Raw genomic sequence first — 288,358 nt, 5'->3', positions numbered from 1 at the left:
TGTGGGCAATTGTCCTCGTGGATGGGAGTGAACAGAGGCCACTGTGCTCCCGGCCTCCAGCTTATTCCTTCCTTTTTCATGTCTGTTCCTATCTTCTTTGGCAATCTTGATCCTTTGAGCAGCTGTGTCCTGTGGAAAGGGGTGTCACAATGAGGGGTGAGGGGACAGGAAGAAAGATGAGTTTCATAAGCTTAGGTCCTGAGGGGACTCATCAACTGTGATAAGACAGAGCTAGGCTTCCTGCCAGGGAGATTGGATAAAGAGTTACCAGATAAGAAGGAGAGCAAGAGTTGCAGGGGAAGCAAGGAGTGAGATGATGTGGGTCTTGGGAAAGGGGAGCCCGGTCCTCACCACAGAAATCTCAGGTCAGATAATGACATCCATGGTGCATCTTGCCTTTCTTCCCAACCTCTTTTTCTAAATACTACTCTGACTCCCAATTTTCCTTCTCTTACCAATTTTGTGTTCCAAATGACCACCCTGGAGTCTTTTGTTTTCCTTCCTCTAAAATCTGTCTGGCTGGAAACATCCGTTTTTCGATTTAAACAGTGTCATGGATGAACAGAATGGTTATTATATTCATGCTCACATTTTCCTTACGAAATTTAATTTTCAAAAATTTGGCTCTAAACTCTACTAAGGAGTCTAATGCCAAGAGTTTTCTGACATAAGTATTCCTTTAAACTTTATGACTGATTGCTATTCTTACCTCCCACATATATTTTCTTTCAGTGAAAGAGTAAATGGAAAATACAGATTGGGAAAATGAGAAAAAAATCCCTCCTAACATATTTTAGTACTGGATAGTGAAGCGTTTTTTGGCTTGCCTACCTGAGACAGTTGGAAGAGTGATTTATTCGTATCTATTATAATAAATGTCCTCTGTGTTCCGTTTTTGCTGGGAGAGACTCAACAGCTTGTTTACAGCATTTTTGTCTTTGGATTTTGGCACCATAAATAGACATAACTAGAGACATGGGTAGAGTTTGGTCTTCACTGAAAGCCTGATCAGAGAGCCTGACACATACTGATTACTGTGCCTGAATCCTTTGTATTTCAGGAGACACAGTGGGCCAGCAAGCACAGGGCAGTTAGCCTTAAACGTGAGGATTTTGTGATGGACAAATTAATGCTGAATTTGGACACATGGTTATGCATTGACCTGAATGTTAACATTTCCTCAGCTGTGTTGTTAATTTTTTTTTAATTGAAGTATGGTTCATTTACAATGCTGTGTTAATTTCTTCTGTACAGGAATGTGATTTAGTTCTCCATGTGTATATATATACACACACACACACACATTCTTTTTTATATTCTGATTTTTTAGCACTATATTTCTCATTTCATTGAGAGGACAGTGTCATGACACAAAGCTTTATATGTGTCTCTTTCTGAAACACAACATTATCGAATTACACACACAAATCCAGTTGCCCTTGCAGCTTTCAGACAGATAGATTCCCCCGAATGTGGGCTAACTTGAGAGCATCCCTGCATTTGTGAAATCCGCCATGCATTTCATATTTGATATTTCACACATCATCAAAAGGTTGTCAGCAAGTCAGGAGACATAGAAATTTAGAGACAGAATGTAGCATTTCTGAGTCCCTGTCAAAGTTGTCAAGTCTTTGTTTCCCTGACTTTGTAGAAAGAAAAGCTAAGCAGTGTGAGCGGGGAGAAATCTCTGTGTTTAAAGGTACAGCAGTGCTTTCTAGTATTAAACTTAATAGCCAGGCTGTGTTTATGTTGTTCAAAGTGTGAGCATTTGTACATCACAATATTTTTCAGTCTCTGAACCCAAAGGCAGCATGCTCTCATCGTTTGCCTTCCTCACAAAATGTATTGAACAATGGCTGGGAAGTTTATAACCCAGTGAGTATACTTAAGAGTTTATATTTTTGACTTGCACCACGCTCCTCAAGCCTTGTCCATAAATATGAATTCTTCTGGGATGTGATGGGGGAAAAGTTAATGCCAAGACTGATAGAAACCTCCTGTAGATGGATTGTATGGATGTAGACTTTTTCCCTTGCCATCTTTTCTAGAATGGGAAGAGGCCAAGGCATAACAGTTTCCGTTGTGTTTTTATGTTTTAAACTGTTGATGTTCCAAAATGGAAATAGCACCTGTTCATTTAGGCATTCTCTCAGCCTACCTGTCGGTCATTGAAAACTTATTTCTGGTTGGTGATGCATTTACTTGTATTATTTCTCATTCACAGGGTTGAAGCTATAGAGTTATTTGCATTCCCTCTTGCTTACTGGGGCTTCTTGGTGGCTCAGATGGTAAAGAATATGCCTGCAATGCAGGAGATCAGGGTTCAATCCCTGGGTTGGAAAGATATCCTGGAGAAGGGAATGGCAACCCACTCCAGTATTCTTGCCTGGAAAATTCCATGGACAAGGAACCTGGCAGGCTACAGTCCATGGGGTCACAAAGAGTCAGACACGACTGAGAGACTTCACTTGCTTACTGGGTCAACCAAGCATTCACCATGGCCCAAACCACAAGAAAGCAATTGCACACAAAGACTTGGGTTTCACTGATGAAGATCCTGTGGTCATACCTCAGTAATGCTGAGTTGGCTCCTGTTGGAGACCATGGTTTCTGATTTCCCATTGCCCACCATGGCACTGGTCCTCAATGTATAATCTTGACCTTCAAATATATAGGGTGTAAGTTGGAGTGCCATGTGGCAGCAGAACCATGAAGGTCTTCTGCTCTTTCCAGGAGTCTCCTTGGAACCCCTTTCAGATCTTTGTAATAGGGAAGGACTCATACTCAAAGGATTCCCACTTCCTGTTTCCTATTTGAGACAGGATTGTGTACTGAAAACAACCTGGTCTTTGGAGACAGGGCAGTCAGTGGTTGAGTCAAGGCTCTGCTCTTGGATCTTGAATGAGTCAAGTTAACTTTTCTGAATACCAATTTTCCCCTCTGAAAAAAATAAATCAGAATAACACGTATCTGACACAAGTCTGCTGCAATGAATAAAAGTACTAACACAAGTAAAGTGCTCATCATCATAGGAGCCGTTCAACCAGTGTTGATTCTGAGCTTTGCCCCTCTTCACATGAGCCTTGTCTCTCTGACTCTATTGTATTAATTCAACAGGCATCGGTTGTGCATCTGTTATGGAATTCACTCTGTGGAAGGTCATGGGGGAGAAAACAATGGTGAGGAAAACAGCCCTGTCTGCAGAAAATAGCATTCTAGTATGTTGTTTCTCACCCTTGGCTGTACTTTGGAATTATCAGAGGAGCTGTAAAGGATGCCAATGTTCAGGTCATTCCCCAGGTCAGTTGCATCAGAATCTCTAGGAATCAGGGCCCCAGGAGAAGTATTTCTTTAAGGCCCACTAATTCCAACGTGCATCCAAGTTGAGAATCAATGTTCTAGAGCTAAGTCCAACGTGAATCCCAGAGTTAGACAATCCAATTCTGTTTGATACAGAGGATTCAGGGCCAATGGGATGGAGGGGATTCAATCATGAAGTGTCTCATATACCATCTTATGAAACATGGCTTTTGTCTTAAAAATGCTGGAAAACCAATGAAAGAATATCTGATTAAGCTCTAGAGTCATTCCCCTGGCATATGTGTGAAGGATGTTTAGCAGATGCTGTTCCTCCCATATACTTTGGAATTTGCCATTGTAGACATCCCCCCAACTGCCTGGTGGTCTTCCCTGCATGGTGGAACCCTATTCTTTGTCTGCTCCTGTGTACAGCACACTAGAAGTATGGGGTAATTAGACAAATTATAGCTCCACTGTGGTAGCAGCCTCTGCCGACTTACAGAGGATGTTGTTTAAACACTCTAGTTCCCACAGCCCTTGAGTGGGGTAACTCTGACGTATGTGGTCTATTCTGTCTCCTAAAGTAGCAGAACTAAGCTATGGTTGCCCCCAGGACCACCTAGCTTGGTAATGTACCTTTATTTGGCTTCTTTCTCTTCCCCATGTCACTTTGATACTTCTCTGCTGCAGGGTTTCTCGCTGTGGCCATGTTGGCGTTTAGAGCTGACTAATACTTGGCTATTTTTGTTGTGTGTTGTGTCAGGGGTCGGGGGGCAGGGAGTATCCTGTACCTTGATGAATACTTAGCAACATCCCTGATTTCTATCCACTAGAGTTCATTGACCCACCTCTCCCCAAAACTGTAACAACCATAAATATCTCCATCTTTGGACAAATATCCCTGGGGAACTAAATTGTCACTCCCTGTGGGTTAAAACTACTGCCCTACTGATGTTTCCTGCGTTCACATCCCAAACAAGCTACTTGCCCTTCAATCCTTATCTCTGGATGTGCTTCTGAGGAACCTAAACAAGACAGAGAAGTTGAAGAGAGGCATACCAGGGGTGTGGAGACCATTTGTGAGATGGTCAGTGGGTCTGAGACAGAGAAGGTCATGAACCTCAGATGAGGCTGTGGTAGTAGAGAGGGAGAGATGGGTATGAGATGCCAAGAGAGATACCAGTTGATGGAACTTCAGCCTCAGAGCCTCAAAGAGTGAGGAGTGAGTAAGAAGAAATTTAGCATGACTCTGGAGATGTTGTTCAGTGAGAGGAAATCCAGGAGTAAGAGCTGGATTTTATTTTTTTTTTTATTTTTTTTTAAATAGAGAACAGATACTTTAATGATTAGAGATTTGTATTCTGTGTCAGTGATCTCTAAGCCTTGTTAATTCTTTTTTTTTTCCATTTATTTTTATTCATTGGAGGCTAATTACTTTACAATCTTGTAGTGGTTTTTGCCATACATTGACATGAATCAGCCATGGATTTTAAAAATACATGTGTATTTATTTATTTGGCTGGGCCGGGTCTTAGTTGTGGCATGTGAACTCTTTATTGTGGCATATGGGATCTAGCTCCCTCACTGGGGATCAAACCAGGATTACCCCAGGATTACTGAGAAATATATGAATGAGAAATTTGGGGGAGAACATGTAGCATTTTCAAATCTAAGTGGCAAGCAGGACCTTTGCTACGGGTCATGCAAATCAGAAAGATCTGACCTGATCAGGATAGGAAATGACCATTACTTTCATAATGGTACAGACTTAAAAATGTGTTTCTGTTTCTTCAAATTCAAAGTGGAGCACCTAATTGCTGATCTGAGAAAGACTGATGGTTTCGCTCGAGTTTTAGAATACTTTCAGAGAGTATGTTGTTTTATTTAGCTTATCTTTTTAGTAGATAATATTGAGGATTGTAGTCATTTATTTATGAAAATTTCTGTGTAAATGTGAGGAGGAGGATGCTAATCATCAAAGTAACATCTCCCCTGTTTCTCTGACATGATGGTTTCCAGGCATCTACACCATCCCATTAAGCTGGTGAATTTCCACTGTCTTTTGATGTTCAGAAATAGAATTATGAGAGAATAACTTCAATGGCATTTGACACTTTACTTTGAAGCACATGACACGTGGCCTGTTGACCTATTTCTCTGTGCTTCTTTATAGTATCTTTTTTGCAAGGAGTAGGAAATACTTTGCAACTATTTATTTTTATTACATTTTGGGGATGTTCAAATGGACAAGAATATTTAAGCTATTTCACAGTTTCTTTTTATCGCGCCGAAGTTAGAAAAAAATTGGCCAAGTGGCACTCATCTTTAAGAACCGTTGGGAATCATGGTTTCTATGCTCAATTCTCTAAGCTTTGTGTCCACATTTTTGAAATGGCACTCATTTGAGCAAATGGTATGTTTAGTGCCATTGTCTAATACGTTAGTTTGTGGACTGAGACCGAAAGGCCAGGGATCAGCAAATTTTTCCGACAAAAATGCCAGCTAGTGACTATCTTAGACTGTACAGGCCATACAGTTTCCGCTGCAACTACTCAACAACCCTGTTGTAGCATGAAGTCAGCTGGAAGCAGTGTGCAAATGAGTGAGCATGCTGCTAGTGTTCCAATAGGTCTTTATTCCCCAAACTAGAAGGTGGACCAGATTTGGCCTGCAGAGCTATCGTTTGCTAACCTCTGGCATTAAGTCACATAAGAAAGGTTTGCTAACCCCTGGCATTAAGTCACATAAGAAAGGCTATAATCTGGACTTCACAGTATCAGGGTGCTAATTTCACTCTTCCTTTGTGTGTGCCCTTCAAAGCTGTCAGATGGCAAAGCTCTCAGTAAGAGTGGTTAGTTTGTGTCAATAAACACAGCTGGGCAAATGCTATTAGTTTTATTCCAAATGACTTCACCTACCTTGCCAGTTCTTGTTTGCTGGGATTCAGCCTCATTCAGAACCTGGGAGAAACTTGATCTCAGTGAAGTCTGGGTATGGCTGACTGGCCAGTAGCAATATGCTTAACCTGTTTATAACTAGGAAGCCCAGTGGTCTGCAAGATCCTTCCACTTCTAGCTTTTCAGGGTATGTCTAAGGCCATCTGCTCTTCCAGCAGGCACACATGTGGTCTCTGAGGTGACCACACTCAAAACGTCACTGTCTTGCCAGTCACTGATTTAACAATGCTAATAAAAAATAATGGTTGCTTTCGCTTGAGCAATCTGTCATTTTTCTCATGTAAACCTCTTATTTCTTGACAGTTAAGGCCACTGAGAGTTACTTTTCCCTGCATCACTCGACCAGTGAGGGGTGGAATTTTTGCTCAGACCCATATATTCTGAATGCAGAGCCTATATTCTTTTCACTTTGAAAGCCCCGTCTCTGTCAATAGGAAGTTACTAATGACAGAGTTTACAAGGTGACTGGCACTGAGTTTTCCACAGATGTGAACCCACTCATCCCTGCAACAGGCCTGTGTCTTCTCATCATCCCCGTGTTCTAGATTGGAGAAGGGAATGGCAACCCACTCCAGTATTCTTGCCTGGAAAATCCCATGGACTGAGGATCCTGGTAGGCTACAGTCCATGGGGTCGCAAAGATTCACGACTGAGCGACTTCACCTCATGTTCTAGATTAGCAGCCTGAGGCACAATGATGACCCAGAGAACCCATGTCAAGGAAGTTTCTGGAGTCGAAAGGCATCACTTAATCCAGATGGAAACAGTGAAAAAGTGTTAGTCACTCAGTCGTGTCCAGCTCTTTGTGATCCCATAGACTGTAGCCTGCCAGGCTTCTGTCCATGGAATTCTCCAAAGCAAGCATACTGGAGTTGGTTGCCATTCCCTTTTCCAGAGGATCTTCCTGACCCAGGGAGAGAACCCACGTCTCCTGCATTGGCAGGTGGATTCTTCACCATCTGAGCCATCCCAAATGGAAACAGACTGGGCAGGAAATGCTTCCTTCATTTTCCTATGTCAGAAGAGGAAGGAAAGCCTTGGTGGTTTAGAGAAACAATTGAATCCCATCCTGGCTGTACATTCTAACTGCATCTCTCCTCTCTCTACTCACCTTTCACGTCCATTCATTTCATGCTGATATGGTCCAGCCTCCCTGGAGTCTCTTCCACACTGCCAGATGAACCTCACATCAAAGTCACACATTTTGGAGAAGTCGCATGGACAACAGCAGAGAATATATCTGTCTCTCTGTCAAACTGTGAGACAAACCATTACTTCTGCCTTGCCCTTCGCATCGCTCTCTTGAAAGGCACACGGCAGTGACACTGGAGCTGCTCAGGCAGCATTCCAGAGCCCAGATGTTCAGGACGTGCTGTGAAGGCGGCGTAAAAGGAGAGAGAACTCTCCAGGGCACCCACCGGCTCAGGTCACCACCGCCGTGAACCAGGAACTGCCTTCACACTGTGCGGCCATGGCGGGTCCAGACATTTTCTTATTTTTGCTTTGTTACTAATGGCATCAAATTCAATCCCCTCAAGTTCTAATCACTGCTGGGCAAGAAAGTAGATGTCCTCTGTGTCCTCTTTCTCTTGGGGAATTGTGAGAGGACAGGAGTTAGCCATCATTTCTGTCCTCGCACATTTTCTGCCATTCTGCCCTCTTCCTTCACAGATTCTGAGGATCTTTCTGTGCTCGTGGGTAAGAGCTGCCGAGCTTGGAAGTGCCAGAGCAACCGCGGCCCTTGTAGTCAACGAACTGGCAGCTAGACCAAGTGGCAGTTACAGGTTAGACATCGCGCCCACAGCCTTGCTACCAACTTATAATGCCAGGGTCAGATAAAGGCCACTACACAGAAAGGTCTTTTAAATGCTTACTCTTCGAAACTCCTCACTAAGAGAAGAGCTCCTAGAATAGTCCAGAGAGTTCCCAGGGAAAGCCCTTACCCAGCTTCCCCTAATGATTACATTTTGCAGGACCACAGTACAATGATAAAAACCAGCAAATTAATCTCGACAGAGCACACTGTTCACCAAGCTACAGATCTTTTGTGACTTTCTCCAGTTTCCCCACTAATGTCCTTTTTCTGATCCTGAATCTCTCATCAAATTTAGTCTCCTTAGTCTCTGATGATATGTGATACAGAATGGTTAGTATTGCACCAGAGGTTACATAGTTATTAAATGACATTGTTGAGGTTTTGAATCCAGATGCTCCCCTATAAAAACCATTTTCTTAATCACTGTACCATTGCCCTAAGTTTCCTTTTGGCCATTGACTGGACTGTACCAAGTGAAAAATAAATGTCTCATTTCTATGCCCTGGATAGTTTAAATGCTTTTTGTTTCAGTAGCTGGCATGATATTAACTAACATATATAGTGTTGAGTTATACTATAGAGTATAGAGTTATACCAATAAAGTCCACTGGGCTTTTCTGGTGGCTCAGACGGTAAAGAATCTGCCTGTAATGTGGGATGCCCAGGTTCAATCCCTGCATTGGGTTCAATCCCTGGGTGGGGAAGATCCCCTGGCGAAGGAAATCACAACCCAGTCCAGTATTCTTGCCTGGAGAATTCCATGGACAGAGGAGCCTGGTGGGCTACAGTCCATGGGGTCACAAAGAGTTGGACACAACTGACCAACTATACTTTAACTTTCGTAGAGTTATACTAGTAGAGTCCATACAGTACAGAGTCCATATAATACAAGGTTATATTAGTATAGACTGACACTAGTGTAGTCTAGTTTGGCCATGATACTAGCGGCTTCCCTGGTGGCACGGTGGATGAGAATCTGCTTGCGAATGCAGGAGACATGGGTTAGATCTCTGGCTCGGGAAGATACCCTGTAGAAGGAAATGGTAACCCACTCCAGTATTCTTGCCTGAAGAATTCTGTGGACAGAGGAGCCTGGTGGGCTACAGAACATGGGGTCACAAAAGAGTTGGACACGACTTAGCAACTAAACAACAAAATAGTATAGAGTTATACTGGTAGGTGAATGGTTTAGCATAGTATAGGGTTAGCCCAGTACTCTTCTATATTGACACAAGAAAGCAATATAAGTGTACTTGTCCTTTAATTTAGGCCATTTTCCCCCCATACCTTCATTTATCTTTGATTATTTTAAGGCCTAATCAACAAATGTTAAAATATATCTAAAATAAATTCACTTTTCAAATTAAATAGGTGTCACAAAATAGTTTTTGAAATGATGGAGAAGGTGGAGGAGAGACTGGGTATTAGGAAACCCAACTTTCTTACAGTATTAGGAACTATCATCATTTCCTAGAGGTTTGGAATCTCTATTTCAGCATACGGTTGATGCCAAGGATTTTTAGGCTTTTTTCTACATCTGTTTTTTTTGTCTCATATCAACACATTTCATAATTAAATTGAAAGTTGGAATCATTAATCAGCAAAATGAACTTAGAGCTAGGAAGTTTGTGTGGGAGCTAATTAGAGCATAGCCTGTGGGATAAAAATTAAATAAAAATTCAACCCTTGGATGTAGCATCAAACATTTTCCCAGCAGAAACACCTCATAGAGGTGACTTCATTATTTCTAGCATTGTGCCTGGTCAAGGTTTTGGAAAACAGTCCAATATGCTATAAAAGAGCATTAAAAAAAATTTTTTTTGCCTGTATAAGTAAGCATATTGTTGTGTGTGCTCAGTTGTGCCTGACTCTTTCCTACACTATGCACTATAGAACCCCAGGATCCTCTGTCCATGGGATTTTCTAAGCAAGAAAACTAGAATGGGTTGCCATTTCCTACTCTAGGGAATTTTCCTGACCCAGGGATCGAACCCACATCCCTTGTGTCCCCTGCATTGGCAGGAGGTTTCTTTACCTACTGTGCCACCTGGGAAGCCCAAGTTGTGTCTGGCTCTTTGCAACCCCATGGACTCTAGCTCACCAGGCTCCTTTGTCCATGGAGTTCTCTAGGCAAGAATACTGGAATGGGCAGCTACTTCCTTCTGCAGGGGATCTCCCCAACAATGGGTCTCTTGCATTGCAGGCAGATTCTTTACTGAGCCACCAGGGTACTAGATATAAGCATAGGGGCCTTCCATTTTCCAAATAATACTTGGTCATCAACCAAGTACTTGATGAAATATTTTTTTCATCAGAGAAGAGTATTTGAAAAGTTCTGAGAGAATATCTGTGCAATTGGATTTTCTTTCTTCTGTTCAACCTCCCATTGATCCCCATGTGGGCTACTGATGTACACTGTCTTCACTGTTGATAGGCTGTGTAGTATGCGATATCCCTCCATACTCAACAAACAGGTAGGTGGGCTGGTGTGTAGACACTGAAGATCCTGGTGTGGGCTGGTGCCAACAGACCTATTTACAGTTGGATAAGAGGCGGGAAATGGCTTCACTTGTCCTGGTATCTCTGAACGTAGCACAGACCTAGCAGCTATGTCTGTAGCGACCATGAAAATACATCTAATATATCTTGAATTGCAGAGGGTCATGGCTCCAGTTTCTGCTCAGAAATCCATCAGTACATTTTATAAGAAGAGCTTCGTTGCCTACTGCTTCTGTTTCATGATTCTCATTTAAAAAAATCCCACTCACCATGTATGCCAAAGTTTCTGTTGACATTTGGTTATTCATTTCCATTTTCCATGATACAAGTCAGTTGTTCTTGTGAATTTATTAGACATTCACATTTAAATATATTTCAGTGGGTTTAAAACCCAGTAAGCCCTCTGTGTCTTAAAGGGAGTTTTCAGTGTAGAATATTCAGTTTCAAGGCTCTTCTGTATATATTTATGATAATATTTTTATAAATGATATAATTCCGTCATTTTTGGTGAGAAGTTACATAATGCTGGGAAATTTTCCAAACATTTATTTTGAAGATGCTCTCTCTGTAAAATGCCTCTTTGAAAAATCACTTTTGTACACTTTGCTAAAATGTTAGTATGTATGTATCTTGAAAAGTCACAATAGTGCATTAGTTTTGTTTGTCTGCTAAGTAGCCAACTACAGACAACAACTTGTCATCACGCACAACTTCTGTCCTTTGCCAGCCAACTAGGAAAATAAGCTTTTTAAAAAAAATTATTTAGTTGATTGTGTCAGGCTTTAGTTGCAGCACGCGAGATCTTCATTGCAGCGTGGGGACTCTCTAGTTGTGACACGTGGGCTCACTGGTTATGGCATGTGGGCTCCACAGCATGTGGAATCTTAGTTCTCCAGCCAGGGCTGGAACCTGTCTTCTCTGTACTGCAGAGCACATTCTTAACCACAGAGTGGATTCCTGGACCTATGTAACTTATCTTTTCGTCAATAGCTATTTTAAGTACTTTGGCACAAGGTAGCCAGAAAATTCTGTAGCAAGCACAATAGAATGGTATAGCATCTTGTTACAAAACCTTATAAAGAATCTCCTGTTTAAAGGTCTTTGTAAAAGCAAACTTGATGACATCCTGTGGCATGGGAATTGAAATGTCACAAAGTGCCAGTGATGGATAAAAGTGTCAGTCCCTCCACATTTTGACATTCCCGTCTTCCTCTGGGACATGTTATGGACTAAATGTGACCATCTGACATACAATTGAATGAACATGCCAGTGTCACTATTTGTATAAAATGTTAGTGGTACTTGACTTCTTACACAGATGAAAATAACTTAAATTGATACCATATTTCCCCCTTTATTCCTGTGATGGCAATTATAGTCAGAGCAGTAAGCCACTGGCTTGCTGGGTAAGGAAGGCTTCAGTCTTGATAAGCTAGGAGTTTGGGTTTTATCACTGATGCAGAGACTGGAGGAAAGGTCTTCCATGTATGCAAGGCAGATAGTAGAAACCAAGATCCCCGTAAAGAGTCAAGATTCTTGTAGTGATGCATATGTAGGGCAAGAGTTGAAAAGTTTCATTGATTAGCATAGTAAGGCAGCAACAACAACAACAACAACACTCTTCTAACCGTGAGTGGACTTTGGGTAGAAATAAACATGGACTTCTTTTAGACTGTATAATTATGGGTATGTGTCTCAAAAGATTTAGGGTTAGACTTTGAGCTATTCTTCTGGATCAGGAATTCTCGAGCTGGAAATTAACATAGAACTTGAGTCTAAGCCAGTTATACACTTAAGATATCAGGAAGCAAATAACAACTTTTTGGCTGGGGATGTCTTCCCCAACTCCTCCCCAAGCAATAGGGGTTTCTCACAGAGAAGGCAGCCCTAAACGTGCGCTTACAACTGTGCTGAATGTCCTCCAGTCGGCCCTCAGGATCTTCGCTCCATCCTTTTTCACTCTGGTTTGCTGCCGAGCAGACTGACCTCTATATCCTGAATCTCCTGGGCTTCCTGGCTTTTATTTTTCCTTTTTTATTGAAGTATAGTTGATTTAAAATATACTATTAGTTTCAGGTGTGCAGCATAGTGATTCAATATTTTTTATAGATTATACTCCATCTCAAGCTATTATAAAATAATGGCTGTATTTCCCTGTGCTGTACAATATATCCTTGTACTTTATTTATTTAATACATAGTAGTTTGTACCTCTGTTTCCCCTAACCCTATATTTACCTTCCCTGCTGGTAACCACTAATCCTTTCTTTTTTTTTTCCATTCATTTTTATTAGTTGGAGGCTAATTACTTTACAATATTGTAGTGTTTTTTTGCCATACATTGACATGAATCAGCCATGGATTTACATGTGTTCCCCATCCTGATCCCCTCTCCTACCTCCCTCCCCATCCCATCCCTCTGGGTCATCCCAGTGCACCAGTCCTGAGCACCTGTCTCATGCATCCAACCTGGACTGGTGATCTGTTTCACACTTGATAATATACATGTTTCGATGCTGTTCTCTTAGGTCATCCCACCCTCGCCTTCTTTCTTTTTATCCATGAGTCCGTTTCTGTTTTGTTACATTCATTTGTGTGTTTAATTCTTTAGATTCCACGTATAAATGATAACATTTATAAACGAGAAATGATAACACGTATAAATGATAAATGATTTCAGTATTTGTCTTTTTCTCTGTGACTTATTTCACTTAGCATAATATCCTCTAGGTCCTCCAGGTAACTGCAGAAGGCAAAATTTCATTCTTTTTAATGACTGAGTAATATTTTGCTTTACACACACACACACACACACACACACACACACACCCCACATTTTTTTTATCCATTCCTCTGTTGATGGACCCTTAGTTTGTTTTATTGTCTTGCCTATTGTAAACAGTACTGCTGTGAACATTGGAGTGCATGTATCTTTTAGAATTAGTGTTTTTATTTTCTTCAGATACCCTGAAGTAGAGTTGCTGGACAATATGGTTCGGTTCAGTTCAGTTCACTCACTCAGTCATGTCCAACTCTTTGCAATCCCATGGACTGCAGCACACCAGGCTTCCCTGTCCATCACCAACTCCTGGAGTTTACTCAAACTCTTGTCCATTGAGTCAGTGATGCCATCCAACCTTCTCATCCTCTGTCGTCCCCTTCTCCTCCCACCTTCAATCTTTCCCAGCATCAAGGTTTTTTCCAATGAGTCAGTTCTTCCCACCAGGTGGCCAAAGTACTGGAGTTTCAGCATCCGCCCTTCCAATGAATTCTCAGGACTGATTTCCTCTAGGATGGACTGGTTGGATCTCCTTGCAGTCCAAGGGATTCTCAAGAGTCTTCTCCAACACTACAGTTCAAAAACATCAGTTCTTCAGCACTCAGCTTTCTTTATAGTCCAATCTCACATCCATACATGACTACTGGAAAAACCATAGCCTTGACTATATGGACCTTTGTTGGCAAAGTAATGTCTCTGCTTTTTAATACGCTGTCTAGGTTGGTCATAACTTTCCTTCCAAGGAGCAAGCGTCTTTTAATTTCATGGCTGCAGTCACCATCTGCAGTGATTCTGGAGCCCAAGAAAATAAAATCTGTCACTGTTTCCATTGTTTCCCCATCTATTTACCATGAAGTGGACCATATGGTAGTTCTGTTTTTAGTGTTTTGAGGAACCTCTATACTGTTTTTCCCAGTTTACATTCCCATCAACAGTGTTTGAGGGTTCCCTTTTCTCTGTAGCCTTGCAACATTGGTTATCTGTAGACATTTTGATGATAGCCATTGTGACAGATATGAGGTGATAGCTCATTGTGGTTTTGCTTTGCATGTCCCTGATAATTAGTGATCTTGAATGACTTTTCACATGCCCATTGGCCATCTGTATGGCTTTGGAAAAATGTGCGTTCAGGTCATCTGCCCATTTAAAAAATCTGGTTCCTGGCTTTTCATTGTATTCAGCTGGTAGGAGGTAATGGCAGGATATTGAAAAACTATAGATTAGCAAGATTATGATATGAGTTGCAACAGCTGCATCGATACTATTAGGAGTTCCAGCAGCTGCATCGATACTGGGCTGCTGGTTGGCTGTGCCAGCCAGCCTCTACCAGGGAGCACATATTCCTGTCAGGCAACCCTGCCCTCCAGCTGCCAGTCTGATATGCACTTCTTCCTCGTGCCACTCAGGCTTGGGATAACAAAAGCTTCATGTTTCACTACCTTTGGGCTTCTCTTAGCCCTGCCCACACCTTGGAAATAGTCCTTTCATCAAACCCCCCCAATTACTCTATTTGATATGCCATCTGATTCCTGCCAGGAATTTGACTGCTATATTATTGACAATTTTAAAACTTAATGATAATAATTAAGGACAATATCCACTATGAGCCCACAGATCCAATAAATAGAATACTTAGAACTCAAAGAACTTGAAATAATAAAACAATTTATAGGTACACATTGTTAGATTTAAAATGGATAATCAGTGAAGACCTACTATAAGGCAGAGGGAACTCTGCTCAGTATTATATAACAACCTACACTGGAAAAGAATTTTAGAGAGAATAGATCCATGTATATGTATAACTGCCTGCAATGCGAGATCTGGGTACAATCCCTGGGTCAGGAAGATCCCCTGGAGAAGGAAATAGCAACACACTCCAGTATTCTTGCCTTGAAAATCCCATGGACAGAGAGGCCTGGTGAGCTACAGTCCATGGGGTCGCGAGAGTCACACATGACTGAGTGATTGAACTGAACTGAACTGACTCCTGAGAGTCGATTCGTAGGCAGATTGATAAGACGTCCAGGGTCTCTGAGGAGGAGAGAGGGGTCTGGAGGTCTCAAGGAGGAGAAAAGGACAGAAGTTTTTTTCTTTAAGCCTGGAGCTGCTGGTTGCACAGCAAAACAACTAATTTGGTCAAGGATATGTTTTCTGTTATACTCTGTACCAGTGCAACAATTATCCTGCTTGAGGACATGTTTCTCCTTCTTGAGAACTACTGACTAATTCTGGCATCTTACAGTGTATATTATGGAGGTGGATCTGGTTCAGCTCAGTTTAGTCCCTCAGTGTGTCCGACTCTTTGCAACCATGGATTGCAGCACGCCAGGCCTCCTTGTCCATCACCAACTCCTGGGGTTTACTCAATCTCATGTCCCTTGAGTCGGTGATGTGATGCAACTTTCTCATCCTCTGTCGTCCCCTTCTCCTCCCGCCTTCAATCTCGCCCAGCATCACGGTCTTTTCCAATGAATCAGCTCTTCATATCGGGTGGCCAAAGTACTGGAGTTTCAGCTTCAGCTTCCGTCCTTCCAATGAATACTCACAACTGATTTCTTTTAGGAGGGACTGGTTGAATCTTCTTGCAGTCCAAGGGAATCTCAAGAGCCTTCTCCAATACCATAGTTCAAAAGCATCAATTCTTCACAGTCCAACTCTCACATCCATAGATGACTACTGGAAAAACCATAGCCTTGACTAGCCAGACCTTTGCTGGCAAAGTAATGTCTCTGCTTTTTAATATGCTGTCTAGGTTGGTCAAAAAACTAAGATCATGGCATCCTGGTCCCATCACTTCATGGCAAATAGATGGGGAAACAGTGGAAACAGTGGCTGACTTTATTTTTCTGGGCACCAAAGTCACTGCAGATGGTGATTGCAGCCATGAAATTAAAAGACGCTTACTCCTTGGAAGAAAAGATATGACCAATGGTTCATGGGGTCGCAAAGAGTCGGACACAACTGAGCAACTGAACGAACTGAACTGAACTGAGGTTGGTCATAACTTTTCTTCCAAGGAGCAAGCGTCTTTTAATTTCATGCCTACAGTCACCATCTGCAGTGATTTTGGAGCCCCCAAAAATAAAGTCTGTCACTCTTTCCACTGTTTCCCCATCTACTTGCCATGAAGTGATGGGACCAGATGCCATGATCTTAATTTTCTGAATGTTGAGTTTTAAGCCAACCATTTCACTGTCCTCTTTCATCACTTTCATCCACTTTCACTTTCTGCCATAAGGGTGGTGTCATCTGCATATCTGAGGTTATTGATATTTCTGGCAATCTTGATTCCAGCTTGGGCTTCTTCCAGCCCAGCGTTTCTCATGATGTGCTCTGCATGTAAGTTAAATAAGTAAGGTGACAATATACAGCCATGATGTACTCCTTTTCCTATTTGGAACCAGTCTGTTGTTCCATGTCCAGTTCTAACTGTTGCTTCCTGACCTGCATATGAATTTCTCAAGAGGCAGGTCAGGTGGTCTGATATTCCCATCTCCTTCAGAATTGTCCACAGTTTATTGTGATCCACACAGTCAAAGGCTTTGGCATAGTCAATAAAGCAGAAATAGATGTTTTTCTGGAACTCTCTTGCTTTTTCAGTGATCCAGCAGATGTTGGCAATTTGATCTCTGGTTCCTCTGCCTTTTCTAAACCCAGCTTGAACATCTGGAAGTTCATAGTTCATGTATTGTTGAAGCCTGGCTTAGAGAATTTTGAGCATTACTTTGCTAGTGTGTGAGATGAGTGCAATTGTGCAGTAAATAGCAACTCACTCCAGTACTCTTGCCTAGAAAATGTCATGGATGGAGGAGTCTGGTGGGCTACAGTTCATGGAGTCGCAAAGAGTTGGACACAACTGAGTCACTTCACTTGAGCATTTTTTGGCGTTGGCTTTCTTTGGGATTAGAATGAAAACTGAGTTTTTCCAATCCTGAGGCCACTTCTGAGTTTTCCGAATTTGCTGGTCTATTGAGTACAGTACTTTAACGGAGTCCTCTTTTAGGATTTGAAATAGCTCAACTGGAATTCCATCACCTTCACTAGCTTTTTTCGTAGTGATGCTTTCTAAGGCCCACTTGACTTTGCATTCCAGGATGTCTGCCTTTAGGTGAGTGATCACACCATCATGGTTATCTGGGTCATGAAGATCTTTTTTGTACAGTTCTTCTGTGTATTGTTGCCACCTCTCCTTAATATCTTCTGCTTCTGTTAGGTCCATACCATTTCTGTCCTTTATTGAGCCCATCTTTACATGAAATGTTCCCTTGGTATCTTTATTTTTCTTGAAGATATCTCTAGTCCTTCCCATTCTATTGTTTTCCTCTATTTCTTTGCACTGATCACTAAGGAAGGCTTTCTTATCTCTCCCTGCTATTCTTTGGAACTCTGCATTGAAATGGGTATATCTTTCCTTTTCTCCTTTGCTTTTGGCCTCTCTTCTTTTCACAGCTATTTGTAAGGCCTCCTCAGAGAAACATTTTGCCTTTTTGCATTTCTTTTTCTTGGGGATGGTCTCTTGCTCCCTGCCTTCTGTACAATGTTGTGAATCTCCATCCATAGTTCTTCAGGCACTCTGTCTATCAGATCTAGTCCCTGGAATCTATTTGTTACTTCTGCTGTATAATCATAGGGAATTTGATTTAGGTCATTCATGAAAGGGCTAGTGGTTTTCCCTACTGTCTTCAATTTAAGTCTGATTTTGTCAATAAGAAGTTCATGTTCTGAGCCACAAGCAGCTCCCAGTCTTCTTTTTGCTGACTGTATAGAGCTTCTCCATCTTTGGCTGTAAGGAATACAATCAATCTCATTTCGGTGTTGACCATCTGGTGATGTCCATGTGTAGAGTCTTCTCTTGTGTTGTTGGAAGAGGGTGTTTGCTGTCACCAATGCATTCTCTTGGCAGAGCTCTATTAGCCTTTGCCCTGCTTCATTCTGTACTCCAAGGCCAAATTTGCCTATTACTCCAGATATTTCTTGATTTCCTACTTTTGCATTCCAGTCCCCTATAATGAAAAGGACATCTTTTTTGGTGTTAGTTTTAGAATTTTTGTAGGTCTTCATAGAACCATTCAACTTCAGCTTCTTCAGCATTACTGGTTGGGACATAGACTTGGATCACCATGATATTGAATGGTTTGCCATGGAAACGAACAGAGATCATTCTGTCGTTTTTGAGACTGCATCCAAGTACTGCATTTTGGACTCTTTTGTTGACTCTGATGGGTATTCCATTTCTTCTAAGGGATTCTTGCCATAGTAGTAGATATAATGGTCATCTGAGTTAAATTCACCCATTCCAGTCCATTTTAGTTTGCTGATTAATAAAATGTCTATGTTCACTCTTGCCATCTCCTGTTTGACCACTTCCAATTTGCCTTAATTCATGGACCTGACATTCCAGGTTCCTATGCAGTATTGCTCTTTACAAGATCGAACTTTACTTCCATCACCAGTCACATCCACAGTTGGGTGTTGTTTTTGCTTTGGCTCCATCTCTACATTCTTTCTGGAGTTATTTCTCCACTGATCTCCAGTAGCATATTGGGCACCTACTGACCTGGGGAGTTCCATCTTTCAGTGTCCTGTCTTTTTGCCTTTTCATACTGTTTATGGGGTTCTCATGGCAAGAATACTGAAGTGGTTTACCATTCCCTTCTCCAGTGGACCACGTTTTGTCAGAACTCTCCACCATGACCCATCCATCTTGGGTCGCCCTACACAGCATGGCTCATGGTTTCATTGAGTTATACAAGGCTGTGGTCCATGTGATTTGATTGGCTAGTTTTCTGTGATTGTGGTTTTCTATCTGTCTGCCCTCTGATGGAGAAGGAGAGGAGGCTTATGGAAGCTTCTGTATGGGAGAGACTGACTGAGGGGGAAACTGAGTGTTTTTCTGATGAGTGGGGCCGTGCTCAATAAATCTTTAGTCCAATTTTCTGTTGAAGGGTGGGGCTGTGTTCCCTCTCTGTTATTTGATCTGAGGCCAAACTATGGTGGAGGTAATGAAGAGAATTGCAACCTTCTTCAAAAGTTCCCATGCACTCACTGCTGCACTCAGTGCCCCCAGCCCTGCAGCAGGCCACCCCTGACCCACGCCTCCACTGGGGACTCCTGGACACTCACAGGCAAGTCTGGATCAGCCTCTTGTGGGGTCCCTGCTCCTTTCTCCTGGGTCCTGGTGCACACCAGGTTCTGTTTGTGCCCTCCTAGAGTCTGTTTCCCAGTCCTGTGTAAGTTCTGGCGGCTCTGCGGTGGGGTTAATGGCGACCTCCTCCAGGAGGGTTTATGCCACACCCAGGTCTGCTGCACCCAGAGCCCCGGCCCCTGCATCAGTCCACTGCTGACCCGTACCTCCTCAGGAGACACTCAAACAGAATTCTGTCTTAGTCTCTGTGGGTCTGGTAAGATCTTTCAGTTGTTAGTTCTAATCCTGTCATCTTAAAATGTAAATTATGGGAGTGGGTCTAGTAAGATCTTTAGAACCTTAAGACATTCTTTTGATTTATTGTAATAACCAATTTAAAAAGTATATAATTCCCTTTCCTAAGACTAGTGAAGAGGGCACTCCCTGTCCCCCTTCTGATGTTCATGTCAGAATTGTTCTCTGTCCATTTTCTTACTTTAATAAAACTGCTATACAAAATCTCTTGAGTGATCAAGCCTGGTCCCTGGTCCTGAAGCTAAGTCTTCTTTGGAGATCATGAATCTGACATCGTTCACCATAAGCTATTACTCCAGTATAAAATAAAAAGTAAACAAAATGGAACAATTTATACAGACCATAAAAAATGTTTAGCATAATTAGAAACATAAAAAAGTAATCAAAATCATGAAAAATATAGTGAAATAAGAACAGACATTTTAAAAGTAGCCAAGTAGAATTTGTAGAAATAAAAAAAAGGTTATTGAAATTTTAAAACTGTTGGACAATTTAATCAGTGAATTATACATAGCTAAAGAGAGCCATGAAATCAAAAGAGAATTGCTTCTTGGCAGGAAAGCGATGACAAACCTAGGCAGTGTTATATGAAAAGCAGAGACATTACTCTGCTGATAAAGTTCCATATAGTAAGGCTATGGTCTTCCCATTGGTCATGTACAGTCATGAGAGCTGGACCATATAAAAAGCACAACACCAAAGAACTGATACCTTTGAACTGTGGTGCTGGAGAAGACTCCTGAAAGTCCCTTGGACAGCAAGGAGATTAAACCAGCGACTCTTAAGGGAAATGAACCCTGAATATTCACTGGAAGGACTGATGCAGAAGCTCCATTGTTTTGGCCATCTGATGCGAACAGACGACTCATTAGAAAAGTCCCTGATGCCGGGAAAGATTGAGGGCAGAAGGAGAAGAGGGTGTCAGAAGATGAGACAGCTGGATGGCATCACCAGTGCAGTGAACATGAACTCAGGCAAACTCTGGGAGATGGTGAGGGACAGGGAGTCCTGGTGTGCTGTAGTCCATGGAGTCGGAAAGAGTTGAACATGACTGGGTGACTGAACAACAACAAAAGAGAGGTTTGGTCACCAAGAAGGTAAATCTGAGCATGTTGATCAGAATGAAGTGTGACGAGATAAAGGGATGGAAAATATGAAAGAAGGGTTAAGAGACATTAAGAAATTGGCAGAGGGGCAGTACTTGCAGGATAACAGCTGATAATTTTTCATAATGGATTAAAGGCATAATTCCTAAAATTTTAAAAATATAGCATGTCTTGAGTAGGATTAAGCAAACATGCCTACATCTAGGCATGTATAGGCAATAAAACAAAGAATAAAGCAAGCAAAAAGAAAAACCGTATTAGCCAGAATACTAACAATAAGACAGACAGTAGGTTTTGCTGCAGCAGTAATACAGACCTAGTAACATGGAATAATATCTCAAAATGATGAGGGAAATTACCTGTTACCTATAATTTCACATCTAGCTAAAATAACATTCAAAATTAAGGTCAAAATGAAGACTTAGAAAAAAAGATTCATTTTCTTTTTTCATGTTTTTTTTTTCTTTTTTCATGTTTCTTAGTCAAACATTAAGTTATGAAATTGACCAAAAGAAAAAAAAACATAATGATTGAACAGATAGAATCAATAATCTAAAAACTATTTATAAAGTGAGCACTAGGCTCAGGTGGTTTTACAAACAAGTTTTACTAAAAAGGAAAACAACCCAAACGAGAAATGGTCAAAGGATGAACAGATTATTCAGAGAGGAGAAATTCTCATTGGCTAACAAACCTAGTGGAAAGTTTCTCAGCCTCATTTATTATCAGAGGAAAGAAAATTCAAATAATAATGAAATATCATTCCACCACTTGCAGGTTGGCAAATATTGTTCAGATCTGAAAACACCAAATACTGGCCTGAGTATATACATAGAGAAATAGGAAGTCAAAGGCATTGGTGGTAGACTATGGATTGAATTGCTTACTCTGGGAAGCACTTTTGCAGCGCTTAATAAAGATGGAGATAAACATACACATCAAGTGGGCAATTCCATTTCTAGAAACTTTCACACATGTTCATAGGAAGACAAGTACAAGGTGATTTAGTGGAGCACTGGAGATAATCTAACTCTATCCATCAATAAAATAATGGGGAGCTGCAGTATTCAGAAAATGGGTATCATCCAGGAGTGGAGATGCATGGACTCAGTCTGCATATATTAGCTGAATGAATCCAAAGAACAAAATGTTGAATGAAAATAGCAAGTCACGCACTATACATCATTATATCATTTATGTATGAATTAAAACACAAACGAAAACAGTGTAATTTCCTATGGATATATGCTTATGTTGTTAAAAGTTAAAAACACACAGAAGAATACACATCAACTTCAGGCTGAACGAAGATAGGATGGAGTGGTAACTGCTGTATCTCTAACACTTTATTTTTAAAAAAGATTTAAAAAATGTAAGACATTTCTACTTATCTAGTATTGGTGTAGGAACCAAGGTATATTATATGATTTTCTGTACTGTGACTGTATGTTTGAAAATGCCCTATACTTCTAGACAAAATAAGACCCATATGTTTGTATAAATCACCAGGTTATTATTCCTGGGGATTGCATTCTTATTATTTTTTGTATCTGTAGCAGAGGAATAGCACAGCCAAGTCCATAAACAGTTTTACCATACATAAAATTTATATTATGTATATTGGTATTCAGAACTGTCTCAAACCTGGTCCCTGCCCTCTGGGATATAAGTAGGGATGGAAATTGTTAGCCTGGAATTTAAGGATGACTAGCTGACAATGAATGTTTCATGTGAGACTCTGCCACCTACTTGCTGTATGGCTCCTTAACTGGCTTAAAGGAGGCCATGCAGTTAGCATGGTTCCACGTTCCCCCTTGAGACATGTCTTGTTGTTTATTCTGGCTGCTGAGTTTCCAGCCCTTTCTTTTCCTTTTTAAGTACTGGCTGGTGATGCTTAATTTGACAGAAAGAAATGTAGAAGGAAATCTACCTGCAACCAAAGGAAATACACAAGTTCTTATGAACTCCTTTGCGTGCATAAAAGTTAAAAATGTTGATTGAACTCAGCTCATTGAATTTCTATTTCGAACTTTTTCTATGCTAAAGAGTCTGTTCCATGCACACAGTGGTAGTCTGAAACTGCCTTGAAGACTTTGCTATATCCCAGAAGGGAACATTAGCGTGTGTTTCTGGGAACCTGTTGAAATTAAAAATGAGTATGTATAAGGACTTGGACCACTGGGTGAGAGAGCCTGGAACAGTGTATTTCATTATATAATGTGGGGTATTTACTTCAGGGAAATAAAAGTATTTATCTTTGGGTATGATTGGAGAAAAAAAAATCTACAACCATGTCTCAGTGAAAAATTATAACCCATAAATTTTGCTCAGTTTCTAGAAAGACGTTGTATTAGCACTGACAAATAGGAAAGAAAAATATTGAATAAAGTCATGACTAGATAGGGTCTCTGTCCCAGAGAACTTTTAAATCTAGTTGGGAAAAGAGGACGTAGGTTTGTAAAGCAAAGAATGAGCAGAAAACTCTGATGACGTTCTCATGTTTGCAAGTCTTAAAAATCCAACTGGCCAGCGAATTTGTTCAGAGCAGCAAACATTTACTATGTGCTCATGATGTGCCAACTGTTGACATAAGCACAAGAGATGTAAAATCAAGTCAGAGAAAGTCCTTACCTTGGTCCATAGGTGAAGAGAGCAATTAAATTGATTATTCTAATATATAAATAATGGAGTCTTCTAATAGGAAATGTGCTCTAAGAGCTACTGGGGCACAAGATGGTTGGAATCTTGAGACATAAATAATTAGCCAGGCAAAAAAGATTATTCTAGACGCCTTTAAAAGTATGAGTTAAAGATTCCGAGGAGGGGAATTTCATGTAGTTTGAAAGAGTATCAAGTCTTTTTTTTTTTTTTCCCCTTTCACCTGAGTTTTAAACAGTGGTCCTTAAAGTGGGGAATGTGTGTTTATTAGTTGCACAGTCGTGTCCTACACTGTGCCACCCCATGGATTGTAGCCCTCCAGGCTTCTCTGTTCATGGGGATGCCATGCCCTCCTCCAGGGGACCTTCCTGACCCAGGAATCGAACCCAGGTCTTCCTGAATTGCAGGCAGGTTCATTACCATCTGAGCCACCAGGTAAGCTCCCATGAAGTGGAGAACAGAATGCTCCAAAACCCTTTTGTGTTTCCATGCAGAATTGGCTCTCCTCATCCCTGGTGCCACAGGCTAAGTATAAGGAAGGAGATAACGGGATGAGGGCAGACTGTTGGGTTTCTTTTTTTTTTGGCACTTCATTGCTTGGCTCGTGGTTGGATGAATGGATGGACAGAAAGGCATAGAAAACAGAAGCTTTGTACAAATACAAAAATATCTATATCTCTTTCGAGAAGGCTTGTTGAATCAAATTAGCTACCAGTTAACAAACTAAATTGTTATTTACTTCACTGCAGGAAGATAGGATGGACACTGCTCAATTTTCTAGGCCCTCCCGTCCAATTTCGATGCTTTTTGACATTGAGAATTAGGAGGCTCTAGATCTGCAGGCTCAGATTTTATGTCAGTGTACAGGGGGATGGAAATCCCCTCCCCCATCAACTTAAATGTGTGCTAGCTTCCCCTATAGGAACCTAAACATATTATAAATATTGACTGCACTCAATGCCAAGTATTTCGGACTGATAAGTGTATTACCTTCAGATTGCATCCTGTGTCTTGGTGCCTGAGGCAAGCTGGGAACACCCACCAAGGTGCCGATGTTTTATTCTCATCCAACTTAAATGAGTTATTTTTCAATGATTTCACCATACTCCCGACACTGGGGGAGCAAAATATTTTTTTCCACACACAAAGCTGATTCTGCTCAACATGTTAATTATTATATATGTTGACAATGATATATATAACTATAAGATCTTTTACTTCAACAGTGTAAAAAAAATTCTCTCTTCCAATATTTTGCCATCTTGATCGCTAATGTAATGTGTTCTGTCCTGGATCTTCATTTTTCTTTCTCCTCAAATGACATTCACTGGTGGAAAAAATTATGTTGGTGAAAGCAGTCTTTGAATTTTCATACTCTGAAAAGTTTGATATTTATTGGCTTTCAACCTAACCTGGTTTTGCTTTCCAATTTCTGTTCAAAGAGGCACTTCATAAAATATGATTCGAGGTTCAGATTTCTAGAGGGCAGAAAAGTCTTAAAAGTAATGAGAAGAATGTGATATAAATGAAACTTTTTAAAAAGGATATTTATCTATCTTAATTATGGGTAACTTGTAATCCTTAACTAGAACTTTTTGCTCTCAAAAAGTAAATGTTTCGAAAGAACAGCATGTATATTATCTATGGTGAAACAGATCACCAGCCCAGGTGGGATGCATGAGTCAAGTGCTCGGGCCTGGTGCACTGGGAAGACCCAGAGGAATTGGGTGGAGAGGGAGGTGGGAGGGGGGATCAGGATGGGGAATACGTGTAACTCTATGGCTGACTCATATTAATGTATGACAAAACCCACTGGAAAAAAAACAACAACAACAACAAAACAAACAAACAAAAAAAAAAGTAAAACAGTGTCAGGAAAAGTTCTTTGATATGAAAACTGACATGGATCTACTGTCTACACAATCAATGAGGAAGTCTTTCTCTGTAGGTAAGTATCAGTCTGTGCTCAGTCAGAAGACAGAAATCACACCAGCAATTTTAATAGAATTTTTTATTATTTTTTAATTAACTTTTTAAAGTATACAATTTTAAAGGTCACTTTCCACTTACAATTATTACAAAATGTTGGCAATGTCCCCATGTTGTACAGTACATCCTTGAGTCTATCTTACACCCAATAGTTTGTGCCTCCCACTCCCCAACCCCTATCTTGCCTCTCCTCCCTTCCCTCTCCCCACTGGTAACCACTAGTTTGTTTTCTATTACTGTGCATCTGCTTCTTTTTTTTTTACTATATTCACTGGTTTGTTGTATCTTTTAGATTCCATGTATAAGTGATATTGTAAAGTATTTGGCTTTCTTCATAGAATTGAATATAAAGAATTGCTAACTAGGTATAGTGTTAACTAGGTAACTGAAAAGGGCACAGTAGAAGTTGCAAATACAGGAACCAGCTCTTACCCTTGGGGAAACAAAAGGAAGAGGTTGGAAATGTAATGTTTTAGCAGATTGGAGGAGGAGGAGCCCATGTATTTAAAACTTGGAGCCCTGAGAAAGTCACACTGCTTGGTTGGAGCTGGTATCTGTGGGTGGTGGTGGAGTGCAGTGAGGTTGACTGTGCCTGTGTTGTTTTTTTTTAAATTTTATTATTTTAAGTTATAGTTGTTATACAGCTATTAAGTTATACAGCCAGGGTAAAGAGGTGAGACTGGGGTGACGATGATAGAAACAAGAATCCAACTGGAAGCCCATAGAAAGCAAACAGGAAACAGGAAAAAAAACAAGTCCCTCTTCCTTCCACAACCTTACTGTCTATTTGCATCTCCTAGTGAGAGCCTAACAGACCTTAGCTGGCGACTGAAAAATGTGTTTTGCAGAATCTCAGTCCCAGCGAAGAGCAGACTGTGGCAGGTCAGTTGGAGCTGGGGGACGCTAGTTTAATAACCGGCATGGAGGTTTGCAGAAGTGACCCCACCTATGGCAGAATGTGACTATGAGATTAGAAGTGCTGCCTGCAGACCACTCGGAGGGCCATGCGAATTGACTCCACGTCATCCAGGGGTCCCTGATGATTTATCTGAGCCAAAACCCATACCCCTTGCTAGTGAGTGATATAGAAATCAGTTTCTCATATTTTATGGTAACCTAAAGAGTTTTATATGGGCTTCAGCAAATTAATTCAATTGGTCCAGTGCAAGGATTTTTTTTTTTTTTAATATTATTTTATTAGTTGGAGGCCAATCACTTCACAACATTTCAGTGGGTTTTGTCATACATTGACATGAATCAGCCATAGAGTTACACGCATTCCCCATCCCGATCCCCCCTCCCACCTCCCTCTCCACCCGACTCCTCAGGGTCTTCCCAGCCCACCAGGCCTGAGCACTTGTCTCATGCATCCCACCTGGGCTGGTGGTCTGTTTCACCATAGATAATATACATGCTGTTCTTTCAAAACATCCCACCCTCACGTTCTCCCCCAGAGTTCAAAAGTCTGTTCTGTACTTCTGTGTCTCTTTTTCTGTTTTGCATATAGGGTTATCGCTACCATCTATCTAAATTCCGTATATATGTGTTAGTATACTGTAATGTTCTTTATCTTTCTGGCTTACTTCACTCTGTATAATGGGCTCGAGTTTCGTCCATCTCATTAGAACTGATTCAAATGAATTCTTTTTAATGGCTGAGTAATATTCCATGGTGTATATCCACTAGCATTAGGACTTACATCCGGAGAGCTGACATGTAGCAAATTTGGGTCCCTGTTGTCTCCTTTATATCAAAGACCCAGAAGCATTGTTGAAAACTTTAATAAATTTCTTATAAAGAAAAAGAAACAACTAAGCAAAATAGTTAGGGCAAGATAAGTTTGTCCATTTTCATTTGTTCAATCAGCATTATTCTGGTATTCCTACACAGTGCATTTAGACAAGAAAAATAAATAAGATACATATATGAATATTAGAAACTGTCATGGTTCGGAGTTATTATCATTATCCTCCTAGAAATGCCTATTCAATCAACTCAAACTCTAACAGAATATTCGATTTCAGTCAGTAAGCCAGATGTAAGATTAACATATGCAAATCAGTAGCTTTCCTTCAAGTCAGCCACAACCAAGTAGAAAATATAACAGTGAACACAAAAAGAATTTAAACTTTATTCTTAGTACTATTAAAAACTGAAATACTACTGGCTTTATAAATAAAATTGTATGAGAACACAACCACACATTATTCACATGTGTATCATGTGTGGTTATTTTTGTACTTCAATGATAGAGTTCAGTAGTTGTAGCAGAGACTCCATGGCCCAGAGAATGGGCAATATTTATCATATGGTCCTTTACAGAAAGTGTTGGCTGATCCTCTATCTCTGTGATCACATTAGAGATGAGCCCAGTCCACATTTGCATTTGTGTTTCTAATCACACTAGTGCCTGAAGTGACTGTATTTACTGTCTTTTAAAAATAGAACTGTAGTAAGTTTACAATGGGCTGGTGGTTTAGCAGTAAAGAATTCACCTGCCAGTGCATGAGGCCCAGGTTCAATCCCTGGTGGGGAAGATCCCCTGGAGAAGGGCATGGCAGCCCTCTCCAGTGTTCTTGCCTGGAGAATCCCATGGACGGAGGAGCCTGGTGGGCTACAGTCCATGGGGTCACAGAGAGTCGGACACGACTGAGCCCCTCAACAACAACAGCAGCAGCAGCAAGTTTCCAATATTGTGTTACTTTCAAGTACACATTAAAGTGATTCAGTTATATGTTTGTGTGTACTTTCTCAGATTCTTTTCCATTATAGGTTACTGTAAGATATTGAATATAGTTCCCCGGGCTGTACAGTAGATCCTTGTTGGGTATCTGTTTTATGTATAGTGTCGTATATATGTTAACCCCGACTCCTAATTTATCTCTGCCTCCCATCACTATCCCCTTTGGTAACCACAAATTTGTTTTCTGTGTCTGTGCATCTATTTCTGTTTTATAAATAAGTTTATTTGTACCATGTTTTAATACTCCATGTAAAAATATATGATATTTGTCTTTCTCTGATTTACTCACTTAGTATGATAATCTCCCGGTCCATTCATGTTGTTGCAGATGGCATTATTTCATTCTTTTTATGACTGAGTAATATTCCTCTGTGTGTGTGTGTGTGTGTGTGTGTGTGTGTGTGTGTGTGTGTGTGTGTGTGTAAAACATCTTCTCTATCCATTTATCTGACAGTGGACATTTAGGTTGCTTCCATTTCTTGGCTATTGTAAATAGCGCTGCTGTGAATATAGAGGTGCATGTATCTTTTCAAATTAGAGTTTTTTTCCTGAATATATGCCCAGGAGTAGGATTGCAGGATCATATGCTAGCTCTGTTTTTAGTCTGTTAAGGAACCTCCATACTGTTCTGTGTAGTGGATGCGCCAATTTACATTACCACCAGCAGTGTTTGAGGGTTCTCTTTTCTTCACACCTTCTCCAGCATTTTTATTTGTGGATTTTTTTAATTGGAGGATAATAACTTTACAATGTTGTGTTGAATTCTGCCATACCACAATGAAAATCAGGCCTAATGATGTGTATCCTGTCCCTCTTGAGCCTCCCCCCCATCACCCCTCTAGGTCATCACCGAGGGCCAGGCTGGGCTCCTTGTGTTATGCAGCAGCTTCCCACTAGCTAGCTATTTTACTGACAGTCATTCTGACCCGTGTCCCACTCTCACCAACATACAAACATGCACAGATGTGCATGCACACTCAAACACATCAACTCCACAGACATTCTCTGTGGCGAGGGAAGGGCAGCTAGTAAGCCTTTGTTCATTTCTTCCTGCTGTCTCCAACCTAAGTAGCTTGTATTATAATGTTTCAGTCCCACACTCATCACCCCAGCATCAAACTCAGACTCTTTGAGGGAAAAACAAAACCTAGTAGCTAGCTCGGGAACCTCTGATGTATTCTTTCTTAAATAGAGCACACAATAAAATACTATAAATATCACAATATTATGTGATTTTTTTAATGTGTGTGTAGAATCTGGGAAAAGTCTGTTTTGCAAAAGAAAAAAAATAAGTCACATTAAAACAAACCACACACCAACAGCTAAAGCAATGCTCAAAAATATCTGAAAACTCTAGCTGGGTTATTTTGCCTGTGTAATTTTCTTCTAATGACTACTTAGCAGGTAAAGGAAGAACAGAGAGACTAGTGCTTCTAGAATAGTATTCTTAAGAATTCCCTTAATAGCCTACTATTACAAATAAAGCTGTAGGCAGCTTGAGCCAACATGAAGTTATAATGTTAGTAGATAAAAATAGTTACCATAGTTACCTTTCTCCCACTAGAAAAAATTCAACTGCCTACAGCTATCCCTCTTAGGGATTTTGTAACAAAGCAGGGAGGCCTGGTTTTATCTGGTAGCTTCAGAACACTGTGGCATCTGAGAAAATGAACTTGGAGTTGTTACAGTAAACTGGCAGTGATGTTGCTACCTCTGGAATCCCTACTCCCATTTTATTCGTCCAAGAACAGAAATCTCTGTCTTAAGGTCTGTGAGCATTCAGTGATGAGAGAAGAAACTTGACAATACAGAATTCCGACTTCTGGTATGAGTGAAACTCTTATTTTGTGAAACTTCAGAGCAGTGAAATTTCCCTTTGGTTTAATTGACAACTTTGAGGTAAAAATGACAGGGAAAAAAATCTTGGTTTAAAACTGAATTGTGATAGCTATTCATCTCCATGAAAAAACACAGTAAGTGATGGCAACTGGAGGATCGTAGATGGTTCTCAAGTGAATGAGTTCAGCTCAAGGTTCCTCTAACAGTGAATTACTGACACCAGGCTAGACGCTTATTGTTTCCAAACTGGTGAAGATATTCTACTGTGAGGTTATGCAGGGTCTAATCACTGGTTTCAGAGTAGTTTAATTCACCCACTTGATATTTGGCTGGTGGATTTACATTCTTTCACAAATAATGATGCAATTTTGTTTTTGTCTAATGACCTCATTTGCATTTTCATATTGCTAGAACCTACAGACTTTTTGATGCACATACAGCCTACAGACTGTATTTTTAATGTTTTTCTGATGACTTGAGTAATAAATATTCATTATTGAAAATACATGAAAAATTCAAAAAGACCTGAAGGTGAAAATGAACTGTTATCCATAATAAAACCCCAGAGTTTGACATGTGGATGAATCTACTTCCAGTATTTTATATATAATATCAGCATACAATATCCATAGTGTGCATATATGTAATACATATATGTACAGTGGGCTTCCCTGGTGTCTCAGATGGTAAAGGATTTGCCTGAAATGCAGAAGACCCAGGTTTGATTCCTGGGTTGGGAAGATCCCCTTAAGAAGGGAATGGCAACCCACTCCAGTATTTGTGTCTGGTGAATTCCATGGATGGGGAACCTGGTGGGCTATAGTCCACAGGATCAGAAAGTCAGACATGACTGACTGACATTTTCACTTTTCATTTTCATATATACAATGTATGTATATACACACACACACACGCACACACACACACCATTTCCATATCCACTGTTCTACTTATGGACATTGGATTTTCTCCAGTTTGGGCTGCTGTGAATCAAGAGGCTATGAACATTCTTATGTACATCTTATTTTCTTGAACATATACACTTATTTCTCTTGGAATTGCTGGATCACAGAGTAGGCATGTTTAGAAATATGTCTTCTTAGATGAGGGCAGAAGCTCATATGAGAAGAGAAAAAATTGATCAAGCCCCTGAATATAGGAATGGATGCTGACAACCGCCAATAGAGAGGGAAAACTGGCCCCAGTCACTTCAGTTGTCATGGACATGAGGCAGCCAGGAGGACGTGTCACAGGGGCAAAGTATTCCACAGTGTCAAGGAGCCTGGCCAGTGATACCATAGAAAAAAATTTCCTTGGGCCAATTTCAAGACTCCCAATTTCCTCTAAAATGTATTTTTCTTTGGAAGTCAGAAAGAAGACAAACTAAGTACCCTTTAATACTCCTCCCCCACAGATGTGAAAGAAGAAAGGCTCTTTCTAAGAGTCAGTGTAGTTTTAGCGTGATGCTACACGTGATGCTACACGTGATGCTGATTCATGACAAGATAAGAAACAGGCATGCATGCACGCTCAGTCATGTCTGACTCTTTTGTGAACCCATGGACTGTAGCCCACCAGTCTCCTCTGTCTATGGGGTTCTCCAGCAAGATGCTAGAGTGGGTTGCCATTTCCTTCTCCAGGGGATTTTCCTGACCCAGGGATCGAACTCAGGTCTCCTGCCTTGACAGGTGAATTCTTTACCACTGAGCATCTGGGAAACCCTAAGAAACAGACTCCAGAATGTAAATCATTCCACTGCTTACTTTATTAAAGAAATTTTGGTACAAAAAAAATCAGATGAATTAAACATTGTTCTTATATATTTGACTTACATGCTGGCCCACGTTCCTTAGCTCATCAGAAATCAATACCAATTTGCTAATGGGCAACCAATCTGCAGAATAGACAGGCTTTGGAATAATATAATCTGAGTTCACATGTTTCCTATGCTACTTATTCTGTGACTTTGCATATATTTCTTAATCACCTTAGACCTCGATTTTCTCATCTGTAAAATAGAAATGATAACAGTACCTAACATGGGGGTATGTGAAGGATTTGGATACATACACATAAAGTGTTTGCTGCTGACCCAAAGTAAGTGGCTATGTTTGTGCCTGCAGTCCAGATTCTGTGAAATATGATAGGCCCAGAGTGTACTTTAGCAACTCAATCCTAGCTTTTTACCATGTAGAACAGGTACTGCAAGCAATGGATTAGAAAACCATTGCTGAAATTGCTAAGCTTCATTTTGCCTTCCTGGAGAAGAAGTTCCATGTTCTGTATAGGCATTAAGCCTTGCTTTCTCAAATGAGAAAATATGCCAGTAAATTAACAAGTGCCTTTGTTTTATCTCTATGCATTAAGATTCTTTATTTACATGTTGTTCTGCACCCATTGGACTGTGAATTCCTCAAGGTCAAAGGCTTCGATTAATTTTCTTTGTATTTCTTGTATGCCTGGCACATGGTGGACAGTCAACACATTTTTATTGAACCAGTGGAATGGCAGAGTCCTGACATTAACTGCAAGCAGAAGATAGTACAAGCCTTTGTCTACTGTAATTGGACTGACCTTTCCAAATGAATAAGTAATTTCTCTGTGTTGTTTGGTCTTCCATGAATTACAGTTGGTAGTATTTGACAATTAATTAGGATATGCTAATGTTAAAATATAAGCATCATTAGGTGTGCGTCAGAGAAAAGATGGATGAACAGTTTGGAGTGGTACATGATGTATTCAGTTTCCACACGGTCGCCCAAGATCTAAAATCTACAGCTTCTTTTGCTCTGACCAAGCAGAATTTCGATCATTGATTTTTGGATTATTTGAGGACAGCATAAAATTTGGTACAGAGTTAAGATTCTGGGCTAAAATGTTATTTTGGGGTGAAAGGTGATGTATCTCACCTGATTTATGTACTTCCCCACTTTCTCTTGACCCCTTCTGTGTTGCTGGTCCTCGGCTAAGAACCTAAGGGAGAGGCTGAAGGCCATCATGTCTGCCTCATATCCCAGGTCCCTCTCAGTTTCCCTTGCCAATTAAGTTTTAACGGTGTAAAAAATCATGTGATGTGTTCTTTATCCTAAAAGAGACATTTCTGTGCATTGTTGTAATTTTCTCGTAAGTCATGTCTGACTCTCTGTGACCCCATGGGGTATAGCCTGCCAGGCTCCTCTGTCCATGGGATTTCCCCAGCAAGAATACAGGAGTGGATTTCCATTTCCTTGTTCAGGGGATCTTCCTGACCCAGGGATCAAACGCATGTCTCCTCTGTCTCCTGCATTGCAGGTGGATTCTTTACCCACTGAGCCATCAGGGAAGTCAGGCTCTTCTGTCCTCTGCTATCTCCCAGAGTTTGCTCAAATTCATGTCCATTGAGTCAGTGATGCTATCTAACCATCTCATCTTCTGCCACCCCTTTTTCCCATTGGCATCAGGCTTTCCCAGCATCAGCATCTTTTCTAATGAGTGTGTCTTTTTACCTCTTTTCTGATTTCTGTATACCTTTGGGTCAAATTTTTCAACTTGAATTTTTTTTTTTTTTGCAGCATAGGTGATTTACAAAGTTGTGTTTGTTTTGGGTGTACAGGAAATTAATTCATTTATAGAAATGTGTATCTATATACCTGTTCTTTTTCAGATTCTATTCTATATAGGGGATTATAAGATAGTGAATGTAGTTCCTTGTGCCATACAATAAGTCTTTATTATTTTATCACCTTGAATTTTTTTTGCACTGAGAAGAGATTTAGAAGCTGTTATGTAGGCTGGGTGGCATCACTGACTCGACGGACATGAGTTTGAGTAAACTCCGGGAGTTGGTGATGGATAGGGAGGCCTGGCCTGCTGTGATTCATGGGGTTGCAAAGAGTCGGACATGACAGAGCGACTGAACTGAACTGAACCTAACTGATGTAGATGTAATATAGAAATAGTAGTCACAAAGCTACTCGTTTCAGCTAAGGTTCTCCAGAAAATAGCCTGTGAGCTGCATGTCTTAGACAGTATGACAGTCTGTGTGGGGTGCAATATCAGGGCAGCAAGAATGAAGGGGAAAAGTAAGGGAAGCAGGAAGTGAGAGAAGGCAAGAAGTGAAGCAGCCACCTGCAGTTGTCACAGTGTCAGTTGTGGCCATCTCTGACTTCATGTCCGTGACATCTCCATTGCTTTTCGCAGACCCAGAGCCTCATCACCTCACATCCGTCTGTGGCAGAAGCGTCTTACCTGGTCCTCCTGCCTCTCCTCACGCCAGTCCAGCCCTCACACCCCTGCTGGAGCGCTGCTCATGCAGCTGTTCTGATCACACCCTCTTCATGCTCAGAAACCCTCGGCAGCTCCCCACGGCGCACAAATTAGCACTCCGCCTCCCCTCTCACTCCTGAACACCATCCGCACACTGTTCCAGATCCCTCCAGCTCCGTCTAACTATCCGCATAGGTCTGAGTGCGTCTTGTACTTTTCTGCCATGAACCATCATTTGCCCTCCCAAGTCTCAGCGGGATGTCTTCCTGCCTGAGCTCCCCGCCCTGCCCCCTTTCTCAACTGTGGATATTCAGTTTTTCCTTTAGAGAGAGCCCCAGAGCTGCGGGCCCTGTCCCTGCAGCTCTGCATTTCTCTCTGGCTTAGATTACTTTATCCATTTGTGTGTGTGTGTGTGTGTGTTTGCATAGCAGTTTTGTTTGTATATCGTGGCCTCTTAGGGTTTCTAATTTAACGATTTGCATTTCTAGTGATGTGTCAACATATCCATCTCGCCTGCACTATAAATTCCTTGAAAATGACTTCTGGATTCCTCTATCTCAGGGAATTCTTAGACTAAGAACCTTAGACTGGCTCAGTCCCTGACACGTGTGAAGTAGTTGAATTAAACTCTAACACATACAGTTGAAATGGCTTAACTTCATGTAGCTGTTTCTGCTGTTACATAGTAAGAACCAATACAATAACAAAATCCACGCCACTAAAAGTATGGCAATATGTAGAATGTTTTCTGAGGCTTGGAGTTAGAGCAAGACAAAGTTTACTTCTTTCTAAATGCAGGTACAAAATAGAAGGTATCCAGCTTTCCATGACCAGTTCCTGTTGATGAAAGAGGATTGCTTTCTATTTCAATAAAAAGAAAAACATTATAGAATTAAATAAATTCTTACTTATCTAGAATCACCAAGGAGCCAATACATTGTGTTGTCTGGAGTCATTGATTTACATATTTATTTGAGCTCTATTATGTAGTTTTTATAATCAAGAGGGAGAAAATGGTTTGATTTCAATCTCTCTAGTTAAAATTCCTTAACATGAAACCATAAAAAATCCGTACTGAAGTCAGTCTGAGAGCTCTGCCCACTTTCAGCTTGGAGCTTAGACTATCTTTCAGAAAAGGCAGCTGGAGGTTGTATGGAAATAAAGGAAATGCCATTTGTAAAATCCCTGCATTAGCTGGGCCCTTCTGGGAAGTGAGAATGCTTAGATTTCAGAGGTAAATGTCTATCTTTGCAAGGAAATGCACATTTATGTCATGTCAGAAAGCCCCTTAACAGTAGGTGACTGAGGATGCCTTCAAGTAATCGTCTTTAGAGAATCTCTGCAGAAGAAAGGCGTGATCAACTAGTGTTGAAGGGTCTAAGAAAGAAGACAGAGATAGCAAATGAAGTCAGCCTTATGTGTCAAGCAGTGAGTCAGTTTTATAGGATTTAATTTTATATCCTGAGGAGGTTGTATGCTTAGAGATTCATTACTTTGGGCAAAAATATGGTGCCATATTTTTCCATTTTGATATTCTGGTATTGAATAGAAAACAGTTGTGCTGGGATGTTTTCCTCACTGATTTCAAGAATAATTATCTGGAAAATTTTGGAGCATAAAGGAAAGCATAAATAGAAAATGACTTGTAATCCCATCTCCCGAAATGAATTCTATTCACATTTTGTTGTCCATCTACTCAGTCATGTCTGATTCTTTGTGACCCCTTGGACTGCAGCATACCAGGCTTCCCTGTCCATCACCAACTCCCGGAGCTTACTCAAACTCATGTCCATCAAGTTGGTGATGCCATCCAACCATCTCATCCTCTGTTGTCCCCTTCTCCTCCTGCCTTCAATCTTTCCTTTTGGAGCCTATCATTTCAGCCTTTTCTCCCCCTATGCAGACATACACTTTAAGAAAGTTGTATAATTGTCATGATATTGTGACTGCTCTTTTGTTATTTGGTGGTTGGTTGTTTTCCCATGTAAACTAGCCGTGCTCAGCCCCGCTGTGTCTTAGAATCCCTGGGGGATTTTAGAAGCTTGGCTGGAAGTGGTGATTGATGTGTCATGAACAGTCTTGATTTGGACAAGGCGTTCTCAACCTTGAGTGAACATGAGGCTCTCCTGGAGAGGTTTGACAGATCCCCATGCCCAGGCCACATCTAAACCAATTGTATCAGAATCTCCGGAGTTAGCACTCCAGTATTTTTTTTTAAGTTTTGTAAAGGTGATTCTAGTGGGTAGCTAAGAGTTGAAAACCTTAACTCTGGATGTAGAGTACACAGCAGGTTGTCTTAAAAATCTTTCAGTTGATTTCAGTATATTTACCTAGGGTGGAAAAACCCATACTCAAGACTCCTAATTCCCTCATCTCCATTTGGGTCTATGACTTTACCTGTGAATTTGTTGTTGTTTGCCTTGTCTGAGGAGACAGATTCCCCCAAATATTGCTAACACCCATGTCATAGAGTATACTGATGATGTTTTATTCTAGAACTTCTGTGGTTTCACAGCCTTGCATTGAAGTCTTTGGTCCATTTTGATTTCATTTTTGTCTATGCTGTGAGAAAGTAGTTCAGTCTGGTTCTTTTGCATACAGCTGTCCAGTTTTCCAAACACCATTTACTGAAAAGGCTGTCTTTACCCCATTGTATAATCTTGCCTCCTTAGGCAGGATCATCTCTAAAGCAAAATTTCCTTGCTTCGGTGCCTTGGGTCTACCCCTCCCTTGTCAGCCTTCAAAAATGAGCAGGGAAAATGCAAGTGTCTAGAGTAAGAGTGAACCCTTAACCCATCAGCAGCTGACGTTCCCGGAGCTGAACTGGCATCCCCTGTGATGGAGCCAGGACCGGAAGCAGATGCTGCATCACTGTGAAGTGCTGTTCCGGTCCAGCTGATGGCGGAGGGCTGCTCCAATGTGGAAAGCAAACCACTAGGGGAACAGGGGTGATGGGAGTACTGAAGGAACGTGAGATGGAGATGAGATGGCTTCAGACCCAATGCTCATTCCAGTGGTAACAGCTGCTCTTCCGGGTGGCCTGTTCCCTGGGGCTCCCATTTGTGTTAAGTCACTTCAGTCCTGTCCAACTCTTTGCGACCCCATGGACTCTAGCTGTCCATGGAATTTCCCAGGCAAGAATACTGGAGGGTGTTGCTGAAGGATCCTCTCCACCCGTGGATTGAACCTGCATCTCTATGTCTCCTGCATTAGCAGACGGGTTCTTTACCACTAGCGCCACCTGGGAAGCCCTCTGGGATTCCCACTGCCAGGCAAAGCAGTGTTCTGTGTTCTCTGAGGAGGCTCTTTAGGGAGCATGCCTGCAGAGATTTGTGGCATGTTTTGAGAGAAAGGTCACTGCTAGACAGTGACGTTACAAACCCAGCGTAAGCACTGCTTTTTCCACTGCAGCACGTGGGAAAGGTGCTCAGAAATGTCAGAGCAGTGATGCTTGGGAGCGGTGATTTCTCTTGTTGAAGGAATCTCGGGAATGTGCTATTAAATCTCTAGTTCTACCTTTACATTAAACTGATTATAATTACGGCATTTTCCTTTTTATGTTCAGCTATCAGCACTATATCCATGGCATGGCATTTTGAAGAATAAAAACCAGTATTTTTCTAGTTGGGATTTTTATTATTTAATTGAAGTATAGTTGATTTACAATATTGTGTTCATTTCTGGTGCACAGCAAGGTGATTCGGTTATAGATATATTATGTGTTCTTTTTCATATTCTTTTCCCAAGTTGGGGTTTTTAAATGTCTGGGGTTCTAATATTGGTCTTTCAAGGCAATTAAGTTCTTAATAATAACTTATTAAACTTTGGCTCTATCTTCAGTGAAAATCTGAAAAATAGTTTAGGCACAATACAGGTTATCAAGACGATGATCTTTAGGAAATGTGTTGAGTTCTTACTGTTTAGCGTTATCTTATTTCAGTACTCATTGAAATTCAGTGATTTTTGTCCCCATTTTGAAGGTAAGTAAGGTTTGCACAGAGAGGTGAATTAACCTGCTTTGGGTTAGTAAAAGGAGGAGGCACCATTAGTAACCTAACCTCAACAATGTTTTAGTGCCAACTTCAATTTGTCTCAGAGTAATGAGCCAAAACAGTGACTTCATAACATAAATCAACTACACTTCAATAAAGGCTGGTTATGTCCCAGTGTGCAGTGGAAAATTTAGTGAATCCTCAGAGAAAAAGCCCCAAATTGAGGACTGTGTGTTCAGTGTCTTTGATGGCTGGAGAAATCTGCTAATAGCTGCTTGGAGGCAGAGCAGGACCTTTGTTTCCACTGATTGATTTTCGCCTGGGAGTGTTTGGTACCATTGTAATGACTGCCTCCGTCAGGGGACACGATACTATTGCCTGATAGATCTAAGTGATACCACAGACAGCTGGATTATTGTTTAGTCTCAAGCATAATGCCTGTTATTTCTGACATGTCTAGCAATTATGGAAAGATGATTCTAAGGACCCTGTGCCCTAAATATTAACTCGTGCCACTAGGGGAAGAAATGGTCTGTGAGCTCATAGAGCCCCTCATTGAGAACATATGTCTGTTTCCCCCAGCTCTTTGCTTTCAAACTGGCATTCTCTGTCTGTTCATTACCTCACTAATAAGTAATAGACTTTGACATGCTTAGGTTAACTTGTTCAAAGAAGTTTGCTTCAGCAGTCGTATGGAAAAAGAGGAGGGCCCAACTCAAAAGAATTGGCTCCCTGAGATTTTATCCCTTATTTGTGTTTCCAGTGGCTATTTTATTTCATCTAAAAATGGAAAAATTCCATATAGCTATTACATTTATGTTTTGATATTTTTTGTTTTTTGGGGGGTAAATTGGTCTTGGTTCTGTCATGCACTGAATGACTGATTAGTTCCAGAAATATCTGTGTGCCAGGCACTGGACTAGGAGCAGGAAGAACATACATGAAAAAACTAGACAGAATTTCTGTCCTCACAGGACTTAACGCTCTAGAGCAGGTAAGCCAAGCAACAAACAAGAACACTGATGAGAAAGAAATGGACTCAGTAGAAGAATAAGGCAGAGAATGGTTGGGAGACAGGTTCTGTTGCAGAGAAGGTAGCACAGGGTAGAAGGTAGCCTCTTGGAAGAGATGACATTTGAGCAAAGATTTAAATAAAGTGAAAGAGTCAAGAAAACATATGGGAGGAACATGCCAGATAGAGGAACAAGAGTAGGGGAAATCTCATTTCATTGGAAAGCTATACATTGTTTAGAGCAATGATTTTTTTTTTTAGTTTAAATTTCTTTATTTTTGATAGGAGGGTAATTGCTTTACAATATTGTGTTGGTTTCTGCCCTGCATAAAACATGAATCAGCAACACTGGTGGCGATTGGCCTGAACCCCCTCCCCCACCCGCCAACCCAGATATTTTCAGTTGTCAAAAATTGGGGAGGAAGGTGGTGTTAGCACCTCATCCGTAGCTGACAGAGATGCTGTTCAACATCCCATGGTGTGCAAGAAAGTTCCCTCCCACCCTAACAAGAATTAACTATCTAGCCTATAATGTCAGTAGTGCTGAGGTTGAGAAATCCTGGTTTAAAGCACATGCTTCCAGGTTATTTGACTCCCGTTCTGTAGGGCTCTGTGCCTTTCATTACCTTTGAGTTATTGTACAACTCAGTAAGTTGCAGGTAGCTGATAAGAATGCAGAACAATACTGCTCTGTGGATATCTAATAAATTCTTTCCCTTGGAGGTTCAGTTAACTTCCCTCCCCTCACTGGGAAGAGGCTGCATTGGCTCCCATTCACACATTCATTTCAGTGTCTCTAATCTATAAATGGGTCTGTCCTTTGGATTCACCTTCGAATTGACTAACATCTTACTGATTCCTTCACTGATAATAAGTTGAATGAAATCAGTATCACATGTTTGTTTTATATCTCTGTGAGAGTCATGGTTTTACCTTCTTTTGAAAATTGTCCTTCAACACAAGCAAATTTAACATAAGTAAGTATAAAAACTGTGAAGTGTAACCTCGGCTCTTTTGAGAACCACAGGAAGGAAGAGTGTGGAACAGGGCAAATGAAGGAGGAGCTGGTAGAAGATTGAATGAGAGAGATAGTTGGGGGCCAAGTAACGAGGGCCTTGGTATCACTGGTGAGGACTTCATGTTTTATACTTCGTGTGATAATTCTCAGCCACAGACTGGTTGAAAATCAGGGGAGAGCCTTGAAATAATTTCCATTTTCCAAAGATCCTTGTGGATCTTTAAGGATTAGAATTTATTAAGATAATATTAGAGTATATTGTGACTTCCCAGGTGGCTCAGTGGTAAAGAACCTCCCTGCCAATTCAGGAGACACAGGAGACATAAGTTTGATCCCTGGGTCAGGAAGATCCACTGGAGACGGGAATGGCAACTCATTTCAGTATTCTTGCCTGGGAAATCCCATGGACAGAGGAGCCTGGTGGGTTACAGTCCACAAGGTCGCAATGAGTCGGACATGACAGAAGTGACTTAGCACAGCATAGAGTATACTGATTTAAGAGTTCATCAGAAACCAAGCTTTCAAAATGATGCAAAGAAGAGAGAATGGTGATTTGGACTCAGGAAGTAGTGATCAAAATGGGGAGAACTGTTCAAATAAAGATGGTAGATCATGATATTTGCACCAAGAGGGCTTGGTGAAGCCGTGCTGGCCAATTTGGTAGCCTCCAAATACATGTGGGTATCAAGTACTTGAAATGTGGATAATTCAAAATGAGATGTGCTATAAATGTAAAATACACATAGGATTTCGAGGACATAGTAAGAAAAAGTAAAACATCTCATTAATTGTTGCTTTTATGGATTATATTTTGAAATGATAGCATTTTGTATCTTCTCAGTAAAATTAATTTCACCCATTTTCTCTTATTCCTTTTTGACATGGCTACTAGAAATTTTAAAATTACTTATATGCTCACATTTTCCTATTAGACAATGCATGCTAAAGAATGACAAGTAGGTTTTTAACTGCAAAAGGGTAAAAAGGCTATCTGCAAGGTTTTTTAAACTGAGCAAACACATTAGAGATAAGCAGTTGATCCTAGCTTTGATTTATGTAGCAGTCATTCTTCCACAGTGGGAGAGGAAAGTGAATTGATCCTAGTGTTGATTTATGTATAATGAATCATAAACATTTACCTACATAAATAAATCTATGCCTAATAAAACTAGGGCACCCTTCAAGAATCTTAGAGGAAGAAAAAGTGGGTCAGTACCTCACTCATGTTTGAAGAAGCTGGGGAAAGATCATTGGATTAGTGATTAGGAGACCTGAGTTCTACTCCCTCTTGACTGTAATACTCTAGGAAGTTCTATGGCCATGGGAAAGTTGCTGCCCTTTCTGAATCGATTCATGGTCTCTCTTTTACCTACCCCACGGTGTCATTGGATGCTCTCAAGTTCTGAATAGCTTACTCAGGTTGTATCTTCCATTGTAATGGCTTACATACATAAATAGATATGTGAATTGAAGAAGATTCAGATGGTAGTCCTATCCTAAAAGAGTGAAATAATCTCACTGAGTCCTAGTTTCTTCATCTTTAAAATAGAGGTCATAACTGTATAGGACATGTGTGTGTGTGCATGTGTGTGTGTGTGTGCATGCATGTTCGAACATGCACTCAGTCGTGTCTGACTCTTGTGACCCTATGGACTGTAGCCCATTGTCCATAATTCCACTGTCCATGGAATTCTCCAGGCAAGAATACTGGAGTGGGTTGCCATTTCCTTCTCCAGGGGATCTTCCTGACCCAGGGATCGAACCCAGGTCTCACATCTCCTTCACTGACTGGCAGATTCTTTACCTCTGAGCCACCTGCCCTTGTAAGCTTTAAGTAACTTGTGTTAAGCATTGTTTCGGTTTCCTAGGGCTACAGCAATAAAGTGTTACAAGGGTACTGGAAGGCTTAAAGCAACAAATTTATTGTCACATTTCTGAGGCTGGAAGTCTGAAATCAGGATGTTGGTAGGGCCATGCTCCCTATTCTCAAAACTTCTAGAGAAGCATCCTTCCTTGCCTCTTCCAGCTTCTGGTTGCCCCAGGCATTCCTAAGCTTACATCAATGGAACCCTGATCTCTGCCTCTGCCTCCGCACGGTCATCTTCCATCTGTGTCTGTGTCCAAATTTTCCTCTTCTTGTAAGGACACCAGTCATAATGGATAGGGCCCACTCTGGTTTAGTATGACTTCATCCCAACTTGATGACCTCTGCAAAGACCCTGATTCTTAATCAGTTCACATTCAGAGGTACTGTGCCAGAATTAGAAATTCAATGTATATTTTAGAGAGGACAGAATTCAGCCCAGAACAGTCATTTTGCAGAAAATCCACCACACAATAAATACTCATGATTGCTATTATTAATAGTCTAGAGCAGGATTTGACAAACTATGGAGCATGGGCCAGATCCACCTGTCGCTTCTTCATTTCCATATTGTCTGTGGCTGCTTTTGTGCTGCAAAGGCAGATTGTGACAGAGACTGTGTAGTTTGCAAAGCCTGAAGTATTCCTCTCTGGCCCTTGACAGAGGAAGTTGCCTGATTCTTGGCCTAGAGTCAGTGTCATGCTTGTTAGAAACATAAAACTGTGGGTCCCATCTCAGACCTACTGAATCAGAACCTGCATTTTAGCAGGATCCCCAGGTAATTCGTATGAACTTTTATATTTGAATAGAACGGATTTAGAAATGATCTTTTAATGACTCACAATTGGTTCTTAGCAGTTGTTAAGGTTTCTTTTTTTTCATGTCTTTTGTTTGTTTTAGTTTGTGGAAGTGGGAGTACTTGTACATAGTAAAAACTTCAAATAGGACTAAAGAACTTACAATGAAAATATATTGGATTCTTTTTTATTCTTTGTTTTTTACACCAAAGGGACCATACTATATAGATTATTAGGTACATAGCTTTTACACACAACAGCATACTTTAGAGAGAGTACCATCAGTACATAAATCCATCCCAGTGTTCTGCATGGCTGCCTGCAGTTCGGTTTTGCTTAGATACCACACTTAATTTAACCAGTTTTCTTATTAAGCATTTGCAGGGATAAAGCTTTTTATTTTCTGAAGTTGTTTTTATGATCATGGTTTCTCTTTGAACAATTTCAGGTTCTCCATTGTTTTCTAGGGTTTGATTTGTCTAAAACATGATCCCTGTAGGCCCTCCAAATTGGCAGTTTGGAAGAACTCATTAGGAAATCTTACAACAGAGTCAAATATGGTAGAGCTTAACATTGTTGGAGTTGTTGAGAGTCCAAACCAGCGCCAGGATCCTTGGACTGAAGCATCTCCTTGCCTCTCTATATCCACACTCCATCCTTTTTACCCTCTGCTTTCTGCCATCTTTGTTCCAATTTAGCTAATGAGGAGCTTGACCAGAAGCTGAGGGAAGGAGGAGAATGGAATCAGGGTCTTGCTTTGTTTTGCTTCTGGTTTCCTTCTGAACCTCCACTGAAAGTCATTGTTCTTTGATAGTCGCCTTTTTCTGTATGACTCCCTCAGCTTTTTGTGTTCTAAATTTCACTCATCCCGTAGGCCTTGGAGTGGCAATGGCCACCCCATACCCAGCCCTGTGCGCTGCCAATTCCTTGTGGTCCTGTGACACTCTCTCCACAGTTTCATAAATAAACTCTTTGTAAACAGATTTTCTCAAGTTATCCTAAATGGAGAGCTGGGTTTCCTATTGGTTCATTGATACAGTCTTGCTCCCTCCTCTGCTGCCCAGTGGTGAAAAGTGGTGAATGGACCAGGCTTTACATGTGAATAGTCACCTCATTAATGCAGTTGCAGAGATATTGGAGAATATTTTGCTGTGTGGATCCCAGAGATATGTCATCTTTGTCTCTTGAGCCAGTTAGGATCCTCTGACTACAAGTGGTAGAAAACCCAAGTTAAACTGGCTTAGTACCAAAAAGGGACTAAACTGAAAAGGGCAAAGGTCAGCTTGCCTTCCAAAGTCAGCCAGCGGGTAAGTACAGGAACTGCAGCCTTCCCACCAAGAGTCATGCTTCCTGTATCTCTTCGATCTGTTCTTCTCTGTTATTGGCTCAGGTTCCCATAGGGAACCAAGATGTAGGCTTCAGATCGACATCCTTCTGTTTGAAGATGAGCAAGAAAAAGGGAGTGTCTTGTCCAAAAGAGTTAACCAAAGCCTTAGCCCTCATTCTCACTGACTCAACTTCCTGATGCTAGCAGGTTTGTGGAAGAATAATGAAAGTGAACATTTATTAAGTACTCACTTTGTGTCAGACTAAGGGATGGCAACCTGCTCTAGTAATCTTGCCTGGAAAATTCAGTGGACAAAGAAGCCTGGACTACAGTCCATGGGGTCACAGAGAGTCAGACATGCCTGAGCATGCACACAACAGTTTGTGTCAGACTTGGTTCCAAGGACTCTTCCCATGTGATAGACATTGTTATTTTGTCTGTTTCAGTGGGACATAGACTATGTCCCAGAGCTAATAACTGGTAGAATGGGAAGTCAAATTTGTAGTTTTGTTCCAGCCCCCAGTATAAACCCCCACACTCTTATCTTTTGTTTAGCTTAGACCTGTACCCCATGTCCACCTCTGGGACTGGGGTGGAGTCACCTTCACAGTGGACTTGGAATAGAAAAAGAGTACTCATCACAGAAAATGTCAGAAATTGTTATCACAGAATTGAAAATGGATGGCCACCAACTGTAATCAGTAAATTTCCACTTTAGCAAGTCATGATACTTTGCTAAGGTGATAGTTCTCATTTTTCCCAAATCAACATGCCATAATGCATGTGTTAACATCAATAAGAATGATAGTCACTCACCTTTAGGGGTGCCCCTCCCCAAAAGTATACTCTGCATACTCAAAGATAATTTTCAGAACAAGCTAAAAATCTGACTCTGACATAGATAAGTCTGTGCTTAAGATATTTAACTCATGAGGAAGCTAATTCAAGGGAAAATTTTAAAAAGCACAAATTTAGATGCAAAAAAGGAACATTTAATAGAGTATGCAAATAGACACAAAACGATTTTTCCACAAGGGACAAAGAAGTCAGACCTCTATCGAGAGGACAGAATTCACATGTCTATAAGAATTACTTTGCATTGGTATCACTTAACCACAGAATTGTGAAATAGTTCAAAGACAGTGAAAAGCTTGAATCTGATATCTGGGCAGGGAAAGCTCTAGACAATGCATAGTTCCTCACTGAAGCACAGTATTTTCCTATTTTTTAATAGTATTTTATTATAGTAAGAACACCTAACTAAAATCTATACTTCCAACAAAACTTTAAGAGTACAATACAGTATTGTTAACCATAGGCACAATGCGGTAATGCAGATCTCTAGAACTTAACTCGTTTTGCATCACTGAAGCTTTATGCCCATTGATTAGCAATTCCTCAATTCCCCTCAGCCCCAGGCAACCAGGCAACAGTTTTTTTCTATTCCTCATATAACTGGAATCATACAGTATGTGTCCTTCTGTGACTAGCTTACTTCATTTAGCATAATGACCTCATAGCTCATCCATGTTGTCACATATTACAGAATCTTCTTTTTAAAGATTGAATAATATTCCATTGTATGTATCGGCCACATTTTAATAAAATCTATTCATCTGTCAGTGAACATTTAGGTTTTTTCTGCCTCTTGGCTGTTGTGAATAGTGCTGCAATGAATATGAGAGTATTACTATCTCTCTGAGATCCTGATTTCAATTCTTTTGGATATTTACCTGAAAGTGGAATTTCTAGATCATATAGTAGTTCTATTTTTAATTTTTTGCAGAGCCTCCATACTGTTTTCTGTAATGGTCACATCATTTTGCATTCTCACTAAGACTGTGCAAGGGTTCCAGTTTCTCTACATCCTTGCCAGCACTCGTTGTCTTTTTATAATAGCTGTCCTAACAGATGTGAGGTGATAGTTCATTGTGGTTTATATAGGAAAGTACGAAAGGTAGAGCTTCCATTGTCCTCTCCCCATGGAGTCGTTGACAGTGTTACTGCTATGACATTAATGTGTAACAATACATAGGAAGTGATTGACAACCAGGGAAACTCACTCGAGCTTTCATGTCCAGAATTTTTTGTTTCTATTTTTTAAGTTTATTTGGCTGCACTGGGTCTTAGTTGCAGCATATGGAATCTAGTTCCCTGATCAGGGATAGATCCCACGCACCCTGCATTGGGAGTGTGGAGCCTTAGCCACTGGACCACCAGGGAAGTCCCCAGAGTTTTTACTGGGGCTTGATCACACACTACCCATGGGGCTGTCCTTATTTTTGAGAGCCCTTCCAGAAGCAGAACTGATATCTCTTGGTCCACAGTTCCCATCATCAATCTTATTATTTGACTATCTTGTGGTCAGGGCTTCCCTGATAGATCCATGGTTAAAGAATCCACCTGCAGTGCAGGAGACACAGGAAACACAGATGCAATCCCTGGGTGGGAAAGATCCCTTGGAGAAGGAAATGGCATCCACTGTGGTATTGTTGCCTGGAAAATCCCATTGACAGAGGAGCCTGGCGGGCTACATTCCAAAGGGTCACACAAAGAGCCGGACTAAATGTGATTAAATGCACAAACACATGCGTATGTGCACATGTGTGCGTGCGCACACACACACACATCTTGTGGTCAATGTCCCAAAGCAAGCAAAGATGTTCCAATCAAACATGATATTCCAGGGGATAGAGGTCATGTCCCAGTAGCCAAGGAAAGAGGCAAAACATATTTTTGGGTAAGGTTAACTCTTAACTACACAGGGGGGCCCTAACCAAATTCTTTAAACTGCTTTAATTCTCAGGTCTGCAAATTACAAATATGAATAACAACATGAAGCACTCTCACATACTGAGTGCTTACCAAGTGTGATGCCTAGAGTTAAGACTTTTACATGCATTGTATTATTTAATCTTGGGTTTTATCATTAAATCCTGTGAGGTGAGCCCTATTGGCCCTGATTTGTGCATACAGTACACCCAGAGAGTTTGGGGAATGTGGCAGGGACTCAGAAATTCTGATAGGGTTACATTCCAGCCTTGGTTGGACAGACTCCAAGCCCTTCCTTTTAACCATGGGACTTCACCCCTTCTAATTAGCATACTTTGAATGAAACGATTCAGGCCAAAGTGTTAGCATAAAATAGATTTTTAAACAACTGAATACTTATACTGGTAAATGGCTTCTTATATTCTATCATCACTTAGGTGCAAAGAGGATGGTTGATCACTCACTACTTCAGCCTGGAACAGCACAGAAAGCTGTGTTAGGCATTGAAATACCAGCCTTGTGAAGTTAGTTGAGGGAAGCATGGCGGTGAGGGAATTTTTTCTTTTTTTCTAAGCTGTTGGCAGAGTCTCAGTCATTACGACGACGTTGAAATCTAATCTATCTTGTGTGGTAAATGTCGTGGGCATTTGTCTGTCTCCATCTGGGAAATTTCAATGGTGTAATTTTCACCTGCCAAACCTGTGCAGGCAGATGATGAGAATTAACAATGTGATTTGAAAGAGCTCATAGCTATTGCTCATAAAGGTGAGGAATGAGAACACAGTGTTCTCAGAGTAACTTGTAAATATGCATGTTGCTCAAAGGTGAATTTGCTCCACTCGTTCATGGGCTAGTAGGATGGTTTTGCTCTAGTGTCCCTTTGAATGTCATCTGAATAATACATGATTATGGTGCTTTTGTTGTCTGTGCAGTTGTATACCTGAGAGTTTTAAAGGAATGAGATGTTTTCTGTTTCTAGAAAAGAAATAATGTGAAGAGGTAGGCTAATGAGTTGTATAGCCACAAGAATAGACAAGGAGTGAAGACAGCTCAGACTTTATTTAAGTGCTACTTATTGGAGGTGATAGAAATGCTCTTAGAGCTTTATTTGTTGTTATTTAAATCCAAAGATATGCATGTGGAAGAGAGTCACCGACAATGGGAGCAGAAGTGTATTTTTTTCCCCCCTGCACAGCTTGTGTGTCTTTGGTAAACTTGGGCCCTTGGCAGTGAAAATAGGTAGTCCTAACCACTGGACTGCCAGGGAATTCCTGCAGAACTTGAGATCAGCTCCTAATACCAGGATATTCTGTCTTTTCCAGAAGAAACAAGTCAAAGTAAATTCATGGTGTCCTTGGAAAATTCAAAACCCAAAGTCTCAGTGATAGGTGATTCTTGGAATGGCCAGCATCATCACTAATGAACACAACTCTTTTTAATAGAAATTTTTAAATATAGAGCAGTGTAAGCCCAGGTTTTGCTGTGGTTTGAAACTAGTGGGCATACCTATAGGAGTCAAGTTTATATTTCTGCCCCTACCACCTTTCCCCCACTCTTCCTATAGGTAACCTCCTTTATTAAAGTTTAGTTTACACTCTGTTTTTCTTATTATAAATAAGTGTAGATACTCTTATGCTTCTTTTTAGTTACATAATAGAATAGTGTGTGTATTGTGCATATGCATCTGTGTGCACACATGCCCGTGTGTGTGTATTACATCTTGTTTTTTCACTTGATAATATATCCTGGCAATCATTCCAAAGTAATATTAGAGATATACCACTTAAGTTTTCACAGCTATACTGTTCTGTTATGTGAGTGTACCCTAGTTTACTCAACCAATCTCCTAGTTTATGGGCATTTGGATGTTTCTAAGTCTTTTTTGCTATTACAAATAACACTTTAGCAAATAGCTTTGTGCATAGACTTTTTTTCATATTTTTGCGAGTGCATGATTCCCTTCTCCAGGGGATCTTCCCAACCCAGGGACTGAAGCCACATCTCCTGTGTCTCCTGCATTGCAGGCGGACTCTTTACCCACTGAGCCACCAGGGAAGCCAATTCTGAGGTTGACTATTCTTAATTATATTGTTAATCGCAAGTCATGTTGCCTCCATATTCCCCTATGTGAACTCCTTCATACAGTGAGTATAGAGGTGGAGGCTAGAGGGATGAACCCTTAACAAAGGCTGGGGCTGCCCAGGAGCACAGTGGGGGGATACTGGCTTAGATCGGGGAGGGGGTGGCGGGCAGGATGGTTTTTCTGTACCACACAGCTAGGCACCTTGAGCAGAGCTAATGAACTTCTATGCACTTCTGTCCTCACCTCTGAAGAAGGGGTGGTGAGAACATGACCTATCTGATGGGGCTGTGTGGGAGGAAATGAGACAGGCCCTGAAAATTCTTAGCATTCTGGCAAAGGCCCACATCACTGACAAATGCTGGCAAAGGATAAGCAAGCTTCCCTGCAACAGTGTCCACTTTGCTTCCAGAGCATCACTCTCCTGTGTGTCCTCCCGGCTGCCTGGCCACTCTGTTTCTTTTGCTGATGTTTATGTCAATATCAATGCTTATCTTCGTTTATGTCCCCCTTCCCCCTCAAAATAGAGCTCAGAACAGGAACTTGAGAAAGATGTTGATGGAGATGGTTTCCCAGGCTAGGGTTTCCAGAGTTAGCAAATAAATATAGAATGCCCCATTCATGTTGCATTTCAGTTTAAACAATGCATACTTTTAAAAGTATTTTTAATAAAGGAGAAACAAAATTGAACTGTCCTGTGTTTAATCTGACAACCCTATCCCAGGTGGCACCATGGAGAAAAAGAGCAGTGAGACATAGAGGGAAGAAAACCTGAAGAGCATGAGAAGGAGTCATTAGACCGCTGGGAGGCCAGTGGGGCTCAGACCTTCGGAGGGACGATGCAGAATCAGGCTCACCATTGCCTTTTCCAGGGTCAGTGAGACTGGAGCGCCCCTTTCAAAGGTTGCCCCTGGGAAGCTGACTCTGCAGCACGCCCCTATTTGCGCCAGGCAACCTCTCACAGCTTCAGGCAGTGTCCTGTGCAAAATTCCATTTGACCTCGCATCCTTGCTTTGTAGCCGTTTTTACAAGTGCCATCAATTATTTCATGATTATTTTCAATGTGCATATTTCCTTTCATTAGACTAAGCTCTACAAGAGCAGGATTTTGTCTCTGTCACTGCTGGAGCCCTAGAGTTCAGCCATGTCAACAGGTATGGAGAGAAGGGTCTGTTAGTTGTCGTTGGTGCGCAATAGATCTTAGTGACATAGAAGGAGCTTCCTTGTGGGCACTGAGCACTGACCCCAGTGCCTGCTAGGGTGGACAGTCTCCTGAGTACTCCACTGGGTGGAAGAGGGGCTGGTCCTAAGAACCTTCTTCCTACTTCTTGATCTTAACACCTGTTGTCCCAACTGAGGAACTGCTACAGACAAGGAATCTGTGTAATCCCACTCAGAATGAAATCTGCCACTATAAATGTCCTTTAAGCACCTATTGTGCATACAGCCCATACCATGGCAGGTGCCATGGAGGGACGCACATGTGGGTTCGGTGGGGTGCTCCTCCCTCTCTCCACGAACTCATCTTGGTAGATGAGACATGTGTGAAAAGCTTTAACATGGGGCGGCATTGAAATATAACTGGTGATCTGATGTTGTCGTCCCCATCTCCCTGGTCTGTAGGTTGATCATCTAGGTCCCACTTTGCACAGTAATCCAGGCTTTATGCACTGGTCTGTAGGTTGATCATCTAGGTTCCACTTAGCACAGTAATCCAGGCTCAGAGCGGAAATAAATACTTAGGCACCTCAGTCATGAGGCTGAGCTGGAAGTTCCATCATTGCCTCTGTAAAAGCCTCTGTCATTGAATGAGTGCAGATGACAGTGGCCCTTCCTCTTGGTGGGGGTTCATTCCTCCTGCCCACTGGTGTCTAACTGTTGGCAACTGAGTTCCCGACCTGAGCTCATCCTCCCCTGCATCCCCCCAGCCTCTTATGTTCCCCACATCCCAGAGCAGGGCTGTGCTTCTGCATTGCTCTCCATTTACAATTCCTCTGCCAGCAGTCTGTCTGGTTCTCAGCTTTTCTTTAAAAACCAGAGCCTGGTCTCATCCTCCCGGACAGTACTCATTAAACCAAGTTTCTCGTCATTGGATAAGGCACAGTTGCCCATGCACAGACTCTCAGATGCTTGGCCGTGGGATCTTCCACAGACCAAGGGTCAGGGTCACACAGGAAAGGCTCCACCCTCCAGGACGAGCTCTTCCCTGGGTGTGAGCGTTTGCCTGAACTGGAGAGGAGGCCATCTTGCCCCGAACACCATCCATGCCTGATGGCTGGATCTCTTCCGACATCTCTGTTGAGCACGCATGTGCGTGGTCAGGTTTATTGCGGGCCCCAGCTTCTACCCCTGCCACAAAACAGGCATGGTGTGGTTTGTATCAACCTGCAGGCCTCAGTAGGTGGTTTTGAAAGCTGACACCCTGACAGTGGTGGGCAAAGAAGAGAGAGACTCTGACAGTCATGACCTGGGGGTCATTGGGAAAATGGCAGGGATTCAGGATGAGCAGGAATCCTACTGAACTGCAGGTATTGGGTGACTTCTGTCTCTGGCCCTAGGAGTCAAATAAAAATATATTAGTCATCTTCTCTCTCTCTGTCTGCTCTCTGCTCTCCAATATGTCTGTTGGAAATACATAGATGCTTCCAAGAGCCTCTTGTGGTGAAGCCCTCAGAATACTCCAGAAGGCTGTGGCAGCTTTGAGTGATGAGTGCATGTGTATTCAGATCAGTCCAACTCTTTGAGATCCTATGACCTGTAGCCCTGCGTCCATGGGATCCCTTAGGCAAGAATACCGGAGTGGGTTACCATTTCCTTCTCCAGGGGATCTTCCTGACCCAGGGATTGAACCCGGGTCTCTTGCATTGCAGGTGGATTCTTTACCACTGAGCCACCTGGGAGGCCTGTGGCAGCTTTGAAGTCACTTGGAAAAGAATTGCTCTCTATTCTGAGTTAAAAGTATCATTCCATGATAATCTTTGTATTACTCTGAATTTTGAGAGGGTTGAAAAATTGTGGCATTTCTTTCACAATATAGCTGTTTAGGGTTTTACATTTATGTACAAATATTCAGCTTTGAGACCTGTATTCAACTTCTCAATTAAAATTTTATGGAGAACCAAATTAGGCGTGCAAACATATAGTATATTTGTAATTTTTGTTCATCTTAATTATAGTTTCATTCAGCCCTCAATAGGAACATTTGTTTTCTTACCTATAGTCTACAAAACATAGAAAAAAAATAGTTTTGATTTTGTTGGTTGTATTTATACCTTTCCAGGAAGGAAGTGTAGTGTTACCTTATTTCATTTAAATTGAAAATTTTCTTCTGATAATATTATATAAGAAGACATACACCATGCTGGTTTAATGAAAATTTCCAGAAATATCTCCTCCAAATTATCTCCCTTCCAGAGGAAATAACTACTTAAAAGGAATCAAATATACATTTACTATTTTCTACCAGTTTTTCTTTTATAACCTGAACATATACAATATGCTTAATTGAAAAGAGAGAAATATATTTTCTATTACCATGGCTCCAATAAGTCTACTCTTTAAGGAGTGCCACTTTTAAATGCATTTTTAAGTTTTAAATTTTTCATATATTTGTATGAACTATTCTAATTCTTCCCAACCTAAGCATTATATCTATTAAATACTTTACATTTTTTCTGAATTCAAAATGATAAGGTAGGAATAGAAACAAATTTGGGCTTTTATGAAATCTGCTCTTAACATCCATGGAATGATGATTTGGGATTTAAAACAAAGAATTTTTGTTGCAATTTCTTTGAAATGCAGAGTACTGTTGAAATTTACCCTTACTGGTATGTTGTGTATGCACCCAAAACTACTCTCTAATATCTGGGAAAAATGAAATAAATTTAGGTGAGAGATAATTGTAGACTTATGCCATCTTGAGAGCTGGTTATAACGACATAATGTCAGTGAGATCCTCCCAGCAGGATGGAGTTGTTCTGAGTTCATCTGGCAGCTTCTGTTGGATCTGGGAAATTCAGAATGGGCCAGCATTCCCTCTTTGTCCTGACCCTCAGCATGCACGTCTGTAGTTACGGAAGGGAAAAGACATTGTTGCCTACCAGCCTCTTGCTCTCCTGCTCCACAACCAGCCCCCCCCGTACAGAGCAGAATCTGCAGGACCCTGCAAAATAGGCAAGGTCGGAGTTTCTAACTCCCCTCTCCCTGTTTGGAGCACTCACCCATACTGAGTCACAGTCACATCCCTGGCACTTAGCAGTTGACTGGAGGCATGCCTTTCAGATGAGAAGGAAGATTTCATGAAGCTGGCCTGAGTATGATTTTCAGTTGGGGGAGAGACTGGATGCCGGGGAACACACATTTCATTCCCAAATGCATCCATCAAAGCAAATCTAGCTGTCTGAAGGCTCCTTATATTTAGTAAAAATCAATAGCCTGATGTATCCACACTGTATTTCCTCATGAACAAGCTTTCGCGTTTCCTGGGGGCCTTTCCCCAGGCTCCCTATCAGAACTTGCATTTTCCCTTTGAATGCTCTGCTTCACCGGAAGTCCAGTCATGCAGGAGAGTGTTGCGTCACTCAGTTAACCTCAGCGCCAGTGGCAGAGACCTCTCCCTAATACTGCAACAGGCACCTTTTACACCCTTTCTAGTTAATTCCTCCCCTCTTCAAGGTTAAAGTCAGAGTGCTACTGTGCATTTTTTTTCTTCTCAGTGCTATAGCAGTGCTGTGAAACCATTTTATAGGAGGTGTGTAAAGACAGTATGGAGTTATCACAGAATGAGTGTGGACAGTTTACAAGTATCTGTATTTCTTAGCCTGTGGTTTTCCAAAAACAGCCTGAGAAAATGGCTTGTGTGCAGAGAGTTTATTTGAGACCCAACTCAAGGATGTAGGAGAAAAAGCTTCAAGTTGGGATGAGGAGGATCAGTTGGTAAATTTGGGAAGTAGGAAAGCCAATGCAAAGATGTGTCGTGGAGTCAGCTCCTACTCTAAGCTTGTTGTCGTCTCCAACTCTTTTCGACCCCAAGAACTGTAGCCCGCCAGTCTCCTCTATTCATAGGATTTCCCAGACAAGAATACTAGAGTTACTATACTGGATTACTATTTCCTTCTCCAGGGGATCTTCCCAATCCAGGGATCGAAACCAAGTCTCCTGCGTTGGCAGGGGGATTCTTTACCGCTGAGCCACTGCTTTTCCTACTCTAGGCTACTCATGCTGGATGACCCAGACCCCTCCCAGGAGACAGGAGATGCATCTCAGAGCTGTCTGCCCAGGGCACAAAGGAAGGAACATTCACCCTTCAGGTCCCAGCCCCAATGACTGATGGTATACCGATCTACACATGTCCATCCCCACACATGCTTTCTGCTTGTATTTGCATGAGGGTCACGTGGATTCCTCTGAGTGGCCCATGCTGTGGTGTTGAGGAAGCCTTGGGGCAGGGAGAAGAAGTAAGAGGTGTGACATGTAGACAAGTGCAGTCAGGTTGCATGTATATGAAAATGCTGGCCACCGTGCACATAACGTGATCAAAATGGTGTGCTTCCTTAGGATTCCAGTGTAGCCATTTATTTTGAGAGTGAGATGGAACTCCCAGCAGGGAAGTGGGAAAGTGAGACAGGGGTGGGAAGACTGCCCATGAATGGTGCGTTATCCAGACTGCTGTCTCTGTGGACAATTGGAACTTAATTCCATTGGAGAGCTCTCAGAGACAGTAATAGAAAATGTGCTTCTGGATTTTTTTTATCCAAGGGTGAGAGAACCAGGGTGTTTATATCATTTCACACCAGTGATTGACTGGGGGCCTGGGAGCATTCACTCCCTAGTACTTTGTAAGTATGGCCAAGCAGGCCCCAGCAATGCTCTCAAAGAAATGTATGTACTGTCTGGTTGGAAGGCAAACTGGTGGGCAGTCATGCAATTAAGTGAGCATATAGGGGCTGGACACTGCTGACAAGCTGCTACAGTCCTTGACAAATACATTTTTCTTTATTTGTAATACTCTTATTTCTGCAGGAGAGTCTTTTATTAAAGGGACCACTGGGTTAAAGTATATATTTTTATCAGTTACAATAGATGCTACCTAATTGCTTTCCAAAAGAGGTGTCATAATTCACATTTCTACCAGTAGATTTTGAAATTACTCTTTCTCCTATTAGCAATGAATGTTATGATTCTTTCAAAGTTTTGCCAGTCTGGTAAATGGAACATGATGTCTTACTACTTTAAAAAATATTATCCTGATTAGTATTTTTGTTCATTGGCCAAATGGATTTACCCTTCCAGAAAATATCTCTTCAGATTCTTTATCCCTTTGTTTTGGTAGGTTGATTTTCCCTTTTGGGCAATTTTTAAGAGTGCTTTGTGTATTATTTATACTAGCCTACTGTCTGTTCTCTGTTAGAAATATTTTTTCAAGTCTCTTCTTTGTCTATCAAAACTTGTCAAATATTTTTTATAATATAGAAGTTTCATGGAACATTTTCTGGATGTACTGTATTGTGATAAATCAAAGATGCCAACACTTGCTGTTACATACCACTAAGAAGGAAAAAAACCTGTCAATTAAATCGCTACAGTGCTGTCTCATGAATTTAACCTTGTGTTTGCAGTGGGGACTTTTATCAGTCTTTAATATTGACAGTATAGTTTTGTAGCACATTGAAGAACACTGGTTTTGTTACTACTGCCTACTTGCTTCATTGTCTTATATTTCCTTATTAAACTATATATAGCTGGTAGTTTGGGCTTCCCTGGTAGCTCAATGGTAAAGAATCCTCCTGTAATGAAGGAAATGAGGGTTCAATTCCTGGGTCGGGAAGATCCCCTGGAGGAGGGCATGGCAATGCACTCCAGTATTCTTGCCTGGAGAATTCCACGGACAGAGGAGCCTGGCAGGCTGCAGTCCATGGAGTCGCAAAGAGTCTGACACAACTGTAGTGATTGAGCAACACAGCTGGAAGTTTAGCATCAGCTTCTGGTCAGTGTCAGCAGGAAGTTTCTGATACTTTGATATTCTGCTTCTTCATGATAGTGCTGCATGAATTGGTCACTATGGCCTCTTTTTCTTTTGAAACCTTTTTCATCTTTTTCAAAATTTGGCAGTTTCTTCAGTCTCTGTCTCGAAGTTTGGTGTCAGTAAGCAATAATTTTCCATGTATTTCAAAAGCAAAATATAGTGCATTTTCACTCATTTGTGAGTATCTTCCTTTTTGACCCCACAGAGCACTTGGCTATTGCTCTGTGTGAGGCATGGAACAGGCATTCCTCCAGTGGTGATGGGCATTTGCTTCTCAACTATCCAAGTCATGTCAGTATGTTGTTTTATGCCTTTCTATGTACCCACTAACATTTTATTTCAATCCCAAATCACTGTACACTTAGGAAGCCATTTTAAAAATGGTGACTAAACAAGTGAGATGCCAACCTTTGTTGTTGTTTGGTCACTGTCGTGTCTGACTCTTTTGCAACTCCATGGACTGTAGCCCACCAGGTTCCCCTGTCCATGGGATTTCCCAGGCAAGAATAATGGAGTGGGTTGCCATTTTCTCCCCCAGGGCATCTTCGCAAACCAGGGATTGAACCCTCATCTCCTGCATTGGCAGGCGGGGTTTTTGCCACTGAGCCACCAGGGAAACCCAACAATGAATGTATATGACTGTTGAAATGATAGCAGTATCAGTAGTCATGACCAAATCTGAGCATACTCAGACACGTAAAACTAGGTCACAAACGGACAGTTACATCCAAGTTCAGAGATGTGAAAAGAGAGGGAATATATACATCTTGGGATCAATAAAATAAGGTACATAAATTTTCTTATCTTCCTTTTTAGACTATAGCAAGTATGGTTGAAGTTTCCCTTTAGGGCCAATTTCAGTCAGAACACCTATCTTTATGCTGTGTAATAAAACAGATAACTCCCAGGAATATTGATACAGGTGATGGTGGCCCCATGTCATTCCATGCAGGAAATGCTCTGACCTTTCATTTTCTACCTTCTTGCAAAATATCAGGTGATTGGTCAGTACCACACATAGTGGTATATTCACTTTCATTATACTGTGGGCTGGAAAACCACAATACCAGGAAAAGATGCTTTCCAGGCCAGAAATTGGACGAAGGACAATTACAGAAGGAGGGTGTGGTAAAAACAATATTACAAAAGCAAGAGTCTGGGACTTGAGTCTTGCATTGTTACTGCATCTCTCCCTTCTAGTTTTACCCACTAGCACAGCTCACACCTCTAGATTTCCGTATCAGGGAGATGTTGTCCATCAATTGCTGCCTCTAATATCTTTCCATCCCTGACGATGCTGCTTTCCCAGTTTAGAGCTTATTTTCACCCTCTGTCAGTGGGAGCCTCCCGGGGCCTCTTGGTGCTTGAGCCCAGGCTGCTATAGCTCTCCATCCTGCAGAAAACTGGGGACCACCAAATAAGACCACCAAAAGCCCAGCATGGGTCACTGTCCTAAGAAGGACAGGCTGATTATTGCTGGGGTTCTCTGTTGAAGCAGTTTCTCCCCCTAGCCTTGGGTACCCAGGAAGCTTGAGGCAGCTAGGTCCAAATCAGGGAGAGTTGAACTGGGTCCTCCCACCACACAAGCCATAGCTGCACCCCCCACTTCCCTCCACCCCTCCTTCCCCAGTGCCTCCTGCCCATTTCTCTGGGTTCTGTTTTTTGTTACCCTCAAACTGTTTAAACTTCTCATTGTAAGATGTAAGACATCCAGGAAATTAGGCCAAAATGCAAATACAGAACTTTTTTAAAAAAAAGTTTTGCAGAGTGAGCACCCATACAATTAACACTTGTTTGGATCACTGTACAGCTGTTGAAGGAAAATTAGTTACAGCCACACATAAAAGTGTGAATGAATCTCAAAACATAATGTTCAGTGAAAATGTTGGTGCCAGGAGAACGTATACAGTATGATGATTATATTTTTAAAGTTCACAGACACATGAAATTAAACAATTATAAAGAGAAAAATAATTATAAAGAAAAGCAAGAGAAAGTTAACCACAGAATTCAAGACCATGGTTATCTTGGAGGGGCAGAATGGGATGCAAATGAGAATGGGTTACTGGGGACTATTAAAGAAGCAAGTGTTCACACGTGCTTATAGTTTTGGGATTCTTTATTATACACGTGTACTTTATAAACTATTTTGCACATAATACTGAATAGCAATCTAAAAAAAATGAATACATTAACCAAAGAGAGGCTATATTTAGTATCTTCTGCTCTAACCCAGATCAGAAGAGCCAGTGTATTTTTCTCCTCTGGTCTCACTTTTCCCATCCAATCTACTGTAGGCTAGAAAAATACAACCCCCTTGCATTCAGCATGTATGTGGGTGTTTGTACTTACTGTTTTTTGACATACTAGAAGTTGGCAAATACAAAGTGAAAAAAGATATGAGGCATAAAATAGAGCTCCAAGATGGTTGATAAAAAATGAGAAAAATGCAAGGATGAGCAAGGAAGAAATGACTGGAGACAAACTAAAATGAAGAAAGATGATTAGAGAACATCTCCTTACATTGATGTACAGGGGGGACACCTGGGGACAAACTAAAATGAAGAAAGATGATTAGAGAATTAAATGTGTACACACTGTCATAACCATAGAAATGACAGAGGATGCAGCGAGGTGATGACTCCACAAGGTTTCTCAAAGAGTCAAAGACTGCAGAGAAAAGGGGATTTTTAAGTCCTTCTGCCACCTAATGATACTGTATAGTTATTTGGTATACATTTTGTAGACAAAAATTCCTTACCCTGTGGTCAAATGGATCCTATATTCCAGATATTTGACTGAACTGTACTGTTCATATCAGTGATTCAGCATTGAAAATACTGTTCAATGGAATCAACAACAGGACTGTATTCCCAAGAGGGTAATCTTAATAAGGAGGCAGCCATGGTCCTATTCCTTGGCTGATAGAAACTGACACCATCCATGGCAGTCACACGAATAATCTCTTCATGGAACCTCCTGTGTGTGTATTTAGAATGTTTTCAGTAAATATTAACTGTTATGTTTAGAAGAAGATGTATGACACTAAACTTGTGATAGACATCTTTGGCTGCCTACCAAGGACCATTCTCTCTTATTCACACCTATCAAAACCCTAATTTTACTTGGGAAAAACTGGGTCCAGCACTAGAGGGTGAATCATGATTAATGAAACCGTAACAGCAGTCCTCTTCTCTTTTGGTTAGTGGTCAGTTGATGGGTGAGTGTGTGACCCAGTTCTAGCAGAAGAGATGGAATGGCAGCCTTGTAGGGGAGATTCTGGAGAAGCAAAAACATTAAAGTCTCACCAAGAAAAAACCTTTTAGCCTCTTCCTCCACTTAGTGCTTTGAACTCTGCTTTGGGAAGATGTTCTCTAGAGCTGGGCCAATAAAAACAAGGAAGGTAAAGACTCAGGGTCCTTGGTGACACCATTGCACTTCTGAGCTAATCCTATATCAACTACCAACAGACTTCATGTGGTAACCATAAATGTCTTTATGTTAATAGATTTTCTGTTATTTGCATCACATAAAAAAGACATAATGAGTGAAGTGAATGAATGCTGATCTACACTTGTGTAAACATACCTGAATCACTTATTCTATTTTGTTATCGTTTATTATCATATCCAAAGCAAACACCATTTGGACTAGTGCTGAACAAATAATTATTAAAATTATTGAATAAATAAATAATAAATGGAAATGAAAATAAAAAAAATAAAATTCCAAGATAAACCTTAGTGGACACACTTTGATGGTTGTGTAAAACTGTGTATCTTAATGCCTAAGCTCCACGAGTAGTCAGAGATGTTGCAAATTGCCAAACGCATATTTGATTTGGTTAGATATATGCTAAATTTAGGAAATGGAATGCAAATAAGCAGAGACTAAAAGCTTTTCCTGGCTCTGATATAAGGTACTTTGGCAGGGGAAAAAACTCAATAGTGGAACTAGAATGAAGAATTTGGTGTAAATTGAAGAGACTCGTCTAAAAATTCAGCTTACATCATCTTTTAATATATTTCAGTTACCCAGAAGAATATATATATAGCATTCTGAGGAATATGTTGATCTATAACTCCCATTTGAAAATGAAATTCTCCCACAATGGTGCCACTTTAATACCCCCTAAAGCAGCCCAATGTGCTTCTTCCTTTAGTTCTTCCCAGTTAGCCTCTTAGCAGATTCTCTTAGATTAGAAAGATTACAGGAAGTCATTTAATACAGGTGATGATTTTGATCTTATTTACCGAGATTTCTGCCAGCTGATAAGTATTGAGAGGGTAACAGGCAGGAAGGTTAGGGGTCCCCAAGTGGAGGAAATAGACTGCAAGTGTTAGACTTTTTTTTCCTCTCTGTTAATCAGCAGAAGGAAACAAACTACAAGTGTCAGACCTTTTTTTCCTCTTCTCTGTACAAAATCTCTATACAAAATCTCTAAGCCAGGCTTCAACAGTACATGAATCGTGAACTCCCAGATGTTCAAGCTGGATTTAGAAAAGGCAGAGGAACCAGAGATCAAATTGTTAGCATCCGTTGGATCATCGAAAAAGCAAGAGAATTCCAGAAAAACATATTTGTGCTTTATTGATTACGCCACAGCCTTTGACTGTGTGGATCACAACAAACAGTGGAAAATTCTTAAAGAGATGGGAATACCAGACCACCTGACCTGGCTCCTGAGCAATCTGTATGCAGGTCAAGAAGCAACAGTTAGAACCAGACATGGAACAACAGACTGGTTACAAATCAGGAAAGGAGTACGTCAAGGCTGTATATTGTCACCCTACTTATTTAACTTATGTATGCAGAGTACATCATGCAAAATGCCAGGTTGAATGAAGCACAAGCTGGAATCAAGATTGCTGGGAGAAATATCAATAACCTCAGATATGCAGATGACACCACACTTTTGGCAGAAAGTGAAGAGAAACTAAAGAGCCTCTTGATGAAAGTGAAAGAAGAGAGTGAAAGAGTTGGCTTAAAATTCAACATTCAAAAAACTAAGACCATGGCATCTGGTCCCATCACTCCATGGCAAATAGATGGGGAAGCAATGGAAACAGTGACAGACTTTATTTTCTTGGGCTCCAAAATCACTGCAGATGGTGACTGCAGCCATGAAATTGAAAGATGCTTGCTCCTTTGAAGAAACGCTATGACCAACCTAGACAGCATATTAAAAAGCAGAGACATTACCTTGCTGACAAAGCTCAATCTAGTCAAAGCTGTGGTTTTTCCAGTAGTCATGTATGGATGTGAGAGTTGAACCATAAGGAAAGCTGAGCACTGAAGAATTGATGCTTTTGAACTGTGGTGTTGGAGAAGAGTCTTGAGAATCCCTTGGACTGCAAGGAGATCCAACCAGTCCATCCTAAAAGAAGTCAGTCCTGAATATTCATTGGAAAGACTGATGTTGAAGCTGAAACTCCAATACTTTGGTCACCAGATGTGAAGAACTGACTTATTGGAAAAGACCCTGATGCTGGGAAAGATTGAAGGCAGGAGGACAAGGGGACGACAAAGGATGAGATGGTTGGATGGCATCACCAACTCAATGGACATGAGTTTGAGTAGGCTTCAGGAGTTGGTGATGGACAGGGAGGCCTGGCGTGCTGCAGTCCATGGGGTCGCAAAGAGTGAACACGACTGAGCGACTGAACTGAAGTATACAAAATTAAAAGGTTTCTTTTAAAATTCTGTGTTGCCACTCTCCGACATAAATCACAGCAAGATCCTCTATAACCCACCTCCCAGAATATTGGAAATAAAAGCAAAAATAAACAAATGGGACCTAATGAAGCTTAAAAGCTTGCATAACAAAGGAAACTATAAACAAGGTGAAAAGACAGCCTTCAGAATGGGAGAAAATAATAGCAAATGAAGAAACAGATAAAGGATTAATCTCAAAAATATATAAGCAACTCCTGCAGCTCAATTCCAGAAAAATAAATGACCCAATCAAAAAATGGGCCAAAGAACTAAACAGACATTTCTCCAAAGAAGACATACAGATGGCTAACAAACACATGAAAAGATGTTCAACATCACTCATTATCAGAGAAATGCAAATTAAAACCACAATGAGGTAGCATTACACGCCAGTCAGGACGGCTGTTATCCAAAAGTCTACAAGCAATAAATGCTGGAGAGGGTGTAGAGAAAAGGGAACCCTCTTACACTGTTGGTGGGAATGCAAACTAGTACAGCCACTATGGAGAACAGTGTGGAGATTTCTTTAAAAAATGGAAATAGAACTGCCATATGACCCAGCAATCCCACTCCTGGGCATACACACTGAGGAAACCAGATCTGAAAGAGACACGTGCACCCCAATGTTCATCGCAGCACTGTTTATAATAGCCAGGACATGGAAGCAGCCTAGATGCCCATCAGCAGATGAATGGATAAGGAAGCTGTGGTACATATACACCATGGAATATTACTCAGCCGTTAAAAAGAATTCATTTGAATCAGTTCTAATGAGATGGATGAAACTGGAGCCCATTATACAGAGTGAAGTAAGCCAGAAAGATAAAGAACATTACAGCGTACTAACACATATATATGGAATTTAGAAAGATGGTAACAATAACCCTATATGCAAGACAGCAAAAGAGACACAGAAGTATAGAACAAACTTTTAGACTCTGTGGGAGAAGGCGAGGGTGGGATGATCTGAGAGAACAGCATTGAAACAAGTATATACTATCAAGGGTGAAACAGATCACCAGCCCAGGTTGGATGCATGAGACAAGTGCTCAGGGCTGGTGCACTGGGAAGACCCAGAGGGATGGGATGGGAAGGGAGGTGGGAGGGGGGATTGGGGTGGGGAATACATGTAAATCCATGGCTGATTCATGTCAATGTATGGCAAAAACCACTACAATATTGTAAAGTAATTAGCCTCCAACTAATAAAAACAAATGGAAAAAAAAATAAAATTCTGTGTTGCCACGACAACACCTGGTTCCACCTTAACTTTTCTTGAGCTAACCTTTGTATTTTTCTTATGGAAATGTTTTTCTTAAGCTATGTTAATGAAACTGTATTTGCTTGAAAATCTGCCTTTTTCAAGATTCATGCCAGTTGTTTCATGGCGGGGGAGGGGGGAGCGGAAATGACTCACCTTCTGCCAATACTATCTCAAAATGCATGTTGTGGGTCAGGGGCCTAGTGACACTCTCAGTTTTGAGGCATTTCCTTTCTCTAATTAGCAGCTTGCTAATAGGTATATAACTTCTTGCTTTAAACTAGCAAGGGGGGGCACTCTTTCTGCCCCCTCCTAATGTCTATGTCAGAAACTTGCTCTATCTCTTTTATACTTTAATAAGACTTTATTACACAAAAGCTCTGAGTGATCAAGCCTCATCACTGACCCCAGATGGAATTCCTTTCCTCCGGAGGCCAAGAATCGCAGCGTTGTTCATGGCGCATAGCGGCAACCTTTCAGTATAGGCAGTAATCGTGATTACACATGGTATGAAAATAAATAAAATATGGAATACGCAAGTTGACATATCTGTCCACAATGGTGCAAATAATAGTCACTTTATCTAGATGATTATCCTTTAAAAAAATATGCTTAGTCTCTCCCTGTCATTATTCCCTTCCCATGAGCTCTTAAATCTCTCCATTTAAAACAACGAAATAATCTCTTAACCTTCTATCTCACTCTAGCCGACTCAGTATCTCCCTCCTATTCATCATCCCCAAATATCTTGAGTTATCCATAGTACCCTGAGGCATATGCAGTCAGTGACCCCCTTACCTCCACTCAGTTCATGGTACAGGCCAGTGGCATCCTATTTTAAGCACCCCGTGTACTCCCCTTGAGACTTCTCTCAGCCGTCTCTCGTGCCCTAGGGAATATCCCTCAGCCATCAATGACTGGGAGTTGGAGGACAAATGCAACATCCCAGCATCTGTGGAATGAGCATGACTGAGTTCTTTTCTGCGTTTCTGCCAGAGATCCCCAGTAGGGCTGAACGGCAATCACTCACAGCATTAACGTGCTCAGTACCTTACCCTTTGCGTGCTTCCTTCCCTTTCCTTCTCACTTACCGCCTTCCTTACTGGTGCTTCCTGGGATTTCTCCCAAATAAAACACTTTAAGTCAGATCCTAGTCTCAGGATCTCTTTCTGCGGGAGCTAGACTGAAGCAACTCATTTCTGTTTCATCACCTTTTATCACTCTCCAACCATTCCCATGTGGGTTCTGCCCCATCACGTCGCTGAAGACTTCCATGTCAGTGAATACAAAGGGCATTTTCATCTTAATCTCCTAGTGACATTACACAAATTGACTGCATAAACCTCTTGCAATACTCTTTTGACACCTTGACACTATGTACCATTTTTTCTCCTTTTATTTCTCTGCTGCCTGGTCTTGCTCACAGTCTCCAACTAACAATTAAATATTAAAGTTCTTCATGGCTTGATTCTACACCTACTCCTCTTCTCACTCTATACACTCTCTCTGGATAATTTCATCTATGTGTTCATTTTCAGTTGCCATTGAAAGGAAATAACTGACACTTTTGTGCATCTAGCCCAAACCTTTAGCCTGTACTCCAGACTTGCATATCTAATTGTCTGCTTCATACTTATTTGATCTCTTGAAGGTAACTCAAACTCAACTGTATCCAAAGGAAAATATGACCTTTCCTCCAACACTCTGTACTATCCTATTGATCTCTGTTTCAGGGAATGTTAACACTGTTCATCCAGCTTTCAAAGGCCAAATCCTAGTAATCATTCTCAGTTCATCTCTCTTCTTCATCACCATTCCCCAACACACATCCCATCTATCATCAATTGGATCCTTTTGATTTTACTTCTTAAATAGTTTTTAGCCTCTCCAAAAAATTTTAAAACAGAAGAAAAACCTGTCTGCTTCTTTTGCCTCTCCACCATCCCCTGAACCTCTACAAATACCTCCTCACTTGCTTGCCCACTTCCTCTCTACTGCTGCCTATGATCCATTCTTTACACTCTAATCAAAGTGGTAGGATCATTTCCACCCTTGTCCTCCTCCCTAAGTTTAAAACACATTAACATCAGTACTTATCAGCTAGACACAAAAGCATTAGATCCTTCCTGTCTGGCTTCTACCTGTTTCTCCAGCCTCATCTTGTCCCAGACTTCCCCTTCTTCACACATTGTGGCATAACATGGGTGTCTTTGTATACACTGTGTTCTAAAACACCTCCATCTCTCCTTCATTCGCTCCATAACTAATAATAATTTTTCAGATCTTGATTGAGTTGTTACTTGCTTAGGGATGGTTTTCATTCACCTCTCTTGCCAAGCTAATTCCTCCTAATATAAACTTTGTTTACTCCGCCTGTCCCTCTTGAATTACAATGATTACAGTTGAGATTCACAACAGTTATTCGTTCATTAAGTGAAGAATGGAAGAAAAGCTCCAGTCTCAAAGTGGAAGAATTGTATTGTCTCCTGTTACGGGCTGAATTGTGTTCTCCCCTCAAAATTCGTGTACTGAAGTCCTAACCCCCAGTACCTCAGAATGTGACTGTATTTGGAAATGAAACTTTTGAAGATGTAATTTAGTTAAAATTGGATCATTTGGGTGACCCTATTCCAATATGAATAGCCACCCTATTCCCTGGTGGCTCAGCTGGTAAAGAATCCACCTGCAATGTGGGAGACCAGGGTCTGATCCCTGGGTTGGGAAGATCCCCTGAAGAAGGAAACAGCTACCCACTCCAGATTCTGGCCTGGAGAACTCCATGGACTGTATAGTACATGGGGTCGCAAAGAGTCAGACACGACTGAGCAATTTTCACTTTTCATCACTTTCATTCCAATATGACTGGTGTCCTTGTAAGAAGAGTAGATTAGGACCCAGAAAATGCAAACAGAGGGACAACCATGTGAAGACACAAGAAAGCAGCTGTCTGCAAGCCAAAGAGAGACGCCTCAGAAGAGGTTAAACCTGCTCGCTCCTTGATCTTGCACTTCCAGCCTCCAGAAGTGTCAGAAAATTAATTTCTGTTGTTAAAGCCACCCAGTCTGTGGTATTCTGTTGTGGCAGCCCTAGCAAACTAATACATCTTGGCTGTCTCAGTGGGCTGGTGTATACTATCTTGGAGTACATCCAGCACCATCTTATTCCTCAAAAACTGTGCTCACATACTTTGCCACTTTACCAAATACAGTTTTTGATGCTGCCAGGATGTTCTGTCTGCTCTAAATGAAGCAGCATTCATCATTGTCCCATGTGCTCAGCCTGAAAGCCAATTTTTATAAATTGGGGAATGAAATGACCTTGGTGTTCTGTGTACATACATGCTCAATCGCTCAGTCAGTGCCCTCATTCCATGGGTAGAAATCAATAATATGAAAGACAGCCTTTTTGGAAGGAAAAGGCAGTGCTTTTTAAGGTAGCTGCTCTTGAGATTTTCATGACACCTTTGTTGTTGAGGAATTTACAGTTTCCATCTCTATATCATTGTATTTCTTTCCTGATCCTGCCATGCAGTATGTGGGATCTTAGTTCCCTGACCAGAGATTGGACCCGCACCCCCTATGTTGAAAGCACAGTGTCTTAACCACTGGACTGCCAGGGAAGTCTATCTTTTTTAAGAACAACATTTCCTGTGGACCCTTTTTTTTTTTTTGCAAATTATGTATTTGTTTTACTTTTGGTGGCACTAGGTCTTCGTTGCTGCCTGTGGGCTTTCTCCAGTTGCGGAAAGTGGAGGCTATTCTCTAGTTGTGGTGTGCAGGCTTCTTGTTGCGGAGCATGGGCTCTAGGTGCATGGACTCAGGAGTTGAAGCTCTTGATCTCTAGAGTATGGGCTCAGTAGTTGTGTAGGCTTAGTTGCCCCATGGCATGTGGAATCTTCCTGGGCCGGGTATCAAACCCCTGTCCCTTGCATTGGGAGGTGGATTGTTACCCACTGGACCATCAGGGAAATCCCATTTCCTACAAATCTTGTGGCCAAGAATTCTAATATGTCCACCTCTTCTATTCATTTTTCTTAGAGTAGATCTGACAAATGATAAAGTCTCATGTTTGAAATCATAAGACATTTAACTGGGAAGAAGGCATTTCTTCAGTTGCAGGAAATAAAATGGTTTGTACTTGCTTATTTTTAGAGAATATTACTTCTTGGTTTATTAATTTTTGTAAGATTCTATTAATAATAGGATAATCATTTCCTTGAACATTTTGTATCATTTCTATAAGTGGCACTATACGTGGTTAATAGCCTAACCCCAAAACTAGCCATGTTTTCAAATGTGATTAATATTTCTGTCTTTTTCTTAATGCTCCATTAACTACTGCAAAGTAAGTGGTCCTACTGCCAAAAGGCTTTTCCATTAAATGGAAATACATTTACTCACATTGTGAATTAATTAAAGCCATATGGAACTTAGAGCAGAAGAGTCTAACTTACACATTTTGTTTTAGAAAATATGGAGCCATTTGTAGCCAACAGGACTCCCATATGCTTTCCCATCTTAAAAATACAGTAACAAGTGTTTCAGCTTTTTCTCAGCCATCGCAGTTTTCATGTGTATGATTACAGTGAGGTTCCGTTTCTGTGGTTAGTAGCAAGGGCTTTATACTGAACATCAAAACCTCTGGATGGAGGGAGATTTTTCAGTGGTTTTTCTTCTGATTCCATAAATCTCTGATATTTTAGAAAGTTGACCGTGGGGGCAGAGGGCCTGGCTGCATGGGTTGTCAAGGTGATGGACGGTCATATCTCTAGTCTCAAACAAATCATATGCTTTTTCAGTTCAACAGTGATGCTGAGGTACACAGGTGTGGGATAAGGAGGCCCATACACAAGAAGTTGCTTGTGCCAGGGTTCCTGTGAAGAAGAGGTGATAGAAGCTTGAGCAGTAGAACGCATTGAGGACTTTTGTCCTCTGCATATCCTCCCTTATTCCTCAGTTCAATAACTTATTTGTTGAACACCTACTGTGGGCCCACGGGCCAAGCACTCATGAGTACCTGAGCTGCATCTCCACATTATGATATAGCGGACAAAGAGGTGGCTGTGGTCCTCTCTTACTGCTCGCTCCATGGAAGGCCAGCTGGAAGGGTTGATGTCCATTTATGGGCATCCATGAAGGTACTTCCTGGAAGTTACTTGTCTCCAGAGGCACTGCTCCCAATTTTGCATGAAAAAAATTAAGGTCCCTTTCCTTTCTTTTCTGAAGACTAGGAGATGAGCTTTAAAACTTGTGCATCAGAATCCCCTGAAGGACTTGTTAAAAAACAGATTACTGGGCCACAGCCCTAGAGTTTTAGATTCAGTCGTTTGGGGGCGAGGCCTGAGAATTTGCATTTTTAACATATTCTCAGTTGGTCTGTTGGCCTCAGATCCAGACTTCTAGAACCACTGGGCCAAGACATAGCCCCAAGCAAGCAGAACCCTGTTATTCTCCACATACCATTCCAGGCCCTCTCAGCTCTTCTGTTCCCAAAGGTACCTCCCAAGAAGGCACATGAACCTCCTCCACGTGTCACCACCCAAGATCCCCATTTGAAAAAGAGAAGCATACTCAGAAGGTGGAGGTCTTCTATTATGGCTTCATCACTAATTGCAGGAATTGTATCTCCATCTTAATAACTGACGATTTGTTGAATACTTACTATATGCCAAACACTGTGGTGGACTTTGAATAATAATGAGTTAACATACACTGAGCGCTTGCCTGTGGGTTAAGCTGTAGTCATGGTCATTTCAATGGTCACTTGATTTTCACTAGAGTTCATTTTACAGATGAGGAAACTGAGGGATATAGATGCTGATAACTTGTGCAGAGACATATGACATATAGCTGGTGAATAGTGGAGCCAAAAATATGAAACTAAGAAAATGTGAGATCTTAACCATTAAGATATAGTACCTTTCAACATATGTCTGTGTCTATGTATCTTGTTGTTTAGTTGCTTAAGTCATGTCTGACTCTTTGTGATCCCATGGACCATAGCCTGCCAGGCCCTTCTGTCCATGGGATTCTCCAGGCAAGAATACTGGAGTGGGTAGCTGTTCCCTTCACCAGGGGATCTTCCTGACCCAGGGATCAAACCCGTGTCGCCCGAATTGGCAGGCAGAGTCTTTACCACTGAGCCACCTGGGAAACCCTCTGTATCTATCTAAGTTCCATTTAATCTTCCCAAGAACCTTAAAAAGTAAGCATTATTAGCCTCATCTATAGATGAGGCAGCTGAAGTTTAGAAATATGAACAACTTGCCCACCAGGTCAGGGTTGGATGGGAATGCAGGCTGGCTGATTCCTGAATACATGCTTCTGGTGTATAAAAGATTATATTTGCTTCAGCAGGTAAGACCACCCATTGTCCTCCCAGGGCTCATTGGCAGCCCTTGACCTGGCCAGAACCCCTCTCCAAAATGGCTGAAATGAATGGGGAAGATGAGTTGGGGCCACCGGGATTCATAGCACCTAAATGATAATGTCCCCACACCAAAGGGCTGGAATAGCTCCTCAAATTGACGGAAGATTGGCCAGAATTTCCCCAAGTGTCATTTAGTGTTGGGCCCTTGGTCCTCCAGATTAGGATGACTGCTCTGTAAGGGACCAACTGGACCCACATTTGGATCCATCAATTTTCAAGGACTTTCTCAGAGCCCAGAAAGTAACTTATTGCAAAATCAAGTGTCTCCCAATACTGCCCCCCTTCAGGACTGAAACACACCTTCTCCCAGATGGTGAAAAGTTGGTCAGGGACAGCTCACAGCTGTGTCCTTCTCCAGAAATTGCCCTTGACTGAAGAGAGACACTTCATCCAAGGCTATGTATGCCTCTTTGGGATTTAGGAGGATATCCCCTAACCAATGACTGGTTGCTGCCAGGGCATAAAGGCCCAGACTCCTGGTCGCAATCAGGATATTTCTGCCAGGTCATCCCAGATCTGGAGGTCCTAGGGTGACCAGCCATCCCTGGCTTGCCTGGGCCTGAAGAGTTTCCCAGGACTCAAGACTTGAAGTGCTAAGACTTGAGCAAACTGGGACAAGTTGATCACCCTAAGAGATCCCCCTGAGACTGTCTGAGGTCCATCTTCTCCTCCTGCCCACCACCTGCTTCCTTCCCTTCCCTTCCCTCATAGGTGTTGATTTCTAGGCCATTTCCTAATAAATTTCCCTCTAGTTGATCCCTATCTCAGAGTCTGCTGTTGAGGCTTTTCTTAGAACCTGTCAGGTTTTCCCTAACACTTGTGACACCCCAGACTAGGGGAACTGCTGGACGAGAATGCCACCTCCTGCAATTAACCATTCTTCCCTCACCTGCTGAAAGACTCATTGGATGAGTCCGGAGAGATGGTGCCAAAGTGGGTGGACAAAATGAAGCTAACGGGGATCACAGCCAGATACAGAATTCACTCAGCATCCCCAGTAGTTGAAATCTATTTGTCAGAGATGAAGTCACAGTATCTGAAGCAGAGTGGAGTAAAGCTATTGATAACTTGTGCTATAATGCACACTTCTAATTTTAACTTGTGGGGAAATGTGTTCATATTGAAATAAATTCTTAAAGACTCTCTACCCCAAAGTCTAGTCTGTCTGTCTGTCTCCCCCACCGCCACCTTCCTTTTCCTTTTCCAAAAAATTTTATTTTATTTTGGAGTATAGTTGGTTTACAATATCATGTTACTTTCAGATGTACAACTAAGTGATTCAATTATGCATTTTCATGTATCTGTTCTTTTTCAGATTTTTTTCCTATTTATGTTATTACAGAATATTGGGTAGAGTTCCCTTTGCCATTTAATAGGTCCTTGTTGATTATCTGTTTTATATGTAGTAGTATGTATTTATTAATCCTGACCTCCTAATTTATCCTCCCCCACCAACCATAAATTTGTTTTCTATGTCTGTGAGTCTCTTTCTGTTCTGTATATAAGTTCATTTGTATCATTTTAAGATTCCACATATAAGTGATATCAGATGACATTTGTTTTTCTCTTTGTCAGGGTTTCTGCCTTTGCCAGAATTTTTAACTAATAAAAATGTGTTTACTGAGCCTGACTCCCTAAAGCCGGGTACAACATGATTGAATTATAAATTTTGTATGACATGGGCTGTAATCAAGGTGGAGATCCTTACCAAGAAATAATTAGCTCTGAGGATAGAAAACTCAGCAGATGCATAATAATTAAATTGGCTCTCGGTTTTTATTTTATTGAGAACTCTAAGCTATATTGATTTTTCAGACCAGATGTGGATTCAAACCAGATGCTACCCCTTGCAGATCTTTGCTGAAGTGCTTATTAAAAAAAAAAAAAAAGGAATAATCTTGAAAATTCCTCCCTAGTACATTAACACATTTTGGAAAATCCCAACACTTGCAACTTCAAAGTACCTGACTTGGGGTTCTGAACTCCTCCAAGTGGGAGAAGTCAAGTGGGAGATGCTGGTCCTTCCAGTATCTGGTGGGTCTCCCAACATGGAGGGAAAAATCTAAGAAGAGAACCAGATGGGTGACGGTTTCAGTTTTGCCAGTTGTAAAGTTCTAGGGTCTGTTACACAACTATGAATACGATTAACACCACTTGAACTGTACAGTTAAAAGGCTAATGTTTATATTAGTGCTTCTGCTCTATTTTTAGAAAAAGACAGAGACTCGAGGCCAAACATGAGGTAGCAAATTACCTGCTGACTGCTGCTGCTCACAGGAGGGCTGTAGAGAAAACCTCCTTGCTCTGAATGGCTCCTTTCTCCCAGACCCAGTCTTCTTCCTAATATTCTGACCTTGATTCCCAAGCCCATACTTCAACTGTTCTTATTCCATCTCTCAGGACTACCTTACTCCTCTGCACCCCAGTAAATGTGTTCACTCCGTGGTGAATGGCCTCCCCTTGGGCTGGCATCTACTTTGAGTGGGACCTCCCTCATCCAGGCGACCCTCTTGTGTCTGAACCAGAGGCTACCAGCCACGCATGCTTCGGTGCTTCCAGCCCCATAGTCTTTCAGAAGGGGTTCTCGACCTGAAATGTGCCCTCCTGATCTTCAGGAAGTTAGACATACCCTCTCTTTTGTTCCCACAACCCCATTTGGACCCTCATCACGTTATCTTATAATTGTCTGTTTCACATTGCATCTGCTTACATTTCTGTCTCTTCAGCCAATACCTCAGCGTGAGCAACTTGAGGGCTGCAACTAGTATATAGTTGGGCTAGAAAGTTATTTTATTTTTCTATCTATGATGTGTGATGTGTGTATGTGCTCATTCGTGTCTGACTCTTTGTGACCTCATGAATTATAGCCCAACAGGCTTCTCTGTCCATGGAATTTTCCCAGCAAGAATACTGGAGTGGGTTGCCATTTCCTTCTCCAAGGGATCTTCCTGACCCAGGGATCAAACCTGTGTCTCTTTTGTCTCCTGCATGATTCTTTACCACTGTGCCAACTGGGAATCCCTCTTTATATGATAGCAGAGCTTATTTTGAATTTCACAGTTTTTGATCATCCTGATAAAAATTAGTTGATTCTGAAAAAAATATTGGTTTGTTATTGATTAAGCACATATCAATTTCAGAAGGCATTGTTCTGATTTTATATATGATACAAATATAAAAGTTATTAAATAGTTGTTATAAGGCAATTCTATTGATTGCCCCAAAGGGAAAAGTATGATAGTCTTCCAATACTTATCTACTATGGGAAAATAGATCTTTAAAATAAAAATAAAAGCTCACTGTTAGTGTAAATAAATGGACTGTGGCGTAAAAATGATTTTACTGTCAACATGCCTTATTCAGTCTCCTTTTTATTTATGTCACTTTTACTAAATTTACATCACCAAAAAAGAAACAACCCCAAATCTATTTGTTGTCAACTTCTTTTAGCTTATTGTTGACATGACAATTCCAAAGACATTTAGAGCTTTGACTTTCTAAGAAAAGAATATGAGCTAGGTAGAATGCAAGATTTGTTTTTGTTTCTTTAACTTCTGTATTTATCAAAGTTATATTTCTGTGTGCAAAGTTATAATGAGCATAAAATGCACATATAATATTTTTACAGATTTATATAAAAACCAAATGTCTCCCTTGCCATTTGCTCCCTTTGAGAAAAATCACTTTCTCCTTTTCTTAGCTGATTTATTTTTATTTAACTATTCTATTTCTCTAAATAGCATGTTTCTCTCAGTAATTGCTGCTTCTTGATTTTTTGGCTCAGGCATAATTAACTGACTTCCCACTGTGGAAAATGAGCATTTAACATCCCCCCTTTCCCCAGTGTTCTCCTTTATTATGGCTATATAAATACTATACAGTGGTGAGCTTTGTTGTAAAACATGGTTACTTTTCCTTGTATATACTTTTGATTCTCCTGTGATTGGTAACTGCATAGGAATTTGTATTGGCTTGGTAAGTTTTCTGTGTCCTTAGCATTAAATATTAATTAAACACCATACTTTTTAGCAACTGTCTGAATCTCTTTTCAAGAGGTCCAGTCACACCCATTGCTCTACAATGTTCATTTTTCTTCTAGAAATCTCTTGAAGCTTTCTCATCTGTGCTTCTCCGGTTGTGTTGTCTTCTGCGCCTTCTACACTGCTGCCTCTGCCCTGTACCGATCTCCTAGGGCGTGTATTTAGAGATTTCTTCATCAGGAAAGCATACCCTTAAGTGGCTTCCAAATTATGAAGATGAGATGGTAAGTCTTTGAGACCTTTTCATTTGACTAATAAATTTGGCTGAGTACAGAATTCTCGGTGGGAAATTGTTTTTAAAGCATTGTGCCTTTGTTTTCGAGCTTCCAGGAATGCTGTTAAACAGTCTGAAAGTGTCCCAGTTTCTGAGTAGTGGAATGTGACCTGTTTATTCTCTCTCTTGCTCTCAGTCTGTCTCTGTTTCTCTCAGCATGTATCTAGGATCTTTTTATACTCAGGATGCTGAATTTCTTGATGATGGGTCCTTGTGTGTTTATTTTTATCCATGACCCTATTTGCTCTGTCAATTTTTTCCATTTAGAAGCATATGTCCTTTGATTCTAAACATTTTCTTTAATTATGTCGTTGATGGTTTTTTTTGCCTCTGTTTTTATCTTTTGGAGCACCTCTGATTTGGCTTTTTGATGTGTTGAACTGCTCTTTTCATTTTCTTATTTTCCTGTGTCATTACTTTTTAAAGCTCCTTTCTGGAAGACTTCTTGAAATATGTCTCCCAACCCAACCATCAAGGTTTTCATTTGTGCTGTAATTTAAAAACAATTTTTTTTAAAGAGGCATAGTTACCTTCTTAATGTTGTGTTTTTATGATAGCTTGTTCTTGTTTCATGCTTGCAATATCTTCTCTGGTGGTATTAACAATAGACTTTTAAGGTTTTTGGTTTTCTGATTTGTCCTCTCCGTACAAAGCCACTGTCATATCTAGGCGGCATTTTCTCTGGTAGGTGTATTGGTCTCAATATTGTGTGTTAGAGACCTTCCTCAGATATCTGGTAATTCTTGATATACACTCATACTGAAGATTGTGAGATTAAGTATGTTACTTATTAGAAGCTCTGGCCAATCAGAGCCTCTCATCCCCCTGAATGAGTGATTAATTCAGGGATGAGCATATTGTCCTACGCTGGGTTGATGTGTATTCTCTGAGGATTAGGAAAAATGACTCTGCATTCCCAGTGTTACTAAGCTAGAAGGATGTGAATTTTGATTTGCTGGTGCCATCTTGACCCATGTGTAGAGAGAGATCTCAGGAGATGGGGAGACAGAATGTAGATGACATCACTCGCAGCCCTGGATCTGATTAATTACACATCTTTTGACTCCTCCCTAACTTTAGTTACTGTACCCCCTTGAGTTTTTTTCTTGCTTAAATTATTCTGAGTTGGGTTTCTATGACTTTGAACTGGAATTTTTTTTACAGATATGATGTCTTTCACCATGTTTCTCTGTCCGCCTGAAAATAATACAATTTATGCCACCTACATATGCAAAGGGTCATCAACTATTCATTATTTCACTTCAGCTTTCTCATAATGGCTTATATACCCTCTGAGCACTAGTGTGTCATCCACTGTTCAATATAGCAACAGTGAGAATGACTCTATGGAGACAGACACAAAAATACCATCTGCAAGTAACAATGATGATAGATTCACATTTCCTCTGAGGGCTACCTCCTCTTTCTCAAGGGTCTCATTCACTGCCTGGCTATTAAACAGGGAGAAATTGTGCCCAAGATTATTCACTGATTACTTATTTTTCATTCTTACTGATTTCCTCATGATGGCATGTGTATTAATGCCTCTTTATCTTAGAGTGTTTCCTCATTTGGCTTGTTTGTGAGAATAGGGCAAACGTTCCTTATTTATAATGTCCTTATTTACCGGGTTCAACTGGTTTGATATTACCACTTTAAAACTCATGTTTCTTACACAGTTTTCAGTTACTCTTTTTAGCAGATAGTGGATAACTTCTCTATTTTTTTTTTTGTACACGAACTCTTTATTGATTCAAAGAATATTCACTGAGCATTCATTAACTGAATACCAGAAAATGTTCTAAGGTCTCAGTATAAAATAGTAACAAGTCAACTTCTCAATTTGAGAAGTCTATCTGTTGTTTCTCAAATTCCAGTTTAGATTCCTCTAAGAGAAATGAGAACTGAGAATATCATAATCATACTTTTTTTTTTATTGAGCCATGTCTGAATATGAAATATCTTTAGCTTCCCAGGGCTTCTAAAGATAGCTCTCATAAACTTCATATTCTTACAAAATCAGGTTGCTGTGGAAAGCAGTGGAGAGTGTCTCACACTTCTCTGTCCACAGGGCCTGATGCATTTTCTGTGTCCATAAAAAGAAGCCACATAATAATGACTGATTTCTGAGGAAACCAGATCTGAAAGAGACACATGCACCCCAATGTTCATCGCAGCACTCTTTATAATAGCCAGGACATGGAAGCAACCTAGATGCCCATCAGCAGACGAATGGATAAGGAAGCTGTGGTACATATACACCATGGAATATTACTCAGCCGTTAAAAAGAATTCATTTGAATCAGTTCTAATGAGATGGATGAAACTGGAGCCCATTATACAGAGTGAAGTAAGCCAGAAAGATAAAGAGCATTACAGCATACTAACACATATATATGGAATTTAGAAAGATGGTAATGATAACCCTATATGCAAAACAGAAAAAGAGACACAGAAGTACAGAACAGACTTTTGAACTTTGTGGGAGAAGGTGAGGGTGGGATGTTTCAAAAGAACAGCATGTATATTATCTATGGTGAAACAGATCACTGGCCCAGGTGGGATGCATGAGGAAAATGCTCGGGCCTGGTGGGCTGGGAGGATTCAGAGGAGTCGGGTGGAGAGGGAGGTGGGAGGGGGGATCGGGATGGGGATTACGTGTAACTCTATGGCTGATTCATGTCAATGTATGACAAAACCCACTGAAATGTTGTGAAGTAATTAGCCTCCAACTAATAAAAAAAATGGAAAAAAAAGAAATTGATAGAGAAACTAGACTTTAAGCAATCAAAATCAATTCACCTTCAAAGAAGATAAAGTATCGAATAATTCAATATATATACATGGAGATATGTATATAAAAGTGAAAATAAAAATTTAATCCTTAAAAAATAATGACTGATTTTACTTGGAAACAGTTTTTCCTGTCAAAAATATTCTTAGTGATTTGTTTAATCAGCCTTCCTGATTCTGAACACATTGGGAAGATGGTGTTTATCATCTTTACTAGTTGATTCCATCACATGTTAGCCTCTGGGCATGCTCACATGATCCTGGGACTGGAGGAAAAAGAGACGATCATTCATTGTTTCATGCTCTACAGTAAGTGTCGAAAAAGCAAGAAATAGGCTCTTATCTCAGAGCCAGGAGTTGCTTATAGGGCCAGAATTTTTAAACAAGGAACTGGGTGTCACCAAAAAGAGGCAATGCATTTAGAGATTCTGAAGAAAAGGACCAGGCACCCCTCAAACATCACCACCTGAAGGTTAAGCCCCAAGGGCACTCTTCAGTCCTTACCTGTCTCCCCTCCTGCTCCTCTGTCTTTTTTATATGACTTCATCCCACTTTTTCCTTTTTATGTTTGGTGCATTTTTCCATTTTAAATATTTCTCTTTTCCATCTCTCCAAAAATATGACTCTCTGGCTAAACCCAGTCTGATTATTTTTTCTTTGAGCCTTGTCTGATTTTTAAAATACTTGTTGACTTTTCAGTCATTTCATCTGGAGGCAAGTACAGTATGCATCTTAATTTAAGGACAACTTGGTAGTATCACTACAATGAAACAAATGAAGAATGATACACAAGCACAGACAAAATGTTAATAATGGAGACAAACCCAGTCTAAAAGTTTCCTTTACCTTTTCCCAAGGATTCTGGGAACTACCTCCTTCTACCCACAATGATGCATTTCTTTAAAATTTACACCCTCTTATCCTTCTAGCTAGTGAAAGAGTGTTATAGAGTTGGATCTATAAAGCAATGTGAAATTTCTTATCTTTAGAAAACACAGTGTCATGAAATCTGGCTGTGCAAAAGAAGCAGATTCATCTATACCAATGTCACTGTCATGGTGCCTGGTGGCCCAGAGGCAGAAGGTTTCTGGTTACATGATCATAAGGCTATAATCTAAGTCTCTATTGCCTGTGAAGTGACCATGTGGTGGTTAATAAAAAGAATAGCCTTGGCATCAAGAGGTTGTGCCTCTAGATTTATAAAATTTAGATTAGATCATTGTAAGGTCTTTCCCAGCTGTAACATTTTATGTTTTAGATCAATATAGCTGTGCCCTCTTGGAGAAATTTTCTCTCTTCTTATTCTCAGTTTTGAAGGGGGAAAAAAAATCCTCATTTTGCGAAAAGACTTTTGTGAGGCCCACCCCCCATTTTATAGAACATAAGACCCTTCCCTTCAATCCATCCATTACACCCCTCTTCTTCCAGGAATAGTGGGAACATTAGGTTGACTAAACCCTATAATTCTAAGCTTTCTTGGCTTAATATTGTTCTGTGGAGTTAAGAACTCTGAATACCCCTGTGGACACTCTCCCATCTTTTTTTTCCAAGAGGATTTTATTCTTGACCCACAGGAGTTGGAGTAACTCAACAATAAAATGTTGAGGATTTCATAGTAACTACTTCTCTATGCCATAGACGGTTTTCCTCAGTACAGAGTCTTCATCAGGCAATGTGACAGGGAACATTTTCACTGGCAAACATTTTCAGTTTCACTTAGGGATGGTGTATGGGGAGACACAAGCTGACTTTATGTTTCAATATTATTAGATAAGTTTCTGCCAGACAGTTTTTTTCTTGAGGTAAAAACCATTCCGACATAGGCACTTGGGTTTTATTCATCTCTGAAATTACTCTCATAACCAGTTTGAGAAGAGGGTTTAAATACAACTGGATTATTTTCCCTCTAGTCACTACTTTCAACCACGTCCTGTAATATCTCCCTTCCTTGGCACATAATGAATCACTTATTGGTAGGCTGGGCAATTACCTTCTGGGGCCTATCAGTTACTTCAAGACCAGCCCAGGTTAAAGCTTCAATCTCAGACATCATTTATATAGCTCATCTCCTTCAGCATCATGATTACAACCAGTGGATGGGAGCTTAATCAGCTCTGAAGACATGGTTTTCCCCACTCAACCTTCCAGAACTAACTAGAGAGAGATGGGAGGAGAGACAAGGAAGGAGACAAGTGCTCTTGACTTAAGATGGCTGTTGTCATGCTCTCTGGCTCTCATAACGTCGCTAGATATCTCTGATCGTTGATAACCCTGTGGTAGACATCCAAAGGAGATGGATCCTGGCTCTCTGGTGGACTGGGAGTTCAAGGGTATGAGATCTTGCGGATAAAGTTCAGGGCCTCTCTCACTGCCCAAAACCCTGAAAAGGTTGACACATTCAACTTTAGCCCTGTTCAGCCTCTCACTCCCCCACCCCAGGTGTTCCTGAGGTCACCTCGCTGAGTGCTTGTCTGGCATATCAACAGGATGGGTCCAATCCCCTTACTGCCTTAGTATAGGTCCCCAAAAACATACTCTTAGATGAGAAATGCAGAAAAGGAGTGGGAAATGAGATGGAGCAACGAAGCCAGCTGGAGCTCAGTTTCCAGCCAGTGTAGAATATGGGCCTTAGAGTTTTCCTGCTCGTGAGGAAAGGGAAATGAGTGCTCTGTAGGCATCCTCGTCAGTGATGAGTTGAGAATTATTCTCACAGATGTAAACTTCACAGCATCTTTGGCCCATGTGAGCATGGCAGGTTGGACTCCAGTGGCCAGAGGAAGCTCTTCGGCAAAGAGCCACAGAGGTAGAAGTTGGTGGTGCCCTTCATGGCACCATCTCCAATCTCATCCCCATAGGGTCCACAATGGCGACTGCACTGCGTCAGGCTTGAGCTGTGACACACGCCTCACTCCCTGACTCAGTTGAGAGGGACAGTGGCTTAGTGGACACATTCTCCCCAGGGCAGGAGGTACAGACTCCCAGAGGGGTGGGAGAAAGCTCGCCAGGCCATTTAGGGCCTAACCTTTGAACTCACTCCCTGTCCCTCTGGCCTGTTCTTCAGTGGTCAAGTTCAATACTTATAGGGGAATGGGAAGCATACCACATCTCCCATGGAAATACAGCAGGAGGCAGAGGAGGTGACTACCTGGTCAACAGTAATGGCATTTCCCACCCACTCTTTCCAAGCAAGGAAAAGATTGAAGAGCCTCAAAATGAATAGTAACAAATGTCTAGAGAAAACAAAGACATAGCTATTGTGCTTGCTGGTTTAAGATAATACTGATTACCTTCAAGCATGTATTTGTACCAGAAAAGAGGAGACCAAAATAAGATTTTAGGTAGTTACTAGAATTCTTTTAATGTATTAATTTATTAGTAAATAATAAGCACTTATCACATAATATAGCATTATAATAATTCATGTATGTATTTATTACAGTAAACTATTAAAAAGTAATAACTCGGCAGCTGGTGTGTGCAGCTCTCTGTCAGGGCTTGGCAGAGACAAAAATGAGATCAGGTCAGAGCCAGAGGAGAGATTCAGAGAGCATCATGGAAAAGACAAGTGACTTTTTGGTGGAAAAGAAGAAAAACCATTATGAAGACAAAAAGAGAGGGGTTAGCTACAAAAGAACATTTCCTAAGTAGGCGGGAGTTCATTTTAGCCGAGGGACCTCTAATGCTGAAAAGAGAATGCCAAGTGTGGCTAGTAACTTCAAAAATGCATTTCTAAGCCCTATGGGGCAAGATCCCAAACTAATTATTAGTTAAGATAGTAACAATTATTAACCATCATTAATTTTGTCATGAAAATCAATATCTGATATTTTCACTCTCTTTATTTTCAGTGTCCTCTTCCCCTACACCCTTAATTTAACAAATCAAGGCCTGAAATAACAAGAATAATGTGGTTCAGATGTTAAGAATCCACCTGCAATGCAGGAGACCTGGGTTCGATCCTTGGGCTGGGAAGATTCCCTAGAGAAGGGAAGGCTACCCACTCCAGTATTCTGACCTGGAGAATTCCATAGACTCTATAGTCCATGGGGTCGCAAAGAGTCAGACATGACTGAGCATCTTTCACTTTCAAAGACAGCAAGCTGAATAATAGCTTCCAAAGATGTCCCTATCTGAATCCCTGGAAACACCTTACATTAGAAAGGTATTGGGTAGGTGTGATTAAGTTTAAACTCTTGAGTGTGGAGAGCATCCTGGATTAGACAGATGGACTCAGTGTGATCCACAAGGGTTCCTATAAGGGGGAGACAGGGGGAGATCAAGGTTCTGTGAAGGAGGAGGCAGAGATAGGAGAGATGCAACCAGGAGCCAAGAAAAAGAGGAAAGCTCCCAGAAGGTGTAAGAAAGAGGCAAGGAGCAGATTCCTCCCTGGAGCCTCCAGAAGGTCCCAGCCCTGTCAGCACCTTCATTGTGCTCCTTTTAACTCACTGCAGACTTCTGACCTGCGAAGTATAAGATAATAAATTTGTGTTGTTTTAAGCCACGAAATTTGTGGCCATTTATTACAGCAGCCTTAAGAAACTAATATAATGAGCAGCATTTATTGGGTGTGCCCTGTGTGCCGGGCACTGTGCTGGGTGCTAGGAGGTGTCCTGTCTCCTTACCCCATGTTACAATCAGGGAGCTTGTCCCCAGCTACACAGCTGCTCTGTGCTGGGAGTCAGGACTCAGATCTGGACCTCAGACCCTGTATTGTTCCCATCCTGTTAAGAATCAGAGCTCTACTGTTCTCCATTAAAAGGTGCCAGAGCCTCTTAGAGAAACTGCTGATTCTAGAACTGGAGCAGGGAAGACCAGGTAAGACAAGATGAGCCTGGAGCGTCTTGCAGTGCCACAGAACAAGGAAGTAGTCAAAAACAAAGATGGCGGCACGTGAAGGGACATGGGAGCCAGGCTGAACATGTTCTCGATGGCCAAAGCTGGAAAAATTTGAGCCACTAAATAAAGTAGTATTGGGTTATAACCCTAGGTGGAAATTAAACAGCCAAGCACCCAAATAGAAAGAAATGATCAAATAAATATATAGAGGAGAAGGGACATACCTTCCTTATAGAAGGGTTTCAAATAATATTTTTAAATACCCACCTCCTCCTGGAGGTGTAGTTTAATCCCCGACCCCTACCCCAGTGTGGACTAGGTGTAGTGACTCATTCTAATGGATGGAGGATGGAAAGGGCAAAGTGATAACTTTACAGTGGAGAAACCTGGTGAACAGCACCTTATCCAAGTGGGCAAAGTTAACATCACCCATGATAAGTCATGTGGAATTATGTATGCCCTGGTGTGATGTGATGAGAAGGGTACTTCACCTGTGTGGTCCTTTCCTCCAGAATCTGTATCTCTAGTTCAAATTATGAGAAAACAGACAAACTGAAATTGAGGATTAAGAGCAAGGAAAGTGTGAGAAACAGACCAAAGAGCCTAGGGAGACATGACAGCTAATTCAATGTGGTATATTGGACAGGATCCTGGAATGAAAAAAGAGACATTAGCCAAACACTGGGGAAATCAAAATTTTAAAAAAAAGAAAGCAAAATGAGAAGGTATGTGGGGTGGTGATCTGAAGAAAGATGAACCATGGTTATAAAACACTGTGTTACTGTTTATTCTTCATTACAAAGCAGCAACAATTTGATGGAGTATATTGGCCTTTCCTATGTGTCACAGCACCGGAAGAAGTGAAGTAAGGCAGGTTATATTGGCCCCAATTTACCATATAATTCAATGCTCGCAATTTACTGGGCACAGTCCTAAACAGATTCGATTAGAACATCATGTTACTTGTTTAATCCTTACAACAACCCTGTAGGGTAGTTTCAGTTTTCATCCCTGTTTTCCAGAGGAGGACTCTATGGCAAAGAGAGGTTAATTGACTTGCCCAAGGTAACACAGTGAGTGGAGAGGCCTGACTATGAGCAGAAGTGGTTGGCTCCAAGACTTGCCCATAACCACTAAGCTATAGTATTTTAAGTCTTTGGGGTTCATAGAGACTAAATGATTGGCTCAAAGTCACAAAACCAGTTCTTTCAGGACTGAGACTAGAATTGAAGTCTCTTCATTTCTAGTTCAATGCTTTACCCCTATTTCCAGGCACCACAATCCACAGTCATTTTCCAAAGCTCAGCAAAACTTAGAATATCAGGAGCTAATCTGAACTCTCAATGGTCAAAACAGGAACCATTTGAAAAACAAAATAAAGTAGTATTGGATTCTAACCCCAAGTGTGAAATAAATAGGCATGCATCCACACTGTTATCAGTAAATGATTGAATAAATCAAGTGGAAAAGAAGATAATTCTTTGACTTTCACTCAGCCTCAATAGCTCAAAAACAGGTAAGACGTCTATTAATAAATTGCACCTATTTGTGGTCCCAGGTTGAAAGTTGAATAGAGAGAAAAATTTTGTCTCTGGTTTAGTTGCCCAACAGGATTCCCATGATTGTCTCAGAGCTTATGGCAGTTCAAAATTTCTTAGGCTTTACAGATATTGTCCTGATAGTTCTTGACCTTTGTCCATCCTTGAGGTTACCTTTACTTACACTGACTTTGTACTTAGTATCATTTGGCACCCTTGGGAGTGTTACCTTAATATATGTTCTCTGTAGTTGGACAATAATGTTGATCATCACCAGCTGTTGTCCTCTTCAAAATATTTCATTTTAAAATGGAAAAATGACTTTAAAGATTTACAGGCTTTGGGAATGCTGTTAAGATTTTTTTTTTGAATCTTGAAACTATATCCCCTGGTGGTGTATTTAGACTGACTCAAAGAAAATGGGGAATACTAACGGTGATCATATTTTCTTTTAAAAACACATTAATATGTCGGGTTTTCTTGGGTTTTCATGGAAAATGGGTTGAATCTCTTAAATGAGAAAATTACCACTTGGATTCTTGATTCCATTGTACTATGATCTGAAAATAATCAAACTGAAGAAAGGCATTTCCAAATATAGCAGCAATTGTAATAAACGTAAAATTTGTAAAGGGCATTTCCATTTCCAAAATATTCTTATTCGTGTTTTCTTCCAAGTCTCACAAAAACTCAGTGAGTTGGTATTATTACCTTTCTTTTTATAAGTGAAGAAATGACTCAAGTTCACTCAATTAGTTGTGGGCTAAGCTAAGATCCCATCATTTCATATTACCTTGAGTCCTTAAAGAGAGAAAATTGTAGTAAGGCAAAATCTTGGCAATATGTCAATAATCATTGCTTTGACACATACAACATATTAATTAATTCTTTTTAGATATGCCACTTTCATCAAAATGACAACAAGCATTCATGAATTTATTATGGAAATAGAAGATGAAATAAAATCAAGATTAATAGTGGCCATTTATTATGATTTTACCCACATTTCATAAGTGGGAATTTAAAAAGTCATTGTGATGCAAAGGTCTACCATAACATGGTGAGATAAGAGATCAAATCTCTCAAGGATAAGTTTTGTAAAACAAAAGATCACAGTGCCTTAAGAGTACCTAGCATAAAAATTGGCTTTTAGTAATCACTTTTCAAAAACAGTAAATGATGCATGGTGAGGGTGGGATTTTTGGTCTTGGACTCCAGCCTCCGGGACTTATTTGTTGGGAAGTTTAATAGAGATGATAAATTCTTTTTTGCAAGGTTGTTATGTTAGAAATGAGAAAATTTCTTTCCCTTGTCTAATACACTATCTGGCACTCAATAATCATATTTTTGTTTATATCTTTATTAAATCATTGAATGTCCAGCTATCTGCTTTAGGTAATCTATGAATAAAAGCATTCTTTTCCCCAGAGTAGAAAATGTCAACCTTGAGCTTTGTTCTTTCTCCGGAGTTGCTAACATCCAAAGCTTTCAAAATTAATGTGCCAGAGAATTACTTGTTTAATGCTCGTAAAACCACTTCTTATTCTATTTACTTGGAAATAGATTCCAGGGGATGAGGGTGGGGAGAAACATCAGACAATAGGGCAGGAGGAGAATCTTCTCTAAATATGATATCAAGGAAGTGTGACGAGTATTGAACCAGCAGGTACTTCAGATGAAGAAGTACACACTTTTCAAATGGTGATGAAAGTCACATAAAGCAGAACAGTAGAGACAAGTCCAAGCTGTAAAAGTCTTAAGATGTAGAAATGTGAGTTCCAGCACATTCAGCCTCCACTTTCACACCTGATAGGAGTTTTATTCCAGTAACCATGGATACTCATAAAGTGGAAGAGATGAGAGAAGAGTAAGGTTAAGCTCTACTAAGGCCGGGACTGGTAATAGAATAGAATTTCCTTTTGCTTTGAAGATTTAAATTTGCATAAACACTGATCTATGGTGCAGTCATTTGGTGCAAGCTACTTCTGTGTATATATTTTACCTGTATCAGGACTATACTTTGAACAGGTAGGTAATAATGTCTTACCATCTAAAAAGACAAAACTTCTCATAGAAAAATGTATACTAACTGGTGGAGGAAGAATGCGAATAATATGGGGGAGTTGGGATATTCGAGTAAGAGGGGAAGTCAATTAAGCATAGCATATCAATCTTAAGATGCAGTACAAATCACAGTATTTATGAGAAGGACACACAATTACAGCCAAGGATAAAAAAATACGGGAACTTCTCCCCAGCATAAAGCGATAAGTGAGTCCAAAAAGCTGAATTGTGTTACCGCATTATGAATGAATCATTTGGTGCAAGCCTATGCAGCTAGCTGACCACAGGCCCATTCTTTTTTTTTTTTAATTTTTACTGGAATATAGTTGATTTACAATGTCATTAGTTTCTGCTTACAGCAAAGTGAATCTGTTATACATATATCCACTCTTCTTTTGGATTCTTTCTCCACATAGGTCATTACAGAGCATTGAGTCGAGTTCCCTGTGCTATACAGTAGGTCCTTATTAGTTACCTGTTTCGCAAACCCATTCTTGTCCTTGCTCTGGTTTAACATCACCTGTTGACAGTTATCTTCTCTGACTTGGATATTGATGGGGATGATTCTGGCTTCCATGGGTGATTCTGAGACTCTGTTAGATGGTGCCGCTTTTGTCAACCCAGGGTGGGAGAGCTGATCCAAGAGAGCACTCAGGTCACAAGGACGTTCCTTCTACCTCTGCTTCCCACCTTTCAAACAACCCTCTGTTTCCTTGGAGATTCACAGGTTTTAGGTGCATTTCAGAAGAACTAAAGAGCCTCTTGAGGAAAATGAAAGAGGAGAGTGAAAAAGTTGCCTTAAAACTCAACATTCAGGAAACTGAGATCATGGCATCTGCTCCCATCACTTCATGGCAAATAGATGGGGAAGCAACGGAAACAGTGACAGACTTTATTTTTTTAGGCTCCAAAATCACTGCAGATGGTGATTGCAGCCATAAAATGAAAAGACGCTTGCTCCCTTGAAGAAAAGCTATGACCAACCTAGACAGCATATTAAAAAGCAAAGACATTAATTTGCCAACAAAGATCCATCTAGTCAAAGCTATAGTTTTTCCAGTAGTCATGTATGGATGTGAGAGTTGGACTATAAAGAAAGTTGAGTGCTGAGAATTGATACTTTTGAACTGTGGTGTTGGAAAAGACTCTTAAGAGTCCCTTGGACAGCAAGGAGATCCAACCAGTCCATCCTAAAGCAAATCAGTCCTGAATATTCATTGGAAGGACTGATGCTAAAGCTGAAACTACATACTTTAGCCACCTGATGTGAAGAACTGACTCATTTGAAAAGACCCTGATGCTGGGAAAGATTGAAGGTGGGAGCAGAAGGGGATGACAGAGGATGAGATGGTTGGATGGCATCACTGACTCAATGGACATGAGTTTTAGTAAACTCCGGGAGTTGCTGATGGACAGGGAGGCCTGGCATACTGTAGTCCTTGGGGTCACAAAGAGTCAAACATGACTGAGCGACTGAACTGAACTGAACTGAACCGAGGTGCCCTTATTTTTCTCACGTGCCCATGAGTCAAAAATGAATTCAGACAAGCTAGTCAAAACAAGTCATCTTTCTGGCCATTTACTCGTGGGTGGGTGTATCACCTATGCCTGTTCAATCTGAGTGCATCTCAGGACTTCTTTGGGGAAAATCTGAAACACAAACCTTCTCTCCTTATGGATACTGTGGAATGCAAATGTGAAGACTGGAACTTCCTCTGCATCTTACCGTTATGGGGAAAGCCTGTCTTGGAAGAAGGCTGACTCTTGAAAAAGGGAAGAGCTGAGGAGATGACCGAGAAATGGATCCAGAGCACTGCTCAGACCACACCTAAAGCGTGACATTTAGTCCAGTGAGCTCTCTGCTGTAAACTCAACAGATAATTTTCCTTTTATTTCAAGGAGCAAATCGAAATTATTAGACAGCCCATCATCAAATTTGCAAGCCAAATTTACAGTGGCAAAATGTCTTTTCCTTTTTAAGTCTAGGTGTCACCCATGCTCTGGATCCAGGTCTTTCTCTCTTTCTGTTAGCATTCAAACTCACACCTCTCCCAATTCAAAATCCCTCTTGCTAGCCAATTTTTGTCTAATGGATGCTTTATTTTTCTTCCCCCTCTCACACAAACTTGTCAAAAGGATGCTCAATACTTTCCATTTCTTCACTGTCCTCTCTCACTCCACATTTTATTCTACAACTTCCATGTCATCAAAACTACTTTTTACCAAGATCATTGGTGACCTCCATGCTGCTAAATCCAATGGACAGTCTTCATACTTCTGACTTAATATCTCACTTCCTACCTTTGATGATGATGTACTCTTTCTTTAAATTAAAAAAATTATTATTTATTTATTTTAATTGGAAGATGATTACTTTACAATATTGTAATAGTTTTTGTCATACCTCAACATGAATTGGCCACAGGTACACATGTGTACACCCCCATCCTGAGACCCCCTCCCACCTTCCTCCCCCACTGCATCCCTTGGGGTTGTCCCAGAGCACCGGCTCTGGGTGCCCTGCTTCATGCATCGAAGTTGCACTGGTCATCTGTTTTACATATGATAATGTACATGTTTCAATGCTTATCTTTCTTTAGCTTATATGTACCATGCTTTTCTGGCCACTCTAAGGCTCTCTCCTTTTAATCATTTCTTAAATGCTAGAGTTCTTGAGACACGGACTCTAAACCCTCTTCTCTTCTTCATCCTTACTCTCTGCCTGAATGATCTTACCACTTGCCATGACCTCATTGTTGTCTGTATGTCAGTGGCTTCAGACTGGTTCTCTCTCTCTCTCATGAGCTCCAGATACATTTATTGTCTCAAGGGCATATTAGGCTAATTGTATCGAAACTTGAACTCATCATTTTCACCTCCAAAATCTGCTTATCCTTCAGTGTTTTGTACCTTGGTAACAATCCTTCCATAATGTTGCCAAATGCTAAAGGCAGAAACCTGAGAGTCAAAGAATGCGCTAACCATACCAGACAAGGTTGTGAACTGCAAGCAATTCTTCAGAGTCCAAAATTTTAGAGGTGGAAAATTTTTAGGCAGTGTTACGTTCTAAAAGATGACTAGGAGTGTAGAAGTCTTAAGTGGATGGGGAAGTGAAGATCATAGATTGAGAAGGTTAAGACAGCTTTGACTTTAACGTGTTGGAAGTTTCTACATCATTCTAGAAAAAGCTTAACTCTCTGCATACATTTAATCAGAAACAAGCATTAGTTTTTCTTAATTAACATTCCCTTGGTGCAAACTGTTTTGCCAGGAGTTAGTGGACACATGGTTCTAAATGATTTCCAGCAACATGCAAATGAATTCTGAGACAAATAGAGACATTCTATAGTGTTAAACATGAAACTGCATACTTCTTTTCCCCAATTAGGAGAAAATGAATTTTTTTTCCTCCTAACCTTGCCCTTTGAAGGTAGAGCTAATTTAAAAGCTCTGGTCTCTTAGCAACCATAGCTGATTCACACATTTAGCGTGGATAGTAGATGTGCTTTTCTGGAAAGATTTGAAGTTACTGTCTAAGCTTCCCAGAGAGTGTTTTTGAAATGTATTTAAACAGGATATAGCAAGGTATTTTAACAGAGATAAGAGTACTTTCATCTCAGTAGTCATCTTCTTCTTCTTCTTCATCATCTTCATGACAAATCTATTCCGTTTCTTCACTTCCCACTCTTACCTGGTTGCAGTGGTAGAACACACGTTTGCTTGCTTTAATTAAGGGATTTGCATTGAAATTTGGTCTCCTTTGCTGCTCACAATAAAATGTTAGGAAGTTGTTATCCATTACAATACTGTTCTCCTAGCCACTATACCGGTTGACGGTTGACGCACAAGTGCATTCTGACTAAAGGCCCACTCCTTTGTTCAGAGTTCAACTTCTAAACTGCTTAACTCAAGAGTCACAACCTTTGTTGAAAACTCTCTTATCACACTCAAGGTTTTAAATTATGGTAGTAGAGAAAGCTGTCAAAAAACGGCTCAGTTAGCTGTTTGTGGGAACTTTAATCCTGGCTGCGTGTTTTGTTTTGTTCTTTTTCCAGGCAGAAATACACATTCATGTAATTGCTTTCAACATATATCAGTAAGAAGAAGGTTAAAAGTTCTCAAGTTTGATTTTTGTGTTTACCCCATAGGCTCCAACACTTAGATGGGGGCTTTCAAATTGATTGAAGTTGATTTCTTTGCTTTTCCTCCAAATAATGAATGGTATAAGTGCATGGTCAGTAGTTCAGGGAAATTAATAAAAAGAAAAAGACATCCTTACAGGCAATACAGAAAGAGCACAAAGAACCAGAGGGAGAGGTCATGCAGTTTTCAAATCAGCTCAAGGACAGTGCTCAAAGCAGAGGAGGAAATTCATTAGAGGATAAAGTTCCTCCCAGGAGTAAGAGATTCCTGGAACCATTGACAGTCTGTTGGTTCTATTCAGTCACCAGTTTTTCTGTTCCTTTCCTTCTTAACTGCAGCATCTTCTAGTCATACTCTGGTTGATAACTGTAATGAAATAAGATCAACGATATTCCCTTGGTCTCTCTTGGTTCTCTTTTGCCTCGCCTGGTTTAATTCATGAACTATCTCAAGCACAAGCCCAGAGTACCCTAGGCATTCACTAAATACTTATGGCAGAAATAAACTCATCTTTCTGAAATACCAGTAAAATAAGTTTACTATTTTATCTTGTGAGACAACATACAAAATGTGCATAAGACGTAAAGATTTAATTTAACAAATTATTGAAAAGCATCAGTGTGTCTTCCCTGCAGGTCAAAACATAATATGGCATCTGCTCCTGAGAAGGCCTTATCTGGCTCTTCCCAATCCTAAACCCACCCAACCTCCTGCCAGAGACCACTGTCCTGACTTCCTTTGTATTATTTTTGCATCCTCTGGAGTTATGCATAATTATCATATAACTATATTATAATTAACATATTGTATGTGTGTCTGTGCTCAGCCGTGTCTGACTCTTTGTGACCCCATGGACTGTAGCCTGCTAGGCTCCTCTGTTCATGGGATTCTCCAGGCAGGAATATTGGAGTGGATTGCTATGCCCTCCTCCAGGGGAATCTTCCTGACCCAGGGATCAAACCCATGTCTGCTGCATTGGCAGGCGTATTCTTGAACACTGAGTCACCTGGAAAGCCCACTGTATAATAATGGTTTAATTTAATTTGGCTTTCATTTGAAATATATGTTAATGGAATCATACAATATGGCATCTGGCTTCCTTAGCTCAGTCTTCAGTGCTTAAAATTTCTCCCTGCTGTTGTATGGTGGTGTAGTTCATTCATTTTCTTGCTCTAGAGCGTGGTGTGGATCTACCTCTACTTGCTTATCAGTTCTCCTATTTGGTGCTCTTGTTTGGAACATCTATTAACAATACTACTGGGGACATTCAAGGGCATGTTTCCTAGTGCACATAAGAATGCATTTCTGTGGGGTTTAGAGAGCCAGAACTGGAATCACTAGGTCATAGACTGTACACATTTCCAGCTGTATTGCCAGACACACTCAAAAGTGATTTTATAGTATTTACTCCCATCAACAGTGTGTGGGTTCTCATTGCTCTCCATCCATGTTAATATCTATCAAAGCCATATATGTAAAAAGATCTTGCCATTCTGATACATGAGTAACAGCAGATGCCACTCTGATGTGTATGTAGTGGCATCTTATAGTTTCAACTTGTGTTTACTTAGTTGCCAGTGAGGTTGAACCCCTTCTCATATGATACTGACCATTTGAATTTCCTCTATTGGAATGTGCCTGTTCAGGTGGTTTTCCTATTTTCCCCTAGCATTGTCTTTTTCTTATTCATTTATAAAAGGTCTTTATATATCAATAGGAAGGTTGCTTTCACCAGGCACTGGAGTTGCTAATGTACACATTTTATCTGTATATACTTGACGGTATCAATTTCCTTGATGGTTCATAGTGGGCTACCTGTAAAGTTGAAAAAGATTAAGATAATTAAGCTAGGATTGCTTAATATTCAACATGGTTCTAAGTTTTTTGCAGTTCAATTGTTAATATTTTCCTTTCATTTTCATTATCTATAATGAAATGGTTTACTTAGCAACCATTCAGTCACTTGAAAATCTCTACCAATCAGTCTATCTTATTTTTCCCAAGTAAAGGACAAATTATTTTTTCCAGTGGAGTCATGTTTAACAATATGTGTAGTAATAAGTTGAAAGAGATAGTATTCTAAAGTGATTAGCACACATTAAGAGCTCAATTACACTAGTTATAAGATTGTATTTAAGAATAATCTTAATATTACCTTCCTGAATCTTGATTTCTTAAAAGGAGGTCATCTATATCTTATGAAAGTTTTAGGAACCAGAGCTTTGATTAACCAGAATACTTTATTTCATTTGAAATATTGCATAACCACATACCATTTGAAATCTAAAAGAGAAAAATACTTAGTCTTTTATATCTAACTTACAATATTTTATTTTAATGCACCTTCAACTATCCTATATCTTTGCAAACATTCTTTCTGTTTTTCCTCCTTCTGAGCTCCACCAAAAGAGGAAGCATTTATCTAAGAACATTATCAGTTCTCTAGAGGGCTCAGTTTAATATGGAACTCTGCCTCCTGTGGCTACATAACAAATTGCAAAAAGATATTTGCATAAATGAAAACATAACTCCAATTGCAATAAATTACAAATTTCTAATCATGTTGCAACTCATCAGGCCTGAAACTTATAAGACTAAATGAGAAATTTTTAGTATTAGCTGTGGAAAGCAATTTCTGGCAACTATCCCTGAAGAAAAGGAGTTCTAACAGAGAAACAGATTTATTCTGATCCTTTCTGAAGAATTTTTGTTTGCTTGAGAACCCACTTGGGACAGAAAGACACCACGGGCTCCAGTGATTGATGTCTCCTTGGCATCATTTGAAACTGTTCTATAGGAAACTTATGGACTCCAGAACCTGCCTCTTCAGTAGTTACAGCCTAAGTGACCCTCTTAGGTATTTTACAAAATGTAAATGCTCAGTGCTTTGATAGATGCCCTCACTCTTAGAGCCCTACAGGAGCCTTTCATCATAAATGGTCTTTGAAAATCAAAGGTTCCCCATCCTCAACATGAGGACCCGTAAGGCTAACATCTGAAGTGCTTTTGTAACTTCTTCTGACTTACTGCTGTAGCTCTAGGGCACTGGATTTTTTATTTCTCTTTCTTTTCAGAGAACACATTTTATAATGGATTTAAATATAATGTTCTCATACGAATTCAGCATGACAGAAAATGTATAGAGAGTCTTTGAAAGCTTAGGAATTGATTGGATCCATTCATCAAGCTGACGAAACTGGATGTCAGCAGCATAATCTATATTTCTGCTTGGAGCTGGAGCCTGTATACGATGATTGTATTGGGCCAAACTTTAATAGGATACAGGTCATCTATTAAGAAATGTCTCAACCGTGAGAAAATATCTCTGCTGAATTTGCATTACTATTCTAGGTGTAGGTATGATGCTTTAATAATGGGAAAACAAATGTAATGACCCAAGTATATTCTGCCCATAGCTTCATGAATTACCAAATGAACATGGAAATGAAATACTAAGAGTATTGATATAAGCAGGGGTGCTTTTTAAAAAAAGCAAAACAAAAATTTGATATTTTATGGTAAATAACTCAGCTACACTGCTTTATACTACAGGCATATATCAAGGTCCTTTTTACTAAAAAGCACAGAGAGGCACTATAAAACATGCTTGCAAGTATCCACATCTTTAAAAAAAAAAAAGGAGGAAAAACTTTCCTCTTGAAGACTATTTCAAAAATATTTTTTGAAATACAGTAAAGGTGTTTAAAATAATATTAAAATATCATCCACTTATTTCTCAAAATAAACATATGTTAATTTGTGCATTGTTTTAATATAAATGAAATTATGGAGATAGAAGTTGAAATCTCTGTTCCCTTCCCTAGGCTGTTGCTGTTCCTCCCTCTTCGGATGTAGCTACTTAAAAGATTTGGATATATATCCTGTTGTTGGACCTTTGTCAGCAAAGTAATGTCTCTGCTTTTTAATACACTGTCTAGGTTTATCATAGCTTTCCTTCCAAAGACTAAGCGTCTTTTAATTTCATGGCTGCAGTCACCATCCGCAATGATTTTGGAGCCCAAGAAAATAAAGTCTGTCCTTGTTTCCATTGTTTCCCCATCTATTTGCCATGAAGTGATGGGACCAGATGCCATGATCTTAGTTTTCTGAAAGTTGAGTTTTAAGCCAGCTTTTTCACACTCCTCTTTCACCCTTGTGAATTTTTTTCTTTTTTAACAAATTTTTTATTGAAGTATTGTTGATTTACAGTGCTGTGTTAGTTTCAGGTGAATTTTATTCTTGCTTGTGCTACATGAAACCTTTATTTCAAGTAAACTTCTTAATCATTTTGAATTTCTCTTAGCTGAACTTTTTAAAAAAATTTGATTGATTTTCATTTCTAACAAGACTGATAAACATCTCATCCCTCCCACCCCAGCCCCATGCTTGCATTATTAGTGTTATTGATACTATTGTTCTTTACTGGTATCTTTTAAAGTCACTTGTCCATTTGGGGGATTCAAGTTAGTTCCCGCTCAGTAACACAATCTGGAGACACTGCATAGGCATTCATAAAGTGCGCTATTTCACGATATGTTGACAGCCAGAAAATGAAGGCGGAGGAGCCACTGGCCACTCCTACTTGCTGATCTGATTGTTCCCTTGGTTTATAATGAGAAAAATGACCATCAAGAAAAGTTTTCTTTCCTCTGCCCTACACTAGTGGACTGTTTTGCAGATCTCTAGTCTTGACTAGCGGCTTCCCTGGTCTCTCAGCAGTGTGAGAATCCACATCAATGCAGGAGACCTGGGTCTGATCCCTGGGTCAGGAAGATCCTCTGAGAAGGGAATGGCAACCAACTCCAGTGTTCTTGCTTGGAGAATTCCATGAACAGAGACACCTGGCAGGCTACAGTCCATGGGGTCTCAAAGAGTCAGATATGACTAAACGACTAAGCAACAAAAACAAATTTCAGCCAGGGGTTAGTGAGCTTCCTCTATAAAAGGGCAAAGAGTAAATATTCTTTGCTCTGTGAATCAGTGTTCACATCTACACAACTCTGCTCTTACAGAGAAGAAGCAGAAAATACATAAGTCAATGAGCTTAGCTCTGCTCCAGTAAAACTTTATTTACAATTACACATGGCAGCCCATTTGGCCTGTGGCTGTAATTTGCCCACCCTCTTGATGAGGGCAGTCAAAACTCAGGCTCTCACAAAGGGAATTTGACACAAAGAGTCTTCCTCCCAAGAAATAGTACAAGGTGATAAATACTTTTAGGCTCCAAGAATTCTAAATATAGGTTAAGGTTAGGAAAGCAGGTGCCAACTTTGTAGGTCATTGAATCAAAGTCTTAGAGGGTAAACCACCAGGTCCCAAGATCAGAGGGGCTCTCATGGTATGTGTTGTGTTGGACTGTATGAAAGGGCTGATAGTTGACTTTTTTTATTTGGTCATGCAGCGTGGCTTGTGTGATTTTAGTTCACTGACCAGGGATCGAACCCAGGTCCTGAGCAGTGAAAATGTGTAGTCCTAACCACTGGATCACTAGAGAATTCACTGAGTTGACCATTATTTGCAAGCAAAGATGGCAGCATCCTATCGTTGTACTTATATATATATATTTATATATTAAAACATATGTGCAGAAATATAAATAAAAATGATTAGGTTTTACTGAGTGCTTACTACATTCTTAACACTGGGCCCCTATTATGCATACAATCTTTTACTTTTCAAACCTCTAAGGTCACTATCAGTATTTATATTTTCCTGGTAAGGAAAATGAAATGTAAACTGTTTATTAATACATACCTTGCCCACGGTCTCATGGCTGGAAAAGAATCCAGAGTGTCTTTCCATACCGTCAGATGTGGAAATATAACCATTTGTGGAAAAGAACCATTCTGGAAAAGCAGGAAAAGGGTAGTTTTATTTTGAATCATTTTTATATATGTGAGCCAAATATACCCCTGTACACTGGCCCCTGTTTAATCCTTCACAGTGGGCTGGGACTGGCTCAAAAGTCTGCTGGTGCCAAGCTCAAATTCATATGCATCCAAATATTTTAACTATAGCCCTACCAAAACATATATTTATAGAGTGTAGACTCAAGAAAAAGTTTTTGTTGTTCAGTTGCTAAGTTGTGTCCCACTCTTTGTGACCCCATGGACTGCAGCACCCCAGGCTCCTCTGTCCTCCACTATCTCCCAGAGTTTGCTCAAATTCATGTCCATTGAGTTGGTGATGCCATCCAACCATCTCATCCTCTGCCACCCCCTTCTCCTTTTGCCTTCAATCTTTCTCAACCTCAGGGTCTTTTCCAATGAGTTGGTTTTTTGCATCCGGTGGCCAAAGTATTGGAGTTTCAGCAACAGTCCTTCCAATGTATAATCAGGATTGATTTCCTTTAGGATTGACTGGTTTAATCTCCTTGCAGTCCAAGAGACTCCCAAGAATCTTCTCCAGTACCACAGTTTGAAAGCATCAATTCTTCAGTTCTCAGACTTCTTTATGTTCCTTCTCTTTGTTGTGTTTAAGATATTGGTAAATAAAAATAGGAAGCATCCTAATTAGCGAGACTTAAGATCTGTTTTAGTTCATCTGTATCATGTTAAGTTTGCAATTTTGCTTTCTTTTATAATGTATGTACTGTATCAGAACTATAATATATGTATATAATTTAAAAATATACAACCAAGCATGTAACAGTAGGTGGGTACTTACATTTCCTTTTATTTCCCCTTAGAGCAGTCTGCAGTACATCAAAACTAGGCACCATAAGTCCAGGCCTCTGGATGCTGGAGCTCCTTTTGTAATGCCTGTATTCACTGGAATTATTCAAAATTGTATTAATTGCTTAATTATTTTTGGCTGTGCTGGGTCTTCATAGCTTTTCTCTAGTTGTGGTGAGCGGTACTCTTTGCTGCAGTGCACGGGCTTCCCATTGCGGTGGCTTCTCTTGCGGAGCACAGGCCTCTAGGGCATTTGGGCTTCAGTAGCTGTAGCTCCCAGGCTCTAGCACACAGGCTCAGTAGTTGCAGCTCTCGAACTTAGCTCCTTTGTGGCATGTGGGATCTTCCCAGACCAGGGATTGAACCCTTGTCCTCTGTATTGGCAAGCATATTCTTTACCACTGAACCACCAGGAAAGCCCTCACTGACATTTCTGTGGCTGCCCTCCTCCTCTCTTCCCATGTGGGCTTGTACTTACAATCCCCTGGTTCATCTCCTAAACTAGTGAGGTCTCCAAGGCCTTGCTGGATGATTACTGGGTAAACTTTAGACTTGGAATAAATTTCCTTTAGACTCATCTTAAATATCTCTAGCAATGGGGGAAAAATGCTCTGTTGGGAAGCAATATGTTAGAGTAGAAAAACTATGCAAGCCCCAGGGATATAATGTCAGTGGAAAGGTGAGCTTCCCAACTAGCTCAGTAGCCATGTGTGCGGACACATTTATGACTCCAGCCCGAGGTGGAGGGCAGAGTCTCAGCCAAGCAGAGACCACAGGTTGGTGGCCTTTGGCTGGAAGTAGCCTCTTGCCCTCATTATTCCAGTTTCTCTTGTAAATATCATTTTTCTCCTCATGCTTTGATGCAGGAAAGGGTTAGGAAGTGATTAAAAACCATAGGCAAACCCCTGACCTCATTGAATTTTCATCCTCCTACAAGGACATACATACATAAAATAATAATTTGTACAGTTATTATTTATAATCACTTTATTACCTTTGTGACAAGTGCTAAGAAGTACTAGATGCTAAGAAAGCAAACAATGGAGCTCTCACCTATCTGGGAATCAGGATAGGGGTTTATGGTGGAAACTATACTTAAACTGAGAGTTTCATAATGAGAGTTTTCTATGTCAGGTATGGGCGGAGGATTGGAGGGAAGAATGAGAATATGAAATACCCAGGTAAGAATTGTGAGTCTTATACTAAGAGTAGTTGGAAGAAGTTGAAATGCTTATACATGAGCAGATTTGGGTTTTAAAATGATATCTTTAGTAAACTAATTTTGATGGGGACAAATTGCTTTTAATGAAGCTTAGATGGTTATAGCAAGTGAGGACTAGAATGGGGCCATGGGAACGGAGTGAAATACAGTGTCAGATGTTTAACTGCCTGGTTGGGATGTGGACATGAAGAAGGAGTATCAGAAATGATTCCTGATAAACTGTGTGAGTAGGTGGTTGGGGCCATCCCCAAAGAGAGGAATCCCTAGGATGGGAGAAAGAGTGCACATCTGGTTTGCAACATGTTAAGATGGAGGTGCTTCTGCCACAACTGGACGAAGATGAAGAGTTAAGAGTTAGGCATACAGGTCTTCTACTCATGACCGAGGGAGGTGCAATGGCTAAAACAGGCCAGAGAATGAATGACATGGGTAGAAAATCGGGAGGAAGAAGAAAGGTGAGAAACAAAGGGGAAGAACTAGACTTCAAGGAGAAATAGAAGAGACAAGGGGATTCTGAGGGAGCATTCAGAGCCTTAGGGAGACAAGCAGAAAAACTGGTGTCATGCTAGCACCATAAACAGGATGCTTCTGTTTTTTTTTTTTAATACTTATTTACATATTTATTTGACCACCCCGAGTCTTACTTGCAGCATTCAAGGTGTTTAGTTGCAGCACACGAGGTCTTTCAGTTGCATTATGCGGAATTTTGTAGTTGTAGCATGGGATCTAGTTCCCTGACTGGATATCGAACCCAGGCCCCCTGCACTGGGAGTGCAGCATCTTAGCCACTGGAGCACCAGGGAAGTCCCGAGGATGCTTTTGGAAGGGATGCATTTAATGATGCCAAGAGCTCAGGAAGGTTGGGAGCAGAAGAGTTTCTGTGCATTTTAGTGGCTTAGAGATCGTGATGACATGAGTGAAAGCTATATGGTGAAAGGCTTGTTGGGAAGTGAAAACATGCTGAAAGTTCAGACACAGAGTGAGTTGAAAGGGAGAGGGAAAGGGGAGCATTTTCTGGGGGTGGGAGATGGGGTCAAAATGAACTCAAAGGAAGTTTTCTTTCTTTTTATCCAGATGAAGGAGACTTGATCATGATCAAAACCTAATAGAAAAGTTCTTTGCTCAAAAGTCAGCTGTGTTCTAATGTTAATACTGTCTTGTTCATGTGGGGAGTACTGGTCCCACAAAATGCTAGATTAATGTTACCTGGTCCCTAATTATGAATGCAGAAAATGAGTTGAAATAGTTAAATAATAGCACATACTTTAGAGTAAAAAAATATATATATATTTTTCTTTCAAATTCCAATTCTGCACTCATATATCCATTCACTATTCAGCAAATATTTATTGAGCATGTACTGTATGCCAAACTCTGAGAGAAGCTTGGATACAGAGGTAACCAGTATCTTGCTAAGAAGAAAGAATGTAATTAGGCTAAAATAAATAATTTATATATTATCAAAATTAATATATTTTACTATAAGATTATAGAAATAAGTAAACAATGTAATTTTAAGTACAGGACAGTAAATCAGGGTGAAGGTGTTGAGAGAGACAAATGACAGGGGTGGAAGCAATTGACAAGGAGTAGCCCACACTTGGTCGAATACATAGTCTATTTTTTACCATTGCTTCTGACTGAGACCCAAAATAACACATTCATACAACCTCGTGGGGACCTTAAATGAATGAATACATGCATGCATGAAAATAGACTTGTGGGCTTTTGGCATTTGGAATATGTCAGAATATTTGCAGTATTCCCCTCCTCCCCAACCTGGTTTTGTTTTATTCATTTTGCATAAAAGTTCACCTCTCGCTTTGGATTTAAATCTCTTGATAGGAAAGGATGCCCTAGAGGTGGCTTCTGGCATGATTGTGCAGCTTCTACAAGGCAAGCCTCATAGTCATAGTAGTGAAATTTCTGCAGGAAAATGACTGGACCCTAAAATTATGGAACAACCCTAGAAAGCTCAACAAAATGCAGAGGGGGCGCATGACCTCTATAAATTTGGAGTAAGAATGCAGCTCATGTTTCTAAGTTCAGTGTTTCTGATTCTGTACATAAATCAAAGTGGATTCTCCTGAAACTAGGCTCAGGGATGGATGTGTGCTTAATGGTGAAATTATTCAGTTAAGTAATGAATAGTAATGTGGTGGATGAGTGAAATGCTGGAGGGGCAGTCTTCCATAGATGGTTCAAGATCTCCTTATGTTTCATGAAAGATGGTGGTTAGCTGTGAATATACTGTTTCTTGAGGTGTTTCAGTGTTCAACTCTAAGACTTCTTAAGATTTAGCAGACTAATCAGTTCATTTCCAATAACTTATTCTCTTCTTTCTTGGAAGAGAAATACACATTTCTTCAGTTCTAAGAGTCCTGATAAGAGTTCTGGAAAAAGAAGTTTTTCAAATGCACTTCCTAAACTGGCAAGCAGGAAGGAAATCTACAAAGGTCAAAGGGGAAGGGAAAGTGACCCTCAAGTTCTGTTTTAGAGACTTCATGGGGCTGGGGACAAGGGTTGGGAGACAATAAAGCCTAGGGAGCATTAAGGTAGAGATCTTAATAGGGGTACCCTCCATAAGGCAATGATCCTGAAGTGCTTCACCTTTGGTGTTAGGGTGAACAAGAAATGTACCCACAACACAGAGGAGACATCTGAGAAACTTCCCTGTCTCTGTCTTTTCCCTGGATGGAAGGAGTGGGGAACTAGGCATATGGCAGCATGAAATACCATGCAGCAGAGAAAATGAATACACACCAGCTCCATGCACCAATCTGGGTAAACCTCAGACACATAACACTGATCAAAAAGGCAGCAAGTCATAGAAGGACACATGTGTAATTCCATGTATTAATATATACAGTTATATGACACAAGTCATGTTGGATTAAAGACCCATCCTACTCCAGTATAACCTCATCTTAACTAATTACTCTAGTACCACTCTATTTTTCAGATAAGGTCAGATCTGAGATATTGGGAGTTAGGACTTCACTACATCTTGTGGAGGGGGGGGAGTATAATTCAACTCATAACAGCATAGGACGGCCCCTCACAGCAAAAGATTATCCCATCAAAAATGTCAGTAGTGCCACTATTGAGGAACTCTGGGGTAAGGCGAAAAAGATAGCAAGGGGATAATTAAAATGATTTTGAATACCTTTTGGAGGTGGGGGAGTAAAAATATGAGACTAAGAAGGAGTACACAGGGCACTTCAAAGATCCTAGAATGTTTTTTATCTTTAGCTTGGTTGTACATGCAGAGATGTGCATTTTATTATCCTCCAATATACTTATATATTGCATACCCTTTTTGACTGTATAATTTTTTTCAAGATAATTAAAAATTTTGAGGATGCAAATAAGTTATAAGTGTAAGGAAATAGGCATGGAAGAAACTGAGGGACTTCCCTCGTGGGCCACTGGTTAAGACAATGCTAGGGACGTGGATTCAATCCCTAGTCGGGGACCTAAGATCCCACATACCGCTAGTGTGGCAAAAAAAGGATAAAGAAACGGAGCCTATTATCATGCATGCATGTATTCATTCATTTAAGGTCCCCATGAGGTTATGTTTGAATGTGTTATTTTGGGTCTCAACCAGGAGCAATGGTGAAAAATAGACTATGTAGTTGGCCAAAATGTGAGCTACCTAAAAGGCTTCTTCATATGACTATGCCACATGTATTGAGGGTTCTCCAGTTGTTAGGCTTCCCTGATTCTGCCAGGTTCTTGCTCTGTCCAGCTACAGTTTCACTCTTAAGACCCCAAAGAAACTGCAGACACACACACATTACCTTTCATTGGTGGTTGGATCTTTCCCAGACTCTGAAACTGTCCAATACAGTGGTACCAGTGAGAGAACTGGAGGCAGGCTGCCTGGGTTTGCCTCTTGGCTCTGCCTCTAACAGAGTATCAAGTTCATCTTTCTGGGCCTCTATTTTTGCCTTTGTGAAAGGAGAATATTAATAGTGCTTAATAATTGGATTGTTCTGCAGAATGAATGAGGTAGTGTGTGTAAAACTGTATAACAGTGATGGCATGTGTTAAATTGTTAATCGTGTTACTTATCGTCACCATCATTTATTCTCCTTTCAAGTGTACAGCAAAATGATTCAGTTATATATATTCTTTTTCTGAATCCTTTCCATTATAAGTTATTACAGGGTATTGAATATAGTTCCCTGTGCTATACAGTAGGGCCTTGTTGATTATCTATTTTATATATACTAGTTTGTATCTGCTTATCCCAAACTCCTATTTTGTCCTCCCCTTTCCCTTTTGGTAACCATAAGTTTGTTTTCTATGTCTGTGGATCTATTTCTGTATTGTAAATAAGTTCATTTGTATCATTTCTTTTAGATTCTGCCTAGAAGTGATATCATATATTTGTCTTTCTTTATCTTACTTCACTTCATATGATAATCTGTAGGTCCATCCATGCTGCTGCAAATGGCATGGTTTCATTCTTTTTCATGACTGAGTAATGCTCCATTGTATATATGTACCACATCTTCTTTATCCATTCCACTGTCGATGGACATTTAGGTTGCCTCCATGTCTTACCTGTTGTAAATAGTGCTTCTATGAACACTGGGGTGCATGTCTCATCATTCTCATTCTTAAAACCAACACAAAAAGTAGATCTCAGCAGTCAGCTGCTCCTTGTTCCTTCTTTGGCTCACCATATCTCTTCTCTTCATAGAGAGACTCTCCAAACCCTCTTGCAACAGTCTAGCAGCAGAGAGCCATAGTAAGAGGAATCCATGAAGAAGGGAGACTCTTTCATTCCTCAAACAAACACTTTGCTGTCTAGGATGGGGGTGCAGGCTGTGCTGTCAACTGGGTGACTCATGATTCTCTCTCCATATCCCCAAGTTCTGCTTGCCCATGGAAGGTAGATTGTGAAGGTTACAAGGTATAGTAGTTAAAATATGTTTAGCAGCTGTTAAAAAAAAACAAAACTTACAATTGGTGGAATGATTCAAACACAAAAGAACTGTATTTCTCCATAAAGTCAAAAAAGAAGTGTTCCTAATTGGCAGGAAGCTCCCTCTCCATCTTGTGGCTCTACCATCTGTAGCACATGGCTTCCAAGTTGCTGAGCATATTTGCACAAAGTTGGCAGAGGGGAAAGCACATAGAAGATCACATGGAGAGAGATTTTTATGGGCCTGGTCTGCATGCCACACACATTATTTCTACTTACATTCCATTGGCTACAATCCAGTCACGTGACCACACCTAATAGCACAGGAGGCTATGATTGGTAGACCAGTAGGGAAGAGGATGGTGGGGTTTGGTGAATTGCTGGCATGGGCAGGAAGAGGGGAGGATGTCATTGAATAACGTATACCTGGTACAAATCAGAATTCTGGTGGTGGAGGGAGAGGGGAATGCCTGATGACTTAGAAAATTATTGGCAAGGCTTAGTCCCATGCATACCATATGGAAGAATATGCTGTCCTCTGAAATCTGATTTCACTGAGCAATACTGGTAAACATGGGATTACTGAGGGTTCATCAAATCCAACAGTCTGTCCAGAGGGCACAATATTCTATGCTAGGAAATGCTGAGCATTTCATGTAGTGAGGCCTGGTAAGAGAAATTAGGATTTCAGCTGTTGCCTCACCAGAGACAGGATATAACACTCTCAATGGAGCTGAATGGCTGATATCTTGATTTGATCTGGTGCTTACTCTGACTCCAGCCAAACCAGAAGGTCTCAGCAGCTGGATATCTTTGCATTCAGTGGAATACAACTTTGCTAGGCATTTTGCTGCTATTCTTATGCTTGAGATACATTCCGTCTAGGAGCTTGTTAGAAATGCAGTGTCTTAGGCCCCACTCTAGGATTACTAAGTCAGAGCAGTCTGCCTTTTAGCAAGATACCCTGGAGAATCTTATTCAACTTAATAGATCAGAAGTTCTTCAAGACACTGACTGACTGGGTTTTTTTGGCCACTCTGCGCACCTTGTGGGATCTTAGTTCCCCAGCCTGGGATTGAACCCATGCTGTCAGCAGTGGAAGGGTAGAGTCCTCACCACTCGGCATCCAGGGAATTCTCAGGACACTGACTCAAGCTTAGTTGCACGTTGGCGTCGCCTGGGCAACTTCAAAGATGCCAGTGCTTGGATCTACTTGCAGATTCTGTTGTAATGGGTCTGAACTAAGGTCTGGACTTCAGATTTATAAAAGCTCCCCCAAGTGATGTCATTTTGCAGTGAATTTTGAAAACCTCTGCTTTAAATGGCCTATTCTTTCTCACCAAAGATTCTTCCTTGATCAGTGTGGGTGCTTCTTGAATGGATTGTTCCAATGCGTGTTTGATGGCCAATCCAACAGTCCAGATTCATTCACCTTAAACTGAGAAAGACAAGGGGTATTGTGTAGGTCTTGGTCAGCAGAGCAGCAGCTGACCACGATGTCACAGCTAGGGTCTGTGTTCTCGCAGAAGGCCTGGGCTGATGAACAATGAATGTATTTTTTTCCCCTAAAGGCCACTGCAGGTACCTACCACCACCACCTTCTTCCTGGCTGGCACAGGCTTGGATAGATAAAAAAAGAAAAAGTTTCACATAATTTTTCACATAATTGTTTTCTGTTCCCCTGTATCATTTTCTCAGAACACACTAGTTGATATGATGTTCTGATTTGGAGACAGTTTTCAAACTGTATTTCAGTTTGGAATCTGCACAGAAATAGATAACTTTACTGCCATTCCCCCCGCCCCCCATTTCTTGAAAGATCCTAAGACTGCCAGAAGACATCCCTTCCTTTCGTTTCACATTCTGCCCCAATCCCATCATATGCTTAACAAACAGTGAAAGAGCAAAGCTGGGTCACTCATGTCTTCCTGATAAAAATGAAAAATGTACCAGATTGCTCTCAGTGTATAAAACGTGGCCTGCATTTCTCCTTAGGTTGTGTTGACCTGTATTTATTTCTGTTCACTGTCGGCCAGCAAAGCCTAGAGCAGCGGTGGGCCTGTGGACGCAAAGCCTGTATCATCCTTGTCCCCTGAGAACTTGCTAGAAATGCTAATTCCACAATCCCACCCCAGGTGTTTTAGCAAGCCCTCCAGGAGCTGATCCTGATGCGCACTCAAGCTTGAGAAAAGCTGGCCTAGGGATTGACTTCAACTCAATAAGCAAACAGACCATACTCTGCCATCTTCTGTCTTGTGCCATCTTCTTGTCTGTTTTCAACCTTTATAAACTTCATTTTCCTCAGCTGTAAAGTAGCAATAATAATAATACCTAATCTGTGGAGCTGATGTGAGTTTTACATGTGTGCAAGGAAAGTAATTTGCAGGCAGAAAGTCAATGTCCTATGAATGTTAATCATCATTGTTTGTTATTATTCACTTACATACTTTTGCACTAAGTATCATTTATGTATTTGCCAACAGTTGTAAGTACATTGCACATGCCAGTGGAATTGTCTTAGGTAATGTAAGTGCCAGTTGGGCCAAAGCTCTACACTCAACCACAAGGAGTTCTTTTTTTTTTTTTTTTTTTTTTTTTTTTAGTATTTGTTTATTTGGCTGTGCCAGGTCTTAGTTGCAGCACATGGGATCTAGTTCCCTGACCAGGGATTGAACCCAGGGCCCCTGCACTGGAGTGCAGAGTCAACCACTGGCCCACCAGGGAAATCCTGCTATAAAGGAAGAGTCAGACAGGATAAGCGGAGAGTTCCTGATGGGAGTGAATCAGGGCTTGGATGCTGTGATCTTTAGCAGTCGAGGGCAGGGAAGGGAGAACAGAGTGTTTGGCTACGTGGTATACATGTTGGTGAGGAGCATGAAGGTGAGCAGGACACACTCCCCCCCTCCAAATATGCCTCTTTGGCATATGGATTATTCTGAGCTGATTATTGTTAAGAAACAGCCTATACAGGAGAAGCTCTGAAAACAGAAAAGAAGTTACCCTTTTGTTACAAGTGAAATCTCCATTTGTAAGGGCGTCTCCCTCTCTGTGGGCTTCCCAGGTGGCTCAATGGTAAAGAATGCCTACCAATACAGGAGATAAAGGAAACGCGGTTTGATATTTGGGTCAGGAAGATCCCCTGGAGAAGGAAATGGCAACCCACTGCAGTGTTCTTGCCTGGAGAATCCCATGGACAGAGGAGCCTAGTGGCTGCAGTCCATGGGGTTACAAAGAGTCAGACATGACTGAGCATGCATGCACACTCTGTACCACGAAAAGAAGGATGATTCTTAATGTCTAGAAATTCTACCTGTGGTAAAGGCAGCGGTTTAAATCTGGTTAACATTCTTACCCTTGTTTACTGTGCTTTGCCTGAAAACCTTGCCTGAACCCACTTCTCTCCACCCAACATCTTTTGTCTTTAGCTGAAGATGGTATTTACAGTGGTGTCTTGGACCTTTTTGGGGAGATACTGAGTTCTGCTAGGGCTTCCCTGGTGGCTCAGATGGTAAAGAATCAACCAGAATTAAAAAAAAAAAAAAGTATCAGCCAGAAATGCAGGAGACCCAGGTTCGATCCCTGGGTCAGGAAGATCCCCTCGAGAAGGAAATGGCAACCCACTCCAGCATTCTTGCCTGGAGAATTCCGTGGACAGAGGAGCCTGGCAGGCTACAGTTCATGGATTCGTGAAGAGTTGGACACGACTGAGTGACTAACACTTCACTTTTAAGTTCTGCTGGGTCTCTCCCACACATGCAGGAGGTATTCATGTTGTTAAACTTCTGTTCTTTGATTATGGGCATCTCAGCCAAGTACCTGAAAAGGTAGAGGGGAAATGATATTTCTCTGCTACAAACACAGCTTAGAGTCTGGAAGCGCGAATTCCAATCCCAAGTGGGCTCCACCGGGCTATGAGACTCCAGGGCACATCCCTCATCTCTTGGCATTGTCCTCTTAACCACAAAATGATGGGGTTATCCGAGAGCAGTCCTAGCTTTCCTCCTGCTGTAGATACCTTGGTTTTAAAAATAAAAACCAAGGAACCCAGTGATATTGTAACCAGTTAAACGATCCATCCAAAAAACAGACATGTATATAGATTGAGGATACAAAAACATATATTTTTATATTCAAAATGGGGACTGATGTATAATAAAGAATTGGTTGGCCTTTGTCTCTGTAGCTCCTGGGAGGGAAATGTTAAATCCTTGGAATTTCCTGAGTGATAGAAAGTGAGTGTTAGTCACTCAGTCGCGTCCAACTCTTTGCCACCACATAGACTGTAGCCCTCTAGACTCCTCTTTCCATGGGGTTTCCCAGGCAAGAATGCGGGAGTGGGTTGCCATTTCCTTCTCCAGGAGATCTTCCTGACCCAGAGATTGAAGCAAGGTCTCCTGCATTGCAGGTGGATTCTTTACAGTCTAAACAACCAGGGAAGCCCCAATTGATAGAAGGATTATTATTCATGGTGGGTCCTTGTACCACATTGGTGTTCATGCTTAGGAGACAACTCAGGATGGGGGCCAATCATGTGATTAGACAACCTTGTCATTAGAGGTTTGTGGCTATGAGCCACGTGATGTCCCCTGGACCTCCAGGAAGGAGTGGGGGTGGTGCTGGATATTGAGCTCCATCATGTAGCCGATTCCCCATCTGATCATACCTATGTAATGAGACAGTTAGTGAGCACCCATGTGCTGAGTTTTACATACTCTGATTCCACGGGAAGAGGATGCAGCAGCTCTGTGCTTGAGACCCTTCTGGACCTCACCCCACATGTCTTTTCATCTGACCCATCCTCATTTGTACCATATATTACAAAATTGCAATCATAAGTATAGAGACTTCCTGAGTTCTGTGAGTCATTCTCATGAATTCTCAAGCATAAAGGAGTAGTGGGCTCCCCTGAGTTAGTGGCCAATTGATCAGAAGTGCTGGTAGCTTGAGGACCCCCAGACTTGCAGCTGGCATCTGAAATGAGGGCGATCTCATTGCAGACTGCACCCTTAGTCTGCTGAGTCTGCCCTACCTCCAGGCTGGCATCACAGTGGTATTGCAGGATGGTAGAGATGAAACCTGCTTCTTCGTTCTTCCCGTGAGAGAGGGAAGGTGCTGGGCCCTCCATTTGCATGTCTACAGGCAATAATTACTTTGCTATCAATTATTTCCAGCTTACAGAGTTGTTAAATAGCTTTCATAGACTCAGAATGAGGTCACAGGGAAGGGTGAACTATAGACAGTGCATAGCTTCCCACTGAAGCACTGACTTTTCTTTACATGCTTTCTTTACCTAAAGAAGAAACAGCACTTGAGATATCATTATATCCATTCTCCTGCGTCTAGGAGAGTCTAACTAAAACCAGCCCTGGCTGCCCGATAAACAATGGTTGAGTCCCAAATTTAAGTCTTCAGGGAAGACAAACTCCACTTTCACTGGCTCCTTACCCAACATCACAGACCTCCAGACTAGGATATTCTTTCAGATGTATAGCTCACCACAAGCCCATGCACCCTGTGGACATTAATAGTCATGAGATTAGTAAATAAATAACCAACACCCTCCTGCTCCTTCCCTGAAGGCTGGTCTGTCTTCCATATAAAAGATGAGTATCTCATCCACAAAATAACATTCCTTCATCTTCTGAGTCTCTCACCGAACTGCTCCCCCTCCCCACTCCATCCCACACACACACTGCTTTCTGTGCGTGGGGTGTGGTATTTCCCTTTATGCTCCCACCAGTGTTTTAATGGTATTTTTCTTGTTTGACAGTCAGCTGCTATTTAGTATATGAAACAAGAAGTGGCTGTCACACCAGTCACGTCCTGGGCAGCCACAGTCAGCATCTTGCATGTGACTCCTGGTCCTGTGCTCACTTGACCTACTGGGGACCTAGATATTTACACAGAGGTACTTGGGTATGAGTGCTCAGAGTCACGTGTAAGTCATCCTTTATGGTTAAACACCCCGCATCATCCTCAAAGCAGTGGCTCTCAGAACATGACCCCTGGCCCACTGGAGTCCCCTGGGAACCGATTGGAGATGGAGATTCTCCAACCCTCACGCAACCCTGCAGGACCAGAGACACGGAAACGCTGGGGGTTGGGGGGGGCGTTTCTTCACAGGCTCCCCAGGGGATTCTGATGCAGGCTGAAGTGTGAAAACCACTTGTACAGAATTGTATTTTTACTGGAATTTGAAACTCAGTCTGGAAAAACCAGTGGGTTTAATGAAACACAACTGCTTCTCATTTCTGTTTCTGGCCGTGACCTAGAGAGACAGCTTTGGGGGCAGAATCTCCTGCGCTTCCCTAACAGAGTGGTTTTTCTTCCTGGTTGAGTCATCTCTTCACCAGACAGACTGCCCTTGGTGTGGGAAGAGGACCATGTCTAACCAGGGGGTTGATGACAAATAGCAGTTTCCCTTTTAACCCACAATTTTCTTGAGTTCGTATCTCCATCTGCATGTGGCGAGAACTCCCAGGGGGATCCGCCAGGCCAAACCACCACAGTGTCGCCCAGATGTTTTGTCTGTTTGCTTCCAGATCGCTCAGCCTAAGAAAATCTGAGGCCACAAGCTTTCCTCCTGCTTGTCTGCCTTCAGCCATGGTTCAGAAGGCTCCTGTTACCTACTGTTCCTTGCTTTTCACATTCCATCCCACTCGGCGTGACTCATCGTCTGGCATGCATCCCTTTCAGCCAGAGGATGGACTTTTCACCACAGAACAAAGCATCCACTTCTCTCTTCTGACATTTATTTAAACTCCTCTTCCAAAGCTCCCTAAAGATTGTTGCCAGGAGTGGCAACTCCTCTCAGATGCTCATCTGGACATCGAGAGTGTCTTCTGCAAATGTGCAGAGAAGATATATTAAATTGGGGAAAATGTCTTCCACCACTGGGGATCGTGGGAATGAATGCAGGCGGATAGTTTCAGAATGAGGCTGTGTAATTAGGCACATCTGATGAAAATGACAGTCCGCAGGTGGCACATTGCTTTGGAGGTGTGATCACAAACAGCAGCCCCCCTTGGGAGATGAGGTAGAGGCAGTTAGGACTTAAATTAGTTTATCTGTAATTTGCATTTGATGTTGGTATAACGTTGGCCCACCAGGAGGTAGAGAGTTGATGAGTTGAGAGACGCTGTTATGCAGAAGTACTTTGCCTTCACATCTGTAGAACTGGCATGCCCATGAACTCTGCATAGATCATGCCAGAGACTCCAAGACACTGTAGGGGTCTTAGCTGTGGGAAGGGGCAATTTAGATTTGGAATACAGTGTTCCCAGTAATGATTCATCTCCGAGCATTCTCTGTTGCATTTACAGCACTTCATCGCATTGTATAGGAGTTCTTAGTTGAAAATATGACAATTCTGCATAGCTGCTTGTCTCACAGACTATTTTTGTTAGAATCTTTTGGTGCAAAAGTCAGTTTCTCAACACTAAATCAAATCTCACTGGGACCAGTGGTTTTCAAACAGTTGAACATTAGGATCTGCAGAGACTCTTAAAAATCCCAAGGCCCTGGGAATTCCCTGGTGGTCCATTGGTTAGGACTCCACACTCCCACTGTCCAGGACTTGGGTTCAATCCCTGGTCAGGGAACTAAGATCCCACAAACCCCATGGCTTGACAAAAAAAAAAAAAAAATCCCAAGACCCAGGTTGCACCCTAGACCAGTTACATCAGACCATCTGGGTGGGGCCCAGGCATTTGTATTTTTTTTTTTTTTTTTGCTTGTAGAAATATAACGGATTTTTATTATTTTTTTTCTTTTTTTCGTTTATTTTCACCAGTTGGAGGCCAATTACTCCACAACATTGTAGTGACTTTTGTCATACATTGACATGAATCAGCCATGGAGTTACATGTATTCCCCATCCCGATCCCCCCTCCCACCTCCCTCTCTACCCATCCCTCTGGGTCTTCCCAGCCCACCAGGCCCGAGCACTTGTCTCATGCATCCCACCTGGGCTGGTGATCTGTTTCACCATAGATAATATACATGTTTTGATGCTATTCTCTCGAAACATCCCACCCTCGCAGGCATTTGTATTTTTAAAAAAGTGTCCAGGAAATTCTAACACACAGCAAACTGAGAACCACTGACTTGGACAATTGACATGGCTGTTGAATGGGTGGTTGGGAAGAGTCTTGGGGGCTCAGGATAGATGAATCCATTTCACGAGGGACAGGAGATACTGTGCTATGCCCTGGTAATGAGAGTAAGTGGCAAGTTTACCAGCCTTGAAAACAGGTAAAGTTATCAGTGATTTTGGAGAAACAGATGGGGTTCTAGCCACCACCCCCAACCTGTAAAGTTTTCTCCTTCCTATGGAAGCATTCACTGTTGAATCCTGTGTGCCAAAACAGAACTGATATTGCAGTTGAATTCAGCTTCTGTTCCTTGACACTGAATCAGATCTCTGAGGCAGAGTTCTGGGTGAAGCAGAAAAGAATAATTTAACTGCTTTGCCAGGCAAAGAGGGCCTCAGCGGGCTCCTGTCCTCAAAACCCTGTGTCCAGACCTGGAGAGGGCAGTGAGGAGTTTTACAGGAATGGTTCAGAGAGGGCGTGGTCAGCTCACGGGCAGTCTTCTGATTGGTTGGTGGTGAGGGAAGTGGGAGTCAGCATCAGCAACCTTCTGGCTCCAACAGGTCTGGGGTCTAGTGCTTGTGGGCTGCATGCAGTTAACTTCTCCCACTTGGTGGGACTTTCAGTATCTGTGAAATAGCTCAAATATTTTCTGTATATGCCTTGAGAGGGTGGACCAGGACCTGCCTAAGGCTGCACTATTGTTTCTTTTGACTGTTATTCCCTTGTTACCTCATCCTCTCCCTTCCGTAATCATCCATTTGAACCTGTTCCTTGGAACTCAGGAAGGTCTTGGAGGCTGAATGAAGCCTATTTCCTATAATCAAGAAAGGGGGATATAGAAAGGCTTTTGTGCCCAACAACCCCTTAGTATCAACATTGCTGTAGAAGATTAGGGAAGGTGAGCACCTAAACCAGTGGTTTTCAATCTTGACTCCATGTTGGAAGCAATTGGGGAGCTTTAAAAATCTGCTGACCTGGCCACACCCCAGAGCAATCAGGGTCTTTGGCTATCAGGCCTCAGGAGATAGGAAAGTTCCCCTAGGTAATTCTACCTTGCAGGCAAGGTTGAGAGCCAGTGGCCTAAAACAGTGGTCCTCAAAAGTCCTTGCTGAAGGCAAGGAAAAGTAATTTTCCTCAACCCTTCCGAGTTCTTAGCTGAGACCCCTGTGATGAAAGATTAACAAGAGAAATACAATGAGAGTTGTTTTTTTTTTTAACATGTTTACCTCATGTATACATGGGAAATACCCAGGGGAAATGAGTAACTCATTAAAGTGGCCTCAAGATGGCCTAGGTTACCACATTAAATGCCATCTTTCCCTAAAGACAAAAGAAAAGTGGTGGGGAGACGAAGTGACCAGGAAAAGCAGGGTAAACAGGGTAAGGCTTGTTATGATGACTAAGCTGGTGCCTTCTCCATGGATGACTTTCTGGTTGATTTAGTCATCTTCCTCTTCCCAGTACAGAGAGGGAGACCCCCTGATAAATGGAGCTTTCCCTTGTAAATGTCCCTCCCAAGAGGGTAACTTCTACTCTGTTCTCAGAACTTCCCCTGTGCCTGCTGTCTCTCAAAATAATCTTTGTGCCGAGCGGGCAGATTTTGGGTTGGCATATTCTGCTTCCCTTCTCTGTATTAGAGTCCCCAGGGGAGATGCCCTGCTCACACTCCACACCTAGGAAATGAGGATCGCCAGGAGCAGGACCCAGGTATCCATATTTTTTAAAGCTGCTCTTCCTATAAGAAGAGCTCACAGTGTTTAATCCACCTTAAATTTGCCCAAATCCTGTTCTTTCCAGGGGTTAGAAATAGCTGGACCTCTGGCGTGACATTATGCTAGAACATAAAACCTCCTGAGAATAAGCTGCATTCTCCTATTTGGGGGCTGAGTGTGAAGATAACCCTCAATCCAAAAGCCCCAAGTCAGTTGCTTCCCTCACCTGCCTTCAGGCTTTGTGTTATAAATTCCTATTAAGCTATGCTCTTTATCCCCAAAGAATTGTCCTCAACCTCGGCTGTGCATGAAAATCATGGTGGGGGGGAGATGTTTAAACTCTGAATGCCCAGGTCATACTCTGGACCACTTAAATCAGAGGCTAAAGGAGTGGGAGGATGGGAAGGGGGAGATCATAGTACTTTTGAAAATTGAAATTTGTATTGAGATCATTGTGGATTCCAATGTGGTGTTTTAATTTGCATCTCACTAATGATGTCGAACGTCTTCCCACGTGCTAATGTGCCATCTCTGTATGCTCATTCAGTGAAATATCTGTCCATGTCTTTTGCCCATCCTCTCATTAGATGATTTGTATGTTTACTGTTGACTTTGAGCCCTCTCTGGGTAGTCTAGATACTTTCTTACATATGCGGCTTCTCAGTATTTTCTCCTAGTCTGTAGTCTGTCTTCCTCAATGGACTTTGAAGAAGCTTATTGGGGGTCGCCTCCAATTGAGATTCACTCCAGTGAAATGAATTTCTGTCATATATGGGATTTTGAAAGTGAAAGTCGCTTAGTTGTCTCTGACTCTGCAATCCCATGGAATTCTCCAGGCCAGAATACTGGAGTGGGTAGCTTTTCCCTTCTCCCAACCTAGGGATCGAACCCAGGTCTCCCTCATTGTGTCAAAGAATTGATGCTTTTGAACAGTGGTGTTGGAGAAGACTCTTGAGAGTCCCTTGGACTGCAAGGAGATCAAACCGGTCCATCCTAAAGGAAATCAACCCTGAATATTCATTGGAAGGACTGATGCTGAAGCTCCAATACTTTACCTGATACGAAGAACTGACTCTGGAAAAGACCCTGATGCTGGGAAAGATTGAAGGTGGGAAGAGAAGAGGACGATAGAGGATGAGATGGTTGGATGGCATCACCGACTCGATGGACATGAGTTTGAGCAAGCTACGAGATTTGATGATGGATAGGAAGCCTGGCATGCTGCAGTCTATGGGGTCGCAAAGAGTCGGACATGACTGAGCAACTGAACTGAACTGATATGGGCTTTTTGGTGTGTGTTTTTGTTTTGGTGTCATTTGAACAGAAGATTTTAAATTTCATGGAGTTTTATCCATTTTTTTTCCTTTATGAATGGTGCTTATATAAAAGTCTAAGAATTTGCTGACTAGCCCTAGAACCTGAAGCTCTTCCCCTCTGTTTTCTTTTCTACAAGTTTATAGTTTGATATTTTGCACTTAAATCCATGATCTGTTTTGAATTAATTTTTGTATAAGATGTGGGATTTAGGTCTAGGGGGATTTTTGGTTTGTTTTGCTGATGAATGTCCAAGCATCAATATTTTTTAACAGGTCTCCAGTGTAATTTCCTCAGATTTTTCAGGAGCATCATAATAAAATTTTAAAAGAACAACAGAAATGTGTGCTTTTAGAACAATGTTGTCCAGTAGAAACACATAATATATACAACTATATATTATATACACATACAAAATTTTAAATTTTCTACTATAAAATTAAAAGTTAGGTACAATTAATTTTGATAATATATTTTATTTAGCTCAGCATATTGAAAAATTACTTCAACTCATAACCAAGCTAGAAATTGTTGAGACATTTTGCTTTCCTTTTTTCTATAATAGGTCCTTGAAAGGTAGTATGGTTTTTTTTTTTTTTTAATTTAGTTAGTTTGCTTCTTTATCTTTGGCTGTGCTGGGTTTTTGTTGCTACGCACAGGCTTTCTTTAGTTGCAATGAGCAGGGGCTGCTCTCTACTTGTGGCTCATGAGCTTCTCATTGCGGTGGCTTCTCTTGTTGCAGAGCGTGGGCTCTAGGGCACATGGGCTTCAGTAGTTTTAGTGCATGGGCTTAGTTGCCTTGCAGCATGTGAGATCTTTCTGGACCAGGGATCAAACCCATGTCGCCTGCATTGACAGGCAGATTCGTGTTTACTGGACCACCAGGGAGGTCCTATGTATTTTATATTAATAGCACATGTCAGCTGGACTCACCACATTTCACGTACTCAACAGCCACATGTGGTTAGTAGCCACCAAATTGATAAATAGTTTTAAACCAAAATAGTCTTGTTCCCCACCCGCCGTTCTTTGCATGTTTGCTGACTGAATGTTAAATTCTTGCACTACTCCTCCCTGGAGCAAATGTAGGGCTACTCATTTCAAGTAATACAGGCTGTATTTAGAAAACCTTGCTTCTGCTTATAGCCTGATGACACACTTCTCTTCTAGACAGATGCACTCTGGGTGGAATGTGCTTTCATAAATATTTATGTTGCACTGACAGTATTGGGCCCCCAGCCTTGGAGTCATGATGGTCTTCCCCCACACTTGGATTCTTATACGATTTTCCCTCAACTCAAGTTATTAAATTCACATGAGTGTGCACAGTGTTCTAAATTCATGAGGACCCTGTTTATACATGGAGCCGCGCAGCAGTGAGGGCAGGACAAGGTAAATCTTACATGTCATCCTTTAAACTGTCTAAGGAAGAAAGAGCAGAGCAGCACTGATTTCCATTCCACCAGTGAAAGCACACCAACTTCAGTGAATGTCCCCTTAGTCGTGTGGCATCAAGCAGAACAGAGTTTCTCGTCCTCCGCGCTGTGGATGTTTTGGATTGGACCACTCTTTGTCGAGGTGCGGGGCTGTTGTGTGCACTGGAGGATATTTAGCAGTGTCTCTGGGCCCCAGGGTCTACACACTCCACAGGTGCGACTTCACAGTGTCTCCAGACAGGACCAGATATTCCCTGGGGTTCACAATCCCCCCCAGTCCAGTCAAGGGTCACTGGGCTCTAGTGAAATGGATTTCTGCATCATGTATGGGCTTTGTTGTGGGTTTGGTTTGTGTTTGGTTTTTTGTTTTGTTTTGGGCCTAATTGACAATTTTACAAGACTAACTATGTTTGAACTCTTCAAAGATAAACTTAAAAGTAAGCCAGAAAGATAAACACCAATACAGTATACTAATGCATATATATGGAATTTAAAAAGATGGTAACGATAACCCTATATGCAAACAGAAAAAGAGACACAGATGTACAGAACAGACTTTTGGACTCTGTGGGAGAAGGCGAGGGTGGGATGTTCTGAGAGAATAGCATTGAAACAAGTATACTATCAAGGGTGAAACAGACCACCAGCCCAGGTGGGATGCATGAGACAAGTGCTCGGGCCTGGTGCACTGGGAAGACCCAGAGGGATGGGATGGGGAGGGAGGTGGGAGAGGGGATCAGGATGGGGAACACATGTAAATCCATGGCTGATTCATGTCAATGTATGGCAAAAACCACTACAATATTGTAAAGTAATTAACCTCCAACTAGTAAAAATAAATGAAAAAAAAAACAAACAAAAAAATAAAGTGATGAAGATATGGTTCAGAAAAAAAAAGATAAACTGAGGCCTATTAAAGAATTTTAGTTTATTGGAGCAAAAGTGATTCAAACAGAGCATCCAATTTAGCAGATAGAAAAGAGCTCTGAGGAGCTGTACAAAATGAAAAAAAAAAATGAAAGACTCATGGAAGGAAGGCAGTGGAAATGAAGAAGTTATATAGGGGGAAAGAGCAGGTTGGTTATTGCAGGGTGACTTCCTATCAGGCAGATGACATAACTAGTGCTAATGGGGTGACTCCTGATGGATTGGTTTAAGATTCCATTTGGGGGAGAGCTAAGACTAATTAAGTCTTGCTTTGGTGCGGGCTTAGTCTAAGCCACTTCATTTGGGACTTGTGGTCTGGTTTGGTAACCCTTCATTTCATGGAATATTTCATTCACCAGTTTATCTTCTTTGGGGGAACCTACATTTCTAAATGTGCCTATAAAGTGAAGGTGCTCAGACCCCACGCACTGTAGCCTGCCATGCTCCTCCGTCCTTGGAATTTTCCAGGCAAGGATACTTGAGTGGGTTGCCATTTCCTTCTCCAGGGGTTCTTCCCAACCCAGGGATCGAACCTGGGTCACCCACACTGCAGGCAGACTCTTTACCGTCTAAACCACCAGGGAAGCTATAGCTGACTTTAATCATTGAGAAAATGGTACCCTTAGTTCCGGGCTGTGGTACTATGGCTCATTTAGACACAGAAATATGACATATTCTCATCTAATCTTCAGTATATGATTTATCTTTGAAAAAGACCTCTATTCCCTGCCTGACAAATTCTCACTCATCCTGTAAGGCCAGCCCAAATGCCGCCTCATTTGTGAAGTCTTTGATAATTTTCCAAGAAAAATGGTGCCTTTGTCAGAAGTCTCCTTGCTTTTTGTTGAAGCTAGGCTAAAGGCATCTGTTCATTCCTACAGACATCCCTTCATGGTGAGTGAATAAAGGAATGATGTCAAGTGACATTACGGATCAATCACAGCCAACTCTTAATAAACCAAGAAGCACACTTCATATACACACATGGAGAGAGCAAAAGCAATCAGAAGTAGATGCATCCTTAGAGCATGGTCGAGCAGCTCTCCAAAAATATTACAAAATAAATAAAGAAGAGTGATAGCCTCCCTCCAGAGAACACCCAAGGCCAGGGTAGCTAAGAAAAATGGTCGTCAGTGCTGTTCATCCCCTTCGGTAAACTGGAATCCATGTTGCAAACTTCTCTGCCCTATAATTTGTGACTCTCAAGATGTCTGAATCAACACTCATGGTAAATATCCTTTAGAGTCAAGAATCCCTAGAAAAAGTTATTGTGCAGATGCTGAAATAGCTCATTTACACAAAATGTGACAGTTCCGTCACTATATGGAGATTTTATAGTTTTACTTTTGCTCCCTGAGCATCAGGGAGATGGCGAAACTCTGCAAGTGGGTCTGTCTGACTAAACTGGAATATTGGGAAGAAACATGAGTCTAGGTGTGATCAAGAACACGATTCCAATGTCCAGTTTGATCTGCCTTTAAGAAGAAATACTCGATTCAGTGGTCCTTGAACTTGAAGCTACTTCAGAATGGTAGACAGTAACAAGCTGCCTGATTTCCTGGAGGATTCTGATTCAGATGGCCTGTTGGGGCTTAATAATCTGCTTTTTAAATAAGCAGGGAACTCTGCTCAGTACTCAGTAATAACCTAAATGGGAGAAGAATTTGAAAAAGAATAGATACATGTATATTTATGAAATGGGAATATCAGACCACCTTACCTGCTTCCTGAAAAACCTATATGTAGGTTAAGAAGCAATGGTTAAAACTGGACATGGAACAACAGACTGCTTCAAAATTGGGAAAGGAGTACATCAAGGCTGTATACTGTCACCCTGCTTATTTAACTTATATGCAGAGTACATCATGCAAAATGCTAGGCTGGATGAAGCACAAGCTGGAATCAAGATTGCCAGAAGAAATATCAATAACCTCAGATACGCAGATGACATAATGGCAGAAAGCAAAGAAGAACTAAAGAGCCTCTTGTGAAGGTAAAAGAGGGGAGTGAAAAAGCTGGCTTAAAACTCAACATTCAAAAAACTAAGATCATGGCATCTGATCCCATCACTTCATGGCGAATAGATGGGGAAACAATGGAAACAGTAAAATAATTTATTTTCTTGAGCTCCAAAATCACTACAGATGGCGACTGCAGCCATGAAATTGAAAGACACTTGCTCCTTGGAAGAAAAGCTATGACAAACCTAGACAATGCATTAAGAAAAGCAGAGACATTATTTTACCAACAAAGGTCAGTATAGTCAAAGCTGTGATTTTTCCAGTGGTCATGTATGAATGTGAGAGTTGGACCATAAAGCAGAATAAGTGCCAAAGAATTGATACTGTTGAACTGTGGTGTTGGAGAAGACTCTTGAGAGTCCCTTGGACAACAAGGAGTTCAAACCAGTCAATTCTAAAGGAAATCAACCCTGAATACTCATTGGAAGGACTGATGCTGAAACTGAAGCTCCAATACTTTGACCACCTGATGAGGAGAACTGACTCATTGGAAAAAACCCTGATACTGGGAAAGAAAGGAGGAGAAGGGGATGCTTGGATGGCATCACTGACTCAATGCACATGAGTTTGAGCAAGCTCCAGGAGCTGGTGAAGGACAGGGAAGCCTGACGTGCTACAGTCCATGGGGTCGCAAAGAGTCGGAAACAGCTGAGTGACTGAGCAACAACAGCAATCTGTATGTATAAGTGAATCACTTCGATGTATACCTGAAACTAACAGAACATTGTTAATCATCTATACTCCAATATAAAATTTAAAAAGCATCTTTAATAAAAGACCCCCCAAAAAGGAAGTTTTAGATCCCTTGATTTGAAGGAGGGGGGGGAGTTGGTCCTAACTATTAACACCCCCCCTCACTTTGGAAAGGAGTTTGAGACATTCCATCTCAGGGCTAAATAGCAAAGCTGCTGAAGATTTTGTCTTTTAATCTACCTTGAACATCACCTCCCATGATCCCTTCCAAGAGCGAACAGGCAGCTAGAGATAGTGATAGTCTGTAGCACAGATGTGTGACTATGACTCATGGGTTATCATTGAGGACTTCCCAGGGAAGGAATGCATGGTTTCGTAGCTACTGTTTCCAGACAAGCTTGCACATTACAGAGGGTTAAAGATGAAGTGAGTGGAAAGCAGGGGTGTGGGTGGCCAGCTTCTAGTGTGGGTCAAAGCCCCTAATACTGACCACTGGTTCCTTCTGCGAGAAGCACTCTCATGATACCCAACAAGCCTGGGAGAAACAAAGATGGGTAAGATGCAGTTCCTTAAGGTACAGAACTTATTTACATTACTTTCTTCATGATGCTTCTCTTGACCAGTCTGAGAGCACACAAACCATAAGCTTCAATTTCCTCCTCTATGGCATTTCTTACTTATATGACTTTAATCTTTCAAGGGAGTTTCCCTGGTGGCTCAGTGGTAAAGAATCCACTTGCCAATGTAGGAGACTTGGGTTCAGTCCCTCGGTTGGGAATATCCCCTGGAGAAGGGGATGGCAACCCACTCCAGTATTCTTGCCTGGGAAATCCCATGGACAGAGGAGCCTGGCAGGCTACAGTCCATGGGGTGGCAAAGAGTGGGACACAACAACTAAACAACAACAATCTTGTAAGAGAGGGAGGATGGGTAGGATCACAGTTTGGAATCCGATGTGCTTGAATTGGGATCTTAGCCCATTTGCTCACTACTTTTATAAGCTTGGCCTAGTCTTGTCACCTCTGCTTGCCTCGCTTTCGTCAACAATAAAGTGGGAACAATGGTAGTACATATTGTGTAGGTTGGTCACAATGATTGAGGTAATATATTTAAAGCCCTAAGCACTTATCTCACTTAATCATTGTGACCAACCTACACAAAGTGAGCCTTCTAAAAGTATTAGCTCTTATGGTTATAGCAGCCCAATCAGAACTCTTATTATGGGATATAAGATTTATTTTGTGTGTGTGTGTGTGTTTTCATTTATTTTTTATTAGTTGGAGGCTAATTATTTTACAATATTGTAGTGGTTTTTGCCATACATTGATATGAATCAGTCATGGGTTAACGTGTGTTTCCCATCTTGAACCCCCCTCCAACCTCCCTTCCCACCCCATCCGTCTGGGTCATCCCAGTGGAATATAAGCTTTATAAACAGCATTTTAATAAATCAGCAATGTAAAATCAACCACATTCTTTATTTAAAAATACCAGGCAACAGCAGAGGACAGACTATTTTTCCGAAGTGCCTCAGTCAAGATTGCAAAGACCTCATTTCCAAAAACTTCAGGAAATCTGTTGGGTTCAGTTGTTCAGGTGCATTGGCCCTGTGGCCAATGAGTATGCTTATCTCCAATGAGTCGTTGACCCTGCCAACATGAAGGAAAAGGATCAGGTCACTGAAAGAAAACTGAGATGAAATTATTTTTTATAGTAGTGCAAATAAGCATGAACAACTTTAGATCCAGTGCTTCCTATTTTCTTCAGCAAACCTTGAGAGAGCCTGTGGACATGTGTTTGAGAAGTTCTGTTCCAAGAACTCTGAACAGTAATTTCAAATCCAGCATGAAAAGAGTTTTCATTTAGTCCCCTTCGAGATGGTTGCCAGAAGGGTTAGCAGAGGGCTCTTTGGAACGTGAACATTTAAGCATTGCTTTCACATTCGAGTTCACGTATATTCTAAGTACATGATTGAGAAACCAAAGAACCGGCTGTCAGAAAAAGTGATGAGAGGGGGGAAAGAGTCATGAGACCCTCTCACTGCAAAATCATCAGATTGTGCTTCTCTTTTTGCTCTGCCTTAGAGAAATCAGGGGTGTCAGGAGGAAGAATCTTTGACCCAAAGAAGAAAACAAAACCAGGGGAATTCTTATCAGATCTCACCCTGTGAGCAGGTTGACCATGTGACTCTCCCATTGGTGCTTACGATGGGCAGAAGCAACTCACCAGCTAAGAAGAGGCAAAAGAAATAAAAAGTCTGAGGCCCTAAACTGGCTTCAGATTGTGGGTTTAGATCTTTAGATCAGGGTTTCTCACCCTCACAGTATTGACATTTAGGGCCAGATCATTTTTGGTGGGGGGTGCTCTCCTGGGCATGGTGGGCTGTTGAGCAGCACCCCTGATGTCTCCCCACTACATACTAGTAGAACCTACCCCTCCTCTGCAGTTGTGAGGGTCACAAATGCATCCAGTTGGTGACTGGGGTCCCCTGGAAGGCAGGATGACACCCCCCCCCCCAGTTGAGAACCGCTGCTTTAGATCTGACCCAGATGAGAGAAATTTGAGCAGTGGTCCCCTAATGATCTGTAGGGAAAACCAGTTGTGAAAAAATTTCTAATCCATTGTGAACCAATATATTTTGAAACACAACAAAAATTAATTACTGTAAAATAGCAAAGTAACAAAAGAACATAAAATAGAAAGCAATTTGTTATGGTTAGATTCAAATGAGATAAAATAACTCTGTAAAGTTCGCAGACAGATTTCCCAGTTCTTATTCTCCCTTTCTGTACTCATTTCTGTGATTCATTCATTGGTTCATTAATTCAACATGCATTTGTTCAACATCCCCACAGTGTACCAGGCATTGAACTGGGGACTGGGGATCCGAAGATGAGTGAGGAAGAGATTCCATCCCTGAGGGGAGGGTGTGGCATCCAGAGAACCTTCCTGGAGGAAGTGATACCCAGCAGGTCCCAAGACAGGAGTAACGATTCACAGGAAGAAGCAGAGTGGGCAGAGTGTGAATTTCAGGCAGAGGGTACTGTGTGTAAGGCAGTCAGCAGTTAGTCACGACCCTTCCAGGGAACTGAAAGTAAAATATGACTGGAGCTGAGAGAAGAAGGGGAAAAGGCAAAAAGATGATGCCGTAGACGTAGAGCAAGGGTCAGATCATGAAGCCCTGGTCGGCCCTTGCTATGCCAGGTCCAGTGCCTGGGACAAGCACTAGTATCAACTGGGGAACTTGGTGGAAATGCAGACTTTCCGGTCCTATTCCTAGATCTGCTGAATCAGAGTCTGTTCTGAGACTTAGGAAGGCTGGATTGTTTATGATGCTTTTATCCTGAGCGATACAGGAAAAGATTACAAGGTTTTTTTTTTACCTGTATCCCTCAGGATAAAGGCATGGGCCTTCCCTGGTGGCTCAGATGATAAAGGATCTGCCTGCAATGCAGGAGATGCAGGTTAGATCTCAGGGTCAGGAAGATCCCCTGGAGGAGGAAATGGCAACTCATTCCAGTATTCTTGCCTGGGAAATCCCGTGGACACAGGAGCCTGGAAGGCTACAGTCCATGGGGTCACAACGAGTCATACACAACTGAGCAACTAACCCTAATCTTGTGGGGTGCAGATAACCATTACAAGGGTTTTCGGCACGGGAGGTTGGCTAAGCTGGTATCCCAGGCACTGCCTTTGCCGCAGGTACCACAGGAAGATGTGCACGGAGCTCAGGATCGACTTTCCCAGACTCCTTTGTGGCTGGAGGAAGGGTAGAGCCCCTCACTGGAGATGCATTGTAGTAATGTTTGAGAAAACTACTGTTTCCCCGATGAAAATATAACATGTGGCCGGCAGCTCTCTTGGCTGTTTCTTTCTGCCTTGAATGAGGCTGTGTTCCCTGGGCTGAAAGCACTCCTGTGACTAGCCCAGAACGGCATATCATTAATGTATCAGTCGGTGTTGTGTCTGTACATACATGAAATCCAAAACAATATTTGCTTAAACAAGATAAATACATTTGCCACTGTCACAGAGAAAATCAGCAATGTGCAGTCTAGGCTAGTATGCAGTTCCTGCCCATAAAACCCAAGGAACTCTGTTTTCTCTCTTTGTCCTTTTTACTGCTTGACTTCTATCATCATGATATTTGCTGAAATTCCACCCTTCACAACTGCCTCCCAGGTCAATGGACCAGTTCTTAATTTGCCAGGAGTCACCCTTGAAGTCTCACATCATACTCCTACATAAAGTTCAGTGATTAGGACTATGTTACATATTTGCACTTTGCTGTGAAGGACACTTGGTGATGTATTTATTTATTTGGACTGTGCTGGGTCTTCATTGCTGCTCAGGCTTTTCTCTAGTTGCAGCAAGTGGGGGCTACTCTCTAGTTGTGGGGAGCAGGCCCCTCATTGTGGGAACTTCTCTCATTGCGGGGCATGAGCCTAGTTGCTCTGCAGCACGTGGAATCGTCCTGTCCCAGGGATGGAACCTATGCTCCCTGCATTGGCAGGCAGATTTTTAACCTCTGGACCACTAGGAAAGTCCTAGGTGATTTATTAGTACTTGTTTTTCTGGGTGGCCATGTACTAAACTAAAGACTAGAACTCCATGACAGAGTAAGTGGGAGGAAAAAGATGCTTGATAGCCATATCTCTGTAGAAAATTCCATCACAGTCACGTTTGTATTTCAAGAAGATGATTCAGATAGCAGTGTGGAGGGCAGGTTTTAGAGAAAGAAGACTGGAGGTAGGCAGACCAGTGGGTGAGGCAGTGGAATACTCAAAGACAGGGGTGTGACAAACTGCTGCTGCTGCTGCTAAGTCGCTTCAGTCGTGTCCGACTCTGTGCGACCCCATAGACGGCAGCCCACCAGGCTCCGCCGTCCCTGGGATTCTCCAGGCAAGAACACTGGAGTGGGTTGCCATTGCCTTCTCCAATGCAAGAAAGTGAAAAGTGAAAGTGAAGTCGCTCAGTTGTGTCCGACTCTTCACGACCCCATGGACTGCAGCCTACCAGGCTCCTCCGTCCATGGGATTTTCCAGGCAAGAGTACTGGGGTGGGGTGCCATTGCCTTCTCTGGACAGACTACTGGCCATAAGCTAAATTTGGCCTCCTGCTTGTTTTAAAGTTTCATTGCAGCAGAGTGAGGTCACACACTTAGACATTGTCTGTGGCTGTGTGGAGGGGGAGCAGTCATTGTTTCTCTGTATCCTTCTGATTTCTTGGCTGGGAACGCTTTAGGTGTCTTCTATTTGGTTAAAGACAAAACACAGATGTTGGAGAGGGGAGGAGACCAGTTAGCAGGAAATGAAGGTTAGCAGGAAATGAAGCGTGGTGAACAAAGGTCAGGTTAAGTGGATTCAAGTGGGTGCCTTCTTCACAGAGGAGAGTTTGTGGAGATTTTGTCGTCCTTCTCTTCCTGGCGCAAGAGGGAGACAAATGGAGATTTCCTTTATAAATGGGAATGTTCTTTACTTGTAAAGCTACTTTACAAGAGTAGCTTCTGTGATGTTTGCAGAGAATGTCCTGTGTCTGCTGATTATTTTAGGCCTCAAAAATACCCAGCTTAAAATAATCCTCGGGCCCAAGAGGCCCATTTCGGGTGGCATATCCTGCTCCCCTTCAGCTGCTTTCTCTCTTCTTCCTCTCAGTGTTGAGTAGTTTCAACAGAGGCCGTGGGAACTTACCCTAAAACTTTCATCATCTGGCTTTTGACAGACAAACTTTGCTGAGTCTTGCACTAGAGGAGTATCATGTAGAGTTGGAGAAAGTGGACATCCTCCAGAAGACATGGGGGAGGTATAAAGAGTGGGTGAAAGTTGAATGTGGGGAATCAGAGGCAGACTGGAGCTCTTCCTGGAGTAGGTAGAATATTCTGGAAATCTTAAACCATACCCAGATCACTGACCTAGCAAATGCAAGTTTACAGGGGTGGGTTCTTCTGAGACTTCATGTGTGTCGTTATTTATGCTCCATTAACTAAGGAAACAAAATAGTAATTCAGGTTTTGAGATCTTGGCTATAATGAATAAAAAATGAAAGGGCAAAAGTGCCTGTTTGAAAAGGAAAGAGAACAGCCGTGGAAACACGGAGTGTCTACAACACGTCAGTCTGTGCTAGAGTTGTGTTTATGCTGCTTGTTAATACCCAGGGACAGTTCTTTTTCATTGGAGTTTTTGATAATTGACAGTTAACGGTTTTGAATGTCATTTTTAAAGTGTCAAAAAATTATTTAACTAAGTCAAAATTTGTTTTTGTTTTGTCTTTATTCTTTGTCATTGTATGATCTTTGCCTCATTTTGGGTTCTGTTAAAAAAGTAAAACTCATCTGAGTAAATTTGAAAGATCTTTTGGCTTTATTCAGGTATTCATGAAGGGCGGCACCCACTCTATCAGGAAGAAAGAAGCTCTGAGGAGCTGTACTGAGTGAAAGACTTTTCACTTAGGCAGAAGGCAGCAGGAACAGGAAGTTGTTCTGGGCAAAAAACCAGGTTGGTTAGTGCAAAGTTACTTTCCTCGGTGTGTGTGTGTGTGTGTGTGTGTGTGTGTGTGTGTGTGTGCGTGCTAAGTTACATCCGACTCTTTGCAATCCCCTGGACTGTAGCCCTCCAGGCTCCTCTGTCCATGGGATTCAACATTGAGAGGCTCTCCAAATCACCTATAAAAGAGACACCTCAACAGGTGCATTTACAACTTTCTACCCCCTAAGAGGCTCCTTGGAAACATAAAATACTGGAAAAAAATACTGGAGAGGGTTGCCATGCCCTCCTCCAGGGGATCTTCTCGACACAAGGATTGAACCCGCCTCACTTTCGTCTCCTGCATTAGCAGACAGGTTCTTTACCTCTAGCGCCACCTGAGATGGGAGGGGTCTATCAAGGGGATTACCTAACTAGTGCTGATCAGGTGATTTTCTTACCAACTGGTTTAAGATTCTGTTTCTGGAAAAGTTGAAACTGTAATTATATCTTGGTTTGATGACATGGGGTTTAGCATAAGCAGCTCTGCTTGGGGCCGGCTGTCAGGTCTTAAACAGTTAAAAACCATTCTGAGCATGTCTTGGAGGTGCCTGGATTTGCACAGACGAGTGAATTTCAAAGGTCCCCTATTTCCTCACCTGGAGAGATAAGCCCCCTACTTGATATCCTGAGAAGTGAAAGTGAAAGTTGCTCAGTCATGTCTGACTCTTTGCGACCCCATAGACTATACAGTCTATGAAATTCTCCAGGCAAGAATACTGGAGTGGGTAGCCTTTCCCTTCTCCAGGGGATCTTCCCAACCCAGGGATCAAACCCAGGCCTCCCACATTGCAGGCAGATTCTTTACTAGCTGAGCCACAAGGGACACCCAAGAATACTGGAGTGGGTAGCCTATCCCTTCTCCAATGGATCTTCCCAAGCCAGGAATCGAACCAGGGTCTCCTGCACTGCAGGCAGATTCTTTACCAGTTGAGCTATCAGCAAAGCCCTGATATCCTGAACACCCCACCAACTACTTAGAGGGCTTTTTGAGCCAAGAGCCCTTTCCAGTACAACAAGCACTTTCCTTACTTGTGAAGAAGGCATCTGATTGTCAAGCTGGCAGCAAAGCCTTCGAGTCACTGCTTTTGTTCAGTGGTATTTGTAGAACCTGTTTGTAGATGCAAACTTGCCCTTTTGCTCTTGCCTTTTGAGCAACAGACAGGGTTGCTCTCCCACCCAAAACAACTCTTCTTTCCCCATCTACCTTCCAATGACATTCCTTGGCATTAATCTTAATCTAAAACCCCACCCTTTTCGCCAGTCCTGGAAATACTTGGTAGCTAGTCCTAGATTCAGGAGTCCTTTTTTAATATGAAGAAAACAAAAGAGACAAAGTCATGGAGTTATGGGTTTTCTAAAGGAGCTAAACAAGAAACGGAGTCATTTCACAGATCTAGCAAAGCCAAGATCCATTTCATTAGCACCCAAAGGAAACATGCTTAATAGGAACCGTTGCCAGGAGAGAGTTTCTGTGGCATTTTCTGTTTCCAAGGAGCATCTTAGGGGGGAGAAAGTTGTAAATGACACCTGTTGAGGTGTCTCTTTTATAGGCGCTTTGGAGAGCCTCACCATATTGAATAATTGGTCCCCAGAATAAACTCTGTTTTGCTAATAATGGGTTTCAAACATTAAATGAATCTGTTAATTCTCAGGGGAACATTACACATCAGAATTCGTTTTGCAAGGCTGAATATCAAAGTAGTTTTTGAAATGAGACTAAACCTAGAGCCATTTATCACTAGTGATCCCACCAACAGTTGTAACAACTTGACCCTGCTGAGTAGAGGTCAGGCCATACCCTGCCTTCTTTTGTTCTACTGTGAAAGACCAACACTGACCTAGAGGTGTGCTCTCACCGGTGTGGAAGAGGGTAGTCATCAGTTCCTCAAGAGCAGTGCAGGGATGTATTGGGGTAAGTATTCTAGGCTATTTGACCTAAGGCAGATTTACATTTTCTTTCCTTCTGCAAATATTTCTTGAGGGCCTTCCCTGCTTCAGATGCTACATTTCCAGGATGTTTTGTTACAAATAAGGTAAACTGTTTTCCACATACAATTTGCCTTTCCTGTCCTGCCTCTGAAAAGTCCACACTCTAAACAGTGAACTTCATCAGCCAGCTCCTAGCTTGACACATCTGTGCAAGTAGGAAGGAAAGAGTTAACAGCTGATCTGCAATCCCTGGGGTCACATCAGGGAACAATGATCTGAGCAGATCATGTAGATGTGTTTGCTGGACTTCGTGATGGTATTTGCTAATGGGGTATCCTTACTGATGGAATGTTTTTGTCAGGATATACCAGATTTCTATAGGATTACTTATAGTGAATGTCCCTGGAGTTTGTGGGTTTCATGGCCAGCTGGAAAATGTCATTGTCATCCTTTTAATTATCAGAATATAAAATTAATAAGTTTCATGACAAAAATAGCTCATTTTGTATAAGTGATTGCTGTTGTTCAGTCACTAAGTTGTGTCTGACTCTTCAAAACCCCATGGACTGCAGTACGCCAGGCTTCCCTGTCCTTCACTATCTCCTGGAGTTTGCTCAAACTCATGTCCATCAAGTCGATGATGCTATCCAACCATCTCATCCTCTGTTGTCCCCTTCTCCTCCTGCCCTCAATCTTTCCCAGCATCAGGTCCTTTTCCAATGAATCTGCTCTTTGCATCAGGTGGCCAAAGGACGAGCTTCAGCTTCAGCATCAGCCCTTCCAATGCATAATTAAGGTTTATTTCCTTTAGAATTAGCTGATTTGATCTCCTTGCTGTCCAAGGGACTCTCAAGAGTCTCCTCCAATACCACAGTTCGAAAGCATCAATTCTTTGGGGCTCCGCCTTCTTTATGGTCCAATTCTCACATCCGTACATGACTACTGATACCCTGTATGTTAAATCTGGGTCAGGGCCACCCCATCCAAAGGCTGTGATTCCCTGAGGATAGAAACCACTTATTCCTCTTTGTAAGACTATGCCCAGCACAGTACCAGTACCTAGAGAACACTCATTAGATGTTTAACTTTAGGTATGGAATATAACCACTTATAAATGGTCACAAACTATTTAACTAGCAAAATCTGTAAGAACAGTATGAAGTAAAGTGAAAGTCGCTCAGTCATGTCCAACTGTTTACGACCCCATGGACTATAGAGTCCATGGGATTCTCCAGGCCAGAATACTGGAATGGGTAGCCTTTCCCTTCTCCAGGGGATCTTCGCACCCTCATTGCAGGTGGATTCTTTATCACCTGAGCCACAAGAAGAGCATAACATCTCACCAAAACTGTTGCAACCAAGGGGATGATGAAAAGTCAAATAAAATGGAAAGGGCCTTAGGTAAAAGGACTTTGGAGTGAAAGGTAGAAGTTGTTTTGATAGGTGCTTTCTAAACTTTAATGTGCATGTGAACTACTTGGGATCCTGTCTACATGTAGCTTCTTCTTTTTTCATGTCTTTTTTTTTTTAACTTTTCGACTGCACCACACATCATATGGGATCTTAGTCCCTGACGAGGGATCGAGCCTGTGTTTCCTGCAGTGGAAGTGGGGAGTCTTCACCACTGAGCCACCAGGGAAGTCCCTCTATGCATCTTCTAATGCAAGAGGTCTGCAGTGGACTCTGAGATGGTCTTTCCTAACATTTCTAAAGCCGTGTTAGTCACCTTGTGGTCAGGAGCTGCAGTATCAGCTTGACCTAGGTGCCTGTTAGAAATGCAGAATCTTTGGCCCCGCCCAGCCTTTCTTAATCAGATTCTGGCTTTTTTTTTCATAGGTTCTTGATTCCTCTGAATTCACTCTTTGCAAAGGGCCAAGAACTCTTTATTGTGCACACTCTCTTTCTTTCAGGTCACCAGGTCCTTCTTGAGAAGTGATATTTTCTTCTTATATCACTATATATAACAATATATCTTCTATAGCTCCTTTATAATTGATTGGCTTTTCCAAGCTGATAGTTGAGGGGCAACAAAGCAGATTTCTATCTCTTGTAACTTTCTGAAACCATAAAACTTTGAACTTGCAATCCATTTGAAACCATGTTTTGTTTAGGAGCTGCCTGGCAAACAGTCTAATAGGGTTTTTAAATAAAAGCAAAACTGGTTCAAAACTGTGAAAGGTGTACAAGAGGCACAAGTAGTGTAATCAAACAGTCTAATGCATGCTATTTACTGGAGGGCAGGAAAATCCAACATTGAATAATGAGTCCTGTGGACAGGAAAAGGCATGTGGAAATTTCACCTATAATTGAGTCAAAGAACATTAGATTCAATAACTAGAGAAGGATATACCTGAGGTAAATAAAATGCATTTGTATTTAGGTACCTCACAGAGTCAGTCACCTTTTTTTCCCTCCCCTGAAACTTTAACAAAAAAATGTATATGGTTTTTAAAAAAATGTTATTTATTTATTTATTTGGCACACCAGGTCTTAGTTATGGCATGCAAACTCTTAGTTGTGGCGTGTGGGCTTCAGCTCCTTGACCAGGGACCGAACCCAGACCCCTTGCATTGGGAGCACAGTCCCAACCTCTGGACCACCAGGGAAGTCCCTGGATTTTTTTAAAAATAAATTTTTATTATGTTTTGGCAGCACTGTGTGGCATGCGGCATCTCTTTTCCCCCAACCAGGGATCCAATCTGCTACCCCTGCAGTGGAAGCATGTAGTCTTAACCACTGGACCACCAGAGAATTCCTAAAAACTGTATAGTGTTTTTTAAACCATGAAATGGAAGGGTTAATAGATACAAGTAGCCAAAGATCGGAGCCAGAAACATTGAAATTCATGGATGTAAGTGAAGAAGAAAATACAACTGGCTTTAAGTAGAGCTCTCAGCAGAGTTTCAGTCTTCAGAGAAACATCGAGATGGGAAAGAAGGCTCAAAAAGGAAATGCCATTAATGCAGAGGGAGAGGCAGGGTGAGGTGAAAGCATTATATGCAGTTATATCCAAGTCAGCCAATACTTAGAAAATGCAATTAACTTGAAACATACTTGCATTTAGTGGCTATAATGAAATCCTCTAAGTTAAGATTCTGATAAAGCCCTTGAGGTCTGTTTGGATTTGCCCTTAATGAAGAAAAGCCAACAAAATTAGGGATGTTTCCTGGAAGTAATACCTGCCTGTGGGCTATGAGCTGGGTTCCAAAGTCATGTACAGGTTGGCTGAAATCATGCTGAGCAGAGAGCAATGATGGCTGGCTTTCATGATAAGCTTCTATCTAAGGGAGTCACAAATACACTTCACATGTTTGATCCACAGAAAGACAACAGACAATATTGGTCCAGATAGGGATAGGAAGGAAGGGAGAGTTAGACATCTGTAGTCTGGGCATGACTGAAATATAAACTAGCTATAGGGAGGAAATCAGATGTGGAAAAGGAAATCCATGGAAAGTCTTGGAGAGTGCAGGTTGCTTTGAGTTAAAATACTCTTTCTGCCATATTCAGTTAATTTTACAAATGAAATTTAAAGAATGAGAGTCAAAAGAGCTGTAGCAGGCTGAACAGTATAGAACTTTATGTTTACAAGTGTCGTGGCATTTTAACTTTGTAGCATCCTTAATACACTTCTTACAGGCATACAGGACCCTTCGAGTGTTAATACTAACACAATGTTTTCCCAAGTGTAGGCTCAGGATCCTTAGCCCCCAAATATATTGCTTGAAAAGGGGGTTCCATGGTTATAAAAAATTGGGGAAATACACAATATTCTCAGAGATTTGTCATGCACATTAGTACCCTAAAATTCTGAGAAAGTCTATGGGAGAAAACTACAATTTTGTTTAATACAGCGTTTCTCAAAATTGTATGACGATGGAAACCTTTTGGCCCAGAATAAACTATAGAATTAGTACTCTGGAGGATCTCCTGGGATGGGGGGTGGAAATGCAGGCCTATGGAAAGAGAAGGCAGCACTTGAGCAACTGTTCAGGCATGATCTCAATGAAGCCAAAGTTGTCTCTGCTGTGATGTGAATAGGGTAAGAAAAGCTGGGGGGACTTCCTTGTGCACTCAAATTGTGGGTGAGCCCAAACACCATCCTACCCCCATGAGCCCTTGACAAACGAAGATGGGAGAAATTCCATCAACGTGAGTCTTGGAAAGACAATGAATGGCCCTGCTGACCTATACTTCCCATCAGGGCTGCAAACCAGCTATTCACTGACTATTTTACTTGCTCCTTTTTCTCGGCCGCTAAGTTACATGCTTTGTGTAAAGCTGGGCTTGGTAAATGTTAGTTAATTGACGTACTTGGGGGAAAAGGCTAGAAAAGAGGAAGGGGAAGGTTAGCCTTGGACTTCTGGATAGTCTGTTTTTATTATTTTAAATTGATTGATGATTGCTTTACAGTATCAGTTTGATTTCTGTCATACATCAACATGAATTAACCATAAGTATACATATGTCCCCTCCCTCTTGAATCTCCCTCCCACCTCCTGCCCATTCCCACCCATCTAGGTTATTACAGAGCCCCAGTTTGAGTTCCCTGAGTCATATAGCAAATTTCCATTGGTTATCTATTTGCGTATGTTAGTCTGTTTTTTAAAACCTAGGAATTAATTCCTTCATCAGGTAGGCTATACCCATGTGGCATGTATGTACTTGGTGCTAGGGATTCGATGGTGACTGTCATGTCTTCCCATGCAGAGTTTATAGTCTGACAGGGAGAAAGGCATTAATAAATATCACACAAGCAGCAACATGGATGGACCTAGAGACTATCATAATAAGTAAAGTATATCAGAGAAAGATAAATATCATATGATATCACTTATGTGTGGAGTCTAAAAAAATGATATAAATGAACTTATTTATAAAATGAAGCAGACTCACAGACATAGAAAACAAACTTATGGTTACAAAAGGCAGGAGAAGATAAATTAGGAGTTTGAAATTCACATATACACACTACTGTATATAAAATTGATAATCAACAAGTATTTACTGTATGGTGCAGGGAAGTCTACTCAGTGTTCTGTAATAACCTAAATGGGAAAAGAATCTGAAAAAGAATAGATAATGTAAATGCATGTGGGTTTCCCTGGTGGCTCAGTGGTGAAGAACGTACTTACCAATACAGGAGACGTGGGTTCGATCCCTGGGTTGGGAAGATCTCTTGGAGGAGGAAATGGCAATCCTCTCCAGTATTTGCCTAGGAAATCCCATGGACAGAGGAGCCTGGTAGGCTACAGTCCATGGGGTCACAAACGCAACTGAGCGACTAAACAACAACAACAACAGCATAACTGAATCACTTTGCTGTACATTTGAAACTAACACAGCATTGTAAATTAACTATACTTCAGTTGTATTTGTGTGACATCACACAAATATCTAAATATAAGTAGCAATGAATGCTGTGAAGAAAACATGGTACTATCAGAGGACATCTGATAGGGGAAATTGACCAGTCACAATCACATCCTTGGAAAGAGAGGCCTTTTCTTTTTGAGATATCACTGATATAGAATGTTATATTAGTTTCAGTTGTAAACATAAGGATTCAGAATAGGTATATATTGCAAAATGATCACCACAACAAATCTAGTTAATGTCTACCACCACATGTAGTTAACAGAATTTCTTTTCTTATGTTGAAAACATTTAAGATCTACTCTCTTAGCAACTTTCAAATATCTAATATAGTATTATTGACTATAGTCACCATCCTGTACATTACATCCCCAGAACTTGTTTATTTTATGACTAGCACTTTGTACTGTTTAGCCCACCACCCCCCTCTGCCTACATGCTCTGTAGCTATGAGTTCATTTTTTTCAGTGATTATTTTTTGAGCCCACAAATAAGTGAGATCATATGGTATTTGGCTTTCTCTGTCTGATTTATTTCACTTAGCATAATGTCCTCAAGATCCATCCCTGTTGTCATTAATAGCAACATTTCTTGTTTTTTATGACTAATACTGTGTTGTATATATATTGTGTATTTATCCATTCATCACTGGACACAGGTTGTTTCCGTGTCTAGGCTATTGTAAGTAATGCTGCAGTGAACATGGGGGTGCATGTATCTTTTTGAATTAGTAATTTTGTTTTCTTTGGATATATACCTCAGAGAGGAATTGCTGGATCATATGGTAGTTTTGTTTTTAGTTTTCTCAAGAACCTCCATACTGTTTTCCATAGTGGTTGGAACAATTCATATCCCCACCAGCAGTGCACAAGTGTTCTGTTTTCTCTGAAGCCTCATGAATGCTTGTTATTTCTTGTCTTTTTGATGATAGCCATTCTGACTGACAGATGTGAGGTGATATCTCCTTGTGGTTTTGATTTGCATGTCCCTGATGATTAGTAATGTTGAACATCTTTTCATATGCCTTATATCCTTTACCTTGCTTACCAACCATCTAAATGTCATTAAAAGAAAATTTCTTCAGACTTTTTGCCGATTTTTTAAATTGTATTTTTGTTGTTGTTGCCATTTGGCTATATGAGTTCTTCATGGATTTGGGATATTAACCCATCATCAGATATATGATCTGAAAACATCTTCTCCCATTCTGCTGGTTGTGTTTTCTTTCTTTCTTTTTTGTTGTTGTTGTGCTTTTTAGCTTGATATTGTCCCTTTTGCTTATTTTTACTTTTATTGCCTTTGAATTGGGAGTTAAATCCAAAAAAATCATAGCCTAGACCACTGTCAAGGAGTTTACTTACCCTCATATATTCTAGGAGTTTTATGACTTCAGGCCTTACATTCAAGTCTTTAATCCATTTTGAGTTAGCTTTTGTGCATGGTATATGATAGTGGTCCAGTTTCCTTCTTTTGCATGTGCCTATCTAATTTTCCCAACACAATCTACTGAAGAGACTACCCTTTTCCCATTGTATATTTTTAGCTTGTCATAAACAAATTGACCACACATGTCCATGGGTTTCTTTCTGGGCTCTCTATTCTGTTCTTTTGATCTGTATGCTATTTACCATACTGTTTTGATTACTATAGCTTTATGGTAGCGTTTGGAATCAGGAAGCATGATGCCTCCAGCTTTGTTCTTTCTCAGTATTGCATTGGCTACTCAAGGCCTTTGTGGCTCCATACAAACTTTAAGATTGTTCGATTTTTGTGAAAAATGGCAGTGGAATTTTGGTAGGGATTATATTGAATATGTAGGTTGCTTCAGGCCATTGGGCCATTTTAACAGTATTAATTCTTCTAATCCATGAGCACAGAATATCTTTCCATTTATTTGTGTCTTCTTCAGTTTCTTTCACTAATGACTTATTGCTTCACTGTATGTGTCTTTCAACTCCTTGGTTGAACTTATTCCTAGGTATGGTAGTCTTTTTGATGCACTTGTGTATGAGATTATCTTCTTAATTTCTCTGATAGGTCATTATTAGTGTGTAGAAATGCAACAGATTTTTGTATATTGATTTTTGTATCCTGTCACTTTATTGAATTCATATAGTCTACATTTTTTGGTGAGGTCTTTAGGATTTTCTGTGTATTTCTATGTATATTATGTCATCTGCCAGTTTTATTCCTTATTTACAATTTAGATGCCTTTTATTTTATTTATCTTTGCCTAGTTGCTCTGGCGAGGACTTCCAATACCATGTTGAAGAAAAGTGGTGAGAGTGGGCAAAGAGGTGTCTTTTATGAACAAATGAGGAGCTGAGAACCATCTTGAAGAAGTGAGAATGGGAGGCTGGGATGGGAGGAAGTTCCAGGCAGAGACATGAAACCAGACTTTTTTTTTTTTTTTTTTTTTTTTTTTTTTTTTTTTTTTGAAACCAGACTTTTTAGAGCAAGAGAGAGGGGGAAATGAGACTGGGAAGGTAGCAAAGGCCAGCTCATTTAGCAGCTTGTAGGCCAAGTTAGGAAATTTAATCATGGGCTGAGAGCCATGGAAGCCACATAAAGTTTTAACCTGGGTATGATAAGATGTTCATTTTCAAGGGTCCTCAGTGTCCCTGCCTATGGAAATGACTGCTGAGAGTCAGAAGGAAAGCCCAGACACTGCCTAAGATTGTTGCAGAAGTCACGTGAGAGACACTGTGGATTGAAGGAGGGAGTTTGCAGTGGGGAGGGGAGGGGCGCTGTAGGGTCAAGGGTGAAGGTCAGGTTTCTGGCTGGTATAAATGTGTTGCCAAACCAAACTGGGTTTTCCCCACTCACGTCCAATGAAGCCAGTCTATTGATACCAGGTTGTGGTGAAGGAAAGTGCAGGCAACAAGCAGGGAATATGAGTGGTTAATGCTCAAAAGACCTGTTGGCTTTCAGCAAAAGGTTTTTAACGATAGGGCTCTAGGGTACATGATCAGCTTGTGGGCGTTCTGATTTGGTGGTGGTAAAGTAACCTGGCCTCAGCATAATCAATCTTCTGGTTCCAATTGATCTAGGGTCTATGTGCTTGTGGTTCACATACAGTTAACTTCTTCCAGCTGATGGGAGTTTCAGTATTTGCAAAATAGCTCAAGGATATGGTCATAATATTATCTATAGTCCCTGAGGGGGATCTAAAGGTCCTTGACATTGTTCAGTGATTAAACTATTGTCATTTTGTCTTGCTTGCTTGTTTTCCTTTGTTTTTGCATTTTCTCACTCCTCTGATTAAATTTGCTTGTTGGAATTCGGGGAAGGCCTAGAAGGCTCAAGTTTTTCTATAAACAAGAGGCAGGCAGAGGACATGGTGGGGAGAGGGTCTCTCTTGGGAAGGCCCCACAGGGTCCTGCTTGGTTACAACCCTCCCTTTTCCTTGATACTCCTCAATCTTGAGGGGGAATAGGTGCAGAACAAGAAAGGGAATAAGGTTTTGGGTAGAGAGGTTAACCATAAACTTGGTTTTAGGGATACTTGGTTTTACATGGATGGAGGGTGATAACTTCCATTGAGATATAGGACCTGGAGGACTGGGTATGGGGGAGGATCATGAGTCGTTTTTGACATTTTCTGATGGACACCTGGAACTGCTGAGTTGGGGTGATGGGGTGGGGGGGTTACCCCCCTCATTCCTCCATGCTGCCGTGCATCACCCTGGGCCTGGGTCCCGGCATACCCGGCTCCTTGTGCTCGCTTGGGCTTCCCTGATAGCTTAGTTGGTGAAGAATCCGCCTGCAATGTGGGAGACCCTGGTTCGATTCTGGGGTTGGGAAGATCCCCTGGAGAAGGGAAAGGCTACCCACTCCAGTATTCTGGCCTGGAGAATTCCATGAACAGTCCATGGGTCGCGGAGAGTCAGACACAGTTGAGTGACTTTCACTCACGTATGTCTAAGACCTAGAGGGGGAGTTATGGTTAGACCATCAGAAGGTTAATGGCTGGCTGATGCTAACTGTAGGTCTGGGTATAGAGGAGGTCACCTTTGGAAAGAAGGGAAAGAGAGCCCACTTCTAACTTGAATGCCTTAAAGACATGGTGGAGGAAGAGGAGGCAAGGAGAAAAGAAAAGCAGGAGTTTGTTGTGTCAGAAACCTTGAGGTTAATACAGTCAAATGCTGCTGCATGAATTCACTTCTGATTCAGACTGAAGCACATGCAATGGATGACCTAATAAGGAGGTCATTGCTTGACCTCAGCAAGTATTGTTTTGCTGGAGTGACAGTAATAGACACTAGGATGGAGTGAGACAGCATGGAGCAAGATTGAAGTGGAGATATGGTGAGGACCCTTCCTAAAGAGGCTTGTCTAAGAGGAAGACCATATTTCATTTCTGACTTTGGCCCTAACATAGTTAGCAACCTCACTTATATATGGCTCTCAACTCTTAGAATCAAGATGATTGTACTTCCCTGTGTATAGAATGGTAAATATGTTTTCCTTTCAGTCATTTGCAATTTTCTTGTGTCTCTCAACAGAATCTTGCTGATGGTGATTCTAGTTTTAGGACTCATTGCATGTATTTATTATACTACATGACCTCCACCACCACCATGAAATGAAGCAAACCAAATGCTTTATCTGCTGTTAAAAAGGTTTGGACTCACCAGGATATGGTTACTATATCACCTCTGTTTTGGCATCTTCCTAATGAATTTGACTATACTCAATTCTACCCTAAGCACTGACTTTATAATTCCAATCTCTATAAGACATACCCCACCTCTGATGACTAAGATCTTAAGTGATTTAAGAGATCTCAGAGCAGTAAATACTGGTTTGCAAGGAAGCTTTGCTTTTTACATCAGTTTCCTTTTAAGCAACTTACTAGTTCAGTTGCATGAAAAAAAATTTAAGTTTGGCTAGACTGCATCATATGATTGTTATTCCCCCTATTTATAACTTTCTCCCTCTCCACCTCCCTAAAAAGAAGTCACTGGAGTTACAGAGTTGGAAAAGTACCCAAAACACATTTCTGGCATTTATTTTATGACCGAGAACAGTGATTTGGTATTTGACTCAAGCACACTTGCCTGTTAGTGGGCGAAAGCGGTTCAGGGAAAATTGAACTACAAATAGGAAGTTCTACTGAATGAGTCTCTGTGACAGTATTAGGGTGAGGGTTTGCTGCAGAAAAGAGAGGAGTATTGGCGTGAGGAAGACAAATGATTCACTTCTTAGTTTGTTATAGTCCCAGATTCTGCAAAAGGGGATAGTCATAATATTAGTGGTTTTAAAGTTTCTTGCAGTCAGAAAGAAACAAGACTTCATACTTACATAGAGGGAACGTCAAATTAGAATTTATGGGGCAGTTGCAAATCCACATAGGAGGAGTTTGGGGTGGCTTCCAGAAACTACTGAGACTTTTTGACACTCACATGTACATACACAGCTCTAGAAGGACCTGGAAATTTGCAGAGGACTTTCTGGCATAATAGAACTCAAGGCACCGAACTTTGATCCAAAGTAAATTAGACAGTAACTATGCTGGGAGTCACAAGGCAAGTCTCCATGAGGAAAGGAATTTTTTTCCTTCCTTTGTTTTAACCTTTTCTTATAGTTACCTTAAGACAGTATATATAGGTCTAAGAAAACTAACTTTAAAAAACTAACTGAAATGGATTATTCTGAAAGAAAAGGGAAAGTTAAAAAAAAAAACCAAACTGTTTTTCACTGGAGCTATTTTGACAAAAGCACACAATTACTGGAAGTCCTTTTTGCCCCAGCACATGAACTCATTGTGAGAATGTTTCTTGTTTTTTTTTTTTTTTTTTAACGACTTAATCAACGTTTGACATAGTGGTGGCATTCTTTCCCTTACCAGATTATTTACAAAAGTTTGAATTGTTGTGTGCAGTGAAGTTATGAGGCGAGGAAACCAGCTGGGATAGAGACATACTGTCCTCCACGCCTGTCATTTGGTACCTAACACAGAAGTTCTAGTCTGTTTCTTTTCATGTGCAGGACGTCTGCGAATTCAGAGCACTCAGACTGGGTAAGATTGGGTCAGCTTTCTGATCCTGTTTTCTGATCTGTAAAATGAGGGAACCATATTGGTTGAGCTTGCTGATTCCACCCAACATACACCCTGTATAATCCTTTCCCTTTGAGAGGCGGCTGGGGCTCGTGAATGTGATGGAATAACACTTATCCCAAGCTTACATAGAGGAAGGGATTTTGCATATGTGATTTTTTTTCTTTAAAAAAATATTAATTTGGCTGCACCAGGTCTTAGTTGTGGCACTCAGAATCTTCAATCTTCATTGCAGTATGTGGGATCTAGTTCTCTGATCAGGAATCGAACCCAGGACTCCTGCACTGGGAGCACGGAGTCTTAGCCACTGGACCACCAGAAAAGTCCCCAGATGTGATGTTTCTAATCAGTTACCTTTGAGTTCATCAGAAAGGAGATTGTCTGGGTGGGTCTGATCTAAACAGGTGAGCCCTTGGAAGTGGACCTTTATTCAGTTAGCCTCCACAGAAGACGCAGGTGACTTGACAGTTTGATTTTAGTCTTGTGAGACATTAGCCAGAGAACTTAGCCATGGTGTACCAGACTTGGCCATGTGAACTAGGAAATAATCTGGGTTGCTTTTAAGATGCTGAGTTTATCATAATTTGTTACATGGCCATAGCTCAGATGGTAAAGAATCTGCCTGCAATGTGAGAGACCCAGGTTCGATCCCTGGATTGGCAAGATCCTCTGAAGAATGGAATGGCTACCCACTCCAGTACTCTTGCCTGGAGAATCCCATGGACAGAAGAGCCTGGTGGGCTGCCACAGTCTATGGGGTCACAGAGTCGGACACGACTGAGTGACTAATACTTTCACTTTACTTTTAATAGAAAACTTACATGATTTGATTTCACTGAGGTGACTAGACTATGGCTGAGACAACTAGTAGCTGCACCCTGCTAGATGCCCTTCTATAGACTGATGGATAAACCTCTCTGAAAGTTGATGAGGCACAACACGGCCCTTCATCAAAGTAAACAGGACATTAACCTGTACCTTTCAAATCTTTTTCAATAAGGTCTGTCTGTAGCTTAGAATACCAAGAAACTTTTCCAGCCAAGGGTCTTGAGTGGTTATTTGTGTTTTGTCAACTTTGCTTCTCAAGTTAGCTATCTTCTCTCATTTTCCTCTTTTGCTATTTAGGGAATGTGGAATTCTCAGACCTGTCCTTCGATATGGTAACCTGTTACTCAGTCGAGGCAGTTTTGAGTGGTTGTAACAAGCAGTGGACTTGGGAGACTAGTTCAACTCTTGGTTCTGAAACCAACTAGCCTGTGACCTTGGGAGAAAGGGTGATTTCCCAGGCTTTTGGTTTCCATATCTGTAAAACACAAGATCTTATCATGTCTTCTCACACTGTTCAAACGAAGGAACATGAACAACTGGTAGTTTCAAGCATCACTCAAATTCTCAAGTCTAGAAAAACTTGAAAGAAAGCTCAGCCAAGTGTGCATGAGCTCATTTCTGTGGGTCAGGGAGATGTTCCTTTATATTCTTGCCAGCTGAACCAGTTGTCTCTAATATTTTAACACGTGCCAGAGATTAGTGTGGCAGGGGACCTGAGAGGGGTAGGGAAGAGGATCTTTGGACATTACGGGGAAGTAATTATAGTCAGTGTTAAAGATGGAATTGTCATGAAGATATAAAAGATCCTATGTGATATTTTTATGGAACTGTTACAAATACAGGGGGAAACTGTCCTGGGTGGAATATTGTGGTATCAGTTTAGGGTGTGAGTGTGGTGTTTTGAGGGGTCTGGGTGCCATGGCGGAAGGAAGTGTCAAAACAAGTCTTCCTCTGACTGGTGGGGGGATACTCCTTCACGGGGTTCAAGGCAGCCGATCTTCACTGGCTTTCTCCATGTGTCCCTTCACCTGGAAAGCAGAATTCAGTGATGGAGCAAGAAAGGGATAGAACAAAACAGGGAAAAAGGCTGGGGCACTGATGTGTGGCTTTGAGTGAGATGGGCTATTCAGAAAGACCAACCCCAGTGTGAAAAGCTCTGGGGGCTGGGAAGGAAGGTGGTGGAGGCAACATCAGCAGAGCCAGGCGAGCCTCTCCAGGGCAGCTTTAAATGCAAGATCTCGTCCCTCTCACACTCCTCTTGGGAAGAGGTGCTCTGATGATCACAGTCACTGGGGGATGAGGAAACGGAGGCGGAAAGGTTAGTGAACATTCCTGAGTCACACAGGAATCAAATGACAGTGAGGGGACTGGAACCCAGGTGGTCTTGGTTCAGAACCCTCACTCCTGGCTACCCCTGCCCCAGTCGAGACAGATGGGACTTCCGTTCTGTGCTCTTGGTCCAGGGAGAAAAAGGGGAGCCCTGTGCTTCTGGAGACCCATGTGGTGCTGACATCAAGAAACCTCAAGTTGCTAGTAAAAAATCTAGAGGAAGAGCTGGGTTGCTGTAAAGTAACTGATCCTTTTCTAGCTCTTCTGTTCCCTAGAAAACGGTGTCTTTTGGGAAAGGTCACACTCTCACTGTCCCAGGTAGGTATGGGGCTCCCTCGTGGGTTACTACTGGTCTTAGTGGCTCTATTTTTAATTTCGCAAGTGGTTTTCTATCTCCATCTCTTTTACAGTTTAGAAGATGGACCTGTCCTTTTGGTTCTATTTTATGGAGCTGCACTTGGGAGTTGTTTTCCAATGGCGAGGAGCCCACACACTCCCCAGGGCCTTTGTGGTTCCCATCCAGGGCTGCCCCCCACCCCCAGCCACTCTGATGCCTTCTCGCAGGGACTTTCTGCCACGTGCCCGGCAGCCAGGCAAGACTTGTCAGCCTGCTTCCTACAGGTTCCTGGCAGGCAGGCAGGTGTGTGGATACTAGGACGGGGGATGTGGGGCAATTGTGATTTGGGTGGCCGCTCTAGTGGTAGATTCCACGATGGAGCCCCAGCTGTGGCAGCGAGGCCAATGCTGAGGCAGGAAAATGGAAAGCAGCCCCGAGGAGCAGACCCTGACCCTGGGCAACAAGAAACAGGATACAGTGAGGTCGGGTTCTCCCGAAAACACAATTGTCTTTGGAATCCTGCAGTGCCCTCCTTAATAAAAAGGTAAGCAGGTCCAGGAGAAATTAATGTGATCTTTGAAAGGTCAGTGGGAGCCTGAGCATTGATTTTTTAAGATGCTTTATGAATTAGAGACCAGAGGTTTTTCCTGATGATATTTATTGCATAAATGTAATTATTTTTCTAAAACATATTAAAATAGAAAGCATGTTCTTTTGATCAATTTATACAAAGAAAATACCAATATAGTAATAAAAATACTGAAAATATATGAAAAGCACCAGAACATTAGAGAAATTACACTGGCAACAATTCTAGGAATATATTTTTTTTCGCAGTTGTACAATAAAGTGCTATTAAATCCAGTCAAAATTAGTGGCAAGATATAAAAACAGTTATGGTATATTATGAAATTTGAGACTAGGTTTACCAGCAATTGTATTTTTAGGCTACTTGCCTATAATGATACTTCATTAATGTTTTCATGGAAACTCTATGAATTTCCATTCCCAAGTGAAAATAATCTAAATGTTGGTCCTTGGTAATCTGGTCATAAACAGGTAATGACATATTAAAAAATAATTATAGAGTACTCAAAATAATCATACAAATGTGATTAAATAAAATCAAAGGAAGACAGAATAAAATCAAATATATGTAACCAATCAAGACAAGTACAAAAGTTTAGATGCCTTTGATTTTATGGTTAATTTTCAGTACATTTTGCTTAGTCACATTTAATCGACACACAAATGTTAACAAGATATGTTATTAAATTCAACTGGCCAGACGTCAGGGAAAAACATTTTAGTGAGTTGATGTAATTTTCACGTGAAACATTAAAGGGACACCGTTAGGACAGTACATTTCCAATTTTGACTAATTATTTCCACATTTATTTGCCGAAGAACAAAACACAGACAATTAGATTACGGTAAAGCCAGCGATCTACCATATAAGGGGCAACCGCTGTGCACACACAGGGAGAAACTATGAACAGTACTCAGGGTGGACTGCAGTCACTCTCACTTCTGGAGATGGCAAACTGAAACAGAAAAACCCAAATTAAGACAAAGTGTGAGACCAGTGTCCATTTAAGGTTTTATTTCCTAGGCCAATTTTGAAGGAAGTCTCTCTCTCCATTCTTCATAATGCCACTTTGGATTCATCAAATTCTCAAGATGAAAGCCACCAACACTACAACTTCAGAATAAAACATTCTCCAAACGTGGCTCAATCACAACTCAAAATTTATTTTACAGACTATTTTTTGTCTTTCATATAAAGTAGATTTACATGTGAACCAACAGGGACCTGAACTGGTTATATTGATGAGAAAACAAACTACTTTCATTAGGCTCTGCTCCTGCGAGGTGTTTCATGTTAGGAATTGAGGAACTGTCCTCAGTATTGCTGTGACAAAGGTGGAAGATCAAGTCAGTTAACCTTGGTCTGAAGGTCGGACAGTCAATCATCAAGTAATATTTTTCACTCTTAAACAGAGAACTGACAACCTAGGTTTCATTTTTTCTTCCACCCTCTTAAATACTCCAGTCTTTTGTCAAGTTCCCCTCTCATGCCTGATTTTAACAAGAAACTGAAATGTAAATGAATTATACTGCTAGGCATCTTTTTCAAAAATTAACTTTTCAAAAAATATGTTTATCTAACTCCTTTCATTTAGAAAAGAAGGTGAAGATGGTCCAATGGAGGATCAGGCCTTTATAATAGGTGAAGCAAAAAGGTGTGTGTCCAGCCAGAGAGCAACATGAAACTGCATAAAAAAGACTGGAGAGTTCTCCTTCCAGATGTTACTGACAGATTTCAGAGAAAATCCAACCAGACTTAGTTCCACAGTCCTACCTCATTGAGAGTGTGATTGTTCAATACAAAGTCTGAGATTAATAAAAGGCAGGCAGGCCTTTAAGGAAGACGGATAGGAAACAAAGGCTGAAGGTGGTTTGGCATTAAGTAGTTGTACATTCCAAAAGAACATCAACTAGCATGTGTTAGTAGTTCTCAAAAATGACAAAGTCCTGGTTACAGAAATGACTCTCTATAAGTACGTTTTTTTTTTTTTTTCAATATACATTGTTCTATATACACAGTATAGAAAAACTAAGTTGGCTCAGCTATAATAACTGTGTTAAAAAAAAAAAAGCAGATGACGGTTTTTGGCTGCAACAAAGCATGGTACTTTTCTGTTCAGCTAACATATATATATATATATATATATATATATATGATAAAACGAGCTTTAAAAGTATTCAGATCAGGAGGGGAAAATAAATTATCTCTAAACTATTAAGTCACACAACAAATATGCCTTTACTTACTTGAGTACCTATAGACTCTCATAATCAGTCTCTTCAGTGTTTGCTTATTCTACTAGTTTATTTCAAGAATGTTTCAGTTCTGCCCCTAAATGCCATACATCTTGGTGGAAGCACAGATGTGCGACACTTGGAACATGGTGGTGAAGTTCTGAGTCTTACTTTCTCCCACTAAGGCCCACTTCTTTAACTGGACAACAGATAGAAAAAAGAAACCATAAAAGCAAGCGAGAGCACAGTTAGGGCAAGTAGCAGCTGCTGGAACCAGATACATCGTTGGACTTGGTCTTCAAGCTTCCTAGTGCTCTCTACCAAACGATTGAGCTGAAGAGGGAAAAGAGGATGAAAGGTTTGTATCAATACAACAGTACATTAATCATGTGCATGCCAAACGAATATTAGAAACCCCACAAACATGTACGGGAGAGAGTCCATGTACTCTGAGAGGCTGGGATGGAAAGGCAATGAGGAGTTAGACTTGGCTGGTGAGGAGATGTACCTCTCTTTATTCTTGTTTTGAAAATGTCTAATTTTCAAGTTGAGAAAGGATCGAAGCTATCACTTCCTGGAGGTACTGAAACCACTCTTCAGAAAGAGGCCCTCTACCTTTTTCAAATGTAAATGCACTACATGGTACCTTTTCCCAGAGATCATGTTTTTCGATGAGCTTTCAGAAAGTACAGAGCTTTCAGAAAGAAACAGCTCTCTGAAAGCAACTCACTGCTTACCATTTCTGATCTGGCTTCCCTTCACAAAGAGGAGAGCATTTCTGTCATGTCTATGCCAAAAGGTTTCCTTATGTCAGTGGGGAAAAATGGATTTCTAATATTGATTAACATTAAGGACTTTGTTTTAGTTGGGAAGAAAGAACACTTACCTGATGGTAGAGGTCTTCGCTGGTTTTATCTGACATGTTAAAGGCGTGATCTTTCAATGTAAGACTGGATGGTTTACAGCTCTCAACAATATGGCATCTTAACCTATGAAAATCCAAAGGAAACACAACTTCTTGAAGCTGTTAATGAATTTTTTAAAAAGTAAAATATAAGGTGAAAAAAAGTAAACACAGAAGTGTGTGTCACAGCAGTGAAAGCATTCGCTTGTCTGCCCAGAGATACCTAAGGGAGCCGCTCGGCGTGTATCTTCGAAGGGCAGCAGAATTTGTCATCCCCTCAAAATATGCCTCTGTGGCACAAGGTTTATCTTGAGCTGGTTCCTTAGGTGTCGTGACTCTGGTAGAGACTTTTGTTTTCAGGACTTCTGTTTTCTACTGGTCCTCTTTCCTCCCAGAGATGGTCATTGTTTTCTGTCTTTTGTGGTGTTTGGCATAAGGAGAACCACAGGACAGGTGAGACTTTGCTTTTGTTTCATTCTGTCCTGAGAGCTTGGCTTTATGACCATTGAGAGTATTCTCTCTGGTCACTGCCAGCTAAATGATGATCTTATCTACATGCATCTCATGACCAACTGCATAGGCCGGGGATCCGAGACACAAAGTGATAAGCAGCCTTCTCTGATGCTTCCAGCTGTTGTGGGAGTTTGGCATAAAGGGCCCTTGTCCTCGCAACCTTGCGTCCTTTAGTGTGGGAAAAGTCCTGTTCCTATAGCGCCCACTCGGTGTCACAGATGAGGAGGTTTGTAACTGAAAGCATTATCACATTCTTGTGGGAAACTGGAGACACTTATGACACTGTCCATAGCACCTGTGACAGTGAAGGTCTTGGCTTCCTGAAGTTAACTCTGCAAGTGAGCTTTCTGAATTTTGTGAGGGCTGCATCTCTGCACCCCGTTTTGGGCTGCCTCTTGCATCCATGGTTAAGTCATCAAAAGGCTCATTGGTGTGGGTTGCTATTGAAAGTAATGTAAGATGTTACTTGTCAATGGCCAAATGATGGATCTTTTGAATTGGAGAAACTTTTGTGTTTAACATGTTTCAGAGCTCTCATCCTAAACAATTACCTTCTTCGCTATCTAGGGAAAGACTAACTTGAAAGGAGGACATGAAGGAGTATGGTAGTCAGCCTTAGGGACATCCTTAGAAAGATGAAATGACAAAGTTCTTTTTACCTCCACTTTTAGAACATATCTATCAAATTTAGAGAAGAGTTAAAAAGATCAGTTCCCCGCTCCCAGGGACCTTGATTGGCTGTGCAGGGGTGTTCTTAACATCCACAATTATACTGTAGTTATCAGATACAGCAGATGGCCCCCTGGGGAAAACAGGCACACTCACACAGGAAATATGACCACAATTCCTCCTAAATTATCAGGAAATGGATAAACCAATATTCAGAGGCTGTTAGAAGCAATAGTAAGGGCTTCCTCTACCTGCTCCCTGAAGGTGAATTGGTCCAAGGCTGAATTGTACACTCAGAAAAACAGCATTCAAAGGCCTTTGTTGAATGCTTTATCTGAACTTTATAAAGCATGCTGCATTAAGCCCTGAAACTCCAGAACATAGAAATCATTTGATTTCCATCTTAATTGGAAATCTTCTCCCTGATATAAAGCAAATTGAAGAAAATGTAGTTGGATGGGCAGGTCAGTCCCTTGATATCATTCAGGCTTCAATCCAATTTTTTGAGGCATTAAAAGCAACTGTCTTTGTCCTGCAAATCTTTACAAAGCCAGAAATTCAGCTCTAGAAGCAATTCAGTTTGAAAACCTGCCCTATTTACTAATACCTCAAAATACCTGTAGGCATTGTAAAAGACCAGGACACTGGAAATAGAACTGTTCTGCATTTGGAAAAACTTTAAATGGTAATTACTCTAAACCTCTGATATTAGGCAAAGAATCCCCAAAACTCCAGGCAAGAAACTTAAGACACTTTCTCTGTGATATAAATTTTCTATCCCCACCTTCTTTAGGACCTGATAGCCAGCTCTTAGAAATGCAAATTCTCAGAAAATGATTTTCATCAGAAGGCAAAAAAGGAGCTATTTTGAGACTGGACAAATGAAAAAACATATATATATATATATATATATATATATTAGTTAAAAAAAATATCTTAGCACCCTGAGCAGGTAAACTTACTCCAACTGCCAGAAACACAATTTGGATTCACCTGTTCTTTTATAAGCTAGTGAGTTTTTTGTTACTGTACCAAAAATCAGGGCTAAAATTTTGGAACCAAAGCTTTAAGGTCTCTGTATGTTTACATGTGTTTATATATGTGTTAACAAATGTGTGGTATTTTTCTATCTCTGAATGGTACTGTAAAAACTAATTCATAAAAGTTATATTTAATTGGCATAAAGAAAAATAAGTGCTTCTCAAATTAAATATTCCTAGAACTCTCAAATATAGAAACTAACCCCAATTTATTTTTCAAGTTCACATGATCTGGGATAATTTTTGGTAAATAAAAAGCTGGGTTAAGTTTGTTGGTTCAATTCAACAGGCAGATCTTCAGAGTTATCAAGATGAATACAATGAGAGAGATGCAACTTTTATTCTACCTGGACTGACTTCTCAAAAAAGCTCATGTTAGCTCTGTTACAAAATCCGTCAGCAAGAAAAACACCTTGGGATGATGGCTGACACTGTGCCTTGATGTTTGTATGAGTAAACTGAACAATTCTATCTAAATCACTTGACCTAACAAGTCACAGGGATAAAAGTTTGTAGGTGAGCTTTTCAGCACTGAGGATGTTTTATATCTCTTAAAAATAGTTTTCTAAATATCTTTGATTACTTGAAAGTTTAGAGTTTTGCCAAGTTAAATGATAGGGAATTAATTGAATATCTAGGTCATTTCCAAATAAGATAAAATACTGAAACATTACTAAACATAGGTTTATCTACTTTGGGCTTCTTAGTACAGAATGAAAGATATTTGGATATGTAAGACACAGTCAGATCTTGTGCCATGTTAAAAAGCTATACTAGGAGGAAACATCTGTTTTTAGAAATTATGAACTATATTCATAAATTTTCCATTTTAAAGAATGCTGGTGTAACAGATTACAAGTGCTTGTTTTCACTAGAAATTAGTTTCCAAGAGTTATGAAAATTATAATGCTAGAAATTAGTATAATTACTATATGCAAGAGTTAGGATATTTTTGACCAGGAGAAATGAAAGTAGTTATATCCTAAAGTAAAACTAGTTATTTCAGAATAAAAAGTAGGAGAATAAAGGACAAATTAAAGGCATATAGAAAGCTGGGAAGAGAGAGGAACAGAAAATGTTACCTTGTGTAGTCAAGAGGGCTAAAATTGAATAACTGTTTTAAGAGTTTTAAAAATAAGCTTAATATCAATAGTCTAATTACATAAAACAAAATTTTCTTTCATTTATTGGTTAAAGGACAGTTTTATTAGACTACTGGTCTGCCCCTGATAGGAGATTGTGAAAGGTTTTTCTTTACCCTTTCTAAATAATCTGCCTAGAAATCAAAGATTTTAGATTGTATTAAAATGATTTCCTGTACTTCTAGTTATCTTTATCATCAGGTCTTTGATTACTTTAGCAAACAGTCTTTTAAAGATTAAGAGCTAAGTTTTGGTCACAACTATGTGACCATCTGTATTTGCCTTTGAAATTTAACTGTCACTTTGGTTAATTGGATCCTTAAGTATTGTTCCATATTAATTTATGATTCTATTTAGTCAAGTGTCCAAAACCCTTTGATATTTTTGACAAACTTCCCCACATCAAATTCTAAATGAAATTTTTGACCTCTAACTAACTTTGGGATTTTCCACAGGGCCTCTGTGGAAAGATGTGTTTTCTCTCATTATAAAAATATATTAAACCACTTAGGCTTATTTGATAAATTATGTGAGTGAAAGTGTTAGTTGCTCAGTCCTATCCGACTGTGATCCCATGGATTGTAGCCTGCCAGGCCCTTCTCTCCATGGGATTTCCCAGGCAAGAATACTGGAGTGGGTTACCTGTTCCTTCTCCAGGGGCTCCTTCTGACCCAGGAATCAAACCCAGGTCTTCCACATTGCAGACAGGTTCTTTACCATCCGAGCCACCAGGGAAGCCCCAAAATACGTGAGACACATTGTCAAATAAGAATACTAAACCTTCTTGATTGTATTTGTAGAGATACATGTTTCATCTTCAAAGAGACTCACAAAAAGGACTCTGACAAATACTGTAGGATTCAGGTTTCTGATAACTTGAAGATTATAAAACTGAACTGGGTAGGAATTTCCAGAACTAATGGAAAACCTGGACTCAAGCAGAACAAAAATTAATAACACGGAATTGAATGAAGCTGATGAAAATGATTATAATTTTTATGACTTTTGGTTAGAAATAGAATGTTTTGTTTCTCCAGACTTAAGGTATCTGTGATTTACTGCAATTTGGTGAATATGCCTTTATAAGCAGAATTGAGACAATGTTTTTCCATACCTGATCCCTCCAAAATCTGGAAACACTTAGTGATATTCTTATTTTCATGGTGATACAGTTATTTGCGTAAGTTCAATGAGAATCTGTTCCCCTTGTAACAGGGCACAATTGGAGACATGGTTATATTATCAAGGTTGATGACTCAAAGGTCCTATTGAAAATGAAATGCATAAAGCAGGCATGACCAGATGGCTGTAAGGAACTAAAGACACTTGGGGAAAAAACTCACCTGGTACCTTGTTTTCAGACAGCCTTACTAGGTAAGGAAAGTCACTTCCTGGCAAGTTCAGGAACCTCAGGATACTTTGGGGACCTCAAGAAGAGAGGAATTTGCCTCAATTGGCACAATAACCTTACTTACCCATGTTTACTATGCTTTCCCTGACAGCATCTCAGAACTGGCTTTCTTTGGTCTTCAGCTGGAGGTGGTGATGGCCTGAGCCATTTGGCTGAGTTACTTAGTTTTCCTCGGTTTCTCCCACATATACAGGAGGTATCCATGTTATGAAACTTCTGTTTCTCTCCTGTTCATCTGTATTTTATACAAGGGGCTCCTGTTTATCTGTCTTTTATACAGTGGGTCTCAGCCAAGAACTTAGAAGGGTAGAGGGGAAATTATTTTTCCTTTCCTACATCTTCTAGCTTTATTGCATAATCAAAGAACACAATTACACACAGTCCTCAATAACCTATGAGAAGTTTTCTTTTATATAAAGTATTCAATAGAATTCACCCAGTCTTAGGATCTGAAGGAAACCACCCTTTCTACATGGGAAGCAGTGCTCTCACCTGGCCTTCAGTACTAAACACCAAGTCTCCCTGTTTCTGTAAGTGATGGATTGTCTTTTGACAGTTATAGAACAGCAAGCCATTAGGAACTGATTTACAAAATAAGACAACAAAACAACTCATATGTAACAAGACTAGGAAAAAAACCCAGTAATTTTAAGGTATGGTTTCATAAGCACTTCAAAAGTAGACCTAATATAACTTGAAATTTAAATATCTAAATATTCATTTAAAATATCTAAATATTTCATTTAAAATTTAAAAGAGAAACAACCAGCATGAGCCTTATCTAGGATCTGTGTTCCTTTCTTCCTCTTGACTTAAGGCTGACCTCTACCTGGGATTTAGGTTTTGTTCCTTCTTTCTCAGGAATTTCATGGTCAGTGATTTACCTTGTAAGGTCAGCTTCTCCTTCTAAAATCGTTCTTACCGTGGTTTTAAACAGTGCTCAAACAACTCCCACTAAGAACCCCAAACATAACACATTCGTCCTTCTAAAGATGACCCTGGTCCCACCTAAATAAGCCAAACCTTCAGGAGACTCATTACCTATGTTTCTTGGGCAGTTGACTCCTGCCAACTGAAACTGATCTCGTGAGGTCATCAAGGACCTCTGTGATGTCATCAGCAGTGGCCACCACTCACACGTCATCTTTGACAGACACTGGTGGCAGCTTGCTCCTTCATGAAACATACTCTAACCTGGGTTTTGAGGGCGCAGCTCACTTACTGGTTTCCCTCCTGACTCCCGGTACTCCCTGACTCCCTGGCAAGCTCAGGAGGGTTTTGAGCTTTGTTTGGCCACTAAATATTCCTCTAGATTAGGTCTAACTGTAACTTTTACCCCTTTTCACTGGGGAAAAGTCAGACCTAGCCTAGTGGAAATACAGCTTGTCTTTCTAGACCCTTTCTAATTCTTCTTCCTCTCTTACCTATGAATGACCTGAAAATGGTAATCTCGTCCAAGGCATTTCACATCAGGTCAGTGTTCTTCCTGTGGTTTTACAAAGGTGACCAGACTCCTCCTCTGGGCCCTGCTTCCTCTCCAACAGTCTTTCTTAGTATGGGTCCTCTCAAATTCTGTTCCCGCCATATGTGTTATATAACCTCCTCTATTTTTGTAGATTTAAATCAACCACAACCATTAATAGACTTCCCAGCTTCTCGTCTATAAAGTGAGAAAAATCATTACCCATACCTAACTTTCCCAGGTGGCGCTAGTGTTTAAGAACCCACCTGCCAGTGTAGGAGACATTAAGAGACACAGGTTCGATCCCTGTGTCTCCAGAGGAAGACCCTCTGGAGAAGGAAATGGCAACCCACTCCAGTATTCTTGCCTGGAGAATTCCATGGACAGAGGAGCCTGGTGGCCTACAGTCTATAGGGGTCACAAAGAGTTGGACACGATGGAAGTGACTAAGTATGCATGCAGAGTTGTCCTAGTAACTAAATGAATAAATATGAGTAACACACTTACACCAGTACTAGCATATAGGAGGTTCTATTTAAGTGTTAATATTATGTCTGCCCACAGTCTATTTTCTACACAGTCTCCCAGAGTAATCCTTTACGTAAGTCACTTACTTCATGGCTCTGCTCAGCACCAGGTAATGGTCTCTCCTCTTAGAATCAGCAGTTCTCACTATGGGAATGATTTGGCTCCCTGCTGCCCCCTTACTTGATCCAGGCTCCAATGACTTTACTGTTCCTCACACAGGCCAGGAACACAGCTTTTTCATTTGTGGTTCTCTCTACCTGGAAAGCTCTTGTCCCAGTTATCTATGTGGCTTTCTCTCATTTCCTTCATATCCTACTCAAATGTCATCAGAGTGGCCATCTTAACCATCCTCAACTGAGCTTCCTCAATACCTTCTGGGCTGCACCATTCTTCAGCGGTGTTGGGGGGGGTGGGTGCAGAGGGGTACACTGAGTGGTATCCCTGGTGTCTACCTGCTAGATGCCCATAGCATCCCACTGTCCAGTTATGACCTCAACATTGTCTCCAGTGTGACAAACAACTGTCCCTTGGGGGGCAAAACTGGGCACATGGGGAAAAAAAAGACCCATAACCAACCTTCTCTTTCCTATACATCTTTTTAAGATGTAAAAGACTTGCATGCATGCACGCACAGATGTACATGTGTAATATGCCTATACAGTCACGGGGTTTTCTCGTCTTAAATAGGCTAATTGTCATACATATTTTTCTGTGAGCAGGTTCTTTTCTTTTCCTAATACTATATCAGATGTCTTTTTCCTGTACCAGAACAGACAGACATACTACACTCTTTTGAATGGCTGCAGAATACTCCCTAGTGTGGCTATTCTCTAATGCATTTCACTGTTACTTTCCTGATGGTCATTTAGGCTCTTTTTCATTTTTCACTAGTACAAACAATGCTGCAGCAAACATTCTGGTACATAAGGTGAGCATTCCTATAAAGGTTAACTGCTGGAAGAGAAATACCTGTGCTTGTAATTTTGACACATCCAGAATCTTGCACTAGCCTGCCAGCAAGTCTCTGCTATTAGCAATCCTAGAGCCACTCCAGGTCCCATTCACCTGGGCACCCTAGAGCCTTTCAGCAGTTGGGGCCCACAGTGTAAGCCTAGTGTCTGCCAAGCGCAAGAAGGAAGGAATGCCTGCCTAGCCCAGGTAGACACATCCCTCTGTGGGATTTTTCCCACTGCAGTTTGAGAGCTTATGAGTCAAAAAGTGTACCTGTGCTCCATCACTTTGTTTCTAGGAACTTCCTTCCAGAACTGAGTTAATTCTGCTGGACCTGTGCCAGATGTCTGTTCCATTTCTGCAGCCATTACTAGAAAACGGTCTTGGGCAGAGACTGTTAAACCTGCATTCCAAAAGGGCAAGTTAATACATAAACAGGAACATTTACAAAGGGTTGGGCATGTGGTTTAGGCACTGTTCTAGAAAACAACACTAAGGAAAAAGAATAATATGGAACTATTGTAAAACAGGCAGCTCTCCTATAAAGATGAGGACTTTTGTGGTTTGAAATTCAATTTCAGCTGGCATTAGTTTCAACACGTTTAGTTGTTCAATTTTTTAAATGAGACTCATTCAACCATCTCGTTTTACAATTGGCCAGAGTATGGTGAGGTGACTTGCTGACAGTCCAGCTTTGGGATTCCAGTCGAGCTCTGCTGACTCATCGCCCAGCCCTAGGTCCCCCATAAATACCCTGTTGCAGCCACTCAGGTGACAACTCACCGCCATGGGGAGACACAACTATATCAACTGATGCACCAGGGTCACAGCTGCTATTGCTGGGCTTGACTCTGTACTTTTCTGGAGCAGTTGTTCTCACCTGTTTATAAAGACATCAGTCACAATAACTTTCATGCTCTTTGGGGGGAAATGGTTTAAAAATGACTTTTAAAAACCAGTTAATAAAGTCCATAAAACCACCTTGGTGGTTAAAATGTACCTCTTCCCATCAACAGGTAAAAAGCACCTCAATTTATTGGGAAGAAACATTCATCAGTCCAACTGTCACTGAGCTTTCCTCTTAAATTAAAAAAATGAGCCCAACTGTTAATTATTAAATTCAGGTGGTTAACAGGATAAATATTTCATATTCAAAAACACATCCTACATTAGAATACATGTTACAACAGTGTTTAGAAATTTAATAACATTAGATAATCAAAGGGCATCCAGAAAGTAGATGATTTAAGGAAGTAAAACCTACCACATGGGTAATAGTGGGCTCAGTCCTGTTCTACTTACTGCTCAGCACCAGGTTAGTGTCCAGTATAAACCACACTCCAGAATGTACCACACTTGGGGGGAAATGCACTTTTGATTTTATAGCTTTATTTTTCACTCTTACTTATTATTCATATAATGAAAAAAGGATTTTTTTTTAAAAAAATAACCAACATTAAACCCTGGGACTAATTTGGACAGTACCCTATCACTGCATATTAAAGACAGATACAGACCTCAAAGGAACATTTTAGATAAGCTCAGAGCTAAAAGGCAGTTTAACAAGCCTAAAAATATCATAAATAAAAACATGCAAGCTCAAAATTATCAATCTTTTAATTTCCACACATAACTTATAAATTATCTTTCAGATATTTACCTTAAATGCCACTATGTTTTTTGTTACATTTGTCAACACTATCAAAGCTTTCTTCTCTCCTGAGTCTGTACTTCCAAAATACAGTTCTTCCGCTGGGCTACGTGGTAATAAAAGCATAAGGCATTGGTATTGTTCAGAAGAAATGACAAAGCTAATCATCAGCTTGAAGAAAAATATCTGGTTATGCCCATTTGTATAAAGAGATTTCATCAAAGAAGATTGCAGAACAATTACCTAATACATTTTGTATTTTAATCTTACTGACTGAATGAATGCATGCTATTTGAAAAGTCCTATGGTTTCCCCCCAAGATCTAAAAGAAAAATAGGCAGGAACAGAAGGGAGAATTAGGATGATTCTAAATTAGTCCCATAACCAGCACCATCTTCAGGTTTATTTACTGAAACTCTTTGGTAGGTGATAGGTAAGAACCAGAAAAGAAATTGCCACTTCAACTTTACCTAATTACAAACATTAGAATGGGGCACATTTCTATACACCAACTTAAAAAAGTCAGAGATATATATATTTAAGTAACAGAATAATTCCTGACTATATATAGTTTTTTTCTAAGTAACATGGAAGGAGAATAACAAAAGATTTGCTGTGGGAACTACAGGAAAATTGGCCAAAAAATCACTAAGCTTCAAAATGCAATTTTTACTGTTAGCCACTGTAATGCCCAGGATCTAAAATAAAAATGTAAAGACTCAAGCAAACTTTGTGTAATTTAATTACATGAGCTAAATTTAAATTGCATCAGGTGCCTCTCCAAACAGTGCAAAGGACTATGATTTTTAAATAAAAAGGTGAATTCGCTAGATAGCCCTTGACTTTGAGCTCCATCTTTAAACACTCATTTTATATCAGGAATGTCTGCATATCAGATATTTATTCATGTAGAGAACACACACTGTTAAATAAGAGCTCTCCCTGGAGAGCTGTGCCTAGCTTTGGACAAGACATAAATTGGCATGACTGCTGGCTTCCTTTAAAAACCCATGTGAAATATACCACAGAAAAGATAGGAAGTTTCTATCTTCAACTGCTCTCAGTACCCAGCACAAAAACCATGAAAAGGTCTGGGGAGACAGAGGCTGGTTAGGTCCCTGGTTCTATGAAGGAGAAGCACTGTGATTTTCTGGTGGGCATTGCAGAGTTGGCTTTCTCCTTATCTGGCTCTTCCAGCCATATCACGATAGCTGTAGCCCAGGAACTAAAGCTGTGACAGGCCTCCAGAGGGGGAAAAAAAAAACTAGTCTGCAAACTAGTAGAGGGGAAAATGGGGAAAAAAATTCTGAAGCAGGAAAATGACAAAGCAAAACCATGGAAAGGAGAACAGGCACCTGTGTTTCCCTCCCTGCAGCCCCCACATACACACTCATGCAGATGGGCAAGATAAATCCAAATATAACAGTAATCAAAATATATGTCAACAAATCAATCTTGTCAGTTAGAGAATTTCAAATTCGACCTTTAAAATGTCTGGCTCTACTGTTCATGAGTCTTTAACAGTTATATAGAAAGGTTTCAAGTAAAAGGATAGAAAATGATACAGTAGGCCATTACTAAAGACAGTTGATAAAGCACTGTTAAATAAGGTTATATAGATTTACCAACCAACAGCATCATTAGTGAGAAAGCACTCTACATAGTGATAAAGAAATGATACTAAATTTTTTGGATTGAACACCCTGGAGAGAAAAATAGAGATGTGCTGAAATCTGGCTTTGGTAAAAATCCTATTTTTCTGGTTCAGTTTTAGTTTTGGAAGGTTAAATCAATAAAGGGCTACTTCAGTGTCATTTCTGGCAACCTCAAACTTATGCAAGTCAAACACAATCAGTAAAATGAGAAAAATGTATGTCATTCAGATTTGTTGTTAGTACAGGAGTATTCATTATTACCTGATGTGGGATAAAGGCCTTTTAAACAAACTCAACAGAATAAATAAAAAGGTAGCTACAAATATCCATTATGTTTGAAAACCAAGGTGAGACTTCAGATACCCCTTAATTTTATATTTCCACAGTTTCAAAAAAAAGTCCAGAAATTTTCTTAACTTTGCAGTTCTCTCAAAACAATCAAGATATGTTACAAAAGCATAGCTAATAAAATCCTCAGCCATTACCTGATGTGTAATAAGGGCCCTTTAAACACACTCAGTGGTTTCTTGAAAGTTTTCATTTTGGAATCAACTTTTTCATTCTCATCTGCTTTGGATATAGGTTCCATTATGTTACCCTAAAGACAAATTATATATATATATATATATGAAGAAAGATAAAAAAAAAATTCAGTTTCACACAGGCAGTGACAGGCCGTTCACTAGGTCACAAAGTAAGCATTATAGTAACTCGATCCAAATTATAATCTTTAAGCTAGGTTTACTATATGTTAAATATATAATTTAGATATAATAATCAGATCATTAACCTGTATTTGAGTGCCTACTATATAAAGAAGCCCCTTTAGAAAATGTAACATGGTCTTTCTCTTAAGAGTCTTTTTTAGTTTTTTGGCTACACTGCATGGCTTGTAGGATGTTAATTCCCCAACCAGGGATTAAACCTGGGCCCTGGGCAGTGAGAGCACTGCATCCTAACCACTGGACCATCAGGAAATTCCCCTCCCTTATGTATTTTTAAATATTTTCTACATAGAATATATTTATATCCTATCAAGTTCCTGATATAAAAACATAACAACTCAGTGCGCTTTAAAAATGACAAAGAGGGGGTAGATCAAGGGTATGTTTTAAGATACTTTTATTTTAGATAAAAAATTTTTTGGATAAAAGGATTCTTTCAAGGTGTGTTTTGCCAATTTTTATACAAAGCATGGAATCAGCCTTTTATATAATGTAGTGGTACTAACAGTCAGCTACTGCCATCCTTCTTCTTTTCACATTTCAAGATACAGAAGGGCAGCAAATTTAGTGAATTATCCAAACTCACATAGCCAGCTGGTGGGACAAGATCACATCTTTTGTCTCTATTAAGTTTTTTTTGTTAAAATTACCTTTTTAGGAAGAATTGTTTGTTCTTCATTAGAAATTGTTTCCAAGGTATCTTTGCCATCACTTTCTATATCTTCTTTACTTGAAGCTTCATCCTCACTGGCAATAGGCCCATTTTCACACAACGGTGTTTGGAAATCATCATCTACAAGTGGTGGATAGCTATACTTGAAAGGATCCTGAGAAAAAGAATTTTGTATCAGCTTGCTGAGAGGTGGGTGGAGAAAAAATTCTCTTAGTAAAGTTAAAATCCATTCCTCTGGCCAAGGAAACAGAGTTAATTAGATAGGGAAATTTAAAACAAAGCAAGCATTTCAAAACAGCATGGGAAAATGCAATAAGTGGTGTGGGACAACTGGCCAGCCATCTGTAAAAGAACCAAGTTGGATCTTCAGCTCATTCTTTATACCAAAAAGAATTTCAGATGGGTAAGAGCTTTAAATGTGTGTCTTTTTTAAAAACCATGTAAGTTTCAGGAAAAGGGGGATTAAAAACAACAACAAAACCAAGAAACACAAAAGCTGAGTAAGGAAAGGCCTTTCTAAGTATAACACAAAACCTAGAAGGCATAAAAAATATTTATAAAAAAGGAAACATTTCTGATTGAGGGCTGAGACAAGATGGCAGAGCAGAAGGATGTGAGCTCATCTCTTCTCATGAAAACACTGAAATCACAACTAATTGCTGAATAACCATTGAGAATAAAACACTGGAACCGACCAAAAAAGATACTCTATATCCAAAGACAAACAAGAAGTCATAAGAAGACAGTAGGATGAGCACGAGAATGATAAAATCAAATCCCGTACCTGCCAGGTGGGTGACCCACAAATGAAAATAATTGTATCACAGAGGTTCTCCCACAGGAGTGAAAGTTCAGAGGCTTACATCAGGTTCCCTGGCCTGGGGGTCTGGCACTGGGAGTAGGAGCCCCCAGAGCATTGGGCTATGAAGGCCAATGGGATTTGACTGCAAGAATTCCACAATACTGGGGCAAACAGAAACTCCACTCTCGGCGGGGACACACAAAATCTCGTGACCACCAGGACCCAGCGGAAAAGCAGTGACCTCATAGGAGCCTGGGCTAGACCTACCTGCTAAGACTGGAGGAAGTCCTGCTGAGGCAGGGGGTGGTTACGGCTCACTGTGGGGACAAAGCCACCGGCAGTGGTAGTTCTGGAGAGTATTCATGGGTGTGAGCCCTCCTGCAGGCCACCATTTCCTCACTGAAACCTGGTCCCTCCCAATAGCCTACAGGTTCCAATGCTGGGATGCCTCAAACCAAACAACTCACTGGGTGGGAACACAGTCCTGCCCATCAGCAGACAGTCTGCATGAAGTCTTCCTGAGCCCACAGGTGCCCACTAAACACACCCCTTCACATGATCTTGCCCACTAGAGGTCTTCCAGGACAGAAGTGACTCCATGTCTGATCTTTTTTTGACTTTTGACCATTGCCGGATTATTGCAACTGGATTACAACTAGTTCCACGAATCACTGTTTTGTTTCTTGTCTCCAAAATGTTTGTGCTTTATGTCTCCCTGCTGCATTATGTCTTTGTAAATGTTGCTTGCTGCATTATTTATATCCTATCTCATTTATAAGATGAGTTGTCTATCACAGTGCCAAGTGTGCAAACAGGCCTCCAAAGAAACTTCTCTGGCTAAACATCTTAGGGAAATACATCACATTGATAACATAAAGTAACTGTAATAGTGTGGTTCTAGGTATGGGAAGAGGTAATAATTGAAAATGTCTCCTGGATCATAATTAGACAGATCTAGAGAATCGTTAATTATTGATGGGGGTCTACCGACTCGATAGATGTTGAGTTTGAGCAAGCTCTGGGAGTTGGTGATGGACAGGGAAGCCTGGTGTGCTCCAGTCCAAGGGGTCACAAAGAGTTGGACACGACTGAATGACTGAACTGAATCCAAAAATTAGCACCTGGAGTGGCATATTAAGTACTTTTGCCTGATCTGGGAGGTGCGTACCAGTGTCATAGGGCAAAATTTCATCATAAAATGTCTCCCAAATATTGGGTAAATTTCTGACCAAGAGGGGAGGATCTGAGAAATTGGAATTATTTCCTGCCACATCAGCCATCAACGATTGCAGCCCCCTGCCCAACATGACCTGGTGAGCCATAGGACACTCAGGAAGGAGAAGAATATCTCCCATCTAGCAGTCATCAGACTTCAGCCACTTGCTATGGTGAGTCCTGAGGAAACTCGGGATATGAGAATACAGGATTATAGGCCCCAGATACCTGAAGTACATGTTAAGGAAATGATTTCAATGAGCCCTGACTCTTGCATCTTCACATACACAGAAAAGTTGCTAAATTCTTTACCTGAGGGGCTGCCTCTCAGGCCTTAAGTTCTCAAAGTTCCCAAGGAAAAGAACATAATTCTTAACTTTTAGGTTGTGAATATTTTCTAAGTGTACAGGTGTAAAGTAGACACTTCCCATATAGGAACAAAAGAAGCAAAATTTGGAATACTGGCACTGATGGCAGACATTCCCACAGACATCTGTCTGACAAGACACAGCAGGAAGCAATTAGAATGGTCATGGCCCCCTTTCTACAAGACTGTGGAATGGACATCGACAGTGTGCAACTGTTACTGGGAAGAAGTGACTCCACGTTGGATCTGTTTCTTCTACTTTAACCTTTGCTTCCCATTGCTTTTGTTCACTAAAAGGATACTGTCCATACATAGTGGCCTGCCTTGGGGAACCCTGCCCCACTGCCGGAATGGTAAACCAAAATGCCTTTGTTTCAGGCCCTGTCCACCTGTGGATGGCTACAGGAAGGAATTAATGCATCCTCTCCACAAGACTGGCTATTCCAGGAGATATTTGCAAGATTAATGGAACTTTTACTTGACTTCCTCGCCTTCTCCCATCCCTGTTCTATAAAAAGAACCTGGCATCCAGACCCTGATATGATGGCTTTGGAGACACTAGTCTGTCATCTCGGTCTGCCAGCTTTCCAAATAAACTCGTATTCCTTGCCTCAACACCTCATCTCTCGGTTAATTGGCCTGTCATAGCAACCAGAACAAACTTGGACTCGGTAAAAGAGACACAAGACTCAGCTCTGCCCACAAGTTGGCAGGAATCAGTCCCTCCTAACAGGAAGCCTGCACAAGCCTGTTAAACAGTTTTTCTTTTTTAACAATGCTGTATGGCTCGTGGAATCTGTTTTATAACCAGGAACTTAACACGTGTACTCAGTAGTAAAAGTGTGAACTCCTAACCACTGGACCACCAGGGAATTCCCAGGACAAGCCTCTTAGACTGGCCTCATCCACAAGGGGACAGAGAGCAGAAGCAAAAATGAACTACAACCCTGCAGCCTGCAGGATGGAAATCGCAATCACAGGAAGTCAGACAAAATGAGACCAGCAGAGGAATAAGTCCCAGATGAAGGAAAAAGATAAAATCTAAGAACAACAACTATGTTTAGTGGAGACAGGCAATCTACCTGAAAAAGAATGCAGAGTACAGACAGTAAAGATGATCCAAGGTCTTGGAAAAAGAATGGAGGCAAAGACTGAGATGAAAGAAAAAATGTTTAATAAACACCTAAAATATCTAAAGAATAGAGACAAACTACAATAAGTGAAATGAAAAACACACTAGATTAAACCAATAGCAGAATAAATGAGAGAACAGATGAGTGAGTGGGAAGACACAATGGTGGAAATCACTGCCACAGAAGAGAATAGAGAAAAAAGAAAAGAAATGAGGACAGTCTAAGACACCTCTGAGATTACATTTAAAGCACCAATATTCACATTAAAGGGGTGTCAGAAGGAGAAGAGATAAAGGACCTGGGAAAATGTTTGAAGAGATAATAGCTGAAAACTTCCATAACATGGCAAAGGAAATAGTTACCCAGGTTCAGGAAGTGCAGAGTCCCAGGCAGGATAAACACAAGGAGGAACATGCCAAGACACATGTTAATCAAACTGACAAAAATTAAAGAGAAAATATTAAAAGCAAAAAATAATGTACAAGGGAATTCCTGAAAGATTATCAGCTGATTATTTTTTAATCAACTGATTTTACAGCAGAAACTCTGCAGACCAGAAGGGAATGGCATGATATATTTACAGTGATGAGAGGAAAAGAACCCATAACCAAGATACCCTTCCTATAAAGGCTCTAATTCATAGTTCGTGAAGGAATCAAATGCTGTCATGCGAAAGTTAAGAGAATACACCACCATCAAACAAACTGTGCAACAAATGCTAAAAACAATCTCATTTATAGACTACTATATCAAAACACGGTAACGGCAAACTGAAAATCAATAATATATACACACACACAAAAGGAAAAATGAAATCAAACACAACACTAAAGTTAGGCATCAAATCATGACAGAAAAAAAGAGGAAGCGGGGAAAAAGACCTACAAAATCAAATTTAATAATTAATAAACTGGCAATGACAAGGGAGTTTCCTGGCAGTAGTGTGGGTAGGATTTGGTGCTTTTACTGCCATGGCCTGGATTCTATCCCTGGCCAGGGAACTAAGATCTGCAAGCCATGCAGCAAGGCCAAAAAAGAAAAGACAGTAAAACAAAAACATATCAATAATTACCTTAAATGTAAATGGATTTAATGCTCTATCCAAAAGACAGACTGGTTGAATGGATGCAAACTCATACATACATAAGCTGTCTACAAAAGACCCACTTCAAATCTAAGTCAGGGGACTGAAAAAGGTATTCCATGTAAATAGAAATCAAAAGAAAGCTGCAATGTTAATACTCGTATCAAACAAAATAGACTTTAAAATACATAGACTGTTTTAAGAGAGAAAGGACACTATACAATGATCAAGGGATCAATCCAAGAAGATAAAACAACTGTAAATATACTTGCACCCAATATAGGAGCAGCTCAATATATAAAGCTGGTACTAAAGGCTAGAGCCATAAAATGAGAAATCTACAGTAACAAACTAATAGTGTGGGACATTAACACCCTACTTTCATCAATGGAAATATCATCCAGACCAAAAGTCAATCAGGAAAAACAGAACTTATATGACACATTAAAATAGATCAACTTAATATTTATAGAGCATTCCATCTGAAAGCAGCAGAATACACTTTCTTCTCAAGTGTACATGGAACATTTTTTAGGATTGATCACAAGTAAGGCCACAAAGTAAGGCTTGGTACATTGATGAAAACTGAAATCACATCAACTATCTTTTCTGACCACAATGCTATGAGATAGAAATCAACTGAAAGGAAAAAAAGTAAGAAACACAAACTTGTAAAAGCTAAACAATATGCTAAGAAACACTCAGTGAGTCACTGAAGAAATCAGAGAGTAAATTAAAAAATACCTAGTGACAAATGACAATGAAAACATAAAGATCCAAAACCTATGGGAAACAGCAAAAACAATTCTAAGAAGGAAGTGTACAGCAATACAATCTTACCTTGGGAAACAAGAAAAATCTCTAATAAAAAACCTAAACTGAGTTCTGACAAAACATGGTCTACTGGAGAGGGAATGGCAAACCACTTCAGTATTCTTGCCTTGAGAACCCCATGAACAGTATGAAAAAGCAAAAAGATATGACACAGAAAGACGAACTCCCCAGGTTGGTAGGTGCCCAATATGCTACCGGAGAAGAGTGGAGAAATAACTCCAGAAAGAATGAAGAGACACCGCCAAAGCGAAAACAATGCCCAATTGTGTGTGTGACTGGTGATGGAAGTAAAGTCCGATGCTATAAAGAACAATACTGCATAGGAACCTGGAATGTTAGGTCCATGAATCAAGGTAAATTGGAAGTGGTCAAACAGGAGATGGCAAGAGTGAACATCAACATTTTAGGAATCAGTGAACTAAAATGGACTGGAATGGGTGAACTTAATTCAGATCACCATTATATCTACTACTATGGCCAAGAATCCCTTAGAAATTGGTGTAGCCCTCATAGTCAACAAAAGACTCTGAAATGCAGTACTCGGACGCAATCTCAAAATTGACAGAATGATCTTGGTTCATTTCCAAGGCAAACCATTCAGCATCACAGTAATCCAAGTCTAAGCCCCAACCACTAATATGGAAGAAGCTGAACGGTTCTATGATGACCTACAATACCTTCTAGAACTAACACCAAAAAAGATGTCCTTTTTATCACAGGAGATTGAAGTGCAAAAGTAGGAAGTCAAGAGATACCTGGAGTAACAGGCAAGTTTGGCCTTGGAGTATAAAAGGAAGCAGGGCAAAGCCTAACAGAGTTTTGCCAAGAGAATGCACCAGTCGTAGCAAACACCCTCTTCCAACAACACAGGAGACGTCTCTACACATGGACATCACCATATGGTCAATATGAAAATCAGACTGCTTATATTAGTTGCAGCCAAAGATGGAGAAGCTCTATACAGTCAGCACAAACAAGACTGGGAGCTGACTGTGGCTCAGATCATGAGCTCCTTACTGAAAAATTCAGGCTTAAATTGAAGAAACTAGGGAAAACCACTAGGCCATTCAGGTATGGCCTAAATCAAATCCCTTATGATTATACAGTGGAAATGACAAACAGATTCAAGGGATTAGATATGATAGAGTCCTTGAAGAAGTATGGATGGAGAGTCATAACATATGGTACAGGAATTGGTGACCAAAACCATCCCCAACAAAAAGAAATGCAACAAGGCAAAATGGTTGTCAAAGGAGGCCTTACAAATAGCTGAAAAAAGAAGAGAAGCAAAAGGCAGAGCAGGAAAGGAAAGATATACCCAAATGAATGCAGAGTTCCAGAGAAAAGCAAAGAGCGATAAGAAAGCCTTCTTATGAGAACAATGCAAAGAAATAGTGGAAAACTACTGAATGTGAAAGTCTAGAGATTTCTTCAAGAAAATTAGAGATACCAAGGGCACAATAAAGTACAGAAATGGCAAGGACCTAATAGAAGCCGGGGAGATTTAGAAGAGGTGACACAGAAGAACTATACAAAAAAGGTCTTAATGACTCAGATAGCCATGATGGTATGGTCAACAACATAGAGGCAGACATCCTGGAGTGTGAAATCAAGTGAGTGTGGGCCTTAAGAAGCATTACTATGAACAAAGCTAGTGGAGGTGATGGAATTCCATCTGAGCTTTCAAACCCTAAAAGATGACACAGTTAAAGTGTTGCACTCAATATGCTAGCAAATATGGAAAACTCAGCAGTGGCCACAGGACTGGAAAAGGTCCATTTTTATTCCAATCCCAAAGAAGGGCAATGCCAAATAATGTTCAAACTACTGCAAAACTATGCTCATCTCACATGCTAGAAAAAGCAAGAGAATTCCAGAAAAACATCTACTTTTGCTTCATTGACCATGCCCAAGCCTTTGACTGTGCAGGTCACAACAAACTGTGGAAAATTCTTTAAAAGATGGGAGTCTGAACCACCTTACCTGTCTCCTGAGAAACCTGTATGCAGGTCAAGAAGCACCAGTTAGAATTGGACATGGAACAATGGACTGGTTCCAAAGTGGGAAAGGAGTACGTCAAGGCTGTATATTGTCACACTGCTTAATCTATGCAGATCACATCATGTGAAATGCCAGGCTGGACGAATCACAAGCTGGAATCAAGACTTCCAGGGAAAATATCAACAACCTCAGATATGCAGGTGATACCACCCTAATGGCAGAAACTAAAAAGTAATTAAAGAGCCTCTTGATGAAGCTGAAAGAGGAAAGTGAAAAAGCTGGCTTAAAACTCAACATTCGAAAAACTAAGGTCATGGCATCTGGTCCCATCATCTCATGGGAAATAGATGGGGAAAAAATGGAAACAGTGACAGACTTTATTTTCGTGGGCTCTAAAATCACTGCAGATGGTGACTCCTGCCATGAAATTAAAAGTCTCATGCTCTTTTGAAAAAAAGCTATGACAAACCTAAAGAGTGTATTAAAAAGCAGAGAAATCACTTTGCCAACAAAGGTATGTATAGTCAAAGCTATGGTGTTTCCAGTAGTCATGTACAGATGTGAGAGACCATAAACAAGGCTGAGCACCAAAGAATTGATGCTTTCGAACTGTGGTGTTGGAGAAGACTCTTGAGAGTCCCTTGGACAGCAAGGAGATCAAACTAGTCAATCCTAAAGGAAATCAACTCTGAATATTCACTGGAAGGACTGATGCTGAAGCTCGAAAACTTTGGCAACCTGATGTGAAGAGGTGACTCACTGGGAAAGACCCTGATGCTGGGAAAGATTGACGGCAGGAGGAGACAGAAGCTGAGATGGTTTGATGGCATCACTGAGTCAATGGACATGAGTTTGAGCTAACTCTGGGAGATACTGAAGGACAGGGAAGCCTGGCATGCTGTAGTCGGACATGACTGAGCGACTTCACTTTCACTTTTCACTTTCATGCACTGGAGAAGGAAATGGCAACCCACCCCAGTGTTCTTGTCTGGAGAATCCCAGGGACGGCGGAGCCTGGTGGGTTGCAAAGAGTTGGACACGACTTAAGAACTGAACAACATCACCTAAAGTAAATAGAGAAAGAAGAAGAAGCAAACCCCAAAGTCAATAGAAGGAAACAAATCATAAATATCAGATCAGAAAGAAATGAAATAGAGATAAACAATAGAAATGATCAATGAAACTAAAAGCTGGTTCTTTTAGATGATACACAAAACTGATAAACCTTTTAGCAAGACTCATCAGTAAAAAGGAGAAGGCAATGCCAGCCCACTCCAGTACTCTTGCCTGGAAAATCCTGTGGACGGAGGAGCCTGGTAGGCTGCAGTACATGGGGTCGTGAACAGTCGAACATGACTGAGTGACTTCACTTTCACTTTTCACTTTCATGCATTGGAGAAGAAAATGGCAACCCACTCCAGTGTTCTTGTCTGGAGAATCCCAGGGACAGCGGAGCCTGGTGGGCTGCCGTCTAAGGGGTTGCACAGAGTCAGATACGACTGAAGGGACTTAGCAGCAGCATCAGTAAAAAAAAAAAAAAGAAAAAGAAAAACAAAGTGAGGACTTCCCTGATGGTCCAGTCTTTAAGAATCTGCCTGATAATGCAGGGGATACAGCTTTGATCCCTGGGCCACGAAGATACAACAAGCTGCAGGGCAACTGAGCCCATGTACCACAACTATTGATGCCTGAATGCTCAAGAGCCCATACTCCACACATAAGAGAAGCCACCACAATAAGAAGCTGGCACACCACAACTACAGAGTAGTCCCTGCTCACAGTAACTAGAGAAAGCCTTAACAGCAACAAATACCTACTGCTACCAAAAATAAATGAATAAGAAAAAAAAGGTGGAGGGTTCCAGTCAATAAAATTACAAATAAAAAAAAGAGAAATTACAATAAATACCACAGAAATACAAAGGATCACAGGAGACTATTATAAACTATAAGCCAATAAAATGAACAATGTAGAAGAAACAAATTCTTAGAAAGTTACAATCTCCCAAAAATGAACCAGTAAGAAACAGAAAATATGAACAAACCAATCACAGGTACTAAACTTGAAACTATGTTAGAAAAATTCCTAACAAACAAAACTACAGGACCAGATGGCTCCACAGGCAAATTCTTCTGAAAATCTTCAAAAAAACCACTGAGGAAAAATCACTCCTAAACTCATTTTATGAGGACAGCATCATCCTGATACCAATACCAGACACATATCACACACCCCACAAAAAAATCATAGGCCAGTATCACTGATGAACACTGATGCAAAAATCCTCAACAAAATACTAGCAGACCATATTCAACAATACATTAGAAGGATCATACACCAAAATCAAGTAGCATTTATCCTTAAGGACACAAGGATTTTTCAATATTTGCAAATCAGTGCGATATACCACACTGAGAAACTAAGAATAAAAATCATATGATGATCTCAATACATGCAAAGAAGGTCTTGACAAAATACCCATAAAGAACAGTATGTAGATTCCTTGATAAACTAGGAATAAAACTACCATATGATCCAGCGCTCTTACAGCAGAAAGTGAAAAGGAACTCAAGAGCCTCATGAAGGTAAAAGAGGAGAGTGAAAAAGCTGACTTAAAACTCAACATTAAAAAAATTAAGATCATGGCATCCAATCCAATCACTTCATGGCAAATAGATGGGGAAACAATGGAAACAGTGACAGACGTTATTTCCTTGGGCTCCAAAATCACTGCGGATGGTTACTGCAGCCATGAAATTAAGATACTTGATCCTCGGAAGAAAAGCTCTAACAAACCTAGACAGCACATTAAAAAACAGAGACATTACTTTGTTGATAAAGATCTGTCTAATCAAAGCTATGGTTTTTCCAGTAGTCATGTAAGGACATGAGAGTTGGACCATAAAGAAAGCTGAGCACCAAAGAACTGATGCTTTTGAACTGTGGTGTTGGAGAAGACTCTTGAGAGTCCCTTGAACTGCATGGAGATCAAACCAGTCAATCCTAAAGGAAATCAACCCTGAATATTCATTGGAAGAACTGATGCTGAAGCTCCAATACTTCGGCCACCTGATGCAAAGAGCTGACTCAATAGAAAAGACTCTGATGCTGGGAAAGATTGAAGACAGGAGAAGGGGAAGACAGGATGAGATGGTTGGATGGCATCACTGACTCAATGGACATGAGTTTGAGCAATCTCTGGAGATGGTGAAGGACAGGGAAGTTTGGTGTGCTGCAGTCCATGGGGTTGAAAGAGTCGGAAACAACTGAGCAACTGAACAACAACAACAATGATCTAGCAATCCTACTACTGGGCATATACCCTGAGAAAACCCTTATTCAAAAAGACACATGTACCCCAAAGTTCACTGCAACAGTATTTACAATAGCCAGGACATGAAAGCAACCTAGATGTCTGTTGACAGATGAATGGATAAATAAGTTGTGGTACACAAATACAATAGAATATTATTCAGCCATAAAAAGGAACAATTAGTCAGGTGACTTGAGGTGGATGAACCTAGATCCTGATACAGAGTGAAGTAATTCAGAAAGAGAAATACAAATATTGTGTATTAACCCTTATATGTGAAATGTTGAAAAATAGTACTAATGAATCTATTTGCAGGGCAGGAAGAGAGACAGACATAGAGAACAGACTTGTGGATACAGTGGGGAAGGAGAGGGTATGACGAATTGAGAGAGTAGCATTGAAACATATACATTCCCATGTGTAACAAGCCAGCAAGTGAGAAGTTGCTGTATAGCACAGGGAGTTCAACCTGGCGCTCGACAAGCTAGAGAGAGAGGATGGGGGGGTGGGAGGGAGGTTCAAGAGGGAGTGACACACATGTATTTATGACTGATTTAGGTTGTTGTAGGGCATAAACGGACATAACATTGTAAAGCAATTATCTTCCAATTAAAAATAAAATTTTTAAAAGTCACCCATTTATGATAAAAAAAAATCTCTCCAAGAAATAGGCATAAAGGGAACATTTCTCAAAGTAATAAAAGTCACCTATGACAAACCTACAGCTAACATGATACTCTATGATGAAAAACTGAAAGCACTTCCTCTAAGATCAGGAACGAGGCAAGAATATTCACTATCACTTTTATTCAACATAGTTTCAGAAGTCCTAGACACAGAAATTAGAGAAGAAAAAGGAATATAAATTGGAAAAGCAAAACAGTCACTGTTTGCAGATGACATGATACTATATACATAGAAAACCCTAAAGATGCTTCCAGAAAACTACTAGAGGTCATCAATGAATTCAGTAAAGTTGCAATATACAAAGCTAATACATAGAAATTTCTTGCATTTTTATACACTAACAATGAAAGCTCAGAAATTAAGGAAACATTCCCATCATCATCACATCAGAAAGAAGAAAAATGCTTAGTAATAAACCTACATAAGGAGGCAAAAGGTATATACTCTAAAAACTGTAAGATGCTGATGAAAGAAATCAAACAGAAGGAAAAATATAGCATATTCTTTGATTGAAATAATTAATCCTGTCAAAATGACTATACTACCCAAGGTAGTCTACAGATTCAATGCAATCCCTAACAAATTACCAATGGCATTTTTTCTTCTACCCAGAACAAAAATTTGAAAATCTGTGTGGAGACAGAAAAGACCCCAATAGCCAAATCAATCATGAGACTATACTACAAAGCTAACAGTTATCAAAATAGCATCATAAGAGACTTTAGCATCTCTTTTGTGGCACAAAAAGAAATAAATAGCATCTCTTTTGTGGCACAAAAAGAGAAATACAGATCAATAGAACAGAAGTACAGAAATAAACCCACACATGTATAGTTAATTAATCTACAACAAAGGATGTAAGACTAAAAGTTGGGGAAAAATATCTCTTCAACAAATGGTGCTGGGAAAACCGGACAGTTACATGTAAAAGAATGAAATTAGAACATTCTTTAAAACCATACACAAAAATAAACTCAAAATGGATTAAAGACCATTTAATGGTACTATTCAATGAGTACTATTAAACTCCTAGAGGAAAACATCACAGAACATTCTTTGACATAAATTGCAGCAATATCTCTTACAAGCTGACTCCTACAGTCATGGAAATAAAAACAAAAATAAACAAATTGAACCAAATAAAACTGAAAACCTTTTGCATAGCAAAGAAAACCATGAACAAAATGAAAAGACAACCCAGAGAATGGAAGAAAACATTTGCAAATGATGTGACTGACAAGGGATTAATCTCTGTAAAGAGCTCATGCAGCTCAATATTAAAAAACCCAAACAGCCCAATCAAAACATGGGCAGAAGACATATATAGACAATTTTCCAAAGAAGAAACATGGAGAGCCAAGAGGCACATGAAAAGATGCTCAACACTGTTAATTATTAGAGAAATGCAAATAAAAACTACAAGATATTCCTCTAAGATCAGGAACAAGATAAGGATTTCCACTCCCACCATTACTATTCAATATAGTTTTGGAAGTCCTAGCCATGGCAATTAGAGGAAAAGAAAATAAAAGGAATCCAGATTGTAAAAAAAAGACGTAAAACTCTGTTTACAGATGACATGATACTATACATAGAAAACCCTAACAATGCCACCAGAAAATGTCTAGAGCTAATCAATGAACTTAGTAATGTATCAGGATACAAAATTAATACACAGAAACTCCTTGCATTCCTATACACTAATATACAATGAAAAAACAGAAAAAGAAATTAAGGAAACAATCTCCTTCACCACTGCAACAAAAATAAAATACCTAGGTATAAACCTACCTAAAGAGACAAAAGATCTATAAGCAGAAAACTAAAACACTGATGAAAGAAATCAAAGATGACACAGATGGGGAGATAAACCATGTTCCTGGAAGAATCTATATTGTGAAAATGACTATACTACTCAAAACAATCCACTATCAAATTACCAATGCAAATTACCTAATTATCAAGATTCAGTGCAATCACTATCAAATTACCAATGGCATTTTTTACAGAACTAGAAGAAAAAAATTTACAGTTTGTATGGAAACACAAAAGACCTCTAATAGCCAAAGCAATCTTGAGAAAGTAAAACAGAGGTGGAAGAATAATCCTTTCTGACTTCAGACTATTCTACAAAGCTACAGTCATTAAGACAGTATGGTACTGGCACAAAAACAGAAATAGAGACAAATGGAATAAGCAGAAATCCCAGAAATAAAGTGCTCATAGGTGCCTGGGTTTATCTTTGACAGAAATCCCAGAAATAAAGTGCCCATAGGTGCCTGGGTTTATCTTTGACAAAGGAGGCAAGAATATACAATGGAGAAAAAACAGCTTCTTCAATAAATGGTGATGGGAAAACTGGACAGCCACATGTAAAAGAATGGAATTAGAACACCGCCTAACACTATACAAAAAACAAACTCAAATGGATAAAAGACTTAAATGTAAGGCCAGAAGCTATAAAACTCTTTAAGAGGAAAACATAGGCAAAACACTCTGACATAAATTGCAGCAAGATCCTCTTTGACCCACCTTCTAGAGTAATGGATAGGAAAACAAAATAAACAAATGGGACATAATTGAACCAAAAAGCTTTTACACAGCAAAGGCAACTATAAAAAAAATGAAAAGACAACTCTCAGAATGGGAGAAAATAATTGCAAATGAGGCAACTGACAAAGGATTAATCTCCAAGATATAAAAGCTGCTCATACAGCTCATTATAAAAAAAAATGACCCAATCAAAAAAAGGGCAGAAGACCTAAACAGATATTTCTCCAAAGAAGGCAGACACATGACCAACAAACACATTAAAAGGTGTTCAAGATTATCAAATATTAAAGAAATGCAAATCAAAACTATAATGAGGTATCACCTCACACTGGTCAGAATGGTTATCATCAAAAAGTCTACAACAACTACAACAACAAATTCTACAACAAATGTTGGAGAGGGTGTGGAGAAAAAGAAATCCTCCTACAATGTTGGTGGGAATGTAAACTGATGAAGCCACTATGGAGACCAATATGGAGATTCCTTTATTTTATTTTTTTTTTTTCTTATTCTTTTTTTTTTAATTTTTTTTTATTAGTTGGAGGCTAATTACTTCACAACATTTTTGGGTTTTGTCATACATTGATATGAATCAGCCATAGAGTTACACGTATTCCCCATCCCGATCCCCCCTCCCACCAGCATATATATTATCTATGCAGATTCCTTTAAAACAAACACACTAGGAATAAAAGTACCATATGACCCAGCAATCCCACTACTGAGAAAACTACAATTCAAAAAGACACACATATCCCAATGTTCACTGCAGCACTATTTACAAAAGCTAGGACATGGAAGCAATCCAGATGTCCATCGACAGATGAATTGGTAAAGAAGTTGCAGTACATATATACAAAGGAATATTACTCAGACATAATACGGAACAAATGTGAATCAGTTGAACTGAAGTGGATGAACCTGAAGCTTGTATACAGAGTAAAGTAAGTCAGACAGTGAAAAACAAATACCGTAATATTAGCACATATATATATGGAATCTAGAAAAATGCTACTATTGAACCTATTTGCAGGGAAGAAACGGAGATGCAGATGAAGAGAATGCACTTGTGGACACACTGGGGGAAGGAGATGGTGGAATGAATTGAGAAAATAGCACTGACATATATACACTACCATGTGTAACACAGAAAGCTAGTGGGAAACTGCTATACAACATAGGGAGCCCAGCCTGGTGTTCTGTGACAACCTAGAGGGGTGGAGTGAGGGGGTGGGAGGGCGGCTCAAGAGGGAGGGCATATGTGTGTGTGTGCATGCATAGTTATGACTGATTTGCAGTGTTGTATGGCAGAAATCAGCACAACTCTGTAAAGAAATTATCCTCCAATTAAAAAATAATTTAACAAAAAAACTATGAACTATCACCTCACACCAATCAAAATGGCCATCATCAAAATGTCTGCAAACAATAAATGCTGGAGTGGGTTTGAAGAAAAGGGAATCCCCACGAATTGTTGGTGGGAATGTAAATTGGGATAGCCACTATGGAGAACAGTACGGAGGTTCCTTTAAAAAAAAAAAACAAACACAGAGCTACCATGATCCAGCAATCCCACTGCTGAGCATATATTAGGAGAAAACCATGTTCAAAAGGTTACATGCACCCCAATATTCACCAAAGCACTGTTTACAATAGCCAAGACCTGGAAGCAACCTAAAAGTCCATTGACAGAGAAATAAATAAAGAAAATGTGGTACAAATATTCAATAGAATATTCAGTCAGTTCAGTTGCTCAGTCATGTCTAAGTCTTTGCGACCCCATGGACTGCAGCACACCAGACTTCCCTGTCCATCACCAACTCCTGGAGCTTGCTCAAACTCGTGTCCGTTGAGCTGGTAATGCCACCCAACCATCTTATCTTCTGTCATCCCCTTCTCCTCCTGCCTTCAATCTTTCCTAGCATTAGGGTCTTTTCCAATGAGCCAGCTCTTCGCATCAGGTGACCAAAGTATTGGAGTTTCAGCTTCAGCATCAGTCCTTCCAGTGAATATTCAGGACTGATTACCTTTAGGATGGACTGGTTGGATCTCCTTGCAGTCCAAGGGACTCTCAAGAGTCTTCTCCAACACCACAGTTCAAAAGCATCAATTCTTCAGCCCTCAGCTTTCTTTATAGTCGAATTCTCACATCCATACATGACCACTGGAAAAACCATGGCTTTGACTAGACGGACCTTTGTTGGTAATGTCTCTGTTTTTTAATATGCTGTCTAGGTCAGTTAGGTTCTGATAATAATGCCACAGGAAGGTAGGCTCTGGTTAACTGATTTCCCATGATGGCAGAAGAACTGAGTCCTCTGGTGCATTTCAAAATGGCTCTTCTTCCAGCTCCCCCTGCAGGAAGTTCTAGGAGATTTTTCCCTAGTATTTACTTTAGAAATCTGGTGGAGCTCCTGGAAGTAAATGTCACAGTGTTGTGGGGTCCCTCTTGTGACTGGATCCCTTGGAGTTGTTAACTGAGAATTTTCCAGTGAGCCTCCAGCAATCCACCAATTGCCATTTAGGTTTTTAACTCCGGCAGTAGTTTCTGCTTTGTGAGTCTCCACTCTGGAAAACCTAGACTCCCTACATAGACTTGACTGTCTAAGTAGTCTGCCTTGTGTCTACCCCTCTCTTATGAATTCATGAAGAGCTGTTGCTGTCATCACTCTCCTCAGCTTTTTACTTTTAGGACAAGGTAGCGACTTCCAAGCATCTAATATGCAAAACCAGAAACTGGAACTCTCTGTCCACTTTCTAAAAGGAAAGGATTCTGGATTTCTATGTCACCTTTCATGCTTTTTGTCATACTGAAATTTGGATAGCAGGCTATTTCTCCAAATAATCAATGAGAGGCAGAGTAGAAATTTTACTCCTCAACACCTAGGCTTAGAGGAGCAGAGAAAGGAAAATTGTGAGATAGTAAGTTGAGAGTTGAGTCTAGTTGCTCAGTATTACTCAGCCATTAAAAATAAGGAAATTATGCCATTTGCAGAAGTATGGACGGACCTGGGATGATCATACTAAGTGAAGTCAAAGATAATTATCTCATGATACCACTTATATACAAAATCTAAAAAAAAAGGTACAATTGAATTTATTTACAAAACAGAAACAAGCTCATAGACTTAGAAATCAAACTTATGGTAACAAAAGTGAAAAGCTGGGAGGGGAGGAATAAATTGGAGGTTTGGAACAGACATATATACACTCAGTTCAGTTCAGTTGCTCAGTCGTGTCCGACTCTTTGCGACCCCATGAACTGCAGCATGCCAGGCCTCCCTGTCCATCACCAACTCCTGCAGTTTACTCAAACTCAGATCCATCGAGTCGGTGATGTCATCCAGCCATCTTATTCTCTGTCGTCCTCGTCCCCTTCTCCTCCCACCCCCAATGCCTCCCAGCATCAGGGTCTTTTTCAATGAGTCAACTCTTCACATGAGGTGGCCAAAGTATTGGAGTTTCAGCAGCGAAGGGACATATGTATACCTAGGCTGATTTCATGTTGATGTCTGACAGAAAACAACAAAATTCTGTAAAGCAATTATCCTTTAATTAAAAAATAAATAAATTTAATAAAATACAATAAATAATGAACAAAGATCTACTGTACAGCACAAGGAACTCCACTCAATATTCTGTAGTAATTTGAAGAATAGATACACATATATGTATAACTGAATCACTTTGTTGTATACCTGAACTGTGGCTCAGTGGAAGAGAATCTGCCTCTAATGTAGGAGACCCAGGTTTGATCTCTGGGTTGGGAAGATCCCCTGGAGAAGGGAATGGCAACCCACTCCAGTATTCTTGCCTGAAGAGTCCTATGGACAGAGGAGCCTGGTGGGCTACAGTTCATGGGGTCGTGAAAGAGTCAGATATGACTTAGCTACTAAACAACAACAACTAGTCTCTAGTTTGGGGGGGGGGGAGCAGCAGTTTAGGACTTCCCTGGTAGCTCAGCTGGTCTGCCTGCAAAGCAGGAGACCACAGTTTGATTCCTGGGTCGGGAAGATCCATTGGAGAAGGGATAGGCTACCCACTCTAGTATTCTTTGGCGTCCCTTGTGGCTCAGCTGGTAAAGAGTCAGACACAGCTGAGCAACTTTCATTTTCACTCTCAGTAAGCATTGTAAATCAACTATACTCCAATAGAAAATAAACAATAAAGGGAAATATTTCTGAATGGCAACACAAACAAAATCTAACCAATAAATCAACCAACCACAAATTTAAAAAAAACTTTAAAAACAAAGCATTTTTAAAAAGTCCGTAACTGGGAAAATATGTATTACATATAATAGAAACAAAAACCACTTTTTCTTATTATAGAAAAATCAACAAGAGTAACAACTCAACAAAATAAGGAATAGAGGAATGATGGAGAGTTCATAGAAAAAAGTAGATTGCCTTTTAAACCATTAAAAAATGTTCAACATCACTTACAATAAAAAAATGCAAATTCAAACCATAGTTAAGTCTTTTTCACCTGAGACTGACAAAGATTAAAATAAGGAAAATAGGTGTTGGTAAGGATGTGATTTAAGCATTCTCACACATTAAATAGGTACAATCTCTTTACAGGGAAATTGGTAACAGGTATCACAAATCAGCTATTGAAGTTTAAACTAAATGTAACGACTGACCTAATGATTTCAATTAAGGAGTTTATCTGCTACAGATTCTGCTGCTTCTGTGTATTAAGAATTCGTTATGAGAATATTCACTGAATCAGTGTTAGTAATGGTAAAAGATTAGAAAATTAATGGTAGTTTAAAAGAGAATAGAATAATAATACATCATTAGACCCACACAATGGAGTATTCTGCAATGGTTTAGAGAATCTATTAGATCTCTAGCAATCAATATGGTATGACCTAAAAATAAATGATATGAAAAAAAACACAACAGAATAATATACTAAATAGCATATAATGACTACATTAAAAAACAACAATGGACTGAGTATTTCTAGAAGAAAAAACTCTGAAACAGCGACTGCCTGGGGGAATTGCAGTGGCAGTGATTTGGAAAAGTAAACATACTTTTAATTTTCATTGTGCTGCTGTAATTTTCAGTCCTTGGTATTGTTTCCTTTATTTAAGGAAGTGTGTATGTATTTAGGGGAAAAATGTACTTTAGTGAACAGTAGTCCTATTACTATTATAACTACAATTCTGAGGAAATAAATCTCCAACAACAGAGAAGGGAAATAAAATACCTTTTTCTACCCATAAAAATAAAATTAATAGCATGTAGTAAAAACTACTTTTAAGAAACAACACCTGTATTGGCAAATTATTTAACAGAACAAACCAATCAAATAGTTATTTTAACCAAGGGTAGTATCTGAAATGAAACATACTTTTTGAAATGAACCACACTTTGTTTTTCTAGGTTTAGAAGTGAAATGTAAAGCCTCAGTAGAGGAACGGAGGAAACATGAAGTTTAAAATAGTGCTTCGGGGGAGGAGTCAAGATGGCAGACTAGGAGGACACGGAGCTCACCTCTTCCCACAAATACATCGAGAATACACCTACAGATGGAACAATTCTCAGAGTATAAGCTGAACACTAGAAGAGGACTTCGGACAGCTGAAAGGACAACAAAGATCTCTGCATAACCAGGTAGAATGAAAGAAAGAAAGAAGAAACAGGAAGCTGAATGGGATCTTGCACCCCAAGGAGGGAGGGGCAAGAGAGGAGAGGCTCCTGAGCCTGGGGAAGCCCCCTCATTGGCAGGGATATCAGCTGGGACAGAAAAAGTGTTTCAGGGGCTCAGAGAATGCAGCAACCAGTCTGTGGCGGGCAGCAGAGTGAGACCTCCACAGGTGGTCCATGCCACAACCTGTGCACCCCAGCCCGAGATGTGTCTGCAGATGCAAACGGGCTGGATGCTGCAGTGTTGGGTCTGGAGAGAGCAGACCTGGTGAAAGCCTGCGGCCCGTGGTGGGGAGGAAGCCTGAAGGGATGGGCGGGTGGAGCTCTACAACCAGGAATATTTATGGAAGAAGCCTGGGACGCCATAGAAGCAAAGTGCCATTGTTCAGAGGCATGTAAAGGGTGAGGCTGTCACTGCAGGCTCTTTCAACATGTGTTGCTCTTTGCCTTGGTGGGCTCCAGGAGGGGCTGCCTCCTCAGTGGTCCACACATGCTGAGCACTGCCCCAGTGGTCTACTGCCTGAGCAGGCTCCACAGGGCTGGGGCGAGACAGATTCTCCGCTCTTGGAGAGTACACACAAGGTCTCAAAAACTGGGCCCCAGGGCAAAGCAATGACCCCACGAGAGTCTAGACCTACTTATGGGTCTTGGATAGTCCCCTCGCCAGGTGCAGGTTGGCTGTGGCTCCCTATGGAGGCAAGAATACTGGTGGCAGAGACCTCAGAGAATATTGATGGATATGAGCTTTCCCAGATGGAGGTCCCTGTTTTGGCACCAAGACCTGGCCCCATCTAACAGTCTGCAGGTTCCAGAGCTGAAATACTTCAGGCCAAACAATCAACAAGACAGGAACACAGCACCATCCAGCATCAGACAGGCTGCCTCAAGTCATACTGAGCTCAAGTGAAGTTAAGTGAAAGTCGCTCAGTCGTGTCCGACTCTGCGACCCCATGGACTATATAGTCCATGGAATTCTCCAGGCCAGAATACTGGAGTCTGTAGCTGTTCCCTTCTCCAGAGGATCTTCCCAACCCTGGGATCGAACCCAGGTCTCCCACATTGCAGGCAGATTCTTTATCAGCTGAGCCACAAGCCCTTACTGAGCTCAAAGATGCCTCTAAACATATCCCTTGGCATGGCCCTGCCCACTGAGGGCAGGCACCAGAAACAAGAAGAACTAGGATCCTGTAGCCTGCACAAAGATGACAACAAGCACAGAAGGTTAGACAAAATAAGATGACACAAATATGTTTCAGATGAAGGAACAAGATAAAAACCCACAAGAACAACTAAATGAAGAGGAAACAGGCAATCAAGCTGAAAAAGAATTCAGAGTAAAGATGATCCAAAATCTTGGGAAAAGAATGGAGGCACAGGCCAAGAAGATTTAAGAAATGTTTAACAAAGAGATAAAAGATTTAGAGAATGAAGAATCAGAGATAAACAATTCAATAATTGGGACTTCCCTAATGGTGCAGTGGATAGGAATCCACCTGCCAATGGAGACAATATGAGTTCAATCCCTGGATGGGGAAGATTCCACGTGCCAGGGAGCAACTAAGCCCATGTACTGAGCCTATGAGCCACAACTACTGAAGCCTGTGTGCCTAGAGCCTGTGCTCTGCAACAAGAGAAGCCACCACAACGAGAAGCCCATGTACAGCAATGAAGAGTAGCCCCCGCTTGCTGCAACTAGAGAAATCCCACACAAAGCAACAAAGATTCAGTGCAGCCAAAAATATGTATTTTTTTAAAATCTAAAAATCAAAAAACACAATACAAACTAAAAATATACTAGAAGGAATTAATAGCAGAATAACTAAGGCAAAGAATGAATAAATGAACTGGAAGAGTGGTGGAAATCATGGCTGCAGAACAAACAAAAATAGAATGAAAAACGATAAGAAATGAGAAAGAAAGAGGGAAAGGGCCTGAGAAGCTATTTGAAGAAATTACAGCCAAAATATCCCTTGAAAAAGGAAATAGTCACCCAAGAGCAGGAAGTGTAGAGAGTCCCTGGCAGGATAAATCCAAGGAGGAACACCATGAGGTACATATTAATCAAACTGACAAAAATTAAAATACAGAGAAAAAATATTGAAAGCAACAAGGGAAAAGCAACAAATAACATACAAGGGAATTCCCATAAAGTTATCAGGTGATTCTTCAGTGGAAACTCTGCAGGCCAGAAGAGAGTAGCATGATACATTCAAACTGACAAAAGGGAGAAAATCTCTAGCCAAAAACACTCTAACCAGCAAAGCTCTTGTTCAGACTCCACAAAGAAACGGAAAGCATTACAGACAAGCAAAAGCTAAGCGAATTCAGCATCACCAGACCAGCTTTGCAACAAATGCTAAAGGTACTTCTTTAGGTGTTAAAAAAGAAAAGGCCACACCTAGAAATATGAAAATCCACATGGGAAAGCTTACCAGTAAACATACAGCAAAAGTAGGAAATCATCCACACACAAATATGGTATCAAAACTGGCAACTGTGAGGAGAGTACAAATGCAGAAAATGGGCAATGCATTTGAAATTAAGTGAACAGCAACTTAAAAACAATGTTGTGTATATATACATATAGATAGATAGATTGCTATATCAAAACCTTATGGGAAGACTTCCCTGGTGGTGTAGTAGATAAAAATCTGCCTGCCAATGCAGGAAACACAGGTTCAATCCCCGGCCCAGGAACATTCCACATGCCTCTGGCAACTAATGCCCATGTGCCACAACCACTGTGCTCTAGAGCCCATGAGCTGTAACTATTGAGCCCACATGCCTCAACTACTGAAGCCGTGCACTCCAGAGCTCTGCAACGAGAGAAGGCACGGCAATGAGAAGCCTGCATGCTGAAGCTACAGAGTAGCCCGCACTCTCTGCAACTAGAGAAAGCCTGTGAGCAGCAATGAGGACCCAGGGCAATAAGAACTAAATAATATTAAAAAAACATTATGGGAAATGTGAACCAAAAAACTACAACAGATACACTATAGATACACACACAAAATAAAAAGCAATACAAACACTAAATCACGAGAAGAGAACAAAGAGGGAAAAAGACCTACAAAAACAACTTCAAAAGAATTTTTAAAAATGGCAATAAGAATATACATATCAATAATTACCTTAAATGTAAATAGGTTAAATGCTCCAACTGAAAGACACAAACTGCCTGAATGGATGCAAAAATAATACTCATATATACGCTGTCTGTAAGAGACCCATTTCAGACCTAGGAACACATATAGACTGAAAGTGAGGGGATGGAAAAAGATATTCTATGCAAATAGAAATGAAAAGAAAGCTGGAGTAGCAATACTCATATCAGACAAAACAGACTTTAAAATAAAGACTGTTATAAAAGACAAAGACATTACATAATGATCAAGGGATTAATGCAAGAAGAAGATATAACAATATAAATATACATGCACTCAACATAGAGACCCTCAATATACAAGACAAATGCTAAGGGAAATCAACAGTAACACAATAATGGGAGACTTGACCCTTCACTGTTCACCTGTACCTATCACAATACTGTTAGCTGGCTATATCCCAGTAAAAAATAAAAAGTTTAACAAAAAATAGATAATAAACAGAAAATAATGGGGGACTTTACACCCCACTTCCACCAATGGACAAATCAACTAGACAGAAATTCAATAAGGAACATAGGCCTTAAATGACTCATTAGACCAGATAAACCCAACTGATATTTACAAAACATTCCATCTAAAAGCAGCAGATACACTTTCTTCTCAAGTGCACATGGAACATTCTCTAGAATACATCACATCTTGGGCCACAAATCAAGCCTTGGTAAATTTAAGAAAACTGAAATCATATGAAGCATCTTTTCTGACCACAACACTAAGATTAGAATTAAATTACATGTAACAACTGTAAAGAAAACACACACACACACACAATCACGTGAAGGCTAAACAATATGTTACTAAACCAATGGATCACTAAAGAAATCAAAGAGAGAATAAAAACATGCCTAGAGACTAATGACAAAACACGACAATCTAAAACCTATGTGAAGCAACAAAAACAATTCTAAGAGGGAAATTTATAGCAATATGATCTTACCACAGAAAACAAGAAAAATTTCAAATAAACAACCTAAACTTACACCTAAAGCAACTAGAGAAAGAGGAACAAACAAAATCCAAAGTTAGCATAAGGAAAGAAATCATAAAGATCAGAGTAGAAATAAATGAAATGGAGACAAAACAATAGAACAGATGAATGAAACTAAAATCTGGGTCTTTCAAAAGATACACAAAATAAACTTTTAGCTAGACTCATCATGAAAAAAAGGGAGGACTCAAATCAGTACAATTACAAATGAAAAAGAAATTACTATAAGCACCACAGAAATACAAAGGATCATGAGAGACTACTACTACACTACTACATGTGCCAATAAAACAGACAATCTAGAAGAAATGGACAAATTCTTAGAAAGGCACAACCTGCCAAGACTGAACCAGGACAAACTAGAAAATGTGAACAGACCAATAACAAGTGATATTGAAACTGTGATTTTAAAAACTCTCAACAAAGTCCAGGGCCACATGGCTTCAAAGGTGAATTATATCTCACATTTAGAGAAAACTTATCACCTATTTTTTTGAAACTCCTGCAGAGGAAGGAAAACTCCCAAACAGCTTCTAAAAGGTTATCATCACTCTGATATCAAAATCAGACAAAGCACAAAAAAAGAAAATTACAGGCCAATATCACAGATAAACAGACGCAAAAATTCTCAACAAAATACTAGCAAACCAAATCCAACAATACATCATGATCAAGTGGGATTTATCCCAGGGATGCAAGGATTCTTCAATGCAAGCCAATTAGTGTGATATATCATATTAACAAACAGAAGAATAAAAACCACATAATTATCTTTGTAGATGCAGAAAAAGCTTTTGACAACATCATGCATATCGATATTACTTTAAATGTAAATAGATTAAATGCACCAACCAAAAGACATAGACTGGCAGGGTGGATGAAAACATGTGCATGTACACACTTCTACTTACCACATCAGTCTGCTTGACCTCCCCACCAAATTGTATGTAATTATTTTATATTGTTAAGTTAATCATGTTCCCATTATGGCTTGCAATTGTAATTAACTTTTATTTTTTGTCTGGCTATTGACTGTGAAAACTGATAAACATCTTTTACTTTTGTGATTATATTACTCACTTAATACCACCGTATCATGATTGGTCAACAGAAAAATAATAGAACTCTATATCACCAAAACTAGGATCTAACAGAAAAAAACTTGTAATCACTTTTTAAAATCTAGATGCATATCAGAATTATCTTGAAACTTTTTGAAAAATACAAATGCTCAGGTATCTCTTTTTCTCTCCAGAGCTCCAGATATGTTTCTAACGAGCAGTCATGTTTAAAAACAACTTGACTATATCATGATCTTTTAGTTTTATCTAGTATATTTCACTTTTTTCTATTTCATATTCAGGGCTCCCATTTCATTTAGTTTATGTTCTCTAATTTTTCCATCTCTTCTTTTTTTTGGATACTCTTTCTCAAGCCTTTATCAAGTATAGTAGAAAAAGTTTTGTAGACACATATGTAAATGTGTAATATATATATTTTAGAAAACTTATGAATTTTTGACTAACTAAAAAATTATGACATTTTGATTCCACCTGTTTGACTTAGTATGACTAGAATGCTAGAGTTCTAATTAAAAACTAGATATGCAATAAGCGACAAAGTTTTACTGTATAGCATATGGAACTATAGTCAATATCTTGTAATAACCTATGATAGAAAATAATTTCAAAAATAATATATATGTATTTGTATAACTCAATCACCTTGCTGTGCACATGAAACACTGTAAGTCAACTATACTTCAATAAAATATATATATTAAAAAAATGGCAAAGTTCAACAATGCAAAACTGCAATTACTTTTGCACCAACCTAATAACCTACTATACACAACAGGGAACTCAACACTCTGCAATAACCTATATGGGAAAAGAATCTGAAACAGAATGGATATATGTACAACTGATTCATTCATTTAGATGTACACTTGAAACTGACAATAAAAGTTAAAAAAATTAGAAATAATTCAATATTTAGGGGAAGAAAAAGAAACATCTTTGAAATCATCTTTGATGACCATCATTCAGTAATAAGAGTCTTTTCATTTGGTTTTTCAGATGTCTAGGAATCAAGATACTCATAACCAGTTTAAGGTTCAGTTTGGCTGAAGAAATAATTGTGCATGTCTCTATATGAAAAAATTTCTATTTTTGCTACCCTTATCCCACCCAGTTTCTTTTGCAGTGAGTTGGAGTGTTGTGGAGTTCTCTGTAGGATTACGTTGTGATAGCCCGGAAACAGTCTCAGACATAAGGATATATATATTTTCTTTTAAAATAAATCTGAGTCTCAGTTCATAAGTATTATCTAGGGACCTCATACTATTCTTCCTTTCTTTTCTTAAAATCATCCTTAGCTGGTTGTCAAAAGCTGCTGAGAACTTTCTGTATAATACACCACTCTGGTGGAGAGTCAATTGTGGTTCAGATATTTTATCCAGTCTTTCATAGGTTCCAGATGTATTGTAGAACAAAAGGTTGATAACTTCCCCCCAAAATTAACAATTCAAGATTTTTTTCCAATGAAAGAAAACACAGAAAACGATACACAAAAACTTTTCATTTTGTTACTCCTTTGATTCTAGTTGAATGTAATTGTGCCAGTACAAAGTAGATTGCAAAAGTCAAATAACTGAAGTATTATCAATCAAATTAACCCAAAGCATACAAAATCCATAGGTTTAACAGTTTTTTTTTTTAAAAAAGTCTTTATCAAATTATGTTAATTGCTATGGAGTACTAAAAATTTAACACATATCTACTTACTTCTGGTCTCTTATTTGTAACTGGTAAGATCATTTCCAAAAAATATTATAATATATATTAACTTTTAAATTAAAAACTGTTCAACAGTAAATAACCGAAATCAAACTAAAGTGACATCAAAAGGCAATTAAGTGATTTATAGTCATTCATTAAACAATTTATGGGGCATCTCTAGACAGTGGAATACTATGTAGCCACGAACAAGAATAAGACAGCTTATCACATAATGATTTTGAATGATTTCTAAGAGATTTTGTGAAGCAAAAAGCAGCTCACACAATAGTGTATAAATAAACTACTTGGTTAAAACCATGATGTGAGGGAAAAAGAATTTTATATATATATATATATGAATACTATAGTTGTTTATATATTACATATTTGGTATAGATTTTATATAGGTAACACAGGTCCCTGGAAATAAAAAAAAAAGAAATTAAACTAGAGAGGAGAACAGGATGGTAGCCATAGCAGTACAACTTTTACTGAATACTTGTTTCTGAATACTTTTACTGAGTATCTTTCAGTTTAAAATCATATAAAACCGTGACCTATTCAAAAATAATTTAAAAACTCAAAATTTTTAATAAAAAGTGTCTGTAACTCTGGTTGCTATTTTAGAGTATCTAATTTTTCTTAGGATGTTAAGATATTGCTTTTCTGTTTCTGTTGAGGAAAGAATCAGCCTCATGTGTCACGACCCAGTCTTATTTTAAAAACAGGTTTTAGGTACTGTACTTACAGTTCCACCCATGTGAGGCGGCAGGTATTCTACACTGACATAGTCTTGGATGTCATTTTTACTCGTAAACTTCAACAAACTCACTGCTTCTGGACCAAGCCAAGTTTTCACAATTTTGAAAGCAGCTGAAGAAAAAGACAATCACTGTATTAAATTCCTTTCATTCTCTTTCTCGATTTACTTACCGTATGTGCTAACGTAGGTCCTCTGAGATTAGTTTGGGCTATAATCTGTTAATATGTATTTTTCCATGGCATGATAGTTATATTCACATTCTCTAACCCCTTATGGCAGAAAGTGAAGAAGAACTAAAGAGCCTCTTGATGAAAGAGCAGAGTGAAAAAGTTGGCTTAAAGTTTAACATTCAGAAAACTAAGACCATGATATCTGGTCCCATCACTTCATGGCAGATAGATGGGGAAACAATGGGAACAGTGATAAACTATTTTTGGGGGCTCCAAAATCACTGCAGATGGTGACTGCAGTCATGAAATTAAAAGATGCTTGCTCCTTGGAAGAAAAGCGATGACCAACTTAGCATATTAAAAAGCAGAGACATTACTTGCTGAAAAAGGTCTCTAGTCAAAGCTGTGGTTTTTCCAGTAGTCATGTATGGATGTGAGAATTCGACTATAAAGAAAGCTGAGCACCGAAGAATTGATGCTTTTGAACTGTGGTGTTGGTGAAGGCTCTTGAGAGTCCCTTGGACTGCAAGGAGATCCAACCAGTCCATCCTAAAGGAAATCAGTCCTGAATATTCACTGGAAGGACTGATGCTGAAGCTGATACTCCAATACTTTGGCCACCTGATGCAAAGAACTGACTCATCTGAAAAGACCCTGATGCTGGGAAAGATTGAAGGTGGGAGGAGAAGGGGACGACAGAGGATGAGATGGTTGGATGGCATCACTGACTCAATGGACATGAGTTTGAGCAAGCTCCAGGAGTTGGTGGTGGACAGGCAAGCCTGGAATGCTACAGTCCATGGGGTTGCAAAGTTGGACACGACTGAGCAACTGAACTGCACTGAATCCCTGTAGGCATTTATACTTTGTGCCTTATGGATTTCAAATGTTCCAGGAAGATTCTGGGGGATTAAATTACCTTGATGTTCATTAACAAACTTATGGTTTTGGCCTGTGAACAAATCCATCAATGATCCCGACTTCTAAGATTTCCAGACAATGAATCAAACTGCATTGTGATTCACCACCTGTACAATAGTATGGGAAAAGTCATTTTCCTTATGCTTCTCTAATAAATCCCCAATCTGAAAAATCTTCTAAAATGGGAAGTCAGGAAGACAAAGAAAAAGCACTTCCCTTATGTATGTGAGCCAGACCCAGACTTTTCACCCTAACCTTAAACTTCTGTGCCTTTCTCTTAAGCCCTGCAGCTTAGAGTTATGACGATATTATACAATCTCCAAGAATAAAATTCTCAAACACAGCTATTTAGTAACTACAGTTTTGTTCTATCATGCCATTTTGATAAACTTTTTAACCTTTCAATCATGACTTCCTAAGCACATTTTAATGGAATTAAAAGAGAAATCCTGAATTAATTTGCAAAAGCATCAATGAAAAAGTCAAGAAATAAAACAGCATGATAATGAACATTAAACAGTAGTTCAGAAAATTGCATTTTTACTTTGGCTAATTATTTTAAAAATTTTCTACATAACATTTACATTTTCATTAATTTCAATTTAAAAAGTCTGAGTTGGCATGTTTGAAGCTATGGTACTTGAAAGTAACTGAAGTGCTAAAGCTGACTTTTTATAACAGCTTTTATTGAGATAAAATTTACATACCATAAAATTCACTTTTTTAATGTATACTCATCAATGATTTTTCTTTAGTATATTCACAGAGTTGTGGAACTCATCACCACTATCTGATTTTGGAACATTTTCATCATCCAAAAAGAAATCTCCACCCATGGGCAATCTCTCCTTATCTTCCTTTCTCCCTGACAACCATTAATCTAGTTTCTGTCTTTATGGATTTGCCCATTTTTATAACTGAGTTTTTATAAATACGTGTTTTTATTTCCTACTAGCTTTGTTCACTCAGCATGTTTTTAAGGATCATCTGTAATGGAGCATGTATCATATTTAATTCCTTTTTATGGCTGAATAATTTTTCATTTCATGGTTATATAACATCTGTTTATTTGCTGTTTATTAGCATTTGTTATTATCAATAACCTCAGATACACAGATGATACCACCCTTATGGCAGAAAGTGAGAGAAACTAAAGAGCCTCTTGATGAAAGTGAAAGAGGAGAGTGAAAAAGTTGGCTTAAAACTCAATATTCAAAAAACGAAGATCATGGCATCTGGTCCTATCACTCCATGGCAAATAGCTGGGGAAACAATGGAAACAGTGACAGACTTTATTTTCTTGGGCTCCAAAATCACCTGAGATGGTGACTGCAGCTATGAAATTAAAAGCTGCTTGGTCCTTGGAAAAAAAGGTGTAACCAACCTAGACAACATATTAAAAAGCAGAGAGACATTACTTGCCGACAAAGGTCTCTAGTTCAAGCTGTGGTTTTTCCAGTAGTCAAGTATGGATGTGAGAATTGGACTATAAAGAAAGCTGAGCACCGAAGAATTGATGCTTTTGAACTGTGGTGTTGGAGAAGACTCTTGAGAGTCCCTTGGACTGCATGGAGATCCAACCAGTCCATCCTAAAGGAAATCAGTCCTGAATATTCATTGGAAGGACTGATGCTGAAACTGAAACTCAAATACTTTGGCCACCTGATGCAAAGAACTGACTCACTGGAAAAGACCCTGATGCTAGGAAAGATTGAAGGTGGGAGGAGAAGGGGACGATAGAGGATGAGATGGTGGATGGCATCACCGACTCGATGGACATGAGTTAGAGCAAGCTCCAGGAGTTGGTGATGGACAGGGAAGCCTGGCCTGTTGCAGTCCATGGGGTTGCAAAGAGTCAGACACGACTGAGCCACTGAACTGAACATTTGTTTATCCATTCATCAACTGATGAACTTTGGATTATTTCCACTTTTCACTACTATGAATAATGCTATTATGAACCTTTGTGTAGAACTCTTTGTGTAGATACACGTTTTCAATTCTCTGGGACATATACCTAGGAGTGAAATTGCTAGGTCACATGATAACTCTGTATTTCATTTTTTGAGGAATGGCCAACTGTTTTTCCAGTGGCTGCACTATTTAACATTCTCACCCACAGTGTATGAGGGTTCCAAATTCTCTACATCATTATGGACACTTGTTACTTTATTCTGTATTTTTTATTACAGCCCTCCTAGTAGATGTTGAAGTAGTATCTCATTTGGTCTTAATTTGCATTTCTTTAATGATGTTGAGCAGCTTTTATGGGTTTATCACCCATTCGCATATTTTCTTTGGCAAAATATCTATTAAAATCTTTTGTCCTTTTCAACTGGGTCACTTGTCATTTTATTGTTGCATTATAAAAGTCATTTATATATCCTACTCATAAGTCCCTTTTCTGATGTCTGATTTGTAAATATTTTCTTCCATTCTGAGAACTGTCTTTTTACCTTCTTGATGGTGTCCTTTAAGGTAAACAAGTTTTCAGTATTAACGAAGTACAATATATCTATTCCTTTGTTGCTTGTGCTTTTTGGGTCATACCTAAGAAACCACTGTCTACTCCAAGGTCACATTGATTTACCCCTATGGTGTTTCTAACAGGTTTATAGTTTTAACTCTGATCCATTTAGAGTTCATTTCTGTAGATGTTGGAAGGTAGAGGTCCAACTTCATTCTTTTGAATGCTGATATTCAGTTGTTCCAGTATCATTTGTTTAGAAGGCTAATCTTTCTCCACTTAATTGTCTTGGCACCATTGTCAAGAAATCAATCATAAATGTTAGGATTTATTTCTGGACTCTCAATTCTATTTTACTGATCTTTATTTCTATTACAGTGTTCACACCACCATGTCTTAATGCTTTATAGTGAATTTTAAAATCCAGAGATTGACTTTCCTGGTGGTGCAGTGGGTAAGAATCCACCTGCCAATGAAGGGGACACAGGTTCAATTTCTGGCCTCGGAGGATTCCACATGCCACGGAGAAACTGGGCCCGTGTGCTGCAGCTACTGAGCCAGCGCTCTAGAGTTTGCGAGCTGAGACTACTGAGCCTGTGTGCCATGATTACTGAAGGGCGCTTATCTACAGCCAGTGTTCTGCAACATAAGGGGTCACCACAATGAGAGGCTCACACACTGCAACTGAAGGGTATCCCGCATTCTCCACAACTAGAGAAAAGCCCAGACAGCAGTGAAGACCCAGCATGGCCAAAAGTAAAGAAATAAAATTATTAAAAAAATCATCAGTCAAAAATAGTTTAAAAATTAATAAAATCAAGAGGTGTGAGTCCCTCAATTTCACTGTTCTTACTCAAGACTATCTTTATTACTCTGGGTCTCATGCATCTCCATATGATTTAAGGACAAACTTTTCCGAATCTGTTAAAAAAAAAAAAAAAAAGTGGGGGCAGCAGTTGGAATTTTGACAGAAACTGCACTGAATCTGTAAATCAACTTTGAAGCACTGCCATCTTGGTAATTAACAGGTCTTCTAATCCATGAACAAGATATGAATATTTACCTAGATCTTGAATTCCCTTCAGTGGTGTTTTATAGTTTTCAGTGTATGAGTCTTCACCTTTTTATTATTTTTATTTCTAAGTATTTTATTCTTTGTGATGCTATTATAACTGGAATGATTATATAATATCATTTTGGGTTATTCATTGCTAATGCATAGACACAGTTGATTTCATGTATTGACTTTGCATCAGGTCACCTTGCTGAACTTGTTTACTGGTTCTAACAGGCTTCTGTGTATGTATGGTTTGTATTACTTAAAGTTTTCCATATAGATGTCACCTGCAAATATGAACAGTATGACTTCTTTTCTAATCTGAATGGTTTTTCTTTTTCTTGCCTAAGTGCCCTGACAATCTAAATGGTAAGAGCTGACAACTTTATCTGGTTCCTGATCTTAGGGGGAAAGTATTCATTCTTTTACTAAGCATGATGCTAACTGGGGGTTTTCAAAGATGAAGTTTTACACAGATGTCCTTTATCAGGGTGAGGAAATTCTCTTCTGTGAAGAATTAACTTTACTCAAAGAAAGGTCTGGCCTTTATCCTCAGTTTTCAGAAGTAATCTTCATGTCTGTCGGAGTGTCTTTGGTTGCCTATATGCTTGAGGCACACTGAACAGTATGATTTAGTTTGGGGGCTTTGGGTCGCACAGTATCTGGAGACCCCTGGAGAGACTGGAGACTGAGGTGAACCATGCGATAAACTGGTCAGGCCTGGGTGATGGAGCCCCGGTAAAAGCTTTGAACGTCAGTGCTTGGGTGAGCTTTCCTGGTTGGTGGTACTCTACGAGCACTGTCACCTACTGATGGTGGGAAAGTAATGCACTTCACATTTGATACTTTCCTGGATTCTGCCATATGTTTTTCTTCCTTGGCTGATTTTAATCTGAATCCTTTTTCAGTAATAAATCATAGCTGAGTATAATACCTTTCAGTGAATTCTGTGAGTGACTGTAGTAAACCTAAGGGTGCTTTTGGAAACCCCTTTACATTTACAGTTGGTATCAGAAGTGAGAGTAGTCTTGTGTGAACTACTGTGATCCCCACTAACTATTCAGACATTCCAACTCTTTCTGCCTTCTATTCCTAGCTTCTTGGGTACTGTTATCAGGAGAGTGCAGTGGATTTTCTCAAATTTTTCTTGTGTCTATTAAAATTATCACGTGGTTTTTTTCCTCCTTTATTAATATGTTGAATACCTGGTTAATTTTCATATGTTGAACCGACTTTGCATTCCTGAATAAATCCCACTTGATCACAGCATATAACACCATTCACATGCTTGCTAGATTCAGTTTGTTAATACTTTCTTGAGGGTTGGTTCATTTATATTCATAAGGAATATTAGTCTCTAGTTTTCTTTTCCTGTGAGGTTTGGTATTAGGGATATACTCGCCTCATAAAATGAGTTGGGACATGCTTTATATTTTCTGGAAGAGTTTCAGAAGAGTTGGTATTTTCTTCTTCTATATAGGTCTAGTAGAATTTACTAGTGAAGCAAATACCTTGTCCTAACAACCCAAGAGACAACTCTACACAAGGACATCACCAAATGGTCAATACTGAAATCAGACTGATTTATATTCTTTGCAGCCAAAGAGGAGAAGCTCTATAGTCAACAGAAATAAGACCTGGAACTGCCTGTGGCTCAGATTATGAGCTCCTTATTGCAAAATTCAGACTTAAATTTGAGGAAAATAGGGAAAACCACTAGGCCATTCAGGTATGACCTAAATCAAATTCCTTATGATTATACAGTGGAGGTGATGAACAGATTCAAGGGATTAGATCTGGTAGCAAGTGCCTGAAGAACTATGGATGGAGGTTCGTAACATTGTACAGAAGGCAGTGACCAAAACCATCCCAAAGAAAAACAAATGCAAGAAGGCCAAGTGATCATATGAGGAGGCTTTACAAATAGCTGATGAAAGAAGAGATGAGGAAGGCAAGGGAGAAAGGGAAAGATATACCCAACTGAATGCGGAATTCCAGAGAATAGCAAGGAGAGCTAAGAAGGCCTTCTTAAATAGACAATGCAAAGAAACAGAAGAAAACAATCAACTGGGAAAGACCAGAGATTTCTTCAAGAAAACTGGGGATATTAAGGGACCATTTCACACAAGGATGGACATGATAAAGGACAGAAACAGTAAGGACCTAATAGAAGCAGAAGCGATTAAGAAGATGTGGCAAGAATACACAGAAGGACTGTACAAAAAAGCTGTTAAAGACAGAGATAACCATGATGGTGTGGTCACTCACCTAGACTCAGACATCCCACAGTGTGAAGTCAAGTGGACCTCAGGGAGCACTACTAACAATAAAGCTAGTGGTGGTGATGAAATTACAGCTTGACTATCTAAAATAGTAAAAGATGATGCTGTTAAAGTGCTGCATTCAATATGTCAAAATCTGGCAAACTCACTGGTGGCCACAGGACTGGAAAAGGTCAGTTTTCATCCCAATCCCAAAGAAAGGCAACACTAAAGAATGTTCAAACTACCATACAACTGTGCTCATTTCATATGCTAGTAAGGTTATGCTCAAAATCCTTCAAGCTAGGATTCAGCAGTACATGAACCTAGAACTTCCAGATGCACAAGCTGGGTTTAGAAATGGCAAGGGAACCAGAGATCAAATTGCCAACATCCACTGATCATAGAAAAAGCAAGAGAATTCCAGGAAAACATTTACTTCTGCTTCACTGACTACACTAAAGGCTTTGTGTGGATCAAATCAAATTGTGGTAAATTTTTAAAGAGATGAGAATACCAGATCACCTCACCTGCCTCCTGAGAAACCTGTAAGTGGATTAAGAAGTAATAGTTAGAACCGGACATGAAAACAACAGACTGCTTTAAATTGGGAAAGGGGTATAACAAGAATGTATATTGTTACCCTACATTTAACTTATATGCAGAGTACATCATGCGAAATGTGGGCTGGATGAATCACAAGTTGGAATCAAGATTACTGGGAGAAATAGCAACAACCTCAGATATAGAGATGATACCACCCTTATGGCAGAAAGCAAAGAGGAACTAAAGAACCTCTTGATGGGGTGAAAGAAGAGAGTGAAAAAGCTGGCTTAAAACTCAACATTCAAATGGTTATATTTGACTAATTTAAAATTAAATACTCTGCCAAATAAAAGACTTGTTTTCTAAGTACACAAACAAAAACACTCAACATTTAAAAAGCTAAGACCATGGAATCTGTCCCATCACTTCATGGCAAATAGAAGGAGATAAAGTGGAAGCAGTGACAGATTTTATTTTCTTGGGCTCCGAAATTACTGTGGATGGTGACTGCAGCCATGAAATTAAAAGACACTTGCTCCTTGGAAAGAAAGCTATGACAAGCCTATTCAGCATATTGAAAAGGAGAGACATCACTTTGCCAGCAAACGTCCATAGAGTCAGAGATATGGTTTTTCCAGTAGTCATGTATGGATGTGAGAGTTGGACTATAAAGAAGGCTGAGCGCTGAAGAATTGATGCTTTTGAATTGTGGCGCAGGAGAAGACTCTTGAGAGTCCCTTGGACAGCAAGGAGATCAAACCAGTCCATCCTAAAGGAAATCAACCCTGAATATTCATTGGAAGGACTGATGCTGAAACTGAAGCTCCGATATTTTGGCCATCTGATGGGAAAAGTCAACTCACTGGAAAAGACCTCGATGGCAGGAAAGATTGAGGGCAAGAGAAAGGGGTGACAGAGGATGAGATGGTTGGATGGCATCACCAACTCAATGGACATGAGCAAACTCTGGGAGATAGTAAAGGACAGGGAAGGCTGGCATGCTGCAGTTTATGGGGTCACAAAGAGTTGGACACGATTTAGAGGCTGAAGAACAACTAGGGAAGCCATTTTGGGTCTTGGCTATTTTTTATGATTTTTTAAATTAATAATTCAAGTTCTTTTGCTATACTTATTCAGAATCTTGAGTCCATTTTCATAGTTTATGTCTTTCTAGGAATTTGTCCATTTCATCAAGGTTATCTAATTTCCTGGCATGCAATTATTCACAATATCCCCTTACAATCCTTTAAATTTCTCTAAGGTCTACAGTGATGTCTCTTCTTTTATTCCTGACTTTAATAATTTGAGTGGGTTTTTTTTTTCCATTCATCAATTTAACCAAAGTTTTTGTTAATTTTGTTGAACTTTTCAAAGAACCACGTTTTGATTTCATTGCTTTTCTGTACTGCTTTCTATGGAACAACTGACTTTGGCAAACACAAATGAAAACGCACATTCTAAAAATAACATTAAATTTACAACCACACTGAAACTGGTAAAGAAGGTTCTTCAATGGTTTAAACTTTTTTTTGTCAAAGAACATATCATGACTGTCATAAGGATCATGTGACAACAGAGATTTGAGTATTAGATTCATCCCATTTTCTTGCTCAACTCTTGAAGCCCAGGAGAAAACCTAGCTAAGGCCTGCATTCTGTGATATACCTCATCTGAAGGTGACGACTGAGGCTTCTGGCTACAGTTTTACCTGAATGGTTCAATATTTAAAAGCTGTTTTTAGGCATGACTAAAGGGTGTCCCCAAAGTCTGGAAACAGAATGTTAGCCCAGTTTGCCTAGGAACAGCCTTTGACTATTCCAGCTCCAGCCTGTTGAAAGTACACACCGAGCACAATACAAACATTTTTTTAAAAAACAAGTATAGAAATATTGCTAAACTGGGAAGAAATAAAGGAATCGGACATTTTGTATTATGAAGGTATAAGTAATATACTCACCGTTCATTATCCAAGGCATATCGAAGATCACAATTTTTGCTGAAAGATGGGGGAAAAAAAATTCATTGACTGTAACTCAGTCCTGCAATAATAGTATCACTCACACCTGATCAAGAAAAAACTAGTGACATAAATGTAACTAAAAGCTGAGATATATGACTCAGGTTTAATCCCGTGAAGTGTGAGTAGTGCTAGAAGTAAACTAACTTCTCACAATGGTGAGGGGTTCACCCAGGAGGATGGCTTATGTGTAATGAAAAATGCACTATCACTGCCTGCTGGCAAATACCCTGTTCCTTTATTCATTTATAGCTTTTGTTTTTTGCAGAAAAGTACAAAAAATAGTTAAGTGGGTAAGTGGAGACTATGGATGTGGCATGTGGTATTAGTGCTAAAGTCCACTGAGCTTTAAAATGATTTCAATGTCTAATTTATGGTTTCAATTATAATTTTATAGAGATTATATTGTTAAACCCACTCTTGACAGTTGTCCTCATTTTTAGTAAGTCATGTTTTAAGAAACAAAACTTGTTTCAACTTTTCTTAATATTATCAGCCCTAGGAAGCCAATAATTCCGAAGTATACAGAAACATTAGTTGTATACTTAGATGAAGATATTAAACAGCTCTATTAACAATTGTGACAAAGAATCAGAACTCACAAAGGGGACTTTTGATATAAAATTCATTCTAGTTCAGATGAATCAAAAGACAATTTCATTCTTCTCTGAACAGGGAACCTCCTAGAATAATTAATGTAGGACAAGTAAAGTACAGGTAGGGCAGAAGGTACATGAAAACAGGTACCCTGGTGCTTAATACCTCAGTCTTCATCTGAGATATGCCTCAAAAGATCTGGATTCAATAGTTTAAGAAATAATAGTTACATTTCATGACAAATTTTAAAGCCTGGGTGTTCACTGGAAGGAATGATGCTGAAGCTGAAACTCCAATACCCTGGCCACCTCATGTGAAGAGTTGACTCACTGGAAAAGACCCTGATGCTGGGAGGGATTGGGGGCAGGAGGAGAAGGGGGCGACAGAGGATGAGATGGCTGGATAGCATCACTCACTCGATGGACATGGGTTTCAGTAAACTCCAGGAAGTGGTGATGGACAGGGAGGCCTGGCGTGCTGTGATTCATGGGGTCACAAAGAGTCGGACATGACTGAGTGACTGAACTGAACTGAATCTAAGATTCTATAAAATTCAATGTCTGCAAAGCATTATGCAGCTAGAATATATACATTATATAGTTATTTGGAATGATACTGTTCAATTCATCTTCATATAGACCTGTGAACTTATTAACAGTTTCCTCAAAAGAATCTTTGATATATTTTATAAAGTAGTAATAATATTTGTGCTCTTCAAAATGGCTCTTCACCCATTTTTTAAAAATAAAACTGAAGTGTTAAGTATAAAAAAAATGGCTCTTCACAAACTGCTTTGGATATTTCAATAAACGAGGGGAGATTTTTCTTTCATCTTGTACATAAAAGAAAGAAAGCCTAATAATATGGGGTAGTGTTTCCCTACTGACCAATGACTGGCACCACTCAGCAAGTCTTAATGAATCAGGGTACATGCCAGATCCAGGAAGAATTCAGAAGGAACAGCAGATTCTACAGGTTCCCCAAATCAAACATTTCTTTTACCTAAAAATGTTCATGAATACTCTCTCTGAAAACATGAAAGCACAGGGCTACGAGTGGCACTGATCCTTGACATCCTTCATGCTTTCTGTCTGCTCTTCATATTAACACTAACGTGAAAGCATGTCAGCAATAACCACCACAATATTGTAAAGTTATTAGCCTCCAATTAAAATAAATAATTTAATTTAAAAAACTCACCAAAAAAAAGGCTTGACCTAAAAAAAATATATAATGACTTAGGGATTTCCTGCTTTAATGTCACCTGAGTTACCAGTTCCAAAAGATCCCAACTGTGGAATTTGCCAGGGGTGTATCCAACCAGACCTCAGTTTTTTTCTGATATCCCTGTTGCATCTCTCCTGTCTCTTTACTTTCATCCTACAGGGGTTAAAAGTTTTTGACTATCTATGTGGGATGGCATCTTGATTCTTCAGGGGGAAATCATCATATAAATCTAATCAATCAAACATGAATATATAACATGTAGGAGTGCCTCATTTAGGTAATGAACAGAAGACTCACAAAAAAACAAAATCTAAATGCCAACTAGTCAAATGTGTTCTTAGTAACAATTAAAAAATATCAAATTGATAGAAACAGTGCATTTTATGTTTGAGTATTGCTTATCACACAGTATACTTATCAATACTGCTCATCTGTTTCCTGCATGTAAGAAGCTCCAAATAATACTTAAAATTAATTTCTCAGTTGAAAATATTAGTTAAAAATGGTACGATCTTAGAAATATATGTATGTTTTTATGTCTCTACATGTGTGTGTATGTGTGTGTTATAGGATGACAAATACACAGATTATAACTATAAAGGACAGTGATTATTTATTTATGAAAATTTTCTCCTATACCTACTAGGATATGCACTTACACTTCTATTAACACATTTAAAGCTCTCACCAAAAAGTAACGTCTCAGGTTTTAAAGGCTATAACAATATAAAGCTCACAATTGTCATTGTCTATGGTTTCACTATATTTTTATAAACAAGAAACTTACTTACAGAGGTATTTAGGGTAATAAACCTTAAAGCAGTTGATGATAAAGCGTACAAAGTCCATGTCCTAAAATAAAGAATATACATTTAAATTTACATAATGTCCACATTAGAAAATTTTAAATTGCATATTTCTAAGGGTGATCAATTAAATAAAAATGAGGTAATTATCAAATTCTTTAAAAATAGCTCATAAAATAAGTATCTATATTTCCAGAATTTGGTTTCTAAGTCATTAACATACTTAAAATAATCAATCTTAAAACTGAATTAAATATATGGCTGAGTCCCTTTGCTGTTCACTTGAAACTATCACAACATTGTTTGTCAATTGGCTATACCCCAATACAAAATAAAAAGTTAAAAAAAATCGAGTTAAAGAAATTAAATGCTTACACATCATTCATCTTACCTCAAACTAGTTAGATACTTCAGGCTGCTAAGGAAATGTGGCATTATAAAATGGATCTAAAAAGGAACTCTCATAGAAAAATTCTAAACATCTGTTGAACAATTAAAGAATTATTTACAACATCACTCATTATCAGAGAAATGCAAATCAAAACCACAATGAGGTACCATTATATGCCAGTCAGGATGGCTGCTATCCAAAAGTCTACAAGCAATAAATGCTGGAGAGGGTGTGGAGAAAAGGGAACCCTCTTACACTGTTGGTGGGAATGCAAACTAGTACAGTCGCTATGGAGAACAGTTTGGAGATTTCTTAAAAAACTGGAAATAGAACTGCCATATGACCCAGCAATCCCACTTCTGGGCATACACACCCAGGAAATCAGATCTGAAAGAGACACGTGCACCCCAATGTTCATCGCAGCACTGTTTATAATAGCCAGGACATGGAAGCAACCTAGCTGCCCATCAGCAGACGAATGGATAAGGAAGCTGTGGTACATATACACCATGGAATATTACTCAGCCATTAAAAAGAATTCATTTGAATCAGTTCTAATGAGATGGATGAAACTGGAGCCCATTATACAGAGTGAAGTAAGCCAGAAAGATAAAGAACATTACAGCATACTAACACATATATATGGAATTTAGAAAGATGGGAATGATAACCCTATATGCAAAACAGAAAAAGAGACACAGATGTACAGAACAGACTTTTGGACTCTGTGGGAAAAGGCGAGGGTGGGATGATCTGAGAGAACAGCATCAAAACATGTATATTATCAAGGGTGAAACAGATCACCAGCCCAGGCTGGATGCATGAGACAAGTGCTCAGGGCTGGTGCACTGGGAAGACCCAGGGGGATGGGATGGGGAGGGAGGTGGGAGGGGGGATCAGGATGGGGAACACATGTAAATCCATGGCTGACTCATGTCAATGTATGGCAAAAACCACTACAATATTGTAAGGTAATTAGCCTCCAACTAATAAAAATAAATGGAAAAAAATAAATTAAAAAAAAACCTGAAAAAAAAAAAAAGAATTATTTAGAACAAATATACAGACTACAGCCTGACTACTGGGAATGGCAATATATATGTATATAAATTCTGATATGTCTCTTTTTTAAACCTAATTTCTATATCTCATAATAGTCAATAAGATATATTTTATTAATCTTTTACACAGCAGTTAATCTGATCATACCAGCTCACTGGATCTACTTCTACCTTTATTCCTCTTATGTAGGAATCAAGAATAAGAATTTTGTTAGTGTATATTTAAATACTGTTCATTGACTTCAATTTCTGGGAGATATAGCTGACTGTTGGTTCTACTGCACCGAACACAGCAACATGAAATTAGATTATCAAGGATACTATTTACATGGATCATTTCATTTTGTATGTTTCCACTGGCCATGGGATGACTTACTCATCAACTATCTTGTAAGGACTGTAGGATGAAAAATACAACCAGGTAAACTTAAAGGCATCAATTACTAAAAGGTGAGCTGTCCTGGAGATCTGAGTCTATAAAGTTATTCCTAGCATGCGAGTTATAGCATCTTTTAAATCCAATAAACTGAAAATAAGCATCCTTAAGTATCTTAAGTATTTACTATGGAATAAACCCTAGCATATAATAACACTTTTATAACTAGTCATTATATCTACTGTACATGGGTTTTAATAATCTGTAGTAAAGTAAGAGTCAAAGAGAATAATTCAAAATTTATATATTAAACTACCTAGTACATGATCTGTGGCTCCCAGACTTTGCCTAAAAAGTCCTTGTCTAATATTCTTGTTTTCACCGTTTATTTAACTGAATCACCTGGCTTATAAAATCCCAAATTACTGCTAATTCAAGTCGATTTAATAGGATGCCACTGGTGTACGTATATTGGTAGGTACTACATAAAGAAGTTCCATGAAACCCATTGCTCTGCAATCTGTGAAGATATTTTCAAGGATGCTATTCATTATCCTGTAAAACGTCTTCCCTTTGAAGACCCATGAAAGACTTTTCTTCTAGTTCAAGTATCAGGAATGGATGAACTTCTCTTAAGACACAGGTTTTAAAGTATGTCCACTGAGTAATTTTAAATGTTTCCGTTTCTTTCAGGCAAGGTTAAAGCCAAATTGGTGGCCTAACTCTAAAAAATAATTGTAAAAATTTTTGACTTACAATTCTGTATACATCTTTACAGGCCAGCTTAAATCTTTTGTGAATTGCAAGGATTACATATAATTATATATATATATATAAACATTATTATGTATAAACATAGAAATATATAAACTATATAAACATAATTCAGTAATATTCTAGTACTTGGAAATATTAATGAGTTACATACTAAGTAATGCAAATAAATCTTATTTATAAATTAAAGTTAATGAAATAAAATATAAGTAGTTTGAAAAATTATCAGACAGCTCAACTCTCTACCCCTGTATTTGTTAATAAAAAACATTAGCATTTTTTTATGATTCTGGGTTAATTCAAATACTAATTATTAGAATACTATCATACATAAAGGATAACAGAATCATAATTTATTTTCATGGGATATTTATTTACCTAGGCATTTTGGTTTAGATTTGAGATATAAAATGATTTACTCTGTAATCTAGAACTCACTGACATGGAAACTAGATTGAAAAATGAATCAAGGGCAAATGACTCAGAGATACAGAAAGATGAAAAAATATGTGGGCTTACTGCCTAAAAAAACTCTAGCTTTTTTTTTTTTAATGTCTAAAGTTTCCCTTTTTGGGGTGAGATATCACTATGATATAATTTTGTCATTTCATCTAAAAAAAAAGCTATTTTCCAGTATTACTGCAAATTCTTTATAAACAGCATTGTACATAGCTACACATACGCCATCAGTTAGATATACCATAAGTCACCACTTCACTGTGTTGACATTTACATTTTTTCTAATTTTTCACCATTTTAAATGACACTCTGAAAAAAAAATTCTGATGTACAAAGGTTTATTTTTTGTACCAAGGTTTATTTCTTTAGATTTCCAGAAGTTAATTACCAGGCAAAGAGTATGAATACGAACACTTGAAAGATATTAGCATACTTTGCCAACTGGATTTTCAAAAAGATTTCAATACTGATGCAGGCGGGTCCCCAAACACCACTTCACTGCCACCAGCACTAGCCCAGGTTTGAGGGTTAGAGACAACAGCTCTAATAAACAGACAACAAATCCCCATCACTGTTGAAGGGTTTGCAGTCAGCACTAAGGGCTCAAATGAAAGACTGGTAAGTTTTATTTAAGATTGGCAAGAATCACCTGAAGAAAACTGGGTTTGAAAACTAACCAAATCAAACAGAAAGTGAATTTAAAGGAGCAAACAAGAAACTCCAACAAAATCACAAAGTGCTGGATATGCAAAAACGCAAGTGAACATCCTGCCACTGCAAAACCACGGCATGCAGGTAATGGTGTGCTGGAGAGCCTCCACTACCGTGCTCCTCTTTTTGGAGTGCCTTCCTCCGTGCCAGGCACAGGGGAGGTGCTATAGAGGATATTGGCTCTGACAGAAAAGTTCACTGTTACCACATCTACTCATTACCCTGCCAGCCTTGACATCCAATATCCTGCATATCAGGCAAGGAACATTTCTAGGAAATATACAGTTTCAAGCCAAATAGGTTTAGGTTTTTTGCAAATCCTATTCCATGTTTGACTTCAATCACAATTCTGGGCAGGGGGAATAGATTCCAAACATGACTTGCTCAATTTTATAGGATTCTTTGGCTGAGTGGCTGGTGATGGGAAGGACAGGAGAGGAGGACGACACCATGATAAACAATGATTCAGAATGAATGAAAAATGCTTACTATGCTATTCAGTCCAGTCTCTGACAGGTCAAACATCACCGTAACAGGCTTCCCATTTTCTCTCTTAGCATACCGTTCCAACCAGAATGCAATAAGCTTCTTTTTGTCCAACATGGTCTTATGGTCTTTTATATGGTACTTCACCCTGATCCAGACTTTAAGCAGAACATAAGATAAAAAGAAGAAAAAATATTTAGAGCATTTTAATACTATTTTATACATATATCATTCCTTTCCCTTGAAATTTTTAAATTTATATTTCATTATGTTTCTCAGATTAAAAACATCTCTTCCTTCTTTTAAATGAGAAGCAGTGTATACTTGTTTCTCGTACTCTTAAAGAGTCACAGAAAGGCATTTCCGCCCCCTTAGAAATACACTTTCCCCCCTAGTAAGCAAGGGAAGAAAGACAATACAGGTGAACAAGTAATATTTGCTAATAACCTACAAGTACTCTACCCTGTGCTTAACAATAAAGAAAGCACGAGAGAAACATGTTACCCAGAGGAAAAGCCCAGACAGAAGCACCATGGTGGCAAAAGAGGGTGCCGTGCGTGGGGGCAGAGCATGGCGCGTGTTGAGAGTGGTGGCAGCTAGGACAAAGTGTGACGAGCAGTGGGAGGAGTAGCTGAACAGAGACAGGGCTGGGCTCGGAGGACTCTGCGTTAAATGCTAAGGTGTTGTGATCTGCCTATTTCAAACATCTCTAGGCAGCAGCACAGAGAGGAGGCGGCAAGAGGCAGAGAGGGAGGCCCAGCAGGCTGCATCCTGGGGTGGGGATGGGCTGGGACCGAAGTGAGGAAGTGCTGCTGAAATCAGAGGAGGGGCCCAAGTGAAGCTCTGTCCAGGGAAGAGTCGATGGCTTGTGGACCTGAGCTGGGCAGGACAGGGAAGGCGGTGGCGGGATGTGTGTGAGTGTTGTGTTGAAGGCGCCAACCGCCGAGCCAGTACGCAGCTGGCCATGGATGTGCATGTGGCCTGGGGGCCAGCCTGGGGTCACCGCGGTGTGGTGGATGGGGGCTGAAGGAGCCGGGTACTTGACATCACCCAAGGAGGCGCCATCAGCTGGAAAGGAAAAGAGGCCAGGAAAGGAACAAAGCCTGGGAAACACATGTGAGGCACCAAGTGGAAGAAGAGAAACGGGAAAGCAAGCTTGAGCAGGAGCAGCCAGCACTGGGAGGAAAACGCTCCGAGAGGCCGCGGACCGGGCGTGTGAGGTGGGCACGGAGCGTGCAGCACACTGCTTTGGCAGGCTGACTGCCCAGGATGGGGGCTCCGCCGCGGCCACCGAGGCCCAGCCGTGGTGCCAACCGAGTTGCGTTCTGGGCAAAGGGGAGAGAGGACTGATGAGGGAGACTGGCAGGCTGCCAGTCGCCTCACTCAACACACTGATTTAGGAAGCAGCAAGGGGAGAAGACTGTGGGAAACTCGAGAAGAAAAAAAGTCCATTTAGCCATCCTCAGTGACTGTCAAAAACATTCTCCATCAGGATACCGGGTTGAATTTTCATATCAGTAAATTAGAAAGAAGAAAATGACTCTGAGTTACATCGTTTCGGTTGTGTGATGGGATGTGGCATTTGGGCCTTTACAGCCTGCTTTATTATGATGCAAATGGCACATTCAACTACTTGGTCCACCTGGCCCTAACCACTCCCACTGTAGGAAACCTGACATATGGTTCATACACAGAAAGTTATGCCTATAATCAATTCAGTTGAGATGGATGACGTCTCAAAATCCTGAAAAGCCAGTACATATATTAAATATACTCACACAACTTGTTGCCTTCTTTGTCATAACCGTGGAGATAAATGCCACCAATTTCCAATAGCCACCTGGGAATGGAGGCTTCAGTCAGGTCTAAAAGGTGACAAACTTTAATGAGTAATTCTAACTCAGAAGTCTTTTAAAGAGAATACTTACAATGTAAAGGTTACTATTACATAGTAGTTCTGATACAGAAAAAGATAAGGCTATTTTTTAAAAAAGATACAGCTTTTGCAAACATCCGGAAAGTACCTCTGATGATAAAAAAAATAGTGTTTCTTACTAAGTAGGAAAAAACTACATAAAGACAGAGATGAGAAAAATGGAAAAAATCCATTTCCTTTTACATGTCAGCCATTATGATGTGGACACATTTTCATGTTCTGATTTTATTTCTCATAATGACTTGCAAACAAATACTACTATTGGACAATTTTGGAAGAACATGGCAGTAAATATCCACATCATAGTCTCGGAGGTGATGTAAGAAATCACTATGGTTTCTCTAGTAAAGTGTTTTTCTATAAAGTCTATTTTTCTACAAAGTCTGATAACCAGCAGAGTCTAACACATTTATATTCTTGGCACAGGTGGGAAATACTTCAAGAAAAATGCTAGATCCTTTAGCAGGAGACCTCCTCTCAGCAAGGTCAAGAACCAACACAGCAAGGCAGCAAATGCCAAGGCTTTTGTGTCATTCATCAGTACTTCCCTAAGAACTCTCAAAGATGTCTTTATCTTTCCCCACCCCTCTTTCATCATATCTCTGCCATTGGCCACTAGAAACTAGCAATTCTATGTAAGAGAAAACTATTGCTGAGTTTAGGTTTATCCTGTACTTAAACAATTTAGGAATATCAGGTTTATATTTCTTGCTTAATAAATGCTCACTGTTCAAATTACCTACAGTTTTTATATTTCCAATCAAATTATTTTTTAAATACCCTCCTTCTGATAGATTCCTTCTCCAAATATGATGACTGGAAAGAGTATCTGCTCTGGATTTATTTGTTGACTATTTTGTATTAAATCTCCAGACTCGGTCACTCCAGAGTTTATAACCCTTATAGTCAGGAAACCCTTCTTTAAACCTCATTAAAACCAGTAGTTTCAGTGACTCATTTGAAAAGACCCTGATGCTGGGAAAGATTGAAGGCAGGAGGAGAAGGGGATGACAGAGGATGAGATGGTTGGATGGCATCACCAATTCGATGGACATGAGTTTGAGTAAGCTCCAGGAGTTGGTGATGGACAGGGAGGCCTGGCGTGCTTCAGTACTTGGGGTCGCAAAGAGTTGGACACGACTGAGCAACTGAACTGAAACCAGTAGTTATGCCTGTTTCTTCCTGTTAAACTTTTTAGGAGGAGAGAGATAATGGGTAACTTTTCCTGAAAAGAGATCATCATTTACTTGAAGACTACTACATAATCCCCTCTAAGATCTAACTCTTTTTTTTTGGGGGGGGGGCACAATTTCAATCTAGAATTGGACCTTGAAATCAAGATGTTAAGAGGAGGCGGCTACAGGCATCCTTGGGGATAAGCTTGCATTTGGGGGATTCTCATTCGTCTAGTAATTCCACATGGAGCACCTATAAGCACAAGCAACCCTGGGAATAGAGGCAGACACCAGGCAACAACTGAGAAAAACAGGCAAATAGTATCTCTCTCCAGGCCTGGTGGTGAAGATGCTGAGCTGCTAGTTTAATTAAGGTTCTAAACCAAAAAGTTACAGAATAGGAGACTGTGCTGTTAGTGAAGAACTTGAGTGTGATTCGGCTCCTTGGTAATCTGATTTCCTTGTGAATAATCCTACATTTAAGACTTATTTATAAGATGCTTCTCTCAAAGTGTTACTGGGTCTTTATAAAACCTTGTACCCTGATATTTATGGTGACTGCCAAGAATATTTCCAAATATGCTATTTGATAAATGTAAAATAGTAACATTTATGCAGGGGAGGGATATAGTACACAGTCAAGGTTAAATTGAACAGCTTACCATTGACAGCCATTTCTTTCCTCCACTGAAAACTCTCATCAAGCATCTTCAGTGTTTCATCTACGACATTATGCCTCCAAGCCAAGTAACTTTCAACCCAGTTATCATCTTGCTGTAGTCTTTCAACATCACGTGAATCATACTTATCTGACTTATCTAGGGGAAAAACAGTAATAAATATCCATGTCAGATAAATTCTGCAGTGAATGATAACCAATACTAATACCAAAGGAGAAGAAAGACCCGAAGGATAAAACTAAGCTATTTGAAGATAGACACAGGGATGCAGTTCAGATGAAAATGCAATTTAAAGGATTGATGGAATTTTTAAGTGTGACTAAAATAAAGTTATCTAAAAATTGCAGCTTTATTTCAAGACAAGCCACCACAGGTGTAAAAAAAAAAAAAAAAAAAAAGAACATAGTAAAATATTTTGCATAACCCTCTCTAAAACCATAAACGAAGATCTGGGAAGAGCAATTACGTTATCGGAACTTGAAGTCCTCACCTTAGTCAACAAAAAATGAACTTTTGTGTAAAGAAATAACTAAGTCGTACTTAAAAAGACATGTATTTGACAAATGTCTTTTTTGAAAAGGAACTAAATCCAAAATGGAAATGATGTATGTAGTAGTCAACATTTCCCATAGTTCACTGGAATGTGTGTGCGTGTTGTGTTAGTTGCTCAGTTGGAGTGAATCGCTCTGACTGTTTGCAACCCTCTGAACTGTAGCCTGCCAGGCTACATTCATGGACAGAGGTCCATGGAATTCTCTAGGCAAGAATACCAGAATGGGTTGCCATTTCCTTCTCCAGGGATCTTCCCAACCCAGGGACTGAACCCAGGTCTCCCACATTGCAGGCAGATTCTTTACCACCTGAGCCACCAGGGAAGCCCTAGTTGGAGTAATTATTGCCAATATTGTCTCATTATCCACCTACACACAAGCTGTGTTCTCATCAACCTCTGCTGCTGCTGCTGCTAGGTCGCTTCAGTCGTGTCCAACTCTGTGCGACCCCATAGACGGCAGCCCACTAGGCTCCCCCGTCCCTGGGATTCTCCAGGCAAGAATACTGGAGTGGGTTGCCATTTCCTTCTCCAATGCATGAAAGTGAAAAGTGAAAGTGAAGTCGCTCAGTCGTGTCCAATTCTTCGTGACCCCGTGGACTGCAGCCTACCAGGCTACTCCGTCCATGGGATTTTCCAGGCAAGAGTACTGGAGTGGGGTGCCATTGCCTTCTCTGCATCAACCTCTACATACCTCTATACCCTCCTTCCACGCCCCACTCTATTCTCCTGTAACTGAAGTTTCCTTGTCTCCTTACAACCACCTCTGCACATCCAAATTCTACCATTCTCTAAGACTCGTTTCAAATGCTTCCTCTCCCATAAAATTTTCCCTAGGCCCAGAAGTAATTCCTTCCCTGTGAATAGCTAGTGGACCTAACTATGCCTTTCTTAAGGCACTTAGCGCATTTCCCCTTGAATCTGAGTTACTGGCATTTATGCCATATCTTCCTGTACAGAAATCTTAACAGCACAGTCTATACATCCTAAGAAGACCCCAGAGTGGATTACAGCAGAGCCAATGAAAAGACTTTTAGGAAATATTTGTGGACTGAATCTTTTCCTTTCCTATTTTTATTTTCTTGGGCAATGGTACCCTCCTAGGGCCCCAAGGAAGATATTTCAGAAAATCACCTTCATCTCCATTTTTTTTTTGCCCCTAGTTAGTTACCAAATTGTATAGATTCTATCTCCTCTCCATTTGTTCTGGCTTATTTCAGGCCATCATGGATAACAGATGAAAGAGCAGGGGAATATAAAGTGCATTCATGGAATTATCTTCTTTAAGACCCAATTTCCATATCTTTAAATTGCATTAGATACTCACAGAGTTGTGTGAGGATCAGATGAAAATGTATATATATAAAAGTAGTTGAAAGTTTAAAGCACTATAAAATATAAGATGAGGCCATAAGTCATGCATTGTAGAGTGTTAGCTTGGATATGGCTTTCAATATCTGGTCTCTACTTTTCTAACGTATACTCTGCTGTAGGTAAACCATGGAAAATGGTATTTTAGCTCTGCTATTCAAACATTCATCAATATTCAAAGCAAAAAGGCCCCTGGGAACAGGGGCCCCTGCCTCTCCAGAAGGACCATCCAGTTTGGCCACTGGACAATTTTCTCCAATGGACCAATATGGTGTTTTCCTTGAAATTACTGTCCGCCTTCAAGAAAATTTCTCCCAAAAACCCAAGTCTGAATAACCACAGTTTACTTAACAGTTGTTCTTTCAAATAAAAAGGGTGGTCCATGAAAAATATGACTAATTTAGTTGGTAATTCAAATGCACAAAAGTATTTTATGCATACTTCTCGATTTTGTTATCCAGGACACTTAAAGAACATGTACTCAAGGGTCAAGATTTAATAAAATTTACTGCTTCATTAGGGGCTTTCTAAAATAACATTGAAAAAAAACATAACATTGACTTAAAAAAAAAGTTTTAACTGAGAGTGCTGACAATGAAGACTATATTGGCCGTTCACCTTGATTCAGGCTGAGGAGCCGACAGCTTTGCGTACCAATGCTTCCGTGTAATCAGAGCAAATGAAAAGTGCAGAAGGCTTCTTAGCATCACTGTGAAAATAGCTCTGACCTCATGGGTTCCTGAAGAGCCCTTGGCATCTCCAAGGATGCTGAGACTAAACTCTTGAGAACCCCAGGACAACGTGTGGTTTAAGTGGTGAAAACTTGGAAAATTACTTGCCATAAGCAGAAGAATCAAACATACTTGCTGTTATTATCATTATTCCTACCCCTGTTGGTATTACCACTACAGTGTCCCTTACCAAGAAATGTAAAGCTTACTGCTCCTGGAGAGCTTTTAGGAATGAAGATTTTTGCAATCAGAAATCTCCATTTAGATGAAAATGATTGTTATTAATAAAACATGTACTTAAACACATGAGATGCCTGTTGTTAGACATTATCCCTAGATACAAAGAAATGGAAATAGAGCGCTAGAAAAGAGAGAGCAAGAGAGGCCTAGGGAGAAGGTTCTGTAGGTGGAGGGAGAGAGGCGAGACAAGTGGGGGCAGAAGAGGACCGAGAAGAGGGCTACAGTAAGGAGACGGAGAGAAGGAAGGAGACAGAGAGAAACAGAAAACTGAGTATTCGAGGTAAGGAACATTTGACCTGGACCACAAGACCAAGTGCAATACTGTTTATGACATCAGTCTGCTGCAACACAGCTCCCAAACAACTGAGCTGAGGGGAGGCAAAATATACAGCCCCAAACATGCTTCTCTGGTATACTGATTATTTTGAGCTATTTTTAATAAACAGCAGATACAGGAAAATCTCTAGAAGGTGAGCAGAAGTCATCCTTTTATAACAAAAAGTTATCCTTTTATAAGAAGTCATCCTTTTATAAGGGAAGTCTCCATTTGTAAGGATGCCGCCCTCTCTGTAATGGGGAGAGAAGAATGATACGAAATCTCCTGAAACTCTTTATCAACACAGAAGGCAAGGACTTAAATCTGCACAACCATACCCTTGTTTACTGAGCTCTTCCTGGTCATCTCTAATACCTGACTCCCAACCCCAACATTTTCTTTTGTCTTTAGCTGGAGATGGTAGTGAAGGTGGTGACTTGGGCCACTTTTGGAGAGTGACTCAGTTCTCCTGGGTCTCTCCCAACGTATAAAGGAGGTATACATGTTATTAAATGTGTTTGTTTTTCTCCTGTTCATCTGCCTTTTATCAATTTATGAGTCCAGTTAAAGAACCTAGAAGGGTAGAAGGAACTTCCACAGAACCCTCAAGTGTTAGGGAGTTTTCTGAAAACCTGTCCTTTGGTAAATCCAGATGTTACAGGGAAAAGCTAAAGATGTACACCCAGAAGGTATCTGAAGATATCAAAACACACAGGAAGATATCAAAACCTTCCCCACTCCCCACCTAAGACATCACTTTACTTCTCAGTGACTAAAGCACAGAGATAAAGAAGAGATCAGTCTCATACAGAGATATATGTGTACACTGTCAATACCTTGTCCTTATTACTTTCACCTTGCTGAGGACCAGTGAAAACTGTATCACAAACCAACATGAATCTCAAGTAGCAGACTTTTAAACCTCATCCTTGCACTTGTTCAAAACAGTTCAAAGCTCATTTCTGGCCACTCCTCCATTAAGAAACCTTAATGAACTATTGCCACACTTACTATGGTTTACTGTCTCTTTCTACTATTTCTCCTTATATGAATTTTGCTCTATAAATTGGTCTTATATTTATACAGTATATCACCAAGCCAACTGGACACTCCTAATTTTGCTGAGAAAGCAGCAGATAAGTGGCAATGGTGATTAACCTCTGAGTCAGACAGGACTAACTGTTCCAGAGAAAAGATGACTCCTCTCAACTCTCTTTCTTCTCCCACGTGCACATGCACACTTCCTTCGAGCTCTCTCACATACACACTTTTAAATGTTGCAAGATAAAGAGAATACAGTGCTTACTCATAAAACAGCAAATTACTAATTAACTAATCCATTACTAACTTTTCTCTCTTGTATTTGTTGGCTGGTGAAATTACAAACCAGCCAGAAACTATGTTTTAAGGTTAACAAATATGAAAAAAAAAATTCATAGCCAGATTCAGGATATGGGACAGTGATGGAATCAGAAGACCCCTGCTATTAACCATGTTCAGGGAGACTGAGCAAGTCACTCCAGGCCTGACTTTTTTTCTCTGTAAAATGTAGATAAGGTCTGCCTTTTCAGTCTTATGAAGATCAAGGACACTTTGAAAACTTTTAACACAATACCAATGAATTTTTATTAACATAAGGTAGAATGCTACCCATGAACAGAAAACTAAATTCTAATTGACCTATTAGTCAGTTGAGAAAATCTTGAAAGTATATTGTAGTTATTATAAATGTGCCTAGAATGCATATAAAAGGTTAAAAAATGCAATAGTATTTTGAAAATGAAAAACAGAGAACAGTTATCAACTGGGTGTCGTAATGTCAAAAAGCAGCAAATATACAACTCAAACATTAGTGTGAAATCTCATGTGTGTGTGGGTGCGTGTGTGTTTGGTCACTAAGTCACGTCCAATTCTTTGCGACCTCATGGACTGTAGCCCACCAGGCTCCAATGTCCATGGGATTCTCCAGTTAAGAATACTGGAGTGGATTGCCATTTCCTTCTCCAGTGGATCTTCCTGACCCATCAAACCCGAGCCTCCTGAATTAGCAGGCAGATTCTTTACCACTGAGCCACCAGGGAAGCCCTTAAAACCTCTTAGCATCTGTTATTTCTCCAAGACTCTGAGCATGATCCACTTAAAGTCCTGGTGGGGCCCTGGAAGAGCATTTGTACCGGATGGACGACTTCTATTGGCTGGAGCCTGTATATGTCAACAATGGGAGTGATCAGGCTGAAAGAACAAATATTCCCTTAAGGGCATCCTCTGCTGATTGGCCACAACCTACCCTGAATCTCCTCTTTCCTGTGAAGCTTCCAGGTGAAAAGACTGACAAGCAGGCGGCTGTCTACGGTGGGATTAAGCCATTGGCCATCAGCAGTGATTCTCAAACTTTAACACCTATCAGAGTCACCAGGAAGGCATGTTAAAACAGGGATGACTGGGGCCCTACCTCTAAATTCATGGGGCCCAGTAATTTGTGGGTGACATCTCAGAATCTGCACTTGCAGCAAGTTCCTACAGAATGCTGCTGCTTCAGAGACCACACTTTGAAAACTCTGGGGCTACTACAGGGGTTGGCAAAATTGGTAAAGGGCCTGAGGTAAACATCTAAGGATCTCAGACTCTGACGGCCACATATGGCCTCTGTTGCTGATTCTTTTTCTTAGCAACGCTTTACAAATAGAAAAACCATTCTGAGTTCAAGGGCTATTAAAAACAAACACAGGGACTTCCCTGGTGGTCCAGTGGATAAGAATCCACTTGGCAATGCAGGGCACACGGGTTCGATCTCTCGTCTGGGCAAATTCCACATGCTGCAGAGCCAACTAAGCCTCAGAGTCACAACCATTGAAGTCTGTGCACCCTAGAGCCCACATGCTGGAACTACTGAGCCTAAGCGCTGCAACTACTGAAGTCTGTGTGCCCTAGAGCCTGTGCTCTGCAACAAGAGAAGCCACCATAGTGAGAAGCCTGCACACCACAACCAACAGTAGCTTCCACTTGCTGCGACTAGAGAAAGTCTGGACGCAGGAGAGAAGAGCCAGTGCAAGCAAAAATAAATAAATAAGACACAACACACAACAGAACTTTGCTGACTTCTGGTCTGTTGTAGAGAGGTAAGGGGCTTTCTGCTTCAGCTCCTGTCCTTCAAGAACTGAATTCATATGCTCAATATGTACAAGACATTATATCTTGGTGACTTGCCTCTCTATCTGTTGGAGTCTTCTTTCAACGTTCTTTAAGAACAATTCATTAGAAATTTTAGAGATTTTTGTGCTGCTATCATGAGCCAATAATGACAAGACTTGAAAACCTTACACCTCTTATTCTCCTTGCCACGTTGATGACTAGGTTGTTCTATATCCTGCAGAATTATAGAAATAATATTGGAGATCATTGTCTTTTGCCTGACTTTCTGGAAATCATTTTGAAGTTTCATGATTAACCATGACTTCTGCTGTAGGATTTCTAGAAGAGTTAAGAAAACAAGTTACCTTGTTTGGTAAAAGTTCTGTTTGCTTTTCATAAAGGTGAATTATAGCCAATGTGGTTTCTGTCTTAATTGAAATACACATTTCCCCTTATTTAATCTTGTTACTGCAAATATGTTTGTCTTTGCTTCAACAAATATAGAAAAAAGAGAGAGAAAACAGATGTGGCTAGCTAAAAAGGCAAGAAGGAAAGGGAATGAAGAGACACAAGAGATGAAAGACACTTCTCAATACTTACCTTTCTCAATAGTTTTGGTGGTTGAACTGTGCCCATCAAAATTTCACTGAGAAGCATTTTGTAAACATAGTAAGTTCCTCCCCTGCATTTTCTAATCATGAATTATCTTTACATTCCTGGGGTTAACAAAAGTGCTTACTTGAGCCGTATGTGTGTGTGTGCCTTTGTGGTGGTAGGGCAGGGACAGTGGAGAGGACTATGGCTGTCAATTCAATCTCCTTTAACAGTCTTTGATATATTTAGGCTTTTTACTTTTTATTGAGACAATTTTAGATGATTTTTCTTTTCTCTGGAAAGTCTTCCATTTAATCTAAGTTTTCTAACTTACTGTGATAAAGCTTGTCATTATATTCTCTTTTATGGTTTTTAAAATCTCTACCACATCTATAATTCTATCTGCTTTTTGTTCCTAGTGTATGTTTTTGCCTTCTCCTTTTCTTCCTATTCGGTCATCCTAGGTTTGTCTATTTTACTAGTCCTTTCAAAAAATCAGCTTAGGTTGATTACATCTACTATCTTTTTTCCTATACCATAATTATCTGCTCTTATTCCCTTCTACTTTCTCTTTATTCACTCATGTTCATTTTTTAGTTTCTTGAATTCAATCTTTAGTTGATTTTTATTTGGGCCTTGATTCCTAAGAAATGAATGTAAAGACCACAGACATTCTCTTGGTCAGCTTTCAGTATTTTGTAATTTCCACTGTGATATCCTCTTTACTCTCTGGGTTATTTAGCAGAAGAATTACATACATTGCTAGGAAGTTGTTAATCCATGGTTATTTAGAGATGTTATTTTAATTTCCTAACATTCAATTTACTTTTAAGTACCTTTTGATTATGACTTCTCATACAGTTGCTTCCTGGGGTGAGACCATGGTCTGTATGATCTAGTTGCTTTGAAATTTCTAAGACTTCCTTTATGACTTAATATGTGGGGACTGTTTACAAAAGTTCTCAAAGCACAACTATATATTCTACATACAAAGTTACTAAATCATATTACATGGTCTGTAGATATGCAATAAGAACAAAAATTGATAAACTCTTAACATCTTTTCCTCTTATTGTGACCATGACAACTTTAAAAAGTTGACCTGGAAAATGTCAGAGCACAATTTAAGGAAATCAAAGTCTCTGTCTATTTACCTATCTTCTAAAGGCTTCCTCTCTTGGGGATAAAACATAATTCAATAGTTATGAGCATCATATGTTAGCTCAAAAGAGAGCTAGGAATTGCAGATACAAAATGAACAAAGCCTGGGTTGATTCCTTGGATGGTTCATAATCGAGAGAGTTTATGTAAAATATCCAGGAGTGTAATTACACTTTAAAAGTCATTTTCCTTCCACTCTTCCTTTCCAGAGAGGGCAGTTGATAAGAAAAATTCCAGTTTTATGTACTTTTACTCACAGAGGTTCCTTCTATTCACTACTTATCTTCCTGTCCCTGAAATTCTCCTCTCAGAGATCATCTATGATACTAAAGTTTCCTGGTTCTTCTACTTCTCTAACCACTTTCTCTCCCTCAGCCTAGTAAGGTGAAGGCATTCCTCAAGGTTAACTGTGTAATTAAAAAGGCAGTGAAAATAAAGACACTTTCAAAATTAAATTTACCACCAAGATTGCACCAAGGGAAAATCTAAAGATTATACTCAAGATGAAACAATAATGACACCAGATAAAAGATCTGACACTTAAGAAGAAATGATAAAGATATTGGCAAATACATGGTATAAAAGCAAACACTAATGTAAAACAACAACAACAAATTGGAAGAGCAGTTAATTTATGAGGAACCAAGTTAGAACTACACAATGACCATTTCTTTCAGGGAAGAGAAAAGAGGAAACACTCCTAACTGATTTTATGAAGCCTGAATAATTCTGACATCAAAGTCACACAAGAAAAATACAAGAAAGGAAATTTACAGACCAATTTTTGAATACAGATGCAAAATTTCCAAAGAAAATATCAGCTACTGAAAATATCAACTGACTATAGCAAAATAAATATTTAAAAACCGATTACTACAATAAACTATATTAACAGATTAAAAGAGAAAAACCAAGTGAACATTTCAGATACAATAAATGTATTCAACAGATGAAGAAACTGTATTTAGTAAAATTCACCCCTTAATTGTGATGGGAACAAAACAAAACAATGAACAAAAATCAAAACTAGCAAAGCAGGAACAGAAGGAAACCTATTCATTCTGATAAAAGACATTTACAGAGATGTTGTTTGGAGCTATCCAAGATCAGGAATAAGACAAGTAGGCTTTTATGACTGATTCAACAGTGTTCTTAAAGGTTCCAGCCAGTATAAAGCAAAAGCACTTAAAAGTTGTAAAAATCGTTAACAACAATTAGTTTTCTTTCTAAATCATTATTTCAAGGTGATACTACAATATACAAAGAAATTGCCAACTTATCTAGAGATAAATTAATTGTAATGAATAAGAATAAGGTTCTTGAGTCCAATATTAATGTAAAAAGTCAAACATACTTTCTATAAACCAGCAACAATCATCTAGAAAATACATTCTGAAGAGATACTGTTTAAAGCACCACAGAAATAAAACATATACAATATGTGGAAATAAACTGAATAAAAGTGGGTTAACCTTTATGGACAAAATTATACATTTTTCCATAAGGAAGAGTTTGGCTGATGGGTATGCCAAGTTTTCCGAAGATTTAACCATTGTTATGTCGTTTCCCAAAATTGATCTTCTGATTTAACACAATTCCACTCAAAATCCCCAAAGAGGTTCTTTTTTTTGGGGGGGGGGGGGATTGCAAAACCATAATAAACTGATTCTAAAATTTATACATAAGAACAAAGGGCCAAGAAGAATCTGAAGAAGTGATTTTCATAACCAGAAACCAAATGGCCCATAAAGATATGAAGAGATGCTCAATCTCACTTGTACTCAAAGAAATGCAAACTAAAACCACAATAAGATATTCTAACAATGGCATCAGATGGGAAAAAATAAAACAAAACAAAACAAAACACTAACAATGCCAGTTTTTAAGGTGTAGAAAAACAAGGACATTCAAAAATTGCTGGTTAAAATAAAAGCAGGTGAAATCACTTTGGAAACTAGTTTGGCATTATCTAGTAAAGTGGACTGAGTATCTATTCTACCACCCACTCAGTTCACAGTTGTCTACAGACTAGAGACGCAGTCTTCAAACTTCTTGGTCTCTGGACCCCTTTTACGCTGAGGGCTCTCCATTCCATCCCAGGCAACAGAATAGGACTTCTCTGGTAGTCCAGTGGTTAACAATCCTCCTTCCAATGCAGGAGACATGGGTTCAATCCCTGCTCTGGGAAGACTGCACATGCAGTGGGGCAACAAAGCCTGTGCACCACAACTACTGAAGCCCATGTGCCCTAGAGCCTGTGCTCTGCAATAAGAACCCCATGCATGGCAACAGAGAGTAGCTCCCACTCACCACAACTAGAGAAAGCCTGCATGCAGTGGCAAAGACCCAGCACAGTCAAAATTAAGTAATAATGTTGTTTAAAGCAGCAGAAGGGAAGTGTGAGGGAAATGGATACATGTATATGAATGCCTGAGACCCTTTGCTGCTCACCTGAAACTATCACATTGTTTGTTAATTGGCTATATCCCAATACCAAAAAAAACCAAAAAAAAAACCCAGCAGAATACACATTATTTCCAAATGCATATGTAATGTTCTCCGGGACTGACCACATGCTGGGCCACAAGTCGAGTCTTGGTAAATTTAAGAAAACTGAAATCATATCAAGCATCTCTTTCATCACAATGCTACAAGGTTACACAATGCTACAAGCAACTATATAAGAACAACTATAAGAACAACAACTATTAAAAAATACAAACAGGTGGATGCTAAACAACATGGTACTAAACCACCAATGGATAACTGAAGAAATCGAAGAGGAAACCAAAAAATAGCTAGATACAAATGAAAATGAAAGCACAATGATAAAAAAAAAAACCTATGGAATGCAGCAAAAGCAGTTCTAGGAGGGAAATTCAGAACAATGCAATTTTACTTCAAGAAACAAGAAAAATCTCAAACAGCCTAAACTTACACCTAAAACAAATACAGAAAGAACAAACAAAATCCAAAGTGAGTAGAAAGAAAGAAATCATAAAGATAGGAGCAGAAATAAATGAAAAATGAAGAAAACAATAGAAAAGGTCAATGAAAACTAAAGCCTGGTTCTTTGAAAAGAAATGCAACTGCTAAACCTTTAGCTAGGCTAACGAAAAAAATGGAGAGGACTCAAATCAATAAAATTAGAAGTGAAGAAGTTACAACTGACACCACAAAAATACAAAGGATCCTAAGAGACTACCACAAACAACCATATGCCAATAAAATGGACAATCTGGAAGAAATGGACAGTTTCTTAGAAACGTACAGTCTCCCAAGACTGAACCAGGAAGAAATAGAAAATATGAACAGATCAATGACCAGCACTGAATTGAAACTGATTTTAAAAAACTCCCAACAAACAAAAGTCCAGGACCTGATGGCTTCACAGGCAAATTCTATCAAACATTTAGATATCCTTCTAAAACTTTTCCAAAAAATTGCAGTGGATGGAAAGCTCCCAAATTCATTCTATGAGGCCACAATCACCCTGATACCAAAATCACAAAGATACAAAATCTTTATGATACCACAAAAAAGGAAAATTACAGGCCAATGTCATTGATGAACACAGATGCAAACATCCTCAATAAAATATTAGCAATCCAAATCCAACAATAGATTAAAAGAATCTTACACCAGGATCAAGTGTGAGTTATCCCAGGGATGTAAGAATTTTTCAGTATCTGCAAATCAATCAGTATGATATACTACATCAACAAATTGAAGAAAATCACATAACCATCTCAATAGACTCTGAAAAAGTTTTTGACAATATTCAGCAGCCATTTACAGTGAAAAGCTCTCCAGAAAGTGGGCATCAGGGGAACCTACCTCAATATAATAGAGGCCATATATGACAAACCTATAGCTAACATCATACTCAATGGTGAAAAACTCAAAGCTTTCCCTCTAGGATCAGGAACAAGACAAGGATGTCCACTCTCACCACTTTTATTCAAAAGAATTTTGAAAGTCCTAGCTACAGCAATCAGAGAACAAAAAGAAATAAAGGGAATCTAAACTGGAAAAGAAGTTAAACTGTCACTGTTCACATATGACATGATACTACACATAGATGATCCTAAAGATGCTACCAGAAAACTACTAGAACTCAATGAATTTGGTAAAGTTGCAGGTTAATACACAGAAATTAATACACAGAAATCTGTTGCATTTCTATACACTAACAACAAAAAAGTGAAAAAGAGAAATTCAAGACACAATTCCATCTACCATCATCAAAAAGAATAAAATACTTAGGAATAAACCTACCTAAGGAGAGATCTGTACTCTGAAAACTGTACGACAATGAAAGAAACTGAAGAAGACACAGACGGATAGAAAGAAATATCATATCATGTTCATGGATGGGAAGAATCAGTATCGTGCAACTGACTCTACTACTGAAGGCAATCTACAGATTGCAATCCCCATCAAGTTACCAATGGCATTTTTCACAGAACTAGAACAAAAATTTGTATGGAGACACAGAAGACACCAAACAGCCAAAGCAATCTTGAGAAAGAATAATAGAGCTGGAGGAATCAGGCTCCCTGACTTCAGACTATACTACAAAGCTATAGTCACCAAAACGCTATGGTACTGACACAAAAACAGAAATACAGATCAATGGAACAGGACACAAAGCCTAGAAATAAACCCATGCACCTATGGCCAATTAACCTATGACAAAGGAGGCAAGACTTCACAATGTTGGAAAGGCAATCTCTTCAACAAATGGTGTTGGGAAAATCAGACAGCCACATGTAAAAAAATGAAATCAGATCATTCTTAAACACAATTCACAAAAATAAGCTCAAAATGTATTAAAGACCTAAATGTGAGACCAGACACTATAAAACTCCTAGAGGAAAACATAGGCAGAACCCATTCTGTCATAAAACCCAGCAATATCTTTTTCAATCTGTCTCCCAGAATAATGAAAATAAAAATAAACAAATGGGACCTACTTAAACTCAAAAGCTTTTGCACAGTAAAGGAAACAATTAATAAAACAAAAAGATAACCCAGTTCAGTCAGTTAAGTTGCTCAGTCATGTCAGACTCTTTGCAACCCCATGGACTGTACCACGCCAGGCCTCCCTGTCCATCACCAACTCCTAGAGTTTACTCAAACTCAGGTCCACTGAGTTGGTGATGCCATCCAACCATCTCATCCTCTGTCGTCTCCTTCTCATCCCATCTTCAATCTTTTCCAGCATCAGGGTCTTTTCCAATGAGTCAGTTCTTTGAATTGGGTGGCCAAAGTGTTAGAGTTTCAGCATCAGTCCTTCCAATGAATATTCAGGACTGATTTCCTTTAGGATGGACTGGTTTGATCTCCTTGCAGTCCAAGGGACTCTCCAAGAGTCTTCTCCAACACCACAGTTCAAAAGCATCAATTCTTCTAACCCAGAGATTAGGAGAAAATATTTGCAAATGATGTGACTGACAAAGGATTAGTCTCCAAAATTTATAAACAGCTCATGATGTTTAACATAATCAAACCAATCCAATCAAAAAATGGGCAGAAGACCTAAAGAGACATTTCTTCAAAGAAGATACACAGATGGCCAAGAGGCACATGAAAAAATGTTCAACTAATTTTTAGAGAAATAGGAATAAAAACTACAATGAGATATCATCTCACACCACTCAAGATGGCTATCATCAAAAAATCCAAACAACAAATTCAAGAGAGGATGTGGAGAGAAGGGAACCTTCCTACGTTGTTGGTAGGAATGTTAAATTTCTACAAGCGATATGGAGAACAGTATGGAGGTTCCTTAAAAAACTAAAAATGGAGCTACCATACCACCCTGAAATCCCACTCCTGGGCATATCCAAAGAAAAATATGATCTGAAAGGATACAAGCACCACAATGTTCAAGGCAGCACTGTTTACAATAGCCAAGACATGGAAGGAACCTAAATGTCCACTGACAGAGGCATACATAAAGAAGACGCAACATATATACACAATGGAATATTACCCAGCCATAAAAGAGAGTGAAATAATGCCACTTGTAGCAACATGAATAGACCCAGAGATAGTCGCACTGACTTACGTCAGACAAGAAGAAATACCCGATGACATCCCTTATATGTGGAATCTAAAAAGAAATGATACAAATGAACTTACTGACAAAACAGAAATAGACTCACAGACTTAGAGAATGAACTTATGGTTGCCAGGGGGGGAAATATGAGGTTAAGGGATGGTCAGGAGTTTGGGAATGACAAGTACAAACTGCTCTATTTAAAACAGACAGCCAATAAGGTCCTACCGTATAGCACAGGGAACTCTGCTCAGTGCTATGCAGCAGCTTGGGTGAAAGGGGAGTTTGGGGGAAAATGGATACATGTATACGTATGGATAAGTTTCTCTGCTGTACATCTGAAACTATTACAACATTGTAAATCAACTATACTTCAATATAAAATAATGAGTTTTAAAAAATAACTGAGGCCTCTAAAGACTTTTTTGTTTCTGTGGGTTGTATTTACTGGTTACTACATTTGGTATCATAACTGAGGAAAAATGTAAATATAATGACACACAAGCACTGTATTCTATCATCTGTCAGAGTAATATCATCACATGCCATGTAACCTCTGGGAAACCCCACTGTATGCTTGTGAGAGAATGCCAGTGAAAAAGGAAAATGATGTCTTAGTGTTATTACGGAAATAGTTTGGACTCTGAAGCTCTTTGAAATTGTCTCAAGAAACGATAGTTCCTAGACCAATTTTGAGAACCACTGCTCTAGACAAAATCTAGGCATCACATATGTTTAAGAATGTTTATAGCAGCATTGTACATAGTAGTAAAATCTAGAAAGAACCCCAAATTCATCAATTGGTATTTTTAGTCTGTGAACTGTTGATACACCATGACTGTAAAAAAGGAAGTCAACTACAACAAGAATGACTCTTGAGCAACAGAAGCAAATCATGGAGAAATATATTCAGCTTTTATTTCAAGTTCAAAAAAGAGGTAAACTTAATAAAGCAGTGGTGAGGAATACATCACAGGTGGCAAAGCTAATGAAAAGCAAGAGATTGAGTAACAGCAAATGCAGGACCAGCAACTACCGTGTGAATGGCAGGATCGGGGATACACAGAAAGTTCTGAGTAGTGAATATACGGGTGTTTATTTTATGTTTTATATATTTTGTATGTAAAATATACTTCAAAATTAAGAAATAAGAGACCAACACAAAACAACAGCACTAGAAAAAGTTACTGAATGAAGGACAATTATTTAACGTAACAGCAATGGAAGAAACCACAAAGGAGTGGGTAATTTTGAATACATTCATTCAAAAAATGAAAAAAAGAGTGACAAACAAGAAAAGGCCAAACCAATTTTAAAAGCCACACACTAATGAAAAAAAGAATTTTAAACTACAAATGGATATAAATATATGAAGTTTATTCTCACTAGTAATCAAATGCAAATTAAAACCAAGAAAAAAGCATTAAGAAATGATCCTAATCTGGGTAAGGCTGTAGTGACCCTAACACTTTCCTATGTACTGGTGGGAATTAAGCTTGGTGCAATTTATATAGAGGAGAATTAAACACATATGTCAAGTGTCCTAAACTATTCACTCTTCAAACCAATAATTCTACTTCTAGACATGACTCTTCAGGAAACAAACTGAACTACTGCACAAAATATTATATTAACAAACAAACAACAACAAAAAAAAACAGGAAAAAATCTATATGTCCAAAAGAGGCTATTTCAGATAAAAGAAAATTCTCTTTTATTTACAGAACTGAATATTAAGTAATGCTAAATGTTGGTTACTTCCTAATATGGGGAAATAAAATCATGGCAATCAAAAATAGAACACAGAAAACTACAAACAGAATGATCTTTTAAGTGTTTGTTTTAATGTACAGACAAAAGTTCGTTCACTGTTGTAAGAGCTATATCTCTTTATGATAAGTTTATGGGAGATCCTCTGGACAGTTTTTGGTATAACACAAATTTATTTAAATAAATTCACATACTTATAGAATCAGACAACAAACCTAAAACAATAAAACCCACAAACCTCAGTTGTTTCTCAAACTCACTAAACTACAAATGTATTGTTTCAGTGGCCATGGATCTCCACACTATACTCCCAATGATTTTAGTCAGGTGTGCTTACTCTCCTTAAGGATCATCAAAGTGGACTTCCTCTGGCTTCTCAAACATGCCCATAGCTTCTCACTTAAGCATCTCAACCTGGACTATTTGATCCACCTGAATCACATTCGCTATCTGGCTGGCCGAGTTCTAGCATCTTCCAAAGTTCTTGAGAAACACCGCCTTTTCTGAGAAGGTTTTTCCAACTCTGGGCTAACCCAGTCACCCAAATTAGATGTGATTTTTCCTGGTCTTGGACTCCTCCAGAAATGATTTTAGCATTCCTATTCCTCTGGACAGCATTTGCCTTTAGTATTTCTGTCTTAACGCCTTTACTAGATTGTAGTGGTAGTTCAGGAAGGGGCTCTATCTCTAATATTGGCACACTGCTTCCCAGAATTAAACAGGAACTGAATAAATTTTTGTCACAAGAGACTAGTCTCTTGCCCTGGACACAAGAAGGAGGAAGAGAGAATGGGAAAAGTTTCTCATTTGAGACTCAGCATGAAATTTCTCAGAGAAACAATGAGGTATAAAAAGGACAATTAGCAGTGCTACAACAATTATGACCTTCAAATTTGTTCTTTTTGCAGCTACAAATCTATCCATAATTGGTTAACAATTTCTGTGAAAACAAAAACATGCTTGGAATTTCCAAGAACCCACCCCCAAAAGAGCTGTTGGAGTTCAGCCAGTGTGTAAACTGATACACTGCAGATAATATTTTCCTTTAGGAAAAACATGTTTGCTTAAGTCTACCTAAAGCCACTTCTGAAACAAAATATTGTTAATGGTGAGAGAAAGGGGAAAATCAAAAAGGAGGAAAGTGGTTGTTCTCAATATCTAACTAACTTTTAAAAAGTAAACTTGAAAGGCATACAACCCTTTGTGCCAGTTTCCTACTCTACCTGTACCCAATGCTCTATTTCACGGAACAGCGGAAACTCTGAGGGGAGAAAATCTCAAGAATTTTTCTTTTCCTTACCAATGCAAGTCTTTAATTAAATCAGTATTTGCCATGGCTGTGCAGATAACTCATTCACACATACCCAGGTGTGACAAAATCCTCCTTAAACTTAATACCAGACAGTGCTTTACTTTGAAACAACACTGGTCTTTATGAGACATTTTGTGAGGGCTGCTCTTTGCCAGATTTTTGTGGGGGAGAGGAGACAGGACAGCTCTTCATACAGACTTGGACTCATCTTCATATATATATATTTATATTTAAGTGTTGCTATATTCAGTCAATGACTATGTATTGAGAACTATGCTAAGTATATAGAGATGAGTCAGACCCTGCCCTCAAAGTCCACAGGTTGCCCCAGACCCACATTTTGCTGAAGGAAATAAACAATAATAAGTCAACAAATGAACGAGGAAGGTTACAGGTGATAACCATTAGGAAGACAAGACAGGGAGGCCATTTAATAAACAGCAAAAGCCTCTCAGATCCATTTAAACCAAGATGGAGAAGCAGAACCTAGCTATGCTTGGTAGAGTCTTCCAGGCAGAGAAATGGAAAAGCCCCAAGATGGAAACAGACTCAAGTCAGTTTAAAGGGCATAAAAGAAGCTGGTCACACTATTCTGTGGGTCACATTTGTAGGTTATGATGTTAATTTTGTGCATCAGTGTACCAGGGAGTCATAGGTTTTCAACAGAAGTATTCTTTAATGAACTGTTGCTTCAGTAATGTGTATAGAGTGTGTACTAGACTGCAATATATAATACGTTTCTTATTGCAGGCAGTGGTGAAATTTGCACTGAACAAGATAAGTAGTAACATGAGGATGGTGTTGCAGGTCACCAAAAGTAATTTGAGATTATTTTTTTCCCTAAACACAGTAAAATGGTACTAGAGGGTTTCAAACTGGGGAGGGCCATGATCTAACTAGATATGCTGGTGTTGCCGAAAGATTACTACAGTGAATTCAGAAGACCCAGCCCCATCTTAGCTACCAGGCAATCTGAGCAAATCATTTACTCTCTCCAGAGTTCACTTTCTTCATTGTAAAAATGAGAAGGTTGGACAGACATGACCTTTAAGATTTTATCTATTACTAAATTCTCCTGGCTATATCCTGCTTCCTCCCTTGGGCCTAAGTAAACAACTATTGGTGAGTACTAGCACATTAGGTCAAGTTCCGGGTTACTTCTTACAATATTATAAACTATACAGCTAAGAATTATGTTTCCATAGAAATCAATTTTAGAATTCTCTCTTTACTGGAACCAGCTACCTCATTGGGCTAAAAGTGAATTAAATGCTTTTGCAACTCTCTGGTACAAGATTTGGGGTGTGAAGAAAATTGACAGGGAGGGATGAAAAGATTTACTGACCAGGTTATTCAGAACAGATTTATTTGTTCTAGGTCATCAACTGACATACAAGCTAGTGGCATCTAAAGTTGCAGGGAACCCTCAGCACTGAAGTCAGGATGTAGAAACTGAACTTCTTTCATGTAACCAAAAAGACTACTGAGGAAAACTACTTACTGAGAGCCCCATGCTACACAGTTTGCTATACATATTTTCATGTAATCCTCCTCGTTAGTCAAACTTCACAAATATGGAATCAGGGGTTCAGAAAAGACAAGTAAGCTATTAAGAGGCAGGGTCAGGATTGGACTTTAGTCCCTCCTTACAGTAAATTATCCTGCAGGATTTTGAAAATTACTGTACAGGTATTAAATCATCAGTTAAATATTGGACAACTCCAGTTATCTATGACATGTGGACAGAGAAGTTCACCCAATAAATCAATTTGGGATGCACGGGTACTTTGCTAGGTACATTGTGAGATGAAAAGAACCTGCTCCAGCACAGGGGGGCCTACTTCGGGGGCGCCTGCTGGGTTGTATAAAGGGAAATTAGGCAAACTAACCTAGGGATTCAGATACCCAATTAAGCACACGTGAATAGTATTTCGGCAATTTCCAGGTTCATTATCTCGATGGTTGTTCCTGACAGGTCAGCAGAGGAACGGCGTCACCTGAGCTGAGGGCCTAACAAGTGTCCTGAAAGTTCCATAAACTCGAGATACTCGAAACACGAATTTCCAACTCACATTAACCCTTTAGGAAGCAAGAGACACGTCACTTGCTCAACTGGAGCAGTATCCTTGCCATACTACGGAGAGAAAACCTAGAAAACGTGGAAGGCACGGTCCTCGTGAGGATCGAAATGGTCCCTAATGGCTTCCACAGAGACCCAAACAACCATCTTAGCAAAGTTGGGGCCGCTCATGGCACACCTGCCTCAACACCAAAATCGCGGTACCCACCTGTCACATACTCAGCTTCAAACCTCCGTCGGACCTCAGAGATGAGCTTGGCTTTATTCTGGGCTTGATACTAGAAGAGAGACACGAGGGGACGCTTAGACATTGCAGGCATCATCCCACTCCCCCTCAGCCCAGCCCACCTGCACCTGGGCGCGCGGCCCCCTAGCCTCAGAGGCTGCTTCGGGGTCCGGGATGGAGGGGCCCGGCAGTGATGCGGTCAGCTCCTCACCTCGGCGATAGTCGCGGTCGTGGACATGATCAGAGTTGGCGTCGCCCCTTTCCACAGCTGCGGTCCGAATATCTCAGCACTGGTCAAGCTGGCCAGGAGGTAAAGAGGGAAGGGCGGGAGGTGGAGGCGGTCGCGTGACAACGGAAGGAGGGCGGAAGCGTCGCCACGCCGCCCAATCTGGTGCGTCCGCTCGGGTCTGGAGGCGGGACCAGGCCTTCAACCTGGCTTTCCATTCGCTTCGCGTTCGGGCCCCGCCCCCGACGTCCCCTGAACTGCGGACTCTCCCCCGCCAGCCCGCGAATCTCAGGCTCTTCCCCTGCAGAGGTCCGCCCGTACGAGCTCCGCCTGCCATTCACTTTTACAACATTCCCCGGAGGCCCCGCCTCCTCAGGCTCCCATGGCAACCGAGTTCTGGCTGTTTGGGCAGGCTCCGCCTCCTCTGCGCTGGACGCAGCCTCCGGCCTGGACCTCCCAAGATGCAGCGCGCAGGCGGGAGGTTTGGAGCTGCAGGACACTGTAAGTATTTTTGGCGTTGCTGCTCCGGGGCTGTTGCTGTTGTGTTGAGCGAGGGCCTCACGCGTAGAGGTAGGGCTGGCGGCTTGGTCCCTGACCCGATCTTCGCCTAGAGGTAGCGGGGCTGGGCTTGGCTCCCCTAGTCCCGTTATTGCGGAAGAGCGGTTAGGAAGTGGGCATCCCCAGGCCTGTTCACCTCTTTCTCTGGAATGACTAGATTATTCCTAGTACTTTCTCTATTTGGGAATTATTTCACTTGCAACTTCCTTCACTTCTGCAGCATCTTTCTCACTTGGAGTGTGAGATACTTAACACAAGATTTAACTTTGAACTCTTTGAAACAGTTATATAAAGTTTAAAGATATAAAGCATGTTCAGTTCAGTCGCTCAGTCGTTTTCGACTTTGCGACCCCGTGGACTGCAGCATGCCAGGCCTCCTTGTCGATCACCAATTCCTGGAGTTTACTCAAACTCTTGTCCATTGAGTCTGTGATGCCATCCAACCATCTCATCCTCTGTCGTTCCCTTCTCCTCCTGCCTTCAATCTTTCTCAGCATCAGAGTCTTTTCCAATAAGTCAGTTCTTTGCATCAGGAGGCCAAAGTATTGGAGTTCAGCTTCGGCATCAGTCCTTCCAATGAATATTCAGGACTGATTTCCTTTAGGATGGACTGGTTGGATCTCCTTGCAGTTCAAGGGACTCTCAAGAGTCTTCTCCAACACCAGTTCAAAAGTATCAATTCTTCCGCGCTCAGCTTTCTTTATAAGTTCAACTCTCACATGCATACATGACCACTGGAAAAACCATAGCTTTGACAGGACCTCTGTTGGCAAAGTAATATCTCTGCTATTTAATATGCAGTCTAGGTTGGTCATAGCTTTTCTTCCAAGGAGCAATTGTCTTTTAATTTCATGGCTGCAGTCACCATCTGCAGTGATTTTGGAGCCCAAGAAAATAAAGTCTCTCACTGTTTCCATTGTTTCCCTATCTATTTGCCATGAAGTGATGGGACCGGATGCCATGATCTTAGTTTTCTGAATGTTGTTTTAAGCCAACTTTTTCACTCTCCTCTTTCACTTTCATCAAGAGGCTCTTTAGTTCTTCTTCATTTTCTGCCATAAGGGTGGTGTCATCTGTGTATCTGAGGTTACTGATATTTCTCCCAGCAACCTTGATTCCAGCTTGTGCTTCATTCAGCCTGGCATTGTGCATGATGTATTAAGATAGTTCTCACCTGGGGCAGTTTTGCCCCCCAGGGGACTTTTTGACCATGTCTGGAGACATTTTTGCTTGTTGCAACAGAAAACTGCAAAGAAATTATAAGAAGAAAAGAACAGTCCCCATACTCCCACCAGGCATAGTCAAACAGGATGGACACTTGAGCATCTTTTTCCCCAAACTTTTTTTGTATCTTTACTTTTTTATGGGGGAAAATGAACATTGTGTTCATTTTATTTGTAATATTGTATTTGAATATATCCTTGAAACAGTATCCCAAGTATGGCTAAAGTCTCTGTATGGCTCTACTCCCCTACTCTGATATCCTTCTTCTCCAGAATAGACAGTCACTGGGATTTGTCATGAATCCTTACACCTTTGCTTTTTCATTTTGGACCAGGCTGCCTATGTTTGAATCCTGTCTCTGTCACTTCCAATCTGCAGGCCTTTGTGAATATCCTTAAATTCCATGTCTCAGTTTCCCCATCTGAGGATAATAGTACCTATAGCATAAGGATGTTCTGAGGAATAAGTGCATTAGTCCAAAGTGCTTAGAACAGTGCCTGGCACAGAAGAAGCAGTCAGGGAATGTAGCCATTGTAGGTAAACAGAGTATATCATGCTGTTTTATCATGCTGTTTTATCTGTTTTGATTTTGATGCGTAATATACTACAGTATACATATTTCTGCAACTTTTTTCATTTGATTTTTGAAATCAAGCCACAGTGTTGCTGTTTAGTCGCTAAGTCGTGTCTGACTCTTTGCAACCCCTTGGACTGCAGCACACCAGGCTTCCCTGTCCTTCATTATCTCCCTGAGTTTGCTCAAATTTATGTGCATTGAGTAGGTGGTGCTATCTAACCATCTCATCCTCTGCCTCCCCTTTCTCCTTTTGCCTTCAGTCTTTCCCAGATCAGGATCGTTCCCAGTGAGTCATCACTTTGCATCAGGTGGTCAAAGTATTGCAGCTTTAGAATCAGTCTTTCCAATGAATGTTCAGGGTTGATTTCCTTTAGGATTGATTGGTTTGATCTCCTTACTGGCCAAGGGACTCTCAAGAGTCTGCTCCAATACCACAATTTGAAAGCATCAGTTCTTTGGCACTCAGCCTTCTTTATTGTCCAACTGTCATATCCATGCACGACTACTGAAAAAACCATAGCTTTGACGAGATGGACCTTTGTTGGCAAAGTAACATCCCTGCTTTGTAATATGCTGTCTAGGTTTGTCATAGATTTTCTTCCAAGGAGCAAGTGTCTTTTAATTTCATGGCAACAGTCACCATCCACAGTGATTTTGGAGCTCAAGAAAATAAAATCCGTCACTGCTTTCATTTTTTTCCCCATCTGTTTGCCATGAAGTGATGGGACCAGATGCCATGATCTTAGTTTTTTGAATGTTGAGTTTTAAGCCAGCGTTTTTGCTCTTTTTCACCTTCCATCAAGAGGCTCAATGATACACATATAATTCATTCCTCTTAGCTATAATATGTTATTCCATCCATATCTATTCATTCCCCTATTGGTGGTCATTTAAATTTTTGCTTTTGGGAAAAAAAAAATAGCATGATGAACATTCCAGAAAAAAGTCTTCATTATTATGTAGGATTATTTCTCTGGGTTCATATCTAGAAATGAAATTTCTAGGTGTATGCATTTCTGTTCACTGCCAGGTTGTCTTCCAAAGTCTCCCTTTAATTAAGTCCTTGTAATTATTTCCTAATTTATGACTGCACCCCCAGTGTCACTTCACTCCCCTGCCTTAAACACTGTCACCAGGATCTTTATTACTCAGAAGTACACTCCTGTGGTTTCTATTTTTGAAATCTTTCAGTGGTTTAACATTCCTTAGAGAAAGTTAGAAGTCCTTAGTATGGCATCTAGAACCTTTAATCTTTCCTGATTCTCTTAGTGGATCATATTCATCCATATTTCAGACACACTAAGTGTTTCTGGGAAAGGGGAGATTTGACTCTGGGCAGGCCTCAACAAGTGACTTTTAGTTATATAGGTAGAAGAAGTTTTAATAGTGAACCTCTTCTGTAGCCAAGTTAATTTACTAGGTAAACAATGTCCTGTATGTTGGAAAAATGATTATCTCTGTGTATTATGCTCATACTATTATTATGTTTAATATTATTAGGTAAAGTTTACAGTTGAGTGTCATAATTCTACCTTTTTCCCAAAGGTAGAATTCCAAAGACACTTTCCACTAGTCACAGTGTATCGATTGGTTTCTTAGAGAATTTTATAGCTTTCATATATAAATAATATAGTGCTCTTTTAGGATCTTCCTCTACCAGATCTGGTTCTGAAATTTATAATACCAAATATATTTATTAACATTTAACAGAAGCATTGTTTATTTGTTGGGAGACTGAGAGAGAAGGATGGATAAGGGTGATAATTTGTTGCCTATATTTAGGTCAGCATGTATCATTTTTCTAATATGCTCATACATCTGTTTTCATTTTATGTGTAAAATATACAGTCAACTTTGATGTGTGGTGATACAGAACAGGAAAAGCTCAAATTAACTGCCTAGTATTTTATAAATAATCTGCATCCAAATCTTCCTTCCTGCTTCTTTCTCTCCCCCAGCCCCCACCAGAGCTGTGACAGAAGGTAAAACTTAACTGGTTTGAGTTACCTGTTTTTTTCTGCAGCCACTGTTGTAAGAGTACTAAGTAAAAAGTCAAATGACTAATAGGCTAGAATACTAAGCCTGGTGTTCTGATTTGATTAATCAAGACTTGTTTATATTGGTTTAAGAACCTCTACATTGAACCTTAGTTTCACTTGTTTCCAGATTATTTATATCTTAAAAATGAATATTACCACTTATTCCATAGCTTTAAAGTTCTGTCTTGTGAACATATGCGCAGAACTTTTACCTTTAATGTAGATGTTGCATTAGTATAAAATAAAACATATTCACAGATATGTGAGTTCAGTAAGCATTGAGATTATTATAGAAAGTTTGAAGGAAAAAAAGTTATCTTTATAAATTAGTAGTTTAGCTTCTGATCTTTAGCTCTGAAGATGATCCATGTAAAATAGCTTATCTTGAAAATGTGCATGTTTTTGCAGTAGTACTTAAAAATAAAAAATAGCCTTTCATATAACAGTTGTGTTTTTAAATCTATTTGAATCTAAGCCCATGAGAATAAGTTTGCTTTTTGCCTGGAGCTCACACTGAAAGCTTGTAGCAGTGGTTTGCAATTTTTTATCTCTGTTATCACTCAGCGTCTATCTTTCCAGGTCGTAGTTCAGGGACACAAATCATGGAGGGATGGTTGGGGCGGGGGTGGGGGGGTAGAGCAACAGTTGCATGCAAAACTTTTGAATTAGGGACCAGTTACCAGATAAGTTTGTGTTTTAAAACAATAACTGAGGTAGCATAAATGAATGGACATATTGGAGGAGAGAGAGACTAGAGTAAGGAAGGCTGATTAAAGGGCGTTTGCTGCAGCCTAAATGAGGTATGAAAGCTTGAACCATCACAGACACAACTGGGACAGAAAATTGTAAGGAAGAAGTTTCTAAGTTAAGGAACTTAGTGATAGCATTAAGAGAATACAATGTAAGGTGCCGGATTTTCCTAACTCTTCACTTTATGAAGGGGCAACAATACATACTCTCAAGTTTATAAAAGGGGATGATTCTACTGACCTTTTAGCATTAAGGTCCTCCTTACTCCTGCCACACTTGGGTGTGGGTAAACCAGAGCATTGTGTTGATGACCCATTAGTTGTGACATTTAATATTAAAATTACAAAATCCTTTTCTGGATGCAAGTTATTTTTGTTTATTTTTAATATTAGGAAGTCAAGACCTGTTGATGTGAGTTGGTAGTAAAAGACGATGAATTCTTGTATCTTTACCTCAGAATATATAATGTTTAAAAGTATCATTTAGTGCCAAAATAGGAAACTCTGTTAGAAGTCTCCTAAGAGGTCTGAGATGTCTGTGGGAAATTTGAAAAAAAGAAGGTATTAGTCATACATTTTCATGTAATGTAACCAATTTCAAATAAAACATAGTTTCACAAGTAAAAGCTACACCTTTGGTTTCACTGCCTATCTGCTTTACTGATAAAGCTGAAGCTGCTCTGGGATACCTGTTTCCCCAGATCTTTGCATGAGTTGCCTAACAAGCCAGGAAGTCATTTGGCTTTTGCTACTTTTTATTAGCCAGTATGTCCAGTTGCTTCAGTAATTCTTCTAGAAATTCTCAAAAACAATATCATAAATTTGATTTGAAAAGAAATTGTTGTGTAACAGATTACTCCCAAATTTAGCAATGTAAAAGAGCAAGCATTCATTATCTTAAAATTTCTGAGGACCAGGTTTTTTGGGAACAGCTTAGGGGTGGTTCTGGCTCAGGAAGGCTGGACTGGAGGTTGCAGATGTGATCCCAGGAAGGCTCACTCACATGGCTCTTGGCAAAAGGCCCCAGTCCCTTGCTAGCTGTTGGAAGGAAGCCACAGTTCTTTGCTGCGTGTGCATCTCCACGGGGCTGCCCGAGTGTCTTAACGATATGGCAGGGGATTTTCCCCAATGCAAATAATCCAAGGAAGAGGTCACTGAGGAAGCCACCATGCTCTGTAACCCAGTCTTCCTCTGTATTCTGTGCCTGAAAATGAGTCATGATGACCAGGCCTCACTCAAGGAGAGGAGATTCAAGTGCCACTTCTTGATGACAGCAGTTTCAAAGAAATTTGTGAGGGTCTTTTAAAACCACAAGTGATGTATTTGGAAGTTCAACAATAAGGTGCAGCATCTCCAATTTGAATGATCTAATATACTTTTAAGTAGAATTGCCTGTAAATCAAGTCATTTTGATAAAATATAGGCTGCATTAAGTTAAATCAATAGATTATGGTTCAGTGATACTTTTTTTCCTAATTGGATTGTTGGTAGATTTTTATAATAAAAGAAAAAACCTAAGCCTTTGGAGTTTGCTTCTCATTCAAAAGAGGAAAACTATATTACTTACTTGTACATGACCTCATTTTCATTTGTTTCTAAAGTACTTGATTTTCTTGGTGTAAATGATCCACAAATAAGAGAAAAGAGAGAGTATGAGTTAGAGTTATTTAAAGTGACAAGAGACCTTTTAGCATTCACAAACCATTAAGTATACAGTTGCTCTGATGTTTCTAAGGTTAGATACTGTATGAACCACAGCTAGCCATGATGATGAGAATGAGCTAGGCTTTTCTAGCACTTTCTATGGGTCAGGTTCTATTTCAAGCGAGTTCTATTCATTAATTCTAGTACCTTGTAGGTTTGGTGCTGGTACTGCACCCTGTTACACAGATGTGGATGTCAGGTGGCATAAAGGGACTAAATAACTTGCTCTAAATCACACATCTAAAAAAAATAAAATAAATCACACATCTAAGGAGAAGCAGGCCCACCATTCAGAGGGTGCTCTGATGGTTCTTAGCATATGCTAAGCGTTTGGTAACTATTACAGTAGTGACTCCTGGGGCCAAACTCTGGTGGAGGTGATGAAGATAATGGTGACCTCCTTCAAAAGGTCCCATGCATGCACTGCTACACTCAGTGCCCCCAACCCTGCAACAGGCCACTACTGACCCACGCCTCCACCAGAGACTCCTGGACACTCACGGGCAAGTCTGGGTCATTCCCTTGTGGGGTCCCTGCTCCTTTCTCCTGGGTCCTGGTGCACACCAGGTTCTGTTTGTGCCCTCCAAGAGTCTGTTTCCCCAGTCCTATCTAAGTTCTGGCAGCTCTATGGTGGGGTTAGTGGTGACCTCCTCCAAGAGGGCTTATGCCACACCCAGTCTGCTGCACGCAGAGCCCCTGTCCCCGCGGCAGTCCACGGCTGACCCGAACCTCCTCAGGAGACACTCAGCACAGTTCTGGCTCAGTCTCTGTGGGGTTTCTGGGTCCTGGTGTGCACAAAGTTTGTTTGAACCCTCTGAGCATTTCTAGTGGGTATGAGGTTTGATTCTAAACATGATTTTGCCCCTCTTACCATCTTGCTGTGGCTTCTCCTTTGTTCTTGGACTTGGGGTATCTCCTCACAGTTGCTTGAGCACCGCGCAGCTGCTGCTTCATCTGGTCCCATCACTTCATGGCAAATAGATGGGCAAACAGTGGAAACAGTGTCAGACTTTATTTTGGGGGGCTCCAAAATCACTGCAGATGGTGACTACAGCCATGAAATTAAAAGATGCTTGCTCCCTGGAAGAAAAGCTATGACCAACCTAGACAGCATATTAAATAGCAGAGACATTACTTTGCCAACAAAGGTCCATCTAGTCAAACCTATGGTTTTTCCAGTGGTCATGTATGGATGTGAGAGTTGGACTGTGAAGAAAGCTGAGCGCCAAAAAATTGATGCTTTTGAACTGTGGTGTTGGAGAAGACTCTTGAGAGTCCCTTGGACTGCAAGGAGATCCAACCAGTCCATCCTAAAGGAAATCAGTCCTGGGTGTTCATTGGAACGACTGATGCTGAAGCTGAAACTCCAATACTTTGGCCACCTGATGTGAAGAACTGACTTATTAGAAAAGACCCTGATGCTGAGAAAGATTGAAGGCATGAGGAGAAGGGGATGACAGAGGATGAGATGGTTGGATGGCATCACTGACTCAATGGACCTGAATTTGAGTAAACTCCGGGACTTGGTGATGGACAGGGAGGCCTGGCATGCTGCAGTCCATGGGGTCGCAAAGAGTCAGACACAACTGAATTGAACTGACAGGAGTGACTCAGCATACATAACCAGTGAATGAAGAGACTTCACCATCTTTTACTTACGTGTATTCTCACATGGATTCAATGGAGGGGGTGTTCCTTTGTTCTTTATTCTGCCTTACTAATTATCTCAAGTTGTCTTTCTTACAACCAGTCTTCAGAGCAAGGGAATACGTGCCAGGACAATGTAGTGGTTAGAAGTATAGGGTCAGGAGCCAGAGGGCCCCTCTTCTAAATCTAGTGCTATTGCTGATTAGCTTTGTAACCTTGGAAAATTTTCTGACCTTCATTAAAATACAGTTTTCTCATTTAAGAAGCAGGGCACCTAAAGCCGGTGCTCTGGGACAACCCAGAGGGATAGGGTGGGGAGGGAAGTGGGAGGGGGGTTCAGGATGGGGGGGCCACATGTATACCTGTGGGCAATTCATGTTGATGTATGGCAGGAACCATCACAATATCGTAAAGTAATTATCCTCCAATTAAAATAAATAAATTTTAAAAATTAAAAGATGGGATATTAAGAATTCTTACTTTAAAAGAATATTCGTGAGTATTAAATAATGCATGTATTGTACCTGGCATATAATAAGCATGAACAATTTATGGCAATTTTTTAATCCTTGTGTTCATTACAATATCTAATCCTCTGTTTTTTTCTACTTTGAATAAGAATAGTGACTTCCTTAGGATGTAAAACTGCATTGCTTTTGCAAAATAAGATTTAAATTTTATTTCTATTACTCCTATGAAGATTTTTTTTAAAGTCATGTTACAGCATTTCCTGGTTTCTACCACCCCTCGCCCCAGTCCCCCACCTCACCGCTCTTTCAGTTTGACCATCAAGTCTGTAGAAGCTCCTTTCTCAGGGAGACAGAAACCCAAGTGCCTGGGCTATGGGAGCAATCTAATATGAATCCTTGACTGACTGAGATGCCATTGCAGAGGGGCCAAGACATAGAGGGAGAAACCAGGTTAGGACTGTATGTTTGAAATTCCCTGAACCGGAAAGTTTGCAGTTCTTTATAATGGAGCACTTGTACCTTTTAATAGAGGCTGTTAACAAATTCACTTATCTTCTGTGATGTACTTATTTGCCTTCTTTGCAAACTGTGTTTTTTAAGGGCTCTACAGAAATGATATTTGGGATACAGATTTTTTTTTTTAATTTTTATTTTATATTGGAGTATGCAAGAATTAATATGAATTGCAGGACACATCGGACTTCCCCGGTGGCTTAGCGGGTAAAGAATCCCTCTATAATGCAAGAGACATGGATTTGATCTCTGGGCCGGGAAGATCCCCTGGAGAAGGGTATGGCAACCCACTGCAGTATTCCTGCTTGGAGAATCCCATGGACAGAGGAGCCTGGCGGGCTTCAGTTCATAGGGTTGCAAAGAGTCAGACACGACTGAAGTGACTGAGCACATAGTCGATTAACAATGCTGTGATGGTTTCAGGTGGACAACTAAGGGACTCAGCCCCACGTATACATGTATCCACTTCGTTCTTTCTGGGGCTATTAGTAGTTGTCCTCCGCTCTTCTCGAGTAGCATATTGGACACCTTTCCAACCTGGGAGACTCGTCTTTCAGTGTCATATCTTTTGGCCTTTTATACAGTTCATGGGGTTCTCACAGTAAATATACTAGGGTGGTTTGCTGTTCCCTCCTCCAGTGGATCATGTTTTGCCAGAACTCTCTGCCATGACCTGTCCGTCTTGGGTGGCCCTGCATGACATGGCTCATAGCTTCAGTGAATTATGCAAGCCCCGTTGGCACAACAAGGCAGGGATCCATGCAGGGGATACATGTATCCATTCTCCCCTAAACTCCCCTCCCATCCAAGCTGCCACATAACATTCAGCAGAGTTCCCTGTGCTATACAGTAGGTCCTTGTTATCCATTTTCATGTCTACATGTCTATCCCCAACCCCCTATCCCTTCTCCCCATCCTTTCCCTGCCCCGCAACCATAAGTTCATTCTCTAAGTCTGTGAGTTTGTTTCTGTTTTGTAAATAAGTTCATTTGTATCATTTCTTTTTAGATTCCACATACAAGGGATGTCATATGATGTTTCTCCTTTTCTGTCTGACTTCACTCAGTGTGACACTCTCAAGGTCCATCCATGTTGCTGCAGATCGCGCTATTGAGACAGTTTTTGATAAGTGTGACATTGTTAAGATTGCATAAAAAGCTAAAAAATGTTGATAACATTTACAGTTACCTGTGTAACAGTTCTCTAACTAAAGCATGTGTTTTCTTTTCAGCTCTGCCTACTCAGTGGCAGTTTTCCTCATTTCATTTTTAGGTTTAAAAGCATCAACTGGAATTGACTTACTTTCAAAAACTGGACCAACACAAATTGGACTTGATACTGTAGATTCACTGGCAAACAAGCAATGTCATCTAATGAACAAGAAAGGTTCTGCTGTTATAATGGAGAAGTCCTTATTTTTCGTTTGTCTGAAGGAAATTTTGTAGATGTAGGGCCTAAAACAATACCTGTGTTACATGTCAGAAGAATGGTGTTTGGCAGAGGACCAGGGGGATTTGTTCAGAAATCTACTGGATTCTTTAGCATAAAAGAAGAATACTCTCATTTAAAAATTATGTGCTGCGACTGTGTTTCAGATTTCAGAACTGGAATTAATCTGCCTTATGTTATGATACAGTGCATTAAAGAAGAGAACATTTTCAAATATTTTCTACTGTTTCTTCATGGTACCAATAAATTTGAAAAGCGTTTGAGTTTTAGACTAGGCTATGAGATGAAGGACAGTATAAGGGTCCTTAATGGCCCTTTAGTTTTATGGAGACATGGTCAGACATTCTTTTATATCTCTTCTCAAACTGGCAAAGTTGTCAGTGTGTCTATGAACTTTTCCTCTGTTGAGTGGGCAGGGGAGATTGAAAATCTAGGTATAGTTTTATTAGGACCAAAGAGATGTTATTTATCTGCAGAAGAATGCACTCCAAAGCGTTCAAAATCAGATTATGCAACTTGGAATACCCACTTTTGTGCATACTCTCTTGAAAGGGCAAAAGTAATAAGTGATACATACATTATCCCTCCTGCTTATACCAGCATGATAACATTTGTGCATGTCTATTCAACTGAGATTGTCAATGACCAGTTAAGAATGTCACTGATTGCCCTTACTCGAAAAAATCAGCTGATTTCATTCCTAAATGGGACTCCTACAAGTGTGTGCCAGCTTCCATTTGGAGATCCTTGTGCAGTTCAACTTGTGGATTCAGGTGAAGAAGGCCTCCTTTTCATCATATCCTTTAGGTCCAGTGATGCTTGTGCTATTTGGGAAAAGAGCTTTCAGGTATGGTACTTATAATCATTCAGTTGGCATCATCTTAGACCTATTAAGCATCCCTAAGCTTTATAGGATTCATCCTAGAGTCTTATTTTCCAAATTGATTTTTAGTCCTGCACTTAAAAGGAAATCATGTATGTTACAGCATTCCTTTTTCTTAAAATGATTATCTGAATGTTATTTGGTAAGTTTTGCCTTGCCATTTTGAGTCATAAAACCCTTGAGTTTTTGGAAAGACATGAATACATAACTACAATTATTATCTATTTGTCTTTTACTGTAACTGTTTCTGATTTTCATAATGTGATAATTGGATTTGTATTTTTGCTTAGAGCAAGACCATAAGCCTTTCTGGAAAACTCATATCAGTTGTCCAACTTTGAAAAAGTTGGAAAAAAAAGAAAAAGCTGGTAGTTGTCGTTTTAAACTTGAAATCTAGGGGAGTTCCTTGAAACCTGTCATTGTCCTTTTAGAGACAAATGATGGTTCTCCAGAGAAAAGCAGCGTGTTAATTTTTCTAGAAAATGTTGCTTAGAGAATTGCATTATGTTACATTTTGAAACTCAGAGTTGTCCTCTGAAAAAGCATTCACATTTTATCTATAAATAGTCATGTCTTTTAATGTAAGGTTTGAAATTGCTTTAAAATACTCACTGTTATTGAACGTTCAATAACAAGTAAAAAGGTGTAGAAAATGAAAAGGAAATTGGAGGATTGGAATTATTTGTCTCCAATAATATCTCTCTGACCCTGATGTTTTGTTAACATTGCATTCTCCTGGCATAAGATGTTTATCAGCACATTCAGTTCTGTGTGCTGAAGTGTTAATAATTTGAGATCTTCCAAAGCAATTTTTAGTACATTATACAGCTTTTTAAGTTCTTGTACTACTTTGGAAAACAAGAAGCAGATACTGCCTTAGTTGGTGTGCCCTGTCCATTTCATTAGAAGCTCAGTTGAAATTTCTCTCATTGTATTATCACCTTGATATGAAATATTGATAAATGTTTCAGAAAGCTTGAAAGGCTTTTTTTTTTTTAATTTGAATGTGTATACGTGTGTTTGTGTGTGTGGAAATAGGTTGAAATTGTGTTTTATGAGACTTTTCCTTGTAGATAGGAGTTATGTGACCATGTTCAACCTCTGCACCACACAAAGGACTTAAATTCTCAAAAGGAAAATGATTTGAAAACTGTCCTGTTTTTATTTTGAAAGCAATCTTTAAAAGCTCATCACACTTTTATTTCGAGGTTTTGTGGGAAGGTAGCATTTTCTGTCTTTTTCTACTCTTCATTTGAAGAAGTGGTGTGGGGAAAAGCATCTGTTAATAGTGAAGCCTATAATCCTTATTGGGGTCAGAGTAGTGGGAAGAATACTCTTAACCTTGGATTTCAATCCCAGATGAACACCATACTAGTATTACCTAAAGGGAGGTATTCGCTTTTTGTGAACTCGTTATCTGTCTGTATGAATTTGCGCTCATCCCGCCTCGAAGAGGGGAGAATTCAATAAGATGACATTGTAAAGTGACTTGGACAGCGCCTGGTGCTCAAAAGAAGCCCAGAAAGTGGCAGCTACTGTTGTGCTGGACGAGGGCTAGGCTGTCATCAGTAATGGGGCACACCTAAGGTTCCCTCGTCACCTGGCTAAGGAGTAGTAACTTCCTGTCTCATTCACTCAGTGGAATAGTCCTCTCTTACTTGAAGTGGGTCCCCTGCTCGGACTCCATAGAGCTCTGCCACCGACACATTCCCAAGGCAGAAGACTGCATCACTCTTTGTACGTGGGCCTGTAACTGGTGGGCTCCCTGCTTTGAAATCGGATCCTAGGGTTCTTTTTCTACACTAGACCACCAGCCTTTCCACAGGTTATTTACCTTCGTCTCTACTGACAATCACTATGCTACCTCTTCAGGGATTCCGTACTTCTAAGCTATTCTCAGGTGCTCAGTACTGAATGCTCGGGAGCTGATACCTACAAGTTAAGTGCTTGTAGATTGTCCCTGATACCTCGCCACTCTGGGAGTTTCACAGCTCCTGTCCCTATCGTGGTGTTTATTTATACATACCTACTTAAAAAGAAAACTTGATGTAGCTTACGGTAAAATACTTGATTACTTTACCAACAAGAATAAAGGTTAAGAATCTACAGATAAAAGGGGGAATAATCGTGTCAGAAAACCTGAGTTAAGGGAAGTAATTGCATTTGAGCAATTACACTTTGTTTAGCAGTTAAGAGAAATAAAGTAAATAAAGGAGGTTTGTAATTGAATGGAACATACTAGTAAGGGGAAAAATATTTTTTTGATTGCCTAGTGAAAGGAATTTCCTGTTTGTGGTATCAAGAGGTTTTAAATAGTAAAATGAATACATTATTGAGTAATAAAATGGTGCCTTGAATGGTTTTGCCCCCAAATGGGAGAAAACATCAGATGCAGTCTTCCTTTGGGTTGGCTATGGATTTCATCCATCCGTCCTTTTACTACTTCTTTACAAACAGGATTTAAGGCAACTTACAAAGATAGGTGAACTACAAATAAGCATAAATTAGAATAAATAGTGAGAATCAAGGTTACCGTGTTCTGAGATCAATGCTTCATGAAGGCCCTAGTCCTTAATCCAGTGATAGGGCTTGAAAGAGAGAGCTGAGTGTGGAGAAAAACACGATTAGCTTTTCTCCTAGGCTTTTTCTTTTGAGTAGAAATTATCTCTGCAAGTTGTGACAAGTATCAGGCATTTCAAAATTGAGATCCTTGTCAAGTATGTGTGAAACAGGTAGTGGTGTGTTCTCAAGTAGAAAGAGGCCAGTATGTTTAGAGGTGTGATATCTGATATGGTCAGTAGTCACTGGCTCCAGGTGGTGATTCAGCATTTGCAGTGTGGCTGGTCAGATTTAGGATGTGCTGTCCATGTCAAATACACAGCAGATTTCAAAGGCTTAGTATAAAGTGGGAGTAAAATATTAATAATTTTTCTTGATTCTGTTGAATTGAAACGATAACATTTTAGATAGACTAAAATGCCTTTTAAAAGTAAAATCACCTTTTTACTGCTACTAAAGAATTTTCTTTGATTGGCTACTGGAAAATTGAAAGTCATGCATGTGCCTTGCGTTGGTGGTTCACCTATATTTCTTTTGGACAACCCTCTTCTGGAGCTAGAGATTGCAGGTGTATGTACATGCATGTGTGCATAGCTGTGGTGTTTGCGTGCTGAGCACATTCTTATTACCAGTGTCTGTTGGCGTGGTTCATTATAATGCATGCTCCTCGTGCTGGGGTGGTGGGAAGAAGGGAGGCTGTGGGTTACAAATAAGCTTACTCCCTGCATGAGTGAAAACTCACTGTTTTGAGTGAAACATCACTGCTTTGGAATTAGCCTTATAGGGGAAAGATCTATATTTGATTATGTAGCTTGAAGAGTCTTATGTATTCTTGCTTGAATGCAAGTTCTCCTCTACCTGGAAGATGGTGTATCCATGCTTCTGGGGTTCTGCATGGGGGTTTCAGCTTTTCTGCCTGAGGGAGAAGGAATTTCTGATCCTTTTCTGTGTTAGTTTTCCAGGGGATCAATCTGGAAGCCTTCAGCTTTATGGATCTTTAAGAAGTTGTCTTCTATTTTAAACTTGGGATTTCATGTTCTTGTATAAATTTAACAAATCATTCCAATAGGCTATGATGATTCTAGGTGCCCCACTGTTAGGATCTCTTCCCTTCTGTGCCCCACATAATCACTATGTTCTCTCCTACCAGAATTCAGGATATACTAATTAATTATCATTTCATGTGGACTCTTACTCTGCTTTGAGAGCTCTTAAAAGTGTTTGCTAGTACCTTCTAGTTACCTAACGCAACTGAATTCCTTGTGTAATTGGTCTGATCATAAATACATATCCACCAAGGCTCATGGGAGTGAGGGTTATCATTAAATTAACCAGTTAGAGAAAGAATCTTCACTAGAGTTAGTCATGAGAAGTGCTAACATTCATAAATTATAATAAAATTTTTATATAGGAATCAGGAACATGACAGCCCCAGGACAAATGTTGATAAAATATTAAATATAAGCATCTTGCTCTCTACAAATTTATGACTCCTTATGTCTTCTGATCTCCCAATATCTTTATTTTAGTTTGGTCTTAGTGTTTGCACTACCATTTTCATGACTTAATTGTAAGATCGATGATGACAAAGTAGAACTACTTGCAGCAAAAGGATTTAGCTCACTTTATGTGTATTCATGTGTTTCTTTCTTTGTTCCTTCTTTGCCACTCTCTTTCAGATCGCTGCCAAGTGGGAGAAAATTAGTTCAGTACTGATAGATGACTTCTTTGGAACTGGAACAGAACAAGTACTGCTACTTTTTAAGGACTCCTTGAATTTAGATTGCCAGAGTTCCTTTGAAATAATAGGCCATGACACCTTAAACTCTTCAGTAGGTTCTGTTTACTTTTATACATTACTTTAAAAACATTTTAGAAAATTTGAATACTTTAAAGCTTTTGACTTACCTTTAAATATTTATTTCATACTTTTGACCCACCTTTTAAATATTTTGATTTCATACTTAAAACTTTGAGAACTTAAAAATACATACACTGAATCTTTTAAATAGTATATTGACTTTCCTTTCAACAAATGTTATGGAATTGTAAACCAAATGTTATACCAACAGTATACCATTACTGTTTTTGGTGTAAATTTGAAATATAATGTATCTGGTATTTGCTCATGACAATACTGTAAATTAGCATCATCATTGCTTCTGAAGAGCACATTTTATGCCAATAAAGCATGGTGATATTAGATTTATTAAGGAATAAAATCAAGTGAAAGTGCTTTATTAAAAGAAGTAACAGTTCACAATGTGTTAAGATCTTGAACCTAAGAGAAACAATACCCCGAAAGTTTCAGGCCTATCTTAAACACCTCTGAGCCTCAGTTTTTTTATTAGTAAAATGACAATAATTCTTATTTTCTCTAGTTAGGACATTTTATAAAAGCCTAGTAAGCTGATGCTTTTTGAGGCAGTATACAAATGTTCCATGGGTGGTAATAGTGGTATTCATTTTTTTCCTAGTTAGGAGAAAATGGTATATATTGTGGCACACCACTTTTCGGATAAACTTTAATTCATTTTGTTGATCTTAGGAATTTTTTAGTTTATTTCAAAATTTCAGTTTTAATGTGCTTTTTTGTTTACTAGGGTGAAACATTGGATAGCAGTGAAGATGACCTGTTTGAGGACAAAGAAGAGAATTGTTATTTGGTGGTCCTACCTCTGGAAAGAAGATTGCAAGTTAGTGTCTGTTTCCTTTTGCTTTTTTTGGACTAGTGCTGTTCTAAGTGAAGGAAAGAACATTGAACGAAAGGTCCTTAAAGTATAAGCAACACAGTGAATGGGAAAAAAAGAAATGATACAGGTTATCTCCTGCTTTTCAAAGTTTGCTTTATGCTACTTTGCTTAATGCCATTTTGCTTTATGACACTTTGCTTTTATGAAAGACCTCCATTAGCAAAAACTATTTTTTGCTAACCAAAAGAAATCTGAAGAGGAGTTTTGGTTTTATGAAAAAAGTTGAAAGTGAAAAGTAGTGTTCAGCATTTGTTTTTGCAACAAGCCATTGCAGCACACATCCCAAGCAGCAACAGTAGTCCCGCCAAGCTCCTTTTGCGGACCTTATCTCAGCCTCTCAGCAGCCAGCTGCCTTGGCTTCCACCTGGGTCTGTGAGCACCTGAGCTCTATCTTGATTTATTTGGTGCATCCCTAACCAAGATGTGTCCTAAGGTAATTGCTACTTTGCTTTACACCGTTTCTTCTTGGTTAGTGGGGAAAACCTGTATTTCAAAGGATCTATTTCCTTTTTCAGTCCCTCTGTAAAAGCTATTAAGACATTACTTATAAACGTATCATCTAAAATGATAGTTTTTTGAGTAAGATTGTGTAAATTTGATAAAACTTATAAAAGATAAACATCTGATTTTTGGAAAACACGTATTTTGTAGTTTTAGGATCAGTATACCGTTACTCTTTTAAAAGAGCAGCAAATATGATGAATGATGACATGTTCCAAACATGAATAGTTTACCTTCAAGTTTTCCATGCAAAGCTCTCTAAAAAAGGTTTTGATTTTCTCCCAAGTGTACAAAGGTGCTGCATATTCCTTGTAAAATACTCAAACTTTAATGCCAAGAAATATTAAAAAGAGACTAACAATTATCTTTAATTCTATTACTGTGATATAACCAGTTTTAACACTCTGACTTGCATATTCTTATTTATGTTTTTAATGAATATATACAAGTTTACATGGAAATGTGATTACAAGTTGCTTGTTCTCACATAATCTGCCTTTTCTCGTTCATAAAAATTTTCAAATATATACAAAATTCATAGAATAATATAGTGATCATCTCTAGTACCCATGTAGATTCCCCTGTTGTTACTTTATAAAAATCATATTTGCCTCATGTGTTGCTGCTTGTGTGTATGTACATGTATTTGAAAGTTGCAAATATTCAGTATTTCACTCTTATGTGTTTTAGCAGGAATTTCCTAAAATAAGGACATTCTTCTGTGTAACCCCAATACCATTATTCACTTAGAAAGTTAATATAATCTCTTAGTTTTATTTACTCTTCAGTCCATATTCAGAGGGCTTCAGTTGCCACAGAAATGTTTCATATGGCTGCTTTTTTCAGGATCCAGTCAGTGTTTGCACTTGATTATTATATGTCTCATTGGTCTTTTTCTCTAGAATAAGCCCTCCCCTCCTTTTGAAAAAAATGACCCTGCTGAGGCCAAGCCAGTTGTCCTTCCTTTTGGATTTGTCTGACTGTTTCCTTGTGTTGTCCTTTAGGTTTTGCTATATCCCTGGCAAAGTTTTTTGGTGAAGGGCCAGATAGTAAATATTTATACTTTGCAGGCCTTTAAAAATTTTTTTGCAAGTATTTTAATATTAAAGTGAATTCACTAAATACTTAGTGAACACATATTAGATGTAAATGTGAACGGTAGATAAATAAAGCATCATAATGGACAAAGAACCGTAAAGGGAAAAGTAGATTACATTAAAAACTTTTGTGCTCCAAACAAAGTAAAATAAAAAGACAAATTTTATAAAAGGAAATTGTAAAATTTGACAGAGGATTAATTTTCTTAATATAAAATGCATTCTAAAACAGTATTGTTGAGTATATAAAGTGGCCCAGTCTCTTGAAAGGAAGTTTGTTATGGCTATTAAAATGTGAATTGCTTGTCTTTTTACTCTTACAATTTCACTTCTAGAAATGTGTTCTAAGGTTGTACTTATACATGTGAGCAAAACTGATTTTATAGGAATATTTAAGTAGTATTTATAAATACAATTCAGTCAAAATCTAAACATCCATCATTAGGAGTATGGTAAATCAATTATGATTTAACTGAATCATGGAATACTATGTAGCTGTCATAAAGGATAAGGTACTTTTTAATACAATCTTTAAGTGATGCCAAATAATTTAATTTATGAAAGCACGGCTTTTTGAAATTCCACTTCTGGTAATATGTCACTTAATTTTTTTGAATCAACTCTAATAATAAAAACAATTTAAAATGGTAGTTGAAATATATATTTTTTTAAGCTTCAGAAAGCTGAAAATACTAATATAAGAGTAGATTAGCAGACCAAACTCTAAAGGCTAGAACCCAGAGAGACAAGCAGAACACAATTTTTGCCCTGGAAGCATTCTATATTTAAACTAAAGCAGTAGGACCCTCAGTTCAGTTCAGTTCAGTCGCTCAGTTGTGTCCAACTCTTTGCGACCCCATGGACTGCAGCACACCAGGCCTCCCTGTCCATCACCAACTCTCGGAGTCCACCCAAACTCATGTCCATTGAGTTGGTGATGCCATCCAACCATCTCATCCTCTGTCGTCCCCTCCTCTTGCCCTTAATCTTTCCCAGCATCAGGGTCTTTTCCAATGAGTCAGCTCTTTGCATCAGGTGGCCAAAGTATTGGAGTTTCAGCTTCAGCATCAGTCCTTCCAATGAATACCGAGGACTGATCTCCTTTAGGATGGACTGGTTGGATCTCCTTGCAGTCCAAGGGACTCAAGAATCTTCTCCAACACCATAGTTCAAACCCTAGTCACCCAGCAAAACCAACGTAACGTCCTCTGCAGGAACACATTTATCCTAGGCCTGTTCTGAATCTCACAAATAATTTTTTAAAGAAAATGAGCCACCCACATGAGTGGGTGAGTGAGCACATGAAGAAACAAGGCATCCTGATTAATGATTCACAGAAAATAACCAAATACCATCTGTAAACAAGTTTCCATATGTTACCACTAGCTCTCATTGTGGCTAAAAACATTTCTAAGTGCTGGAAGGCCTTTTAGAGATGAACAGATCTACCCTCTCCACCATTTTGCATACAGGGAAGCTGATGGAGAGCCAGAAATATGAGGTGGTTTGTGGAGCTGGAACTGGAGTTCGGCTCACTGTTCTTTCCTCTCTAGAGTTTATCTTCCAGCCACTCGTTGAAGGGGGTAAGGCAAGACCAGGACCTTGGAGACAGTTGTGCACGTGTCCAGGAAGGTTCACAGTGTTGGTGGGAATGTTCCACGACTGGGCATCCACCCTGATGTCCGCCAGCAGGAGGGGACGAGGGAAGCTGGGGTAGTGAGCTGATGGGGTGCTGCAGAGCAGTGGCAGGCCCGAGCTACAGCTACTAGTGAGAAGTGGATGAGCTGAAAAGTGAGTGCATACAGAATGACTCCACTTGCAAAAGTTCAGAAGCAAAAGACACACACAAAGTAAACATATCCTTTAGGAGTTGATATGATGATGGTAAAGTGATGAAGACCAACAAAGAAGTTATCTTGAAAGGGGAGGGTAGTGTTGCCTCCAGTGGAGAGAGGTTCTCGATTGGGGAAGGCCCATGGGTTGCTCCGAAAGTGCTGCTTTTTTGACCTGAGTGTGGTTCCAGTGGTTTCTACTTCATCCTTAGTCTGTGAATTGTTTATTTATCTTGTGTACTTTTCTGCGTGTATGAGAGCTGTCATAATATGAACAGGAAAGCAAGATTCAGTGTTACCTAGTACAGTGTGCTCCTGTATTTGGTTTGGGGTGGGTTTTATTTGTTTTTGGGGAGAAGAATGAAAACATCCCTTAACATATACATGGGAAAGTTCTGGAAAGGTAAACAGTCTTTTGTCTTTACCAGTGGGATTGAGGGTCTAGGAAGGGAAAGTGAGATGTCTTTGTATGTTGTTTCAATACATTGTCATGGGCTTATTTTATAGTTTTATAACAAAACTTGTAACAACTTAGAACATTTCAGTTGTCTGATGACTCACGATTTATTCCTGGAGTATTGGGATCATGTTGACAAGAGTCAGGAAGAGAGAACACGGAAAATTTCTGAGGGGGTCCTCATTGTCAACCTGCCCGTGTGTCCCTCTTCTTCCACCCCGTGCCCCTCCAGCATTTTCAGACTTGGTTCTCCACCATGGACAGGTACATCTCACGGCCCCTCAGTCATGAATTACTCAACCAGCGAGTGATGGAGTATGAGTGATGTGGAACCCTCAGAACTAGGCCAACATAGGAAGTTTTAAAATATTAGCTAGAAAAATAAAACAAAATAAAATATTAGCTAGACACTTGACATATTTTGTGCAGTGAGGTAAGATAGGGTTCAGTCTTCGTTCTCCAACTTCTATTCATTGATAGAAGGAAAAAAAATTATCTGTTTTAAAATGTAATTTAAAAGAAAGGCAAATACAGGGTGTATCTTGTTTTTTTCAATCTAGAAAAGCATATTATATTAAAAGCCAAATTAATACTTGAACAGTCTCAGATCACCATCTGCAATGAAACAGCTTCTAAAAGTTCAATGGCGTGACTCTTTAAATTTTCAGAAGTAAAATATATTTCATGAATGTTTTATCCTTAGTGCTGATATCTATTTATCTGGTATAATAACAGTAACAGTTTGCTCTTTGCCCATTGAGAGCCATTTTATCCCCCTGGTAGTTAAGAGTTAACCCCAGCATGGAGTTTATTTGCACAAAAGTAAACATGTGACAGTTTAGGATCTGTTATGTGTTACCTTTAAAATTTTGCTGTAAAGGTCATATAAACAGAAGATTTAAAGCAATATTAAATCAGAAGTAAGCATTTCTATTCATAATGAGACATCTTGTTTTTGCAGAAATTATTTCAATAAGAAAAAGTTTTCTTGTTGGTGTAGTCCTTATTTTTTATGCATGTTGATTAAATTCATTCATATTCATATCGATACTTAACTCGGTTGTGAAACATGTGAATACACTGACATTGTCTCAATTTGATATGGCTATTGCATTTATTTGCTGTATTATTTTCCTTTGTAATTAGAGATTTTTTTAATAAAATAGTTTTGCTCTGAGTATTCATTGCTGTCTATAGGAAAATGAATTAATAAGCAAATTTGGAGAAGATACCTACTGAATTATTAGTATACTTGGTTTCATTTGAAGTTATATCTCTGACAATGGTTTTTCTTTATGCTTTATAGGTTGGTTTCATTTCTCTTTGTGAATTACAGCAGCATCTCTTGCTTAAGGAAAAAATTATATCAAAATCTTACAAGGCTTTAATGAACCTGTTTCAAAGAAAAGATGATAGTACATTAAGTGCAGAGGAGGTAAAGTTAAAAATGTGACCATTTTATCATTTTACAAATTGAAAATCTAAAAGCTATTTAAGAGTTATTTAAATTGGAATATTGGAATGTATTAGAAAGTGCTGCTCAGTGAATCAAGAAGCACAATGGCAGGGATTATGTAATGGTGGGCTTTAATGACATTGAAAAGTGGTTAAAAAACCAATATTTAACCAATTTGCAAATTATTCTGTAAGATATTAAAATCTCAGTTGTCAGGCACCTTGAGGAACAAGTTTTTTTTTCTTTTTAAAGATGTAACTATTAAACTGTTTTATTTGTATAGTTTGAATAGAAATTGCTCTTAAGTGAATTGCAGTTAACCCTTGAACAACAGGGTCAGGGGCCCCAGCCCTATGTGCAGTTGAAAATTCACAAGTACCATTGCTGTGCACCCTCTGTAATTAGTTCCCCATCTGCAGATTCAACCAACTGGGGAGTATGTAGTGCCGTAGTATTTACTATTGAAAAAAATTCACATATAAGTGAAAGTGAAAAGTGTAATCGCTCAGTCATGTCCGACTCTTTGCCATGGACTTTAGCCCACCAGGTTCTTCTGTCCATGGGATTCTCCAGACAAGAATACTGGAGTGGGTTGCCATTCCCTCCTCCAGGGGATCTTCCCAATCCAGGGATTGAATCTGGGTCTTCCGCTTTGCAGGCAGATTCTTTACCATCTGAGCCACCAGGGAAGTCCTCACATATAAGTGGACCTGCACAGTTCAAACCCTTTTTGTTCAAGGGACAACTGTATATGTTTTCTGACTTCTTCAACAGAATATATTAATTATTATTTTATTTTGTGTTAATAGTCACCTAATTTTATCTTTAATATAATGATTGTTCTTTTAGTCTGTTGCATGATTCATTTCTAAGAATATTTATTCCTCTAGTTAATGTCCCTAAATTGCTATCTTTTCAGTCCTCCTATTTGCTTTTTATAATTTTATTCTCATTTTCCTTGAGGTTGACCATAGTTAAGAACCTCTTCAGGTACCTTGCAGTTACTTATGCTGGTGTGGTAGTGTAAAATATTAGCAAAAACTGCTTTGACTTCATAAAAGATAGTGTTTATACATATCTGTTTCATACAGAGAAAGACAGTATAGTTGAATTACAGATAAGACAAGCTGGACATAGACAGACTTGAAGTTGCATATTTTCTTTCCTCAGGTGACTTTAACATCTTACTCTGACTTCCTCTAAGATTTACCATTCTTATAATGGTCTTTGCCTTTTGTCTGTATTTCAGTCTTAGCAACATGAGGATTTTGGCCTCAAATGCTTCCATTAATGTAAGAAACAGAAGCACATCATGTTGCATTTCTGTATTACTATTCTCATCTCCTGGGGACCCTCATGCAAGTGCTGTTGAAAGCCATTGTTTGGTCTCCGCATTTCCCTTCCCTACTTGAACCCAGTGATTTTGCTGGTATTAGAAAAGGGGAAGAAAGGTTAGAAACTAATGCAGTGAAATCACTGTCTGCAAGGCACTGTTTTGAGCCCTTTAACACTGTTATCTTTAAAAGCAATTCTGGCAGGTAATAAAAATTTCTGTTTCAGGTGAATACCCTGCCTCAAATCTCACAGCTAGTGGCAGAAGTATCAAATTCCTCGGAACACATTTAGTTCACTAGAATGTAGATGCCCATATCTTTTTTCAGTAATTACCATGCAGAGTGGCAGTATAGAGTAATAGTTAATATGCACCATGGGCTCTAGAAGCGGTTGGCTCCGGTTCAGACCCCAGCTCTGCCTCTTGTCAACTGTGTGACCTGGGACAAGGTACTTAACCTCCCTCTGCCTCAACTTTTCCTTATCTGGGAACTGTAGATAATAATACTACCAACCTAGGGTACTAGAGTTATTGTGATGGTTAAACATATTTATACGCGAATGGCATTTAGAACAGTGCCTGACATATAGTAAGCATTCAGTAAGTGTTTTATATTTTTTTTAATTATCATTACTCCTCCTCCTATTTACATTTGTATTATAAATCCATATGTGTGTGGAAGTGAGTGAGTGTGGCCTGGACTTTTAAGAAGAAAACTTTACCATCAACTGTACTTGAATTTTTAAAAAAAAAAGGAAAAAGAAGAAAATTTTAGCAATAACTACACTTGAATGAAAAAAAAAGAAGAAAATTTTCACAAATATAGTTTAATCAGTGTTATTCATACAAAAATTTCCAGTTCTAAGTTTAATGTTAGTCATTGATAAAATAAAGATTGCATTGTCTTCAGCATGCCTTGGGCACGTATTGTCAGATTATTTTTCAAAATGGACTCAAGGTTACATCCCTGCTGGCTCTGTATTGGGTGTCCAGAGCCTTATTTACAGTTAGGCCATGCTTCTTGATCCAAGGGTGGTTATTGTTCAGTCGGTCAGTCGTGTCCGACTCTTTGCAGCCCCACGCACTGCAGCACGCCAGGCTTCTCTGCCCTTCACTATCTCCTGGGGTTTGCTCAAACTCATGTTCATTGAGTTGGTGATGCCATCCAACCATTTCATCCTCTCTCACCCCCTTCTCTTCCTGTCTTCAATCTTTCCCAGCATCAGGGTCTTTTCTAGTGAGTCAGCTCTTCACATCAGGGGCAAAGGATTGGAACTTCAGCTTCAGCGTCAGTCCTTCTAATGAATGTTCAGGGTAATTCCAAGTAGATAGTTAATTGTATGTTTTATAAATGTTATTTTAATGAATTATGCATTATCTATGTCATTGATAATAATTTACTTTAAAATATGTAAGCCATAAGGCCCAGCCTAAAACTGGTTTACATTGTATTTTTGTTTTGCTACATTTGGTATATTTTTGTAATCAGTTATTTAAACATATTTTTCCATAAGGAATGTCTTGTTACTCTTTGTGGTGAAGAAGAAAATCCTGTCTGTACCTTCGATGAAAAGTTATCAGACCATTTTCAAGATTTAGAACAGCTAGTAGAGAAGATATGGTATCGGGTAATAGAAGATAGCTTGGTTGTTGGAGTGAAAGCCACATCTTCTTTGAAGGTGTAAGTAAATTCTAACATGATAATGTCATCTTGATCTATGGAATAGCACTGTCCAACAGAAGTATAATGCATGCCGCATAGTAATCTAAATGTTCTGGTCGTCATACTAAATACAAATAGAGGGCTTTCCTTGTGGCTCAGTGGTAAAGAATCCACCTGCCAATGAAGACACAGGTTTGATCCCTGATCTGGGAAGATCCCACAAGCCGGGAAGCAGCTAAACCTGTGTACCACAACTCTTTTGAGCCTGCACCATAGCCGCTGCTCTGCAGCAAGAGAAGCCAGCGCTATGAGAAGCTTGTGCACCGCTGCAACTAGAGAGTAGCCCCTGCTCACCTAAACTAGAGCAAAGCCCGCACGCAGCTACAAAGACCCAGCACAGCCAAAACTAAATAAATATTTTTTTTAAGAGAGTAGGGTTTTTTTTTTCTTATTTAAGAAGAAAGGTGAAAAATCTACCCCAGAAAGAAAATACTGGCGTTATTTTACCTTTCCTGTCTCTTAAAAAAATTCCCTTTGTAAAGTCCAGCATATTTACAATGGTTTTGCTTTCTGGTTTCAAGAGAAGTGCTATTACAGGATCTTTGGAACTATGTTTGCTTTTATACTTAATTTTCAAATCTGTTTTACATTTGAAATGATTTTACATTTGAAATGAGAGGAAATGAGAGGAAATACTTGCTTTTATACTTAATTTTCAAATCTATTTTGCATTTGAAATGAGAGGGAAGGAAAGAGTAAACAAGTTTTTTTTTTTTACTGTTTTAAGGCATTTAATCATCTGGTTGATGACCTTTTAGACTTAACTGAGCTCTGTATTTTTTACAGGTCTCTGAATCTGACTTTATTGCTGTCAGTGGATCAAGGCCCTAACTCCACCTTTCCACTTATTAAGTGTCAAAATAGGATATTTAAGTTGACTCGGAATTCTTCTCCAGTACTAAGCTCAGTGCCATATGAAGTAGGATCAGAGGTAAAAAGAATCAAGTTGAGTGTTGATAGTAAAGAAGAGAAAGAGAAAAGCTTTGTTTGTGAACCACCCTTGAAGAAAGAGCATGTACAGATGATTACAGCTGTAACAGCTCTTCCGCCACTTTTAACATTCAGTAATTTTTGTTGCATTGTGCTGCTACAAATGAGAGAGAATGGTAACTCTTCTGAAGCTCATTATGTTCAATGTGGCAGAATTTTTTTAAGTTTAGAAGATCTTTCAAGTGGGAAATACGTGCTGACATTTCCAGAGAGGAAACCTATAGGTAATTTTTGTGGGTCCTTTTTAATCATATACCTAATTGAATCAGAAAATTTTAAGAACTTCTTTTATGTGATCCTGGACAGAGTCTAATGACAGTGCTTGTGATGTTTTTGACGTAGAACACATGGAAGATCTCTTTACACTTCTTGCAACATGGCCCAGAGCTGGTTTTCAAATCACGTCACCCATGTTCGTTCTGACTTCAGTGAGGCTATGGCTCTTAGAACACATGAAGTGTGAAGTCATCAAAGAATTTCCAGAAATTTGCTTTTGCAAAAGGCCAGGAAGTTTCTATGGGACACTCTTTAATTGGAAACAAAGAACACCATTTGAAGGAATTTTAGTAGTCTATTCCAGGTATTTCACGTAAAATTGGAATTGGTCCAGGGAAGTGTGTGTGTGTGTGTGTGTGTGTGTGTGTGTGCCATTGTAGGGCATGTCGGGAAGTGTGTGTGTGTGTGTGTGTGTGTGTGTGTGTGTGTGTGTGTGCGCCATTGTAGGGCATGTCCAGGTCATCACCTGGTACAAGGTGAATAAACAGGTGGTCTCATTTAGAAACCAAAGCTGTTTTAATTATGTTTGTTTTTGGTTTTTTGGTGGGGTTGATTAGGTAGGGCCTAATAATTTTAGGATTTGCCTTCGCTCCCCCACAATGGAATTTTACAAATATAATTTTGATTTCATGACTCAGAGAAAAACTTTAATCAGGGAGCAACCTAATCAGGTTATTAGTCAGTAGCGAGGCCTGGTGTGCTGCGGTTCATAGGGTCGCAAAGAGTCGGACACGACTGAGCAACTGAACTGAACTGCACTGAGTTGGTTAAGAGATGTATACAGTTGTTCCTCTGTATCCACAGAGGATTGGTTCCAGGACTGTGATGGACAGCAAAATCCATGGATGCTGAAGTTCCTTTTATAAGCTGGCTTAGTACGGTCTGCCTTCCATATCCATGAGTTCCATATCCACAGATTCAACCAACCACAGGGCTGGCTGTATCTGATTACTACTGTCTGAATTGTATCAGTGACCACCTGCACGCATTATAGGTTCTATTCATTACTAGAGGATGTAGAAATGAGTGGTAACTGATTATTACAATATGTTGTACATGACCATTTTGCACTAAGTTTGGTAATATTGTGTTTGTTTTTTTTTATTCCAGGAATCAAACAGTTTTGTTCCAGTGCCTTCATGATCTCAGCACAGTTCTCCCTGTGAACAGTTTCTTCAAATATCTAGAGTTAGAAAGTGAGGATTTTCTAGCAGGTCATTTGGCAGTAGCTTTGGAGAAGGAATTGGTCACCTTTGGTTCTCCTTCTTCTGCCCTAGTGAAGGTTGAAACGAGCTTGGTGCAGAATTGTGAAGTAAGCAAAGAAAAGAGTAGTGATAATGTGGCTGCTTTATCAGACATAAAGGAAAGCATCCATCGCTACAGAAAAGAACTTCAGAGAGAAAAGGAGCAAATGTTGGGGACGAACTTAAAAGTGAGTGCTGCTCTTTACAGAGAAATGACTTTAAAATTAGCTGAAGTTCAGCTGAAATCAGACCTTGCTGCCAAGCAACTGACAGATTTATAATTATATTCTCAGTTTGATTATATTTTAGAATATTTTTCCCTGCCATAGTGCTTTGGTCCTACTTTTTCATTTTACATTATATGCCTCCTCTGTAAAATGAAGATTGAGGCTCACTGTGGAGTCTTTGGTTTTGAAGATGCATAAAATAGCCTGCCTTAGATCAGCACTTCTCACCTGGGCTCATTTTGCCTCCCAGAATGGGTAAAGGGACATTTGGCTGTAATTGGAGATACTGTTTGGTTGTCAAAAGTAGTAGTGGCGGGTGGGGAGAGCAAGAGGTGGGTGCTATTCGAATCTAGTGGGTTGAGGCCAGGGATGCTGCTAAACTTCCTACTCTGCACAGGACAACTCCACAGCAAGGAATGATCCAGCCCAAATGTGAGTACTGCTGGGGTGGAGAAATCTTGCCTTAGCGTTTCCACTTAACACGCAAGTGATTGAACGATATTTTGTTTTAAATCTTCAAAAAAAAAAACTTAAATAGTCCTTTTATTATTTTCTGCTTACTGAAATCTTGTTGTTGTTGTTATTGTTTAGTTGTTAAGTCGTGTCCAACTCTTTGCAACCCTGAGGACTGTAGCCCACCAGGCTCCTCTGTCCATGGGATTTCCCAGGGGAGAATACTGGAGTGGGTTGCCATTTCCTTCTCCAGGGGATCTTCCTGACCCAGGGATCAGAGCTGCGTCTCCTGCATTGGCAGGCGGATTCTTTACCGCTGAGCCACCAGGGAAGCACCCTAGTAAAACCTAGCATATAAAAACCAACTTCAAACAGATAAACAAGGTTTTCAGGATTCAGAAGGTTTTGTAAATATCAAGCCCCTGTGGAAATTTAAATGGCAGAGTGTCTAGGTGATACCACTAAAATGAAAATGGTGGAAACCCTTATTAAATTCAGTTTTATTAGAAAATCTCTCTGAAACTGTAAGTCTACAGGCATGTGAAAATTTGGGGGCATTTCTCTGAAAAGCATCTCTTTTAAAAGGCTAAGTATACCTCACAGGCCACTATTTTCATAAAGTTGAAAATGCCTTTAAGCTATCTGAAATTCCAACTCTTGGCAAAGCTAAAATGTAAAATCCTAACTAAAGTAACTTAAAGAATGGGACACTTTTTAGGGACTGAGAAATTTAAGTGAAAATTCTCTTTAGTTGAGAGATTTTTAAGGGGTCAAATTAGGCATTTTAAAGGAATAAAAATTCAACCTATTCTCTTTTCTTTTTGAAAAAAAATAAGATTTCTGAAATAATAAGAGAATGTCAGGAGAAGGGAAAAGACACAGAAAGATATGGGCCAAAAAGAATGTTTCTGATCCTTTTTGCTCTAAAATCTGTAAGTGGGATAGAAGTTTCTGTCCCAGTTGAAAGAAAGATGATTTTAGGAAGCAGCATTTCTCTCTAGTAGCAGTGAAGTGCTAATTTTCACCTGTGCCTCAGATGTGCTTGTCCTTAATGATCAGATGATGCAAGTGGGTTTTTACAAAGCTAGATTATTACTGTCTTGGTTTTTATGGCTGTCCATATAATATGCTACTTCTTTTTTTAGTAATCCATTGCAAATTGAGATAGCACTTTATAACTCTACTTATATGAAATTTCAATGAAAAATGTTTCAGACTTTCTGGAAATGGAAATATGATAATTTCAGGATTAATTGTGGAAATCTGGAAGCAGTATGTTTCCATAGATGTAATGAAGCTTCCCATGACATGTCCTGAAAGAACAACCAGGTAGAAAATATAGGAACTAAGTTGTAAAATGGAGGCTGCCAAAAAGCTAAACAGAATTTAATTATAATAGTTTATGTGTAGAAAAGCTGGAATATTTTTTAAAAGCATGTTTATTTTTTATTTATAAAGCGACTAAAAGTTATTAATCTGTGTGTATCAAATAACCTCTTTACAAGTGAGCTTTGTACTCCAGTATAACTTTTCTACATACTACAGACTAGAAAGGCCAAAGTTTGAGGAAATGACGCCCTTGGCTGTGCTCTCATGATTCAGTTGTGTTTGCCTCTGTAATAATCATATTCCTTTGACCACTTCATCAGGAATCTGAGATTCCCCTCGGAAACCTGTCCTCCCAAAAGGAAACCCTCCTGCATTGTTGGTGGGAATGTAAATTGGTGCAGCCATTATGGAGAATAGTATGGAGATTCCTTACAAAAACAACATACAGTTACCATAATGATCCAGCAGTCCCTCTCTTGGGCATATATCAGGCACCTACTGTCTCCTCACCATGCAGTTTTTCTTGTACTACAGATGTCAGCAGCTTTACGGGACAAAAGTGCCTGTATGCATAACTAGAGGTCAACATAATCGTCCTGAGCAAGGAAACTTCTTTAGCATCTTTAACTTCACCTTGGATTATCCATTTCCCCACAGTATCAGTCACTTACCCCCAAAGTATAAGCAGTGTTAGGGACCAGCAAAACATACTTCTAGTAACCAGCCAAGGCATTTAGCACGAGATACCGAGTCTATCAGGAGTAGGAGGCAGATGTCATGTGGTTGACTGCATGTTCCACATCGATTTCCTCCTTTTCTCGTACCAGAACTCTCATTTTGCTCAGGAAATTTCCTTCCCACTAATCACGTGACTGGGGAAGTGGACTCCATCCCCAGTCTTGACAGTCAGCAAAACTTTGAGAGAAAGTGACCATGAGTTCATGTGTTGGGCCCAAGAAGAGGAGATGGGGAATTGTTGTGCAGACTGGTCTGGTGTTTCCTGAAGCCGGTGCCACCTGGAAGGGGAAATAATTAGCCTGGAACTATAAATAGTAGGAAAGCGGATTACATAAAATTTTGGAAAAGAGTTGAGGAAAACTGTAATCTACACTTGAGTACTAGTTTTTTTATAGTATGCCATGCTGGAAAATAGTAGTAGCTAACATTTATGTACCACTGTGTATCGGACACTGATTTGACTGCTTAGTCCATATGATCCTTACAACCCTCTAAAACTGTGGTTTCCAGGACACTGCCACTAGTCATGTGTGGCTATTTAAATTTACATTTAAATGAACGAAAAGTAAATTAAAAATTCAGTTTCTTAGTTGTGCTAGCCACATTTCAGATGCTTGATAGCTACATGTGGCTAGTGGCTACCATTTGGACCATACAGAATAGAACATTTCCATAGTCTCAGAAAGTTTTATTAAACAATACTACACTATAAGATATCCTCTATTAACTATGTCTTATGTACAAATCAAGAAACTGAGACTCACACAGGTTTAGTCCTACACCCAAGGTCATCTGGCTAGTAAGGAACTGAGCCAAGATTGAAATCCAGTGTAGCTCTAGGACTTCTGCTCTTTCACCACTATGCTCATTGTAGTGAAAGAGCAAAGCTCGGTTTGTAATAAAGTCAGTTTGTAACAAAATGGTGCCGTGTCTTACAGTTTTATATTAACAAAATGCACTTACTGTTTAAAAAATTTACAAATGTGCAGTTCAATAAAAGTATAAATTTATTAATATTGCAATATCAGGGAAATGTGGGACATGTTATTTTTAATTTTTTTATTGAAATATAGTTAATGTACAATATGATGTAGGTTGCAGGGATATGATATGGTAATTCATAATTTTTAAAGGTTATACTCCATTTATAGTTATTAAATATAGGCTATATTCCCTGCATTGTACAATATATCCTTATAACTTGTTCTATACATAATAGTTTGTTCTTCTTAATTCCCTACTCCGATGTCATCCCTACCCCCTTCCCTTGCCCCACTGGTAACCATGAGTTTGTTCTCTATATCTGTGAGTCTGCTTCCTTTGTGTTATATATATAGTTTGTTGTGTTTTTTAGGTTCTACATATAAATGATTTCATACAGTATGTGTCCTTTTCTGTGTGTCTTATTTCATTTAGGACAATGCCCTCCAGGTCCATCCATGTTGCTGCAAATGGCATTATTTCATTCTTTTTTATGGCTGAGTAATAGTCCACACACACACACACACACACACACACACACACACACACACCCACATCTTTATCCAGTTATCTGTTGAACTGGTGTTTGTTTACACACACACACACACACACACACACACACACACACACCCCACATCTTTATCCAGTTATCTGTTGAACTGGTGTTTGTTTTGGTTTTTTCCTGGACACACACACACACACACACACCCCACATCTTTATCCAGTTGTCTGTTGAACTGGTGTTTGTTTTGGTTTTTTCCTGGACACACACACACACACACACACACACACACACACACCCCACATCTTTATCCAGTTATCTGTTGAACTGGTGTTTGTTTACACACACACACACACACACACACACACACCCCACATCTTTATCCAGTTATCTGTTGAACTGGTGTTTGTTTTGGTTTTTTCCTGGACACACACACACACACACACACACACACACACACACCCCACATCTTTATCCAGTTATCTGTTGAACTGGTGTTTGTTTTGGGTTTTTCCTGGATATACCCAGGAGTGAAATTCCCAGCTCACATGGTAGTTCTATTAATATTTTTAATTTTTTGAGAAGCCTCCATAATGTTTTCCACAGTGGCTGCACCAATTTATATTCTCAGCAGCAGTGTACAAGGGTTCCCTTTCCCCACACCCTCACCAACGTTACCTGTGTACTTGGTGATGGTAGACGTGATGACAGATGGGAGGCGATGATCCCGTTGTGGTTTTGATGCATTTCTCTAGTGATTAGTGACTCTGACAGTCTCTTCAAGTGTCTGTTGGCCATCTGCATGTCCTCTGGAAAAATGTCTATAATCAGGGCTTCTGCCTACTTTTTAACTAGATGGTTTGTTTTCTTGATATTGAGTTGTATGAGCTGTTTATATATTTTAGATATTAACCCCTTAACAATCATATCATTTGCAAATATTTTCTTCTATTCAATAGGTTGTCTTTTCATTTTATCATGGTTTCCTTTGTTGTGGGCCACGTTATCTTAAATCCTGTAATAGGTGAGTTCTTAGAGGTGATTGCTGGTCCCAGCCAGGTTTTCTCTCTTGACTATTGCCTTCACCTCTATCTGAATACTTGACTCTCTGTTTCTTATTTCATTTCAGTTATCTTTGTTAGAACCATAACTGTGTAGAATTATTGTATAATAATTTATATTTGGGAGTTTCTTAAATGAAAGTGTCAATTCTTTAAATAATCCTTAAATAACTTCTCTTTGAAACATCTCTAGAAAGTCTTGAGATTCCATGAAGTGTTTGTCACTGGCTGGTAGTCACTACAGTAGAGCTTGGAATTCCAGGAAAACTTAGCTCTTTTAGAAAACTTAACGTCTTTATTCCACATTAGTACATCACTTGAGAAGAAAAGGAGTAGGATTCTCTCTTCTTTTTTCATCCTTTGTATGCACTAATCCTTCCCAATGATATGCCTATAGAAAACATTTTGTCTCTTTCAAAATATCAATGGTGTATGAAGTGGAAGAGGATGTGGAGATCTTTCATCTACTCATGTGTTTATTGATATTTCATCGAATACGTGTCCTGCCCAAGTGTATAGGTAGCTGCTAGGAATCTAAAGATAAATATGACTCTTTGCAGCTTGAAAAAAAAACTTGCAGTCTTAATGGGAGAGACAGTGGCACAGAGCTCTATGCTATACTAATTCATAAAAGTATTCCTGGGGTCTTATGGGAATACCCTTCTGGGGCACTGTACCCAATAGGGACAATGTTTGAAAGCACGAGTTCTTTATTTTACATGACAGGACTCTTTAGGGATCTGATCAATTAAGGATATTCTGGTTGGGGTGGTTGTGGACTAAAGTGGTATTATCATATACTGGTCTTGTGCCTGATGATTCAGCGATCATCCTCCAGACATGTTGCTGTCACATTAAGAAAGGGACAGAGAGGGACTTCCCTTGTGGCCCAGTGGCCACGACTCTGCACTCCCAATGCAGGGGACCCGGCTTTCATCCTCGGTCAGGGAACTATATCCCGCCACAACTAAGAGTTCCCATGCTGCAGGGAAGATAGAGGATCCCTTGTGCCACAGCTAAGACCTGGTACAGCTGAATAAACAAACTAGAGAGTAACCCCCACTCATTGCAATTAGAGAAAGCCCAAGTGCAACAGTGAAGAACCAGCACAACCAAAAGTAAATAAATAAATATAATAATTTTAAAAAAATATGAAAAAGAAAATGCTCAGAGAGTTATATATACACAAAGAAAGAAGTTCAAACCAGAGCATTTGGCACAATAAGAAGGGATCTAAAACATTTAAATCATGCAATTTTGAAATACTTATTAATTGAAATTGATTATCTGAATTATTTACCTATGTGGTAAATGCATAATATTAAATTTGCCATCTTAATCATTTCTAAGTATACAGTTTAGTCATGTTAGGTATATTCACGTTGTTGCACAATAGATCGCTAGAACTTTTTCATCTTGTGAAACTGAAACTGTATTCATTAAGCATGAATTCTCAGTTCTCCTTTTCCTAGCCCTTGCTTTACACTAATAATTCTCAGCCGTGGTTGTTGATAAGAACCACCTAAGGACTTCTGAAGCCTCACTCCAAAGATTCTGATGCAGTTGGTCTGGGTTCTGCCTTGGGCCTTGGCATCAGTTTAAAACCTCCCGCAGTGATTCCGATATACAGCCAGAGCCAGTGCCTTAAAACAAGCAGAAAGTCAGCTTGACCGTTTCAGGGGGCACGGCTTCACAGATTTCTCTTTGTCATCTTTCTCTTCATAATGTAATATGCCATTGTTTCTCATGCTTTCACATACATACAAATAATCTGAGGATCTTGTTCAACTCTGCATTCTGATTCGGCAGGTCTCTGGGGGGGGTCCTGAGACGGCATGTCTAACAAGCTCATGGGTGATCATGATGCTGCTGGTTCATGACCATAATCTGAAAGGCAAGGTGATAAGCAACTTTATGGTATTGTTAAAGTCAGGACTTTTGTGTTGGGGAAAATGGAACTTTTCAGATATCTTATTTTCCTTCCATAAAATCCTCACAGTCTAATGTGAGGTTAGCTAACTACAAGGTCATCCGTCTCTCGCATTGTGCTTCCACTGGTACAGATTCTACACAAAAGTGTTGCCATGCATTGTCTATGTCTCAACAGCTCTGGTGATGAAAGGAAAACCAAAGAATACATTAGCTTACTCTTATTTTCTTCTTTGACATTTCCCAATTTAGATTATCTTCAATGCCTTATATCCATAATCATTGTGGAAGGGTATCTTCTCTTTCATTCCAAAGAATGAAAACTTATGCCAAATACTGAAACAATGGAAAGACATTGATTGTACAATTCCAGATGACACCTTTTATCCATTAGGTCTTCTATTAAAGGAACATCCAACACAAAACAAACTTACCAGTGGAGGAGATGTCATAGTTACTATAATTGGTGAGAGGTGTGCAAGCTTGAGATGGCTTGATTCAGCAGCTCAGCAGTATATTAAAGTATACATCTCCACACACCAGTCCATCCAGAAGGAGAAAGCTTACAGAAGAGTGAGGAACCTTCTTTTCCAAAGCATAATCTCCCCTCATGTCTTGCTGTCCACATTCAGCCCTGAAATGGCCTGTGGGCATTTGCATAGCCTGTATTGATTGGCTCAAGCATGGGTTATGAAAGGGAGGCTTACCTGCTTCCTGTTTACTACTATTTAACTGTTTTTACGTAGGCATTTGTTATGAATTAAATTGTGTCCTCCCCTCATCTCCCCCGCCCTCCCCAAGATAGATTGAGGTCCTAATCCTTAGTATCTCAGATTGTGACTTAGTTTGGAAATAGAGTTGTTACAGATGTGACTAGTTATTGTTGTTCAGTTGCTCAGTCATGTCCAACCTTTGCAACCTCATGGACTGGAGCACACCAGGCTTCCCTGTCCATCATCATCTTCCAGAGCTTGCTCAAACTCATGTCCATTGAGTCAGGGATGCCATCCAACCATCTCATTCTCTGTCATCCCTTTCTCCTCCCACCTTCAATCTTTCCCAGCATTAGGGTCTTTTCCAATGAGTTGGCTTTTCGCATCAGGTGGCCAAAATATTGGAACTTCAGCTTCAGCATCAATCCTTCCAATGAACATTCAGGACTGACTTTCTTTAGGATTGACTGGTTAGATCTCCTTGCAGTCCAAGGGACTTTCAAGAGTCTTCTCCAACACTACAGTTCAAAAGCATCAATTCTTCGTTGCTCAGCTTTCTTTATGAAGTCCAACTCTCACATCCAAACATGACTACTGGAAAAACCATAGCTTTGACTAAACAGACCTTTGTTAGCAAAGTAACATCTCTGCTTTTTAATATGTTGTCTAGGTTGGTCATAGCTTTTCTTCCAAGAAGCAAGGATCTTTTAATTATATGTCTTCAGTCACCATCTGCCGTGATTTTGGAGCCCCCCAAAAATGAAGTCTGTCACTGTTTCCATTGTTTCCCCATCTATTTGCCATGAAGTGATGGGACCGGATGCCATAATCTTAGCTTTTTGAATGTTGAGTTTTAAACCAGCTTTTTCACTCTCCTCTTTCACTTTCCTCAAGAGGCTTTTTAGTTCCTCTTTGCTTTCTGCCATAAGTTGGTGTCACCTGCATATCCGAGGTTATTGATATTTCTCCCGGCATTCTTGATTCCAGCTTGTGCTCATCCAGCTTGGCATTTTGCATGATGTACTCTGCATATAAGTTCAATAAACAGCGTGACAATATACAGCCTTGACATACTCCTTTCCCAGTTTTGAACTAGTCCGTTGTTCCATGTGAGTGGGTGTAATTTTTAAAATTGTGGAGATTAGCATAGAATTGATATCTTTTTGTTATACCATGTAAAAATGTTTTTAAAAATGGCTCCCACACCTGCATCATTTTGTAGAACAGAATATACTGATGCTAAAAATATAATCATAGAATGCACATTATTTAAACTGAATAAATTTAGTTTCATAAAAAAAACACCATGTTGTCTTAATTGTTCTCAGTCTCGTTGTGCAACACACCAATGGAAACTTAGGGACTGGCACTTGTCAGTGAATCAATGTTTAAGAATCATAGATGGGAAGTTTTGAAGGAATTTATGTGAGCATGTGGCACAGTCTGCTTTTTCTTTTACATATATGGCCCTGTTAGCTGTTTAGAGGCTGGATTGTAAGGGACAAAGAGTAGATTGTAGAGTTGCAATGAGGAGATTGTTGGAGTGGTCTAGGCATGAGATGATGAAGTATTGGTTTAAATTGGGATAAGTAGAACTGAGCCAGGCTGGGCCGGGCTGGGCCAGGCGGCCGGAGTTGCTGCTTCCTTGGTGCTTGGCTGGAGCCCACCAAGCTGTCCATGTCGGGGAGCCGGTGGCAGGGGACTCATTGGGGATGCTTGCAAGCCTGCGAACCTTGCTCTGGCGCCTCCCCCACCCCACCCCCACCTAGCCCTCATCTGCATGGGGAACCCAGGGCCTGGCCTCTCCATCTAGAAAACCTATGATCTCACCTGCTACCTGGACACCAGCTCCACAGCTTGGCCGGGACCAGTCTGAACTACCTGAGCCCCCCCTTTCAACGAGCCTGACTTCAACACACCTCAGCTGGGGGCAGAGACTCTGCTCAGGCCCTCTGTCATCCTGGAGGTGTGGCGAAACCTCAAAGACAAACCGCTGCTGACCCAGAACTATGACGCCTACAGCTACCACCTGTGCTACTTGAGTGGCCCCACCTTCAAGGCCATCACTGTCAAGCAGTGCCACAGCCGGGCCCACCTCTGCACCAGCCTCTAGGGTGTGCTGGGAGACATGTGGGTGTTGTGGCAGCTCTGGGCTACCCACTGCCCAGCCTCTGCCTGGGACTGAGCCCACCTGGGCCCCTGGCCCTGCCCACAGTGACTTCCTCCAGAAGATGGACAGCTTCTGGCTGCTGAAGGGGTTGCAGATCTGCCTGTGACACTCGGCCAAGGACTTCAGCGGGCTCAAAAAGAAGATGCAGCCTCTGGCCACTGTAGTCACCCTGCCCCTGGAGGTCTGTGACTTGTAACCTCTGACCTTCCTTTACCACCTTCTCTTTCCCCTCCCCCTTGAAACCCTGCTACCATGCTGGGAAGGAGAAACCTATACGCCAATGCTCATTGAGCCAGGAGGCCGAAGCCATGAGCCTTTAGCCCTCCTTGGACTTGGAAGAGGATGTGATTCAATAAGACCCATCCACTCCCAGCCTTCCTGACTCCTCCAGGCCTGGGGAAGAGGTGCAGTAGGCCCCATCCCATTTCCATCTGATGTGATGCTCAAAGGAGCCCAAAATGATTGGTGCAAGGCTCTCATAGCTTCATGCTTCCTGCCCACTACTTGCCAGCACCCACCCAAGCCCTCAAATGGCGCTTCCAGGAAGCATGCCTGTAGGTAGGGAGTGGGCCACCATCTCATGTACCTTTCTGGCATGAAACCTTTTGGCTGCCATCCTCTCCTTAGATGAGTGTTGCTCCGCTTACCCCCAAATAACACATCCAATTCAGGAAACACACATGGTAGCAAGTTGAAACAGGAAGAGGTGGGATTAAAAAGGGAAGAGCTGGGGTCTGCGTTGGAGGTAATACTGAAAGCAGAGTGGGAGGGACAGACCAGGCACAGGGGTCACCAAGGCAGTCAATGTCCCAGGTGGCAACCAAAAGGACATTGCTAAGGATTTTCTTGCCAGCTTCAGGACCCTTCCCCTCCACCCTCTTTCCCAGATTATGTGGGTTGTCAAGGCTGAGGAGGGCAGCCATAGCCACAGCCACAGAATTTCCTCAAAGTTTATATTGCAATAGCATTTTGAGGTGTGGGGGCAGCTCCCCCAAGCCCTAGGCCTCAGCCCCACCCACTCATGACTCTTCAGTTTATTTATTTATTTGAAGATGTTATATATTCAGTTCAGTTCAGTCACTCAGTCGTGTCTGACTCTTTGAGACCCCATGAATCGCAGCACGCAGGCCTCCCTGTCCATTACTAACTCCTGGAGTTTACTCAAACTCATGCCCATCGAGTCGGTGATGCCATCCAGCCATCTCATCCTCTGTCGTCCCCTTCTCCTCCTGCCCCCAATCCCTCCCAGCATCAGGGTCTTTTCCAGTGAGTCAGCTCTTCACATGAGGTGGCCAAAGTATTGGAGTTTCAGCTTTAGCATCAGTCCTTCCAATGAACACCCAGGACTGGTCTCCTTTAGAATGTACTGGTTGGATCTCCTTGCAGTCCAAGGGGCTCTCAAGAGTCTTCTCAAACACCACAGTTCAAAAGCATCAATTCTTCAGTGCTCTGCTTTCTTCACAGTCCAACTCTCACATCCATACATGACCACTAGAAAAACCATAGCTTTGACTAGACGAACCTTTGTTGACAAAGTAATGTCTCTGCTTTTTAATATGCTATCTAGGTTGGTCATAACTTTCCTTCCAAGGAGTAAAATATATTAGGTGATATTTATTGCCAAATTTCTATCCTTGTATTAACCAATAAAATGCTTGCCTCAGGAAAAAAATTGGCAAAGGTAAAAATGGAAAAGTATCTGGCAGAGATATTTAGAATGTATGGTCAACAGGACTTAGTTTTTGATTTGTTAATAATTCTTAAACGCAGGGGCATCACAATCACTGGAGTTGAGTGTGTATACACACACATACACATGCCTAGACTTACCCTAGACCTGAATCAGAAGGGTCAACCTGGCTGTATGTATTTTTAAAAGCTACAAGTATGAGCCTGATGTTCACCATTGGTTAAAAACCAATTCATAGATGGTCAACAGAAGGAGAGGGGGTAGCCAAGGAGTGCTCCCAGGTTTCTGAGTTAATGATAGAATGGACATGAAGCTGAGCAAACTCCAAGAGATGGTGAAGGACTGGGAAGCCTGGTGTGCTGCAGTCTATGGGGTCACAAAGAGTTGGACATGACTGAGTGACTGAACAACAACAATGATAGAAATCGTGGAAAAGAATAGCTTGAACTCCTTCAATGAAATTATTTCATTTTATGAAAACAGTATTTTATTGAATAGGCTGAACTCAGTGTAGGCAGTCTTCTTGTTTCTGGAACATCCCTATAGCTTCTTTGGCCCTTCTAATACTGAAGAGCAATCTCATTTTCAAGTATTGAAAAATTCATTCCAATCCATTATCCACAAAATGAGACTATATAAGAAAGCAAATATAGCATAATTATAGTAAGAACAAAAAAGTACCCCTAACAAGAAAGGTGCAAGACCAGAATGAAGGAAACAAATACTGCTAAAGGACCCTCCCCTCCAAAAAAAATCAATAGTGACATATCTTTTTAAATAGAAACTCAATGTCATTAAGTTGTCAGTTCTCTCTATGTTCGTTATTGGATATAATCCAGTTCCAATAAAAATACCAGTAGATTTTCTTTGAAACAAGTCATCCTGATTCTAAAGTTTTTGTGGAAAAATCTGCAAGCCCGAAAAGTCTTGAAGATTCTGAAAAAGAAAAGCAAGTGCAGAGTCATCCTACTGGTTATTAAGATGTATAGTAAAATTGCTGTTGTTCAGTCACTCAATTGTGTCTGACTCTTGCAACTCTATGAACTGTAGCCTGTCAGGCTCCTCTGCCTATGGGATTTCCCAGGCAAGAATACTGGAGTGGATTGTTATTTCCTTCTCCAGGGGATCTTCATGACCCATGGATCAAACCTGTGTTTCCTACATTGCAGGCAAGGTCTTTACCACTGAACCACCAGGGAAGCCCATATAGTAAAATATCAATGAGCAAAAATGTGTTTCTGGTATACACATAGACACACCATAATAGAACAGAAAGTTCAGAAATAGAACCAGATGCATATGAGAATATGTACATTGACAGCATTCCACTTCAGTGAGCAAAAGGTGATCTTAGGAAATCCAAGTAGCCATCTGGAGAAGACATGTGAGAATGTGCCCATTACCAGGATCAAAGTTTCAAGTATAAAAAAAGGAAACAAAAAACTAGATGAAAATAAGGGATAACTTCCAAAGATTATCTTTATTTCACAATGTCCAGAAGCCGTAACATTCAGTCATATAAAAAGAAAAACTCAAAACATCTTTATTAAAAAATAAAGTCAAAAGACAACATGGGAAAGATGTTATTTGTGATATGGCTTAAAATAAGGACTAACATCCATAATACAGAGAAGATATCTTGAAAATGGTAAAGGGAACATGTCAATAGGGAAAATGGTAAAGAAAAAACTAATGGAGAAGGAGATGCAAATAAACATTTTAACAACATGTGCAACTTAAAGCAAAAAGAAAAATGCATCCATAAAACTGGACTTTCACTAACAACTTTCAGCTCTGTGATCTTGGCAAACTTTGCAGATGTATGTGTTGTTTCAGCAAGCCTAAACCTTGAGATGCGTGCTGGAAGCAGCTTTCAGACTGGTAGGAAGTTTTGTACCTAAAATTCAAAGTCCATAAATGAAAATAAAGAGCAAATACACTCAGTGACAAAAAAGCAAACCCTGACTTTCATTTAACAGTGAAAGGAAATACATTGCCACTCTCCCACCAGACAAAACTGGATGCACTACAAAAGTCACATTTTAAAGGATTCAGAGAGCTGTGGAAACAAAGTGGATGAACTGAAATTACAGAAAATGGAGGAGAGTTGTTCCAAAATGACTCAATAATTGCCGGTCCTTTGTTTATCTCGGGACAGGCTGTAGATCACGCTTGTTCCAGGCAAAGGGCTTCTGCTTGAAGACAGAGAAGCCAGCAGCCTTTTAGCAGTTGCATAGTACTGTAATGACATTGAAATATTAAGGGGCTCTAAAGGCGCATAGTTTTCACCTTGGAATATTTTCATCATCAGTGGCTGTACAAGAAATGGAGGAGCTAGCACAAAAACTTTTAAAAGACAAATATCTGAAATATCTTTCAGTTGTGCAGTGCTGCCAGAGAGGAGCATTGCTTCAAACACATGGTGAGTTTCCCCTTAAAGATATTTCCCAAATTTTAAAGCTGCATGAAGTAGGAGGCTAATGGAGGCTGAAAACCTCTGAAAGTCAGAAATATCTGTTAGCGTCTAGGGCCAAGGAGATCTGTATTTCCAGAACCTATGAACAGAAATATACCAGAAGGAGACAGGGCCTTACAAAGTTTGCAGTATGTTCCAGATCAAGCTGAATTTCTGATTGGATTGAGTTTATTAGCTACTCACCTTAATTGCATAATAAAAGGGAAACCCTCTTTTCTGTGAAACTTCTATGGTTTTCTTATTCACACTATCTGGCACACAGTTAAATTTCTAGATGAGCAAAAAGCAAGACTGGCATTTAAGAGGAAAAAAATAGATGTGTATCCATGGATGTTACAGATACTGAAGCTAGCTTATAAGAACTCTAAAATATGTTATAGAATATATTCTAAATAGAGAATAAGGACAAAATAGATGAAAGAACAGATAATTTTAAATGATTGGGATGTCTAAATAATCAAAATGAAAGTTTAGGACTGAAAAAGGCAGTATCTAAAATTTAAAGCATCATGTATGAGTTTGACATCAGAGGGGACATGGCAGGATGTAGGATTAGTGAACTGGAATATGGGTCAATGGAAAATGCTCAAACTGAAGCAGAGGAAGAAAGAATGGAAGAAAGATTAGTGTATAAAAGACATGTAAGACCTACTCAAATGGTTTAACATTCATGCAATTCACATTCTATAGGAAAAGAGAATGAGGCAAAAGCAATTTTCGAAGAGGTCATAGTTGAGAATTTGTTTGAAACTGATGCAAGACATCAACTCAGGGACTCATGAAACAAGTAGGAAACTGCACTTAATGTGCATTAAGGAAAAACAGCTGATAAAGTCAAATGTAAAATCTGAAAAAGGGTTAGAGAAGAATACATTGCCTTCAAAAGAACAAGAGTATAACCAACAGTCAGTGTCTTATCAGAAACATTGAAACCCAGAAAGCAATGGAATTTCACCTTTAAACTGCTTATAGAAAATAACTGAGCTGAAAACTATGGATGTAGTAAAAATATGCTTCAAAAATGAAGATAACATACATACATTTTCAATCAAATACTAAGGGAATTCATTGCCAGCAGACCTGCTCTAAAATATTAAGGGCATTTCTCCAGGCAAGAACAAAATTATGCTGTATGAAAACATGAAAATTGCAGGAGAGAATGAAGAACATATTAAAAGATAAATAGCCAATATACATGAATCAATATTGTACAAAACAGTTATTGTTATGTCTTCAAATTATTTGTAGAATTAAAGTACATGACGACAGAAAAGTGATATTACCAAGATGGCAGAGCAGGACACCCAAGCCTCTGTCTCCCTCCAGAGAACAACAATGAGCAATCCACAAACAAAAATAGCTCTGGGAGTATTCAGGAGTCCACTTAGGAAGCTTCAGCACCACAGTGGACCACTAACCTGAGAATAACTGTATTAAAAAAGAGTAGGAAGAACAGCTCCATTTTGCCTGCATCATCCCAGTTCCAAGTGAACACTGGTCAGTGCCCGGAGGGAGCTCCCTGGCCCAAAATAGTTCCCTTTGCTGGGAAAAGAAAGGAACGAGTGATGAGTGACCAGCTTACCCAGCCTTTCAGGATACAGCACAAAAGACCTGCTTCATTTCACGCTACCCAGAGACTGGCATAGTTGTGACATCTGGAGATGGCTAGGAATATGGAAGATGGGCAGGGGCTACTAGTATCAGCCATGCAGTGGGAGTGAATGTGGTTCCCAGTGACCTGCTCTGAAAAAGACCCCAGTAGCCTTTGCCACTGAGGACCTCGACAAGCCTTGAGGATGCTGCAGACCCCTGCAGCTTTCATCACTGAGGACCTCGTCACAGGCCCCAGCAGACCTCTCCACAGAAGGTGCCAGAAACTTTCGACATTAAGGAAACCAATGGCCAGCACAGCCACCGTGGCCCCCTGCAGCTTCTGTTCCTGAGGGCCTCATTTTGCCTTTGCAGACAGACGCCAGTTGCCTGAGTCCCTTCCTGTTTTCCTCTGTCTTTGCCCGGAACTTGCTGCAGGACGTCCAGGACCCAGGATCTGCACTGGCAATTAGCCACAAAACCCACTCCAGCAATCCTTGCCTGGAAACTCACATGGACAGAGGAGCCTGGTGGGCTGCAGTCCATGGGGTCGCAAAGACTCAGGCACAACTGAGCGACTAACACACCTGTGACTGTTTGGGTGCATAATGCCAGCTTAGGTCCATGCAGTACCACCCTGTGGCTACCTGCAGCTAGCCCCAGTAGATGCATGAGGGGGTGCCAAAAGTCCAGGCACCTCAGCTGCTTGTATGCCTGGAGCTGGCCCTGCCTCCTTTGACTGGACCTTACTGCCATGCGTGTACCTGCAGCTAGCTCCTGCAGCCACATGAGGGCACATTAAATAGCCTGGAAGCCTGCAGGTACTTCTGTGTCCACCGTTGGCCCCAACCCTTGACATTGGCCCTTGTCACTGCATGTGTCCCCTCAGCTGGCCTCCACCCCCACAAAGGCACCTACAGCCAGTGTCCATAGTCGAACATGTGCACACCACCAGGCCTGGCCAGAACTAATACCAGCCCCAGACCCTCCCTTCTGAACCTGGAGGTATCACTAAGGACCCCAACATCCATTGTAGCCACCAGATACCCTGCAGCTCTCATCACAGTGGATCCTGGAGTTGTCAGTGTTGTGATCAATGGCTGACTGAGTCGAAGAGCAGCTTTGCACTGCCCCAGTCCCAGAGACACCACATGCCCCCACACTTGGCACCTCACACCACTAGACCAAATGCCACAGTATGCGCTGGCATGCCCTGACTCACAGGTGAAGGTTTTTCCTTACCAAAATCAGTCTGTTATATCTGGAAGAGGTGACTACTTTGAGTACGCAGACAGACAAGTTTACACAGATCACAATGAGTTGAGAAACATGACACGACCGAAGGAATACAGTAAACTTCCAGTAACTGATTGCAGAGAAATGGAGATCCACAAACTGCGTGACAGGTAGTCCAAAATAACTGATCTAAAGTTCAGAGAGCTATAGATGGACAATTTAACAAAAGCAAGAAAAAGATACAAGAACAAAATGAAGTTCAACAGAGAGGGAAAAAAAAAAAAAAAAAACATTAAAAAGACCAAACACATTTTGGAGCTGAGGAATATAATGATTGAAATTTAAAAATGCAATAGACAGTTCCAACAGCAGACTTGATCAAGAGGAGTGAACTATAAGACATTTCATTTGAAATTATCTAGTCAGAGGAGAGAAAAGAATGAAAAGGAATGAAGAAAGCTTACAGGACAACTCAAGCCAAATGGTATTATAGAAATCCTAAAAGGAAAAAAGAGAAAGGAGCAGAAAGCGTATTTAAAGAAATAATGGCCCCAAATGCCCCAAATCTGGGGAAAGATATGGATGTCCAGGTACATAAAGGTCAAAGGTCCTTAATCAGGTTCAACCCAACCAAGATTTCATTGAAACACTGTAATAAAACTGTCAAAATCAAAGACAAAGAGAGCATCTTTCCAGAGAAAGCAAGATCAGCAAGAGAAAAAAAGCTCATTACATACAAGAAAAACCACATTCCAACACCCAGCCCTCAACATAAGTAGGTTTCTCAGGTAGTCTCAAGATTTCTCAGCAGAAATCTTGCAGGCCAGGGAAGAGCAGGATGATATATTCAAATTGGTAAAAGAATAATCTGCCAGCCGCAAATACTTTGCCCAGCAAAGTTGAGGGACTTCCCTATAGCTCAGATGGTAAAGAATCTGCCTGCAATGCAGGAGACCCGGGTTCAGTCCCTGGGTCAGGAAGATTCCCCTGGAGAAGGAAATGGCAACCCACTCCAGTATTCTTGCCTGGAGAATCCCATGGACAAAGGAGCCTGTGGGGCTACTGTCCATGGGGTCACAAAGAGTCGGACACGACTGAGTGACTAATACACACACAGAGCAATGAAGGAGATGAAGGAGAGAGAATTACATTCTTAGGCAAACAGAAGCTGAAGGAATTCATCACAACTGGATATACTTACAAGAAATGCTAAAGGAAGTTCTTCAAGTTGAAAAGAAAAGAATGCTAAGTAGTAACATGAAATCATATGAAAGTATAAAACTTACCTGTCAAGGTAAATATATAGTCAAATTAGGAGTACACTAATATTGTAATGATAGTATCTGGCTCACTTTGGTGTAAAGGTTAAATAATGAAAGTATTAAAAATATAGCTGCAATAATTTGTTATTGGATATGCAATATAAAAGATGTAAATTGTCACATCAAAAACATTAACTGGAAAAGCAGTGTATTCTTGGTGAGAATGTAAATTGATACTTTCCTCAAAAAATTCAAAATGGAAATTTAATTGAAAATAAAAAATTCATATTATCCATCAATTCTCACTTCTGGGTATGTATCCAAAGGACATAAAATCAGTTTCTTGAAGAAACATCTGCAGTCTCATGTTCATTTCAGCATTATTCACAGCAGGCAAGATATGTCCATTGATAGATGAATGAATAAAGAAAATGTTACATATATGCAATCAAATATTATTCAGCCTTAAAAAAGAAGGAAATCCTTCCATTTGACAACATGGATAACCTGGAGGACATTATGCCAAATGAAATAAACCTACAGAGAAACAGAAATATCACATGATCTAACTTATATGTAAAATTGTTAAAGAAAAAAAAAAGAAAAGTATTGATCTCATAGTACCAGAGAGTAGATTGGTGTGTATCAGAGCCTGAAGGGTAGAGGAAAAGGAGAAGTAATTGATCGAAGGGCACAAGCTTTCTATTATAAGATGAATAAGTCCTGGGAGCCTAGTGTACAGCGTGGTGATGGTAGTTAATGTCTGCTTGAAATTTGCTAAAAGAGTAGATCATAGAAGAAAAAACTAACTACAGGGAGGTGATGGAAATGCTAGTTAGATTGTGGTAATCACTTCACAATGTATCAAAATATGTTGTACATCTTAAAATATGATTTTCATTTGAGAAAAATAAGTATATAAATGATTAAAACAGTAATATAAGATGCATTGCAACAATTACAAAGCAGTCTGGAGGGGAAATGGATTTTAAGACTGTTAGGTTCTACTGAAACAGCAATGTAAAGCAACTGTACTCCCAATTTTTTAAAAAATGAGTATTAGGTTCTAAACATATCAGGAAAATGAAAAAATAATAGTTTGTATTAGGCTGTAGTAAGCCAAAAAAGAGCATTTTATAATCTATAAGTTAAACACTGAAGATTAATAGATGTTTGGATGGCTCAGAAATTCCACTTCTAGGTACTTACTCAAATAATATATCCCTCTAAAATCTTATACACCAGTGTTTATGTGGCTTCATTATAATAACCCCTGAAGGAAAGAACCCACATGTCCTTCAATAGGAAAACAGGAACCCTATATACAAGACAGAAAAAGAGACACAGATGTATAGAACAGACTTTTGGACTCTGTGGGAGAAGACAAGGGTGCGATGATCTGAGAGAACAGCATTGAAACATGTATATTATCAAGTGTGAAACCGATCGCCAGTCCAGGTTGGATGCATGAGACAAGTGCTCAGGGCTGGTGCACTGGGATGACCCAGAGGGATGGGATGGGGAGGGAGGTGGGAGGGGGATTCAGGATGGGCAACACATGTAAATCCATGGCTGATTCATGTCAATGTATGGCAAAAACCACTACAATGTTGTAAAGTAATTAGCCTCCAGCTAATAAAAATAATTGGGAAAAAAATAAATAAAAAATCCAAAGGAGAAAAAAAAAAAGGAAAACAGGTAAACAAATTGTGGTATTGTATCCTACCATGAAATACTATTCAGGAATAAAAAAGAGCAATGATATAGATTAAGTTCATAAGCATAATAATATTGTATTGAACAAAAACATAAATGAGTAAATACTTTATGATTTTATCTATGTGAAGTTCTAGAACAGACAAAATTAATCTATGACTGAGGAAGATGTTAACTAGAAAGGGGCATGAACTTTTTGCGATGATAGAAAAGTTGTAAATCTTGATTAGAGTGATGGTTGCATAAGTATATAATATACATTTGTTAGAAACCATCAAACTATACCTTTAAAATCTGTGAATTTTATTTTATGTAAATTTACCTTGATAAAAAATTATTGCTAAAACAACTAGGGAAAGAGTAGTCAAAATGTTATTAATTAAAAAGAACACAAGTGAAAAGGGAAGAAGGAACATAAACCAGATGGGCCAGATAGAAAACAAATACAGTAGTAAGATTTTGTTGTTGTTGTTCAGTCGCTCATTTATGTTCAACTCTTTGCAACCCCATGGACTGTAGCATGCCATGCTTCCTTTCCTTCACTATCTCTTGGAGTTTGCTCACACCCATGTACATTGAGTCAATGGTGCCATCCAACCGTCTCATCCTCTGTCTCCCCCTTCTCCTGCCTTTAATCTTTTCCAGCATCAGAATCTTTTTCAGTGAGTCAGCACTTCATGTCAGGTGGCCAAAATATTGTAGATAGTATAGTAAGATAGTAGATATAAATCCAACAATATCAGTAATTGCATTTAATGTAAATGGATTGGGTATTCCAGATAAAAGACACAAGTTGTTATCGTTATTTTATATTTCTTAGTTTAGGTTTGTCTGTCTTACATATAAGAGATGCACTTTAAATAGTAAGATACAGAAAGGTGAAAAGTAAAAGTATGAACAAAGATATACCATGCCAACATTAAGCCAAAGCAAGCTAGCATAGTGATGTTAATCTTCAGACAGTAAGAATAGAATCATTTTTCAGGTTACATGTTGTCTAGAAACTGTAGAATATACCCACATATAAAGTTAACACTGAATATTTTGTGATCCCCATTTTCACAGTGAAAAACTACCATGGGTCAGGTTTGTGAGAGCATTCTTTTCAGGTGAAAAGAGCAAGCAGTGTTTTGCAGAGTCTTTAGAGGGAAACAAACTTAGAAATATAGTTAATGGGAATTTTCTAGAGTTTGTAGAACTGGGAGAGTCATTTCTCTCAACCACACACCTAGCTTTAGGAGGGCTCAGATCAAAAATTAATACTGCCAGAACCCCGTGAATTATTTGCAATGAGTATCAAGTCTTACGGTTGTTGCTGTTCAGTTACTAAATCACATCTGACTCTTTGCAACCCCATGACTGCAGCCCACCAGGCTTCTCTGTCCTTGTGGTGAAGTTTAATATTTTTGTGAACTCTGCATGGCTCATCGTGGCTTTATTTACTCTCAGCTAATCGTGTATGTTATTCTGATTTTAGAAAACAGTCCAAGTTCAAATCTGGGACCTACCACTTTATAGCCAGGCACGTTAGGCTAGTTATTTAGCCTCCAGGGGCCCACGTTTCTGTCTGCAGCTCAGCTGAGCTATGAAGAGCTGAGCTGCCAGGTGTCAGAGTAGCTGATGAAGATAGCCAGCCAAAAGAAAAGCATCGTTCAAGCATTTACTCACCTACTGTGATAGTATAAGAAAGAGCAGAGAGAGCACCAGCGACCCATGGTTCCATTTTCCACCGAGGGAGGGCCCGCTAGGTGGGTCAGCACAGGCAGAGGGGTCATCTGCCTGCTGAGGGAGGCCCACACAAGGGGCTGCTGCTGCTCTATGGACCTGGGAGTAGGGGAAGGGAGAGGGGAAAGGCTAGGAGTAGAAAAGGACTGAGTCTGAGTGGAGGAAAGTGTGTTCAAGGAGCTTAAGAAGGAGGCCTTTGAATGAAGGTGCCTGGACTTGGAAGTCAGATACAAATCAGGACACCTGCCTCTGCTTGGGTCTGGAAAATCACGTGTAAGTTTTTGGCCAGAAGCTGGACTCCTCAGTTTCGACTGTAAAATGGGGGATCATAAATGGAATGATGGGGACTTGCCTAGCGCTACAGTGGTTGGGACTCCACAATTCCAATGCAAGGGACATGGGTTCAATCTCTGGTCGGGGAGTTGGGATCCTACACTATATATGGACCAGCAAAGAAGAAAAAAAATGGCATGATACATATAAAATGTTTAGGAGAACTCCTGGTACCACATGATAAATTCTCAAGTGTCTATTATTTTAGTGTTGCTAGTGTTACCCTTGAGTTAAAACTCCTTACTTGTGATGTTGTGATATATAATAAGAAATGTGTATATATATATATATATATATATATATATATATGTGTGTGTGTGTGTGTGTGTGTGTGTGTGTGTGTGTGTGTGTGTACACTTGACCTTTGAACAACATAGGTTTGAACCTCAAGGGTCCACTTATACTAGGATTTTTTTCAATAGTAAACACTGCAGTATTACGTGATCCTTGGTTGGTTGTATCCGAGAATTCAGAAACAAGGATATGGAAGGATGACTTTGAAGAGTTAGCTCCCCTAACCCTTGCATTGTTCAAGGGTCAACTGTATTTAGTCTTCATCCTCATTTCTGGCGGGCTTCCCAGGTGGTGCTAATGGTAAAGAACACACCTGCCAATGCAGGAAACATAATGAAATGTGGGTTTGCTCCCTGGGTTGGGAAGATCCATAGGAAAAGGAAATGGCAACCCATTCTAGTATTCTTGCCTGGAGAATGTCATGGACACAGGAGCCTGGCAGGATACTGTCCACTGAGTCACAAAGAGTCGAAAGGGAATGAAGTGATTTAGCATGAACATAAGCCTCATTTCTGGCACAGAGCTCCTAAAATCTTTGGAATTTCCTATAAGTTCAGTTCAGTTGTTCAATTATATCCAACTCTTTGCAACCCCATGGACTGCAGCACACCAGAGTTCACTGTCCATCACTATATCCTGGAGCTTCCTCAAACTCATGTCCATCGAGTCAGTGATGCCATCCAACCATCTCATCCTCTGTCATCCCCTTCTCCTCCTGCCCTCAATCTTTCCCAGCATCAGGGTCTTTTCAAATGAGTCAGCTCTTTGCATCAGATAGCAAAAATATTGGAGTTTCAGGACATCAGTCCTTCCAATGAACACTCAGGACTGACCTCCTCTAGGATGGGCTGGTTGGATCTCCTTGCAGTCCAAGGGACTCTCAAGAGTCTTCTCCAACACCACAGTTCAAAAACATCAATTCTTCAGTTTTCTTTATAGTCCAATTCCACATACATACATGTCTACTGGAAAAACCATAGCCTTGACTAGACAGACCTTTGTTGGCAAAGTAATGTCTCTGCTATTTAATATGCTGTCTAGGTTGGTCATAGCTTTTCTTCCAAGGGGTAAGCGTCTTTTAATTACATGACTGCAGTCACCATCTGCAGTGACTATGGTGCCCCCCAAAATAAAGTCTCTTACTGTTTCCACTGTTTACCCATCTATTTGCTATGAAGTGATGAGAAAATGCAGAGGAACCAGAGATCAAATTGCCATCATCTGCTGGATCATAGAAGAAGCAAGAGACTTCCAAAAAAAAAACCCCATCTATTTCTGCTTTATTGACTATGCCAAAGCCTTTGACTGTGTGGATCACAATAAATTGTGGCAAATTCTTAAAGAGATGGGAATACCAGACCACCTGACCTGACTGTTGAGAAATCTGTATGCAGGTCAGGAAGCAACAGTTAAAACTGGACATAGAAAAACAGACTGGTTCCAAATTGGGAAAGGAGTACGTCAAGGCTGTATATTGTTTCCCTGCTTATTTAACTTATATGCAGAGTGCATCATGAGAAATGCTGGACTGGATGAAGCACAAGCTGGAATCAAGATTGCCGGGAGAAATATCAATAACCTCAGATATGCAGATGACACCACCCTTATGGCAGAAAGTGAAGAAGAACTAAAGAGCCTCTTGATGAAAGTAAAAGAGGAGAGTGAAAAAATTGGCTTAAAGCTCAACATTCAGAAAGCTAAGATCGTGGCATCCAGTCCCATCACTTCATGGCAAATAGATGAGGAAACAGTGGAAAAAGTATCAGATTTTATTTTTGGGGGCTCCAAAATCACTGCAGATGGTGACTGTAGCCATGAAATTAAAAGACGCTTACCCCTTGGAAGGAAAGTTATGACCAACTTAGACAGCATATTAAATAGCACAGACATTACTTTGCCAACAAAGGTCTGTCTAGTCAAGGCTATGGTTTTTCCAGTAGACATGTATGTATGTGGAATTGGACTATAAAGAAAACTGAGCAGTGAAGAGTTGATGCTTTTGAACTGTGGTGTTGGAGAAGACTCTTGAGAGTCCCTTGGACTGCAAGGAGATCCAACCAGTCCATCCTAGAGGAGGTCAGTCCTGAGTGTTCATTGGAAGGACTGATGTCCTGAAACTCCAATATTTTTGCTATCTGATGCAAAGAGCTGACTCATTTGAAAAGACCCTGATGCTGGGAAAGATTGAGGGCAGGAGGAGAAGGGGATGACAGAGGATGAGATGGTTGGATGACATCACCGACTCAATGGAGATGAATTTGAGTAAACTCTGGGAGTTGGTGATGGACAGGGAGGCTTGGCATGCTGTGGTCCATGGGGTCGTGAAGAGTCGGACACAACTGAGCAACTGAAGTGAACTGATGGGACCAGATGCCATGATCTTAGTTTTCTGAATGTTGGATTTTAAGCCAACTTTTTCACTTTCATCAAGAGGCTCTTTAGTTCTTCGATTTCTGCCATAAGGTTGGTATCATGTGTGTCTGAGGTTATTGATATTTCTCCTGGCAATCTTGATTCCAGCTTGTGATTCATCCAGACTGGCATTTCATATGATGTACTTTGCATATAAGTTAAATAAGCAAGGTGACAATATACAGCCTTGACGTACTCCTTTTCCTATTTGGAACCAGTCTGTTTTTCTGTGTCCAGTTCTAACTGTTGCTTCCTGACCTGCATACAGATTTCTCAAGAGTCAGGTCAGGTGGTCTGGTATTCCCATCTCTTTAAGAATGTTCCACAGTTTGTTGTGATTCACATGGTCAAAGACTTTGGCGTCGTCAATAAAACAGAGATTTTTTTTTCTGGAACTCTTTTGCTTTTTCAATCATCCAATGGATGTTGGCAATTTGATCTCTGGTTCCTCTGCCTTCTCTAAATCCAGCTTGAACATCTGGATGTTCGTGGTTCCTGTACTGTTGAAGCCTGGCTTGGAGCATTTTGAGTATTACTTTGCTAGCATGTGAGATGAGTGCAATTGTGTGGTAGTTTGAGCATTCCTTGGCATTGCCTTTCTTTGGGATTGGAATGAAAACTGACCTTTTCCAGTCCTGTGACCACTGCTGAGTTTTCCAAATTTGCTGGCATATTGAGTGAAGCACTTACACACCATCATCTTTTAGGATTTGCATTAGCCCAGCTGGAATTCTATCACCCCCCACTAGCTTTGTTCATAGTGATGCTTACTAAGGCCCACTTGACTTTGCATTCCAGGATGCCTGGCTCTAGGTGGGTGATCACACCACCATGGTTATCTGGGTCATGAACATCTTTTTTGTATAGTTCTTCTGTGTGTGTTCTTGCGACCTCTTCTTAATATCTTCTGCTTCTGTTAGGTCCATACCATTTCTGTCCTTTATTGTGCCCATCTTTGCATGAAATGTTCCCTTGATATCTCTAATATTCTTGAAGAGATCTCTAGTCTTTACCATTCGTTTGTTTTCCTCTGTTTCTTAGCACTGATCACTGAAGAAGGCTTCCTTAGCTCTCCTTGGTATTTTTATCTCTCTTTGCTATTTTTTGGAATTCCCTGTAAAGAGAGATCCAGTAGTGTGTTTTGCTAAGTTAATGAGGTGACCTTTGGACTGCACTTAATGATGGGGGCTGGTTGTCAGTGGAGCCATCCTTGTGATTGGAGGGTTGGAAGGTTCAGCCTTACCTCCAACACCCCCTCCCCTGTAGAGGAGGGGCTGGAGATTGAGTTCCTTTGCCAGTAGCCAGTGATTATATCAACCATGCCTACCTAATGAAGACTCCAGGGTTTGGGGAGCTTGCAGGTTGGTGAACATGTGGGAATTTGGGATAGGTGGCACCTGAAGAGGGCAAAGAAGCTCTGTGCCCTTCCCCTATACCTTGCCACAGGTGTTTCCTTCACCTGGCTGTTCCTGAGTTGTATCCTTTTATAATAAATTGGTAAGTTAGGGAGTAAATTGGAGAAGGAAATGCAACCCACTCCAATATTCTGCCTGGAGAATTCCGTGGACAGAGGAGCCTGGCAGGCTATAGTCCATGGGGTTGCAAGAGTTGGACATGAGTTAGCATCTAAACCACCAAGGAGTAAATGGGTTTCCTGAGTTCCGTGAGCAGCTCTAACAAACTCATGGAACCCAAGGAGGGGGTCATGGGAACATCTGATATATAGCTGGTTGGTAAGAGGAATAATAATTCTGTTGTTGGTTTAGTCACTAAGTCATGTCTGACACTTGCAATCCCATGGACTGTAGCCTGCCGGGCTCCTCTGTTCATGGGATTCTCAAGGAGAGAATCCTGGGGTGGGTTGCCATTTCCTTCTCTGTACAAAAGTCTAATAACTTGGGCTTGTGACTGGCGTCTGATGTGGGAGGACACAGTATAAGACACCCAGTAGTTGTCCAGAGAATTGTTTCTTGGAGGTGTGTGGAAACCACCACCCCCACACTTTGAAATTGGGTCCAAAAACCCAAGAGACTTGTAGTTGCTTATGTGTGTGTGCTCAGTCACTCAGTTGTGTCTGACTCTTTGTGACCCCATGGACCGTAGCCCTCCAGGCTCCTCTGTCCATGGGCTTCTCCAGGCAAGAATACTGGGGTGGATAGCCATTTCTTTCTCCAGGGTATCTTCTCATCCCAGGGATTGAACCTGAGTCTCTTGTGTTCCTGGGTTTCCCTGGTGGCTCAGTGGTAAACAATCCTTCTGTCAATGCAGGAGATGCAGGTTTCATCCCTGGGTCGGGAAGATCTCTTGGAGTAGGAAATGGCAACGCAGTCCAGTATTTTTGCCTGGGAAATCCCATGGACAGAGGAGCCTGATGGGCTACAGTCCATAGGGTAGGAAGAGTCAGATAGGAGTTAGTGACTAAACAGCAGCAACAACAGATAGAGCTAGTTCCTAATCTCTGGAACCTGTGTCTGTTTCAGTTATTGCAGACATGAAGAGAAGAGAAGGCAGTGTGGCCACGAGGGCAGAGAATAGAGTGATGCAGCCGAGGTCAAAGGATGCCAGCAGCCAGGTTTGTGGTAGTCTGATTCAGTAGCCAGAAGAAACTCATTCAGAAACTAATAAAATTACTGCTTATGAAGAATTAGGTGATTGAAACAGAGTTCGGAATAAGATTTTTTCATTGATGATCCTTTTATAGTATCTATTTTGTCAAACAAGATGAGTGCTTTACATTTAAAATGTAAACCATCAATCTCTCCTTTAATTCAAAGATTTCCTCTCTTCACAGCTCAGACTGGGACCCTAGTCATGCAGACCACTGTGAGGAAGGGGAGTAGACAGTATTCTGGACTTCCACTTGTTCTGCTGTGCTGGCTTGCTCCTGACGTGGAGATTCAAGACAAAGAGCTTGGCTTTAGCACAGTCTGGCTATTGGTACCTCTGTCCAGGCAGCCGGCCCAACTACAGGCTCTTCATCTCATCTCTTGTTTGCATGAGCTCTCTGGAGGCCTTCGCCCTGCCACATTCCAGGACCAAGGTGAGAATTGACTTCCTATGATTCCCCTATATCTCCTTCCCTTTGAATCTTAAAGCTGGTATGTAGTTCCCACAAGTCTTCTCAGGCTGAATAGTGCTGCCTTCTCTTCTTATATTTACATCACGAAAGGAGTTCAGTAGCTTTTACATAACAGTGAAAATGAGTTTCAAGAGTATATCACCCACCTTGGGCACTCCATTCAACATCTGCCTTAACAGGCGATCTATTACATAAGCAATCACAAAGTTCTGCCCTTTTCAATGCCAAAAAAAGGGCAAAATGTTTCCCAATTCCTTTTAATGCCAAAATGTTTCCCAATTCCCTTCATTTGCGTCGCCACCACCTTGTTCAGGCCTCGTCTTTCACCTGGATTGTTGTGGTGGCTTCCTCACATTGCCTGTTTTGTAGTGCTCTGGTCCAATTCTACATCCCAAACAGTAAGAATACTTTTTCCAAATGCAAATCAGATCTTGTCACCTCCTGGTTCAAAACAAGTCAGATGCTTCCCACTGACCTCCTAGTGAACCCCTTGACATGATTTTACAAGACCATCGTCATCTGGTCACTATGTATAATACTTCTTCAGCATTATGTGATATCTTCCTCTGCCTCCCCCACTGCTCACTAATCATTCCATTCCTTCTTTCCTAGTTCTATCCTCTTATTTATTTTCCCTTTCTTGCAAATACTAATCAATCAATATCTCTTTCTTCCTCTCTCCCTATCCAGGCTCCCCTCCCAGCCTTCCCCCGTCTTATTCCCTAGCCTGGCGTAATCTTCCCTCCATTCCTTACTGGTATACGTCCTACTTCTCCTTTGTGTCACAATTTAAAGCCAGTTGATGGGAAAAGTCTTTGCTGATCCCTTCAAGACTAGGTTAGAGTCATGTTTTATATATTCCCACAACCACTGAACTAATTTTACTGTATTGTAATACCCGTCATGTGGGAATTATAATTTCCCATCCCATTTGTTCTTTTTGGTTTGTTTGTTTCCCAACTAGAAAGGAAGCTCATTGAGGGCATGGACTTTTAAGAATTTAATCAATAGGAGGTACAGAATAAAAATGTGATCATTGGAGGTCACATACATGAATAAAACCTAATAGAATTTAATATCAAAATTAACTGAACTCTTCAATGCAAGGAAGTGGTAATAAATAGCATTTGTTAGGATGCAAATCCAATTAGACCTAGATTTTACCTCCTTGAAGGTTAAATCTAGAAAAGACAACTGAGAAAGTAGATGGCAATAATCTCAGCTGTCTAAATTTTTACATAAAGTAGTATTTTATTACTAAAATGCATTTTGTTACAGTTATATAAGATGTTAACATAAGAAGAGTTTGGAGGACTGGTATACAGGAGCTCTAAATACCAGTTTCCTGGTATACAGGAAACTCAGGGTTTCCCTGGTGGCTCAGATGGTAAAGAATCTGCCTGCAATGCAGGAGATATGGGTTTGATCCCTGGGTTAGGAAGATCCCGTGGAGAAGGAAATGGCAGCTCATGCCAATATTCTTGCCTGGAAAATTTCATGGACAGAGGAGCCTGGTGGGCTACAGGCCATGAGGTTGCAAAAGAGTTGGACACAACTGATCAACTAAGCACATACAGGAACTCAAATTTAAAAGTTTTAAAAATGCTTTTTTTGCATGAATTCTTTCCTTAGCTATGAAATCCCCTTCAAAAAAATGAATTCCACAAATACGTCAAGACAAAAGAGAACATTTTTCAAAATTAATGCTGATCTAGAAATTCAGATATAGATATTTGAAGTACCTAAAATATTCTATTCATTGCTTTACTAAAGTATAATTGTTTTGATCTGTTACAAATTTCTTTTATTGCTATAAAGATAAATGCATATACAGAAAATTGATATTTTTACCATAAGCAGCTTTGAGTCTCAAAATTCCATAATGCCTACAATGGCTAAAATATTATTTAGGTAAGAAACTGCCACATCAATTTAGTTGAAATATGCTACAATTTTACCACAATCCAGTAGTAGGTTATATGCCTCAATTACAGAAAACCCTTGAGAGAGGAAAAAAAAAAAAATCACATGTAAAGTGAAGCCCCATACTGAGGGAATAAGCTTGATAAAAGCCAGTAAAACAGGGAAAAAGACATCTATCTAATTTCATGTTTTCAATATATATGTATATTCCAAAAATGCTGCCATCTAACAAATTAACCCTCTGTCATACAGTTGACAAATGATGATGACATTTGACATGACATGGGACTTCCCTGGTGGCTCAGATGGTAAAGAATCTACCTGCAGTGTGGGAGAACTGAGTTCAATTCCTGGGTCAGAAGATCCTCCGGAGAAGGGAATGGCTACCCACTCCATTATTCTTGCCGGGAGAATTCCATGAACCAAGGAGCCTGGGGGGCCACAGTCCATGGGGTCACAAAGAGTCAGACACTACTGAGAGACTAACACACTTTCATGACATGACATAGAACATAACAGAATAAGATAAAACATTGAATGTGATATATGATATATATGACCTAATTATTTAAACAGATGATTATTCCAGAAGGTTCTCTTTTAGTCTGCTAAATTCGTGTAGTCACATAACCAGGCCATGTTAAACTAATGTCAAGTGATATTAAGTGGGGGCTTTTCTTATTGTCTGGGGTGTCCCATGAAGCCCCCAGAGCTGAGACCAACAGGTGTCAAATGTCTAGTCACTCTCTTGGTAGGTGATGACTGAATCACATAAGTGGTTGGTACAGTGCCCACCTCCTACCTCCAGCTTATTCAGGAGAAACTCAGAGAGACTTATTAGAAAAATTAGAGATTTCTCAAAATGAAAAGCAATGAGAACAACTTGATATTTTTGTTTTCTTCCTCATCAGGAAGAAAACATATTTTGTTTTCTTCTCTCTTCCTTCAAAGTTAGGTCAGGGAGGTCAAGGAGGCAACAAGAAACTCCTTTGGGGAAATGGGAGTATAGGGCTAGGAAAGAAGGAATGGGATGATTAGTGAGCAGTGGGGGAGGCAGAGGAAGATATCGCATAATGCTGAAGAAGTATTATACATAGTGACCAGATCATGATGGTCTTGTCAAATCATGTCAAGGGGTTCACTAGGAGGTCAGTGGGAAGCATCTGACTTGTTTTGAACCAGGAGGTGACAAGATCTGATTTGCATTTGGAAAGAGTATTCTGGTTACTGTTTGGGATATAGAATTGGACCAGAGCACTACAAAACAGGCAATGTAAGGAAGCCACCACAACAATCCAGGTGAAAGACGTGGCCTGAACAAGGTGGTGGTGACGCAAATGAAGGGAATTGGGAAACATTTTGGCATTGAAAAGGGCAGAACTTTGTGATTGCTTGTGTAATAGATCACATGTTAAGATAGATACTGAATGGAGTGCCCAAGGTGGGTGATACCCTTGAAACTGACGTTCATTGTTGTGTAAAAGCTACTGACTCCTTTGGTGATGTAAATATAAGAGGAGAAAGCACCTTTATTCTGTGTGGGAAGACATGTGGGAACTGCATATGTGCTTCCCAAGATTCAAAGTTAGGAAGACTTATAAACTTGGGCCAGAAAGATCTCTTCTGCAAACCAGTGGTAGAGACAGACAATGGGACCCTATAAATACAGTGAGTGAGAAAAGGGGGCTTGTGAACAGAGACCAGGGCAGGTTTTGGAGTTTATGGAGAAGGGATGGTTTAGGCATAGTCTATGGCTTTAGCTGGAGGCTTCTCCAGACCTAACCTCGCGAGCTATTACGGTACATGATGTGGCAATCCTTGTAGCTTGAGATGGGCTGTTGACTAGACTTTCCCGCAAAAGTCTACTGTACAGAACTTGTTTACAACTGCAAAATTGTGGGAGAACTCTGACAGAAAGCAGTTCTCTACTTGCTTCTCTAGAGAGTGTTTGTATGAAAAATTAATACCATACTTTGTGTCCTGGTCCCATCTCTGGAATTGGGTAAGGCCCTGGAGGCTGTGGTCAATTGTGGGGAGATGTGATATGGAGGAAGTGGACTTGCTGTTACCAGCAGGGGTAGAGCCTTGAATGTATAATTGTTCATGTCTCTATTGTCTTCTGTGATGGTGAAACAGGTGACACTGGTCCTAATTGGGTGTTAGGAGTGAAGGAGAAGGAGGAATAAAGGATGTTTCTTAGGATTTTGCTTGGGGATCTGAGTCAACAATGGCACCATTCCCAGACATGTGGAATTTACTTTCTATGTATGTCCTGTACTTGGCTAGGTTTTTATGTCTCTATCCAGACACCAGTTAGTAACTAATATTTGCATAGTGCATTACCATTTGTCAAAAGTTTTCACACATTATCAAATGTGGTGCTTTCCAGTGTCCTACAAGTTCACTGGGCAGTCCACTATTTCTCTTTATTATGATAAGGAAATTGAAGCTCAGAGAGGTGGAGTGAGTTGCTCAAGGTGGTAAGAGTTCCAACTGAATATTACCACCTGAAGATCGAATCCGGTTCTTCCAGTTCATTTGTTTGATCATTTATACATCCATTCTTTATTTCTTACAGAAATATTTACTGGATCCTTCCTAGACCAGTTACGGGTACTCTCCGGAGATACAAAGATGTGCATGAAGGTCCCTCCCTGAAGGTCTGGCACAATCAGATGTGTTCATACATAAGAAAAACACAAGTAGATTTCTCCAAAAGAGTAGAGGTTTTGTAAAGGTGCAGAGGAGTTCATGTGAATGATTTGTAGGAGATGTCAGATGAAGAGGGAAGAAAGACACATCAGGCAACTGCTTTTTCTTACTGCATGCTCTATGGTTCTCTGATTTCAGAATCTTGAATATCACGGAGAGAAGTGTGGAGTTAATGAGACTGAATTTTACCTTATATGAAAAATTTGGAAAGAAGGACTAAATTGAGGTAAAGCCTTGTTTTATGCAAATGGTTAAATTTAATGAATAAATTGTTCCTTTAAAGTTCTTTTTTAAAAAGTCAGCTATGCAATAAAAGGAATTACATTTCCAAGATTGGTAATTTTCTCTATTGTATTTCACAGTTTGAACTCAGAATACTAAACATCCCTCCAAATTACAAAGCAGAGGAAATAGAAGTTTCATAACTAACAAATGAAAAATCACAACTGTTCACCAGGGTAGAATGGAAATCTATTTGGAGCAAGTGAAAATATGGTGGTCCCGTTGATCCTTAGTGGAAAAATATTATGACATTTCTATGCAAAGAGAAGTTACAAAGTTAGACCATTCTATCCTAATTCAGTTTGAACACTATTCCTCTCCAAAATTAAATGGTATAACGTGCCATCTGTTCATATTGAATTGCATGTCTTCTGGATTTTCTTTCATCATAATTTATGTCATTTCTGTACCTCCACACCCATCTTTTTGTATCAGCTAATGGATGAGAGACCAACACTAACTTCCCTCTCCCAAGTCCTGTGCTGCCTTTAGCACTATCTCTACCATGAAGAAGATTTCTCTGTCATCCCACCTCTCCACAGCCCCATCTTCTCTTTTCCTTTTAAGATATGAATCTAATTACTTTGCTGTTGATAGTAACAGTAAGATCTTCCTTGAAGAGCATTGTTAGATGTGGCAAATGAATCATCAAGTGGAAAGAATATGATTTAGACTGACCCATCTCTGAAGCCAGAACCCTGCCAGTGACACAGGGCATGACTCTGCTGTGGACAGAGGGTATCTGAGCTTTAGTCCTGGCTGAGATCCTAACAGGGCTGTCTCCCAGGGTGGTTCACCTCACTTGAATCTAGAATGCACACACTGAGGCCTTTGTCTCAGTAAATGTTGACCAAGTGAATGAGGCCCTGGAACAGACCCCTAACCTGTCTGGTTCAGTTGCTTACCACATTGGAGACATTCCTTTGAAGGCTTCTCTGTCCCTGGAAATGAATTGATCTCTGTCACTCAGATGGTTTGATCTATTTATTTGTTGGTAAATCCTAAATTCGGAATTCATTGCTTCTCCTTCTATGTCTCCTGCCCCCTTTCCTCCCCTACCCTCCTCTTTTCTCTTTCATTCCTAACAATAGACCCTTTGCATTCCCCGGCGTTCCATCTCAAGAATCCATGAGCTCCTGGGAACTGCTGTGGACTATAATTTTTCCTGTTAATCCTCATAGAAGAGAGAATAGAGAAAAAACACAGAACAAAAACCCAAACAAAACACAAAACCAGGAAACAAAACCCAGGTCCCTCTGACTTCTTCAGCAGATGGCCCTTCTTCTGCGTCCCATCTATTCTTCAGTCCTGTCAGTTCTTGTGTTTAACAAACAGCCTCTCAGATCAACTCCTTCCCACTTCCAGCTCCAGTCCTCATTATCTCACATTTTGCTTATTACAGTGAACTGTTCCTTGGTCTTCCTGACTTTGCTTTTTTCTCTTTTGTTTTCTCTGTTTTGTTGCAGATTAGTCTCCCTGGAGATCTATTTTTATCTTGATATCTCCTTTCTTCTTGGCAAGTAGGAGAGGGTGGCACCCTTTGCTGTGCTAACTCATAGGCAGAGGCTCCCTCCAGGCACTCTGAGTCAGCCATCCAAGGGCCCTGGGTCACCTGGCTGCTCTGCTTCCCACTCCTGACACCCACATCTAGACCTGCAGAGCCTAAAGCATAGCCACTTTTAGTTTATTTAGTTTTATTTGATTTGTTTTTAAATTTAAGAACTGAAGCACTTTTGTCAATGTGGATGGGAATATTAACAGGAAATGATTTTTAGTATTTGATTAAGTTATGGGGAAACTTTTATGTATATGTATTTGCAACTGCTTGGGTAGGTGAATTCATCTTTTCAATTGTAAATTTTATAGAATCTAAGTGCAGATTATTTCTGATGAGTTTAACATCCAAATTAAGGTATGCTGTAAGTGTGGACTGCATGTTAGATTTCAGAGACTTAGTAAAAAAAAATAAAATATGACATTAATAATTTTTATATAGAGAGTACATACTGAGATAATATTTTATATGTATTGAGTTAGATAAGATATATTTTAAAAGTGAATTTAATCTGCTTTTTACTTTTTTTAATAGGGCTGCTAGAAAATTTTAAATTATACATGTAACATGTATTATATTTCTATCAGACAGTGCTAGTCTAGAACAATTGGGTCATTTTATTTATTCTGTCTTCAATTTAGATTTTTCAGGGCAGGTTAAATTTTTAATATTTCCTGTAGCCACCCCCTCCATCTTCATAAATAATTCATAACTGTTAGATAACCTGTTCGAGTGAATGATTTAGAAAATGTGATCTAGGCTTCCAGCCCCTTCTAGTGTTTTCTAACATTGTTCTCTGCATCTGGAACATCCAACTCAGATGACCTGTCCCACCCCACCTTGACCATCCTTGACCACATACCATGGGTTGATGTCTCTTATCTCTTAATTCCCAGAGCATCTAGATTTAGTTTCTACACACTCAGATTCATTGCCACCCTCCACACCACTTTGCATTGTTCTGACTTCTTACATGTAAAACTTCCCTTCTCTTCTAGAAAGTTCAATCACTGAGTCAAGCATCATGCTTTCTCTTTCATTTGACCCATCTACCAGATTTAAACTATGATTTCCTTTTTGAGCAACACAAAGGCTCAATAAGGACCAGTGCAAGAATATTCCATATAGTTGAATTGTACCCTTACTGAGTTGCCAAATATTAAACTTGGCTACTATAATAAATTAAGGAAATATATTTATAATTTTGAAGATTATACTTATACTATAAGTATATACTATACTTATTATGTTATACTTATAATTTTGAAGATTATATGTACTGGAAAAGGAGTTTTCCATGGAGTCAGCAAGCTAAGATTTTAGTTCTATTCCTGCCTCTCTGGGCACCTGACCTTGGACAAGTGTACTTCACCTTTCCAGAACTTTCTTCATATAGAAAACAGATAAGCTCTAAGATACATTGCAAATAGCATGTTTTATAAGTCTGTGATGGAAATCTTTCTCAAATGCCTTGCATACTACTCTGAGTTTTTAAAATAGAACATGCTGAGCAGAAATTAGCATTTTTTAAAATGTCAGAGTCATTATTAGGGATGTCAATTATTATACACTGACAGTCTAATGCAGCTAAGGGGTTATTGTGATGTGTATGACTGCTTACTCTCCAGAGCAGCGGTTTGTATTTGTTAATTAATGTCTGCTCTTTAATGTCCTCTTTTAATGTCATACTGTCACCTGTCACTTATTGCTAACGCTGGTCTTGCCTATATTAATACCTTCCCTGTCCTCATCCCATGTAATTTGGGATTCCTAACCTAAGGTGATG

The 288,358-nt window shown here is 40.0% G+C and overlaps 2 protein-coding genes and 1 pseudogene across 5 annotated transcripts; 2 read left to right on the top strand and 1 right to left on the bottom strand.

Moving 5' to 3' along the window:
* Positions 1–141,406: 141,406 nt before the first annotated feature.
* MOSPD2 (motile sperm domain containing 2) lies at positions 141,407–224,266 on the bottom strand. 2 transcript variants are annotated; one of them, XM_065915884.1, is made up of 15 exons: positions 224,136–224,266; positions 223,907–223,976; positions 204,360–204,515; positions 202,365–202,451; positions 200,590–200,744; positions 196,314–196,374; positions 193,639–193,677; positions 184,245–184,369; positions 156,890–157,066; positions 156,000–156,112; positions 153,869–153,965; positions 152,992–153,088; positions 152,482–152,611; positions 144,475–144,577; positions 141,407–143,921 (listed from the first exon to the last, which is right to left on the bottom strand). In XM_065915884.1, the coding sequence occupies exons 1-15, from the start codon at positions 224,160–224,162 to the stop codon at positions 143,784–143,786; spliced, it is 1,575 nt and encodes a 524-aa protein (XP_065771956.1). In that variant the 5' UTR covers positions 224,163–224,266; the 3' UTR covers positions 141,407–143,783. The 2 variants fall into 2 exon arrangements, with proteins under 2 accessions (XP_065771956.1, XP_065771957.1); XM_065915885.1 differs by having other exon boundaries at positions 141,407–142,309.
* A 355-nt stretch (positions 224,267–224,621) lies between these two features.
* Positions 224,622–279,889, top strand: FANCB (FA complementation group B). 3 transcript variants are annotated; one of them, XM_065915318.1, is made up of 10 exons: positions 224,622–224,651; positions 234,863–235,927; positions 240,202–240,354; positions 241,126–241,218; positions 246,469–246,597; positions 249,466–249,632; positions 250,461–250,888; positions 251,007–251,244; positions 252,051–252,372; positions 279,813–279,889. In XM_065915318.1, the coding sequence occupies exons 2-10, from the start codon at positions 234,995–234,997 to the stop codon at positions 279,828–279,830; spliced, it is 2,481 nt and encodes an 826-aa protein (XP_065771390.1). In that variant the 5' UTR covers positions 224,622–224,651; positions 234,863–234,994; the 3' UTR covers positions 279,831–279,889. The 3 variants fall into 3 exon arrangements, with proteins under 3 accessions (XP_065771390.1, XP_065771388.1, XP_065771389.1); XM_065915316.1 differs by lacking the exon at positions 279,813–279,889 and having other exon boundaries at positions 252,051–252,747; XM_065915317.1 differs by lacking the exons at positions 224,622–224,651; positions 279,813–279,889 and adding an exon at positions 224,678–224,720 and having other exon boundaries at positions 252,051–252,747.
* Positions 261,818–262,483, top strand: LOC136153793 (cardiotrophin-like cytokine factor 1 pseudogene; annotated as a pseudogene).
* Positions 279,890–288,358: the final 8,469 nt, after the last annotated feature.

The sequence above is a fragment of the Muntiacus reevesi genome, chromosome X, assembly GCF_963930625.1.
Source record: "Muntiacus reevesi chromosome X, mMunRee1.1, whole genome shotgun sequence".
In the NCBI taxonomy this organism is placed as follows: Eukaryota; Metazoa; Chordata; class Mammalia; order Artiodactyla; family Cervidae; genus Muntiacus; species Muntiacus reevesi.
This window is presented reverse-complemented; position numbering and strand designations above follow the sequence as displayed.

Excerpts from the sequence above, each read along its gene's own strand:
- MOSPD2 (XM_065915884.1), bottom strand. The coding sequence starts at position 224,162 with ATGTCCACGACCGCGACTATCGCCGAG. Across the intron at positions 193,678-196,313 it reads TTATTACCCTAAATACCTCT|CAAAAATTGTGATCTTCGAT; the intron begins GTAAGTAAGTTT and ends CCCATCTTTCAG. Across the intron at positions 143,922-144,474 it reads GCGAAGACCTCTACCATCAG|CTCAATCGTTTGGTAGAGAG; the intron begins GTAAGTGTTCTT and ends TTCCCTCTTCAG.
- FANCB (XM_065915316.1), top strand. The coding sequence starts at position 234,995 with ATGTCATCTAATGAACAAGAAAGGTTCTGCTGTTATAATGGAGAAGTC. Across the intron at positions 235,928-240,201 it reads TTTGGGAAAAGAGCTTTCAG|ATCGCTGCCAAGTGGGAGAA; the intron begins GTATGGTACTTA and ends ACTCTCTTTCAG. Across the intron at positions 251,245-252,050 it reads ATTTTAGTAGTCTATTCCAG|GAATCAAACAGTTTTGTTCC; the intron begins GTATTTCACGTA and ends TTTTTATTCCAG.